A 281,631-nucleotide genomic window follows, 5' to 3' on the forward strand; every position below is an offset into this window, starting at 1 on the left:
ACTGTAAGGACTCTAGGGGGCATTCATTTATTCGGAGTCAAAAAACAGGCATTGGTTCTGGGCACTAAGTTGCAAAAATGAATTAAGATTTGATTCCAACTTCCCCCACCCCACCCTCCAAAAAAAGAGAATTTAGTTTCTACTGAAAGAAAAACCATATAAGAAAAAGGTTAAGCCCTGGCCAGTATGGTCTGATTAGATCATCCCTGTAAACCAAAAGGTTGTGGGTTAGATTCCCTGCCTGGGCACATGCCTAGGTTGCGGGTTTGGTCCCCAGTTGGGGTGCATAGTAACCAATCAATGTTTTTCTCTCCCTCTCTTTCTCCCTCCTTTCCCCGCTCTCTTAAATCAATAAGCATGTCCTCAGATAAGGATTAAAAAATAAGAAAAAGGTTAAAATACAGTATTATAAGAACTTTGTTAGAGCTAGATGGAAATTTAGGCATTCGTCTAATCCATTCAAATTCCAAAGGAGGACTCTGAATCCCAGAGGAATTAGAAGATTGACCAAGGTTCCACAGCTAAGTTGTGGGCTAGAATCCAATGTTTCTTATTTCAGTTTAATGCTATTTCTACCCCACAACACACTTCATTTGAGTCTTAGTATAAAACCTGAGAACAAATACATTTATAGATATAGTTTATTGTATAAAGTAATACATAATAATATCAGAGACAGAATAAATTCCCAAGACATTGCATTTTCTTTTTCTCCAAATGTGAAATTGTTTTGTGTTGTTTTCTTTTTTTAAGTATATTTTATTGATTATGCTATTACAGCTGTCCCATTCTTTTTTCTCTCCTTTATTCCCCTCCACTCTGCACCAACCCTCTGATGAGAACTGTCCCGCCTGGTTTCAGGAACTGTAGCCTCGCCAAGAGGCGAGAGGGCCCCAAGGCTGGAGCTAAGCAAGGAGACTTTGGAGAAATAGGCCACTGGGGAGACAAAACCTGTCTCCCTGGCAGGGGCGTAGCCCCTGCCTCCCTCACTTCACCCTGCTTGGCCCTGGAGGATGGTTGGTTAGTCAATGATGGGTAGGACCCCTCGATGGAAGGGACAACCTAAGACAGGCACAGCCACATGGGAATCAAGGAAGAATTTGGGGGACACGGAAGGGCAAAAGATTCTCACCCTTTGACTTTGATATGGCCAGAGTTCTCATTCTATCTGAAAGAAGTCTCCTTATCTCTTGGCGGCTCTGCTCCCCTTGCCTGGCTCAGGCTTGAAACAGTACTGGAGACAGCCCTAAACTGGATCAGGCGGTTCCCAGGGGATATCAGGCCTAGAAGTAAATTCCTTGAAGCATGCTTTATTTTTCCCTCAAAAGCTATGATAACCAGCTCATTCAGGGAAGGAAATTTACATTATTCACAGACCCTGACCCTAAACCCTTTGATGCTCTTATGTTTATACTCATGTTCACTTGTCTCATCTTGGACCCGTGTAAATCGGTGTGTTCCTGCCATTTGTTTTCTTCAAAACATCATCTATTCTCTGTAAACATTAACATACTGATGTAATGAGATCACCTGTACATTCCTACTACCTAGCCCCCATTGATAACCCTTTCAATAAAAGCCATTGGACACAGGGGCTCGGGGCATTCTCCACTAGAGGGAATTGCCACCCCTTTCCCTGGCAGGCCGAGAGAAAAGTGCTGGGACAACTTATTTCCCCATCCATGATGACCCGGAGTGTACTCTGAGGGACAGAGTCCGCCTTCTGCCTTCCGCCTTCCCCCTCCCCCCAGTATTACCTCTTCACCCACCACTTAGTTCATGTCTATGGGTCGTACATAGAGGTTCTTTGGCTTCTCCATTTCCTATACTATTTTAACCTCCCCTGCCTATTTTGTACCTACCAGTTATGCTTCTTACTCCCTGTACCTTTTCCCCATTCTCTCTCCTCCCCCTCCCTGCTGATAATCCTCCATGTGATCTCCACTTCTGTGATTCCATTCCTGTTCTACTTACTCTTTAGTTTGTTTTTGTTTTTAGGTTCAGTCAATAGTTGTGAGTTTGTTGTCATTTTACTCTTCATGGTTTTGATCTTCTTTTTCTTAGGTAAGTCCCTTTAACACTTCATATAATAAGGGCTTGGTGATGATAAACTCCTTTACCTTGACCTTATCGGGGAAGCACTTTATCTCCCTTTCCATTCTAAATTATAGCTTTGCTGGATAGAGTAATCTTGGATGAAGGTCCTTGACTTTCATGACTTTGAATACTTCTTTCTAGCCCCTTCTTGCCTGCAAGGTTTCTTTTGAGAAATCAGCTGATAGTCTTATGGGAACTCCTTTGTAGGTAACTGTCTCCTTTTCTCTTGCTGCTTTTCAGATTCTCTCCGTATCTTTAATCTTTGCCCATTAAATTATGATGTGTCTTGGTGTCGACCTCTTTGGGTCCAACTTGTTTGGGACTCTCTGCTTCCTGGACTTGTATGTCTATTTCCCTCACCAAATTGGGGAAATTTTCTTTCATCATTTTTTCAAGTAAGTTTTCAATTTCTTGCTCTTCCTCCTCCTTCTGGCACCCCTATAATTCAGATGTTGGAATGTTTAAAGTTGTCCCAGAAGTTCCTAAGCCTCTCTCTCTTTTTTTTTTTTTTTTTTTTTTTTTGAATTCTTGATTCTTCATTCTGTTCTGGTTGAATGTTTATTTCTTCCTTTTATTCCAAATCACTGATTTGAGTCCCAGTTTCCTCCCCTTCACTGTTGGTTCCCTGTATATATTTCACTTTGTATGGCCTTCCTTTATTTTGTGGTGATACTCAGTCATTTCTCTGAGCATACTAATTACCTGTTTTGAACTCTGTGTCTGATAGGTTGGCTACCCCCTTGTTGCTTAGTTATTTTCCTGGAGTTTTGTTCTGTTCTTTCATTTGGGACATAATCATTTGTTTAAGTGCACCTGTTACATTGTAAGGGGTGGAGCCTTAGGTATTTTCCAGAGCAGGGCAACCCACTTTGCTGCGTTGTGGTGCTGTATGTGTGCGAAGGGTCAGAGAAGGAACAATGCCACTGTCTTGGCTCTTGCCTGCTTCCCACAAGCAAATTGCACCTTTCTAGGTGCTGCCCTGGTGCTGATTCCCAGGTAGGTGGGCTTGTGTACATTCTAGGACCCTGTGAGCCCCTCCAACAGTCTCTCCAGTGAGACTGGCAGTTTCTGCCACTGCCACAACCACCACAGATTTTTACAGCCAGAGGTTTTGATGTTTTTTTTTCCTGGCACTGGAACCCTGACTTGCTTGGTCTGTCTTACTCCCCAGTTGTTCCTCTGGAGTTTATCTGCACTCAAATGTGGGACCACCTGGTCCACCAACCGCTGCCTTGCCGTGGGTCCTCTCCGCCCCTCCTACCAGTCTGGATGAAATTTTCTTCTTTAACTTCTTGGTTGTTGGACTTCGATACAGTTCAATTTTCTGGCAGTTCTGTTTTTTTGTTTTTAAATTTGTTGTCATCGTTCTTCTGGTTGTGCGAGGAAGCAAAGCATATCTACCTACATCTCCATCTAGGCCAGAAGATTAAGTGCTATTTTCAATAAACTACTTCTGAAGTTCAGAAATTTATAATTGAAATTTTATCTCTTTCCCAGTGTTAAGGTCTTTAAAACTTTTTTTTAAACTACTATACATTGAAAACCTATTCAATTTCATCTCGCATCTGCAGATAAATAATGGGGAAGGCATTTTGTTTAAGTAGTGATCCCTTAGGTAATTTCAGAACACGGGTATTTTCTTACCATGCTCTTTTGTAAATGGCACATCTACCAGTCTGTTTGCCGTGGGACTCTTCCAGCTTGTTCATCATTCAATAAGCATATTGAAAAATAATTGCTAACATTTATTTAGTACTTATATGTTGGACACTGTGCTAAGTGCTTTAAATATGCATAATGTTTAATGCTCACAGCAGTTCTATGAAAATGTCTTTTTTTAATGTTTTTTACTTTTAAAAAATATATTTTTATTTATTTTTTGAAAGAGGGGAACAAAGGGAAAAAGAGGGAGAGAAACATCAGTGTGTGGTTGCCTCTCGCGAGCCCCATTCTGGGGACCTGGCCTGCAACCCAGGCATGTGTCCTAGACTGGGAATTGAACCAGTGACCCTTTGGTTCATGGGCCTGCCTTCAATCCACTGAGGCACACCACACAGGGTGAGAATATGTCTTCTTATTATCTTTATTTTACACATGAGAAAATGATGTAGTGTCCTTTCCATGGATCAGCTACCCTAGTGAAAGCAACTAAAGGAGAAATAACACATTATACTATTGTTTGGTAAGATAACAGCTATATATGGTAAGAATTGTGGGAGCCCAGAGAGAGGAGCTATGAACAGCTTGTCAGTAAGAGATTAAAGAAAGCTTCTTAGAGCAAGTAATACTTAGTGACTGCTTCAGAATTTCTAGAAAAAAAGAGGTTTAATGGCTGCAATCAATTTGGAAGCATAGGCCAGGAAACTTGTCTTGAAGATGCACTTATATAGAAAGTACTTTACACTAACTTAGATTGTGTTTTACAAGTAATAAAAATAGAAATGTTTTTAAAAGATTGTTTTATACTAGTTTAGATATGATTGCAAAAATTCTAATCCATACCAAAAATAATCTTACTAATTTTGATTTGGGTTGCTTGGGGAGGATTGATGAAGATTATGGAGAGAGCCTAAAGTTCCTCTGTACAGTGTCTTGGAGCAACCAGGTAATGTCTGATGCTAGCTTTCAATGATGAATAAGAATTTGATTGGTGATAGTGTATTCTAGCCACAATTGCACATTAAAGGATGGTGACCAGGATGTGTGTTGGATATAGGGTTAAAGAGCTGAGCTGGAGTTGCATTCTGAATGTTACTAAATACTATGTTTAAATAGACAAAGCCCTGGATTTGGTAGGCACTATGTATTTTTCCATTATGCATTCATTTATTTTTAATTCTCAGTGGATGACCTGTTTCCTTTTTCTTGGGAAATAACCACCTCCAACTCACAATGGGTAGTCATCAAAGTTGTTTGTTTTTTAAGTAGTTAAGTAATGTAACCAGGTGTTTTTAGAAAGATACTTGTCAGCAGTAATGAAGATGGCCTGTTTTGTAGAAGCACCCAAATCTCAGACTGCAATTACAATAGTTTTGTCAACCTTTGAAATGGGAAATGGAGGAGGATTTAGTAACAGAGACATCAGATAGAACTGAGATTTTAGAACTTGGTGAATTATTGGATGACAGGAGAAGATGGAAAGGAATTTTTAAGTTTCTATCAAAAATAACATTTATTCCACCCATATTTGAGGGCCTACCTAATGTATTCCAGACTATGCTAGTGCTGGAGATTAAAAGATGAGTGGCATAGTATCAGGCCTTGGGCATCTCAGGCAAGGAAGAGAGATTGTTAAACAAGAATTACAAAATTGTGTCATAATAAAGCTCTTACAAAGTGCAATCAGTGGATAAAGGTGAGGGAAAGGATGCAGTGACACTTGGATAGGCTACCTTACTATTTTAGGATTTGTAGAAATTCACAAGACAAAGGAAGAGGCATACTGTTGGCAGAAAAAAGAGTTTAGAGGTAAGTGAGGAGTTCTGCTTGTTCCATATGGCTGGAGAGGAGAAGGAAATGGATGGGAAGAGCAAGAGATGAAGTTGGATAGGGACATTCAATCTAAAGAGTAAAATGATCCTGGCTGGTGTGGCTCTGTGGATTGAAAGCCAGCCTACGAACCAAAGGGTTGCTGGTTCGTATTCCCAGTGTGGGGCCCATACCTGGGTTGCAGGCCAGGTCCCCAGCAGGGGGCGCATGAAATGCAACCACATGCTGATGATGTTTCTCTCCCTCTTTTCCCCTCTCTAAAAATAAATAAATTAAACCTGGAAGAAAAAAAAAAGTAAAATGTCCCAGTTTGCATTTTAGAAAGATCATTGTGGAAGCAGTATGTAGGATCGAATGGAGGAGGATGACAAGGCAGGGAGACTGGTGATGAGTGTTAACATAAAAAGCCTTAACTTAGGGCACTGGTGAGGAGATAGAGAGGACTGGGTATATTTGAGAGGTTTAAGATGTGAATTGGAAAAATCTAGTCACTGATGAGATGAGAGGAGGAAGTCATCCTAAAAGATTCAGGTTTCTGACTGGGTCTCCTGGGCGTTTGATGATGTTATTAACCAAAACTTGAAGTAAGTTTAAGATGGAGGATGGGATTAATTTAGGACATAATGAATTTGAGATGCTTGTGGGAAATTCAAGGGGCTGAGGACAAAAATACAATGGAATATTCAGAAAAAGGAAATCCTGAGCACACTTGGTTAGTTAGAGCTTTGTCTGATACACCAAGGTTGCAGTTTCAGTCCCTGGTCAGGACACATACAAAAATCATGAATGCATAAATGAGCGGAATAACAAATTGATGTTTCTCTCTCTCCCTCTTTCTCTCTAAAATCAATAAATAAGAATAAGAGAGCTAGATATATTAGTAAAAATTGGAAATGAGCTAAATGTCAACAGAGAAAAGGCTAAGTAAATTATGGTACATCTATAAAACATTATGCAATGATTAAAATAATTTCAAAAATGTCTGTTTAATGCCAAGGGAAGGTACTCATAAGAAAAAAACTAGTCCTAGCTGGTGTGGCTCAGTGGATTGAGTGCTGGCCTGCAAACCAAAGGATCGCTGGTTCGATTCGCAGTCAGGACACATGCCTGGGTTATGGGCTAGATCCCCAGTTGGCAGCATGCAAGAGGCAACCACACATTGATGTTTCTCTCCCTCTCTTTCTCCCTCCCTTCTCCTCTTTCTAAAAATAAAGTCTTTAAAAAAAACTAGAATATGTATCTATAAATAATATCCATTTTTTTCTATACTTACAGGTAAATAAAAAAAAGGACTAGAAGAAAATAAAAATGTTAATGATAGTTACGGTTAAGTTCTTATTATTTCTATCTTTTAACATACTTTTCATATTTTCTACAAAGCACAGAAAAGTAAGTTGGTATATTTGTTTATAGGTAAGTAGTAGTGGCTTACAGTGTCAAATGATATTTGAGGTGTCAATTGAGGTATACAACTAGTCCATTGGATTCGGATATTAGCATTTTATTGGTAGTTTTTGTCAGTTTTTTTTTTTAAATTTTAGAATAGTAGTAAGGGCAGAAACTAGACTATCTATAGTGGGTTAAAAAGTAAGCAGGAAGTAAAGAGGTAAAAGCTATTTTTCCAAGGAGCCTGACTGAAAAGGAGACAGTGGTAGTGTGAAGATACTATTGTTTTTAAGATAAAAGTAACTTAAGCAGTTTGAAAATAAGTTGGGAATAATCAGTGAACCAGGGACCATCAAGGAAGTGGCAAGAGGCAAGATCAAGCACAAAGGATACTAACTGATGCAGGGCATTTCTAGGAACTTCAAGTGTTTAATATAACATAAGCACCAAATGCACATGAGACAGCAGAGGGAGATCAAGCTGAAAAAGTGCAGGTGGGCCAAAACTTGAAGAACTCTGTGAGCAAGCCATTTAGGCAAACATATTTAAATTTTTTTAATCAAATGTAAACACATTATAGGACTATTTTATTAAGATTATTCTAGCTGTATGGTGTGAAAAATATTTCAGAAAGATAAGAGACTGGAGAAAAGAAGACTTGTAAGGGGGTCACTGGAATCAAAAATAAAAAATAGAAGCCCAAACTAAGAATTAATAGCATAGAAATAAGAGAATGGATTTGATAGAGAATTAGGAGGGAGAATGAACAAGATGTGGATGCCAACTAAGTGTGAAGACTTAGAAGAAGGGATAAAGATGATTCCTTCCCCAAATCCCAGAATTCTAACAGGTAAAAAATGGAAGGCTGATGCTTCCTGCCTGGAAAAAGTTCATTTTAAATTTGGGCACGTTGCATTTAGGATGCAACTGAGACAATCAAGGTACAAAATATAATGTCTTTCAAAATTTAGAAACCCAACAAATTATTATCTTTTTCACTCCCCACTCTGTTAGGTTTTGGGGGATTTTTTTTTGGAGGGAGGGTTATGGAGGAACGTGAGGACTAGATTTGGCTCAGTTTAATTATTGCAAGAGATATTTTGGAGTTGGTATTATCTACAAACTCTTCTCCAGTGATATTTATGTTATTTTCATATTGCAAATTTTTATACCAAGGCTACTTTGAATCCAGCTTAGCTAGATATTGGAAGTGTACATTTCTATCATGTTAATATTGCATGAGTTATTTTTTGAAAAAGAACCATAAAATGGGGGTTTTCAAAAATAGGAACAGATTCAAAAGTAATAATAAATTTCATAACTGAGAATATAAGTAAATAATTCAATTTCTGTTCACTTATTTTAATTAGGGATAACAAATGTAAACAAATTAGATACTTTGCTAACACTATAAATACTGTTGGAGTTAATCTGACTCATCTAACCAGTTGAAATATATTAAAGTAGAAAAACATTTCAAAGTATTATCATACTATACAAATTTAAGTTATTGGTCAAATTAAGTAACTCACTTGGAATTCAATTTCACTTCCAATTATTAAGATCAAGCTAAAATTCTGGGCAGATTACATTAAATCTCCATTCAAAAGCAGTTTGTGTGATGATTGTGCTTTTCATAGTCAATAAGATAAGAAAATCTGAAAAATTACTAAGGAGGAAATGAAAACATGTTAGACTGTTATATGTGGCACAAATGCCTGAGCCAATTTATATTACCACACAGATTTATTTGCAACTTATCATTGTCCTGTAGCTATTACTGCCATCACAGATTTAACACCCTTATTAACTGCTTTTTAATTTTTTGAAACAGGGTATAAATCATCTTAGAAGATTATTTAGTTCTTTCTCCCATAATCTTTTTCTTAAAAGTTACTGATAATCTTAAAATTTATTTGACCATAATATTGACTTGACAACTTAGAAACAACAATTTAGCCAGTCTATTCTGAAGTTAGTGATACTACTAAATGAAGAAAAATATTACATATGCAAGAATTCATAAGGGAAAAAGATTTGAGTTTTCTCCAGTACTGTTTTTGGAAAGATGTGCCGGGTTATCTGAGTCATCTGCGACAATGATGCTTATTCATATATTAAAATAATCTCATTTTCATATTTTCTTTTTTTAGTCACCAATAATATGATTATATCTATTGATTTATAAAAATCTTTTTTATCTTTATTAATTTTTATTGACTTTTTCCTAAGTGAAAGTTGAAGTATATATAGTTTCTTACATTAAGTAATTTATATCCTAAAATCTTTTTTCCCACTATTTATTTATTAGAACATTTTCAGAATGGTTCTTTTAACTGTGTTGCTTATGTTGTCTTATGATTGTATTCATTCAAGACTGGAATACAAAGATATTCGTCATGTCCATCTTGGGCTACATTGACTTAGTTAACAGCAGGGAAATATACTATCTTCCTGTAAACTTCCTTTGCTCATTTGATCTTCAGCTCTCATTACTGCCAGGAATGCAAGTTACAATAACTAAGCTATAACTTTCATTCTACATAAATTTAATAATTTAATTTTCCTGAAAAATAAGAAATGAGGTTGATTGGTCATTTTGCAGCAATTAAGAGAAAATTGAAAAAAAGAAAAAAAGAGAGAGAGGGAAACTTGCCATAAGTCTACATAGTTCTTTTAAGAGTATGAGTTTTTACTTTGGTATAAAATTTCCCAGGATTCTAATTAGGAAAACTTTAGTAATGGTTATGTTTTTCCTTGAAAATGGAAGAAGTTTTAAACTGGTCTAAAGTTAGTTGAATCTATCCAGTTAAATTACATTGCCCTCCTTTCAATATTACTCTTTCTGTAAAGAATTTATTAAATGGTTAACAAAAAAATTAATCTTTTATTATTTCTAAAATTTTCCTAGTTTGTTGCTGCATACTTTAACATATCTGTTAATGATGGAGTTCCATGCTGCAGTATTTTGAGTTTCAGAAACTCATTTCCTCTATTTCTGTAGGCTAGTATATTACTAAAGATTTTCACATTATAGAAAGACATGTTCTTGTGGGGAAAAATTAGAAAATAGGAACCAGTAAAACTAAAAAATAAAAATCACCCATAATTTAATTTTCCCCTCTTCTCTATGTATATATGTACCCAGGCAACCTGGATTTAAATTCCAACTTATGAAATGACCTTGGGAAATTTAACTTTCTTGTGCCTTAGTTTCTTTTTTTAAATTAAGTTTTCTTGTGTTTTTTCCATTACCATTTAGTCCCCTTATACGCCCCTCCCCCTAGCAATCACCACACTGTTGTCCATATCCACGGGTCTTTTTTCCTTTTTGCTCAATCCCTCCACCCCTAACCTCCCCAACCACTCCAACTAGCTGTCATCCTGCTCTCTTTCTATGAGTCTGTCCCCATTTTCCTTGTTAGTTCAGTTTGTTATAATAAGAATAAAATCAGGAAAGAAAATTAGGAATCATATTTGCAAGAAATATGACAAAGACATATCCTTAGTATATAAATACCTCTTATAAATGAATCAGAGGAATGCTAACAACCCAGTAAAAACTTAGGCAAAAATTAAAAACAAAATTAATGAAAGTAGAAATAGGAGTGGTCAAATATACAGAGAATAATAAAATGTTTTATATACTCATTAGTAAAGAAGTAAAAAAAAAAAGTAATAGATAAAATGTTTTCTGGAGTACAGTGAGATTGGCATTGAATTTATATATTGTTTAGGTGTAAATTGGTGCCAGCTTTCTGGAAAGCACTTTGGCAATAGGAATAAAATCTTAAAAATCTTCATAATTCGACTTGCGGCAAAGATGGAGACGCAGGTAGATACACTTTGCCTCCTTGCACAACTGAAAGAACAACAAATCTAAAAACAACAAACAACTGGAACTGCCAGAAAATCAAAATGCATGGAAGTCGAACAGCCAAGGAGTTAAGAAACATTCATCCAGACCAGTAGGAGGGGTGGAGATGGGCAGCCAGGGCTGAGAAGACAGGTTGTAAGGTGGCAGCTGGAGAACTGGGCCAGTGAGACAGCGGCTGGCAGTCCCACGTTTGCATGTGGATAAACTGGGAGGAACAACAGGGGAGTGAGACAGACTGCACAACCCAGGGTTCCAGCCCAGGAAAGAGAGCCTCAAAACATCTGGCTGTAAAAATCTATGGGGGTTTCTGTGGCAGGAGAAACTACCAGCCTCACAGGAGTGTTCACTGGAGAGACCCACGGGGTCCTAGAACATACACACACCCACCCACCCAAGAATCAGCATCAGAAAGGCCCAATTTGCTTGTGGGTAGCAAGGGAAGTGACTGAAAGCCAGCAGAAAACCAAGCAAGTGGCGTTGTTCCCTCTCTGACCCCTCTCCCACATACAGCAACACAGCACATCAAGGTGAGTTGCCCTGCCTTGGAGAATACCTAAGGCTCCACCCCTTATAATGTAACAGGTGTACCGAGACAAAGAAATATGACTCAAATGAAAGAACAGATCAAAGCTCCAAAAATATGTTACAAAGAGATAGCCAACCTATCAAATGCACAGTTCAAAACACATAATCAGGAGCTCACAGATATGGTTGAGTATGGTCACCAAATAGAGAAAAAACTGAAGGCTATGCAGAGTGAAATAAATAAAAATATACAGTGAACCAACAATGAAGGGAAGGAAACCAGGACTCAAATCAATGATCAATGATTGGGAGCAGAAGAAAGAGATAAACATTCAACCAGAACAGAATGAAGAAACAAGAATTCAAAAAAATGAGCAGAGGCTTGGGAAACTCTGGGACAACTTTAAACCTTCCAACATTTGAATCATAGGGGTGCCAGAAGGAGAAGAGGAAGAGCAAGAAATTGAAAACTTATTTGAACAAATAATGGAGGAGAATTTCCCCAATTTGGCCAAGGAAATAGACTTCCAGGAGATTCAGGAAGCTCAGAGAGTCCCAAAAAAGTTGGATCCAAGGAAGCACACACCAAGGCACATCACAGTTACATTACCGAAGATTAAAGATAAGGAGAGAATCTGAAAAGCAGCAAGAGAAAAGGAGGCAGTTACCTACAAAGGAGTTTCCATAAGACTATCAGATGATTTCTTAAAGGAAACTTTGTAGGAAAAAAGTATTCAAAGCCATGAAAGGCAAGGTCCTACATCCAAGATAACTCCATCCAGCAAAGCTATTATTTAGAATGGAAGGGCAGATAAAGTGCTTCCCAGATAAGATAAAGTTAAAGGAATTCATCATCACCAAACCCTTATTACATGAAATAATAAAGGGACTTATCTAAGAAAAAGATCAAAACTATGAACAATAAAATGACAATCTCACAATAATTAACAACTGAAACTAAAAAAAACTAAGCAAACAATCAGAAGAGAAACAGAATCACAGAAATGGAGACCACATGGAGAGTTATCAGTGGGAAGCAATAGGGGGAGAATAGGGGGAAAAGATACAGGGAACAAGAAGCATAAATGGTAGGTATGAAATAGACAGGGAGAGGTCAAGAATAGTATAGGAAATGGAGAAACCAAAGAACCTATATGTAGGACCCATGCACATGAACTAAGGCATGGGGGGAATGCTGGTGGCAGGGAGGGTGCCAAGCAGAGGGGAATAAAGGGGGAAAAAATGGGACAACTGTAACAGCATAATCAATAAAATATACTTAAAAAAGTTTCATAATCGTCAGCTCAATAATCTCACCTTTAGAATTGTAATGAATAATCAGAAAAAGTTAAAAATATACACATATGTATATAATACTTTTAAAGTCCTGAAATATAGGAATGGATAAATAAGTTATTTTGATATGTTGAGCTGTTAAGCCTCTTTAATAAATACATGTTTCATGTTTGATAGAATATGATGATTTGGGGAATGCACACAATAAAATGGAAATAGATACTAATGCATATATATAGTATAATCTATGTATGATAAAGACTACTGTGATAGTCTCATGTGTCAATTTGGCGAGGCCATAGTACCTACTAATATAATCAAACATTAATCTAGGAGTTGCTACGAAGGTATTTTGTAGAGGTATTGAGCCTCTACAATCACTTGACTTTAAGTAAACGAGATTATTCTTGATAAATTGATTAGGCGTCAATCAGATGAAGGTCCTAAAAGTACAAACTGAGGCTTCCCAGAGAAGAAAATACTCTGCCTCAAGGCTGAAGGATCACCTCTTGCCTGGGTTTCCAGGCTGCCCTACAAATGTCACTTTCCAGCCCCCACAATCCAGTATGTATCTCCTATTGGTACTGTTTCTCTGGAAAACTCTGACTGGCACAACTGCTAACAGCTTAACCTAATATCTATCCTCCCTTTCCTTCCTAACAGAACCCTGAATTTTATAGCTGGGCACTTGGCTCCTCGGAATCAAGACTAAATTACCCTAGCCTTGCAGATAGTTGTAAGCATGTGACTAGGTTCTTACCAATGAGACATAAATAAAAGTGCTGAGTGGTGCAGTAATCCACAGGGCATATGTTCCAAGACCGCCAGTGGGTGCCCGAAACCATGGATAATACTTAACCCTGTATGTACTATGGTTTTTCCCATACATACATACCTATGATAAAGGTTAATTTATAAATTAGGTACAGTAAGAGATTTAAAATGATAAATAATAATAGAACAATTTTTACAATACACTTTAATAAAAGTTATGTGAATATGGCATTACTAAGTAAAATAAAAGTAATCTAAACACAAGCACTGTGATACTATGACAGTGATAACCTAGACAGCTACTAAGTGACTAACAGGTGGGTAGCATATACCGTGTGGATAAAATGGACAAAGGCATGATTCACCTCCTGGGTGTGATATTTCATCATGCTACCCAGAATGGTATGAAATTTTAAAACTTTGAATTATTTATTTCTGAAATTTTCCTTTTAATATTTTTAGACTGTGGTTAACCATGGATAACTAAAACTGAGGGAAAGGGGGAATTACTGTACTTGCCAAAAGTTCCTCTCAAAGGAATGTGCCTTCCTTCTCTTCTTTCCCTTCTCAAGCTGACTGAAGCACAAATGTGCTCTATCCTCCCTCTTTTGTATCATGAGGGTGAGGCCCACACCCCAGGGATAGCAGAGTAGAAAGCAGGCAGGAACCTGGGTCCCTGGATACCTCATGGAACCACTGCACCAACCCTGGACTACCTATCTCTGTACTGCTCTTACATGAGGGAAGAGAACTTTGTATGTTAAACTTTAGCATTTTAAACTGTAGATTTGAATTTTCTGTTACATGCAGCAAACCTAATCCTAATTGACATACTACATATAAATATGTAACTAATACATATTAGTAGTAGTTAGCTCTGGATTTTGGGATCTGTGGTTATTATACTATATGATTTTTTACATTAAGCCTGCATTAATTACTTTTACAATAAAAATTTTTAATAAAAATTCTTAATAGGAATTATTTTTCTAACAACTTAACATAATTATAGATATTGTAATTAAAACATAAGGGATGGATTTCATTGTGTCTTTAAATGATAAATGATAGCCTTTAGTGTTATCAGGAAAAGTTTTTGCACACCAAACAATTCAAATAAATTTAAAAGAACAGAACTAACAAGGAAAGGGAACCATTAATGTTAGTTTTAATATATGTATGTAGTTTAAACAGTGATACAGTTTTGCATGTTTTGTAAAAAAACAAACAAAACTAAGTCCCAGGCCAGAATCTACCCACCCAGTTTCCAATTCCCACAGCAACCACTTTGAAGTTTCTTGGCTCTTCCTTGTTTACTGCTATTTCTCTGAATAACATGAACTCCCCGTGACAGAATCTGTCATATCTATTGTTGTCACTTTGGAAGATGAGAATTTGTTTTTTATTCACAAACCTGTATAACTCAACAGAGTTATACAGTTTCTCTTCCATTCAGTTTCTCTTCTTCCTGGAGTTAGAGCTGTACTTTTGTTTACTTGCTTTAGCTTTCTATGTAAATATCATGTGTTCATAGCTAAAATCTACCTCCATTATCTAATTGTTCTTCTAATATGTTCAAACACATCAGGTATTCATTTCAATTTATCTTCCTGTAATCCCTCTCCTGGCGCCATTTAACCTGTCCAGTTCTCTAGGGGTGCAGCAATTCTGTCTCTCTAGATTTCCTTTACATTCAACATGATTTCTTTACTTCTCTCCTTCTTCAATTCCCTGTTGCCTGCATCCACATCTGTATTTTTAATTTTTATTGTATTTTTCCATTACCATTTCCTCATCTGCCCCCTTCTCTTTTTTTATATTCTCATTTTGAAGTACTTCCTTCAAAAGTGGTACCTGGAAGGCACAATTTTTGAGAAATTGAAGATCATAAAATATCTTAATTCTACCCAAACACTTACAAGATAACTGGACATAAGATTTTTGAATGGTAATAATATTACCTCCAAATGTTGAGTATGTTGTTTCCAATGATGTTGCTGAGAAGTCTGATGCTATTTTGGTTCTCGATTCTTTGTAAATCATCTGGAGAATTTTAGGATTTTCGCTTTGTTGTTAGTGTTGTAAAACATTATAATCATGTGCTTAATGTGGGTATATTTTCATCCATTAAGTGTTTGTCAGGCACTTTCAGTTTGATATCTCACATCCTTTGATTTTAAAAAATTCTCTTAAATTATTTCTTTGGCATTTTTTTTTCTCTTCTATTTTCTCTGTTCTGTCTTTTTAGAACTCGTTTTATTTAGACATGGGACCACTAATACCTTCTCCTTCATACTATTGTCTTTATCTTTGTGCTTTACTTCTTGGCACATTTTCTCAAACTTTATCTCCCAGCCCTTCCTTTTGGCTTTTTGATTTTATTATTGCTTTTGTAGTTTTTATTTTGTTCCTTAAATTTTTTCTTAATAGTATATTTTCTTGTTTTCTGGATGTATGTTTTCCTTATCTGATTATATAAATTGTAGTTTTTAAGTTTTAAACTCTCTGCAAAGTGAGTTTCCTTCCATTTTCTTTTTTCCATGTGCTTCAGTTTCTATTTCTTTAGGTTAGAGGCATTCCTTGGCAATCTGCTTATATTTTAGAGACTGAAAAGCTCTTTTGGAAACTATGTGTGATGGATGCTTGTAGACTGTGGGCTTCTCTTCAGGGTTATCTGGTTGGGTTCACTTACTATGAAACACCAGGTAAGCATCTTGAGATCTTTTTACCTAAGCTGGTTAGATTCCGCAGAGTAGTATCTCCTACCTGGAAGAAATGACCTTGATATCAATATTCTAGGAAGTGATTGTGTGAAAAAAGCTGAGGTTCTCACTTTCGGTGTGGAAATGTTCTCTTATCCTCCTGTTTTCAGTGAACTCCACTTCCAACTGCACTGGCAATGCCCCCGTCAGAGACCCTCAGGCTACCCTCACCAGAGCAAGAACCTCCAGTTCTGTGGAGGTAAAGGAGGTGGAGTCACCTCGCTATGAGGAGGGAATCATCAGTTCTCAGGGCCTCTTAATCAAACTTTCAAAAATCTTTCTGACTTGTAATCACACCTCTGTACACTAGACATCTCTGGAACAAATTCTTAAGACTTTGGAAGTTCTGAGTTGCTTGCTGACATTCCCCTTTGCTGGATTAAGCTTTAGCTTTCTTGGATTTATTAGGTTAATTATCACTCCTTTTGTTTCCAGCTTCTAAAATTTGGTTATCATCTCCTCTGCCATTCTTTTTTGTATTTGTTCGTATATACTTTTATATTTCTTTGTCCTCAACACCATTTATAAAATTTCAATTTCTTAAATTTTGTCATTTTGGTTTAGATATTTACATTGATAATGCTTCCATCTCATTTTTGTGTCTTTTTCTCTATAATCACATTTTATTTAGTTTTTATAAAAGTCAGTATCCTATACTTAACTCTATAAAGAGTTAATCCTATTTTACCTAAAAATGTTTTTAGGTAAAAATCTTTTCAGTTTTTCCTATTTAAAATGAGGAATTAGCATACCTCGCTCTCCTCTACTCTCCTCTAGTCTTGTGTCCCTTTTTTACTCCTTTCTCTGGTATTATTAACATATTTTGAATATTTGGATCTGGATGATCACTTAGAATTTTTACATTCACCCTTAAAACTAATTTTGACTTTTGTTTTAGCCCAGTTCCCCAGAAAAGAGAGTCTAAAGCAAAGTTTATGGAACTAATGCTTTATTGGACAGTTGAATCCCAAGGAAGCAATGGTGAGGGGAAAAGTAAAGTAAAAGAGGGGAGCAGGGAAGCAAATACAAGGTGGCAAGTTGCCCTCAGGTCCACAAGAAATAGCTGGTTGCTTAGCCACACAGGACATCTTTGAAGAGCCCAAGGAAATTTGTTTTTTTTCTTTTTTTAATACATATTGTATTGATTATGCTATTATAGTTGTCCCATTTTTTTCTCTCCTTTATTCCCCTTGACCCTGCACCACCCGTCCCCCCATCATTGCCCTTCCTATCACTTAATTCATGTCCAGGGGTCATACATATAAGTTCTTTGGCTTCTCCATTTCCTATACTATTCTTAACCTCCCCCTGCCTATTTAGTACCTACTATTTATGCTGCTTATTCCTTGTACCTTTCCTCCCATTTTTCCCCCTCCTTCTCCCCTCTGATCTCTATTTATATGATTCTGTTCCTGTTCTAGTAGTTTGCTTAGTTTGTTTTTGTTTTTTTAAGTTTCAGTTGTTGATAGCTGTGAGTTTGTTGTCATTTTCCTGTTCATAGGCTTTGATCTTCTTCTTTTTCTTAGATAAGTCCCTTTAACATTTCGTATAATAAGGATTTGGTGATGATGAACTCCTTTACCTTGGCCTTATCTGGGAAGTACTTCATCTGTCTTTCCATTCTAAGTGATAGCTTTGCTGAATAGAGTAGTCTTGGATGTAGGTCCTTGCCTTTCATGATTTGAATACTCCTTGACAGCCCCCTCTTGCCTGCAAGGTTTCTTTTGAGAAATCAGCTGATAGTCTTATGGGAACTCCTTTGTAGGTACCTTCTCTCCTTTTCTCTTGCTGCTTTTCAGATTCTCTCCTTATCTTTAATCTTCAGTAATGTAACTGTGATGTGCCTTGGTGTGTGCTTCTTTGGGTCCAACTTCTTTGGGACTCTCTGAGCTTCCTGAATCTCCTAGAAGTCTATTTCCTTGGCCAAATTGGGGAAGTTCTCCATTACTTGTTCAAATAAGTTTTCAACTTATTGCTCTTCCTCTTCTCCTTCTGGCACCCCTATGATTTGAATGTTGGAAGGTTTAAAGTTGTCCCAGAGGTTCCTAAGCCTCTGCTCATTTTTTTTGAATTCTTGTTTCCTCATTCTGTCCTGATTGAATGTTCATCTCTTCCTTCTGCTCCCAATCATTGATTTGAGTTCCAGTTTCCTTCCCTTTATTGTAGGTTCCCTGTATACTTTTCTTTATTTTACTTGGTGTAGCCTTCACTTTTCCCTCCATTTTGCAACCATATTCAACCAATTCAGTGAGAATCCAGATTACCAGTGCTTTGAACTGTGCATCTCATAGGTTGGCTATCTCTTTGTAGCTTTGTTAGATTTTTGGAGCTTTGATCTGTTCTTTCATTTCGGCCATATTTCTTTGTCTCAGTGCACCTGTAATGTTGGGAGGGGCAGAGCCTTAGGCATTTGCCACAGTGGAGCAACCCAGGTTGCTGCATTGCGATGCTGTGTGTGTGGAGGGGTCAGAGAGCGAACAATGCTGCCTGCTCAGCTCTCTGCTGGCTTTCAATCACTTCCTCCGTTACCCACAAGCCAACTGACCCTTCTAGTGCTGATTTCCAGGTGAATGTGTTTGTATACATCCCAGGACCCTGTGGGTCTCTCGTATGGACTCTCCTGTGAGTCTGGGAATTTCTCCTGCTGCCACAACCCCCACAGATTTTTACCTCAAGGGGTTTTGAGGCTTTCTTTTCCCACACTGGAACCCTGGGTTGCATGGTCTGTCTCACTCCCCAGCTGTTTCCCCTAGTTTATCTGCACACAAATGTGGGACCACCCAGTCCACCAGCGGCCACATTGCTGCACGTCCTCTCTGCCCCAGCTCCCCATCTCAGCCCCGCTTACCGGTCTGGATGGATGTTTCTTCTTTAGTTCCTTGGTTGTCAGACTTCCATAGTTTAATTTTCTGGCAGTTCTGGATATTTTTTGTTTTTGAATTTGTTGTTGTCCTTCTTTTGTTTGTGCAAGTAGGCAAAGTGTATCTACCTACACCTCCATCTTGGCCTGAAGTCCTGAAGAGGCCAAGGAAATTTGAATCTTGGGACAATCAGAGGGAAGAAGAAGGGTGAACTATTTATTGGCTCACTCCTCCCTATCTCTTTTTCTCATCGTTCAAAATGTGCCCTTTCAGGAGTTAACTCCCCTACACTTACAGGTTGTGACATGGGCTCCTACTAGCAATTAATGGAGGAGCTGGAGCCTCTCTGATTCCACTGGGCCAATATAGTTCCCACTGTTTCATGTATGATGGAAGCCATGCCAAAGTTAGCATTTAATATCCACCTCAGTGAGCTGAGCCAGCTAGTTGTGTCAGGAGAGAAAATGAAGTTGGAGAAATCAGGACTTACTACTGTAGGTATGGCAAGAATCTTTGACAGGTATGCTTGGGCTGGGAAGTTCAACAAGTGTTGAGACCAGGGTGACAGGTATCAAAAGGATCTAAAGAGATGTATAAATTAGTGCATTACATTTGTGTTAAAATTTTTGTGACATATTTATAATTCTTTAGATTTATGTCTTCATTTAACTTATATTAGCACTCAATGCCACTCCTTCTCTCTCAGTTGCTGGAAAAATAGCTTGGAGAGTTATCTCCTGTAATTGAGTGTGTAGCAGCAGAGAAATCCAAGACTTATGTGATTTTTTTTGTTCTTTCTAGGTAACATTTTTATTTCTTTCAAGGACACTTGTCAGACACCTTCTGTAGCCTTGCAAGTTAAAAACATTGTCAGGATATGTCTAGGTACAGGTCTTTGTCATTTATTTTTGCCTAAAACATGGCTATTCCTTTCTGTCTGCCCCTATGAGCTTTTTTTTTCTCATCAGGAAGGTGTTCTTCCCATTGTATGTTTCATTTTCTGGCATTTGTATTGGTCTCTTCTTCATTAATACAAATGATCTTTTCTCTGTTTTCTAGACTTTATCTCTGCTAACTACCTCTGACCTCTGACCTTCATCTCTTAATCCTGAAGTGTCTCCAGCCATCTGTTGGGAAACGTCTTGCCTGGTTTCAGGGACTGTATCCCCACAAGGCAAGAGGGCCCCAAGACTGGAGCTAATTAAGGAGGCCTTGGGAAAACAGACCACTGAGGAAATGAAACCTGTTCCCCTGGCAGGGCCCAGCCCCTGCCTCCCTCTCATCACCCTGTTTGGCCCTGTGACAGTTGGTTGTTGATGACGGGTAAGTTTTCTTATCAGGAGAACCAACCTAAGGCAGACATTGGCCGGTATGGGCAGCAGACAAGGACTTGGGGAACATGGAGAAAGGGCAAGAAGGCCCACACCTCTCGGCTGGACTTGGACATGGCCAGAGTCCTCATTCCATCTGAAAGAAGTCTCCTTATCTCTTGGTGGCTCTGCCCCACCCGCCTGGCTCAGGCTTGAAACAATATTAAAGGCAGATACAGCCCTAAACTGAATCGGGTGGTTCCCAGGGACAGTCAGGCCTAGAAGTAAGTTCCTCTAAGCATGCTTTGTTCTTCCTTCTAAAGGTATGGTAACTGGCTCATACTGGGAAGGAGATTCACATTATTCATAGACCCCAACCTGAAGCAAATCTCTTGTGTTCCTTCAATTGTTACCTATGATCTCTTTTTTTTTCTGTAAATATAGCCTTTTGACATTGATTGATGAGCTTTGCAACCATACCCCTGTGCATATGGTTCTCAATAAAAGCCTTTGGACATGGGGGAGTAACCCTCAGATCCAGGAGCACCCGCACCCCACACTTCCCACAACGTGTTGCCCCCAATAGTAATCCTCATTATTTGTTCAATATTTCTCCAGAATCGAGTCTTTCTTTATTTCCAATGTGGATTTTAATCCTATGGTTGTATCATTTTTGTATCATTTCAGTCCATTTTTATTTCCTTCATTACATTCTATTGATTTTCCGTTCTAGCCTATTCTCTTATCTTTCTTCTCATACTTTTGAATGCCTTTTTGTAGAACATACATGGTGTTTTTTTTTACTTCATTAAAAATGCAAGTAGCGTCTTAAAGTTCTCTTTGGGATCCTGCAGTAGATCATTCTGATGCTTTTCCATTAAGTCTTTATGATGCTATTTCCTTTGCCTTGTTCTGACTTATTTTTTATGGCATCCATGTTGACTTTTATTTCTTCTTTTCCTCGCCTTTCTATAAGTAAGAGTCCTAAGAGTTAGTGTTTATCAACAGACAGAATGGGTATATTTCTCTTGGTCCTGTTCCCAATCCACTTGCACATATGACAGTTCTTATTTCAATCTCCATGTCTATTAGTCATTTACCTACTGCAGTATCTCTCTGTTGGCTTTATCTATACCATTGTCTGATCATTTGTTACCTTGAAATGATGGAACACGTGAAGAACTACAAAATTCTTAGTCTGCACTGCTCTTAGTTCATCCTCTCCCTGCCTCTGCCTACAATATTATCATTGAGACACTGCATTTCTCAACCTGCAGCCTGCTTCCTCCTTCCTGTTCAGCTGTATTCTTGGAGTTCTTCTATCAATGTAGAACAACAGGACATGAATAGTGGAGGTAAAGGGAAGATGGGATAATTAATACAACTCTGGCTGCCTCAAAAAGCAATGTGTATCTGGGAAAGTGGTAATCACAAAATTTCTTGGTGCAGACCCTTGATCCGAGGCAGGGAGCAAAGAGATAGATATTATGTATCTTTTATCCTTTTTCAGACAGTGTCTGATTCATATGACAAAATCCGACTAGGCTTTGAATGGAATCCTAGGTAGAAATTTCTTTATCCAGTTCAATATGCTTTAAATTTGGTAATTTTTATTTTCTCAGACTTATTGTTTGCTGCTTTGTTTAGTTTTCATCATAGTTGTTTTACATTACGAGACATTTTTGGACAGTTTCTCTCATCCAAAAGACAAATCTGTCAAAATGTCAACTTTGAGGAATTGACCATTGAATTGTAGCTATGTTCACTAATCACATTAAACTAACAGTGGCTAAAGTACAAGGGATTTGAGAGTCAGTTGAGAGTCAGGTGAGAACCAAGAGAGACTTGAGTCAAAGAAGATGAACAAAATCAGTGAAGTGAGATAGTGCAAAATTTTTTTCTTAGTGCCTGAGTAGAGAACTGAATATGTTTTGCTTTGATTATATAAACCATATACATACATATTCAAACCTATTTGGAAATAGAAAAGTTTTGAAGCCAAAAAAGAAAGAAAAAAGAAAACCCCAGTTATTTTAGAAATATCCTATGGTTTAGTTGAATCTGTGTTTTCAAAACAATAAACCATTTAAATCCAATCATTTTAAAATAAGAATTTATATATCTGGCAAGGATCTGAGAATATAGCATACTATGTACTGTGTCAGTTTCCATATGAAAGAAAACTGGTGAAAGGCTAGTTTGAAAATATCTACTTTTTCTTCATCAGGTTTCCTCTACAATTCCATTACTCTTTGTGTGTGTGTGTGTGTGTGTGTGTGTGTGTGTGTGTGTGTGTGTAAGAAATCTTACCCTGAGTAAAATGACCTCAAATTAGAACCAAATGTGGAGCAACTAAATCATGAATTAAAACTAGGAAAACTTATTCTAAAACCTTTAAAACAGAGATTGATCTCAACATTTTAATGCAGCTACTACAGGCACACCTCTTTTCATTGTGTTTCATATATGCTGCATTTTTTTCCAAATTGAAAGCAAGACCCGCCACCAGCTAAAAGATTACAACTCACTTTATTGTGACACTTGCTTTATTGTGGTGGTCTGGAACCAAACCTGCAATATCTCTGAGGTCGGCCTGTATATATTTATATGAACTCTTAGAATAACAACTTTCTTTACATTTCTTTTTTCTTTTTAATTTTAATTATATTTTATTGTTTATGCTATTACAGTTGTCTCAATTTTTCCCACTTTGCCCCCCTTCATCAAGACCCGCTCCCCTACTCCCTGAGGCAATCCCTACAACATTGTCCATGTCCATGGGTCCTACATATATGTTCTTTGGCTACTCTATTTCCTATGCTGTACTTTTCAGCCCCATGACAATTCCATAACAACCAATTTGTACTTCTTAATCTCTGTGCCTTTTTCACCTTCCCCACCAACCCCACTCCTATCTGGTAACCATTAAAATGTTCTCTTATCTATGATTCTGTTTCTGTTCTGCTTGCTCATTTATTTTGTTTTTTAGATTGAGTTATTGATAGATATGTGTTTATTACCATTTTATTGTTCATATTTTTTACCTTCTTCTTAAAGAAGAACCTTTTAACATTTCATATAATAATGGTTTGATGATGATGAACTCTTAGCTTTTTCTTGTTTGGGGAAGCTCTTTATCTGTCCTTCAATTCTAAGTGATAGCTTTGCTGGATAGAGTAATCTTGGTTGTAAGTCTTTCCTTTTCATGACTTTGAATATTTCTCGCCAATACCTTCTAGCCTGCAAAGTTTCTTTTGAGAAATAAGCTGAGAGTCTTATGGGAACTCCCTTGTAGGTAACTAACTGCTTTTCTCTTGCTCCTTTTAAGATTCTCTCTTGTCTTTAATCTTTGGCATTTTAATTATGACGTGTCTTGGTGTAGGCCTCTTTGGGCTTACCTTGTTTGGGACTCTCTGTGCTTCCTGGACTTGTATGTCTACTTCCTTCACCAAGCTGGGGAAGATTTCTGTCATTATTTTTCCAAAAAGGCTTCCAATTTCTTGCTCTCTCTTCTCCTTCTGGCAGCCCCATATGTAAATGTTGGTACTTGACATTGTCCCAGAGGCTCTTACACTCTCCTCATTTTGTTTTTGTTTTTTTCTTGGATTCTTTTTTCTTCTTGTTGTTCTACTTGAGTGTTTTTTCTTCTTTATATTCTAAATCACTGATTTGACATTTGGCTCCATCCCATCTAGTGTTGATTCCCTGTAAATTGTTCTTTATTTTAATTAGCATGTTCCTTCATTTCTGACTGCTTCTTTTTTATGGATTCCAAGCCCTTTTTTATGCTGTTGGAGTTCTCACTAAGTTCACTGAGCATCCTTATAACCAATGTTTTGAACTCTCCATCAAGCAGGCTACTTTTCTCCACTTTGTTTAATTCTCCTTCTGGAGGTTTGCTCTGTTTCTTCATTTGGGCCATTCTTTTTTGTCTCCTCATTTTGGCAGCCTCCCTGTGTTTGTTGCCACATATTAGGTAGAGTTGCTATGACTCTGTGTCTTGGTAGTGTGGCTTAATGTAGTTAAGTGTCCTGAAGGGTCCAGTGGCACAGCCTCCCATATGACCCAAGCTGGGCATCAAGGTGTGCCCACCATATGCGCTATATATATTCTCGTCCTGCAGCCCAGCCTTGATTCCTGTTGGCAGGTCAATAGGAGGGATTTCCCCGGGCTGATTAGCTGCAAGGACTGTCAGTGGCTACTGACCACCAATCTCCAACCACCATGGACAACCATTTGTATGGAGGCCCACTCTACCAAGCAGGACTTACTTCAGAAGGGCTATGGTGCCCGCTGAGTCCACCTCTTGACTATGTCACTTGTGGAGGTGGTTGGGTGGTGGCGTTCCAATATGGTCTGTAGCTGTCCGTTGGGTGCACAGGCTCTTGGGCCTCCTGAGATGTGCAGGCCAAAGTCAGCTACTCTGTGTTCTGTCCAGGGCCACCCAAATAAGCTACAAAGCAATATGCAGTTGGCTGCTACTTGTTCTGTGCTTAGAGGTGCCCAAGTTGATCCAAGCTGTGAACCAAGGCCAGCTGCTTTGTTGCTAGTGTTGGATCTGGGGCCACTTAGCAATGGACACAGGGAACACTGAAGCCAGATGCTGTGCAGTTGGGATAATTTAGGAAAATCTGAAGCATGAACCAAGATAAGCGATTTGTATGGAAAAGCTACTGCTTTCCATAGAAATGGGGGGTGCCTGAAAGTTGGTGGGGCGGAGCCTCAGGAAATCACCAGGGTGAGGCAAACTGTGAGCCAAATAAGTTAGTTTTTTGTTTAATAAAACAAAACTAACTTATTAAGATCCTACTTTGTACTAGGTACTATACCAGATATTTTACATATACAATTCTATTAATCTTCTCCATAAATGCTGTAAGTGCATGCTATTCTCATTTTAAAGATGAAAAAACTCAGATTCAGGGAGATTAAGTTACTTGGCCAAGATAACATAGCGAGTGAGAAAAGAACCAGGATTCAAATCTAAGTCTATAAGATGTCTAGGCCACATCCCTGCCTGTACAGCTTATCCTTCACATATGGACTCACTTACAAGATTTGGAACACCCCACTTAGGGTCACATGAGTAGCAAAAATGTCTTAACAGAAATCCACAGATCATGGAGGTAACATTAATGGTTTCTTCCTTCCTTTCTTTAATGGATCCTTCATTCAGTCAATCAACAAATATTTAATTGTGTAGAACACAGAGCCTAGTATCTGGAGTCAAAAGGCCTGGCTTTATACCACATCTCCACCATTCAGTTAGGTATGTGACCACAGGTAAGCAATAACTCAGTTTTCTTATCCTAAAATAAGGATAATAATTGTGCCAGTTCATAAGTCAATATATGTAAGTCTTTTAAATCAATGCCTAAAACATAAGCACTCAATATGTTTACCAGGTATTGTTATTGTTATTCAAGTGTTTCCTTAATGTTATCTGTCAACTATTATCTGGCCAGTCCATTCCTTCTTCTGCTCTCCTAAATAACTGTTTCACACTTTCTACCCTCTTCAAATCTTTAGCAGCACCTCTTCCTTATCCTCACTTTCAGCTGACGGTATTGCATACTTTTTAAATGAGATAGAAATAACCAAAAGTGAACTTCCACTGATGCCTACAAGCACATTTATCCATATACTATCATTTGTACCCTCAGTTTGCTTTTTCTCCAATTATAGTAGAGGAACTGTGCATGCTCATATAAGGCCAACCTTCCAGGTGGACACCTGACCCCACCTCTTCTTGTTTATTCAAGAATATAGTTCTATCAATCCTCTCCTGTCTAACAACATCAATTTTCTCCTCTCCACTGACCATTCTCAAAAGCAAATAAAGATGTTGTTATTTCTCCAATCTTAAAACCTCTTGATCCTGCTTCCCACTCCAGCTCTTCCTTTTATTTGGTCTCCTTTATAGTAAAATTCAAAAGGATTGTCTACAATTTCTATTTCTAGTGCCTCTTCTCCTACTCTTTCTTAAACTTATTCCAATCAGGCTTTTTCATTTTCACCATGCCACAGAAACTGCTCTTGTCAAGGTCATTGCAGACAATTTTCAATACTAATTTTACTTCGTCAGTCAGCAGAATTTGTTACAGCAAGTGAGAGAGAGAGTAGTAGAAGAGGTTAAATAGGTAATAGGGGGAGTGGATCAGTTGGGCCCTTGTAAGTCATCATAAGGACATTAGCTTTAATTCTGACTTCTATTTTAACAGGATTACCCTAGTTGTCCTCTTGAAAAAGGACTTTGGAGGAGGGGCAAGACATAAACAAATTTTCCCCTGGTCACTTTCTCATTTTGGAAACATTTCCTTCCCTTGGCTTGCCCATACTCTGCTCTCATGGTTTTCCTCTACACTCACTGGCCACTTTTCAACATCCTCTATTGTTTTTTCTCCAATACCCAACCTCTTGGGGACACCTTAAATGCAGTTCTTGGGCTTCTTTTCTTTTTTAAAAAGATTTTCTTTATTTATTTTTAAAGAGAGGGGAAGGAAAGGAGAAAGAGAGGGAGAGAAACATCAATGTGTGGTTGCCTCTCTCGCACCCCCAACTGGGGATCTAGCCCACAACCCAGGCATATGCACTAACTGGGAATCAAACCAGTGACCCTTTGGTTCACAGGCCAGCACTCAAACCACTAAGCCACACGAGCCAGGGTTAACAGGGATAGGTCTCTTTTTTAAGATTTTATTTATTTCTTGGGCCTCTTTCCTTTTCTGGCTATGTTCACTCCCTTGGTAACCTCATCAACTCAAGGCTTTAAATATAATCCATATGCTGACAAATCCTAAATTTCTATCTCTAGCTTTAGCCTTTGCCCTGAACTCCAGATTGATGTAAGAACTACTTATTTAATTTCTACTAAGAGGCATCTCAAATTTCACATGTCCAAAACTGAGCTTCTAATTTTCCCCTGGAAACTTGTACCACCCACAGTCTTTCTCATCTCAGTTAGTAACTCACATTTTTCCTGTTGTTAAATTTAAATACCTTGGCTCTTATATGCCCCATCTCATCCATCAGAAAATCTTGTTTCCTCTATCTTGATACCTTCAAAATGTATCCAGAGCCTGACCACCAACCTGATCTAAACCTCCATCAACTCTCTCCTGGATTATTGCAATAGTCTCCTAGCAGGTGTCCCTGTTTATGTCTTGCCCCTCCTCCAAAGTCCTTTTTCAACAGGACAACCAGGGTAATCCTGTTAAAATAGAAGTCAGAATTAAAGCTAATGTCCTTATGATGACTTACAAGGGCCCAACTGACCCACTCCCCCTATTACCTATTTAACCTCTTCTACTACTCTCTCTCTCACTTGCTTCCTCTGTTCCAACCACACTGGCCCCCTCACTGTCTTGTACGTGCCAGGCATGCTCTTGTCACAGGGCTCTGCACCAGCTTTTATGTCTAAAGTGCTCTCCTCCCAAGTATATTCATAGTTGATTCTCAAATCTTAGCTCAACTATCATCTTCCCAATAAAGCCCAACTTGACTTCCTAATTTAAAGTATTAGAACCACTCCTGATCCTTTTTAGTCTGGTTTGTTTTTTTAATAGCATTTGTCACCTTCTAACATACTATATAATGTCTGTACTTACAATGTTTACTGTTTATAGTCTTTCTCCTCCCACTGAAATATATATAAATTCCATGAGAGCAGGAACTTTTGTCTGATGAATCTCTAGCACTTACAACAATGTTTGGCACCTATTAAGCACTAATAAGTATAGTCAAAGGTTGAAGTATCATTCATCCTCACATATCACACCTCACTGAGTAAGTAGTAAGATAAATAGTAGGAATGGGGGCTTATATATCTATTAAAATTCTTAGCCTTATTACTTGTTGGTGTTAACTAACTTATTTCAAGCTTTGATCTTCTGGGTCTAAGCTAACTAATTTGTCTGAGAGGTACTAGCTGGAAATAAATTGTTAACAGCTAACTTTGCTAACAAGTTTTCATTCAGGAGGCTTATGCTATGTATTACCATGATTCATTCATTACTATAACAAATAGGGCTGTTTGAGTGTGCATCTAAAGGTGTCTACATGATTCAGGCTCAAATATATTGAAATTGAATACACGTATATCTGGCAACTCTTTAATAGTCCAACTCCCTGATCCACTACCCCCTAGAATTCCCACACAGAAATATGTTCAATTTACATTCCTGCTTAGCGTCAGAATATTTCTAATCCAGCAGCTGTGAGAAAGTTATAATGAAAAATTAATTCCATAAATTATCTATACCTGGATTGAAAATGTAAACCTCAAAAGCATAGAATCAATAAATATATATACATTATGAACCTCACAATGCCTTATTTCCACATTGTTTTTTGCAGAATGACAAGCTGTTACAAGACTGTGCAAAGAATAGCTTAATGTTTTTTGTGAGATGCTTTGGTTTCATAAGCAGCAACAAATCCCCAAATCTATTTAGTGGACTGAATGCTTTGATAGGGCTGTAATAATGAATGTACCACAATATTTTCTCTTTTTAGTCAGTTACAAATGTTGAACAAGCATTTTCTTTTGAGGCTCTGCTGCATGTTCTTTTCGTTATCTGCTTTATTCCTGATGTTCTGACCTTGATGTTGTAACCTGTCAAAAGGAAATACAGAAGATGCTATAGGTAAACATAGTTTGCCCCCTCTACAACCACATAAAAATTACAGCTAAACTATGGAACAACCATCACTCAGAACCATCAAAAATTGAGCTGAATGGAAGTCCCACAACTAGGGAATTAAAGAAGAAACTATATCCAGACAGGTAGGAGCGGTGGAGACACAGAACAGGCTGGTCCTAAACCCATGTGTGGTGGATAAAAATTGGGAGGGATATCTTGGGAGTGAGTGGTCCCAGCCCCATACCAGGCCACCCAGCCTAGGGTTCCAGTGCCAGGGAGGTAAGTCTCCATAACTTCTGACTGTAAAAACCATCAGGATTGAGGCTGTGGAAGACAGTAACTGCTAAGAGTTCCTCTTAAAGGGTATGCACACAAGCTTACATGGACTCAGTCTCTCTGAGCACTGTTACTCCCTCTGAGCTCCAGCACAGGGACAGTAAATTGAAATGCATCAGAGACATAAACAGAAGAACTGAATTGTCCAGCATCAGAGTGAGAGCTGGGGGGCAGACCGAAATGCTGGCAGAGGCCATTGTTCCTTTTCTGAGCACACCCCCGACAGAGCCACAGAACTGGCAGGTGGGCGTCATATCTGAGACTCCATCAACCAGGGTGAGGCAAACTGTGAGCTGAAAAAGTTAGTTTTGTTTTCCCTCCCTATTCTGGTTAGTTGCCGAAAACATCATTACTGTTCCCAGAATGGATCCTTCTTTGCACTTGCCCATTTCATTATCAGAACTGGTAATGAAACAGTCTCTGCTCTCAACCCAGCTGAGTCTCCTTATAGTATCACAGGTGGAGAGGGAATGCTGTCTTACACTTTACTTGTTGAGATCCTCTGCTACATAATCTTGGTTGCCTCCCCTACCCCTCTGCTATTAGCCTGCTCTGAAACAGTGAGGACTTCCAAGGAGTGTCTTCTGGTTAACACCAAACTCTCTGCCAACACCAGTCGTTGAGTCAACTCCTTCTAGTGTGGCTGGAGCCAGGTCTCCTCTGATCTGTCCTTAACAAACTGTCCAACAGGGGCAGCAAAAGAGTGCACTTAATTTTCATAGTATCAGTTATACCAAACTCCAAATTTACAAAATTATTATCCCGGGGAATAATTAATCCATATTACAAGTGTGCTGCAAAGGGTTTTTCCTGGAGCACTGTCCCCCCCCTACCCCCCACGAATACATGTTTTATAAAGTAAGACACACAGTTTTGTTCCCTAACCAATAGGCTGCAGGTAAGTGGTGGGTTTTCCTTTTCTTTCTTGTTAAATGTTTACAATCGTGAGCACCAGCGCCTAATAATTTACTGAGCTTCAGTTAGGTCCGAAAACAATGGAGTCCCTAATTGCAAACACATGGGCTCTATATGTTACACTAATAAATAGTAATGAATATGTTAGTCTTTTTCAGTATTTGGATAAACCAAAGGGCAGTTTGGTTTTACACTGTTTATAACAGTAGGACAAGAATTTAAAAAACTGAAAAACCAATTCCAGGCAATTAAGTCTTACATGAAAAACAAAAACAACCTCCTGCTTCTTCCTAACCACTTAACAGTTCATGCAAATTTGTGACCTACTAAGGGCAAAAAACGTGAAGCAGGGCCCCCGTGGCAGGAGCGGGGCTTTGGTGGCTGGCTATGCGGCTGCGCGGAAGCCCGGGGAGTGGAAAAGGTGCCCGGCGGGATAGAGCGGCCAGAGAACAAACTTCGGCCTCTCTGCTCCACCAGCAGTCCTTTTCACTCTATGGGAAGGTTCTGGAAGCTCAGAAGCAGCGGTGCTGGCACAGGGGACCTGCTGCTCAGGTAGGTTTGCAGCCATAGCCCTGAGGCTTCTGAGGGCCAGACACTTTCAGTTCTGTATTCTTTGTTCTTCTGGCCCTGCGTCTTCCCCTCAGACTTGCCAAGATCAAATCGTTACCTCTGGACTCAGGTGGGATGAGAGAGGAAACCTCTCTGCTTTTTCTTTCTTTTAGAGTCGTGTTTCTAGGATTGTAGACCTACTTCTTTTTCAGAAGCCTGGTCATCTACCCGGCGAATTTGTATTTTATTTACTATAGGTGTTGTTCGTAATCTCTTGCCTCCTCTGCCCTCCAGGAAAAAAAAAAAATCTTAAAAAGTAAAGAATGGAAGGTGCCGTGAAAATCTTTGTAGGGCAACCTTTATGATTTGATAACTGAGGAGATGAGGTGGGAGAAGGATTTACGGAGATTATTGTGCAGCATCATATTTATTTAAATTTGAAAACTTGGGGGGAACAAACAAAACCTTAACAACCAAAGTCCAGAATACTAGGGCCTTGGGTGCAAAGGCCGTAAGGCCCAAGCTTTGACCAGAGAAGTGACGGCCCGAGTCACGTGGCTCTGGGGTGCGTGCGTGCCTCGCGTGGCCGCTCCTATGGGAGCGTTTCCCCCGAGTCTCGGAGGAAGCCCTGTTGCCTCAGCCCTGTTTTTCTGATTCATTCTTAGTCGTTATAAACAGTACAGTCTTGGGGATCTACTGATGTCAATTCCTTTCTCAATTATTAATTATTAATGCACAGAATCATTTAACCTCTCTTTGCTCTAGGTAAATTAGTTAAAATTGTTTATAAAACCTACATATAAAAGTGTAAAGAGTTAAATGAATATGTATTATGGGAGTGTGGATTTTCAGGTGGATTCTCATCAGCTAGACAGCATATTAAATTTTATTGGGAATAAAAGTTACAGCCCTTCCCCCAGCCAGCTAGCAAAATACTCACAAATGTCGACTGTGTGCCAGGTGTTAGAGATACAGTATTAGATAAAACAGGTGTCCTTCCTCTGATAGAGCTAACTTGTCATTCATTCATTCATGCAATAAATGAGGAAATTACAGAGCAGCTGGTTTCAACCCAGCAGGAAGAACTTTCTAATTATTAGAGCTGTTCCAAAGGAGCATGAAACTGCCTTAGGAGATACAAACTCACTATCACTGAAAGTGACTTTCATTTGGGTGAGTTTGTCTCTATATATTGCTTGGACCTAACTTTGTATTGAGTAACATCGAGACTATAAATTTGGTTGACATTATAAGTTTATGAATTAGGAGAAATGAAGTATATTTTTAAATAATTTTGTTAGCTGAAGTATGGTAAGTGCTCAACAGAGGTGTTGTAAGGTGGATTCTGAGGAAGGACAGGTCTCATTTAGTTTGAGGGGATGGAGGTAGTTTCTTGCAGGAGGCAGGATTTCAAATGGGCCTTACAGGAGAGGTAGGGTTGGTTTGTTTTGTTTTAACAGACTTTATTTTTTAGAATAGTTTAGATTTATAGAAAAAAATGAGGCAATAGTACAATGTATTCTCACATACTCTATAATTAGTTTTCCCTATTAACATCTTACATTAGTATGGTACATGTGTTACAATTAATAAACTAATATTACTACATAATTTTAGTATTTTAAAATTTAAATATTTTAATATTTAGTTAATATTTTTATTAACTAAAGTCTGTAGTTTATTCAGATTTCCTTAGTGCTTTGTTTTGTTTTTTGCCTAAGGTCCTTTTTTTCCGTTCCAGAATTCCAACTAGTATACCAATAGTTGCAGTGTTTTCCTAGGTTCCTCTTAGCTGTGGCAATTTCTCAGACCTTCTTTGACAGTTTTGAGGAGTGCTGATTAGGTATTTTGTAGGCTATCCTACTATTGGAATTTTTTTGGTGTTTTTCTCAAGACAGGGTTGGGGTTATGGGTTATCAAAAGGAAGAATACATTATATCAAGGGTACATACTATAAATATGTTTATGAATGGTGATGTCAACTTTGACCACCTGGCTAATGTTTGTCAAACTCCTCCAGTGTTTCGTGGAGTGTATCAGATTTATCTCTTGCTCCCAGTTATTAATTTAATCCTTTTTATTAGTATGGACTTATGGATATTAATTTTATACTTTAAGTTATAAGGTAATAGTATTTTATTTTGTTGCTCATATTGTTCCAGCTTTGGCTATTGGGATCTCTTTCACTTGGTTCCTCCACTTTTTTTTTTTTTTTTAATTCTCACTCGAGGAAAGTTTTTGTCATTGCTTTCAGAGAGAGGAGAAGGGAGGGAGAGAAACACTGATGTGAAAGAGAAACATCGATTGGGTGCCTCCCATACTCACCCCGTCCAGGGACTGAACCTGCAACCTCTGGTTTAGGGCATGATGCTCCAACCAAGTGAGCCACACCAGCCAGGGCTCCTCCACTCTTTTGATGTAACACTCTCAATGCAGGTTTTTTTTTCTTTATTTGTTTTTAATCACTTCCTTACTTTCTGGGACTACAAAAGGCTCTAGGTTCACCTTGTATATTTCCTGTTCCCATTCTAGAATCAACTATTTCTCCAAGAAGCCATCATTATTTTTTTTGGAGAAAGGTATTAGAAACCAAAGTCCTGCTAGGGTATCATTTCTTTTAGGCCCCTCTCAACTGGCAAAGAAAAGAAATAAACACATGTATACTAGTGTATACACTAGTGTATAGTAATCTCTGTATATACACACATCTATAAGTATTTCTATATGTATTTATCTGTATATATATCAGGCTAACGAAAGTATGAAGGATAAAGTAAACAAAAATGCTGTCACAGAAATTCTTGTACAAGTCTCCTAGTACACATTGCATGCATTTCTTCTGAGAATCAGTTTAAGAGTGGAATTGCTTGCTTATAGTTTATGTGTATCTTCAACTTAGTAGATAATATCTGTCAAGAACTATGAAAAGTCTGAGATTTTATCCAACTTGCAAGTTAGCAAACTAGCCTCTTAATGTTTTATTGATGTTGGCAGAAGATACTGGATTAGAGACAAAGGATTTTTAAAAATTCAGGCAAAAGCATTAGCTAGAGTGGAAGACTAAACATAGGAAAGCTACAGTAAAAATACAGAATAAAAGAATTAAAATGGTACCACCTGTATGGGGCACTTACCATGAATGGATCTTGTGGGACTGAAAGTTGCTCTGGCGAGTCAATGGTCGAGTGGTGAGCGAATGTGTAGGCCTACGACCTTACTGAACACTACTATATACTTAGGTTACACTAAATTTATTTTAAAGTTTTTTTTCTTTCTTCAATCACCTTAGCATACTGTAACTTTTTACTTTACCATATAAACTTTTAAATTTTTTAAAACTTTTTTACTTTTTTTTTTAACCTGGAGATTATTATGCTAAGTGAAATAAGCCAGTCAGTGAAAGACAAATACCATAGGATCTCACTTATATGTGGAACCTGATGAACAAAATAGAAACAGAGGCGTGGATACATGGAACAGACTGACAACTGTTGCGGGGGAGGGGACTGGATGAAAGAAGGGGAAGAGATTAGCTAAAGAACATATATGCATAACCCATAGACACAAACAACAGTGTGGTGATAGCCTGAGGGAAGGCAGGTGGAGGGGGGATATCTTTAATAGAGGAAACAATGAAAATAAATTTTAAAAAACTGACTCTTGTAATAACTTGGCTTAAAATACAAACACATTTTACAGCTGTACAAGAATATTTTCTTTATACCCTTTTTCTTTGAGCTTTTTATGTTTTTTAAATAAATTTTTTTTTTTTACCTTTTAAACTTTTTTTTGTTAAAAAACTGAAGCAAAAACATCCTGAGAGGGGTGTTCTGAGATCCAGTTTCCTCTGTGTGTGTGTGTGTGGTGGGGGTTAGTTTCCCACATACCACCAAGCAATTCTCAGATCCAGTACCATCAGGGTGTTTGAGAATTCAGCTCAATTCTGACACTGTCTACCTGAAGACAAATCCTGTAAGATTGGCTCCGCCCTTCAAAGATGCCAGTCACAAGCCCAGGCTGTTACCTGTTATTCTGACTGAATGGCTATAAATCAGAGATTCAGTGAATTTGCTAGGGCAGCTCACAAAACTCAGAGAAACATTTTACTTATTAGATCATTGGTTTATTATAAAAGGATATAACTCAGGAACAGCCAGATGAAAGAGATGCATAGGGCAAGTTATGAGGGAAAGGTCATGGAGCTTCATCCATGCCCTCTCCAATTATGCCATTCTCCCAGCACCTCGAAGTGTTTACCAACCATGAAGCTCTTGGAACCCTCTTTTTTTAGGTTTCTATGGAGGCTTTATTACTCAGTCACGGCTGATTAAAACGTTGGTCATTGGTAATTGATTCAACCTTCAGCCTTCTCCCTGGAGGTGGAGGGCGGAAGGACTAAAAGTTCCAACCCTCTAATCACATGGTTGGGTCTTCTGGTCACCAGCTCACATCCTCAGGTGCTTTCTAAAAGTTACTTTATTAACATAACAGAAGATACCTTTATCACTCTCAACACTTAAGAAATTCCAAGGATTTTGGGAGCTCTGTATCAGAAATGGAACTAAGATCAAATATATATTTTTTTATTATAAATCACAATATCACAAACAGCCTCAGCATACAGAGTCAAGATCACATCATTGTCTTCCACCTCCATAACTTGTTCAACTGGAAGATCTTAAAGGGCAATAACATGCATGGAGCTATTATCTCCTACGATGACAGTGTCTTCCTCTGGAACACCTCCTAAAGGACCTGCCTGAGGTTCTTCTTGAGGAGATGTCAGTCTTCAGAAATACATCCATGGTTTGCTTTGATTTTTCTCTGTTTTTCCTCATAGATTTGCTTATAAGCATATACTGCAGCATAAACATTCTCTATAAACGAAAACCTTTTGGTGCTGGGGCCCCTGTTTTGAAACTTTTTAGGGGGCTTGTTAAGGTTTGTAAAAGTTTCTGCTAAACCCTTCACTGTGAATTTTCTGGAGATCCTTTTTCTCATGCAGTTTCCTTTCCTCTTGCATCTTTTTTAGCGATATGTTCCTGTTCGGACAACTTCTCATTAGTTCCTCAGGAACCACGTCTAGGAGCTCCTCAGTGTCATCCTCATCCACACCCAGGTTAAAGCCGTTTGCCATCTCAACCAGTCTTGTTGATTTTTGCAACCTTTGCACTATGGTTGCAAAACCAAAGGATGGTTATGATGTCACTAGGTGATAAGAATTTTTCAGCTTCATTATAGTCTTATGAGATCATTGTCATATATACAGTCTGTTGTTGACCAAAACATTGTTTTGTGGTACATGACTGTATAATAAAGGTGATATATTGTTACCGAACAGCAATTTGAGTCCTGCTGCCCAGTGCCACCCCCTAGGCAAAATTCCAGAGGCAAATTCAGGAATAACCCTTTCCACATGAATTAGTCACTTAGTCACTTAAGCCTTTCAATTAAAGCTAAACTCTTTTAACACCCGAGTTCTCCTATCATTCCCCCTGTTAGTTTTAATTATTTCTGTAGGGTTAGTTTACAAACTAGAACAACATAAGATACAAAAATTACATAATTCTGGAAGAATGGCAGGCTTCTGCCTCAGAGCCTGTTCCCTCTAGAACACCCAAAAAATAAACCTGCCACCCTTTGCCAGACCAGCTTGATCCTAGGCTGTGGCTGGACTTCCTTCCCATCCAAAATACTGTCCGTTGGGAAATGCAGGCAGCTGCAGCAAGATCATCCAAGCATCCGTGAGAGAGAGCCCAAGAGTCCTCCTTTTATTTCAAACCTTCTAGCCCGAAATTCCAGGTCTGTGAAGGCAGTCAGCTTCTCGGCCTATGCTGTCCTAGACTGTTTACCATTGCCTCCTCTTAGAGCCCCTCCCTACTTCTCCCCAGGGATCTGATCAGATCTCTGTATCAATATGATACAAGCCCATAGCTAATATCACACTTAAAGGTGAAAAACTGAAGACCAGGAACAAGGCAAATATGCTCACTCTCACCATTTCTGTTTAAGAGAGTACTGGAATACCTACTAGCCAGATCAGTTAGGCAAGAAAAAGAATAAAAGGCATCCAGATTGTTAAGGAAAAAGCAAAATTGTCCCAGTTGGTAGACAGTAGGATCTTGTTACCGGCATTTGGAGTCCTTGGGTTCCCCAAGATAGAAATAAAGAGCAACTGCCAGAGAAATTTCTAGACAAATTTTATTACAGCTTATGCTTGAGCACAAGGGAGGCAGCACAGAAGAAGGTCCTCCAAGCTGACTCCGGGTTGGCTCTGCTTGGCTGCTTTTATAAGCTGGGGACAGAGCAGCTTTGTGTGAAAAGGTGGGCTTTTTGAAAAGGTGGGCTCTGGGAATTTTGTGCGTCAGAATGGAGCTACTTCCTCCTTTGGTTGGATTGCTTAGCAACTGTCTTCCCACCTGTGCTGAGAGGACCAAAATGGCAGATTGTTCACTATGGCCACCCCAGGAAGGTCATATAGCTGTCCAACCTTGATCAACTGTACATGTGGAACTGTGGTTTTAATGTCTGCAAAGAAGTAAGGGGTCAGAAGGAAAATAACGAAGGCTACTCTGCATTCTTGGGCAAGGAGCTGAGGTGGTGACTTTTTTTTTTTTTTTTTTTTTTTTTTTGCTGTTAGCTTATCTGGTGTTCTTTTTGGCCATCTGGAATTCCTTCTGCCCTGGACCCAAGTCTCTCTGCTGTTTGAATTTCATATATGGAAAACCCTAAAGACTGCATTAAAAAAAAGTAACTGTTAGAACTAACAAGTAAAGTTGCAGGATACAAAATCAACATACAAAAATTAGTTGCATTTCTGTATACTAATTGTGGATTATATGGAAAGGAAATTAGGAGAATATCCCATTTACAATAGCACCAAAAAATAAAATACTTAGGAAGAAAATTAAGTAGGTGAAAGACTTGTATACTGAAAACTATAAAACACTGATGGAAGAAATAGAAGACACAAGTAAATGGAAATATATCCTGTGTCCATGAATTGGAAGACTTGTCTGTATTACCCAGAATGAGCCCACTCATTTTTATTCTGTAGGTGTATATGACCTTTTGCCCCTTTCTCTCTCATCCTGAATTTCCTACAGTGTTAAATTATATAAATCTTTTCTTTTTCACATTTGTTCAAAATCTATGCAAAACTCGTTTTTTTTTCTGTTTGAGTATTCCTCATATTATAAAATGTATTTAGATATATGTATACATACATACTCATTTCATTTCTAATGGCTCTTTTGTGATAGTTATGTTTCCATTTTGAGCAGCCTTTAATTTTATTACCACGTTTGAATCATTTTGGCTTACTGTCTCTCCTTTTGCCTCCCCCAAAACTGTCTATGCTGGAAGGAAACACTTGAGATGTGAATGCCTCAGCTACCCAATTAATTAACAGAATGGTTATTATATATCTACTGTGAGGCTAGTATGGAATATTAAAAATTGAAATATTATCAGTGAAAGCTTCATGGAAATGTCAAAGTATAATCTAAACTACAAAATAACCATAGGATTTGAACATTCTAAGAGGACTGGAAGTAATAGACATGAAATTCTGTTACTTATAAAACAAGGGGAAGCTCTCCTTTTATTTATTTTTTTAATCCTCTGAGGACATGCTTATTGATTTTAGAGAAAGAGCGAGAAATATCGATGTGAGAGAGAACATCCCAACTTGGGACCACAGCTTACACATGTGCCTGTACAGTGACTCAAACTCATGGCCCTCAGTTTATGGGATGATGCTCCAACCAACTGAGCTACACTGGCCATGGCAGGGCAGCTCTCCTTTTACTGCTTGGAACACCCAAGTATTCTCTTTAAAAAATATATAACTTTACATTTAGAATTAACAATCTTGTATACATAGTATCTTTTGTTTAATAGTGGGATTTAACATTTATTGACATTATTTTCAAAGCACATCTTTTAAAATCGATTTTAAAGAGAGAAACATGGATTTGTTATTCCACTTATGCATGTATTCATTGGTTGATTCCTGTATGTGCCCTGACCAGGGATGAAAGCCACAATCTTGATGTATTGGGATGCTATTCCAACCAACAGAGCTACCAGCCAGGGCCACAAGTACATTTCAAGAGATTACTGCTTCCCTTACTGTGTGCTCCACTGTTTTTAAGTGCTTTATGTATAATAATACATTAATTTTAATAGCCCTATGGGGCAGGAAATATTATTATTTGCCATTAACAGATGAGGAACCTGAGGCATAGAAGTTAAGTGATTTGCCCTGGCTGGCGTGGCTCAGTGGATTGAGTGCCGGCCTGTGAACCAAAGCGTTGCTGGTTCAATTCCCAGTGTAGGGCATATGCCTGGGTTGCAGGCCAGGCCCCAGAGGGATGCACGAAATGCAAATCACACATTGATGTTTCTCTCCCTCTCTTACCCTCTCTAAAAATAAATAAATAAAATCTTTAAAAAAGAAAGAAGTGATTTGTCCAAGGTCAAGTCTTTTACAACTCCTAGGTAGCAGATTCGAGCATTCAAATGAGACAGCTTGGTTCTCAGGCCACATTTTTAATTATGTGCTGTCTTGCTACTTAACTGTCTGACTTAATCTTCACAAAAGTGTTGTGAAAGAGGGACTCAGTTGAAGTTTAGAGAGGTTAAGTGACTTTCCCAAGTGAACACAACTAGTAAGTGACAGAACCAGAATTTCAATCTAGGTACTCTGCTCCCAGATTTCGTGCTCTTAGCATGTTATACTGCTCTGAGGATGACAAGTCTTTTAAAAAATAACCTTAAACACTGCATTTTTTAGCTTTTTAAAAATCTAAATAGTCTAGATCCTATCTATGTTAGGTTTTGATATAATGTTTGAGAATTTCCAGTATGTGTAGCTTTCAAAACTATACTGGGTAAACCTCCAAGACAGATAAACATTGTGCTTTCCTGAATTGGTTGCAGTTCCCAATCTTGAAAGGCACGCTTATTGGGGGATTCCTTAGTGTCACCTCTGCTTTCCTCTGTGGACAAAGAAACTTACCATCAATATATCCTCATCTTGGTGACTTAAATGCTTTAAGAAAGTGGAAAATACCTTCTTCTTACAGAAATGTTGGTGTTCTCTGTTTTGATAGTTAGAACCCTTCATTTAATACTGTGGTAAAAGATATTTTAAAAACATATTTTATTGATTATGCTATTACAGTTGTCCCATTTTTTTTCCTTTTATTCCCTTCTGACCTGCAACCCCCCTCCCACTAGCATTCCTTCACCCCCCCTTAGTTCGTGTCTATGTGTCATACATTTATGTTCTTTGGCTTCTCTATTTCCTGTACTCTTCTTAACCTCCACCAGCCTATTTTGTACCTACTATTTATGCTGCTTATTCCCTGTACCTTTTCCCTCATTCTCCACCCTGCCCCTCCACTCTGATCTCCATTTCTGTGATTCCGTTCCTGTTCTACTTAACTTGTTTAGTTTGTTTTTGGTTTTGTTTTTTTAGGTTCAGTTGTTGATAGCTGTGAGTTTCTTGTCATTTTACTATTCATAGTTTTTGATCTTTTTCTTAGATAAGTCCCTTTAATATTTCATATAATAAGGGCTTGGTGATGATGAACTCCTTTACCTTGACCTTATCTGGGAAGCACTTTATCTGTCCTTCCATTCTAAATGATAGCCTTGCTGGATAGAGCAATCTTGGATGTAGGTCCTTGTCTTTCATGACTTTGAATACTCCTTGCCAGCCCCTTCTTGCCTGCAAGGTTTCTTTTGAGAAATCAGCTGATAGTCTTATGGGAACTCTTTTGTAGGTAACTGTCTCCTTTTCTCTTGCTGCTTTTCAGATTCTCTCCTTATCTTTAATCTTGGGTAATGTAATTGTGATGTGCCTTGGTGTGTGCTTCCTTGGGACTCTCTGAGCTTCCTGGACTTCCTGGAAGTCTATTTCCTTGGCTAGATTGGAGAAGTTCTCCTTTATTATTTTTTCAAATAAGTATTCAATTTCTTACTCTTCCTCTTCTCCTTCTGGCATCCCTGTGATTCAGATGTTGGAAGGTTTAAAGTTGTCTCAAAAGTTCCTAAGCCTGTCCTCAATTTTTTGAATTCTTGTTTCTTCATTCTGTTCTGGTTGAATGTTTATTTCTTCCTTCTGCTCCAAATCATTGATTTGAGTTCTGGTTTCCTTCCCTTTACTGTTGGTTCTCTGTATATTTTTCTTTATTTCACTTTATATAGTCTTCACTTTTTTCTCCATTTTGGCACCATACTCAACTAATTCTGTGAGCATCCAGATTACCAGTGCTTTGAACTGTGCATCTGATAGATTGGCTATCTCTTTGTAGCTTAGTTCTATTTTTGGAGCTTTGATCTGTTCTTTCATTTACCATATTTCTTTGTCTCAGCGTGCCTGTTACATTGGAAGGGGCAGAGCTTAGGTATTTGCCAGGGCAGGGCAACTCACCTCGCTGTGCTGTTGGGTTGTGTGTGGAGGAGGGGTCCGAGAGGGAACAATGCTGTTTGCTCCCTATCGCCGGCTTTCAGTCACTTCCCCTGCTACCCACAAGCAAATTGGACCCTTCTAGTGCTGATTCCCAGGTGGGAGGGTTTGTGTACATTCTAGGACCCTGTGGGTGTCTCCAATAAACTCTCCTGTGAGACAGGGAGTTTCTCCTGTTGCCAAAACCACCACAGGTTTTTACAGTCAGAAGTTTTGAGGCTTTCTTTTCCCTCACTGGAATCCTGGATTGTGTGGTTTGTCCCACTCCCCAGCTGTTTCTTCCAGTTTATCCGCATGCAAATGTGGGGCTGCCTAGTCCGCCAGCTGCGGCTTTACACCACATCTTCTCCACCCTGGCTGCCCATCTCCACCCCTCCTACTGGTCTGGATGAATGTTTCTTCTTTAACTCCTTCGTTGTCTGACTTCCATACAGTTTGATTTTCTGGCAGTTCTGGTTATTTTTTGTTTTTAAATTTGTTGTTGTCTTTCTTTCGGTTGTGCCAGGAGGAAAAGTGTATCTACCTATGCCCCATCTTGGCTGGAAGTCTAATGCTATGGTAAAAGATCTTATCACTGAAAGAAGATACTGTGAGAGCAAAGTTTTGTTTTGTTTTCTATCCTTATAAGCAGGGCAGCTTATTTTATCTAAAAATATGTTTTTCTTTTGGGAAATAATTAGGATGTGGTAACTTCAGGGACCTTTTTTAGTGATAATCCAGTTTCAGAAAGGTTACTTTTCACTTTTATAACAAAAATTTGTTTTGCTTTCTCTGCTTGATTTTTAGCTGCCAGGCATTTACTTTGGTTTCTGTAGCAGCAAAAGTAAACAGCTGGTAAGGGAGTAGCTAGAATTGCTGGAGATTTTAGAACCCCACCACAGGAAATTTTTTAAATAGCTCCAATGTTGAACACCTGAACTATTGTTTTGATTCATGTATGAGGGGGGATGCTCTCTCAAAAATAGAATTATCTTCTGGAGGGCAGGCCCTTTGTAGTACAGGCTTCCCCTGCTAGGTGGGTGTTCGAGGAACCCATCTGTATCAGTGTACCAGCTGGCTTTGTTGTGAGAAGCTGCATTCAGCCTCAATGACTTTTTTTTGAAGACTCTTTCAACACATTTGCCCATTTTATGATGGGTGACTTACTAGCGCACCTGCCCACACTGCTGTGAGGGTTCAGCAGTTTTTGACCAAAAACGACATGACCCCCATGCCCCACCCTCCCTATTCACCTGATCTTACCCTGAGCAACTTTTTTTTGTTTCCCTGGACAAAGAAAGGCATCAAAGGGAAACGTTTTGCCAACATGGAAGAGGTAAAGCAAAAAATGGCAGAAGCACTAAAAGGCATCAAAATCTATGCGTTCAAAAACTGTCTTGAGCAGTGGGAAAAAATGTGCTGATAGGTGTAGTGCATTAAATGGAGAGTATTTTGAAGGTGACTGAAGTTTAAACATATAAGGATACACAATTTTTTATAAATAAATTCCATTCTTTTTTAGTTCCCCTCATATTTTGGGTTGCTGTTAAATGAATATATATTTATAATTGTTACATATTCCTGATATATTGGCCCTTTTATCATTGTAAAGCATGTATCTTTGTCTCTAGTGATATTTGTTATCTTAAACTTTATTCTTTTTATTAATTATAGCCACTCCTTCTCTGTTCTGGTTACTGTTTGCATGGTGTATCTTTTGTTTTATTACTTTCAATATACTTACAGCTTTGAATCCAAAGGCAGCATATGGTTGGATTTTTCTTGGACTAGAACATTTTATCCATTCACACTTAATGTAATTACTTAATAGGAATAATTAAACTGACCAATGGAATGTAATAGAGAACCCAAAAATAAAGAATAGAGAACCCAGAAACAAACCTCTGCATATATGGAAATAATGTATGGCTAAGGTGGCATTGCAAATGACCAGTGAGAGAAAGGAACACTGAACAAATCATGTTGGTACAATGAGACAGCCATATTTTAAAAAAATGAAATCTATTTTCTACTTCAACTTTATACAAAAACTTGGATGGATTAAAGACTTAAATTGGAAAGGCTAACCTAAAACTTTAGAAGATAGTGGAAGAGAATGAGAATATCTGTGACTTTGGGGTAGGGAAGGATTTCTTGAATAAGAAAGAAAAAGCAGTAATAAATGAAAAGATTGATAAATTTGACAATATTGACAATTTTAACTTGTATTTATCAATTATCACCATAAAGATGGTAAAAAGACAAGTTCAAATTGGGAGAAAAGACACGTAGCTGCTACAGATTAATACCTAGAATATATAAAGAAATCCTACAAATGAATACAAAAAATATAATCTAATAGAGAAGTACACAAAAGACATATGCATTTCACAGAATTGGAGACATGGCTTAAGGTTGTTCAGTCTCAATAAAGATTAGGAAAGTGCATAATTTAGGCCACAATGAAATTCTATTTTATGCTACTAGTTTTGTAGTAACTTTTACCTTTTCCCCCACCCATCTCAGACACCCACCTTAAACTTTAGTGCACCAAACTTTCTGAAATTCTCTTCTTATATTATTTTCTCTTATTATCTGGTTGCTAATGTTGTCATTTTTGCCTAAAATCTTCTTCCTTCTCTCAAATCAGTGATTTTTAAAATGTGGTCCCTAGACCAGGATCAATAACATCATCAGTGTACTTGGTAGAAGAGAAAACATCCTGGCCCCACCCCAGAACTAACTTTGGAAGGATGTTTGTATAGTGAAAGCTTTGTAAGTTAGAGATAGAATTTCTCTCTAGAGCACAGAGCAGCTTTGCTTGCATGCCATTATAAAAGGTTGGGGTTTCCTGTGCTCAGGGTTCTTTTCCTATAACGCAACCACTGTTTGTGCTGCTGACTGGCCTTGTCCCATCACCCAATGGGAAATGGACTTGGGGAACTGCAACAAGAAAATCATGATATTCCTATTGCTGTAAGTATTGCTGTAAGAGAGGAATGGTCTTTCTCTCTAACCCCATTAGCCTTATATCTTTTGCTGTATCCATGAAACTCTTATTTAGCTTTCAAGTAGGCGAGCTACCTAGCTTGTAAGCACGTTTCACAGTTCTTGACAAAAGTGTTTCTTTATAGTTCTCTTAAGTGGGACCTATTGCTTTTAGTTATTTTTAATAGGAGGCAAAGTATTGAATAAGCCTAATGTATAATAAAACATATACTTTTTCAGTGTCAAATTTTGACTTTCAGTTATTTTTTAGAATGTCTCCATTACCCTAGTTGTAGTTCTATCCTTAATTTACTCATTCATCAAACAAAAACGTTTGTGTATTCATTTTGTTCTTATTTTTCTCAGATTGTGTCATATTAGAAGCTGGGTTGATCCAATGACAGATGGCTGAAAGTGCTGAGAAAGAAAAAGTGAAATGGACAACCACCATCATTATTAGCTCATCTCTTAAGGTAAAGGACACTATTATTCCCTTTCCCCTCAGGACTTTTATTAATTATATCAATGATCAAATATGAATTTTCTTAGATATTCATAACTTCTATTATGTTAAATGTGTATAACATTTACAATTTTTATAACCATAATTCCATTTAATAAGTTACACAGTTAAAAGGAGTCAATGTTCACATCTAGGTTTTTTTTTTTTTTTAAGATTTTATTTATTTTATTTTCAGGCAGAGGGGGGAAGGGAGGGAGAGAAACATCAATGTGTCGTTGCCTCTTGCACGCCCCCTATCAGGGACCTGGCCTGCAACCCAGCCATGTGCCCTGACTGGGAATTGAAACAGTGACCCTTTGGTTCAAAAGCCAGTGTTCAATCCAGAGCCATACCATCTGGGGCTCATGTCTAGTTTTTATGCAAAAGATATGTCTTCCCAACACCTTTTATTTTATTTTTTAAAGATTTTATTTATTATTTTTATAGGGGAAGGGAGGTTAAAAGAGAGGGGGAGAAACATCAATGTGTGGTTGCCTCTTGAGTGTTCCCAACTGGGGACCTGGCCTGCAACCCAGACATGTGCCCTGACTGGGAACTGAACCGACGACCCTTTGCTTCACAGTCCAGCACTCAGTCCACTGAGCCACACCAGTCAGGGCCTCAACACCTAACTTTTTAAATGATCCTTTGGACAAGCATTAAACATAGATGAAATGTTCTTTTCCTGGAGGAGCCAAACTTCTCAGACATGGCTTGCAAAAATTTCCCCCCATGGTACAAGGTAAATTTTTTTCACGTGTTTTATTTGAGGTTACACATGTCTCTTTGTTTCATAAAATATAGTTTGCTGTTGTTTTTCCTTCTCTGCTGGCTTTTGTGTACTTGCCAAAGAAAGAAGGGGATACCATCATTTTTATTCTAATAGTTCCTGTTTTTTACTATTTTAAGTGGTGCTTTATATTCCATCTGTACATAAAAATACTTGGTTGGGGGTTTGGCTAATTATTGTTTTAGAAAAATTTTTAGAAATAGAATAGTTGGGTTAAAAAAAGAGGCATGCACATTTTAAGACTTTTTCTATGTATTGTCAAACTATCTTCCAGAATGTTTTTATTTACACTCTGATCAGCCATTACATAAGAGGGTCAACTTACCCTCAAGTTTGACAATTCCAAGTGTTATTATATTAAAGTCTTTGCTAGTTTGATAGCTTATATTTTATATTTACTTGATGACAAGGAAGATAAAACATTTTTTCATATATATTATTTTCATTTTTTCAAAAAAATTTTTTTTCTACTGGCATAAAAACTAAATTTTTAGTCTTTCAAAATATTAAAAATAATGTATTATATTAATTACAAATTTTTCACCTCAGTATTATTTGATATTTTTGACCTAAGCTACAAATTTTTATTTCTACTTAATCTCAAGGAATTTATTATAAAGTCAAATTTAATAGTTTTTTTCCTTTTGAGATTTGTTAACTAGCTCTTATTCTTACAAAATTTTTATATCTAAAGCTTAAGTGTTATACATATATGCACATGCTTACATACAAATAACCGTTCTATATTATATAATTGAGTTTGATTCTATCCTGTTAGTTTGATTTGTGTAGTAAACATTGAATCATTGCCACACTTTTCTCTATTCATTGTAGTTTTGTGATATATTTTAAAACCTAGTTAGGCATGTTCTTTCCATACTACATGTTATTAAAAACATTTATTTTTCTAGACCAGAGAATAAGCAAACTATGGCCTGTGGCCTGGCCTGCAGACAATTTGCCCAGCCACTGAGTTAAGAATGGTTTTAACATTTTTAAAGGCTTGTAAAAAAGAAAGATAGAGAAAGAAAGAGAACAAGAGAGACAGGAAGGGAGGGAAAGAGAGAAAGGAAAGAGGGAGGGAGGGAAATGGGGCAGGGAAGGGGAAAGGGAGGCAGGTGGGGAGAAAGGAAGAAAAAAATTTGACAGGTCATATGCATCGGGAAAAGCCTAAAATATAACCTCACCTTCTACCGAAAAAGTTTGTCAAACTTTGTTCTTTTTCTTTTTTAAATAACTTTTGTTTATATCTCGGTAGTTTATGTATTATGGAAAGTTCATAAAAGATTCATTACACTTGCTTTGAATTCAACTAACTTAATTAGAAAAAATTTTTTTCCATTCTGTAAACACATAACGATGTATCATCGTATTTATTTTTCATGTCTTTATTTTTTCATGTATGATTTAACATTTTCTTCATATTCCTATTTTGTTTTAAGTACTCAGATAGTTGATATTTTCTTGCTATTATGAAATACGGCTTCCCCCATGTTTTCAATCTATGTATATAGGAAAACTTTTGAATTCATGGTAGTTTATTTTATATTTTGTCACTTCACTGAATTTTCATAGTACATCATCAGTTAATTCTACTGAATTTTCAAGGTAGGTAATTATAGTTTGCCATTGATAAGAATTTCTGACAGCTGTCTCTCTTATTTCATTGCCTTTTGCAGTGACCAGAGCATAGAAAACAGTGTTTCTGATTTTAATGGGAATACCTTCAGTGTTTTATTTGTGATGTGTCCTGTTACTGTAAAATAATATTATATTAATATTCACCTAAGCTTAATTTATGGAATTTTTTTCTCCTAATCAGAAATAAGTGGGTTTTATTTATTTTTTAATTTTATTTTTTCAAATACATTTGTCTCTGCCTCCCCCCCACCACTTTCCCTTGTTCCCTCCCACCCTCCGTCCCTCCCTCAGCTCTTCCCCTTTGGTTTTGTCCTTGAGTCCTTGCTATATGTTCCTTGACTTTCCTCTTCCCTTCCTTTTCCCCCGCCTCACCTCCCTCCTTCCCTCTTGTCTCTCTTGATTTCTTTTCCTTTCAGTGTTGCTGGTCTTATTTTCCTTGCATCTTTGTATTGTTGGTTAGGTTCCACTTATAGATGAGATCATATGGTATTTGTCTTTCGCCCCCTGGCTTATTTCGCTTAGCATAATGCTCTCCAGTTCCATCCATGCTGTCGCGAAGTTTAGTAGTTTTTTTCTTTCTGCTGCGTAGTATTCCATTGTGTATATGTACCATCATTTTTTGATCCAATCATCTACTGATGGGCATTTAGGTTGTTTCCAACACTTCGCTATTGTAAATTGTGCTGCTATGAACATTGGGGTGCATAGGTTCTTTTGTATTGGCGTTTTGGTGTTCTTAGGGTATAGTCCCAGCAGGGGAATCACTGGATCAAAAGGCAGTTCCATTTTCAGCTTTTTGAGGAAATTCCACACTGCTTTCCACAGTGGCTGCACCAGTCTGCATTCCTACCAACAGTGTACTAGGGTTCCCTTTTCTCCACAGCTTCGCCAGCACCTGTTGTTTGTGGATCTGTTTATGATGGCCATTCTGACAGGTGTGAGGTGGTACCTCATGGTAGTTTTGATCTGCATTTCTCTGATGGCTAGTGATGCTGAGCATCCTTTCAAATGCCTCTAGGCCCTCTGTATCTCCTCCTTGGAAAAGCGTCTGCCCAGGTCCTTTGCCCATTTTTTGACTGGATCGTTTGTCTTCTTGGAGTGGAGTCGAGTGAGTTCTTTATATATCTTGGAGATCAAACCTCTATCTGATGTATCATTAGCAAATATATTTTCCCATACAGTTGGCTCCCTTTTCATTTTGCTGATGTTTTCTTTAGCCGTGCAGAAGCTTCTTATTTTGATGAGGTCCCACTTGTTTATTCTTTCCTTTATGTCCCTTGCTTTAGGAGACATATCAGTGAAAAAATTGCTGCGTGGGATATCTGAGAGTTTCATGCCAAAGTTCTCCTCTAGGACTTTGATGGTGTTGCAACTTATATTTAAGTCTTTTATCCGTCTTATTTTTGTGAATAGTGTCAGCTGATGATCTAATTTCAATTTTTTGGATGTAGCCATCCAGCTCTCCCAACACCATTTGTTGAAGAGGCTATTATTGCTCCATTTTATGCTTCTGCCCCCTTTGTCAAATATTAGATGCCCATAGAGACCTTGGCTTATTTCTGGGCTTTCTGTTCTGTTCCACTGGTCTATGGGTCTGTTCTTGTGCCAGTACCAGATTGTTTTGAGTATAGTGGCTTTGTAGTAGAGTTTGATGTCCGGTATTGTGATCCCTCCTACTTTGTGTTTCTTTCTCAAAATTGCTGCGGCTATTCGGGGTCGTTTATGGTTCCATATAAATTTTTGAAATGTCTGTTCTATTTCTGTGAAATACGTCATTGGTATCTTAATAGAGATTGCGTTGAATCTATAAATTGCTTTGGGTAGTATGGACATTTTGATGATATTAATTCTTCCAATCCATGAACATGGTATATGCTTGCATTTATTTGTGTCTTCCTTAATCTCTTTTTTCAATGTTGTATAGTTTTCTGCGTACAGGGCTTTTACGTCTTTGGTTAAATTTATGCCTAGGTACTTTATTTTTCTTCTTGCTATATCGAATGGTATTTTTTTTCTGATTTCTTCTTCTATTGCATTGCTGGTATACAAAAATGCCTTTGATTTCTGAATGTTGACTTTGTATCCTGCTGTTTTGCCAAATTCACTTATTAGGTTGAGGAGTTTTTCGGTAGAGTCTACAGGGTTCTCTATGGACACTATCATGTCATCTGCAAACAATGATAGCTTTACTTCCTCCTTTCCTATTTGGATGCCTTTTATCTCTTTCTCTTGTCTGACTGCTGTGGCTAGGACTTCCAATACGATGTTGAAAAGAAGCGGTGAGAGCGGACATCCTTGTCATGTTCCCGATCTTAGTGGGAAAGATTTGTTTTTGCCTGTTGAGTATGATGTTGGCTGTAGGTTTTTCATATATGGCGTTTATTACGTTGAGGAATGCCCCATTTATTCCCATTTTGCTGAGTGTTTTGCTCATAAATGGGTGCTGTACCTTATCGAATGCTTTTTCTGCATTTATCGAGATGATCATGTGGTTTTTGTCTTTTATTTATGTGATGTATCACATTTACTGATTTGCGTATATTGAACCATCATTGCATCCCAGGGATGAATCCCACTTGATCGTGGTGGATAATCTTTTGAATGTATTGCTGGATGCGGTTTGCCAATATTTTGTGGAGGATTTTAGCATCTATGTTCATCAGTGAAATTGGCCTGTAGTTTTCTCTTTGTAGGGTCTTTATCTGGTTTTGGGATCAGGGTGATGCTGGCCTCATAGAAAGAGTCTGGGAGTCTTCCCTCCTCTTGGGTTTTTTGGAATAGTCTGAGAAGGACAGGGGTTCGCTCTTCCTTAAATGTTTTGTAAAATTCTCCTGTGAAATTGTCTGGCCCTGGGCTTTTGTGTGCCGGGAGTTTATTGATTACTGCTTCAGTTTCCCCAGCTGTTACCGGTCTGGTCAAGGTTTCTGTTTCTTCCTCCTTCAGTGTTGGAAGATTATACTTTTCTAAAAATTCGTCCATTTCATCAAGATTTTCAAAAGAAGTGGTTTTTAAAATGCACTGTATTTTTATCTGTTGAGAATACAAATGACAAATCCTTGCATTTTTCATTAATCTTGTTGGTCATTGCTTTCTTTTATATTCTCTTAGAATTTGATTTGCTAAGATTTTATTTTGAGTCATTTATTAAAGATTGAGCTGTGATTTTCTCTTTATGCTGTTTTTGTAGGGGGTGAGGTTTTTTTTCTTAATACCTTTTGTTTATATGTAGGCAGTTTATATAGTATGAAAATTATTTGTTCTTTGTAGTATTAAGGAAGTTTTCCCATTAAGTTTTCTATGCCGGTAATATTTTAAGAAATGTAGAAAATAGTGGTTTCTAGGTTTTTTTTTCTATTAGGTTTTATACTATGTTGTGAGTCTATTTTCATAATTATATTTTTTCAAAAATTTATCCATTTCGTAGAAGTGATTAAATGTATTAAGTTGAACTTGATGAAACTGCAATTTCTGTGATAAAAATCTATTGGCATTCTTTTAATTTTCTAATAAACTCTGTATCAGTTATTAAGTGTCCTTTCTATTTGTTTTTCCTTTCTTTGAATATATTTGTTAGGCAGAACACTAGTCTAACACAATATTAATAGGTGTTATATTGTAGAATAAGTACTGTAATACATTTTATTTGGAATGCTGGTATAAAAAGTTTTACAAGTTTTTGACTACACTACTCTTCAGAGCCTTTAATTTCCCCCAAATGAGACAATAGTACTCAGTGTTTCCCAATCTTATTTGAAGGAACATCTTTCAATATCTTAGGGGGCTAATATTCCATGAAACCTACAGGAGTGGGCAAAATAGGTTTACTTTGTAAGAATGCCATTGTGACACTGTTTTGAGTTAATAAAACTATTGTAATAACTACAAACTGCATGTTTTTTTCCAAACAACTGTAAACCTACTTCTTGGCACAACATTGTATTTTAGTAAATCTAGTTCTGGCTCCTGGATATTTTGAAAAATTAACTTTTCAGTTTACCTATTTTCTGTCAATTTTTTCTAATTTTATCTTCATTATTTTCTTTTATTATGTTTATTATAATTCATTTAGTTGGCCTTCCCAATAGGATGGTATTGAAATTCATTAGTATGGCATACATTAGTCCTCAAAATCTGCAGGCAGGTCTCTAACACTGTCCCCAAATTAACTGACTCACATATACACCTTACATACTTACCATATTACAATCATACTTTCAGCTCTGAATGCCTTTGCCTATGTTCCTTTTTCTCTCTGGGCTGTTCTCATATTTGTCTTCTTCCTTCACTTGTCTGCCTAATAAACTGCTTTCCACTTTTTTAAAAAAAAAAGATTTTTATTTATTTTTAGAGAGGGGAAGGGGGGAATAGAGAGAGAGAAACATTGACGTGTGACAGAAAATATAACTGGTTGCCTCTTGTGTGCCTCAGAACACCCAACCCATTGAACCACACCAGTCAGGGCACTGCTTTTTACTTCAAAGGTCTGACTTAAATTTTATGAAGCTTTCCTGACCCTTTCACATCTGTTACAACACACTCTTATATATAGTTTCTGGTTCTTTGTCACAATTCTCAACCTTGTCTTTTATTTTCTTGAACATAGTAAACAGCTATTTTAAGGTATATATCTGATAGCTTCATTTGTATGTACCCCCTGTGTCTGCTTCTATTTTCTGATGTTCTGACAGTTCTCTTTCATGTAATCTTGTCTCTGTATGTCTCATTACTTGTTATTGTGTTGGAATTTGTATTTGCAAAATTGTTTCTAAAAATCTGAGGTCTAAAATAATGTTCTGTTACTCTAGAGAAGTCTTGATCCTGCAACAGAACTAAACCTCTAATGCCCTAAGAAGGTTGCCAGATAAACTATAGGACACTCAGTTAAATTCGTGTTTCAGGTAAACAATGAGTTTAATACAAGTACCTCCCAAATATTGCATGGGACCTACTTATGCTAAAAATTATGTTGTTTATCTGAAATTCAAATTTAACTGAGTGTTCTGTATTTTTATCTTAGTCTAGTAACCCAAGTCCTAAGGTGTCTGTTGTGTGTAAAGATGAACTTCTTTCCTGTGCATCTAGAATGGTACTAGTATAGGAGAATTGAGAAAATAGTCACCCAAGTCATTTTGTACTGTCGTTCAAATGAGGAGATGTGATGGAGAAAGTTTGCTCTAGGGAGTGCTTCTGCAAGGTGCTTGGGAACACTAGTAATACAGTGTCCAACTTAATACAATTTCAGGAATTGAAATGATTTGAAGCCAGGCTGCAGTCCCCGTGAGAGCTGTTCTACTTCTGTGAAAAGCTCTGTTCAGCCTCTCATCTCTCTTTTCCTGAATTGGCAGATAGATGCCCTCAGGGAAAAAATGGCCTAAATGCTGGTCTCTTATCTTTAAATTTCTGTGTAGATCTTGGTCTTATAATTTTTCACTATCCTGCTAGCTCTCTAATGCATTCAAGCTGATTTTAAAAAACTGCTCAGCTTTCCAGTTGCCTTGAGCAGGAAGGTTGGCCTAAATTAGTCTGCCATTGCTGGAAGCAATGTGTAATTTTAAAATAGCAGAAGAAACTCACAGAAGTGTCATAGTTGAACTCTAGATCGGGATCTGTTTGAATGTCACAAAGTACTCCCTTTAGGAAAGAAAGGAAGCATATATTTTATACCTAATTCCAGCTGAGGAAAAATTAATATACTATAGTCTTTTTTACATACTTAGAGAATAACAAGCTTGAGTTTTGACCAATCAGGAAACGCTGTTAACCACTTTTATTTTAGTATCTTGGGTATTATGATCTAATTACTTGGTGGAATTGGAAATGAGTTTTGAAATGGTTAGTATTTAAACTAAAAGTTGCTTACTGTTTTCATACATGTTTTCTGACTCACCTAAGGCTTAAGACATTTTAAAAGTATACTAAAGTAACTGTAAACAGATGAATTTGAGAATTACTTATCTCTTTGTGGTATTCTATATCTGGCACTTCATGGTTCTGTCAACCATCTGAAAAACATACCATCACCCACATTCCTGTTACACAATAATGCATGTCAGAATCCATCTCTAAGTTAAAAAAAAGTTATGCATTTGCTCTAGTTTTTAAAATTTAGTTCTTCAATTATGTCCTTGATTTCTGTCCCTAAGAAACATAACTATAGTACACAACTCATTTCCAAACCTGCAATGAGTGTGTTTGAGCAGAACTAAATATTCTCCATAGAGAGAACATTTAGTGTCTCTTGATGATCAAATCTTTAAGAAGTATAGTTATAAAATAAGCTATTAAACTTATTTTAATGTATTAGCTTTAATAAAAAAAACATTCTAAGCATGTCTTAAGTTTCTACTTTGAAATTTTTTTAAAAAGATTTGTGAAGTTGCAACTGCCTTAGAAAATCGAAGCCACAAGGTTCGGTATTCAGATGCAGTGGAAAATGGATCAATTATATTTTCTTGTACTGGTACAGTATATTTGCTAACTGCTTTAAGTTTCTTATAAAATATGTGGGTGTAAATTCTAATAATTTGGTAGTTTGCTAACCAAGTAATAAGCTTAAGGTACTATCTTTTGGGAGAGGTTACATGTATAAAACTTGGGTTACTGCTGCAAAAGCAGTACATAGGACTAATTACAAAACATGTCCCTGTTTAAGATTACAATTTTTTAACTAAAGATGAACCAGTGGAGACTGGTAGAATATGGTAAAAACTACTTATTTGGAACTAAGATGAAAAGAGAACAAAGCCACCTCCCTGCTAATTAATACTTGTATTAAAGTATTACCCATATTAACAAAGAAGCCATCACCACAGTATTGGTCAAAATCCATACACAAAAACAATATGGGAGTATTTTTTATGATTTTGTACAAGTTTGCTGAATATAATATAAATAAATATTAACCAAAAGAACCAAATGAGGACATACAAATGTTCCTTAAATCATAATACCGTACAACTAACTATAAGTCATGGGCAAAGTATGGGAAGGAATTAGATTAGGATATGAGAAGGCTGTAGACATGCGAAGGCAGCAGTTCTACTTGTGCTTGGGAAATGATAGGAGTGATAACAAGAGTGGAGATGAAGGATTTTATTGGCGGGGCGGTGCAAATAGACATGTATTCTAGCAGAGGTTTTGGAAGACAGGTGCTCTCAAAAGTTCCTAGAAATGAACCTACAGGCTGAAAGTAGTCAGTCCAACCTCAAACTCACCATTCCTGTTTTTTGAATAGAGCCCTCTAGGGAGAAGTAAAATAGTTTTGGAGAATACCCACTCATTACATGTCTTCACCACTTTATATACATTATCTAATCTTTAATCCTTTCAACAAATCTCCTGAAGAATTACTATTCCAATCTTACATAAGAGGTGACTTAAGTTCAGAGAGGTTACATAAATTGCTCAAGTTCCTTATTGGCATATAATCACAGTCAGTTTTCTTAGATTATGTCTTTTAAAGAACTAATTTTATCATCTTTTAAAAAGCTAATTAGATCAGATTTCCCGTCTGGACAATTCTTATAGGCCTGATACTGTTCCAGAGATTCTAGGTGTCTGCTTACTGAGTGTATTGATTTATATAATAGTTTGTGTTCTGATACAAAGGTTTCTTCAAGAAATAATTAAAGGCTTGCTTAAGATTCCTTTTCTTTAGATGTCCAGCTTTTAAAAATCATAACATTGAAAGTTAGCTTTTAAGTAAATTTAGGCATTTACCTTCATTGTGTCTTAGTCTGAAAAAAAAAAAAAAAAAAAAGGCTACTGACCAACAAAGTTTTTTCCCCCCTTATTTAGAATAAGTCATCCTTTCATACAGAGCACTTCAAATAACGACCTAAATTATTTTGTTGTTTAAGAATTTTGTTAATTTCTACTCCTTATGGGTTTAGGGCCTGGACACTTAAAGCTATGTTATACTTACAGCTACTTTTATTGATTTTATAAAGAATATAAAGAATATATAGGTTTATAAAGAATTCGATTTTTATGATGAAGTGATGTTTTATATTATGCTCACCTTTCCTAGGAGTTGCATTTTTATTAATGGATGCTAAGGAATGCTTTATGTCAGCTGAAGAAATAGTTCTAGCCAAAATTGAGAAGTTTATTAACATTCACCAGAATAGTTTTTTGGTTCTATCTGCTGCCTTCCATGGGCTTGAGGAATGGAAACTGATGTTCAGGATTCAGCAGAGGTATGGAAGAGCAAGAGACTTTTCTTGTTATTGTGTTTACTTCAGTTCATAATTCTTTTTAGGCAGATGAGTTATAGTTTCCCAAAAGATAAAATTTATAAGGTTAACCTGTCACTTTTAATGAAGTGCAGGCCAATGGCTAATCTGTGAATCAGGGTGACAAGTTTCCAAGTTCATGCTGATTTCTGGGATTCTCCTGCAAGACCAAACCAAAAGTGAACACTTACTCATTTAAGTTCTGACTACAAAGCCATTTCAATTCCTTTGTGTAATAAGTCAGGGCATGAATGAATAAAGACAAGACAAAAAAACCAAGAAACAAGGGGTTTGTCTCTTTATCCTAAGATAGCAGATGTTATAAAGTCATGATCCGTTTAATTTATAAATTGTTTTTTCAGATTCCTAGGTAGAAACTTACGGATACTTCCAGTACACAACACAGTAAATGCTGTTAATCTTATGTGCACTATAGCTAAGGTGAGTCTCCTAAGGAAAATGACACATACCTACACACACACACTCTCCACCCCTCCTGAAAATGCACACCTTCTTGAGCAGCACTGACAAATATTCTGCTTCAGTTCCACTTAGAGAAGATGCTATTTCAGCATGTAACTCTTCCCCAAGCCTGAATTCAGTCTCTCAAGTCTTTTCAATTTATCTCCGGTAGCCACTAGAAGTGACTCATTTTGGGCCAAAAGAGTATTTGGCCATATACACACTATGCCGGCCCTATTGGTTACTGAAATCTTACTTCAAATTCTAAAGTATAAATATGGGTGAGGTTGTGGTCATCAACTGTCATAGTGCAAACATACTATTTTATACAAGGCTCTCCACCAGTTGTCCACTTTCTTTTCATGTTTATCCTTCTGTGCCCCCAACCTCCCTAGGTCATTACATGTTCCTTATTCAAATTTGGAATAGATCTCCATTAAAGCAATTCTTACAGTATTCCACTTTTTGGCTTTCATGTTTGAAATTCTCATAACTAAAAGTTAGGGTTTTTTGTTTGTTTTTCTTTAAATCCTTGCCTGAGAATATGTTTTTACTGATTTTAAAGAGAGGAAGGGGGAAAAAGAAGGGAAACACCAATCGGTTGCCTCCAGTCCCTGTACTAAGTGGGGCTTGAACTTGAAACCTACATATGTGCCCTGACTGGGAATCAAACCCACAACCTTTTGGTATACTGGATGATGCTCCAAACAATGGAGCCACCTGACCAGGGCAAAAGTTAGGTTTTGGTTTTTGTTTGTTTTTTATGTGACCCTGTAAAAAGACCTATTTCTGTAAATAATGCTGCATGTTTTTTATCCTTTTCCAGATCACTTCCAAACCTTACATAGATAGCATCTGCTACAGAATGATAGCAACGAAAGCTTACATCATTGAACAAAGTCCTGTTTGGAAAACACTTCAAAAGATAAATCTCAGTGATTCATTTAACCCAAATTAGAGCATCAATTATAAATGTTCTTCTGGAAGAATATTAAAATAATTAGACTGGCTGAAGTATATAATGTTCAAATATATATTTACTTTAAAGCTCTTTAAAATTTAAAATAATAACATACATACAATTAAAAGTGATTCTGTTTTCAGAAGTTTTGTCAAGTAATTCCTTTAACAATGTTAAAGAAAAAAAGATGTGGTACCCAATTTAATACTAGGAGTTCTAAAATATAACATAGCATCTAACTGGAATAAAAAGTGTATCAGTATTTTTATAAACTCATTAAACTATATGAATGAATAAAGGCAATTCAACTACATTTTTTGAAATTATAAAATTATTAATTTGTATTGAATTTTAACAGTATTATATATGGGCATTATGTATCAGGAGATATCTTTTTAAAACCAAAGAATTCTGCTATCCATAATGTGTCATTACAGATGAGAAAAGCTACACTTATTTTTATATCAGCGTTTTACAGAAAAATTTTTGTGAAGGTATTAAATCATAATGGACAATATAGTAGTTTACTAACTTTTATTTAGGAGGTGGAGCTTTCACTTTATCCCAGTATTTTCTTCAGAGGTAGACTTTGTTTTTATTTCAATGAGTTCTTCTACTCTAGCCAGAACGCTTTCAATCAAATCAAACGTGTAAAGTGCTGAATGTAGAACCTGCAAAGTCAGGAAAATTAGTGTTATTAAGCCTGTATTTCAAAGCAAAAAATGAAAATACTTCAGGTAAGTGTAGCTTAGGAAAATGTCAAATCTACCTTAAGCTGCATTTCAGGTGGCATATTAGGGACCTCTTCTCCACCTACAGTTACAGAACAAAAGTCATTAGACTTCTGGACTTCTGAAAGAGAAGGAAAAAAACATCATGTGTCACGTTTAACCATTAAAACAACTCTCAGATTTCAAAAATAAATTTAAAAGTGACTTTTCATCATTCCCTTAAAAAAAAAATGTCCATTATATGTGTAAATTGTCTTAGTGTTTAATAGCTCAGGGTATGCTTAAATCAAGTTATTAGCAAATAAAAATAGCAAAATTTTGTAACATGTGAATTAATGTTTAAGTGGCTAGCATCATTTTGGCATGTCCAAGATTAATGAAAACTTATAAACTTTTTTCCTTCAGTATATAATCAGAATTATACACATTACACTAAAAAAGAATTTCTAGTAATGCCTATAGAAATATTACTATAGCTATATCGAAAAGATCACAAAATTATTGTAGTAGAATTGATGACTTTAGAAAGTAATTCTGGACCTGAGATTCTTTTTCATAATTTGTACAGATTTACTTGAGGGTGAGGGAGTAAGAGGGTGGACCAAACAATACCAAGGAACACAGTGATATCCAAATACAAATACCTGTAATAGAGGTAGATTCCTAATTAGGACTTGAGTTCTTTTTTTTTTTTTTTTTAATGTTTTTTTCTTTTTTCAAATATGTTTGTCTCTGCCTTCCCCCTACCACCTTCCCCTGTCCCCTCCCCGCCTCAATCCTTCCCCTTTGGTTTTAGGACTTGAGTTCTTTTGTTTCAATTTGGTTTAAATCTTTGTTAACCCAATTTCAGTGTTAACTGACTTATAGATCTGCTAAGAATAATTTATATTATAAATAATATGACAGCTGTCATAGTTCCTTGTTTACTGTTAGACAAGTACAAGATAAAAAAACTTTATTCTTAATATAGTTTTAAAATCTGATTTTTAGACCTAAGAAAAAAAAGAAACTGCACATTACCAACCTTGGCTATTTTCTTGGCTGTTTTTAATTTCTGCTTCATAATGTGCTTTTGACATATTAAGTCCTGTATGGAGTGGCTTTAAGAAATTATTCTCAATTTTTCCAAGTTCTGTCCATAGTCCAGTCTGTTCAGAAGAATTAATGAAAAAAATTAGCTTATTTGGTTCAATATTTATTGATTGCCTATTATTAAACATGGGTTTAAGAGTTGGAGAAACAAGAATTAAGACATGATCCTTGTCTTTTAAGGTAGAGTTTTCTATTTAATACATTCGTACTACATCTACTTATTTTATGTGAATAACAAAACGAAAATTCAGTCACTATACTCACTGCTGTGCTATTTGGCAGCTCGTAATTTAGAGATCAGTAACTTACAAATTTTATCGATGAGAAAAACTTTTGAGGATAATACACATGGTCTAAGACATTTCTCTTTCCCTATAATCATTCCCACAATGACCCCACCTTACATATCCCTTCAACTCTCGATCTTTCAGCGATACCCTTCTCACAGATGTGAGATTCTTTTCCTTCCCTTTTGATGGAAACTTTCCTAATACAAAGCTGATATGGACTTTCTTGGTGATAAATGTAAGTGGAGATTTTACCTGCCTAGGAGAGCTAAGGTTTATTTGGTCGTACATATTAGACATTTTTATTCCAAGAGTATTTCTTCCCATAGTACTAATAAGGGGAGTCATACAGTTGATTAAAAAAATAATAATAAAGTTCATTAGTATTATTAAGTTTCCATTAGTATTATTAAGTTTCCATGTACTCTTTAAAGGAAAATATCTTCGGTAAAAAGAGTAAACTTAGGAAGTGCTGGTCAAGATAGTAGCAGAGGTAAATGTGGTACTTGATTCCTCCCACAACCACATCAAAATTACAACTAAACTACAGAACAACCATTCAGAACTGCCTGAAATCTAGCTGAACAGAAGTCCTACTACTAACATTATAAAGAATCCACATCGAGACAGGTAGGAGAATAGGAGTGCACTGGTCCCATACCCACCTGTAGTGGTTTAAAATCAGGAGGGATTCCTTGACTGCAGAGCTACCCCGAGTAGTAAGGGGTCCCATCTCAAAAGCATGCCCCCAGCTCGGGCTTCCAGTGCCAGGAAGAGAAATCCCCCTAACTTCTGGCTACAAAAATAAGCAGGGAGTGTGGCTGAGACAGGAGGGCTCCTGGAGTTCTGGGTGTACCTCTTAAAAGGGCCAGCACATGCATGTGGACTCACTGTGAGCTCCAGCACTGTGGCAGCAGCTCAAAAGGTACCAGGGACATATGGGGAGGAACTGAGAGTCTGGCATTAGGGTGAGTCCTAGGGGGCAGCCTCCTCTCAGAAGTGTGGGCAGAGGCCACTGTTCCTCTTCTGAGTCCTCCCCCTTCCAGAGTGGCACCATATCAACCTGGCTATTACTGTTTGCCCTGAACTGGTGATTCTGAGACTGCACTCCAACCAATTTGTGGACCCACACAAACTGTTTCCAGTGGCTTTTCCATATGAACTGCCTTTCCTGGCTCATGCTTCAGACTTTCCTAAAACCTCTCAAACAAGGAACATCTGGCCTCAGCATGCCCCATACGTCTTACTAAAAGGCCCCAGTGACACCAGCTTGGTTTTTAGTAGCTTCACCTCTACTGGGCACCTGCAAGCCCAGTACAAGTAGCAGCTATCTGCGAATTGCTTTATAGCTCGTATTGGGTGGCCCTGGGCAGAATACAGCTGGCTGCTGGCCTTGGTCTGTATCTCCTGTGAATCCCGAGAGCCACCTCCACAAGTAACACACACGGGGCAGACTCAACGGGCACCAGAGTCCTGCTGAGGTCCTGCTCCATGGGGTAGATTCCTACATGGCTGATCCTCCACGGTGGTCAACAGCCAGCGCCTGCAGCTGATCTGCCTGGGGTAAATTGCTCTCACTCACAGGCCAACAGCAATCAGAGTTCAACTACAACAGAATGGTGTACACAGCCCACAAGGGAGGCGCATCCGGAGTGCCCAGCTTGGGTGATAGGGGAGGCTGTGCCACTGGACCCTACAGGACACCTACTACATTAGGCCACTCTATCAAGCCCAGGAGATGTAACAGCTCTACCTAATACATAGAAACAAACACAGGGAGGCTGCCAAAATGAGGAGACAAACGTGTCCCAGATGAAAGAATAGAACAAACTCCAGAAAAAGAACTAAACAGAACGGAGACAAGCAATCTACCAGATGCAGAATTCAAAATAATGGTTATAAAGATGCTCAATGAACTTAGGGGAGGAGTACATGAACTTGGGATCAAAAAACAGAAAACCTAAAAAGAGAACTAGAAAACAGAAAAAAGCTGCAGTCAGAAATGAAGGATACACTAACTGACATGAATACATTATAGGGAATCAACAGTGGCACAGATGAAGCAGAGTATCAAATCAGCAATTTGGAAGATAAGGAAACAGAAAACACCCAATTATAACAGCAAAAATAAAAAAGAATCCAAAAAAAAAAAAAAAAAGACAGCATAAGGAGCCTCTGGGGGAACTTCAAGCATACCAACATTCCCATCATGGGGTTACCAAAAGGAGAAGAGGGAGCAAGGAATTGAAAACCTATGTGAAAAAATAATGACAGAAAAATTCCCTAACCTGGTGAAGGAAATACACATACAAGTGCAAAAAGTGCAAAGTCCCAAACAAGATGAATCCAAAGAGGCCCACTCCAAGACACACCATAATTAAAGTGTCAAATGTTGAAGACAGAGAATCTTAAGCAAACGAAAAGCAGTTACCTACAAAGAGAAAAGTGATTACCTAAAGGGAGCTCCCATAAGACTGTCAGCTGATTTCTCAACAGAACTCTGAAGACCAGAAGGGAGTGAAAAGAAATATTCACTGTGATGAAAAGCAAGGACCTAAAACCAAGATTACCCAGCAAAACTATCATTCAAAATCAAAGGACAGATAGAGTTTTCCAGCTAAGAAAAAGCTAAAAGAGTTCATCACCACCAAACCAGTATTGCAAGAAATGTGAAAGGGTCTTCTTTAAAATGGGAGGAAGTTTGGGGGAATGAGTGAAAAGGGTAAAAGAATTAAGAAATATAAATTGGTAGTTACAGATTAGTCATGAGGATGTAAGTAAGGTACAGAATAGGGAGTATAATCAATAATATTGTAATGAATATGTATGGTATCAGATGGGTACCAGATTTATTGGGGTGATAACTTAGTAAGTTATATAATGTCTAATCACTAGGTCGTACATCTGAAACTAACATAATATTGTATGTCAACTTTAATTGAAAAATAAAAATTTAAGGTAAAAAAAGAAAGGAAACTTAAGAAACCACTTAACCTTAACTAGAATGGACTACTTGAAAACCTATTTTGTAATGAACTTCTTTTGATTCAAGTATTATGACATTTTCCATACAGTCCTCCAGATAAAATCTATTTATCTATGGTGAATAATTCATAAGTGACTGTCACACATATTCTTTTAAGTTTGTCCTTTACTCTTTACTCTTATAATGCTAGAAAAAGTGAAGTTCTTGAGAGGAACTATCAAGAACCTATGACTTCAAATTTATGCATACATTTTCATTCAGCATCTATGAACTTATCCTGGGGAAGTGATTAAAAATGTATGTTGTGTCCTGGCTCAGTGGACTAAGCGCCAGTCTGTGGACAGAAAAGTTGTGGGTTTGATTCCCAGTCTGGGCACACACACTTGGGTTGCAGGCCAGGTCCCCAGATGGGCAACCAATTGCAGTTTCTCTCGCACATCATTGTTCCCTCTTTATCCCTCCTTTCCCCTCTCTGTAAACATAAAGTCTTTTAAAAAAATGTATGTTGTAATGATTCCATAGCAGAGATGTTTACAAAAATGTTTAGTGAAAAATTGGAAGTAATGAAAATATTTCACAATAGGAGATTAGTTAAGTAAATCTTGTGATACATCTACACAATGGGAAACTACAAAGCCATTAAAATACTGTTCTTTGGTACATACTGGTGAGTGAAGAAAAGGTTACATAGAGGACTCACAGACATAAACAATGGGGTGGGGGAATGGGGCAGGGGAAAGAAACAGGGAAAAAAGCAGGAAAACTGTAACTGAATAAAAATAAATTTTTAAAAAAGGTTACGAACTGTATGATTCCTATAGTGTGATGTTATTGTTAAAAAAGAATAGTATATATAGATATGCTGGTATAAAGCTTACGGCATACACTACAATATCAATGGATGGTGTGATTTTGATTGTCCCTTTTTGCTTATTTAAATTGATTTTTAAATGAACCTGTTTTAACTGTACACTTTAAAAAACATTTAAAATTGTTTTTAAACTTCGATTTCTATAATAGAAAGTTTTCTTCTCTTCTCATGGAAAACGTGGGATAGTGGTAGTGCAGTGGGCACTTCTTCAACCAGTGCTGTCACACAGGCTATTGAGCATGCTACTCTACCACCTGCACCCACTGCTCTCAGTTCTCTGTTCATCCCTCTCTCTAGTCTTTCACCTTTCTCTATCCCCTCCACCCTTTAATCTTCTTCCCCTTTCTCTCTAAGCTTACGTGTAGAACACACTACTACTAAGCAGTATCATTGAAGGCTTTCAAGGCTACAAAGATTACTGATGACCACCTACAAATCAAAACACAAACATAAAAGAGTACAGAGAAAATACCCTTTTACTCACACCTAGTTTTGTCAAATATAAACATTTACTGCACTCACTTAAAAAAAGTGAAGTACTGAGCCCTGGCTACTGTGACTCAGTGGATTGAGTGCTGGCCTGCAAAATGCGGGGGACCTTGCCCACAACCCAATCAGGACACATGCCTGGGTTGCAGGCCAGGTCCCCAGTAGGGGGTGCACGAGGGACAACAACACATTGATGTTTCTCTCCCTCCTTTTCCCTTTCCCTTCCCCTCTAAAAATTAAATAAAATCGTTTTTAAGAAAAAGTGAAGTATTGAGAATAGAGAAATACAAGAGTTTTTTTTTCCTTTACAAGGAGAAATTGACAAAATGATTCTGAAATGCATATGGAATGCAAAGGACCTAAAAATGGTCAAAATATTTTGAAGAACAAATTTAAGACTCACACTATGGTAATCAATATAGTAGTACTGGTAAAAGTCAATGGAACAGAATAGAGCCCCGAAACAGACCTACACTTGTACAGTAAATTTATTTTTGACAGATTAACCAAGACAATTCAACAAGTTAAGGATAGATTTTTTTAAGAACTGGTGCTGGAGTCAAAACAAAAAAATTTTAGCCCAATCGTCACACTATCTAAAAAATTTACTTGAAATGGATCACCGATCTAAATACAAAATTTTAAACTATAAAACTTCTATGAGAAGATTTTCGTGTCCTGGCTGTTGCGGCTCAGTAAGCTGGGCACTGGCCCGAGAACTGAAAGGTTGGCAATTTAATTCCCAGTCAGGGTACACATGTCTGGGTTGCGGGGCACGCCCCTGGTTGGAGGCATGCAAAAGGTAACCAGTCCATGTTTCTCTCACACAGCAATGTTTCTCTCCCTCTCTTTCTTCCTCCCTTCCCCTCTCCCTAAAGAATAAATATTAAAAAAATAATATTGTAATAACTATGTATACTGGAAATATCAGGGGGAATACTTAATAAAGTATGTGATTGTCTATCCACTATGCTGTATACCTGAAACTAATACAAAATAATATTGACTGTAAACTGTAATTGAAAAATAAAATTTAAAACAAAAGAGGAAAATAAAACACTTAAAAAAATTTTTTTTGTGACCTTGGGTTGAGCAAAGATTTCATAGAACCTAAATAGTGTAACTCATATAAAACAATAAAATTGATATGTTGGATTTCATCAAATTAAAAATTTCTGCTCTTTGGAAGAAAATATTTACAAAACCATACCTCTCAAAGACAGGAAAAGGTTTTCTTTTTTAAAAATTGCTCTATGTTGAAATTTCTTCTTTACCCTTTCACTTTTATTTAGCGACAGGAATTCTTTGAGATTTTATTTCCAAAATGATGATAAACTTAATGTTTCATATTCAATCTTTGGTGTGAATGAAGAAATAAACTTCATCAGTTCTCTTCAGCCAGCAAGTTTATTACCCTAATTGCTTACTGATACAGGATTTTAAAAGCAAACGTATCTTTTATCAAACATTTTTCCTAAATGTTTTAAATTTCTCTCTTAGAAAGTAATGATTACAAGTTTATGAGAGAAATGAGATGTAACAATATATCTAATTTTATTATATTCAGAATATATTCATTATTAATATTCTATTGTTTAATGCCAGGAACATATATTACTTAAAGCAATTACATTTCAGCCTTTACCGCTATAATAATAAAGTCTTCTGCAACCCATAGATAAGTTTAACATGTGAAAATATATAATCACTTTTCCCTACAGTTTGAAATTTCATCTTATGCATGCCAGAAAATCAGACATGTATGTCAACTTTGCTACTCAGTCTTTGAAAATATTAGCCAAATGATATTGTTTTTCAACTATAAAAATATGAATGTTATTCCTGAGTTCACATGTCCTACCTAGAGCTTTCCAAAGGAATAATAAATAAACTTTGATATGATACAGTAGTCATGCTTACCTCTAATCACCGAAAAAGTTTCAAGAGTGGCTATTCAGTGAACTTTTAAAATTAACAATTTTCACCATCTTTACAGTATATAAGACCTAGAGGGATTTCCTTAGATACCAATGCTTTCCAAAATAAATTACACTGATTTCAAACAACTTTGGCAGTGTTTCTGACAAAAAGATAATTGCTAGACTCCTGCTGTCACTTGTCATTCCTGTCAGAAATTTCCACTTTAAGTTTTAAAGACACACAGTATATTTCCAATTCAGTAAATAGGCAAAACCTAAAACATATTTAGTCTGTATCATTTTAACTGGACATCTAGTTTTGATGAAACTGTATTTTACATAATATTAATTTTAACGTCTTACACTTATTTTTAAAATGTGGCTCAAACAAAGTCAAAGTTTACTAATTAGACAGTCAATATATTTCTGAACATTGTTGCTATTTACAATTTCAGATCACCTGTTCAACTTCACCATGGTTTTCTACTTTTACTTATTTTTCTTCTAATAAAAAAGATTTTGATCTGGGAATATATCTGAAAAAGCCTGAAACTCTAATTTAAAAGAATAGATGAACACCTGTTCACTCCACTGTTATTTACAATAGCCAAGATTTGGAAGTAGCCCAAGTGTCCATCAGTAGATGAGTAGATACAAAACTGTGGTACATTCACACAATGAAATATTGCTCAGCCAAAAAAAAAAAAAGGGAATCTTACACTTTGCAACAGTATGGACGGACCTAGAGACCATTATGCTAAGTGAAATAAGCCAGTCACCGAAGGGGTCACAGAACTGCCCAGAGACCCCTGAGGACAGACTAGAAACTGAGGCGTTGGGGAAAGAATGGGAGGAGGAACCAGGGAGTCCCGACTCCTTCTCCTTGCCGTAGTCTCCATTGTGCGGGAAGAGGCCACACCCCCAAAGAGCCAAAAGCCGAAAAGCACACATAGACACCCCAAAACTACCCAGTGCAGGCGCGCACACTTGCACCAAGTGACCGTCGAGGGTTGGCGAGCGTGTGTGTGACCCGCGCAGGCTGGCGAAAGCTTGCACCGGCCAGCAAGGCCTCCCACAGATTGGCACAGATACAACCTGTGAGGGAGTGCACAGAGCCGCAAGGGCAGGTGTAAATTGACCCGCCCGCCCGCGATTGCAGAGCGGCCCACAAAATTAGTAGAGCTGCCCAGAGTCCCTGGAGGAGATAGCAGAGACAGGATTAACCGGAGAGTCCTGGAGCTGACTTCCTCCCATTTCCGTAGTCCCCATTTGGCAAGCGCAAGCAATGCACTCAAAGAGCAAAAAGCGGGGAAAATACACAATAGAAGACCCTAAACTGACCAGTGCCGCGGAGCTCGCCGGCCAGGGGGGCCAGATGAGTACAAGAGGTTGCAAATAAGCCCCGTGGTCTGGGGCAAGTACATGCGAGCCCAGGCAGGCGGGGGATCCTGCCGCGCTGGGAGCGCACTCAAGGAGCCCGCATGAGTGCAGAGAGATCCCAAAAAATAGCCCAGCCCTGACCGAAGGGGTCACAGAGCTGCTCGAAGCAGGAGTCAGACACAGGCATTAGACTGCTGGAAGGCTCAAACAAACAACCCAAGGTCCAATAGGGTCAACAACTGACATCATCAGAGGCAGGCCCAGAAAGAAAAGTAAAGGACAAAAATACTTAACAGACTTACACAAAAATGGGAAGAAAAAGAAGTTCCCCCCAAGTGAGTGGGAAAGGGGACTCCCCACAGAGAGAGCTAAATGAAATAGAGGCAAGGGAACTATCAGATACTGAATTCAAAACAATGGTTCTAAGGAAGCTCAATGAGCTCAGCCAGCTCAAAGATAACGATGACAAACTGCAGAGAAACTATCAGGATCTTACAGCAAACTATATCAGCCTGTAAAAGGACATAGAAACTATCAAGAAGACACAAGAGGATATGAAGAATACCATTTCTGAATTGAAGAACACAGTAGAAGGAATCCAAAGCAGGCTGGATGAAGCCGAGGATCGAATCAGTGAGATGGAGGATAAGGTAGAAAGAAGTTCCCAGAAAGAACAAGAAATGGAAAAACGACTCAAAAAGAATGAAGAGTCATTTAGGGAAATGCAGGACAACCTGAAACGCAATAATATCCGCATAATAGGGATACCAGAAGGAGAAGAGGAGGAGCAAGGGATAGAGAACCTCCTCGAAAAAGTAACGATGGAAAATTTCCCAAATTTGAGGAGAGAAAGGCTCTCATGGATCCAGGAGACACACAGGACCCCACTCAAGAGGGACTCAAAGAGGTCCACTCCAAGACACATCATCATTAAAATGGCAACTATCAAAGACAAAGAGAGAATCCTCAAGGCAGCAAGGGAGAAGGAGAAAGTAACATACAAGGGGGCCCCGATTCACCTAGGAGCTGACTTCTCAACAGAAACACTACAAGCCAGAAGGGAATGGCAACAAATATTCCAAGCCATGAAAAGCAAGGGCCTACAGCCAAGGCTGCTCTACCCAGCTAGGCTCTCCATTGAAATAGAAGGAGAAATACAGAGTTTCCCAGACAAGAGAAGGCTAAAAGAATACATCTCCACCAAACCAGCACTCCAAGATATGCTAAGGGGACTGGTTTAAGCAGATGAAGGAAAAGAATGAGAGAGAGAGGAACACAGGTACAAAGAGAAAAGATGAGTAAGTTTCTATCAGCAATATCTCTCAATGTGAATGGACTAAATGCCCCAATCAAAAGACACAGGGTAGCTGAATGGATAAGAAAACATGACCCACACATATGCTGCCTACAAGAGATCCACCTCAGAGCAAGACACCTACACAGATTTAAAGTAAAGGGTTGGAAAAAAATATTCCAAGCAAATGGGCAAGAGAAAAAGGCCGGGGTTGCCATACTTGTATCAGACAAAGTAGATTTCAAAACAAAGGCCATAAAGAGAGACCCAGAGGGGCACTTTATCATACTTAAAGGAAGAATCTATCAAGAAGACATCAACATTGTAAACTTATATGCTCCCAATATAGGAGCCCCCAAGTTTATAAGGAAATTGTTGGATGACTTCAAAAAAGATATAGACAGCAACACACTGATAGTAGGGGATTGCAACACCCCACTGTCAAAAATGGACAGATCTTCCAAACAAAACATTAATAAACATATTGTGGCGCTGAATGACACACTGAATCAAAGAGACTTAACTGACATATAGAACCTTATATCCCAAAGAAGAAAAATACACATTCTTTTCAAAGGCTCATGGCAGTTTTTCAAAGACAGACCACATGATAGGACACAAAGCAAACCTCAGCAAATTCAGGAAAATTGAAATAATACCAAACTTTTTCTTGGACCACAAGGGCTTGAAACTGGAAATCAACCTCAAAGAGAAACTTCAAAAACTTGCAAACTCATGGAGACTGAACAGTAGACTATTAAACAATGAATGGGTCAATAATGAGATAAGAGAAGAAATCAAAAAATTTCTGGAAACAAATGAAAATGAACAGACAACAGTCCAAAACCTATGGGACACAGCAAAGGCTGTGGGGAAGTTCATAGCAATACAGGCTTACCTAAAAAATATAGAAACATTTCAAATAAAAGACCTAACACTACAACTTCAAGAATTGGAGAAACAACAACAAATGAATCCCAGAGCAAGTAGAAGGAAGGAAATAGTCAAGATTAGAGCAGAACTGAATGACATAGAGACAAAAAGAACAATTCAGAGGATCAACCAATCCAGAAGCTGGTTCTTTGAAAAGATAAATAAAATTGAGCCTTTAAGCAGACTCATCAAGAAAAAAAGGGAGAGGACCCAAATTAATAATATCAGAAATGAAAGAGGAGAAATAACAACTGATACCACAGAAATAAAAAGGATCGTCAGAAACTACTATGAACAATTATATGCCAAGAAATTTGAAAATCTTGATGATATGGACAAATTTTTAGAAAAGTATAATCTTCCAACACTGAAGGAGGAAGAAACAGAAAGCTTGAACAGACCGATAACAGCTGGGGAAATTGAAGCAGTAATCAAGAAACTCCCGGCACACAAAAGCCCAGGGCCGGATGATTTCACAGGAGAATTTTACAAAACATTTAAGGAAGAGCTAACCCCTGTCCTTCTCAGAATATTCCAAAAAATCCAAGAGGAGGGAAGACTCCCAGACTCTTTCTATGAGGCCAGCATCACCCTAATCCCAAAACCAGATAAAGACCCTACCAAGGAAGAAAACTACAGGCCAATTTCGCTGATGAACATAGATGCTAAAATCCTCCACAAAATATTGGCAAACCGCATCCAGCAATACATTCAAAAGATTATCCACCACGATCAAGTGGGATTCATCCCTGGGATGCAATGATGGTTCAATATAGGCAAGTCAATAAACGTAATACATCACATAAATAAAAGACAAGACAAAAACCACATGATCATATCGATAGATGCAGAAAAAGCATTTGACAAGGTACAGCACCCATTTATGATCAAAACACTCAGTAAAATGGGAATAAATGGGGCATTCCTCAACGTAATAAAGGCCATATATGAAAAACCTACAGCCAATATCATACTCAACGGGCAAAAACTGAAAGCTTTCCCACTAAGATCGGGAACACGACAAGGATGTCCGCTCTCACCGCTTCTTTTCAACATCGTATTGGAAGTCCTAGCCACAGCGGTCAGACAAGAGAAAGAGATAAAAGGCATCCAAATAGGAAAGGAGGAAGTAAAGCTATCCTATCATTGTTTGCAGATGACATGATAGTGTACATAGAGAACCCTGTAGACTACCGAAAAACTCCTCAACCTAATAAGTGAATTTGGCAAAACAGCAGGATACAAAGTCAACATTCAGAAATCAAAGGCATTTTTGTATACCAGCAATGCAATAGACAAAGAAGAAATGAGAAAAAAAATACCATTCGATATAGCAAGAAGAAAAATAAAGTACCTAGGCATAAATTTAACCAAAGACATAACAGACCTGTACTCAGAAAACTATACCACATTGAAAAAAGAAATGAAGGAAGACACAAATAAATGGAAGTATATACCGTGCTCATGGATTGGAAGAATTAATATCATCAAAATGTCCATACTACCCAAAGCAATTTATAGATTCAATGCAATCTCTATTAAGATACCAATGACGTATTTCACAGAAATAGAACAGACATTTCAAAAATTTATATGGAACCATAAATGACCTGGAAGAGCCGCAGCAATTTTGAGAAAGAAAAACTAAGTAGGAGGGATCACAATACCAGACATCAAACTATATTACAAAGCCACTATACTCAAAACAATCTGGTACTGGCACAAGAACAGATCCATAGACCAGTGGAACAGAATAGAAAGCCCAGAAATAAGCCCAGGTCTCTATGGGCATCTAATATTTGACAAAGGGGGCAGAAGCATAAAATGGAGCAATAATAGCCTCTTCAACAAATGGTGTTGGGAGAGCTGGACGGCTACATGCAAAAAATTGAAATTGGATCATCAGCTGACACCATACACAAAAATAAACTCAAGATGGATCAAAGACTTAAATATAAGTCGCAACACCATCAAAGTCCTAGAGGAGAACTTTGGCATGAAACTCTCAGATATCCCACGCAGCAATTTTTTCACTGATATGTCTCCTAAAGCAAGGGACATAAAGGAAAGAATAAACAAGTGGGACCTCATCAAAATAAGAAGCTTCTGCACGGCTAAATAAAACATCAGCAAAATGAAAAGGGAGCCAACTGTATGGGAAAATATATTTGCTAATGATACATCAGATAGAGGTTTGATCTCCAAGATATATAAAGAACTCACTCGACTCCACTCCAAGAAGACAAACGATCCAGTTAAAAAATGGGCAAAGGACCTGGGCAGACGCTTTTCCAAGGAGGAGATACAGAGGGCCTAGAGGCATTTGAAAGGATGCTCAGCATCACTAGCCATCAGAGAAATGCAGATCAAAACTACCATGAGGTACCACCTCACACCGGTCAGAATGGCCATCATAAACAGATCCACAAACAACAGGTGCTGGCGAAGCTGTGGAGAAAAGGGAACCCTAGTACCCTGTTGGTGGGAATGCAGACTGGTGCAGCCACTGTCGAAAGCAGTGTGGAATTTCCTCAAAAAGCTGAAAATGGAACTGCCTTTTGATCCAGTGATTCCCCTGCTGGGACTATACCCTAAGAACACCAAAACTCCAATACAAAAGAACCTATGCACCCCAATGTTCATAGCAGCACAATTTACAATAGCCAAGTGTTGGAAGCAACCTAAATGCCCATCAGTAAATGATTGGATCAAAAAATGATGGTACATATACACAATGGAATACTACGCAGCAGAAAGAAAAAAAGAACTACTAAACTTCGAGACAGCATGGATGGAACTGGAGAGCATTATGCTAAGCGAAATAAGCCAGGGGGCGAAAGACAAATACCATACGATCTCACCTATAAGCGGAACCTAACCAACATACAAAGATGCAAGGAAAATAAGACCAGCAACACTGAAAGGAAAAGAAATCAAGAGAGACAAGAGGGAAGGAGGGAGGAGGGGCAGGGAAAAGGAAGGGAAGGGGAAAGTCAAGGAACATATAGCAAGGACTCAAGGACAAAACCAAAGGGGAAGAGCTGAGGGAGAGAAGAAGGGTGGGGGCAAGGGAAAGTGGTGGGGGGGAGGCAGAGACAAATGTATTTGAAAAAAATAAATTAAAATAAAGCTAAAAAAAAAGAAAGAAAAAGAAATAAGCCACTCAGAAAAAGACAAGTACTATATGATTTTACTCATATGTGGAACTTAATGAATAAAATAAACTAACATAACAGAGACAGACTCACAGATAGAGAACAGACTGACAGCTGTCAGAGGGGAGGCAAGTTGTGGGGCTGGATGAAAAAAATGTGCAAGGATTAAGCAAACAAAACAAAACAAAAACAAAAAACTCACAGATGCAAACAGTATAATGATTACCAGAGGGAAAGCGGAGTAGAGGAGGTAGAAAATGGTACAGGGGAAATAAATGGCAATGGAAGGAGACTTGACTTGGAGTGGTTAGCACACAACACATTATACAGTTGATGTATTATAAAACTGTACACCTGAAACATACAATTTTATTAACCAATGTCACCCCAATAAATCCAATAAAAAAAGACTTTGAGTGCAATTTTATACATGCTGGATGAAAGTTTTGCAATTGCCATGAATTTGAGAAAAATATCTCCCTCAATAAAATTCATTTTGAAAATACAAAGGTTATCAATATAATTTGATTATAAAACTTGACTATTTTACAGACAGTATATTTAACTTCACAATTAACATTAAGGTTACTAGAACTTTTTAAAAAACTACAAAACATAATTTTAAGATTCCTTTTATCTTGAATGTCTACAGAAAGTAACTTAGTATTTTTTAAAAAACTGTTATAAGGATAAAAATTTGAAATATTCACAAACACTTGCTTTCAATATCCAGGACTTGCTTTCAATCTCACTGACGAAGTAGTTCTGAAATCTTTTCAGCTTAACCATATATTCCAAAATTCAGAGCTGCGTAATGTCACAAAAGGAAGATGGGCAGTTCTACTCCACAATGAAATTTATTGCCAGAACAAACAGGGAACTTGCAAAGGATATAGTCAACCATGATAATGAACAAATAAAAGGAAGAAAATACATAATACCGTTTCCCCCTTTCTGCTGATCTGTATGACTTTTTATTTATGAAGTAATATTATAGAACCTCTATTACTTGAATATTAAGTAATGTTTATCACTAAATCATGTGTCTCTGCAAATGACAAAGGGGCATGTTTTAATCTTGGAGAAAGAAACAATTTAAAGGAAAACCCAAAACTGGAATACGTAGAATTATATGTATGCGTATATATGCCAGATATTTATAGTTTGTTTCCTAAATAAAAAGCATATATTCATACATTACATAATTCTTAAAAATTCCTGGTACTTGTGGCCTTTACAATCTCACATTGCTTCTATTCTACAAATTACAATCATGACTTAGTTAAGAAAAAGAATAGGCGTAAGCAGGTGGATAGGAAATGATATAAATAGAAATTACATCAGTAAAATATACAATTATTATAGACTATGTATTAGAATATTATTGTAATTCAAAACTAACCCATATTTAAAGATACCTACCAAATAATAGAGAACATTAGATATAAAAACTAAGTTGGTTTTATCAGTAGAGATGGAGGTTCAAAGTTCAAGAAAAGTTATGTGAAAATGAAGTGTGGGAGAAGAGGCCTGTAACTTATGCAGAGAGATAAAGAGGCATGAAATAGTAGGATGAAGAAGAGAATGACTTGTGAAAAGAGTTAAGTCAGCTAACAGAAACCCAAAATAGCAGGAAAAGAAATAGATTATTATTCAGTTATGAATCACTTTGTTTTGTATTCAAAGATTCTGGTTCTTATTTAATTTTCCTGTACAACTTTCTGAACTGCTTTTCAGCTTTCATCTGACTAGTTATCCTCTCAGCACACTTAGCTGCTCAAAAATAGGTACTGACTGGTGGGAGTTGTTTTGAATAGAAATGCCCAAAAGTCAGAATCACTGGAGTATCTTATTTCTCCTTTAATCAAAATTTCTGTAAACTCACAAGCTGTCATTTTTTGATTAACTACAACAAACAGATTTGCCTCTCATTTATACATAACCTACTACATTGGGAGACGAGAAATGCATCCATGAAGAACAGGCTCTTAAGCTGCCTGAGAAGATGTCAGGTTGCTGCCTCAGGCTGGTTTTTTTTTGCTAATTTCCTTAGTACAATCATTCTTATGGTAACTTGGATGGCAGTAATACTTTGGGATATTTGATCTCAAAGAAAATTTAAAATCCATTAAATAAGAAACCAATCTTATAAGCTAGTTATATCCTTTTCTTCACCATATAATGTTCAAGCCAAATAAAAGGGAAGCATTAGCTGTGAACATCACAGCTGACACTACACAATGCTACAGTGCTCTGTGTTCCCTCTCTAGGCAGAGGCCCAGCTGCTGCCCCTGTAGTATGGGGTGCTACATACCTGATAAACCTATCAACTCTTAAGAATATTCTTTGTCTTCCTATCAAGCAAATCAGATCATCTATAGGCACAGCCTTTCTGGATTACTGAAAAAGTTAAAACTCATACCTTACCCTAAGGACACCTTCCTGAAAAAGGATCTCCACTGATGTTGAATTTTACTTATTATTTTTTCTACTTTTATCAGAAACTCCATTAGGCATTAGGATTTACTAGTTTGTGATTCAAAGGTTCTGGCCACTAGGTGTGTCTTTGTGCAAATTAAAGATCCTTCCTGTGCCTATGTTACCTATGATAAGTGAAAACTAAAGAGTATTTACAGCATTGTGAAGAATAAATGATATATATAGCACCTGGCCAGAATAGTGGTTGCCACTGGCGGGGTAGAGAGGGGTGTGCAGTGATGAGGTCAGAATTAACTGGGTTGGGAAACAGGGAACTTCATGCAATGGCAGTAGTATTCTGTAGTTGATAAGGATTTGGAAAATACAGATCTATGCATTTGTTAAAACTCTGTGAATATACACTTAAAATCTGTCCATTTCATTTTATGTAAATTTTAACTCAAAGAAAAACTATAGACAGATATTTAACTCTACTTAATGAAATACATGCTGAAATATTTAGGGGAAAGTATGCTAATGTTTACAGTTTACCTTGAAATGTGTCAAAAAGTTTAAGAGACTGATGGGTGGATACATGGTAAGAATAAGAATGTAGGTAAGTCAGTGATCACTTTAACAGGCTTTCAACTTGGCTGTCTTTGAAAAATTTCACAATACAATGTTAGAAAAGAACCCTGGCACAGAGTAAGCACTAGTCAATGATAGCAAATAACTTTTTGGCATTAGAGGGACTATGAATAGGTGAAATCACTGAGTGGACTAGATTTAATTAAGAGTGAAGCAAACTGCTATTTTTTTCATAAAGTTTTCATTCCAAATCATGATTTACTTTTTTAAAAAAATCTCTTTGGCATCAAAATAAAAGTCAATTACTTTCATTTCTTTTATTACTTTCTAAAGAAAAGAAACAGATTAACAACACATGCGATTCGGGTAGTTAAAGTTAATAGATGTGACACACAGGGAAAGCAACTATTAGAACAAAGTAGGTAGAAAGAGAGATGATAAAAAGCAAATGTGATTTTACTGTATGACAAAACTTCAAATAGTTTTCTATTTATTGAATACCTCTAATGATGCACTATTAAAAATAAATCCAACTTCCTACACATTACCCAAAAGGTGCTGTTAACAGACTAGTGCTGAAAACGCTTTGATTTGTCATGTCTGAGAGGACATCAAATTATCAGACGGTTTTATTTTATACAGTTCAGACTGAAATCATGACTAACAGATAGATGTGAGGCAACGGAGGAAGACACCCAAATAAATGTGGAGCTACAAAAGGTTAGTTGACTTAAACTTCCAACCTACCTACCTACAAGGTCTAAGCAATGCTTACAGCAAGAGAGCAGAGACACAACAGGAAACGGAAAGGGAAGCTGTATGTGAGGTGGTAAGGGCTCCTGGGAATTCAGCTTTCAGAATGATTGCTGGCATGTCTTCCAGCCTTTCTAGCTAGGTAAGATATGAAATGCTGGCCTGAGTAGATATTGGTAGGAAAATCTGAAACACTCCTTATGCATTTTTAATATACTCACAAAAAAACTTACTTGATTGTCATTATCTTTGATAACCAAATACCTCAATAAATTTAATGAAGCCATTATCCTGTAAATTAAAAATAGTTTGTTACTTACAGTACAGTTTTATAAAATCAACAGTAATTTCAGTGAATAAAGTTAGCTAAAACCTAGGGTATACTTTTATATTTTTAACATTAAAAGTACAAATGACCCTTGAACAATGCAGGGGTTAGGGGTGCCAAACTATGCAGTTAAAAATCTGTGTATAACTGTGTATTCCCTTTAACCAATCTTTTGGAGTAGTCATACTTATCATTCTTGATCTCCAAGTTAACAAAATACAACTGTGAAAAACACTATTATTTTTTATCCCCAAGGAAGCCTTATTATCCTTAATATTTGACTATCATCTGTTGCTTCCTGAATTTTCAGGTTCCTTTAATAAATGCCAATAACCATTTCTCAACATCCATTCTACAATAGTATAATGAAAGTAAAATTACATGTTCTGTATGAAAACATGATGTCCTAGAAAACAAAACAAACAATAAAACCTAAACACATACACTTTGCATGAGTTATACACATGAGATTCTTAGTTTTTGGTCACCAATGCTGTAGTTGCAGATCTCTATGAGCTATACTAGAATGCTGGGTGTGTTAAAGGTACAAAATCATACTGTTGGTCGTACTTCTAGAAAGAAGGGTTTTTGATTATGTTTTTACATAGTACCTAATTACTTAAATGTGAAAATGTTTAGGTATTTTTATGACTTAACCACAGATCACGTAAAATCAGGAAAATATGGTTTATTACTTTAGGTTTCCCATTTTATTATCAATTTACTTTGTGAACCTTAGTAATGATCACCTCACCTATCTGAGTTTTGCAGTAGATCTGTTTCAGCACCCTCTGGGAGAAAGAGTACCAAATCTAGGAGAGAAATTAGCTGTGGTCCTGTAAACCATTTGTTGTTATGTGTTCTCTGTAAAGCAAAAGAAAAACTGAGAAATACTATTATGTAAAGTATTATTACTTTAAATAATAGCTTGATAAAGGTGTTTTCTAATAACTTGTTACTACAAAAATAAACTATCACATATTTAACTATTAAACTATTACTGAGTATTCACAAACAGATTAGATTTCAGTTTCCACTAATATTTCAGAAGTGTACAGCAAAATAAAAAGAAGTCATGTTTTCAGCATGAGGAGTACATTTTAAATCTATAATTAAGAAAGTTTCAAAGTTCAGGTTTTTAAAAAAGAAACAGAAATGAGAAATATATATACCTTAAGGATAGAAATAGAAAAAAAATCCACAGGGCAAAAATCCACATTAATGTATTCCACAAATAAATAAATCCTACAAAATAAATTGATAAGTGATACCTTAGCAATGCCCTTACCTTTAATGATATGTCAATTTGATTTTTGATATTTTGAATAACAAAGGCCTCCACACCTGAGTGATTACTTGTATTCAGTAAGCACCTTGAAAGCAAAATTAAAATTTAAAATTATCCTGAACTGCATTATAATGTATAATGATGATACAAGTGTTACAAATTCAAATGGGCCATGTGCTATTTCTAGGAATACAAAAACCAGTGAAGACAATTAGCAAGATGATTAACCAACTACAAAGTCACCTATTCTGGTTACTGCTCTAACTAACAAATTCTATTTTAACTAGATCAAATCAAATTTGAATCTTTTTATGCATATAGTTGCAATGATTTAACATGGCAAGAATGGACACTAGTAAAATCACCTACAAACTCCCCAAATTATTCCCTGGGAAAGTAAGCTAGTCTGGTTGGACTAACTTAATTGCAAAGAAAGGAAAATCAATCTGAGGAATGGAGCAGAGCAAGTATAAGACGTAAGCATAAAATTGAGATTTCATATACCTGCAAATGAAGAAAAGATAGGATCAACAGTGTTAGTTCTGGCCAATCCCAAAGAAGACTTCTTAACCCTTCAACGATACCCAAATCTGTTTTTAACTGATTTTTATTACCTAGATGACAACAAAGTAAGATCTGCAGGCCAAATCCAGCCTGCAGCCAGTTTTATTGGAACATACCTACCTCACTAAAAGACAAAATTGAGCAGCTGCAACGGGGACTAGCCCATAAAGCCTGTAGTTACTATTTGGCCTTTTACAGAAACTTGGCTCTTCTTTAACTCACAGAGTTACTTTCTCCCCTCAAATAGCACTATTAATAAGCTCAACTATTAACTTAAAGTGAATAGCCTATTCATGACTCTAGAGCCATTAATTTCAACTGTGAATAATGGAAATTATTGACATATGTAAAGTTCTAGCAGGACCCTTATAAATCTGTTTAATCTTGGAAGTTTTTTTTAATAGTATCTCAATTAATTGGATAAAACATATACTATTATTCATGTAATATATATGTACATATATATGTATCCATAATATCTGATTAACCCTTCTCTATCCATCACAGATGACACAACTTATTATAATATGGTTTACAAAGTAGAGCTGAATTGCATTTAAAACATACAGAAATATTATAACCTGGAATAATTAAGTGGCTTTAATTTGGTTTTTAACCAACCACACACTTCCATTCTAATACATACCTAAATAACGTATATTTGCCTTGAGAATCCAACTTGTTAATATATAGCTGAAGCATAGCTAAACCCTTTTTCCTCTAAAATGAAAGAAATAATATTGTTACATAAACTGAATAAAGATTAAATTGTTTATTAAAATTTCTCACTGTAACTCATCATTTAGTCCGAAAACATTTACATACCAATATCTCAACAGGGCAGAGTGTCATTACTTTGACTAAGCTCTGGAAATAAAAAGATTTTTAATTCAGATGTGAAGAGATCAGGCTGACTTCAAAGAAACAAGTATATCATCAATGGCAGATACTAACAATTCAAAGAACTGAAGGTAGAAGATTTAAAAATGAAGTAAAATTTCCCCCAAATCTTTTATTCTACTATAGGTCTATATGAAGCTTAGCACAATCCATTTTGATATGGAGCGGGGTGCAGCAAAATTATAAACTTAGAAATGAATGCTAATTTTCAATTATGTCTGGAGTGGCGAAAAAATGGTATCAAACACGCAGAAATATGATCCATCATTAAAAATACTTAGGCTTAGTGCACTAACAAAAGCCATGTTTTTCTATTTAAATAATGGAAGAACAAATCTCTCTGGAGACCTCTAAGGACCTATTTGGCTATGATAACAGACAGTACAAGGCAAAATGTATCATTAGAGGGAAAAACAAAATGTCTTTCTAAAAAGCAGCCAATGCATGCTTTGCTGAAGCCTTGAGGACTTGAATTATAATAAAAATAAAGGAGCTTCATTTTCTAAGGTCCCTAAAGAAACGAAGTGTTAAAGAAGAAAATTTTGTTTTGACACTAGATGCTAATGCTGTCAACTATGGTAGCCACTAGCCACATACAGCTAATTTAAATTTAATTAATTTAAATTACATTAAATTTAAAATTCAGTTCCTTAGTCATACTAGCCACATTTCTAGTATTCAGTGTGGCTAATGGCTTTCATACTGTACTCTACAGATAACAGGACACTTTCACCACCACAGGAAGTCCTATTGGTTAGCATGGCACTGAAGTTTTCAACAGATATGGAGAAGAAAGTGGGAGAGGAGTCTGGAAAGACCACTACTTTACTTAAATTCAGAATAGGAAGGGGGTTATTTTTAAGATTAGAATCCATTATTTTACTTACCTGAGGTACAGTGAGAAAACTCTTGATTTCTAAGTACTGGTGAAGTAGACTGTTGTCTTCTATTCTCAACAAACCATTCTCCAACAGATCCTACAGATTAAAATATATGCGGAAACACATACACAGTAAAATCAACAGCTGTATTTGTTGGCATGACTATGAATTTAAATTATGATGGGTGAAAACAAATCTTACCAGTCCTTTGGACAAAACAGACTCTTCTGTTCTGGAAGAGAATATTAGAATTAATTTACTGACATGATTTTCTAAATTTCTTTAGATTCTGTGTTTTAGGAAAAATAAAAAATTGAAATTTAAAGACTTGAAACATATGTATCATTAAGGAGAAATTCTGTTAAAGAACTTAGTCAAAATTCTTAATCCATCACTGATTTTTTTTATTTGGCTAATGACATCCAAATATGACCAAAATCAGCTCACTCAGGGCTTGTTTCATGGTATCAAACCATAAGATCTTCAAACAGCAAGTGCTAAGGAGTCAATTATACCCAATGTAGTACTTTGTATTCCAGTTGATTAATCTGAAAAATCTTTTCGGTTCTTTTTATATAAAAAAATTAAATGCTTTCCATTTGCAATAATATTTAATCACTGTTAATTAAATATTTAAGATCTGGCAAAAAAAAACTTATGTTAGGCTCTAGGTTCTTATTCTAACCATGCAAGGAGTTAGAAGTGTTATGTTTTTGGCTCAATGACTAAACAGCTTTGAAATCTGAGGAATATAGAATTTAAGATCCAATACATACTCTCATTGTATGAATATAACAGAAACTAAATAAAAAGAATGTAAATAAAAAGAATGTAAAAAGGTGTAATACAGTAAATTTAAGAGTTAATAACTACTTGTGCCAGGAGACCCTTGGAAACTCCTGTTTTATAGGCTGAGGCTTTGGACATTTGTCCTGTTAAAAGTTTTTCTTCACCTGGGAAGAGACGGGATTGATAAACTGCCACTGGTGTTCCTAGAGATAGTACTGAAAGGCCCTGACTGATCTCAAGATAAAATTTAAACATGTTGTAAGAAAAGAAAACACAGCATATAGTTTTGCAAAATTCTTAAAGTTACTTTGTAATTTTTGAAAAGAGAAAGTCTTGCTTCTTAGAGTCTCAAATGAAGTTGTTGAAATCACTGTCAATCTAAGTTTTAACAGGTGGATTCAATTCACTGCCTCCCCTTTGATACACAGATTGTATCTATCAAGCAAACAAATGGATTGATTTTACTGACCACCCCTCCTTTGACAGAGGAGGTTACAGTGGAATAGAGGTGTTTTAATTTACCAGCTTCTGAAAAAGGGAAGAAACCTCAGAAATAGAAGACTGGAAATCACCTTATATAAAAGTTTTTGATGTGAAAAAATTTTGACTCATTTCTGTCTCTGTTGTACATACTGTGCTTCACTGTTTTATAAAATAACCAATTAACTAATTAAGGCCTGGAATACAGAAGGCAGTCTCCCGTGATCTTGACAAGGACTATGTCAGCACTACTACTAAATTCTGAGATGCCATGAATGATCTTACCTTTGCAAAAAGACTTCAATATGCCCCATATTAAATCGCAAAAGGTACGATGGGCTAAAATAGAAGAAAAAAAAATACATACATGCATGTATTTTTAGAAATTTTACATACATACTGTTATGAGTTGAACTGTCTCCCTCAAAAGAAGATATGTTGGAATCCTAACCACCACTACCTTTACCGCAGCATATGACCTTATTTAGTGATAAGGGCTTTTTTTAGAATTGGGGTAGGAATGGGCAGAGGCAGACAGAACCCCCAACCCTGGAGATAATCAAATTAAATTGACACCATTAGTGTGAGTCCTAATCCAATACGATTAATCCAATATGACTTATGAAAAAAAGGAAATGTTGACAGAGGCATGCATACAAGGAGAGCAGCAAATGAACATGAAAGCAGAAAAGGGAGTTTTGCATCTACAAGCCAAGGAACTTCAAGGGTTGCCAGCAAACCATCAGAAGGTAGGAAAGAGGCATGGAACAGGTTCTCCCTCCCAGCCATCAGAAGGAACGAATCTTGACCTCAAACTTCTAGCCTCCAGAACTGAGAAACAATAAATTTTTGTTATTTTAAGCTATCTAGTTTGTGGTACTTTGTTACAGTAGCCCCAGCAAATTAATATACAGATTTAAATCATTTTGGTAGTAGAGTGTGCTTAAGAGGATAGGCTCTGGGGTCAGATAGAACTGTTTAAATTCCACCTATTCCACTAATTAGTTGTATGGTCTTGGGTGGTATCTTAACTTGTTTAAGCCTATTATTTTCCTCTATAAAATGAGATGCTCTATTTAATAGGGTTATTATTCAGATTAGGTAGTGCATATAATACTGTTAGCCTAGTGTTTAATACATGGTGAGCATGTAAGTGCTAGCCTTTACTGTAATATTTACATACAAACATATCCCAGGTATTTCTTACATAAATATACAAACGTACACAAAGGAATACACTCAGGACCTGTAAGACATACACATAATTCTTACTATGGACCTTAACACCCAAAAGGTATTATAAAATTATTTATTTTAAAATAACTTTGATAGACTTCATGGGAAAAGAAGGAAGGTCAAGCTAATTATAATAGGAAGATTCAACCTAAATAGGGTGGTGTAAGACTTTTTCCTCAGAAAGTGACAGTTAAGGATAAAGATGGTTCTAAGCATATACAAAGGCCCTACAGCAGGAAGGTTCGTGACATATGGGAACAAGAAACCAAAAGAAGATCTGTTACTGGAGCATAATAAACAAGAAAAAAGGTGGTAGGGGTGACCTCCAAACAGGAGATCATGCATAAGTTTGTCTCATGGGAAGGCATTGAGGCTTCATCCTCAGCAGTAAGAAGCCATTGAAGGTTTTTCATTAAGGGACTGATAAACACCCACTCAGGATTGCATCAGGAATCCAGTGGAAAAATGATGGTGATTCAGACTACCCCAGGGGTTACTGGCCAATTCCCTCGCTTATAGTACAGGGTGGTCCCAGCAGCTTCAACACCAAGCCCAATTTAACACTCTCTCTCTCTCGTCTCTATCATTCCCTTATATCTATTTCAACACCACCCTACTCCCTTTTCACTACTTGACTACTGACTTTAATGAAGTATAAGTAGTATTACTTAAAAGAGAGCTTTTGTTTATACTTCATTTAAAATGTATTAGTACAGTAATGAACATATATTGGACATTAGATGAATGAGCTTGATGATATTCCCTTTAGAATACATGAATAGACCAAACAGTACCTCTTACCTTAATACCATTGGCAGCTGATCAATGCTGATGCCCTGTACAAATACTAGATATGCCAGAGAAGCCAGAGAGTCTGCTAATTGTTTGTCTTCTTCTTCCTCAAATTCAAGATAATCCCAAGTCCTCTTTTTCCTTCCATGATTAAAAATCATTTTGGGGAAAGGGTATCCAATTGCTGATAAAAACCCCTGTGAAATGGATAGAAAAAGGAAGCGATAGCAGACAGACTCTAGTGTGCCCCTCCATATTCACATCTTATATAATCCCCTCCCCCTTGAGTGTGGGTGGGACCCATGAGAGTTGCTTTTAACCAAAAGAACATGCGAGATGCTTCCCCATCATTATATTATGTTACATGAGAGAAGTGATGGGATTTTTGCAGGTGTAATTAAGGTCCCAAGTCAGTTGCTTTTGAGTTACTGAAAAGGGAAACAGTTTTTGGTGGGCCTGCCTTAATCAGGTAGGTTTTAAAAAGAAGGTCTAAGCCCTCCTTGAGAGTCCGAAACCCCCACTGCTGGATTTAAAGAACTAAGCTGCTACATTATGAGAGACCCTATGGAGAAGGCTGTGTGGCAAGGAACTACAGGTAGCCTCTAGGAGCTGAAAGTGATCTCTGGCCAACAGCCAGCAAGAAAATGGGGACATCAACCCTATAGCTTCAAGAAAATAAATTTTGCCAACAATCTGCAAGAACTGAGTAGGAGAATGAAAAAGTTCTGGAGATTGATGGTGGTGATGGTTGCAGGGCAATTCTGAACGCACTTGATACTACTGAACTGTATAGTTAAAAACAGTTAAGACAGTAAATTTTGTCATGTATATTTTATCACAATTTTTAATATAAAAGTGCTTCAGAAACTTTTGAGAGCAATCTACAAATGTGACGCATACAAATATCATGAAATGACTGTTAATGCCTCAGATGAAGAATACTCTGGGACCAATGTACCACTGACCTCTGTCTACCGAGATACAGAGTAGGCAAGAGGAATACTGCTCAGGAGCAGCAAATGTTGAGGAAACGTTGCCGATAACTCAGATTCTATGGGCTCTTGTGACATAAAAGAAAGAGAAGCATTCCTGCATGAGTAGATAAGACTACAGTTTTATCTTTTTTTATTAAGGACAGAAAAAGAGAAAAAAAGAAATTCAAAGTATAAGATAACTCCTACACCTCTTATACTGTTTCTACTTTTGATATACTAGAAAGCACCTGACCTTCATAATCCAATGGAGTTTATCTGAATTTTGGCTCTACCACTTACTAGCTGTGAAACGGGATGAATTACATAACTTCTCTCAGTATCCTTATGTAGAAAATGACATAATACCTATGTCAAATATTAATTAAGAAGCTTCACAAAAAATGTGTAAGAATGTTAAAGTCACAACAAACTACTACACAGAAGTCAAAAGGCGATGACAAGGTGAACACACAATATAATATACAAATCATGTTAATATAGAACTGTACCCTTGAAACCTATGTAATTTTATTAACCAATGTCACCCTAATAAATTCAATAAAAAGTAAAAAAAATTAAAAGGAATGATCAAAATGGCTAAATCGGAATGAATATCTTCTGACATTCACTTATTCAATAAATGCTTGAGTACCAGGCACTGGGCTAGATATAGTTGGGAATTATAAAACCAAATAAAACTTTAAAATCTGCTGATTCCAGATAGCATCATAAATCATTTCAGAACACAAAAAGAATAGAAAGTCATCCTCAGCCACAAGAGACTGTTATTCAATGGCCAGATGCTAAATATAGTGCTGTACCGATTTTCAAAGCCATGCATCCTTGTTATAGCTATAACACCAAGTTTCCTGTGCTCAGATTCCAAATATCCTCTTAATCATGAAGCTCCATTTCTTCATTCAGCCAATACTACATATGTTTTTTTCCCCCCTAGAGTAAGATTAGCCTGTTTAAAACTCATCATATGTAACCAGACTCTACAGTCTTCACTATCCACACAGCATTCAGCAGTCTTCCTCAGACCCATGATATACATGCCACTCTCCAATTTTTCATGGCAGCCTCTGCCCTTTCAGAAATGTTCCTAGGTTGCAGGCTTTTGGACATTCAAACAAGTCTCTGTCAAAATAACCTGTGCCAAAGGAGGGATGGCTGAGTCCATTAAACTCTACAATGGCACACTTAGCTGAGCATAGAACAAAAGGCACTTGCTCACTTCATCTCTTACCCTGATTTCACCTCTTAATTCTTCATTGCTTTGGGCTTCTTCACTGCTGGCTCTTTCTACTTGTAATGCTCCTTCCTTCCACTGTGATCTTAGAAACGCTCCCCTACACCCTCAACCTCCACCCAACATGCTTGCACTGTCTCACTGACGGAATTACATCTGACTGATTTCTAATGGGAGCTGCTCATACTCTCATACCGCTTATATCGCACAGCCAGGAAGGCAGCAGTGGGGAAGGGTGGTATGGGTAGAGGCTTCCTATTATTTTGGTTCTTCCAGCACTCTCAAGGAAAAACACATTTTCCCTTTCATACTGCCCTTTATCTGTCCATCTCTCTGTCATATGCTGACTTCCTGGTCATTTCTCAACATTGACTGAAGACTTTGGTACCTGCTCACAATCTTTTTCTCTATCCTGCTATGACTCTGGGAAAGTTGAATGTTCATGTAAATAGCTCTTCTAACAGGCCAGCCTCATAGTTCTTGATCTTTAAATTCTAGTGACCTTAACTTCTAATCCATTTTGGTACCTAATTCCAGCATCTCATTTTCTGACCACAACCTTTTAATCCCTCTCTCCCACCAAACTGCTTTTGTACCTCTGACTTCCCAGTCCTACAGTCCCTTCATTTTAATCTATCCATATGTTTCCTCCTAATTCCCTTCTTTCCCTAACCAACCAACACACTATTGGTTATTTGAACTATCTATACCCAATATTTCCTTTAGCAGCATCTACCCAATGAAATGCTAGCCTTGGAAAAATAGCGTACTCTACATTCTCCACTTCCACACCCCAGGAAGCTAAATGTAGAAAATCACACAAAAATAGACTGTTATTAACACAGTTGTGGCCTCCAACCAGCCGAATGCTTAGCTCTACTAAGGTTTTCACGGTCTTCCACCATCTCTCTTTTCCCTCAGTATTCCAAACTCTTACCAGTTTCCTGAAGCTCCTTATTCAATCCCCACTTCTACTTCCTCATTCTCAAGAAATCTTCCTCACCTAGAAATCTGAGGCCAATGCGTCTGATTTCCCTCAATTATATTACATTCCTACTACAAATTTCTCTTCGTGTATACCCTCTCTAACCTTCTCTCCAGGTGTCCTTGATCCTATGCCGAGTTGTCTGCTCTCCTCAATCCACATTATTTCAGTTACCCCAGAACAAGTCTCTTCTCCTTTTAATGGTTCCCATGCTTTTAGCCTATAAACATGCTCAATCCTCCCTATCTCCCCTGCTACCTCCATGCCCCAAACCCATGTCTTGTAGCTGTTGCTTCTCACCTTTTTACTCTTCCAAACTCTTTGAAAGAATATCTTATACTAGTCATCTCCTTTTTCTCATTCTTCATGCACTCCTTTATCCACTCCACTGATATTTTTGTTTCTAATACTCCACTCAAACTGTTCTTGCTGAGATTACCAATGCGATCTTATTTCCTACATCCAACGGATGCATTTCAACCCTTTACAGGCTCTCTCTGCTGCACTTAACAGTCTCAATCACTTCCTTCTTCCCAAAACTCTGCTACCCCAGTTTCTGTCATATTTCTACTACTCTTCTTCCCTGGTCTCTTTGGTGGGCTCCTCTTAAGTGCTGTAGAGTTCAGTCCTGAGCCCTTTTCTCTTCTCACATTGATTTACCTCTTTAGGTGATCTCATCTACCCTTAATCAAAATTTATTCCTTAAAAACCTGCTCTCCCTGGGTATTAGCCATATATTAAGAAATTATTGTTAATATTGTTAGGTGTCATAATGACATTGTGGTTATGTTTTTTTAAAAAGTCCTTACCAATTAAAGAAACATACCTAAAGACTTATGGATATAATGATAAATCCAGGACTTGCTATAAAATACTACAGCAGGCCCTGACTGGTATGGCTCAGTTGGTTTGGCAGTGTCTCACAAAGTAGAAAGGTTGCTGGTTTGATTCCTGGTCAGGGCAAAATCTTGGGTTGCAGGTTCAGTCCCAGGTTGGGGTACATGTGAGAGGCAACCTATCAATGTTTCTCTCTCACAGCAATGTTTCTCTCCCTCCCTTCCCCTCACTCTAAAAATAAATAAAATCTTTAAAATAATACTATAGCAAAAAAGAGCAAGGATAAAACAAGACTGGTAAAGCTGGGTAATGGGTGCAGGAGGGTACATTATACTGTTTTTTCTACTTTTCTGAATGTTTTAAAATGTTCATGAAAAGAAACATGTTTTTAAAGCTCAACCCCCCTCCTCACTCCTTGCTCTGTATTCTCTATTTGAATTGTTGACATCTTCATCTGCCCAGTTTCCCAAGCAAAAAACTTATCCACAACCTAACCTTGTTACTATGCTTCTAAATCGAATCAACCAAAATTTTTAAATTTTACCTACAATAAAGTTCTCAAATCCACCTGCTCCTCTTCATCTCCACCACTATTTCCATACTCAGGTTCTCATCATTCTTAATTTAACTCCAAAAAGACACCTAACTGGTCTCCCTATTTCCAATCTTATATCAGTTAAGTTCATCCTCCATTAAAGTGATGAATCCAAAACACAATATGATTACATCACTGCCAGGCTTAAAATCCTTTAACTGTTTCTAACTTTTGTTCCCTCCCTCAAAATCAGGTACATATATGTGATGGTGTTTATACTGTATCCAGGAAATTATATGGTACTCTAGCATTGGCAACAATGAAGACTATACTCTTGTTTTTAAAATATTTTGATTATATTACAGCTGTCCTGATTTTTCTTCCTTTGCCCCCCTATACTCCCCACACTCTCAGGGAATCACCACACCACTGTTCATGTCCATGGGTCATGCGGGTAAGTTCCTTGCCTACTCCATTTCCTATACTGTATTCTACATTCCCATGGCTATTCTGTAACTCCCTATTTGTACTTCTTAATCTCCTCACCTCTCCACCAACTTTCCAACACCGTCCTCCCATCAGACAATCATCAAAATGCTCTCCAAATCCATGATTCTCTGTTCTGCTTGTTTGCTTAGTTTTTTAGATTCAATTGTTGATAGATATGTATATTGCCATTTTGTTAATAGTTTTGATCTTCTTTTTCCTAAATAAGTCCCTTTAACATTTCACATAATAGTGCTTTGGTGATGATGAACTCCTTTACAATTTTTCTTGCCTGGGAAGCTTACTATCTACCCTTCCATTCCATTTGCTGGGTAGAGCAATCTTGGCTGTAGGTCCCTGCTTTTCGTGACTTTGACGTTTCTTGCCAATCCCTCTTAGCCTGCAAAGTTTCTTTTGAGAAATCAGCTGACAGTCTTATGGGAACTCCCCTGTAGGTAACTAACTTCTTTTCTCTTGCTGCTTTTAAGATTCTCTCTTTATCTTTAAACTTTGGCATTTTAGTTATGATGTGTCTTGGAGTGGGTCTCTTAGCATCCATCTTGTTTGGGAGTCTCGGTGCTTCCTGTACTTTCATGTCTATTTCCTTCACCAAATTAGGGAAGTTTTCTTTCATTATTTTTTCAAATGGACCAATTTCTTGTTCTTTCTCTTCTTCTGGCACCCCTATGATGTGACTGTTGGGATGCTTGAAGTTGTCCCAGAAGCTGCTTATGCTATCCCCATTTTTTAAATTTGTTTTTCTACTTGTTTTGATTGGTTGTTTTTTGTTTCCTTATGTTCCAAATCACTGATTTGATTCTCAGCTTCATCCACTCTACTGTTATTTCCTTGTAAATTGTTATTTATTTCAATTAGTCTATCCCTCATTTCTGGCTAGATTTTTCAATGCTGCTGAGGTCCTCACTAAGTTTCTTAAGCATCCTTATAACCACTGTTTTGAACTCTACACCTGATGGATTACTTATCTCCATTTGGTTTAGTTCTTTTCCTAGAGTTTTGATCTTTCCTTTCATTTGGGTCATGTTTGTCTTCTTGTTTTGGCAGCCTCTCTGTGTTTGTTTCTATGTATTAAATAGGGCTGCTTTTACTCCGTGTCTTGGTAGTGTGGCTTAATGTAGTAGGTATCCTGTAGGGTCCAGTGGCACAGCCTTCCCTATCACCCAAGCTGGATACTCAAGGTGCACCCTCTAGGTGGGCTAAGTACACTCTCTTCTTGTAGTCTAGCCTTGATTGCTGTTGGTGAGTCAATGGGAGGGATATGTCCAGGCCAGCCAGACTATTTCCATGGTGTAGAGATATCTCCGTGGCTAAGACAAAGTTCTTGTACTTGAGGAGCCCAGAGAATGGCTTCCCTGCCATTTATGCATCTCATCCTTCAGTGGCTCCTAAAGAAAATCTCAGGCATCCTGTTTTTTAAACAGTTATGTTTTCAGCTCACTCCTTTTAGGAACCTAACTACAACACCCTGTGAATCACACCAGGACCTACAATCTAGTGATCCTATCACCATTTCACTATCTCTCACATTTAGTATGTCCTAACTTCTTGCCTTACTGAGCTTAAACCCTACTGTCCATCATTAGGCATTCCCTTGCATACATGTTCAATGTTCTTGCCTCTCCCTTGATTCGTACTGTAGAACTCACACAGTGCTCAAAACTCCAACTTAATTAAATCCAACTTCCCGCCTACACTACACCTGCATTTGGGCAGATGAATGTGGTAATAAAAACCAGCAGCCTCAATTACAGCTCTAACTTGAAATGCATGACTATAAATCTCAAGTACCAATTTTTCTATATTTCAGATTAGTTCCCTAATATAAAATCCCAGCACATTTAAAAATACGCTTGATGCATAAAGACAAGTTGCTTTTAAAATAAAATTTACTGCTCTAACCATGTAGCTCAATTGGTTAGAGCGTTGTCCCAATATGCCAAGGTTGTGGGTTCGATCCCCAGTCAGGCCATATATGAGAAGCAACCAATGAATGCATAAATAAGTGGAAAAACAAATCAATGTTTCTCTCTCTCAATCAATGAAATAAAATTTCTTTCTTTCTTTAGTTTTTTGGAAAATATTTATCATGATCATTAAAAGGATATTCTTTGACATAGAAATCTCACTTCTAGTAATTTAACAATTAAAGAAATATGCAAAAAGGTCATGTCAAATTAAAAAGAAAAGAAATATGCAAAGATTTGGTTAACAAGATTCTTATCACAGACTTAGTTCAAAAACAAAGTTGGAATATTTTACAATAATGAAAAATTTCTTAAATCAACATGTTGAATTTACATGGTCCAAGTTAAACACATTATGCTAAATCCATACAATGAAATACTATTTCACCAATGGAGAAACATTCATAATATGCTAACAAAATAGATTACAAAAAGTACATAGGATAGAATTTTTGAAAAAAATTATGTATTATGTAAATGTTTATTTATGACTATAAAGACAAAAAGTCTGCAAAAAGTTGTTAATATTATTTATATTTCGGTAAAGAAATTATTTATTTTTGTATCTGTGTTCTACAAAAAAATACATATTGCTTTATTAATAAATATATCAACTTACATGCTCAAGTGCAGTACATAAGAATACAGCAGGGTAACATTTTAGAATCTGGAAGATCTTATAACAGATTACATTAGCTATACTTACTATTATTTCAGATGCAAAACACCTTAAAGGATCATTTTCAGCTTCTTCAGACTGTTCAGGGAATTGTGCTGTCAGCAAAGGGCATTTCAAGCTTTTGAAACAACTAAGGTATAAGAAATGGGTAACTATGAATATAGCACTTCCTAACTATAAAGTACCTAGTTGTAGAAACATATCTAAGTCAATTTTACATGAAAAATTACATAGCACCAATAACTCAATGGCTTGTCATATTGGTGATATAAGAATCTTTCTTACTAGTAATTGGAAGAGCATGAGAATAACTTGCTTGACCCAATGTGGTAAGATTTAGTTCTGTTTCTGGACTATTCCAATGGATACTGAATGTTTGTCTGAGGACCAGTGCTAGTCCATGATATAACTTTTGTTATCTCAAGAAAAAATCAGGACAGTGTAGTAATTTTTTCATAAAGCTGTATTTGTTTTACTTAGAAAATCAAACTATTCTTTGATTAAGCTTTTCTTACTTATTTAAAGTATCTTTTCTTTCATGAAAAAATGGATTTTCTACATAATAAAAAATACATTTTAATGTCCTAATCTGACAGAGTGAAAGCTAACAGTAGTTTTAATGTCTAAAAATTTAAAAATAAAATTATTGGTCCATGTAATTCAGTCTAGTTCAGCACTGTTCAACAGAAATATAATGCAAGCTCCATATATAATTTAAAATACTTTAGCAATCACATTTAAAACGTAGTAAGAAACAAGAGAAATTAATTTAAATAAGTTACCTTATTAACCCAATATATCAGAAATGTTATTTCAGTAACTTCTCAGTACAAAAGTTATTGAGGTATTTTATTATTTTTTTATAACAAGTCTTCAAAATCCAAGTGTATTTTCCACTTAGAGCATATCTTAATTTGGACTAGCCGTATGTCAATGAAAGCCATATTGAACAGTGCATACCCCAGGAGTGCACTACTGTTTTTGCAGTCAAGATAGATGTTCAGCTGTCTGGTGCTGCTTCTACTTTCAAAGGGAGAATTAAAACACAATCCCCCCACAGCAAGACCAGATCCTTTGTGCTACAGCTATCTTTTTTCCCCAGCTTTTATTATTTATTTACTACTATGGTTAAGGCAATTCATAAAAGATTATAAAGTAAATTAAACAAATGGATTTTGGCTTTTAATTTTAAAAATATCAATACCTCATTAAATGCCCATATTATATCAACTGAACCCTATATTCTTTGAAAATTCAAAATTTGAAACTAGATCTATATTTCCATTGCAAACAAATAAACAAAGAAACATAAAACTGAACTATCAATTACTTAAGTCCATTGTGAATTGTTCTTAAAAATATACTTACAATTTCAGTAATTCATCCTTTAACTTTTCATTTTCCAGTGAGTTTTCTCTGTCACCAATGACTTCTTCTACAAAAGGCTTAGTGAACTCTATTAAGGCCTTGCAACACTGACAAAGGCCATAGTCATCTGTTTGTATTTGTTCTTTTGAGTATGGAACAGGAAGAAGAGACAGCTGACTCCAAATGGTAGACAATGATAATCCAACTGAATACGCCTTGTTGCTATGAAGTTTCTGTATCACTAAAACAGACACCAAGTTGTTACTTGACGTAGTCTCATCAAGCACGCTAAACATGAGACAAGAAGTTCAGTTAATGTAGAATTACAACACACTCTTTTTCCTATTTTAACAATTCTGGAATCAGGATGACATGTGATAGTTTAATCGGCAGTGCAGTTCCTCCTCCTTTCTTAGTGGTACGTAAAATAATGGAGCATCTTAAATTATGGCACTTTACAACAGACACCATGAAATTTTCTTAGGTATGTTTATGACAGTTTACATACTTAAGACAGAAACACTTTTTCCAATATACTTTGGTTGTTTTATGTATAAAGTAAGAGAAAGTGTCTTGTAAACTATAAGGCATTTAAAATGAGAGACTGAGTATTTCCAGAATACTAGGCTGAATACTTCAAGTGGTATAAAGCTGCTGGGCATTCACATTTAAAACAAATTTACTCTAGTTTCTGATTCTAGGCCCTTATATCACACTCGGAAGTTACATGTAGGTCATAAAATTAAAAAGTAGTTTCTTTCCACGAATACTGTGTATCTTGGTTGCTAAGGTCTATTACTTAACAATACTGTTACTGCACCTAGCCATAAAGTCTTTTCTTTCCATACCTACTATTTCACTCTTCAGCAGTACTTTTGCTGTTCTCAACCCTGACTTCCCAATGCTGAGGAAGAGCAATGCCTTGCCCAATATTGTCCTTAAGCAGGACACAGGACTACCACAATGCTATCAGACTGAGTATTAAAGACACCACAGAGGCATTCTTTTAAATATGTTACAGAGCAAATTCTAGAATATAAGTTGCAGATAGGGAGGTTAGGCAAGAAACTGTAGGTTACAACACAGCACATGAAAAACAGCATGACATTCAACAAAATGTTTACTAGGTACCCACTTTGAGTCAGGTATTATCTTTCTATGAGCAGCAGGAATAAAATTAGCATCTCTATTACTAGTTTAAGCAGAATACTCAATAATTAGTCATAAACTTTACTTTGGCATATTGTTGACATTTGGGGGTAATATCAAAGCACTTACACAGAAAATAAAAAACCCTTAGATATCAAAATAATCATTACCTGTTTGTAATGGCTGAAGTAAAAGAAGAATAATTTGGGATATCTGTTTTCCAGAGGGCTCCTCAATCAGTTCAAGCAAACCCAACAATAATTCTTTTGGATTACATAACTATAAAAATATTCACAATTGAACCTGTTTAATACAAGTTGTATTTAAAGCCACATGATTACTATTTTTAAAAGAAAGCATATACTGAGAAAACATAATTATTTTTGCTTAACAGTAAAATACCTCACACAGTTAAAAAAAATACATAATAGCCTTTCCTGTCATGAGTTGCATGGAGTTCGTTCATGGGTCTCTGAGACCTGAGAGTTGAAAGCTTCTTCTCACGTGGGGGACTGCACCCTAGCCATAACCATGCCACAATTTGAGTATATTGAGTTATATCGTAAATGCTATGGATATCATTTGGATTACCATAAGAAAAAGAGAAAGAAGATAGGCGGGAGAGGCTCAGGAACATTCAAAGAAGGCAAAAAACATGATTGGTCTGAAGGTTAAGCTCTACCATAAGTAGTGCCATGCTGAGAAAATACAAATGAAAAAGGCTATTAAGATGCATGAAAAGAGGAATACCCAAACAAAAGAATGATGAAAAGGTTCCACAAGGATCAGTACCTGCATATCTACTGCACAGAGAGGAACAGTCCCAAGCTGAAGTACCTTCCAGTATGATTAAACAAAAATGAAGAGAGAAAGTGGGGAAACAGAAGCCCTCTGTGCAAAGTTCGTGCCCAGGGAAAAACAGGGGTATTAAAAGTTACTCCAACAAGAGAGAGAAAAAAAGAAGCATGAAAGAGGTTGGTTACTAAAGTCTGCTTTGTTGAAGATGGCTTTATTCAAAGGCCACCTAAATATGATAGATTTATTAGGCCAATGGGCTTGTTTCAAGAAGGCCCATGTAACACACCCTGAACTGAAAGCTACCTTTTGCCTGCCAATACTTGGTGTAAAGAAGAATTCCTCATGCCCACTTGTACAACTTTGGGTGTAACTACCAAAGGTACTGTAATTGAGGTGAACGTAAGTGAGTTGGGCCTTGTGACACAAGGAGGAAAGATTATTTGGGGAAAAAATGCCCAGGTTCCCAATAATCCTGAAAATGATGGATGTATAAATGCATTCTTACTGGTTTGACACAGCTTTATACAAGTAATTCCCTGTAATTATTGAAGGCTATGCAACAATTGGTAAAACTTGACTGATGTTTCTGCATGCTACAGTATTACAATGGCTTATATATCTGCAGCCATCAAAAAAACTAGTTATTTTATTGGAAAAAACATTAAAATGGCCCAGTTAAAAAAATTTTATATATATATATATATATATGTAAAATAGAATCTGTGACTGTCACATCACTGTAAAACTAAAAAGAAGTACCCTGGCCAGTGTCGCTCAGCTGGTTGGAGCATCATCCTGTAAACCAAAGGTTGCGGGTTTGATTCCCAGCCAGAGCACATGCCCATGTTGCGGGTTCAGTCCTTGGTAGTAACAGATAACAGCCAGCCGCAAAAAGCAGCAGGGTTGCACTCTACCAGAGACAGGGGTCTGGAGATGCAAAGAGCCGTTTAAAGGGCCAACCCATAAATTTTTATTTGTAGCCACTTACTCTGGTCTCTGGAAAAGTGGGCGCAGAATGGGCTAGAGGCTGGAAGAGAGACAGGGGAAGGAGGCTTTGGAGAGAGAACTGAGAAAGTAGCTGGCGGGATCATGGTGCTGACTCATTTCCCATGCAGCAGCAGCAGCCATCTTGCTCAGGCAGACCACTCCCCTGAGTGGCAAAAGAGTGAGCACACACAAAAGCCCTACACCCAGGACAGACTCGGCCCTGCTAAGTACACAGAGTGGCAGTCACACATAGTAGATCCCTGGCTAAAAGGGGCACAGAGTACTCTAGAGACTCTGGAGGAGAGCCTGGAGATGGAGGCTTTGGGGAGAGAACAGAAAGAGTAGCTGGCGGGATCCCAGTACTGACTACTCCCCCATAAGGCAGCAGCCATCTGGCTCAGGCAGACCATTCCCCTGAGTGGCAGCAGCATGAGGAGATCCAATAACACCACCCCCCAGGAGGGACTCTGCCCCACTCTGTGGTGTCTCTAAGCCGGCCTGCTAAGTGCAGAATGACTAGATTAGCAGCTGAAGGAGACAGCCACAGACAGTAGATTCCTGGAAGTCTCGAACCGACTGCCTGAAACATAATAATATCCGTATAATAGGGATACCAGAAGAAGAGGAGAAGCAAGGGATAGAGAACCTGTTTGAAAAAGTAATGATGGAAAACTTCCCCAACTGGAGGAGAGAAAAAGTCACACAAGTCCAGGAAGCACAGAGAGGGTTCCATTCAAGAGGAACCCAATGAGGTCCACTCCAAGATACATCATCATTAAAATGGCAAGTATCAAAGACTAACAGAGAATACTAAAGGAAGCAAGAGAGAAAGAGGTAGTAACATACAAGGCAGCCCCCATACAGCTAGCAGCTGACTTCTCTACAGAAACACTATAAGCCAGAAGGGAATGGCAAGAAATATTCCAAGTCATCACAAGCAAAGGCCTGCAACCAAGACTGCTCTACCCAGCAAGGCTCTCAGTTAAAATGGAAGTCAAAATAAGGAGTTTCCCAGCCAAAAGAAGGCTAAAAGAATACACCTCCACCAAACCAGCACTGCAAAATATGCTGAAGGGTCTGCTTTAAGAAGATAAAGAAAGTGAGTCTATGAATACCCAGTTCCTTTCACAGTCACCAATACCTGATATTACCAATATTTTTAATACTCAATCTGATTGTGACAATGATTTTGTTACTTTATTATTTGTTGAAACAAAATGTTTTTGTATCTTTTTTGCCTATTTCTATTATTTTTAAAAGTTTAAATGACTTTTTGTTATTCCTTATCCTTTTGATTAAATGTTTGTAGAATTTTTTCCCTAAAAAAATCTATTAGCCCTTTTTCAGATGTGTTGCAAATACTTTGCAATTCTATTACTTGTCCTTTAACTTTTTTTATATGTATATTACACTATAGTCTTAAATGTTTAATATGGTCATTCTATCAATATCTTTATAGCTTCTGGGTTTGAATGTTACTTCAGGGTAAGAAAAATATTATTTTGTATTTTCTCCTAAAACTCCTTAGACTTTACCTATTGATTTTTAACTCACCTGAATATTTTTTGTATAATGTGTGAAATAGGGCTCTGTATTTGTTTTATTTCAAGTAATAGTAGTCCATGTACCTTATTTATTGAATAAGCCTTATTTTCCCTATTGATTTGAAATACCAATTTAATCATATATTACATTGTTAGATATGTACATTTGTTTCTACAATGCCTGTTTTATTTCATCAATCTACTTGATTATTTCTATGCTGGTGTCATGTTGTTTAAATTGCTGAGACTTTATAATGGATTTAAATTTTTTAATATTTTATAAGGATCTTGACATATAAAAAGATAAATAAATAAAATCTGCATTTAAAAAAAAGAAAGAACTCCTACCTTTTGCGACAATATGGATGGAAGTGGAGAGTATTATGTTAAGTGAAAAAAGCCAGTCAGAAAAAGACTTAATACCATATGATCTCACCTGTAAGTGGAATCCATTCAAGAAAATAAACTAAAGAACAAAATAAACCACAGGCATGGAAACATGGAGCAGACTGAAAGTGACCAGAGGGGATAGGAAAGGACGACAATGGTGGAAAGGAGAAGGGATTAAACAAAGAACATGAATGACCCATGGACATGGACATCAGGAGTGGGAATTGACTGTGGGAGCGGGGGGTGGGGTGGAATGGGTAGAGGAGGGCAAAGGGGGAAAAACTGAGACAACTGTAATAGAATAAACATGACTTAAAAAAAATAATCAGCTGACAGTTCATGGGAACTCCCTTCTTTTCTCTTGCTGCTTTTAAGATTCTGTCTTTATCTTTAAACTTTGGCATTTTAATTATGATGTGTCTTGAAGTGGGCCTATTTCCATCCATCTTTTTTGGGAGTCTTTGTGCTTCCTGAACTTTCATGTCTATTTCCTTCACCAAATTACGGTTTTCTTTCATTATTTTTTCAAATGGACCAATTTCTTGCTCTTTCTCTTCTCCTTCTGGCACCCCTATTATGTGAATGTTGAAATGCTTGAAGTTGTCCCAGAGGCTGCTTACGCTATCCCCATTTTTTTTGTTTTTCTTCTTGTTTTGATTGGTGGTTGTTTCCTATGTTCCAAATCATTGATTTGATTCTCAGCTTTATTCACTCTACTGTTGTTTCCTTGTAAATTGTTATTTCAATTAGTCTAGCCTTCATTTCTGGCCAGATTTTGTAATGCTGTTGAGGTCCTCACTAAGTTCTTTGAGCATTCTTATAACCAGTGTTTTGAACTCTGCACCTGATAGATTGCTTATCTCCATTTTGTTTAGTTCTTTTCCTGGAGTTTTGATCTCTTCTTTCATTTGGGCCATGATTCTTTATCTGCTCATTTTGGCAGCCCCCCTGTGTTTGTTTTTATGTATTAGGTAGAGCTGCTTAATATAGTGGGTGTACTATAGCGTCCAGTGGCACAGCCTCCCTTATCACTCAAGCCAAGTACTTGAGATGTGCCCTTTGTGTGGGCTGAGTACACTCTCCTCTTGTAGTTGAGCCTTGGTTGCTGTTGGCAGGTCAATGGGAGTTATTTACACAGTCCAGTCAGTTGCAAGGTCTGGCTGCGAGCATTGACCACTAACCTCTGCCCTTGTGTAGGATCAGCTGTGCAGGGACAGGGTGGTGTTGCTCTAACATGGTCTGTAGCTATCCACTGGGTATGCAGGCCCTGGGGTTTACCAGGTGGTGCATGCCAAAGTCAGCCCCTAGCAGTGTTTGCCTGGGGCCACCCTGCCTGAGCTATAGAGCAATCTGAGATGGCTGCTACTTGTGCTGGGCTTGGAGATTCCCATGTGAAGACAAGTTGTGAATTTAGGCTGGCTGCTGCTATTGCCAGACCTGGGGCCCCTTAGCAAACGGTGCAGGGCCTGGAGGCTCAGAGACCAGCTGTTGCTTGTTTGCAAAGGATTTAGGAAGTTGTGAATTTGAGCCAAGAGCAACCACTCCTATGGGAAAGCTACTGTTAACAGCTGGTTGGTGGGTGCATCAGAGCCTCCAGGGATCTCCAGAGCAGGACAATGTTAGCCAGATTGCTAGAATCTCAGATATGGCACAGCTTGCTGGCTCTGTGGCTCTGCCCACCTTTCTGCTGGGAAGAAAACTGTCTAGCTCCTGCCTTGATACCAGCTACTTCGGTTCTTCCCCATATGCCACTGGTGCCTTACAAGCTGCTACCCTAGTGCTGGAGCTCAGAGACAAGGAGTCTGAGTAAGTTCATGTATGGATTCTTTAAGGGAACTGCCAGGACTCCAGATGTTGCTCCCACTGACCCAATCCCTGCTGGTTTTTGCAGCCAGAGGTTATGGGGACTTATCTTCCTGGCACTGGTACCCTAGGTGGGGGTGCCTGAGGCTCCTCACTCTTAAGATGTCCCTCCCAAATTTTTATCCTCCATACATGGGTATGGAACCAGCCTGTTTTGTGTCTCCACCCCTCCTACTAATCTGGATTGATGTGGTTTCTTTAATTCTGTAGTTATCAGACTTCCATTCAACTTGATTTCTGCCAGTTCTTGGTTCTTCTATAATTTAGTTGTAGTTTTGATGTGTTTATTTGAGGAAGCGAGCCATGATTATCTATGCTGCCATCTTGGCTTGAAGTCCTAAATAAATTCTTACAATGTCATTTTTCTCAGATTTATCTTTTTTGATCATCATTTTTGACTTATAATGCTATTAACCTTTTACCAAGAGTTGCTTTCTAAAGTTGACAGTCGCAACTAATCTACTTGCTATTCCTACTTTCACTTGCATTCTAGGTTTTCCATATTCTTTTAGGGAATATACCAGAGAGCAAAGTGATATTTTAGTTCCTACATTGCCAAAAGATCAGTGTGGCCTTGAACTACCTCTCTAAACTTTGAATTCCACATCTATACAATAAGCTACTTATTAAAAAGAGGTTATTAGGCCTTTCCTCAGGGATTCTGAATTACTGGGTCTATGATAAGGTTAGACAATTCTTATATCCGGAAAATTTGGGGAAACTGAAATGGACTTGCCTATTTAATCAATTAGGTTGTACCTTTCTTCAAAGAGTTCCCTCCTTTATTTTCATGAACAAAAAGCTTTCTTACCAAAAACAGGCATAGACATTAAAGGAAATTATAAAATACTGTTGATATGTATTGTGACAGAAAACTTCAGTTGTGTTAACTTACCTTTGTCAATAAATCAAGCATCAGAAAATATTTTCTTTTATCATCTTCCTTATCATTCCATAAAAGACATCGAACAACAGGACCAACAAGATTCCAGCCCATAGTCTTGATGATGACCTATAATAACATTTTCAGAGTAAAGCAAATTCTGCCACCTATAGGACTCTCACAGCAAGCTTCCTTGGAGGAGCTTAGAATTTCCTCTAAATAGAAGACAACAAGTTCTACAACATGTCACCATTCACTTCCTAGGGCTGGCTGCTAACAGATATCAATATTTGAAGGTAGTTTTTAATACTTTCACTGAGAAAAGGCAAATGGGGCTTCACTTTTAATTAGGTAAATTGGTTTTTCCCAAAATTTAAATAAATCCTCTATTTCCAACAAGAAACTTAATTTGCTAACTATGACAAGTATTTAATATTCATGGAGAATTTCTCTCCCGATTCATAGAGAAATCCAGGAATGATCCCAAACCTTTTAAAGTTTCTTGGATAATCTCTAAATATATTATAATCATGTAACTAAGGTAAAAGGAGAGGGTGCCATTTCATTAAGTTTCTCTCCTACATACAAGTTGCTTCTATTTTCAAAGATATTTCAGAATGCTTACTACACAAGTAAAAGTCTATAATTAGTGATTCACATTCATTATCAGAAGCACTGATTTTCAAAACTATTAACAATATATTCCACTCTTCTGGCCTGTGTTCTACTTTAACTCATCAATATTTATCAAGCATATACTATGCCAGGTCCTTAGAATATTCTAGGTGCTAAAAATAAAATAAGGAACATATAAGTTAGTAACTCTCTTTAAAGAATTTACATTCTAGTTCATTTGTTTAAAACACACACACACACACACACACACACACACACACACACACGAAGAAGACAAATAGGTATAATACCACCTCTGTGACCCTAATCTTATAAGGTAATAATGATAGAGTCACTTCCATTTAGGAAGGCACGAGAGGTTTTCCAGAGGAGGCAATGGCTAAGGTAAGATTTGTTAGAGAAACAGAAGTTTGTCTGGTCTAGGTTAAGTGGGAAATACATTAAAGGCTCTGCAATGGCAATATGCAAAGGTATGAGTTAGTATGTCTTAGAGAACAAGCAACAGGATATGTTACGGTACATGAACACATAGTTCACAAGAGAGGAAACACTGTTTATGTCTTTCCTCATTTATTAACTGGGCATTTTAGTAAAAAATTGTCTTAGCAATCTACATGAGCTCCCTATATATTAATATTCACTTACGTGTATTTATGACAAATAATTATTTGGTTTTTTTGGTTGTTCTTATTTTCACACAGCAAAATACATTCTTTTTTTGTTTATTTTGGTCCCTTTTCTAATTTTGGGTATAAAATGCATTTTTTATTTTTCATTTATAAATGTTCATTTAAGTTTTTTTTAAAAAGATGTTTCATCTTTCTTTTTATTCATTAAGAATTATGTTGGATAAATGGCATAAAATGAAGACTTAAATTGATTTTAAAAAACTAATAACAAAATAATCATGCTTTTACTAATGGGATAAACAGTTCAATTGATCTCCCTGGACATTTTTTTCCTACTAGTTATTTCTTCTGCCTGGCACACTCTTCTCCCAGAGAGCCCCACAGTTTATGTGTATACCCCTGCTTACTTCAAATCTCTGTATAATTTCACCTGGCACAGCCCAACATCTTAACCATGCTCTATTTTTCTCTATGGAATTTATCAGTTTCTAACATACTATATAATTTATTTATCATGTATATGTCCTGTCTTCCTTAGCATTTAGGATCCATAGGGGGAGTGATTTTTGCTGCCAATATCTAGAATAGGGCCTGTCACAAAACAGATACTCCATAAAGACAGGTTGAAAGATGTCTGTTACTTTTAAGTATATTTGCTATTCACAGACTTGATATTCTATTCTATTTTATTCCATTTTTGTGTGGCTTGATTTTAATATTTAGGTCTTTACTAATCAGGCATTTCTGTTATACAGTTAATTTTTTTTCAAAACTACTAAATATTTATTCCACTATTTATTAAATAAGCCTATACTAGCTTTTTAACCTAACTAGTTCCTTTGAGACTACTTTTCCAACTAAGCACTTCTTTCCCCTTCTACCCTATAAGTGAGTCTTTGAGAATAATTAACTGTAAGAGAAATTCCAGATTTGAATAAGATTTTGTATATCTGAGCTAAAAAAATTATTTTGATAAAATATTTTACAAATACAATCTCAGCTACAAGGTATCCAGTTATCATGTAAATAGTAGTTATGAGGAAAAGAAATAAATACTGACTTAATGTTACAGGGTAAGATTATTATCCCTAATTGACAGACGAATGCAGAAGTTTAGAGATTACTGACATGCCCAATGTCCAAAAACTAACATGTGGTAGAGCCAAGATTTGCATATGTCTATCTAGCTCCAAAACCCAGGTTTTCCCCACTATACTCATGGTTTTCAACAGCGACAATTTTGTTCCCTACCTATAAGAGAATATGTGGCAATATCTGGAGACATGTTTGGTTGTCATTAATGAGGGTAAGGATTGCTGTAAAACATAAATAGTATCAATGTTGAGAAACCTTGCACTATAGTGTCTTAGGACAAACTATTCATAGAGCTTTATTTAGTAAAAATTTTATATAAACCAGATTAATAGTAAATCTTGATCAATCTTGACTCTGTCACCTGGCAAGAAAATTAAGTTGTAGTCAGTTTTAAATAGTCTTATCAATATCTGAACCTTTGAATTTAGCAGACCACATATTATAAAAGTGATTCTCAAGCTATAAAGACTAAGTAAGCCTCATCATGCTTAGATTTATCACAATCACCTGATCTCAAATAGTCATGCACAAATCTACATCTTAATCTCCTATTTTTCTCATGAGCTCCAAACTACTTTTCAATTGTTTGCTGCATCATAAACTCAACATTTCTAAAATAAACTTACTTGCTCTCCTTTAGGAAAATTTCTCTTTATTTTAGGTTGCCTTTTTCTGTTTGGGATATATTATCCTCTCAGGGTCTAGAAACCCAGCCACCTTTTTGCCTCACTCTCAACCCTACAATCAATGAGTCCCCTCTAGTCTTCTTTAAAGCTTCTTTGTAAGAGCTACATGGTGCTACCTGGAGGCAGAGCCGAGTTGTTAAGAGGTCTGAAACTAGGCTGCACAGTTCTGAATCCTGGATTTCCCATAAAAGCTGAGTTACTTTTGGGCAAGTCACTTATCATTCAGCAACTGTTTCCTTAACTACAAAATTTAATAGTAGTACATTAAGGGATTCTGGAGAGGCTAAATGAGTTAACAGAAGTAAAGCAGTTAAGATAGCATCTGGCACATAGTAGACAATAAATATTAGCCATTATTAATTTTATTATTAGCTAAAAGTAAGGTTCTCTCAAGGGTTATCCTCTGAGAATGCAATTGGGAAAAAAATCAAGGAGTTAAGGGAAACATTCAATTTATTTTGGGCTAAATGGTACTGTAAGCACATCAAAAATAAATGTTTTAAATGAAGTGTCCTAATTTTTCTAAAAAAAATTTTTTTTTTATAAAAAAGCGATAAGTAAGCCCTTTAAACTACTAAGAGGCTCTATACCAATGTATAATTAAAAAGTTTTAGGAATCTCCCAAATACAAGCAAGGTGCTGTGGATATAATCACAGGTCAGGAGCATGACTAGACTGTGATAGCAACAAAAAAACTCCTTTATAAACAAACAGCATTATAAATTAAAAAGAGTGTGTTCCTGGAAAGAAGACAGTCTTCTTTCTGTAAGAAATGAACTCCAAAGACAAAATTTAGCAGTGTTGCCATCACTGTCTGAGGAAAAGTTGTTTCTGATCCCAAAAGGATCCTCGCCCATTGTAGAGAATAACTGTAGCTATATGATATTGGTCAGCTCTCCCCATCAAAATATTATCTTACTTGATATTTGGTTTTCTATTACATCTAGCTAGAGGAACAGAATGTGCTGATCACCAATAGTGAATATCTAATCTGCCTGATATTTATGTTTCTCAGAGTAAATTAATGATCCAAATGCTACTTTTGGTTCTTAGCCAGAAATAATCCCTGCTCTTCTAAAGCACTTTAATTATACTTCAATTAAAGCACTTATTTCCGTTATTCTGCCTCTTTATTCCCAGTTGTTTACATGTTTATCTTTTCCACCAGATTATAAGTACTTTAAAGTTTATGAGTAGTCCTTTTTTATTTTCCAATTTCCTCCTGTGAAAATTTAAGTTGACTCTTAAATGTTTGATGAATAAATGAATAGATGAATAATAGTATCATGTGGCTATTCTCTTCCTAGTAAAGACTGAACAGTATACACAAAGATCATACTTACCTTATTCTTTTCATTTTGAATAATTTCTAATAGCTGGTCTATGTGCCCTTCATCTATGCATCTTTGGCCTGCTAACTGAAATAGGCCAAAATCTTCCTCTTTAAAGTCTTGCTCTTCTAGGATTTGCTGGCAAAACAAAATAAAAACAAACATGTTTAGGCAAATAAAAAATCAAGAACTATTTGATTTATACATTTGTTTAAATTCTAGGTGAGTTGCATATTAGCATATGAATGAAAATTAGCATTAGCCTAATAAATACTTTAATGATCTTGAAATCCACTGTGTCAAAAAAACATGTAACGATAAGTATTAAAATTTTAAAGGTTATTTAGATGAGTATGTCACATGGAAATAATCCAATCTGCTTTCCTGCCCTCATGCTATTTATTCATAGGTCAAAAAGAGAGCAAGGACTAAAGAAGATAAGTAATTTGAGTGACTGCAAATGTAATTAAAAATAATCTATGTCCTCCCCATATTTTGAAAGGTATTTAACGTTACAAAAAGAAGAGAGGAAAAAATTACTTACACATCTCTTTATTATGGATTGAAGTTCTTCGACAGCCATTCCTTCTTATTTTTCTTAAGTTCTGACGCTGAAATGTACTAATGTGCACACTGTTAATATCGGAGATATTACATTGAAGTATTGTTATATTTCATTCTGAAAAATTCTTAGTAAATACAATAAAGAAAAAAGTTTTAAGCTGAAATGTTTTTACCGAAACTTACTAGTATGTTAGCCTAAGAAAATAAAAATTAAAAAAAAAAAACACAAAAAACTCCAGTTGTATCTCTTCGGTTTTCTTAAGCATAGTTTTGCTTGGGGTAGCTATCAAAGATATAACTGAATGAGAAAAAAATCCTCTAGAGCAATCCCAAGAGGACTGCAAACATGGACTAAGCAAAGTACATTACAAAGGCAAAGTATTTCATTTCTGAGAACATTTCCAAAAGGTGGGCCTGAAATCAGTTATAATCAATAGGGAATTTTTTATATTTTTATGTCCCACTTGACAAAATTGAAGTTAACTCACCAGGGGTGGTGAAAGTTCAAATGCCCTCCACCCCAAGCCTGACCTGGGCATTTCCCTTAAGAGATGCGGTCCCCAAAATTACTAATCCAGTGAACTCAACCGGGGGCCCTCAGAGGAACTGCGTCCCGTTACCGCAGCCCATCCTTTCTCTCGGCGTGTAAGCCCGGCCCCAGGCCCTCAATCGGGGCGCCCGTCGGGTCCTCACGGCAGCTCGCTCCAGGGCGGATAAAATCCAGCGCGCGTGCGGGCGGCATCCCAAGGAAGCCATTTCTCCCGATTCTGGTTCGCCTAGGCGTTCGGGCCCCAGCACGTCGCCGGGCCTAATCCACCCGCAGCTCCTCATCTCCGCGGCTCAGGGTCCGCCGCGAGTCCCGGCAGCTCGACAGCTCCCTCAGCGTCCACTTACCAACCGGGCCTACGGCCTATTCAGCGTCCTCCTCCACCTCCCCAGGCCACGCAGGCCGCTCTCCGGGCCCCGCCCCGGTCGGCCCCGCCCCTTGCCGGTCCCGCCCCTGCCAGCCCCGCCTCGCGCTACGCTTAGGGGAGGCGGAGCTTCGGAGGGAGACGCCAGGGTCTGTCCTCACCCTCTGACGACGCTCCCCATGGCTGAATCTGCTGGGCTGCCCTCGACCCGCCAAAAGTCTCGGTCCTCCCGCGCTTCACGAAAGCCTGCAGGTAGGCAAAAGGGCTTCTTCCCACGTTTGAACCTTCAGAACGAGCCCCTTACAGAGTTCCAGACACAGGCACGCGAGGCCCTCCCAAAAGGCTGCCCCAGGGGAGGTCTTCGGGACGGAGAAGGCCGGGAGCGCCCCACCATCGTCCTCGGGCCGTCTGGGAAAGACCTCCGGCCAGACCCACAATTCTTTAATGTTCCAGGATTGTTCCTGGAATGGACTGTGCTCCCGTCTTGAGGGAAAGGGCAGTAGAAGTCCGGGAGCCTACAGTTGGGGTCGTCAGAGTGGGCAAGTGACCAGGGCAGCGTCGGTAGGTCGTCTGCACCTGCCCTTGAACCTAGCGGCTACAGGTCCTCCTTCCATTCGTACTGCTGCTTTGGTGCCCCGGTTCCCTGAGGTATGGGAAACCTTCTCCTCTCTTACCCGGGAGTGAATATTTGGGGGACAGAGAGAAAGAAACCACAACTCAGATTTTCAGCAGTGTTTAACTCTGCAACTATGTTTTAAGAGAAAATTCAACCTAGAAAGAGATACGTGTTGACCAGGGACACTTCGGAAATCATTAATTTACAAAAACACATTGGATTCCCATTCCATTTCACCAGATTTACACACAGGATTGGAAATAGAATATATGGGAAAGAAGAAAAGATGGTATAGTTTGTTTGGACAGAAATCTGGCCTGTAACCTAGTGTATTTGGGTAAAATTTGACCTACTGCATTTTGTTTTTGTTTTTAATTTTAGGAACTAAACAGACAAGTACCTTGAAACAAGAAGATGCTTCTAAAAGGTATGAGAACTATTTGGGCAACTGTATTCACTTGGCTGTTTGTCTCCTATTAATTGAACTATATTTAAAAAAAATAATGGGTGCTACCTTAAAGAAAATTATGAGAAGGGGAAGATCTGGAAAGCACTATAAATTCTCACATAGACTGTTACATCCCCATACTCGATGCTTTAAGAAAACCAAAATCAGATACTTTTTGATAGCTGGTGAAGATTTAAGCATCTGTAGAAAGATCTATGGGAATAAACATTCCTGAACTAACCACATACTCCTTTTCCACCTTCTTGGACACGCTCTCCTTTTTTTGCTTTATATGCCAGAGACTACAAGAAACTTTTGCTTGTAGTTCTTTGTTTACATTATGTCTGTATTTTCAGCAGAAAGTTGTCCTATACTGTCTCTTGGCTTCTCCTAAAAGGGCAAGATGTATCTCTTGTCACAAAACTTTTTTTTTTAAATTTTATTTTTAGATCATGTTTATTTTATTACAGTTGTCTCAGTTTTTCCCCCTTTGCCCTCCTCCACCCATCCCACCCTGCCCCGCTCTCACACTGTCAATTCCCACACTGTTGTCCATGTCCATGAGTCTTTCATACATGTTCTTTGTCTAGTTGCTTCCCCTTCTCCACCATAGTCCTCCTTCCCCATACCCTCTGGTCACGTTAAGTCTGCTCCATGTTTCCATGCCAGGTTTTCATCCATTCTCCAGTTCCATCCATGTTGTCACAAAAAGTAGGAGTTCCTTCTGTTTTTTTTAATGCAGATTGATTTTCTTTATTTTTTTAAATGTCAAATTCCATTATAAAATATTAAAAAATTTAAATCCATTATAAAGTCTCAGAAATTCAAACAACATGACACCAGCACAGAAATAATCAAGTAGATCGATGAAATAAAATAAGCATTCTAGAAATGAATGTATATATCTGTCTAACAATGTAATATATGATTAAATTGATATTTCAAGTCAATGGGGAAAATAAGGCTTATTTAACAAATAAAGTGCATAGACCACTATTACTTGAAATAAAACAAATATGGAGCCCTATTTTACACATTATACAGAACATATTCAGGTGAGTTAAAAATCAATATGTAAAAACAGGAATTTTAGAAGAAAAATACAAAATATTTTTCTTACCCTGAAGTATTCAGGGTAAGACATATTCAAACCCAGAAGATATAAAGTAAGATAATTGACAGAATGACCATATTAAACATTTAAGACTATAGTATAATATACATATAAAAAAAGTTAAAGAACAAGTAATAGAATTGCAAAGTATTTGCAACACATCTAAAAAAGGGTTAATAGTTGGGGTTTTTTTTTTTAGGGAAAAAAATTCTACAAACATTTAGTCACAAATGGATAAAGATCACGAGAAAGTCATCTAAAAGCTTTTTAAAAATAAAAGAAATAGACAAGAAATAGACAAAATCAGGTTTAGATTCAACAAATAATAAAATAACAATTAAAATAACACATCATTGTCACAATCAGATTAACAAGTATTAAAAGTATTGGTAATATCAAGTATTGGTGACTGTGAAAGGAACTGGGTATTCATAGACTCACTTTCTTTATCTTCTTAAAGCAGACCCTTCAGCATATTTTGCAGTGCTGGTTTGGTGGAGGTGTATTCTTTTAGCCTTCTTTTGGCTGGGAAACTCCTTATTTTGACTTCCATTTTAACTGAGAGCCTTGCTGGGTAGAGCAGTCTTGGTTGCAGGCCTTTGCTTGTGATGACTTGGAATATTTCTTGCCATTCCCTTCTGGCTTATAGTGTTTCTGTAGAGAAGTCAGCTGCTAGCTGTATGGGGGCTGCCTTGTATGTTACTACCTCTTTCTCTCTTGCTTCCTTTAGTATTCTCTGTTAGTCTTTGATACTTGCCATTTTAATGATCTTTGATACTTGCCATTTTAATGATGATGTATCTTGGAGTGGACCTCATTGGGTTCCTCTTGAATGGAACCCTCTCTGTGCTTCCTGGACTTGTGTGACTTTTTCTCTCCTCCAGTTGGGGAAGTTTTCCATCATTACTTTTTCAAACAGGTTCTCTATCCCTTGCTTCTCCTCTTCTCCTTCTGGTATCCCTTTTATACGGATATTATTACGTTTCAGGTTGTCCTGCATTTCCCTCAATTCCTCTTCATTCTTTTTGAGTCTTTTTTTCATTTTCTCCTCTTTCTGGGAGCTTTTCTCTACCTTAACCTCCAGCTGCTGATTCGATCCTTTGCTTCATCTAGCCTGTCTTTGATTCCCTCTACTGTGTTCCTCAATTCAGAAATTGTATTCTTCATTTCCTCTTGTCTCTTAATGGTAGTTTCTATGTTCTTTTTCATGCTGATATAGTTTGCAGTAAGTTCCTCATAGTTTCCCTGTAGTTTTTGGTAATTCTCTCTGAGCTCACTGGGTTCATTGAGGTTCCTTAGAACCTTTGTTTGGAACTCTGTCATATAGTTTACTTGCCTCTATTTCATTTAGTTCTTTTTCCGGGGATTCTTCCTTTCCCTTCAGCTGGGAGGTGTTTCTTTGCCTTCCCATTATTTGTGAGGCACTTCTTTTTTGTGAGACAATTCTTAAATATTGATCTGTCTTGATTTCCTGACCTTGTAGTGTGAACTCCTGTGGTGCGAGACTGCCGTTTTTTTACTTTCTGGATCTGCCTCTGATGATGTCAGATGTTGACTCAGCCTGACTTTAGGCAGTCTGTTTGAGACTTCTAGGAATCTACTGTCTGTGGCTGTCTCCTTCATTTGTTAATCTAGTCACTCTGCACTCAGCAGGCCAGCTTAGAGACACCACAGGGCAAGGCAGAGTCCCTCCTGTGGGTGGTGTTATTGGGTCCTCTCTCACTGCTGCCGCTCAGGGGAATGATCTGCCTGAGCCAGATGGCTGCTGTCTTATGGGGGAGGAGTCAGCACTGGCATCCCGCCAGCTACTCTCTCTGTTCTCTCCCAAAGCCTCCATCTCCAATCTCTCCTCAAGTGCCTCTAAACCACTCTGCGCCCCTTTTAGACAGGGTTCTACTATCTGTGGCTGCCACTCTGAACTCAGCAGTCAGGCTATAGCACTACTGGGCCAGGGCTGAGTCCGTCCTGGGGGTGGGGCTATTGGGTCCTCTCAGGATATTGCCACTCAAGGGAGTGATCTGTTTGAGCAAGATGGCTACTGTCATATGGGGGAGGAGTCAGCACTGGGATCCTGCTGATTATACTCTCAGTTCTTTCCCCAAAACCTCTTTCCCCAGTCTCTCCTTAGGTGTCTCTTGCCCACTCTGCCCCTACGTTTGCTGGAGACCAGGATAAGTGGCTAAAAATAAAAATTTATGCATTGACCCTCTAAAAGGCTTTTTGCATCTCCAGCCTCCTGTCTCTGGCAGAGAGCAATCCTGCCACTTTTCATAGCTGGTTGTTACCTGTGTACTTTTTGGGCTCTGGTGCTGTAGGCTGGAGATCTCTGCTTATGGTTTAGACCTCGCTCTTCTCAGGGGATCCAACTGGCCATTTCAATTTCCTTCTTGCTCTGCTGCCCATGGGTGCCCCACCTGTCTTCTCATGTCTCTACCACACTCCTTACCAGTTAGGTTGTGCTAATGCTGATTCTTCTGTCTGTCCAATTTTATATAGCTCTTCTCTCACTATTGTTCAGTTGTTTGTTCCAGGTGATTTCTCCACAATTTAGTTGTAATTCCAGATTAGAATCCCAGGGGAGGAGGTCAATGTGACTTCTATTCACTCCTCTGCCATTTTGATTTCTCCCTGATTTTTTTTGATGGGAGAACAGATTTTTGCTGTTCTTTGATCATAACTAAACTATTCCTCTGTCTGATGGGAGAACAGATTTTTGCTGTTCTTTGATCGTAACTAAACTATTCCTCTGTCTGGAATGACCTCTCCCTTCGTAGTTCCCTAAAAAATTCCTACCCATCCTGCAAAGGTCTGTGCATGAACCATGCAAGTACATCTGCCTAGCACCTCAAACCCTTGCTATTCAAAATGTGGAGCTTGTTAAAAATGCAGAATCTCAGTCCCTATTTCAGACCTACTCACAAAAGATTTCTAGAATAGGAGTGGTCCATGAATATGAATAAAATAATATGTATCTATGATATTTTATGAAGTATTGACTTTGGCCTTCAATTACCTCTTTTTTCAAAAATTATTTACTTAGTATAAGATATGCTAGACCTGTTAGGCCCTGAGGATATAATTTTGAACAGAAAGAGACACAATTCCTATTTAGAGGAATAGAGAAATACCAATTATGGTATCACAAATAAGTTCATAATTACAAATTGTGTTAAGCGGTATAAATGAACTCATAACCAGAGTCTAATTTATTTGGATGTTGGCAGGAATCCTTGGTGGTGGATTTTCTAGGAATTGCTTCTCAGAAAGTAATAAAACTGAAACCTGAAGGCTAAGTAGTCATTAACCAGGCAGAGTACTGAGGAGGAGAGAGAGAGCTCCAGCTAGAGATGGCAGTATATGTGACAAGATTTGGTCATTTAAGAAAATGAGAGATTCCCAGGCTGGTGTGTAACATTCTGAGCAGCAGGAAGAAAAGAGCATAGGACAAGGCTAGAAAGGCAGGATTCCATTTATACAGTACCTGGCTGTGGTGAGAAATGTAGGTTTTCTACATGCAAATGGGAAAACTTTAATACAGTAATGGGAGTTAAGTTTAAAAAGTTAAGATGTTAAGGGTGATTATCACCTGGGATGGAGAAATTGGGTGGATTTGAGATATGTTTTGGAGAATACAAGCATACCTAAGAGATATTGCAGGTTTGGTTCCTGACCACGGCAATAAAACAAGTTGTAATCTTTTTATTGGTGGGGGGTCTTGCCTTCAATTTGTAAAAAAATGCAACATCTGTCTAGTGCAATAAAGTGAAGGGCAATAAAGCAAGGGATGCCTGTATTTCCCTGTAGAACAGTATGATTATATTGACTTCTCTTTAAGAAATATTACGACTCTCTTCAACATTGATCTGACCACAAACCTAAGGAGGTAATATTTTATTTTGAGCCCTACAATTTGCCGAATGTAAATAAGCTGAAATGTATTTTGAGCAGATCATCCAAGATGATGAAATAATTAAAAATCCATGTGGGTAACCAAATAGTTGTTGAGGGGAGTGATCCTTTATAAATTTATTCCAACTGCAAAATAATTCTACATTCAATCCAGGTGAATACTTTTAAGCTATAAATTAAAGAACTTGGCAAAAGTACTTAAAATTCCACTCTTAATACTAAATTTTTTACTTAAAAATATATTAACATGTAATGGGTATATTAAATAAATGCTTTAGAAGTTTCTCACTTTTAATCTTAATGTGGTAAATATTGGCAGATATAATTTACATAAACAAAAGCTCTGATTTTAAGAATGTAAAGGAATGCTGAGACCAAAAAGTTTGAGAACCACTGCGGTATACCACGCTGCCTGTCATTATTTCTGACAGAGGGCAGCTGTGAGGCGTGGCTAGCCATGGGAAGCAGCTGTAGGTATCCATCAGTTAAGAAGAGTGTGGCTGTTAATTCAGGTTGAGATAGTTAACGATTAAATGAACAATTCCTAATGCAGGTTGTGTACTGATCTTAGTACATGACATAACTCTTATTGGTAGTCAGCAAAAAAAGAAAAATGAAATAGTGTTTTTCATAACGCTAAATATAGTCAGTATAAAGAACTGTCTTTTAATCTGTGTTCATGTCTTTTACACTTCTTTGATGTAAGCATGGCCTTTATGAAATGATGGGAGAACAGGTGTTAGCTGTGAAGCTATTCTTGTTTTAATGTCCTTACTTGTCACTGGTTAGCAATCCTGTGTCAGTCCTACAGATTGTTTTGTAAAACACATTACTCCAGGCAAGGAATTGGAGTATAAAGTTTTGAAGGAAGGGAGAAAAAGGAAGTTCATCCTAGGTCCATATATTCGAGCCATATCAATGTCCTAGAGGGCAGCAAAGTTTGTTCTAGTAGGAAAGTGCAAGAAAGGAGCAAATATATCACCAGGATAATTGGTATCTTTATCCTGTGGCAGTGATTCTCAACCATGTTGCACACTACTACTCTAGAATACTTTCAAGAAAACACTAACAACCAGGTCCCATCCTCAGAGATTCTGATTTTATGAGCCTGAAATCGGACCTGGGCGCAGTATCTTTTTGAAAGAATCTCATCAGATGACACTTCCAGTCAAGATGGAGACTAGGTAGATATGCTTCCTCGCACAACCAAAAGAAGGACAACAACAAATTTAAAAACAAAAAACAACCAGAACTGCCAGAAAATCAGACTCTGTGGAAGTCCAACAACAAGGAGTTAAAGAAAAAACATCCATCCACTGAAAGGAGGGACTGAGACGGGCAGCTAGGGCAGAGAGGACTTGTGGCAAAGCAATAGACCACACAGGTGAGGCTGCGGCTGGCACACCGGGTGGTCCCACATTCGTATATGGCTGCACTGGGAAGAGCCACTGGGGAGTGATACAGATGGTGCAACCCAGAGATATTATTAGCTCGGGAAACTAAAGCCTCAATATCTCTGGCTATAAAAATCTATCAGGATTGCAGCTGCAGGAGAAACTCCCAGCCTCACAGGAGGGTCTGTTGGAGAGGCCCACAGGGTCCCAGAACATACACAAACCCACCCACCTGGGAATCAGCATCAGAAGGGCCCAATTTACTTGTGGGCAAGAGCTGAGCAAGCAGCATTGTTCCCTCCCAGTCCCCTCCCCAACATACAGCATCACAACACAGCAACCTGGGTTGCCCTGCTCTGGCAAATACCTAAGGCTCAACTCCTTACAAAACAGGTGCACTGAGACAAAGAAATATGGCCCAAATGAAAGAACAGAGCCAAACTCTAAAAATAGAACTGGGCAATGAAGAGGTAGCCAACCTATCAGATTCAGAGTTCAAAACACTGGTAATCAAGATGTTCACAGAAATGACTGAGTATGGCCACAAAATGAAGGAAGAAGTAGAGGTTCTGCAAAGTGAAATAAAGAAAAATATACAGGGAACCAACAGTGAAGGGAAGGTTTATATTTTTTGTGCTCTGGGTTCTGGAAATCAATCTAGTTATTGTGGCTGACTTGCTATGTGTTCAGTACAACAAGTAGCTTGTTTCCTTTTTGCAAAATACTAGATCAAACATAACATCATTCAAAATGTAAATATAAGTAGCAAAAGAGTAAGTTGTTAGTGTTGTATTTTAAAACAAAAAAAGTGGCTATGATAAAACTTAAAAGTATAATACCTTTTAAATTTTTAATAATTCTTTTTTTAATTTTAGGAAAGCAGAACTAGAAGAGACTCTGAGGAGGAAGATTAAGTTTGAGAGAAAAGCTCTGCATATTGTTGAACAGCTTTTAGAAGAGAATATTACAGAAGAATTCTTAAAAGAGTGTGTATGTGTTGACAAGTTATTACTTTTGTAGTAGAAAATCTTTTAATCTGTGCAACATGAAACTTATTTGCATTATTGAAATCTTTGACTCTATTCTCAGTTACCATATGCAGGTAACATGCTATATAATTTGTGCACTTTAAAGTGATCATTTATGCATTCCTTGTATAATGACTTTAAATGCACTAATGAAAAATAACTCCCCTTAGTAGTAGTTGTTTTAATCAGTCTGCTAATCTCATTTGGTTTTCATCATATGCACTAATGATCCCTGTGTTATTTCCCATATTCTGTATGTTGTCCAATTTCAGTAACAGAAGATTTTTTTTGTTAATGTAATTCCATCAGTTGGATATTTTTAAAATAAGGATTGAAAAACAATTTTTTAATTTATTGATTTTAAAAGAGAGGGAGGGAAGGAGAGAGAAACACTGATATGTTGTTCTACTTACTTATGTATCATTGTTTGATTCTTGTATGTACCCTGACTGGATATCGAACCCACAACCTTGTCATATCAAGATGATGCTCTAAGCAACCAAACTACCCAACCAGGGCTGGATATTTAAAAACCTCCAATATAGATCCTTTATGATTTAACAAACAACAAGAAAATTATAATCTGCATTTTTTTTTCTTAAACAGCTCTATTGCAGTAAAATTTTGAATGGAAATTTCTATTATATAGTCATAATCATTTAGAGAAAAAAAATTAAAACTTAGGGCTTCTATTGCAAAAGTAATTCTTGTGTGGCTCATATTTTTCTAAACAAGAGGAATAGAAATATAGTATTTAAATTGGTATAGGTAACTGCATCAGAATCTGCATATTATGATGATCCTAAAGACAAATACAAACCAGAAATGCTTCATTTGAAAAAAGTACCTTATAGCACTCTCAATAAAAAATTTTCAGTTCCTTCAAAAATGGGAAAACTTCTTCAAAAATAATCTCAAGAAGTGGAATTATTTGAACAGGAAGGTATCAATGGAAAAAATTTTGTGTTAACTTATAGCTATCACTTCACCTTTCCCCTGTACAGTTTTTTCAGAAGCTGGAAGATATTGTACAAAAATTTATACAGGAGTTACAGTAACATTTTTTACACTTTGCTTTTTAAGATCGTGTTTTAAAAATAGGTAAAATTATATCTTGTTATTTTATGTGGTTTATTTTTTATATAATACTTTTTAAAAATAGAATAATACTGTCAGTATTGCACCATTTCTTCCTTCTGCCTCAGAATTATTTCGTGAATTGTATAATCTACAAAGATGCATAGTCTACTGTGATAGAAGTTTTTTGTTTTTCTTCTTTCTAAATAATTGCTAACTTTTTTCATTACTCACTATGTGTCAAGAGCACTTTTCTAAGTTCTTTTTCTATATTTTTCTCCTCTGATTCCAACATCAAACCTATGAGATAGGTACTGTTATCGCTGTATTTTCAGATGAAATCAACTCTTTTCAATAATCTGGGTGGGAATGTCCCTTTTATTTCATTACAGGGGAAGTTCATCACACCTGCTCACTACAGCGATGTTGTGGATGAACGTTCTATTATCAAGCTCTGTGGTTATCCCTTATGTCACAACAAGCTAGGAATTGTAAGTAAATTTTTAAAATATAGACTTAATTTTTTATATGTAACAAAATACTTTTTAGAAAGAACAAAGAGTGAAACTGAAGTCATGAACTCATGATCTCATATGGTATTATATATCATAATGATATGATATATAAATAACTTGTAACTTAAGTTTAATTTTATTACTTGAATTCTTTTGTAAGATGTACTTTCTTTTCTTTAGGTACCAAAACAGAAATATAAAATTTCTACAAAAACCAACAAAGTCTATGATATTACTGAAAGAAAGGTAAGTTTAAAGTTTATTTTTAATTTGGCAATTAATTTTTATTATTATACTAAATGAAATTCTAAAAATATCTTTAAAATCTTTTAGAAAACAGTCACACTAAAAACTTTGTAGGCATTTTGTTCAAGGTGTTTTAAAACATTCTTTCTTTCTGCTTTAATTACTATTTGAACATTTAAAAATTAAGTGTTTATTGGCACAAATTAAGGTAAGTAAATCATGGAACAGAATAGAGAAGAAGAAACAAACTCATCACATACCTGGACATTTGATATATGACAACAGGAATATTATAGATCAGTGGAGAAAGGATGGATTACTCAATAAATAGTACTGACACAATTAATTATCTATATGTAAAACATGAAAATTTACCTCTACCTCAGCGTACATACAGAGATCAATTTTAGATTAATGAAGTACCTAAGTGTAAAAGACAAACTTTTTCAAAGACAATATGAGAGGCTTATCTTTATAAACTTGGACTAGAGAGAATTTATTAAATAAGATAAATTATAGACTGTAGAAGAAAAACTGATAAATTTTCCTACATTGAAATTAATGTTTGCTTATTAGAAGTTTCAAAAAAAAGAGTGAAAAGATAAGCTCCAAATCAGGAGTTATATTACTACCATATCTGACCACAGGTTCATAACCAAAAAATATAATCTATAAGAAAAAGATATATAACCTAACCTTAGAATTTTATGAAAGAAGCTTGAATGAAAAGGTGATCAACCTTAATCATGAAAATAGCAAATAAAAACACATTTGAGGACTTCTGGCCAAGATGGAGGTTTAGAGAGATTAGACTTGGCCTCTTCGCATAACCAAAAGGACAACAACAAATTTAGAAACAAAAAACCAGAACTGCTAGAAAATTGAATTGTATGGAAGTGTCACAACCGAGGAGTTGAAGAGGAAACATTCTTCCAGACTGGTAGGAGGGGTGGAGACAGGCAGCTGGGGTGGAGAGGACTTGTAGCAAGGCAGAGGCTAGAGGACTGGGAAGTCCCACACTTGTGTGCAGATAAACCAGGAGGAACAGCTGTGGAGCAAGACAGAGCAAGCAATCCAGGGCTCCAGTGCAGGAAAAGAAAGCCACAAAACCTTTGGCTGTAAAAACCTGGGGCGGGGCGGGGTGTGTAGCAGCGGGAGAAACTCCTAGCCTGACAGGAGAGTTCGTTGGAGACACCCACAGGATCCCAGAACACACACAAGCCCACCCACCTGGGAATCAGCATCAGAAGGGCCCATTTTGCTTGTGGATAGCAGAGGGAGTGACTGAAAGCAGGCCAAGAGCCAAATAAGCAGCATTGTTCCCTCCCCGACATACAGCGTCACAACACAACAATCTGGGTTGCCCTGCCCTGGAGAATACCTAAAGCTCTGCCCCTCCCAATGTAACAGGCACACCGAGACAAAGAAATATGGCCCAAATGAAAGAACAGATCCAAACTCAAAAAATAGAACTAAGCAATGAAGAGATAGCCAATCTATCAGATGCAGAGTTCAAAACACTAGTAATCAGGATGCTCACGGAAATGGTTGAGTATGGTTGCAAAATGGAAGAAAAAGTGAAGTCTGCAAACTGAAATAAAGAAAAATATACAGGGAACCAACAGTGAAGGGAAGGAAACTGGGACTCAAATCAACAATTTGGAAGAGAAGAAAGAAAGAAACATTCAGCCAGGACAGAATGAAGAAACAAGAATTCAAAAAAATTGAGGAGGGGCTTAGGAATCGCTGGGACATTTTTATATATTCCCAACATCTGAATCATAGGAGTGCCAGAAGGAGAAGAGGGAGAGCAAGAAATTGAAAACTTACTTGAAAAAATAATGAAGGAGAACTTCCCCAATCTGGCCAAGGAAGTAGACTTCCAGAAAGTCCAGGAAGCCCATAGAGTCCCAAAAAAGTTGGACCCAAGGAAGCACACACCAAGACATATCATAACTACATTACCCAAGATTAAAGACAAGGAGAAAGTTTGAAAAGCAACAAGAGAAAAGGAGACAAGTTACCTATGAAGGAGTTCCCATAAGTCTACCAGCTGATTTCTTAAAGGAAACCTTGTAGGCAAGAAGGGGCTGGCAAGGAGTATTCAAAGTCATGAAAGACAAGGACCTGCATCTAAGATTACTTTATCCAGCAAAGCTATCATTTAGAATGGAAGGGCACATAAAGTGCTTCCCAGATAAGGTCAAGCTAAAGGAGTTCATCATCACCAAGCCCTTATTATATGAAATATTGAAGGGACTTATCTAAGAAAAAGAAGATCAAAAACTATGAACAGTAAAATGACAACAAACTCACAGCTATCAACAACTGAACCTAAAAAAACAAAAACAAACTAAGCAAACAACTGGAACAGGAAAAGAATCACAAAAATGGAGATCACATGGAGGGATATCAGTGGGGAGGTAAGGGGAGGGGAGGAGAATGGGGGAAAAGGTACAGGGAGTAAGAAGGATAAATGGAAGGCACAAAATAGGCACGAGGAGATTAAGAAGAATATAGGAGATGGAGAAGCCAAAGAACTTACATGTACCACCCATGGACATGAACTAAGTGTGGGGTATTTTTGGTGGGCGGGGGGATGCAGGGCAGAGGGGAATAAAAGAGAGGAAAAAAGAACACGTTTGAGTTGTTTTCACAACCCCCAAATTAACCAAATTATAAAAGTTGGACAGTATTAGTAACTGTATACTGCTGGTCAAATAAAAACTGGTACAACTTTGAGAAACTGTTCTGCCATTATCTAGTAAAGCCAAATTTGCATATTTCTATGACCAGGACTTTCTATTAGGTATGTATGTGAAGTAAATTCTTGCTGGTGTACACAAGTACATAAATATATATGAATATTCTTAGATAAACAAAATACTGTATTGGCATTAAATGAGATATTTACGCCTAAAAACTTAAAAAGGAAGGAAATTCTGACACTTGCTACAAAATGGATGAAATTTAAAGACCTGTTAAGTGAAACAAGCCAGCACAAAAGGACAAATACATGAATCCACTTATATGAGGTAACTAGAGTAGTCAAATTCGTAGAGACAGAATAATGATCGTCAGAAGAGGCAGAAATGGCGAGTTATTATTTAATGGGTGTGGACTTTCAGTTTTGCAAGATGAAGAGAGTTCTGGTGGGGGATGGTGGTGATGGTTGCACAGCAGTGAGAAGATATCTAATGCCATTGGACTACACACTTAAAAATGATAAAGGTGGTACATTTTACATATTTTACCACATTCTTTAAAATTTTAATAATTGTAAAAAGAGTTAATAGTAACACTGTAGTAATAGCAAAAAATATTAGAAACAACTCAATTGTCCATAAACATTAAATAAAGTGTAGAGTACTTACACAATGGAATGTCCTACACAGTGTAAATGAATAAGCTACAGCTTTGTGAATTAATCTCAAAAAACAATGGAACAACAAACAACAAGAGTATATAACAATATAATTCCATTTAGGCAAAGTTTAAAGGGCAAAAATGAGTTACAGATTTTATAAGACTGTATAAGGCCTGTCTGGAAAAAGTCCAGCCTTTGTTAATGTAACAAGAATGGTTTACCTGACATCAGTGTAACCTGGCAGCCAAGGAGAGTGGACTGGAATGCACAAGTGTGAACAATGATGACTTCACTGTACTAGTCAGTGGAGGCAGTAGTCACCTTGTGCAGAGTTTCTTGGTGAAACATCAGCTCACTCAGGTCACTCAGACTCTGTCCAGCCCAGATTTGGTGCCCTGCGACTTCTGACTTTTCCCAAAACTAAGATCACTTTTGAAAGGGAAGAGATTTCAGAGCATCTATGAGATTGAGGAAAATAACTACAGGGCTGCTGATGGCAATTGGGAGAACTGTGTGAGGTCCCAAGGTACCTACTTTGAGGCATCATTGTCATATGGTACAATGTTTCTTACATCTTGTATTTTCTTCAATTTTTTATGTTACCTGTTTGCATACCTTCTGGACAGACCTCGTGTATATATGGGTAACAAAACTAAAATAAAGTAAGAAAATGAGTAATAAAATATATGGTAGTGGATACGTCTTGGGAATGTGGAACAGGATGCCATCCGGCGGGGTCACATGGAGGCCTGCAATAGTACTACACCTTATTCCTTACATTGGGATTCATGGGTTTCATTTTTTCTTTGAACTACATATTTATATTTTATACTCTCTTCTGTATATATGTTGTGTTTTTCAATTTTTAAAAAAAAAATAGTTTTAAAATGGTATTTTTTTTTTCAGTGTTTTTGCAGCAATTTTTGCTATAAAGCATCTAAGTATTTTGAAGCACAAATTCCTAAATCTCCAGTATGGGTTCGAGAAGAAGAAAGGTAATTTAATCATATGTTTGTTCATATATTCTAAAAATTTCTGCTTTTTGAGATACGCAGAGAATAATAGGTCTAGTCTTTTTTGGAACATTACCTCTGTATATATTTTAATTGTGGGGAAATGGTTATATTTTAAGCAAAGCTATTAAGGATTTTATACCTAAAATCAAGATATTAATACTTATAGATGTTACTTGTTTGCTGTTTTAGCTTTAATTACAAAACCTGAACTTTGCTTCCTGTTGGAGCAGTTATTTCTTTTTTTTTAATATATTTAATTGGTTTTATTCAGTGATTCATGAATTAAGCATCATCCCATCTAGTGAATAGAAAAGTGCTCTCAGCCAGTTATTTCTTTTAATATTTCTATTTATTTAATAGTCCTGGAGTGTGAATGTTACATTTTCTCAGAAGATTCTGGATCTTGGGCTCCAACTCAACTCACTTTGTTGTTAGGAAACTATGTACTAAGATTAAAAAGTTTAGATTACTAATTTGTTCAATCTTTATTAAAAATCAGTACAATATTTTATCATTTAAAGAATCCTAATTGAGTCACTTTTAGCAAAATAAAAGTTTATGGACGTTCCTGGGATTTTGCCTTGGGAAAATATTTTAACTTTTACAGCATTTTAGTAGTTGCCAAATTTGAGAGAAAATTTATTATTGCGGAGCAAATAGCCTAATCTTGTAAAAACAGTAACAAAAATTACTGTTATTTAATTAAACTATATTGTCTAGAAATTCCAAACAAAGGCTTAAATTAATGAGGTAATGTACCAAATAATTCATGTTGGTAAAGAATATTATAACAACACAAGGCAATGTTATTTGTAATAAAATAGGATCTGTGCTAAATAAAGTCAGTGATACAAATGTACTGAGATACAAGCTGATGAAAGATCTTTGCCTATAAAACAAAACTCTCAGTCTTATCTGATGCAAAGTGTAATATACTTCTGTATATTCAACTAGCATTAATTGTACTGATGACAGTATCTTTGTTGGCAGACACCTTTGCCTGATGATTTATTCCTGTGTGGTTTAGAATATGTAAAACATATATGGCCTTTGTTATTTGAATTAAATGTAAGGGAGACTAAATTATCCATATCTCCTATTTAACTTTCTTGTTTGGAGGATAAAAGAGTGTAGCATTGTCCAAATTGACTGGGAATCTGCGAGCACCTTTTAAACTTTTACTCTTTTTCTCCTTTTCTTAGTATTTCTTTCACCACAGCCGCCTCTTGTCTCAGCCATATGTCAGCAACATACTCCATTTCGCACTGTGTTAAAACCGGTACTTGACATTATCCTTAACTTTGCTTCCAAAGATATCTTCTCTACTTCTTAAATTTAGCCCTTTTCTTTAGCCAGTAATCATATCTGCTTCAACTGCTTCAAAACCATTTACCAAACCACCTTTCCCATCATCTCTGTGTTCTTCAAATAGTTATTGTTACTTTTAGCTAATTTAGAATAGTTCTTCCCTCTGACTTTTTTCTAAAATCTTACCATCTTATGTTCATAATGCCCACTTTTTCCTAAAATATGAAGCCCTGTCACTTTATATTTGTCGGTCTTGAAATTCTACCTTATATGTATGTCCTTCCCTAGCTAACTAAAAAAGAAAGATGAAAATGGCCTTCGTTTCCCTAATGTAAGCCAATCCATTGAGTCTACATTCAAAATGTGTAGTATGTGCTTAATACCTGGGAATTTACACACATGTGTGAAGGCCAGTTCGTGAGTTTAAATCTCATTGGGATTGCAAAACAAATGCACGAGTGAAACAAATTTGTACCTATTTTAATGGGAGCCTGTTATGTAAGTAATGAGAATAAACATTGCACAATGAGAAACTATAAGCAGATACGAGAAAATAAACTTAGTTCGGGTTTTGGAAGTAGGTAGTGAGGACATTAGCCTGCTTGAAATAAAAAGTATGTTTTAGGAAAAATAGAAGATAATGATATATAACAAGGGACTAAACTAAGTTTAGTACATCGTCAAGTACTGGGGAGCCATCAAATGTTTTTAAACGAATTTAATCTGGCATTGCTGTACATGAACTGAAGAAAGCATCATAATTAAAGAGCCGAAAGAGTCCTTAGAGATCATTTAATCCAACTTCTATCAAACAGGCTCAGAAAGAGTAAGAGTATTTCTTAAGCAATTGACAGATTCTGAACAAGGCTAGGATTCTTTACTAATATTCTACTTGATTGGACATACCCATGAATAATCAATAATAGACAGTTGTCACATTGTACATAGTATACGAGGAGGGACCTGGAATTTATTTATAAAAAAGTGTGTATTCTTACATATTTAAACTTCAGTCACTTTTAAAGTACTCTCCATTTGATGCAGTGCATCTGTTGAGATGTTTTCTTCCACTGCTCAAAACAGTTTTTGAATACGACGATTTTTATCCCTTTATTGCTTCTGCTTGTTTTTTATCTCGCCTCTTTCACATTGGCAAAAAAATTCTCTTTGAGGACTTTTTTCATCTGGGAAAACAAAAAAAGAAAAAGTAACTTGGGGTGAGATCAGGTGGATACGGAGGGTGGGGCATGGGGGTCATGCCATTTTTTGATCAAAAACTGCTGAACACTCAGCGGTAGTGTGTGTAGATGCACTTGTAAATTACCCATCATGAAATGGGCAAACGTGTTCAAGAGTCTTCAAAAAAAAAAATCCATTGAAGCCAAATGCAGCATCTTACCCCAATGCCAGCTGGTACACTGATATTGATGGGTTCCCAGAACACTCATCTAGGAAGGGAAGCACGTACTACAAGGGACTCACTCTCCAGAAGATAATTCCAGTTTTTTGGGTTCCCCCCTTGTAACTGTAGCTCTTATTTATGTATAATACTTGTCAGTATATAACCATATCAATTTCAGTGTTACCTTAATTTCTAAATTCCATGGGCAAGAACTATGTCAGTTTATTTAATGATTCCACTAGATGTCACTATGTTTTCACAGAGAATGTTTGATAATTTTATGTGTGCTAATGATCAGAATTCTAGAATTCAGTATTTTAAAGTTTGTCTAGTTATCACACATATAATAAACCTAACAGAAATATGATATGTTTTAAAAAGTCTGTTCAAATATGATACGGGGTATATAACATTCAGAACCTATTTTCTTTTAAAATGGGGAAAAAGGACATCTCTCCAATGGTGGCCTTAAGTATTTAATACAGAGGTGTTTTTATTAGTTTAAAAAATGAGTCATAATAAATAAATCACATCATCATAGTAATTTTAATGGTAGTTATCTTATTACTAATATTTTATTAATTATTGAATACTTATTTAACAATCAAAATTTTTAAATAATACATTTTAAAATGTACTCAAAGACTTAATATTTTATTACAATGACTTCTAAAATTTTTGACTATAATAAATGCATGTTACAGTATGATTCATCACATATAACAAAATTTTTATGAAGCAATATTTATCCTCACTATATGAAAAGCCTCTGATATTTTGTACTTTATTGTTGCTTTTATAAAATGCTGGTAGCAAGCCACTGAATTCTTTGTGCTGATCAGCAGTTTTAAGAGCACTGCTTTGTTGGAGCTAGCTTAGGTTTTTGTTTTACTGTAGGAAAGTCTGTTATCAGCACTAAGCCTCAGTTTCCTCATTTATAAAGTAGAAGTTGCATTTAAGGTCTTAGTTTCCTTTAGTTCTAATGTTTTACAGTTCTTCATCAGTCGGCCACTATAGTGAAAGTTTAATAGATAAGGAAACATCTTATTTATAAAAATAAAAATTAAAATTATCAACAAGAGACAGTATAAGGGAAACTTAAACTATTTTGTCTTCATGGGGAAGTCTGTCTCATTTAAGAATTTAAACTAAAAGTTACTGATTTAAATGATTTTAACTCTTCAGTCTGTAAAAATGAAGACTGATGAAGCATTGGATCAAAGTTTATAAATTATGAAGAAAAACCAGGAATGCTTTATACTATGTCCAGTACAACCTGAAGTTGACATCTGCAGGAACGCATGATCTTACACACCATTTGGAAATAGAATACTGAATTTGACACAATTTGGTCTTTCTTACATTACTGTGAAAGCAAATATAAACTTATTCACCAGATTCTAAAATACTAAAGCCTATATTGTCTCTTCAAATGTCTACAATTGTTTTATACCATAGTAAGCTATCTTATTGATAAAAATGTAAAGTATATTTAAGAAACATTTAGACAAACTTACGAATTCTAGCTCCATATTTCTGTCAAGGCTTTGGAGTCATAAGGGCCCTAGAGGTTTTCTAGGCCCTCATTTTTATTATTAAGGTATGAAAAAAATACCTGGAGTATATCCTTAATGTCATGGAGAACAGTAGTGCTTCTCACAAAATGTCTCCTCATGCCCTATCAGAGACAGAAGATTGACCTAGATGGCCTGGGTCACGATGCAGTATGATGCTTCTCATGTTGTGAGTTAAAAATTTTTTACCACTTGGTGGCCAGAAACAGACCACATACAGTTTTGTTCCTCTGAGACAGTGTGCTCATTTAGGTAGTCATGTAGTTGCATTTATAAATTTTGTTCGGTTGACTGTAGGCTGACAGGTCTTTGAAGGAGGGAAGTTTCTTGAATTGTAACCTAAAAAATCAGGAGTTAAAACTAAGAAGGATGAATGTTGAAATCAAATTATGATTTAAAAGATCAAATGGGGTGAATGGTTATTAGTGCTGACAGAGCTAAAAGCGCCATCATGTGGCTCAGAATAGGGGATTTTCACACACACTTCTTGGCAATAAACATAGTGTAATCTCAGAGGTGCGGAAGCCAAAAACCTCTGCAGAACTTCTATAACCTCTTCCTGAACAGCCAACTCTGTTGCTTGTTATACAGAATAAAAACTTTCTAAAACAGGTTTGAGCATGTCTCAAATTATATTTGAAAAATTCCCACAACAAATGGCAATTGTAGCCTGCTGCTTCTGTTGGTTTTTATATAGTATACATATTGTAAGTGATTAACAGACGTACATACATACATACAAAATGTTTTTTGGTATGTTATTTCTAATTTTAGATTTACTTTGCTAAGTTTACAATTATCTAATTTATACTTCAGTGAAAGTAATATGAAAACATTTATGAAGAACAAGCTTGAAGATATTCTTTCACATGATTATTTATTTTTGTTTTTTAACTTGATCTTATCTCAAGTAGAGAATCATCTCCAGGGCAACATAAGTTTTGAAAGAATTAGATGATACTTAGAAGAGAAATGACACTTTGAATGAACAAATGGCTTTTGAATTTCATCTAAGAAATGATAGAAAAGAAAGAGCAACTTGGTACCTCATTTTTAAAATGGCTAATAGCAAAAACAAATTGAAGTTTTATACTGAACGTTTTATCCAAGACCTAATTAAATTTAAATGTATTTTAGTGTTAGGCACCATTTCCATTTTATAGACTGGGAATCAGGGAGTATATTAAGGTCACTCATAAAAATATCTAGAAACAATGTTTAGTGTAGGTTTTTGTCTGTTTACCTGTAGTCAGAAAAATGAAACAAAGGCGAGAAGAATAGTAACTTGTAAACTCTGTTGAGTTCTTTGAGATGGGTTAAGCAAAGGTGGTATCCTCACCACTTTCCTGGGTCTTTTCTGACTTTGATTAGAGGTGGCATGCTGTGTAAAGAGCTTAGACTTTGAGACACCTAAATTCAAATCCTAGATTTACCACTTGTTAGCTGTATTGACCTTAGGTAGTCAGTTAGGCTCTCAAAACTTCAATTTCTTCCTCTATAAAAAGTTATGTAAGTTATGTAAGGATTAAATGAAATTATATACAAAACTATCTAGCAGAAAGTGTAGGAAGATAAAAAATGTTCTAAAGATGGATATTGGGTATAGTTGCTGAACAGTATGAATATGCTTAATGCCACTGAACTGTATACTTAAAATGGATTAAAATGGTAAATTTTGTTATGTATTTTATCACAATTGAAAAAAATCCACCTACCATGCAGTGGGCACTTTATATAATCTGACTTTCCCGTTGCCTTCTTTAGAGATTGAATTTTCTTTTAACTCAGTATTTTTCTCAAAAAAATAGCAAATTGTATAGCTGGAGATTTCTCAAACTATCTTAAATTGTATGCATGATTTAAAATAATATTTACATTTTGATTACCCTTTGATTTTGGTGTACTTGAACCTCATTCTTTTTGGAACTATTAGCCTCCAAGATCTTGAAATAAGAGCTTTCCGTGTCTGACCACAACCTCTATCTCATCTACAGCTGTCACTCCTGAGTGTGCTTTGTGACCTCATTTTGACCTCCTGTCTGTGCTTAGCTCTGTTCTTGTAAGTTGACAGACCCCCATTAAATTTATTTCCTTGAGTTATATTGTCATCAGTTATAGTTTTGTTCTCTAAAATAATCCCAGATTCTTTCTCCCATAACCTTCTACCATGTCCATGTTTGCATGTCATCCTTTTCTTCTCTGCCCAGGTTGTTGAACATTATTGGGTAAAGTTCTCAGATAAGACCCTTAGCACTTTAGACAAGCTGTCTTATTTAATTCAGTCCTTACAACATCTCTGGGGAAGTATTTTTACCCATTTTATTGATGGTGGAACTGAGGCTCAGAAAAGTTTAGTGACTCACCCTAAAAGTTTAGTCACACACACACATATGCACACATGCACACACACGTGCACACTAATTATTTACCTCATGTGTATCGATTTTGGGTTTAAACCTAGATTTGTCTTTCCAAAACCTGCTCTTTTTGCATTCCTTTGGCCCTGTTTCTGCTTCATTCTGTCTCCTCTCAACAGTGTGCTCATGTGGGTTTTTCTTTTTTTTTTACTGACTCTGATACATTCAGAACTCTTTTATTCTCCTTAAATTTTGAACTTAACCCCCAACCCCTAATACATAATTTAACTTACTACCTAACTGAAATGATTGAGGGCAGAATCTGCTTCAACATTATTTTTTCTTATATGCTCTGTCATTTCTTTGCCTCCTCATTGCTACTATAAAATCCTCCATGTTAGTGATTCTGCTCTCTCACCAAGGCTGTGCTTTATGATTTATTCTTATTTTCTTCCCCTTCATGCTCTTTTTATATTGATTCTTTTTCCTCTACTTTAAAAAGGAAAAAAATCCTGAAAAACACCCATTAATTTAGCAGTCCTGTAGTAATTGGTGATGTTATCAAGAGTTGTTTCAGTAGAGTAATGCCTACAGATTCCAGGAGACAGAGGATTGATGGCTGGATAGAAGATAAGGAATTGAAAGTGATGAGTGCAGACTTCTTCAAAGAGTGCTTACAATGAAAGGGGACAGGGCTGTGTGATTGAGGGGCAGAATTTAAAAGATATGATACATTTACTAAAAGGAAAACATTCAGAAGGAAAGAGAAAAAGGGACAGGTTTGTGGAGTAAAACATCAAAGTAAAACCATAGGATTAGCCTCAAATGCCTTTCCATACAAACTATATTTATCCTTATAGACCCAGCTGAATCTGAAGCTTCTCTGAATTTACTGGCTTAGCAAGAAGTGTTTCAGAGTTCTCTGATTTCCTGTGGCAACTTGAACATCTCTTCTGGTACTTACCGAATACTCTCTTGAATTATGTCATGCAACAGTTTAGTTCTTATGAGCCATGCCGTGAGGATTTCATTCTTGGCTTTACCACTTACAAGCTGTGTTACTTTCAACAAAGTACTTATTCTTTTGGTACTAAGCCTTTTTATCTGTATCCCGGGGATGATAGTAATAGGTACATGACTCTTACAAGCATTAACATTTGTAAAGCGCTTAGAACATGCATATTCATTCCACTAAATTGTAAGGTCCTTAAGAATAGGAACCTATACTTTGTATTAGTTACCATACCCAGCCTAGTCCATACATATAGCGGTTCATGGAATTTGTTGAATGATGGAATATACTCTGTCTTTGCAGATTAGCCATTTAGTGTAAGAATCCAATTGAGAATCACTGTGTCTACCCTACAGCGATACTCAAACCCCAGTGTAAGACCAAATGCCAGACAGCTGCATGGTACTGAACCTATGTAATTTTAGGCAGGAAGACTTGGGCCAGGAAATGGGATAGGAAAAGTGAGAGAACTATAAGTGAAAGTGGGAGAAAGTAATCAGTAGGTGATGAAACACTCTATTGTAAACATTAGCATATTTTTGGGGCCACCCAAGCAGTGTCATTTGTTTTCTTTGAGCAGCAGCAAACCATTGGAGCTTCTGTGACTACAGTTTTAGTGAGTGGGAGGAAGTAGAGTAAACAGAATAATTTGGATGATTGGGAAATGATATGCTTCAATTGGCTGAGGGAAAGAAAAAATAGATTACGTTTTTATTCTCAGGCACCTCACTGCCATTGCCTTATTTTGCCTTTTCCTTCTATATTTTTTTATTATCTGTCTTAGGAAGTTCCTGAACTGAAAGGGAATCTCTAGAGCAGGGATGGCAAATACTGGTTTCATCTTGTATGCCTCCTGGTGCGTGGTACTGAAAAGGAGTGTAGTGGAAAAGAATGGCTTGGTCATTTAGCAGTGTCTCCATAACTCAAAGGATCCCTGAGAAACCTACCTGTTCTCTGCAGGGCCTCCTGTGCTGGAGACTGAATAAAAGACGAATAGGTTATCTAGGTAATAATTATATGATTGATGGTGTGATACTTACTTATATATAAAGATATTTGTAACTCTGACATTTTTCATTGGCAGTCTTTAAATGTCATAACTCAAATGACTTCTGGTTCTATCAGTCCATTTACCTTGACTTTTTTTTAATTGAAAGTTTTTTGTAATATGGCCTTCGTTGCAGCCCTCTTTTGCCCTTTAAATGGAATTTATGCTCAGTGCCTTAGCTTCTCTGTAATACACACATACTTCCTTAAATTTACCTTTTCTTCTATTAATTGACTTTTTAGAGCAATTTTTGGTTCACAGCAAAATGGAGAAGGTACAGAGATTTTCCAAAGGTCCCCTGCACCCACATAAATCATAGCCTGCCCCAATAGCAACATCCCCTCCCAAGTGGTGCATGTATTACATTTGATGAGCCTACATCAATATGTTATTATCACCCAAAGTCCATGGTTTACATTAGGGTTCACTATGGGTTTGGACAAATGTATAATGACTTGTGTCTACCATTTGGAGTATCATGCCCTAAAAATCCTCTGTGCTCAACCTATTCTTCTCTCTCTACCCTGCTCCCTATCCCACATAACTCCTGATATTTTTAGTCTTAGTTTTACCTTTTCCAGGATGTTATATAGTTGAAATTATTAACAGTAGATAGCCTTTCAGACCACCTTCTTTTACTTAATAATATGCATTTAAGTTTCTTCCATGTCTTTTCATAGCTTGATGGCTTATTTCTTTTAGTGCTGAATAATATTCCATTGTGTGGATGTACCGCAGTTTATTTATCCATTCACCTACTGAAGGGCATCTAGTTGCTTCCAAATATTGGCAGTTATGAATAGAGCTGCTATAAATATCTATATATAGGTTTTTGTGTGGACATAGGTTTTCAGCTCCTTTGGATAAATACCAAGGTGCATAATTTGTGGATTTTATGGTAAGAGTATGTTTAGTGTTGTCAGAAGTCACCAAACTGTCTTCCAAAGTGGCCGTACCATTTTGCGCATTTCCACCAGGAGTTCATCCTCATATCCTCATCAGCATTGGATGTCAGTGTTCTAGATTTTGGCTATTTTAATAGGTATGTAATGGTATTTCATTTTTATTTTAATTTGCATTTCTCTGATGATATTTGAGGTGAAGCATCTCTTCATATGTTTATTTGCCATATGTATATCTTCTTTGGTGAGGTGTCTGTTAAGGTCTTTGGTGCATGTCTAAATCTCTTCAGGCTGCTGTAACAAAATAGTACAGACTGAGTGACTTACAAACAACAAGAATTTCTTCTCATTGTTACAGATACTGGAAGTCTGAGATTAGGATGTCAGTATGGTTGGGTAAGGACCCTCTTCTGGATTGTAGACTTCTAGTTACATCCTCACATGGTAGAATGAGAAGGGCTCTTTCTAGTGTTTCTTATGAAAGCATTAATCCCATTGATGGGCGTTGCCAGCATGACCTAATTACCTCCCAAGTGCCCACCTTTTCATGCCATCACATTGTGCGTTAGGATTTAACATATTAATGGGGGGGGAACAAAAACATATGGACCCTTGGATCAAATTCAGTATAGTGAATTTGAGCTATTCTAAGAGGTGTATTGTGTTGTCTTACTGTTTTAATTTGCATTTTCCTGATAACATGATGTAGAACAACTTTACATATGCTTATTTGCCATCTGTATATCTTTTTTTTTTTCTTTTTTATGTATCTTCTTTGGTGAAGTGTCTGTTAAGATCTTCAGTCCTTTTTTTTTTTTGTAATCCTCACCCAAGGATATGTTTATTTGTTTTAGAGAGAAAGGAAAGTGGGGAGGGAGGGAGCAAGGGAGGAAGGGAGAAACATCAATCAGTTGTCTCCTGTACCCACCCCGACTTGATTGAACCTGCAGCCTAGCTGTGTGCCCTGAGCAGGAATTGAACTGGCCACCTTTTTGGTGTATAGGACAGTACTCCAACCAACTGAGCCACCTGGCCAGGGCCTTTGGTCCAGTTTTGAACTGAGTTGTTTATTTTCTTACTATGCTTTAAGAGTTCTTTCCTTTTTTGGATAACAGTTCTATATCAGGTATGTCTTTTGCAATTATTTTTCTCCTAATCTGTCACTTGTCTTTTTATTTTCTTGACAGTATCTTTTGCAGAGCATAAATTTTTAATTTTAATGGCCTGGCTTATCAATTCTTTCTTTCATGGATCGTGCTTTTGGTGTCATATCTAAAAAGTCTTTGAGATTTACTCCTACGTTATCTTCTAGTAGCTTTATACTTTTGCATTTTACATTTAGGTCAACGATCTATTTTGAGGTTGGTAGATTGGTTATTTGTTGTTTTTTTGTGTGTGTGAAGGGTGTAAGGTCTGTGTCCAGATTCATTTTTTTGCATGTGGACATTCAGTTGTTCCAGCACTACTTTTTGAAAAGGCTGTCTTTTTTCCATTGTATTGCCTCTTTTCCTTTGTTAGAGATCAGTTGACTATGTTCATGTAGTTCTATTTCTAGGACTTTCTATTCTGTTCTAATTATCTATGTGTTATTTCTCCAATACCATTCTGTCTTGAAGTACTATAGTTTTATATTAATAGTAAGTCTTAAAGTAAGGTAATGTTAGTTCTCCAACTTTGTTCTCCTTCAGTAGTGTGTTAACTAATGTGGGTATTTGCCTCTCTGTAAAAACTTTAGAATCAATTTGTTGACATTCGCAAAACAACTTCCTGGGATTATGGTTGGATTGCATTGAATCTGTAGATCAAGTTGAGATGAACTAACATCTTGACAATACTGTCTTCCTATCTATGAATGCAGAATATCATTCCATTTAGTTCTTTGTATACTTACTTTCATTTAATCCATTTTATAGTCTCTAAAAGGCATGTTTTCTGAGTCACTTCAGAAGTATTTTACAGTTTTCTTGTCCTCTTGGACTCACCTGCTATTATATTGGCTCCTTTTTTATATCTATGTTTCTAAGAGCTTTTCCTCCCTCTTTTTAGTATTATAATTCCCAGCCAAATGTTTTTTTCTGGTATTGTATAACAAAATTATCCCTAGAGTTAAATTAAACCACCTCTCTACATAGTTCACATCCATGCTACAATACAACTGCCTTCTCAGAAATTAGAGCGAAAAGCCTTACTAACTATATAAAGGAAATACAGAAGTTTGTATAGTATCTGCTCTCAAGGTGCTTGTGTTCTATTTAAGAAATCAGAATTAAACATGAAAAGTAAGACATTTAGATAATAAATGCAGTATTAGGTCATAGAGTACATGATTAATATATATTAATTGTACATACTTTGGAATTTAGAGAAAGGAGTGATTTACATTAACAGGTAAGTCAGGGAAAACTTTATTTGCCTCATGGAATTTGAACTTAGTTTTGAAATATGAGTAAGTTTTGGCTAGAGAGAGAGATTAATCCAGCTTTCTTATGGACGAGTTTCATAATATTTTGTCCCTTAATTTTTTTCTTAAAAAATCTTTATATGAACTATATCCTTTTAATTATATCTTCTTTTTTTATTGTTTTTCTGTTACAGTTGTCCCCATTTTTTCCCATTTGCCCTGCTCTGCCCAGCCCACCCCCACTCCCACAGTCAATCCCCGCACCGTTATCCATGTCCATGGGTCATTCATACATGTTCTTTAACTAGGCCCTTCCCCACCTTTCCACCATTATCTCCCTCTCCCCTTCCCTCTGGCTGTCGTCAGTCTCTTCGAGTTTCCATGCCCCCACTTCTATTTTGCTTGTTAGTTTGTTTTCATTAGATTCCTCTTATAAGTGATATCATATGGTATTTGTCTTTCACTGACTGTCGGCGTATTTCGCTTATTATAATATTCTCCGGTTCCATCATGCTGTTGCAAAAGATAGGAGTTCGTTCTTTCTTCTGCATAGTATTCCATTGTATAAATGTACCATAGTTTTTTGATTCACTCATCTACCGATGGGCACTTAGGCTGTTTCCAGCACTTGGCTATTGTAAATAGCGCTGCTATGAACATAGGAGTGCATGAGTTCTTTTGAATTGGTGTTTTGGGATTTTTAGTGTATATTCGCAGCAGTGGAATCACTGGGCCAAAAGGCAGTTCCATTTTTTATTATTTTAGGAAATTCCATAGTGTTTTCCACAGCAGCTTCACCAGTCTACATTCCCACCAACAGTGCACTAGGGTTCCCTTTTCTGCACATCCTTGTCAGTACTTGTTGTTTGTTGATTTGTTTATGATAGCCATTCTCACTGGTGTGAGGTGATATCTCATTGTGGTTTTAATTTGCATCTCTCTGATGGCTAGTGATGTTGAGCACATTTTCATATGTCTATGGGCCTTCTGTATGTCCTCCTTGAAGAAGTGTCTATTTAGGTCCCTTTCCCATTTTCTAATGGGATTGTTTGTCTTACTGGTGTTGAGTCATATGAGTTCTTTACATATTTTGGATATTAAACCCTTATCCGAGGTATCATTGGCAAATATGTTTCCCCATACCATTGGTTCCCTTTTCATTTTGACGATAGTTTCTTTAGCTGTGCAGGAGCTTTTTAATTTGATATAGTCCCATTTGTTTATTTTTTCCTTTATTTCCCTTGCCTAGGAGATACATTGGCAAAAATATTGCTCTGATGGGATATCTGAAATTTTACTGCCTGTGTTTTCTTCTAGGATTTTTATGGTATCACAACTTATATTTAAATCTTTTATCCACTTTGAGTTTATTCTGGTGTATGGTATAAATTAGTGGTCTAGTTGCATTTTTTTTTAATGTACCAGTCTACTTCTCCCAATACCATTTATTGAAGAAACTATTTTTATTCCAATGTATGCTCATGCCCCCTTTGTCATATATTAATTAACCATAGAGACGGGTTTATTTCTGAGCTCTCTCTTCTGTTCCATTAATCTGTGTGTCTATTCTTACGCCAGTACCAGGCTGTTTTGATTACAAGTGGCTTTGTAGTTTAGTTTTATATCAGATATTATGATCCCTCCAACTTTGTTCTTTCTCAAGATTGCTTAGGCTGTTGAGGGCCTTTTGGTTTTGTATAAATTTTTTGAGTATTTGTTCTAGATCAGTGAAATATACAATTGGTTTTTAAATTGTATTTTCTCTCCACTTGATCTGTAAACACTTAATAGTGTTTGGCATATCAGTTACCTTCAATTTTTTATTTCTGTGTTTTTGTCACAGGCATCCTGATTTTCAGCTGCTGCAGGAAGGACAGAGGTATGGTTGAATCAGTGTCACTTACCCTCTCTATATTCATGTTAATAGAAACATTAAGAGTAAACCAGGTGGTATGAGCTCTTGGACTTCCTGTGCTGATGCATTATGTAAGTACCCATTCTAGCCCACACAAAGAAATATTTGCCTTGTACAGCTTTTTCCTTTGTGATGGTAAGATGGTGTGTTTACTCTGTATGATTTATTGTACAGCTGTTTCTACCAAGAAAGTCTAATTAAACCTGTTGAAATATGACACAAATACAGCTTCCATCTGAGATACTATGCTGCTTTGCCAACTACATTGTGCCAATTACACTTGCTGAAAAGTTTTTATAGTCTTTTTTAATAGGATTTCAAAACATTAAGGTATCAATATTTAATTATTTGAAAGGGTGTCTAAAGCATTAATAAAAATTCCAAGTTGTGATTTTTTTTCCTTAAACTCCCCTCATGATGTTGTTTACCTAACCATAATCATCTTTCAGACACTGAAAGATGTTCCTTTTATCTCCCAGAATAAATTTTCTTGGTTATTAGTCACTACCTTAGTTACATGGACTTGAGCATAAGTAAGAGAGATTTATTTATTGATCCTTTAATTTATAGCTGAAAGTAGTATTAAAAAAATATAAAACCTTCAGCTCTGGTGGGTTGGTTAGTTGGTTGGAGCATCATCCCACACGTCATAAGGTTGTGGGTTCAATTCCTGGTCAGGGCACATACTTAGGTTGCAGGTTCAATCTCTATTTGGGGTGCTTATGGGAGGCAACTGATCCATGTTTCTCTCAAACACTGATGTGTCTCTCTGTCTCTCTCTGTCTCTGTCTCTCTCCCTCTCTCCCCCTACTCCCCTGCTCTCTTCCCCACCACTCCTCTCTCTCTAAAAATCAATGAACATATCCTCAGGTGAGGATTTTTTTTAAATTTGCTGAAATAATAATACCTTCAAATTTCAAGGGAAAGTATGAAATGCACGAAAGTTTAATTGTTTTTTTTTTCCCCAAAATTATGCTTAACGAGCAGCAAGTCCCATGGCAGTATAGGCTAGACTCTAACTAAAAACTGGTATCTAATACTAAATAAATTTGTCATCCTTTCTTCATTCCTATCCACAATCTTACTTTGAACTCTTAGTTCTTCTTCTTTTACATTCCCCTCCACAATCTCCCCACACGACATGTTGTTTTTTTAATTGCTCCATTATTTTATTTCATTTTAGTTTTAAAAATCATTTTTAAAAATTTAATAGCCGTTTGGGGGGGAGCAATTTAGGTTTACAGAAAAATTGCATGAAAAATAGAGAGTTCCCATACTCTCTCTCACTAGCCACTACATACTTCTTGACCCAGAATCCTCCTTGTCTGGATCCTTCATAGCTCTGATACATGCATTAGCTTAAGAGTAACTACTTACCCATCCTTCTTTACCTCAAGTTTGTATAGACAGTGTTAACTTTTTGCCTTCACTCTTTCATAATTCCTAATTTTTTTAAACCTGAAAATTGAAGGAATGCAGTCAAAGGGAAAATTGTTGTCTTTTATTTGAGCATTATATTTTAATTCTGGAGTTTCAAGTATAAATATCTTTTATTAACAAATTTTGATTTGCTAACTTTATTTTCTGCTGTGACTGATTTTCTTATATTTTTCATTCTTTGAGATTTTCTGTATAACTATCAATCAGTATTGGAAAATGTTTAAACATCCCTTTTTATCTTTCAAAGTCTAAACATAGTTTCTATAATATGTGTGCATGTGTGTATACATATATATATATTTGTTTGAGAAACTATTAATGAAATTTTCGAAAGAAAAAAGAAAACCCTTTTTTAAAAAAGGATATATGAAACAGTCATAGAAATGGAGCAGGCCAAAATCAAAAATAATTCAGTAGGTTGAAATTATCAAATGTTCCTTTTTTCTTTTTTTGTTCTAACACTTTTAAAATAATTGAGGAGGCCTCAGCCAGTGTGGCTCTGTTGATTAGAGCATTGTTCTGTACACCAAATGGCTGCGAGTTCAATTCCTGGTCAGGACACATACCTAGATTGTGGGTTCAATCCCCAGTTGGGGGAGCCTGTGAGAGGCAACAAGTCAATGTTTCTCGCTGTCATCAATGTTTCCCACCCTCCCACCCCTTTCTTCTCCTTCTAAAAAAGCAATAGAAAAATGTCCTTGGGTGAGGATAAAAATATTAACTGGGGGGAAAGGACAAGGAAAGAAGAGAATTATGGCAAACAAATAAGGTGTACAGGAATTACAGAATTAGAGTTTTCTTCTGAAGAAACACACACATTTATGTAATTATATGCCTATGAATAAGGCTTTGCATAGGGAATAAAAATGTCTGCCTTGAAAGGTACAAAGTATGAATACTGTGGGACATTCTGTCTTTCTTTTACAGTTATTTTGTTTCTTTTCTTCCACAGTGGCCATTCTGGAGAAGAAGTACAGTTATGCAGTAAGGCCATTAAAACTTCAGATATTGACAATCCCGGCCATTTTGAGAAACAGTATGAATCTAGTTCTTCTAGCACTCACAGTGATAGTTGCAGTGATAATGAACAAGACTTTGTTTCCTCCATTCTACCAGGAAACAGACCAAATGCAACGGGTATAAGGCCACAGCTGCACAAAAAAAGCATCATGAAAAAGAAAGCTGGTCAAAAAGCTAACTTCAAGCAAGAAGACAAAGAACAGACAGTAATAGATGTCACTGAGCAGTTAAGCAATTGCAGATTAGATAACCAAGAGAAAGCTCCTGCTTGTGAACTTCCTTTACAGAAAGTCAATACTCAGATTCCTTCAAATAGTCCTTTGCAAGAAAAAGTAGAAACTTCAGAAATTTCTGAAAATAAATACAACAGTTCAGAAATAACTCTAGTAGGCATAAGTAAGAAAAGTGCTGAGCATTTTAAGAGGAAATTTGCCAAATCAAACCAAGTTTCTAGGTCAGCTTCTAGTTCAGTGCAGGTGTGTCCTGAAGTTGCAAAGGCAAACTTACTTAGAGTTCTGAAGGAGACTTTGATTGAGTGGAGGACCGAAGAAACTTTGAGGTTTTTGAATGGCCAGAATTATGCTTCAGCCCCTCTGGTTAAAGAAGAACTTGATGAAGATGACATAAACTCTGACCCAGATAGTCATTCTCCTGCCTTACAGGAATCTCAGGACAGCTTGGATGAGTCTTTGCCTTTTAGGGCCTCAGATACAGCCATTAAACCACTGCCAAGTTATGAGAGCTTGAAAAAAGAAACTGAAACATTAAACCTAAGGATCAGAGAGTTTTATAAAGGACGATATGTTTTAAATGAAGAAACCACCAAATCTCAAGACTCAGAAGAGGTATGTCTTAATCATGATGAGTTTTCCATGTTGCTAACATAAGGAACACTCACCATAGCAAATCTTGGAGCAGGAAGAAAAATACTGAAGAAATAATTGTTAAATCTTCAGAAGTCTTCTTTAGTTGGTCAGTCTTTTGGTTTAAAATGCCATCTCCAATATTGACATTACTATTTTACAAATAAGTTGAAGTTTGCCCCTGAAAGTTTTCATCCATGTAGAACACTTTTCTCTAGTGTATAAATAGCCTAGAATTGTGGGACAGAGTTTTCTTTAAACCTAGCTCTTTATATAATATGTAGAACCTCTGACGAGGCTTGTTTTTTCTTTATTGGTATGTATACTTTCAGATTTCTTCATGGGGTATGTATTTTTGTGCTTTGTGTTTTATTTTTCAATGGGACTGTGTACAGTGGAGTAGATTTACCAGTTGAATGTTGAAATATTCATTTGTATAATATTTGGCAAACATGCCCACTTAAAACATTATAAATGAAAATAATATATTAGAGGAGACTTATTGGGAAATAATAGACATAGAGAAAGTGGAAAGAGCACATTCAGGTAAGACCTGGGTTTGAGTATCTGCCCTGTCATTTCTGGTAGTTTCTTGAGTTTGAGTGCATACCTGTAAATGGCTTTCCTTGCTCAGTTGTTATAAATTTTAAAGATAATGTGTGTAAGTAATTTATCACAGTACTTTACATATAGTTGGTAGTTAGTAAATAGTAGTTATATGTAGAGACTGAGTGTATGCCACTGACATATAGGGAGATTTTTTTAGTATTTCTAATTCCCAGTTTTGGTTGATGTGCAGTTTGAGAAATTAAGTCATTTGACATGAAGAGGAGTAGGCAGTATCCTGGTTTTTACCACAAAACTTTGTTACTAAAGATTTGTGAGTAAATGCCGCTCTAAATTTAATAACACATTTGGAAATTTACAAAGAAGGTAAAAGTGAAAATAGAAAAAATTTAGGAATTTCTTAAATTTCTACAGAATATTGTTTAAATCTGTACTGTATTTGAAATCACTTCAATTGTATGATTAGACAACATCCATAACTTTTATTTTTTAATTTATTTTTTCAAATACATAACTTTTAAATTCAACGTGGAGAAACATTGATTTCTGTCAGCTGCATAAACCTACCTTAGTACATAACTTGTTTTTATTATTTTTTTCCTAATAAGCCTCAAAAAAGAAAAATTAATCCCTGAAATTTGACTGCTCCTCTGTTGCACAGCATTATAGAACTTTTCCATTGAAGTATAATGCAAATAATAAGTGTACAGTTCATTGAATTATCACAAATAAACACTATCCAGACCAAGAAATTTGAGTAAACCAGAGCCCCGCTATGTCTCCAACTAGTCATTACCTCTTTCCAAAATGAATGCCTATTATAATAGCACAGGTTTTGCCAATTTTGAACTATTTGTAAATAGATTCACACAGTATATATTCTTTGGTATCCAATTTAGTTCATGCAACATTATGGTCACGAACCATTTGTGGTGTTGCCTGTAACTCTAGTTTTATTCTTTTATCACTGCATAGTATTCCATTATAGAAATGTATCACAATTTATATTTTTTATATATCAATAAATAAGTAAGTAAATAAATAAATAAATAAAAGCATTTAGGTTATTTCAGTTTGGGGCGATTGTGAACTGCTGTTACGAACTTTCCTATATACAGGGCCCAGCAAAAGTAAAGCCTGTTTGAGTGTGGTTGGTAGGGTAATAATATGGGTGTAATAACTTACAGTCTTAATTCGGACATTTCACCTAAAATGTCATATAGTGTGCTTGAGTGTGATATTATTATGTTACAGAATTACATGCTTATGATTTTGTAATAAAAAGGGGTGTTATTTGTGCCAGACCCTTTATTTCTTTCCTAATATGCATGCATTTCTGTTGGGTATGTACCTAGAACTGGAATTTCTGGGTCATAATGTATGGGTATATGCACCAAGCGAGATAATGACAAATGGTTTTCCAAAATGGTTGTGGCCGCTTATAATCTGCTACCACAGTCTGAGAATTTCCATTACTCCATACTCTTACAATTTTTGCGTGTTAGTTTTTAACATTCTGGTGCTATTGCTTTTTGGTTACATTTCTCTGATGATTAATGAATCAAGCACTGTTTCATTTATGTAGTGACCATTTGGATAGTCTGTTTTCTGAAGTGCCAGAGTCTTTTTTTCCATTTACCTGTTGAATATATCTAGGTATTTTTTTCTTATTGCTCTGTAGGAATTTATCAGGATTCAAGCCCATTTTTAGTTACGTGTATTGTGAATACCATCTTTCACTCTGAGACTTGCCCTTTCACTTCATTACTGGTGTCTTCAATCTAGTGACTTCTTTAAGAATATTTGTTTAGCCCAGGTTATTTAATCTTCTAGAAGCTTTGTTGTTTTCCTTTCACATTGAAATCTGCAATTCATTTGGGATTGATTTTTATTTATTGTGAGGGGTATAGGTCAGATTTCATTGTTTTCCTTTTAGGAAATGTGTACACATCAGAGTTTCAGAAGCATCATTGATTTTTGTTTCTTTGCTCATTCCCTCACAAGTAGAAGAGGTAGGTCAAAATCCCTTACCATAATGGATTTATTATTTCTCCTTTTAGTTTTATGAATTTTATTTTTAATATTTTGAGATTATGTTATTGGGTGCAAATGTAAGACTGTACATCTTCCTTGAAAATTGAGTCTTTAGCATAACCTTTTTCTACATTGATTTTCTCCCCCTCAGAGTCTACTTTGCTGACACAAGCATTCTTTATTAGTATTTTCAAGGACTATCTTTTTTTTAAATATGAGCTAATAATCTTTATCCTTTATGTGAAGGATTTAGTCCATTTACATTTAATGTCAGAATTGATATAATTGGGTTTAAATTTACCATCTCACTCATTGCTTGTTGCTTTCTGCATTTCAACTGCTCTGTGTTCCCCTTTCTTTCCTTTTTTTGCTTTCTTTGTACTAAATATCATTATTCCATTTTTTATCATCTATTAGCTTCTTATACATTTTTTGCTAATTGTCAAGTGGTTATCCTAAAGATTAAAACCTGAATCTTGGTCTTATTAACGTCGAATGTAACTTAATACTTTTATTGCTTCCTGGACAATTAGAAATTTAGAACTTTAACTTCATTTACCCCCACTTTACTTATGTGCTCTTGTTGTGTACTTTTGTTCTCTCTACATTTTAAATCCTACAAGATTATTTATAGTCAATATTCAGTTGGATTTGTCTAATTAATTACTCCTTCATTGTTTTTCACTTCTTACTGCATCTCCATTCTTCCATCTGGGATCATTCTCCTTGGGCCTAAAGAGTATCCTTTGCTTCTGTTAGTGCTGGTTTGCTAGTGGTAAATTTTCTATTTTTATTTGTAGCAAAAATTTTAATTTCACTTTTACTTTTGAAAGATATTTTCCTGAATATTGACTTCTAGATTAGCAATTATTTTCTTCCAGCCTATTGAAAATATGTCCTTGTCTTTGGCTTCCATTTATTATTCTTATTGCTGCCTTTTTTTTTTCTTGCAAATATTGTTTTTTTCCTTTAGCTACTTTTAAGATTTTTTTTTTACTTTGGTTACCCTCAACTTTAAAATGCTTTGCAAAGGTGTAGTTATATTTGTTCTTTTGGCTGTTGTAATACTTGAATCTGTGACTTAATGGATCATTCTCAAATATTATCAGGTACAGCTATCCTTTTCACTGTATCTTCTTTGTCATATTTTTCTGTGCTTTGCATTATGTGGAGGATTTAAAGGGGTGTTGCATGTGACTATGCTTCATTCTGGATATTTTCCAAGTCAGCATTATCTCAATTAAATCTGTCCATTAAGTTCTTTTAAATACTGTATTTTTCAGTTCTAGGATTTTCATTTGGTTCTCATAGTTTTGAGTTCTCGGCTGACATTTTCTTGTCATTTCTTTGAATATATTTAACACAGTTACTTTAAATAAATAAGATGATAACTTTATTATCTGGATTTCCTGAAGGTTGATTTCTGTGGACTAATGTTTCAGGTTTTGATTATGTTGTCTTATTGTTTCATTATGTGACAAACATTGTATATTAAAAATTACTGAGATAACTTGAGGCCCAGGCTGATATTACCTTTCTCTAGAATGGATCTGTTTGCTTCTGGCATATTATTAAGGTGGATGAATCACCTTAATCCAATCAGGAATTAAGATGATTCGAAGCTGGGCTTCAGTCCATACAAGATTCAGCCTGTTTCCTACTCATTCTTATTCCTCGAGTGTGATCCTTCTAAGTCCTGGTCTCAAACATGGGAAGGGTTGCTAGTGCCTCTTCCTTCTTGGCATGCCCCAAACTCTGGTGTTTATTAAAAGAGCAGTGCTCAGGTTCTCAGTATCTAAATTGCCTCTTCTGAAATTAGTCAGTGACCTCTCTAGAATTACCTTCTCCAGAATCTCAGGCCATAATTCTTTACTGCCTTGTTAGCAATCTGATGCTTTCAAACAAATGTGGGTTTTTTCCTAGCTTTTTCAGTTCTCTCAGCAGGAGGAGTGGTTTCAATTATCTTGGTTGCCATTTCTAGAAGCGGAATTCCCCACAATATGTTTATAGTATTTGCTAATTTTAATCTTTTAATCTCCTACATTTATATAGCATTTAGCAGTTTACAGTCTTTTTGTACACATTTAGTGTTCCTTTTATACAGATGAGAAAACACTCCCAAAAGAGGACAAATGACTCAAGCAAATTCACATCAGCCTAATGACTGAACTGATACTCAAATTTAAATCTTATAATTTTCAAGTTTAGTTTATTCTACCGTACCACAGGTATTAACTTATGTGTTTTAATGTTAATTGTTCTTATCAAAGAAAAAAAATATAAATTCATGATTTTGTTTTGTTTTGTTTAAAAATATGATTCAGCATGATCCCACCTTTCCACTGATAGATTCAAGTTCTCAGAACCAGATTAGAAAATGCATCGTACTTGAAAAATTGAGTAAAATGTAAGTATGTTATGGTCATTCCACTTGTACAATGTTTATAAATTAACTTTGTTATTGTAGGTTTATAATTTATAATTATCATGGAATTTTGAACAATGAAGTATAACATGAAAAGTTTATGTGGATGTCTTTACCTGAGAAATTTAGATTTTTAAGATATCCTACCAAGGAAATATTGAATTTAAGTTTTGTGTACAGGAGGCACAAAGTAAAGAGGAAGATTGAGATTATGGGAGTAAAAAACCAGACTACCTCATTTCAACTTAATAATCCAGTGAAGTCAGGGAAAAAAATATCAAAGCTAGACCCATTTAAATACTGATTTGTGGTAAATGTGTCACATCAGTTCCACATATGAATAAGACATATAGTTTTAACGGTCTATTAACTCACTCTGCATACATATTCATAGAATAATTTCACAATCAGCAACTTGAGTTTTTGTTCAGCTCAACTTTGCACTTTAGTTTTAAGCTTCCCGTGGTGGAAATTACTGTTCTTGTAATTAATCCAGTTATAAATGACATTTAAAAATTGCAATCTTGGTTTCTCTTTTAAATGAAGCTTAAAAATCTTTTTTCCAGAGGTGTGAAAGCTGTTTTGAACTTTTCAACCTGCATTTTCTTTCTTTAACAGAGAAGGTGGAAAGGTGTTTTCAGTCATTGCTGAAGGGGTTGTACATGCGGAGAAGTCTTAATTTTGTAGTTGTTCAAAAATAACAAAGACTCATTTTTTGGAAGCCATATATATTTTAAGGAGCTTACTCTGAGATTTACATTTTAAATAAATCTTTGTGTTTTTCAAGATTTCATTTATTTATTTTTAGAGGGGAAGGGAAGAAGAAAGAGAGGGAAAGAAACATCAATGTGTGATTGCCTCTCACACTTCCACTACTGGGGACCAGACTGGCAATCCAGGCACGTGTCCTAACTGGGAATCTGACCTGCGACCCTTTGGTTTGCAGGTTGGCGCTCAGTCCACTGAGCCACGCCAGCCAGGGCTAAATAAATCTTTAAAGTAATATTTATTGTGTGTCTTCTATATGTTAGGTTCTTCATATATGATAAATCTGTTATTTTGCCTTTTATATATTATACATTTGTTTCTGATAAATACTAGGTAAAGAAACAGTATAAGTCACCATATCTCTAATTACTACAACAGGACTTGACCTTAGTTATATAGTTTTTGAAAGTCGGGATGGATTATCTATAGTGCTGTATATAGACAATAGATAGAGATTTATCTGAAGATAGTTTTCTAGAAATTTAGCTAATGAAAGTACCTAATTTTAAATTTAAGACCACACAGACATGTCTTTGAAGGAATGCTGTTCTTTCTGGGTTTTGGCTACAACAGAAGATACCAAAAGGAATCCTGCTAGAAGACTAAAGTTTTAACAAAAGAACTAAATTTGAGAAGAGGTGGAATAACTTAAAAGCACAAAGAACACTGAAAAACAAAATAATTATGGTGACATAGGGGTTTTTTGGTTGGTCAGTTGGTTGTTTATAGAAGTAGTTGAGTTTTTCTCATTAAAAAACGAAGACGTTTTTGGTTTCTGGAACAGACGATTGCAAAAGGGCATTTTTTTTTAGATAATCAAAGAAAATGAAGTCGGTACTGAGTATTAGATGATATTAAGGAATTATTAATTTGGAATGTTATTAATTATGATAATGTTTTTATTGTGGTTCTATAAGAAAATGCCTCTGTATTTAGAGATACCTAAGGAAATACTTAGGGGTCTAGTGACATTATGTCAGATATTCACTTTAAAATATTACAGAGAAAACAAGGAAGGAAGGAAAAAATGAGGCATATATAAGAAAATAGTGGGAAGTTGAATCTGAGAACATATATGGGGTTATCATTGCTATTCTCTGTATTTTGGAACATGTTTGAAACTTTCATAATAAGTTTTAAAAAGAAAAGCAATACATACTTATTGCAGAAGATTTAAGTATTACAAAATGATATAAAGAAAGAAGTTACAATCACCTGTAATCCCAGAACTCAACAGTAACTACAATTAATATTTTGATTTTATACTTGACATACATGTGATATATGTATATCTGAATATATGTGTATTCATTCCCTTTGGTTCCTTCTATTGTAGTATAAATCTGAAAGACATGAAACATTTGACATATAATTTGTATTATATACAATAGCATTGTATAATATTTATGTTTTTGTAAAAATGGAACAGTATGCATTTTTCACTTAACATTTACCATGAGTATCTTTCCACATTTAAAAAAATACATTTGCATTATCATTTTAAAGGCTTTATTATATTCCACTATATAGGTATATCATAATTTATTTGACCAATCACCTTGATGAACATTTCTTTCAGTTTTTTCACTACTAAAATTATTTCTGCAACAAGCATCTTTTTAGTGTTTATGTGATGACTCCTGTACAATATTTTTTTTTTTTAAATGCTAGTGGGCCAAAGAGTATACACATTTAAAATGTTATTGTATATTGCCAACTTGCTCTCTAGAAATGTAGCAATTTTTACTCCCACTATAAGGATTTAATAATGAGAAATACACCACACTCCCAAATTTGACCATTTGGAGGGCAGTTCTTCTGGGCTTATGTTCTTTCTAATTGGTCTAATATTTGAAAGTAAAGCGGTAAGAAAACTAGAGACAATATAAATAGCAGCTAAAATAATATTTCTTAAATTTCAGTGCCTCACACTGTAGCATAGACTACAAAGTGGAGTGCAGGGTTATTATGAACTGTTTTCTCATGACTTCTCACCAGTCATAACCCAGCTTAACAGCCCCCACCTAAGTGCCATTATTACCTGTGGAAAATCCAGACTTAGGCAAGACCCTCCCCCCTGCCAAAAAATCTATCTGTATAATTAAGTTATATTTTAATAGAAATATTTTTTATTTTCAGATTGCCTGGACTTTTGGGACCTCTTCAGATTCCATTAGGAGATATTTACACACAACTTAAAAATCTTGTCCGAACTTTCAGGTTGGTGTTAACATAATGATTTTTTTTCTCAGTTATTTTAACTTTAATGTGGTTGCCTTGCAGAATCCATAGGCAGACTAAGGCATGAAGAAACTGACATACCTATAGTGTCTTAGATCTAAATACAGTGTCTGTTTTCTCCATCGCTAAACAATATTATTTGTCTTTTATTAAATGCAATCCCTTATTTGTTCAAACCTTGATATATTTAACTTTGGGTAGTTTATTTATAGAATAGCCTAAAACTATGAAGGAAAATTATATTAAAACACAAAGATGGTTAGCCAGCAACATCTTAGGTCTTAGTGAATTAGTAAATACACATCAGATGACCAACACTGTGCTAGACACCATGAGCAATACAAAAGAAACATTGTGCAATATTAAATTATGTACCCTCAAGGAAGAACTTTCTTGTGAGAAGATAAGGTAAGCACAGTGAACAGTACAAAACAGTAGATAATTTAGTATTGAATTGTGTGGAACAGATTTGAAGTGATGAGGAGTACAAAGAAAGGAAGAATAGAGAATATTATTGTCAAGAAGAGCAACTGGGAGTTTTCTAAAAGTAGCAAGGTAAAAATATTGAACCAGGCTGACTAGATTTTCTACCAAGAAACAGGGATAGCCCTCTAAATCCCAATTAGTAGAAGTGTACCAAATATACATTTTGGCCAAATGCCAATGACTAGATATTAAAATCAGTATTTGCCTGGGGCTAAAACAAGATAGCAGTAACATAGAATGAACTTCTAGGGTAGATGAACTGTTTTACCCAAAAAATTACACTAACAGTTTATTGTTGTCAACAGTGGTAGTAAGATTTTAAAAGTTTAAGATTATAGTACATGAACAATATCTTCGTACTTGAGTTGTTAGGTTTCTCTTGCTGTCACTGGACTTTATATCAGGAATACCAAACATACGTGAACCTTCAACTAGCACATTTAATAATATCAGTAAGTTTTAATAATTTTAATACATTTTCATATTTTTAATGAGTTTTAATATTTTTTAATAAGGTATTTATGGAAAGAAACTAGGATTCATAATTTAGGCAAGTCTCAAAATCCGTTCATTCAGATACAGAAAAGGATCATGTATAACATTTTACATTTTAAATGTTTAGCCATCATAGGCTCAAGACTATAGGAGCTGTCTTAACACATTCTTATAGAGTCTTTATTGTGAGGTTTGACTAAACAAAATATATTTAGGGTACCTAAATTTTCTCTTAACACTTTTGTCTTAACATTTTTTATTATTTTGATTAGAGATATTTGGATCATCGCATACCTGTTGTTTATATAATCTATATTTTTCTAACTCTTGATAATTTTGAGGGGACATTGTTTTTAGTTCACCATCACAAGATATGAAGGATTCCCCAATAGAATCTTTTCTTGAAAGACTTACAACTCAAATGTAGATAACTAATTAAAATTTAAATACATCTCTTAAATGTTGTTTTCTTTAATATAAATTCTAGTACATAATATAGTTCTGCAAAGATTAAATTGTAAAATCTAATTGTGCTCATTATTTGTGTTTTTATAAATTTTTTCTAAGATACAATGTTCTTGAGACATTGTAACTTATTAAATATATTAATAGTGTTGTCCATCTATTTTGCTAAATAATATTTTTACTATTTTATACATAAAATTAACAATTTTCACTAAAATCACTAATTGCTGCATTTTATTCTGCTGTTGATTGATAAACACATACAGACATTTTCACTTCATTTTTTTTTTACTATATATATTTTATTGATTATGCTATTACCATTGTGCCATTCTTTTTCTCCCCTTTATTCCCCTCTGTCCTGCACTCCCCATCATCCACCATCATCCCCTCCCTCAGCTGATATCCATGGGTTGTACATATAAGTTCTTTGGCTTCGCAATTTCCTATACTCTTCTTTTTTTGTTATATTTATTTTTTAATTTATAAATCATGTTCTATTATAATTGTCTCAATTTTTCCCCTTTTACCCCCCTCCACCCATCCCACCTCCACCCCCCACTCCCACAGTCAATTCCCACACTGTTGTCCATGTCCATGGGTCATTCATACATGTTCTTTGTATAGTCCCTTCCCCTTCTTTCCACCATTGTCCTCTTTCCCCATCCCCTCTGGTCACTTTCAGTCTGCTCCATGTTTCCATGCCTGTGGTTTATTTTGTTCATTAGTTTATTTTGTAGAATAGGGTCCACTTATAGGTGAGATCATATGGTATTTTTTTTTTATCAACTGGCTTATTTCACTTTGCTTAATATTCTCCAGTTTCATCCATGTTATCACAAAAGGTAGCAATTCCATCTCTCTTTCTTTCTTAAATGCAGATTGATTTTATTTGTTTTTTTAAATGTCAAAGGTAATTATATTTAAAAAATTTTAAACCCTTATAAAATCTCAGCAATTAAACCAACATGGCAGCAGCACAGAAATAATCAAGAGATCAATGAAACATAATGAACATTCTAGAGACAAACATATATATCTGTCTAACAATATATGATTAAGTTGATATTTCAAGTCAATGGGTAAAATAAGGCTTATTCAACAAATAAGGTGCATGGACCACTATTGCTTGAAATAAAACAAATATAGAGTCCTATTTCACACATTATACAAGAAATAATTCACGTGAGTTAAAAATCAATATGTAGAATCTAAGGAGTTTTAGAAGAAAATAGAACTAATATTTTTCATGACCTGAAGTAAAATATTCAAACCCAGAAGTAAATATTGGCATTATGACTATATTAACCATTTAACTATACAGTAATATACATATAAAAAAAATTAAAGGACCAGGAATAGAATAGAAAAGTATTTGCAACACATCTAAAACATGGTTAATAGGTTTGGTTTTTCTTTGAAAACAGTACTACAAACTTTTAATCAATAAACGGATAGAGAATACCAAAAAGTCATTTAAAGCCTTAAAAAAAAAAAAAGAAATAGGCAAGAAATATACTAAAACAGGTTTAGTTTCAACAAACAATAAAGGAACAATTAAAATAACATCATTGTCACAATCAAATTAATGAGTATTAAAAATATTGGTAATATCGAGTATTGGCAACTCTGAAAGGAACTGGGTATTCATAGAAACTTTTTCCTCATCTTAAAGCAGTCCCTTTAGCATATTTTGCAGTGCTGGTTTGCTGTAGGTGTATTCTTTTAGCCTTCTCTTGTCTGGGAAACTCCTTATTTCACCTTCCGTTTTAATTGAGAGCCTGGCTGGGAAGAGCAGTCTTAGTTGCAGGCCTTTGCTTGTCATGACTTGGAATATTTCTTGCCAATCCCTTCTGGCTTGCAGTGTTTCTGTTGAGAAGTCAGATGCTAGCTGTATTGGGGCTCCCTTATATGTTATTACTTCTTTCTCCCTTGCTTAATTTAGGATTCTCTGTCTTTGATATTCGCCATTTTAATGATGATGTGTCTTGGAGTGGGCCTCATTGGGTTCCTCTTGAATGGGACCTTCTGTGCTTCCTGGACTTGTGTGACTTTTTCTCTCCTCCAATTAGAGGATTCCCATCATGACTTTTTCAAACAGGTTTTCTATCCCTTCCTCATCCTCTTTTCCTTCTGGTATCCCTGTTATATGAATATTATTATGTTTCAGGTTGTCCTGCATTTCCCTCAATGCCTCTTCATTCTTTTTGAGTCTTTTTTCATTTTCTTGCTCTTTCTGGGAGCTTTTGTCTATCTTGTTCTCCAGCTCACTGATTCGGTCCTCTGCTTCATCTAGCCTGCTTTTGATTCCTTCTACTGTGTTCCTCAATCCAGAAATGGTATTCTTCATTTTCTCTTGTCTCTTATTGATAGTTTCTATGTCCTTTTTCATGCTGATACAGTTTGCAATAAGTTCCTCATAGTTTCCCTGTAGTTTTTGGTAATTCTCTCTGAGCTCACTGAGTTCATTGAACTTCCTTAGAACCATTGTTTGGAACTCAATATCATATAGTTTATTTGCCTCTATTTTCATTTAGTTCTCTTTCTGGGGATTGCTCCTTTCCCTTTGAGTGGGGCATATTTCTTTGTCTTCCCATTATTTCTGAGACTCTTTTGGTTCTGATGCTTAAATTGGTCTCTCTTGATTTCCTGACTTTGTGGTGTGAACCTCTATGGTAAGAGACCGCTGTTTTTACTTTCTGGACCTGCTGTTGATGTCAGATGTTGACCCTGTCTGACCTTAGGCAGTCTGTTTGAGACTTCCAGGAATCTACTGTCTGTGGCTGTCTCCTTCATTTGTTAATCTAGTCACTCTGCACTCAGCAGTCATGCTTAGGCACCACGGGGTAGGGCAGAGCCCTCTCTCGCTGCTGCCGCTCAGGGGAATGATCTGCCTGAGCCAGATGGCTGCTGCTGTATGGAGGAGTCAGCACTGGGGTCCTGCCGGCTACTCTCTCTGTTCTCTCCCTGAAGCCTCCTTCCCCAGCCTCTCCTCAGGCATCTCTAACCCACTCTGCCCCTCCCTTTGCCAGAAACCAGGGTTAGTGGCTGGAAATAAAAATGTATGCATTGGCCCTTTAAAACACTCTTTACATCTCCATACACCTGTCTCGGGCAGAGAGCAACCCTGTCACCTTTCGCAGCTGGTTGTTATTTGTGTACTTTTTGGACTCAGGTGCTGTAGGCTGGAGATCTCTGCTTATGGTTTAGACCCCATTTAGGGGGATCCAACTGGTCATTTCAGTGTCCTTCTGGTGCTGTGCTGGTGGGTGCCCTGCCTGCCTTCTCAAGTCTCTACCACACTCCTTACCAGTTAGGTTTTGTTAAAGCTGATTCTTCTGAATGTCCAAGATTATAAGGCTCCTCTCTCGCTATTGTTCAGTTGTTTGTTCCAGGTGATCTTTCCACAATTTAGTTGTAATTCCAGATTGGTTTGGGAGGAGATCAGTGTGACTTCCATTCACTTCTCTGCCATCTTGATTCTCCTTACTGTTCATAGTTTCTGATCTTCATCTTTTTCTTAGATAAACCCCTTTATAACATTTTACATAATAAGGGCTTGGTGATGATGAACTCCTTTAACTTGACCTTATCTGGGAAGCACTTTATCTGCCCTTTCATTCTAAATGATAGCTTTGCTGGATAAAGTAATCTTGGATGCAGGTCCTTGTCTTTCATGACTTTGAATACTTCTTGCCAGCCCCTTCTTGCCTGCAAAGCTTCTTTTGAGAAATCAGCTGATAGTCTTTTGGGAACTCCTTTGTAGGTAACTGTCTCCTTTTCTCTTGCTGCTTTTCAGATTCTCTCCTTGTCTTTAATCTTGGGGTAATGTAATTATGATGTACCTTTGTGTGTGCTTCCTTGGATCCAACTTCTTTGGGACTCTCTGAGGTCCCTGGGTCTCCTGGAATTCTATTTACTTGGCCAGATTGGGGAAGTTCTCCTCCATTATTTTTTCAAATAAGCTTTCAACTTCTTGCTCTTCCTCTTCTCCTTCTGGCACCCTTATGACTTGGAGGTTGGAATGTTTAAAGTTGTCCCAGAGGTTCCTAAGTTCTCTTTTTTTGAATTCTTGTTTCTTCATTTCGTTTTGGTTGAGTGATTATCTCTTCCTTCTACTCCAAATCTTTGATGTAATTCCTGGTTTCCTTCCCTTTACTGCTGGTTCCCTGTAAATTTTTCTTTATTCACTTTGCATAGCCTTTGCTTTTTCCTCCATTTTCCAACCATAGTCAACCAATTTTGTGAGCATCATGATTACCAGTGTTTTGAATGTACATCTGACTGGTTGGCCTTCTCTTTGTAGCTTTGTTCTATTTGTGGAGCTTTGATCTGGTCTTTCATTTGGGCCATATTTCTTTGTGTCAGCGCATCTGTTAAGTTGGAAGGGGCAGAGCCTTAGGTATTAACCAGGTCGGGGCAACCGAGATCACTATGTTGTGATGCTGTATGTGGGAGAGGGACCTGAGAGGGAACAATGCTGCTAGCTTGGCCCTTGGCCAGCTTTCAATCACTCCCTCTGCTACCCAAAAGCAAATTGGGTTCTTCTGGTGCTGATTCCCAGGTGGGTGGGCTTGTGTGTGTTCTGGGACCCTGTGGGTCTCTCCAACGAACTCTCCTGTGAGGCTGGGAGTTTCTCCTGCTGCTGCAACCCCCACAGTTTTTACAGCCAGAGGTTTTGAGGCTTTCTTTTCCCGCTCTGGAACCCTGGATTGCTTGGTCTGTTTTGCTCCACAACTGTTCCTCCTGGTTTATCCACACACAGATGTAGCACTGCCTATCCATGAGCCACTGCCTCACCTGCCCTGGCCTCCAGCTGCTGCCTTGCCTCACATCCTCTCCACCCCACTGCCTGTCTCCACCCCTCATACCAGTTCTGACGAATGTTTCTCTTTTAGCTCCTTGGTAGTCACACTTCTGTACAGTTCGATTTTCTGACACTCTGGTTATTTTTTATTTTTAAATTTGTTTTTGCCCTTTTGGTTGTGCAAGACAGCAAAGTATATCTACATACACCTCCATACTGGCTGGAATTCTCCCATTTGCACTTCATGTCATCTAAAATGTTTATATCTGAAAGTGAATGTTCAGGTAATAACAGTAAATCTCAATGATACTATTATTATAATTACTGAGATTATTACCCTCATTAGATATCATGAAAACTATGCAATCACAAGATCATTGATTGATCCAATTTTAGGAATGCTGCAAGTTATGATCTAATTGGCCTAGGCCTTTTGAAGACTTAGCTAAATGCTTTGTTAAAAAGAATGTGTGGGCCAAATACCAAGACCAAAGTAGAACTTCCCTGTATCCTTCTTGGTGATGAAGAGAAAGATGCCTGTTTTTTGGGTGCCTTCTCATACCTACCTATCACAAAACCATGCATCCAAAACAGGCAAAAATGGCTTTTTCAACTGCCTACATTGATGATAAAATTTGAATAGATGTATACAATGTGGAGGCACTAAAGTTTAGGATTTTTTCAGGATTTTTCAGGAAGTGAATATCATATTAACAGAAAGGTTACTGAAGAAAGATGAAGGCTAGATTCCTTGTTTCATTGATTTTTAAAGGACCTCTTACACAGTTTCTGGCAGACAATGTTTATTTAATCGTCACTCTGAGCAAACTGGTAAAGATATCTCAACAGAAATATTTAAAATAAGACCTTTGATCTTGGACTACAAATACAAATTTTGTACTTCATTTTTTATTTCACTAACTTAGAATAAATTAACAAGCAATTTAATTTACTTCGACTATTTTCTAGAACTATCTTTCTATAGATCTAACTGGGTAGCTTGTATTTTTAAACTACTTTTAAGTTCTCAGAACTTAGTAGAAACTCATTGGGAAAAAAATGTTAGGCTACAGCTGCAAGAATGCCCCATTATTACTTTTATATGCTGTAGGAATTTAGGGATATCAGGTTAGAAACCACTGTCCAGGATGTTATTTTTGGTCTTTTGTTAATGTTTGGTTCTGGCAATACATGTAGTCATTACTTAATTCTGTGTGTGCCACATTGTCCTTGGCACTTTACATACCTTATCTCATTTAATATCCAAAAACTAGTGGTATTATCCCATTTTACAGATGAGAGATAAGAAATTCAGGAATCTCTCTCAAGTCACACAACCAGTAGTTGGGTTTAGATCCCAAGTCTAAGTCAAGAGGATAGATCGTAAGTATTCTCACCGAAAAAAAAATAATGTATCTGTGAGGTGATGGATATGATAATTAGCTTGACTCTAATAATAATCTCACTATATATACATATATCAACATCAAGTTTTATACCTTAAATATATACAATTACTGTGCATCAATTATACCTCAGTAAAACTGGGGAAAAAATTTAAAAGAAATCTACCATTTGTTGTCTTGGTAGTCATTAGAATCAAAGATTTTTTTTTTTTTTAATAATTTCATTTATCACCTCTCTAGACCTCAAATACGAATTCTGCTTACGAAGGTTCTGTTACCTATGAAACTAAGCCTTCTGTGACACCTAAATAGTCAAAACCAGAGGCACAGTATTTGTCAGTCCTGTAAGAGGTAGCTAACAGGCTACAAATATGAAGAGACTTTCAAATGCAGTTCCTTTTTATATTCATAAACTTTATTTTATCACTTTTTCCTGTCATTTCTATTGTGTAAGTTCCTTTCAAGTTACTTTCTGCATTATTTGCATTAAATTAAAATAAAGCCTTGCTGAAACAACATGATGTCTGAGATTTGCTTCAAAATTTCCTAGGGGATGTTGAATATGAGGCTGTATAGATAAAATGTGATTGGTCTACCCTGGCCAGGTTGCTCATTTGGTTGGAGCATTGTCCTGTACACCAAAAGGTTGTGGGTTCAATTCCCTGGCAGGGCATGCATGGGAGGCAACTGATCAATGTTTCTCAAAATGATGTTTCTCTCTCTCTCTCTCTCTCCCCCCCCCCCCCCCCCCCCCCCCTCGCCCCCCACCCCCCGCTACTCACCTTCATTCCTCTTTCTCTAAATTCAATAAAACATATCCTCAGGTGAGGATTTAAAAAAAAAAACCAAAACAAACTATGACTGGCCAGGAGTTGATAATTCTCAAAGTAGTGAAGTAGTGATGAATATGTGGGAGTATATTTTATATTCCCTCTACTTTTATATATGTTCATGTTTTAAAAATATTTTTTATTTTTAGACAGAGGGGAAGGGAGGGAGAAAGAGAGGGAGAGAAACATCAATGTGTGGTTGCCTCTCACATGCCCCTACTGGGGGTACTTGGCCCACAACCCAGGCATGTGCCCCAATTGGGAATTGAACCAGCAACCCTTTGGTTCGCAGGCCAGCGCTCAGTCCACTGAGCCACACCAGCCAGGGCTATATATGTTTAAATTTAATAAAAAGCTTGGGAGAAAATAAGCCTCCAAAGCCTTATATTGGTATAGGGGATATTATAAAACCCATGATGTTAATTTATTGTTCAAAGCCTTAATTTTTAGTACCTGCAGGTGAAAATCTATAGCTTTAGTAAAAATTGCTTAAATTGACTTCTCTGCTTTTTAGAAAAAACGTTGATTAGTTAGAGTACAGAATGACTGCTGGTAAATAACTCATTTGGGATCTTCAGAATCTGGCAGGACAACTTCAGCTGGTATGTGACTATATGTAGGCTAGGGCTTATAAGTGAAGTCTGAAAAAATGCCATATTGATGACAGTGACTAGCTTTGAGAAGGCTTTTCAGTTAATACTAGCAGCAGAAAAGAGTTGACATAAATAACCATATCCTTCTCTTTGAAATGATAATCAATAATAGGAACTTGTAGAACAGTGATTTCTCAAGTCAGTTGTGCATCAAAATTACCTGGGGATCTTTTAACAACTATAGATGCCTGGCCCCACCCCTGCATATTGAGTTTCATTTGATTATGGTGAGGCTCAGACATTAGTATTTTTTAAAAGCTCCCCAGGTGATTCTTATGTGCAGCCAAAGTTGAAAGCCTGTGAGAACTTAAATATCAAGCAACTTTTTCAGCTATTTGAAGAATCTTTTCCCCATGACTAGAGCTGTCCTTTACACTGAGTTGTATCACAGTCATTTATCCACAGTGTTACACTGACTTACCAATTTACCTGTAATAGTGGTTCCATCAGAAGTTTCTGGGTAGTAATTCATTGTGCTCAGTGTAGACTCAAAATACATTTCTAAATCTGATTTGAATTACAATTATGTTTTGACACAAAAGTTCTTTTTAAATTTCCTCAGTGATAAATCAGACCTTTTTCCTATATCTGTATTGAATTTGAAATTGTTTTAAAACTGCTTTTTAAATGCTTTCTATCAAATATTCCTATTTTCTTTTATGTATTATCATTCAGACAATAGTAATTCATTTAGCATCTGTGCTTGAAATTATTTTGACTCAGCAAAAGGAAAATATGAGAGCAAGTAAAATGTTGCAAGTCTGTCACTAGGAGTATTTGAAGTCAAAGCAAAGGCCTTGTCATGTTTTCCTCAGTGCCTGAAATACTAGTAAACGTAGAACAGGCACACAGTGCTAGATAAGAATTTAATGAAATCTTAAAATTGTCTTAACTTTGGAGGATTTGAATACAGTAGAAAAGGAGATTTCTAATTAACTGTATTTGTCATTCTTCCTCTTACATGCTTATTCTTAGACTTTTTTGGTTATGTGCTAGCTTCTGTTTTGCTACAGACAAAGGAGTAAACAAAACACAAAAATTCCTTCTCTCATGAAACTAGTCTAATAAAGAAGATATGTAAATTTTTAAAAACAATATATGTATTATTATGTGGTGCTATGCTCTTTCCCAGTTCATTCTCCTTGTTTTCTCTCCAACAGCAGGGAAAGGGGATGGTACTGAGGAGGGAAGAAGTTGTCATTTTAAATAGGCTGTGGGAGAATAATACCTCATTGAAAAGATGCCATATGTATAAAGATTTAAAAGTTTTTGAGAGAGAAAGCCATGTTGTTATCTGTGAAAATATATCAGACTAGAAACAGGAGGTGCAAAGACTGGAGCAGAAGCAGGCCTGGTGTATTCATAGAACATAAAGGATGCTGGTAAGGGTGAAGGAATGAGCAGAGGCAAAGGTGCAAAGAGACATGGTCAGACAGGTAAAGGATAGGGAGTGAATATGGTATAGGTTATTTAGGCCTTGTAGCTGTGGTCATTCTTAGACTTGTACTCTGAGATGGAGAGCATTGGTGGATTATAAACAGAGGAATGACAGGACCTGATGTACATTTTTAACAGCATCACTCTGGCTGATGATTTGAGAATTAGAATAGATGGGCAGAGAGAGGAAGACCTTTTAGGATGCTGTTTTGGTAATCTAGGCAAGAAATGATGTGGACCAAGGTGAAAGCAGTGGAGGTAATAAGTAATCAGATTTTTTTTTAAGAAATAACCATCAGGACTTGATGACTTGTTAGACATGGGACATGAAGTGGGCCAAGTTTAACCACAAGACTTTGGCTTGAGCAACTGGGTTCTAGAAGGATTTGATAGCCATTTAGTGAGATGTAGCTATCTGTAGGAGGACTGGTTTGTTGGGGGAAGATGAGGAGCTCTATGTTGTACTATGTTGTAAGGAACCTGTTTACATTCAAGTGGAAATGTCAAGTGGACCACTATACAAGTCTGGAATTCAAGGAAGAGGTCCAGGCTAAAGATAATAAATTTGAGAATTGTCAGACCATAGTATCTAATATTTAAAGCTGTGAGGTTGGATGACACACCAAAGCAATGAACATACAAGAGGAGATGAGAGACCCAAGGGCAAAGGTCCTGGGGCAATCCAAAAGTAAAAGGTCTGGGAAGGAATGCCAGTGAGAGGGAGGGAAATGAGACAAGTGGAAACCAGACGAAGAATGTGTTCCAGGGAGAAGGGAGGGACCAACTCTGTTGAGTGTTGCTGATAGATTAAGATGAGGGCTGAGAGATGTAGTAGAATTGGGCAACATGTACATCTTTTGTGCATTTAATCCTCACAAGAACCCTGTGAGGTAGGTAGTACTATTGTTCTGTTTTACTAAATTAAAAAAATGTTTTACAGCTGTGGAATGTGCCCGAGATGAAACATTACTAGCATAGTTCTAAGTACTGTATCCAGGTCTGTGGAACCTTCTAACCACTATACGTACTACTTTTTATATCATCTAGAATTTTTAAAATTTTGTAAAACATTTTACTATGGAAAAAAAATCAGATTAACAAATATATACATATTCTCTACTCAAAATTAATAGATTTTAATATTTTATAATATACCCACATTTTTTAATAAAAGAAATATTTTAGGTTTCTACCCACAACTCCCGGCGACCACTGATCATTTTACTATCTTCATAGTTTTACCTTTTCAAGAATGTCATGTAGTATGTAACCTTTTCAGAGTGGCTTCTTTCACTTTAGTAATACGCACATATAGTACCTCTATGTCTTTTCCTGGCTTGATAGCTCATTTCTTTTTATGGCTGAATAATATTTCTTTGTCTGGATATACCACAGTTTATTTATCCCTCCCCCTAATAAAGGATTTAGGTTGTCTTCAAGTTTTGGCCATTATGAATAAAGCTTCTGTCAACATCCATGTGCAAGTTTTTGGGAGACATAGTTTTTTACTACTTTGTGTAAATAGAGAGGAGCATGATTGCTGGATCATATTGTAAGAGTATGCTTATTGTAAGAAACTGCCACTCTGTCTTCCAAAGTGCCTGTACCATTTTTCATTCCCCTCAGCAATAGATGAGAGTTCCTTTTGCTCTACACACTTACCAGAATTATCAATATTCAGGATTTTAGCCATTCTAATAGGTGGTATCTTGTTTTAAATTGCATTTATCATATAACTTGTGGAACGTCTTTTCATTTGCTTGTCATTTGTTTATTTTTGGTGCGGTGTCTATTAAGATGTTCAGCCCATTTTTTAGTTGGGCTGTTTGTTTTTCTGTTGTTAAATTTTAAGAGTTCTTTGTATGTTTTGCTTAACAGACCTTTATTAGATATTATTGTCAGTTTTTTATTATTGATTAATGCTATTTTTTATTTAGAGCAATCATTCTAAATGTTTTCTGGGACAAAATATGTTGTCATCAACTGCTAAGTGGTAGAATTTACTACTGATTTTTTAAATTATATTTTATTGCTTATGCTATTATAGTTGTCCCAATTTTTTCTTCTTTGCCTCCTTCACACAGCACCCCCCACTCATTCAGATAATCCGCATACCATTGTTTGCGTCCATGGGTCATGTGTTTAAGTTCTTTGGCTACTCCATTTTCTATACTGTACTTTACATCCCCATGGCTATTCTGTAACTACCTATTTGTACTTACTAGTCCCCTCACCTCCTCCTATCTGGAAACCATCAAAATGCTCTCCATATCCATTATTGAGTCTTTATTCTTCTTGTTTGCTTAGTTTGTTTTTTTACATTCAGTTGTTAATATATATGTATTGACAATTTATTGTTCATAGTTTTGATCTTTTTCTTATGTAAGCCCCTTTAATATTTCATATAATAATGGCTTAGTGATGGTGAACTCCTTTAACTTTTTATTGTCTGGGAAGCTCATTATCTGCCCTTCGATTCTAAATGATAGCTTCACTGGGTAGGGCAATCTTGGCTGTAGGTCCCTGCTTTTCATGATTTTGAATATTTCTTGCCAATCCTTTCTAGCCTACAAAGTTTCTTTTGAGAAATCAGCTGACAGTCTTATGGGAACTCCTTTGTAGGTAACTTATCTGCTTTTCTCTTGCTAGTTTTAAGATTCTCTCTTTATCTTTAACCTTGGTGTTTTGATTATGACGTGTCTTGGAGTGGGCCTCTTAACATTCATCTTGTTTGGGATCATGTATGCTTTTTGGACATGTATGTCTATTTCCTTCACCAAATTAGGGAAGTTTTCTTTCATTGTTTTTTCAAATAGATTTCCAATTTCTTGCTTTCTCTTATCCTTCCGGCACCCCTATGATGTGAATACTGGAATGCTTGCAGTTGTCCCAGAAGTTCCTTATGCTATCCTCATGGTTTTTCTTTCTTTCTTTCCTTTTTTATTTTCTGTTGTTATTCTGATAGGTTATTTTTTGCTTCCTTATGTTTTAAATTATTTATTTGATTCTCAACTTCATCCACTTTATTGTTGTTTCCCTGTAAATTGTCCTTTATTCCAATTAGTATATTCTTCATTTCTGACTGTATCTGTTTTACGCTGTTAAGGTCTTCACTAAGTTCATTGAGCATCCTTATAACCAGTGTTTTGAGCTCTGCATCTGCTAGGTTGCTTATCTCCATTTTGTTTAGTTCTTTTTCTGAAGTTTTGATTTGTTCTTTCAGTTGGGCCATGTTTCTTTGTCTGCTCATTTTGGCAACCTCTCTGTGTTTGTTTCTATGTATTAGGTAGAGCTGCTATGACTCCCTGTCTTGGTAGCGTGGCCTAATGTAGTAGGTGTCCTATAGGGTCCAGTGTCACAGCCTTCCCTATCACCCAAGCTGAGTACTCAAGGTGTGCCCTTTGTGTGGACTGAATACACCCTTCTCTTGTAGTTGAGCCTTGATTGTTGTTAACAGGTCAATAGGAGGGATTTACCCAGGCCAGTCAGCTGCAAGGACTAGTATTGACTCCTGACTGCCAACCTCCACCCTCTATGGAGGATCAGCTGTGCAGGGTCAGGGTGGTGTTGCTCCGATGTGAGCTGTACCTGTCCACTGGGTGTGCCAGATATGGGGTTTTCCAGGTGGTGCAGGCCAAGGTCATTCCTCTCCTGTGTTATTCCTGGGGTTACCCTACATGAGCTACAGAAGCAATCTGCTACTTATGCTGGGCTTAGAAGTTCCTAGGTGAAGCCAAACTATGAATCTATGCTCTCTGCTGCTAGTGCCAGGCCTGGGACCACTTAGCAAGAGGTATGGGGTCTGGGGGCTCTGGACGCCTGGCTGTTCCTTGTTTGAGAGAATACAGGATGTTGTGTAGCATGAGCCAAGATCAGCCATTCATATGAAAAAGCCACTGTTAACTGCTTGGGTGGGCCCATAAGTTGGATGAGATAGAGCCCAGGTTACCCCAAGGCAGGGAAAACAGTGTTAGCCAGGTTGTTGGAATCTCAGATATGGTCCCACCTGCCAGTTCTGTGGCTCTGTTAGGGGAGGGTTCAGAAAAGAAACAATGGCTTCTGCCTGCCTTTCGGTCTGGCTGTTCCCCAGCTCTTGCCTTGATGCCAGAGACTTCAGTTCCTCCCCATATGCCAGGGGTGCCTTTCAAGCTGCTACCCGGGTGCTGGAGTACAGAGGGAGTGAATCAGAGTAAGTCTGTGGGTTCTTTCAGGGGAACTGCTTGGAATTCCAGCAGTGTCTTCCACCGACTCAATCTCTACTGGTTTTCGCAGTCACATGTTAAGGGGACTTATCTTCCTGGCACCAGAAGTATGGGCTGGGGGGCCTGGTGTGGGACTAGGGGTCCTTGCTCCTGAAACACCCCTCCCGAGTTTTTATCCACCACACATGGGTGTAGGACCAGCCAATTCAGTGTCTCTGGGTTTCCACATCTCCTACCCGGATTAATGTTGTTTTTTTAATTCCGTAGTTGTTAGACTTCCATGCAACTCAGTTTCTGGTGGTTCTGAGTGATGGTTGTCTAGAGTTTAGTTCTAATTTTGATGTGGTGGTGCAAGGAGGCCAGCCATGTTTACCTACGCCTCCATCTCAACTGGAAGTCTCTCAATTTACTACTGATTTTTTAAAACTTAAGATTTCTTGATGAAGACCTAGTCTTAAAATGTATTAAGTGAACGCTCATTTCTGTAAATTATGGATTATGTTCCCTCACTTGCCTATTGCAAACCTAGCACAATGTGGAAAGATGCAAAATATGAATTAAAATTAAAATCAGAAATTGCTTACATTTTAGCTTTAATAAAACACTTGATTAAGGAAAACAGAGCATATGATTATAGGTAGGTGTTTACATGTGCGTATTTTAATAAACTGCAATTTAGTTTCCCATGTTCCTTTTTTTTCATTTTGTTTAATTGTAGTATTGTTATAAATATATAAAATTAGGACTGGAGCACTTTTGAGGTAGTCATTATCAGATACTGAATATCAAGCCACATTATTATGCTGTTGACTCTTTCCTATCAAATATAACAAGAATAAAAACAAATAGTGCTTCACACATGTCAATAATCTTACTCTTCTATAAATAGAAGAATATAATGATCTTTCGGTAAATTTTATCTTACTGTCTTTCAGATTAACAAATAGAAATATTATACACAAACCTGCAGAGTGGACATTAATTGCTGTGGTGTTGCTGTCATTGTAAGTACTCTTTCATATTTTAACTCTACTAAATATGAAGAATTTTGATTAGGGAAAAACAGAGTTTTTCATTGATTTTATAAACATTCTTAGAAAATGTTGTACCTCTGTTTTGTGCCTTATTTTTCTTTTCCCTATAATAAATAACTTACATAAAGTGATATGCTATATTTTGATAAGTTGTAATTGTTCTCTATATTTTTTTACTATCTTTTTCTGGAGAGCCTTTTTCATCACGAATATTATCTTGTAAAACACAAGAACATCACCTGCATGTGGAATATATACAGACTAGCCCTTTAGTTTCATTTTTTAACAGTATTTTAATAACATTAAATGGGCCTCGTTATTTTAAATCTGTATTTTTACCAACATATCTAATGCTATTTCATTTTTCTTGAACATATTTTATCATTAATAGTGTCAGTAAAGTTTCGTTTTCCAAATGTATATCTTTAAAATAAAACAGATTTAACGGAAGTAAAATAAATACTACACAAGCATAAATAAAACGTTTAATACTTACTCGCCTTTTAAGAAATCACTATTGGTTTCTAAGGATGTCTTTCCACAGGGGTAAAACCATCTAGTATATGTAGTGTTTTTCGGCTTGAATTGCAAAAGTACTTTTTTTGAGGACCATTCTTTGCTGTATTACTATTGTTCCTTGTTGCTTTGAAGCCCACAGGACATTGAATACAAACTGGACACTCACAGGTCAAGAAGTGTTATGAGTCAGCCTCATAGCATCTCCAGACCTGCTTTCTCTTCCTTTGATATTACTTCAGTTTGACATGTTATTCTGGCTTTACTGTCCCAAGGAAGGCTGTGCTGGGAGACATTAGAGTAGGCTTCACTGGGCCAGCATTCCTGTCACCCAGACAGATACAACTCACATGATTCATTCAATCAGAACACAGAAAATAACTTTACTTGAATGCCCTGATATAAATTTTTTATCAACCAAAAGAACAAGTCTTTTATCATTTCTACCATTCAGTGTTCCAGCTGAATTGGTTATTTGTGAAACAGATCTTACTAATTTTTTAGAAAGTTCTTTCCATGTTCAAATTTGTAAATATTTTGGTCACTGGCAAAAAAAAAAAAAATCAGTATCTCTGCTCACCCACCATATCCTATGCCTTTTAATAAACCCTCACAGATAACTGTTTAACTGTACTTCTGCAATTCATTATACTAAAGAGGAAGTAACTTTTTTGGTTGACAAGTCAGAGGCCTAGGTCCAGCAGTAATCTCAGAATCTTGCTTTCTAGGCCAGTAACTGGAAGTATTATCTTAATGAGCAGCTGCTTACTAAGAACACATGTTAGATCCTACTTTTTTTTTTTTTTTTTTTTTTTGGTACAAACTCTTTCCACATCTCCAGAATGTATAGCAAGGATCAAATAAAGTGTGGAATATGAAATAATAAAGGCTACCATAAAATTTCATGTGATTTTTCCATACAAAAATAAACCTCTAGTGTTTGATTTTAATAGAGGCACCCATGTGGCAAAAAATACTGAAAATTTTCCTATTCCTTTTATGCACTATTTGACTTTCCTAACTTTGAATGTCGTATAAAGAACCTCTTATTTCAAGGGTCAGTGTCCCATAAAAATAGTAATTTAATTCAAGAAATGAGCTGCACGTATCTTCAATGTCTTGCATGTTTCACATTGTGCAATCGATCTTGAGATTGTAGCAATAAACACGGACTTTCCTTTTGTCATTTGCCTTGAATCCTTTCATTACTCACTAACCCCTACAGCTAAATATACCCATCATCTCCTAGTCCTTGGTCCTTTTGATACCTAGGTAACTAAAATCCTTTTCAATTTGGACCCTTTTTGCTTCCCCCCAACCTGCCTTTGGCTTTCAAAAAAAAAATCTTCAGTCACTGTAGACACCAGGTCAGAATGCACTTTTCTTGGTTTTTGTCTTTCAAATCTTCTTTTCTTATAATTCTGACTTTTGACATTTGCCCTTCTTGTAAGTTGTAACGGATGCTTTCCATTCTGTATTTGTATTCTGTATCTTCACTAGCTGAATCTCTTCATTCTTTGGTCATCAACTCCTAAGACTACTGTGTCCTGCCCCCATATTACTTTATTTCTTATTTCCTCTTTTCTCCAGAAAGTCCCCTTTGGCTTTTCATATTTCTACCCCTGCCCCCCTCCTCCGAAACCAGGAATCTATGGCTCAAGTGAAACCCCTTTCAATCTCAGCCTTGTCCTTTTATTAGCCTTTTAGTATAAATATTACTATATGAAATGGGGATAAAATTAAAATACATGTCCATCATGTTAAGTTTAATCCCATTGACTTCTATAAAGTAAAACTATACTTTATACTTGCACCTCTCTTCCCACTTACAGTTCACAATTACTTAAGAGGCACTTTGTCACTGGGGGAAGAAAATTTAGGCATATGGGCTAATATTGCATAAAGAACCTTAAACACAGTGAAAATATGGAGATTTTTTCTTTAATTTTTATTTATTAATTTTAGAGAGAAGAGAGAGTGAGAGAGAAACATTGATTTGTCGTTTCATTTATTTATGTAATCATTGATTGCTTCTTGTATGCGTCTGTACTGGGGATTGAACCCACAACCTTGGTGTATCAGGGTGATGCTTTAAGCAGCTGAGCCACCTGGCCAGGGCCAATATGGAAATTTTAGACACCCAAAGCGACATGCATATATAGAGAAAGGAGGTAACACACTCATACATGTTTGTGTATGAGTTGTACATACTTGGTTAGGAGTAGTATTATTTCAGTAGTATTTTACTGAATACCTCAGCCATTTAACTTACTGCTGCTAAAATTGAACATAGGCGTACATGGGATTATCTTTTTTTAAAAATACTTACAATTCAGAAAACCTTTACATCTACTCTCAGATTTTCAAAGGAAATTTTAGTCATTATTTGTAAACATTTCTGGAATTTGTTTAAAAAAATGAGCTTATTAAAAGTCTTTATAGCTAGGAAAATGATTCTGAATGGTGGCTGTAGTCAGTGAAGTAAGTATAGTAAGATAATATGTTCAGTATTATAAGTGCTACTATTATTTGTATATGAATATTGCAGTTTTTGTATTACTAGCATTTGTTTGTTTAATGCATGAAAGCTGTTTTCAAAATTCCTCATGAGAACTTAGAAAAGGGTACATACAGAGTGAGGCAAAAGTATGTTTCCAGTTGTGAGTATGCAGAACACAGTTTATTCTTGTATTATTATTTATTAATTGCATTATTTTCAACACAAACAACTATAAGTCTACTTTTGCCCCACCTTGTATACACTTACATAATTTTATTAGTATGTTGCCATACTGGCTCATGTCTACTCTTGTTAGAGGAAAAAGTCAACATTTTGAGGAAAATGTAATAGTCCAGAGGAAAGAAAGCTGGGTCTTGAATTTTCACATCTATATTCTTAAAAGTAAATAAGGTGATTCTGTAGCAGATCGTCTTTTCCTGGTAACTTCCCTTGTACTTTCACAGATGTATTAACATTAAAAAATTGGAACTACAATGTGTAATTTATCACTGTATACTGATGAGAATGTTATACCCATAAAATCTAACAAGGAATTGATCAAATCAAATTGCTACATTTGATCTTTGCACATTCAATGAAATGCATCTATGTGTAAGAAGACATCATGATCTATTCCCAATTCATTTAGATTTCTCACTACTTTCATAGGACTTGACTGGCCAGTGGGACTGCAACATCTTTTGATATTTATATTACGTATTCAGATCCTACATAGTTACTAAGAGCACAGGGAAAGACCTTTTTTTTAAAAATTTTACCCTTTATTGTATTTTTTTTTACATTTCCTTTTAGTTCCCTTATACCTCCCAGCTCCCACCACACTTGTCCATGTCCATGAGTCCTTTTTCCTTTTTGTTCAATTCCTCTATCACCTGACCTCCCCTCCTTCTCCCAGTAGCTGTCATCTGCTCTCCATCTATGAATCTGTCCCCATTTTCCTTGTTAGTTCAATCTGTGCATTAGATTGCACATATGAGTGAAATCTTATGGTATGTCTTTCTCTGACTGGCTTATTTCACTTAGCACAATGTTCTCCAGATCCATTCATACTGTCCCAAAGGGTAAAGTTTTCTTCTTTTTTATGGCCTAGTAGTATTCCATTGTGTAAATGTCCTGTACTTGTTTTATCTATTCAACTTTGATGGACACTTGGGCTGCTTCCATGTCTTGGCAATTGTAAATAATACTGCAATGAACATAGGGGTGCTTATGCCCTCTCGAATTAGTGTTTTGGGTTCCTTTGGATATATTCCCAGAAGTGGGATTGCTTGGTCAAAAGGCAGATCGATTTTTAATTTTTTGAGGTATCTCCATACTGTGGGAAGACCATATAAAAGCAGAGCTTAAGCAATATACATTTATTTAATAGTGAAGGAATTAATGTCCCTTCTGTAATTTTTATTTAATGTTATAATTAACAAAGACTCTTAAGAACTTATATAGTTCTATAATAGTTATAATTGACCCAGTTTTTTTAATTGATTATAAATGCAATAAACTAACCTGGTGATTGGTATTATTGCTCAAGTACGAGATTATAGCAATTTTATATCTTAATTGAACTTTATCAGACTTTATTTCTTATATACTATATGTTGAAGTAATACAAAGCTGAATCTGATTTTCTTACATAAATAAGCTCTAACATTAGTCTCTTTTCACAGTCTTGATGCATGATTTTTCATGAAAATGTGTATAAATATAGATATATAGTCTACTACAAATATTTCAGTACCTATATACTCTATTGTGTAAAGCTAGTTAATATCTTTATATATTTTGATGTGTTTGTATACCAAATTAGAAAGCATAATAATTAGTTACAGTAAAATGCATTGTATGATGCCTTTTCATGTTATATATTTGTTTTTATATTCCTCTAATTTTCATCTTACCCTTAATATAGGAAAACAAAAATTAAAAAACCACTTGTTATCATGGCCACTGTATTCAGAATAGATTTTTTCAAAAGATTTTGACTGGTGTTGTGAGAAGATTTTATATATAGCCATAGGACACTTCCCTCAGCTCAGTCCCTTTTCTTCTCTCTACCCTTTGCTCGTAGTGTTTTTAGTCTTCTTTGAACTTTGTCATTGTGCTTGAGCCTGTAACACAAGAGGGGACTATGCAGGTGGTGATCTAAAGCTGCAAATTCTAGGGAACAATCTAGGCCAAGGCTGACAACCCAGGAGAAGCCAATAGTGAAGGCTTTGGAGAAGCAAGTTGACCCAGCCTGTCTTTCTTTATGTGCAGCCCACATAGTAGAAATGGAAATCTGTTTCCTCAAAGACTTCTTGTATTTAAAATGTAACTTTTCCACCCAAGTTTAATATGGAACCTTTGTAAATAAGCCACTACTTTCTATTATGATGATCCCTATGGTTAATTGTAGGTAGGAGTCAAATGTCTCTTAGTGGGTAGCCAGGGAGAGAGAGATGTGTTGTGTTCCATGGAAATGATTTGGTTATCTAATGAAGGAAGTGAATACTTTGTATTAGTTAGAATAGTGGGCAGAGAGTGACTCGTGATAGTCTAACGTGGATACATGCTGTTCCTAGTTTTATGCCTTTGATATTCTCTAATGGAAAGCTTTCAAGATCATCTCCAAAAATGTCCACTTTCATTTTTTTTATCTGAACTGTCTGTCTGCAATGAACTGTGGCCTACCTCCTAGGCAAAGACCATGCAATAGTTTATTCCCCCTAAAAGCTTTGAGTATTCCCATCATTCAGGGAGTAACATGTAAGTCCTGGGAAGTGGTATTTAAACAACCTCAACTTAACCATGATCACTGAACAAAAGCCTTCACTGGACATGGGCAGCCACTTTAGGTAATCATCATAGAGATAGACACTCGAGAGAGTTGCTTCCCTCGGGTACCAGGCATGAATGGAATGCTGTGACTAAGGCTTTTTGCGTCAACATATTGGTTTTTTTTATTTTCTACAGCCGATTCATCAATAATTTCTTTAGAGAAATGTGTGAGCACACATGAAAAATGAAGCAATAGTTCCTTAGAAATGTATTGGTTCTCAGAAGCATTCCAAAGCCTTTCCCTTAACCATCCCAATTTACTTCTGAGTATTTGAGACAATAATAGATCATTGAAAAAAATGTTTCTTTATAATTATGGAATTTTTATACTTAACTGAATTTTTATTGAGATACAATTCATATAAAAGTCACCATTTTAAAGTGTACAATTTACTGGTTTTTAGTGTATTCACTTTATTATACAACTATGACCCTAATCTAATTTCAAAACATTTCAGTCACCCCAAAAAGAAACCTTACATTAATTAGCTTAGGCTCATTTTCCCCTTCCTGGACCCCCTGGCAACCACTAATCTGTGTGTATGAATTTACCCCTTCTGAATAGGTCATATAGATGGAATCATATAATTTACAGTGTTTTGTGTTTGGCTTCTTTCATTTTACATCTTGTTTTCAAGGTTCATTCGTATTGTTGCATGCAACAGTACTTTATTTCTTTTTATGGCTGAGTAATATTCCATTTTATGGGTAATACAACATTTGATTTATTGATTGATCAGTTTCTTTTTTTTTTTTTGGCTATTATGAATATTTGTGTACAAGTTTTTGTATGAACATATGTTTTCAGTCCTCTGGGGTATGTACCTAGGAGTGGAATTACTGGGTCATATGGTAACTATGTTTAACCTTTTGAGGAAGTACTACACTGTTTTCCACAGTGGCTACACTGTTTGTAATTTCCACTGGCAATGTATAGGGCTCCATAGATTGAACTTTAAAGGTCATCTCTTTTTACCTCATACCCAGTAGTCATTTTGGAGGCTTATATTTGCAATTTTTTTAAACTTAAATATTTCTATTCTAATTAATTTTAGATTTTCATGGACTTGTAATATCAAATTCTTATGTTCTGGGAATTTCTATTACATATGCCAAGTGAGTACCTATGAGCACCCCGTACACACTGAAAAAAAGAGATAATAGTGTTGAATATGAAGCCATATAAATTAAATGTCTGAACCATAACTGGTGGTATTTATTTTGGGTTCCTCCATATCCATAACATTCCTTTTGTTTGTTTTTCTTGCTTGTGTAAATCTCGGATTTATCTTATGATGTTTACTATCACAGTACCTTGTTATTCTGAAGTTTAAGTATTTACCTATTTACTGTAGATTAAACAGCACTTAAATTATTTCAGCTTCCCTGTACTCATTGCTGAGAGTTTATATTCTAAAAAAATACAATACGTTTTAATTGAAGTAACTCTACCCCCAGCGAGCAGGACTATGTGGGAACCCAGTTATTTTCTAAAGAAAAAATAGAAATTGTTTAAAACTTTTCCCTCAGTGCCCTGATTGGTGTGGCTCAGTTGGTTGGGCCTTGTCCTGCAAAGTTGAAGGCTGTCGGTTCGATTCCTGGTCACAGCACATATGCCTGAGTTGCAGGTTCGATGCCCAGTCAGAGTGTGTACAAGAGGCAACATATTGATGTTTTTGCCCCTCTTTCTCCCTTCCTTCCCTGCTCTCTAAAAATAAATAAGTAAAATCTTTAAAAAGATTTTTCCCTCAGAAATCCCCATCTTTTTGGCAATTTTATAATTTTTTTTTTTTTAATCCATAAGTGGTTGAGAGTCCTCAACCCCCGGCCAGAATACATATTAAAGTTATCAAGTCTTCTCAGAAAGAAAAAAAATGTGCATCCCAAACAGTGGAGGGAGTGGCAATGATGACAATAAGTACAAAGCAAGTAGCACTTGCCGTGCAAGTCACAGCCTTGACTTAAGGAGTTGGTCTCCATATCTACCAATGACATCTTCGCATCCTGACTGAGCTCACTGAGGGGCCAGGGCAGGAGAGGCTTGGAAGCATGAGGCTTACGGGCATTTTTACTCCCCATCCTCAGGGTTCTACATTGTAAGAGCATGAGCATTTTTTCAATCTTAGAGCATTGAAAAAAAGGTTGGAGCAACTATTCTGAGAGAATTGTTACCTAGCAACAGTTATGACAAAAAGCTTTCCAACGCTCATCTATAAAGCTCCTCTGTAGATCTGTCACAAACAGGATTTAGATATAAAGTTTTAAAGTCGCTACAGCCCAGCCCTTTAAACAAACCTGTATGTAATAATCACTACAAAGTGAATTACAAAGAACTCATTTCTTTTGAATTAGATATATCAATGGAAAGCATCCTTGCTTCCTTATTAATAGGTAATCCTAAAGCATTAAATGCAAATATTATCACGGTATAAACCATCTGTTATAAGAAAAACATTTTATTTTACTTGGCTATCATAGGCTTTTATAATCAAAGTTTTTATCTCAAGTTTCTAGATAGTAGTTCTGAAATAGAAAGCCCAATAACATTACTTTGTGACATGCTATTCTTGTCTACTTTCTTTGCTTTTTTTAGAATTTCTAATATCCTCACATGCCTCCTGGTTTTCAAATTTGGGACTATTGAAGGGGACAATGTAGATGAGTACACCTAGCATAGGAAACAGTTGAACTTTGCTGAGAGCGCCACGGTGACACTGCCCAAGTATTACTACTTTGTTAAGTATCTTAGTCATTAAGCTTGACAGAGTCACGCATGGAATGATACAGCTAGTCACTCTTTCTGTTGAAGGACTACAGAGTACTTGTGTAAGTAAGTGGGAGGAACACCCCCAGGATTCCTTTACTCTCTTTCTACTATAGACTTAGCTGACATTTTATTGCTTTACACATCAAATATGTGGAACCTTCCTTGGATGCAGAAGGAAACAGTGGAGTGGTTTAGTACCTCAGTGTTATATTAAAGGTGGTGAGGAGCAAAATGAAATGTGTACGTTCATTTTTTTTCATGTAAAAATATACTTTAAAATATTTGGCTTACAGAACTCTCACCACAACTGTGAGCCTTTTTTTCTCCCTTCCACATTATTCTTTACATTTTATTCTGGGAAGAAGTCTTATCAATGAATAGGGATGTCTAGAAAGTTGTTACTTTGTGTGAGAGTTTCTGATTCTGTATTCAGATCACATTTAAGGAAATTTTAAAAGTAGCTCCCCTTTTGCTTCCTCCTTTTTTTTTTTCTCATTGATGAAGAGATCCCAAATATTCATTAGTACATCCTCTTTGAACTAAGTGTGGTATAGTAACTTGAGTTTCCTTTCTGGGTTATTACCATCTAATTGTTAATTAACAGATTAATAACTTCCTTACTTGCAGCCCTAATTTTTTTTTCTGAAGAATTTGTTTGGATTTTTTTTTTTTGTCTTTATGATATCATGCCATGAAGACTATTTTAAGTAGTACCAGTGTATACCAGAAAAGGAGCTAAGACTCCTACTTTGCATCATAACTATAAATCAGTGTAGAAGCTGGCGTCTGCACGATAATGATGAAGTTTTCAAATGCTTAGAAATCTGACATAAAAAACACCCACAAATATTTACTGAGCAGCTTCTGTGGGTAAGAGTGTGTCTTAGGCCTTGTAGGGGATGCAAAAGTTAAACAAAGCCCCTGCCCTCAAACACTTCACAGCCTGCTGGAGCTTGAGAAAAGAGGGAGATGAACTTGTGCACAGATAACTACAATAAAAAGTTTAATGTATGAAAGACAAAAAGGAGTACAAACTGTTGCAGGGGTTCAAAGAAACAAAGATCTCAACTAAGAATATCAAAAAATGGTTTCACAGATGTAGGATTTGTGATGAGCACAAAAGATAGAAGTGGTTTAAAAAAACAAATGAAAAGATGGAGGAATTCTAGGAATTATAGTATGAAAAAAGAAAAAAGGAGCTGTAGTTAAAAGTACAAGATAACAGAAAAGAGTGATTGGGAAGTTGAGTTTGTTGTAGAGATCAGTCCTTTAATGGCAATTATATTTCAGTGGAAGTGAAAGTCATTTACATTTTGAACAGATAGTAATATCATGAAGCCTGTACTTTAGGAAGATCAGTATTTTGGCGAGTCAGATCTGATCCTGCCTTCCGCCTTGTACCAGTTCCTTCAAAGCTTTTCATTGCTCTTTAGGAAAAAAACTCTTGCTGTGGCTAACATAGATGGCCCTGCATGATCTAGCCCCTTCTCCAGCCTCCTCATCTCACATCGCCCTATCTTGTTCTCCCCATTCCTGCCATTCTTACCTTCTTTCAGCCCTTTTCATCAACTCTTTGTAACCATAACACACAAGATGTTCCCTCTGGTCAGAATGTTCCTCCCTCCTCATTTTCTTTGGTTAATTTGCCTTCATCTTTTTTTTTTTTTTAAGATTTTTTTTTAAAGATTTTTATTTGATTTATGTTTAGAAAGGAGGAAGGGAGGGAGAAAGAGAGGGAGAGAAACATCACTGTGCTTCTCGCACACCCCCTACTGGGGACCTGGCCTGCAACCCAGGCATGTGTCCTGACTGGGAATTGAACCATCAACCCTTTGGTTCACAGGCTAGTGCTCAATCCACTGAGCCATGCCAGCCAGGGCTAATTTAGCTTCATCTTTCAGAACTTGAGGAAGTGTTTCTTCCTCAAGAAACTTTTCCTGAATTCCCTGACTAGATTAAATATCTTTATAAATAGACCTCATAACACTAGATACTTACCTTTTCTATCACTTTTGCTGTTTTCCATTTCATATTTAATTGTATGATTTACTTGATTAATATCTGTCTCCCTCACTCAACATGGAGATTTTAGGGGCTGGTCCTATATCTGATTTTATTCAACATTATACACTCAGCACTTAGCATTGTACCTAGAATATCATAGATGTACAATAAATGTCTGGCAGAGAATGAATAAATGAATGAAATTAATTAGGAAGCAATCATTTCTTGCTCTTTGTTGACACCTTTTCTACTGCCTGCAAGTGCTCATTCATCTCTAAAGTTAAGTGCACACACACACCCTTCCACCCACCCACCCACCCCTGTCCTTTATTCTTAACCTTACTGACTCTCAGACTACCATCCATTCACTTAACCAAATCTCTTGAATAGCTAGTTTATTGTCCATGATTGTAGTGCTTTTCATTAATCCCTTACATTCTGGCTCTTGTCCACACAGTGTATGAAATGAATTTTCTGAAAGCCTCTGCTAGTAACAGCCTAGTTAACCAACAAGTACTGAGGCAGTGAATTAAAATGATTGCAATGGAAGAGAAATGTTAGAGACCCACATTGAGAGATATTACTGCTCCAGAATCTACACAGTTTAGCAGAGTGGTAGAGGGAGAGTCAAACATGATTTCACAGTATTAAGACAGATGGCTGGGAAAATACTGATGCCTCTAAGGAAATGGGTAGGAGGAACTAACTGAAAGAGATGACACATTTGGTTTAATACCTGTTCTACAAGCATTGAGTGTAAGATTCAGGCAGATTATCCAGTTAAGTGGTTCCCTAGTAGGTAGTTTAAAATGTGGAATTGGAGCTGAAGGATGGTAAGGAAAATCAGAGACCTAGATTTTGGGGTCAGCGTTGTGATAGGTGAAATGGCAAAGGTAAAGGGGGTTAAGTGCAGGATCATCCACACCCATGCCAAGGATGCCAGAGGATACAGAGAAAGCAGAAAGAGGCAGTGGGGGGTGTCATTTTCTGAACATCAACTATGTGCAAATACTGTGCTAGACGCTATATATGCTGTTTCATTTGCCCCCTCACATCAGTGAGGTCAGTGGTGGTGTCCCACTTGTAGAAGAAGGAAGCAGACTCTGGGAAGATAAGCACTTTGTCCAAGGTCAATATGCGTGCATTTTCCACTGCACAGTGTACCTCAGGAAGGTATGTAATGCAACCAGAACACTATCGAGGAATCTGAAGTTCAGGAAAGGTGGTAACTACCCTTCTGAGAATCAGTAGTTACTCTCTACTGAACAAGGACTGAAAACAGGCTGTGGTTTTGGCAATTAGGTGGTTGTAGGTGACCTTCATGAAAGCGGTTTCTGTAGAAGAATAGGAGTAGAGACCAGATTGCAAGGGCTCCTGTAGTAAACAGTTGTAAAGATACTACATGTAGCAAATGTTGACCACTCTTTTCATATAGTTGGCTGAAAAGGAAAGGAGAAAGGGATTATAATCTGACCTAACATGGCAGATCTTCAGAAGACTTCTCAGGATAACAGAGGCTTGAGCATCTTAGAAACAGGAAAAGGAGATGTTAGGTAAGGCTGGGATTACTAACAAGACATAGGGTGACTGACAAGACTGTGGCCCGCAAAGAAACTGGAAACTTCATCAAGGGCACATTCGAGTTTCTTTTTTCTTCCCTAATCCACATCACCCACCACCCCCTTTCCCACTGTTTCTTCCTTGAATGTCAGTGTTATTTCGTAACATTTTTGCCTCCTGTTCTTAATTTCAGAAGTGAATAAACCACACCTTTTATGTTTCTCCTTCTGAAAACCCGTATTATTATTATTGTTTCATTACTTGCTCTGATTGATTACTAACCCCCTCCTCCACAGGTCAGTGGTCTGCCCTAGGAGAATTACTGTAGGGTAGCATTTGACTCAGACGGCCACTTTAATTTTGGTGACTTTTTCCCCCTTATGGATGGTTTTTACCTTCTCTGCCTTCTCATCTTTTATAACCAACAAATAATTGTTAGGGATGACTACATGTACTTCGCAAAATACATGTACTTCACAAAATACACACACACACACACACACACACTTTTACAGGAGGGTAAGAGACTTTCCATTTGTCAGGAAATTGTGTTTGGACAAAGTGTGAACAGTACTAAACCAGGAAAGATGTCTACAGCAAGTGAAGTGAATTTGAAACTGTTTTCTTACCAAAACATAATCTCCATTCAGCCAAGGACATTGTCTAGACTACTTTTGCCTCCTCAGTGCCAAGCACTCAATCTGACACTTCGTAAGTACTCTGTTAATACTTGTACAATAAATCAAATGAATTGATAGGAAAAATGTGGATAAATTTTTCTTGTTATGGACCTAAATACAGAGTTGGTAGCACTCACAAAATTTCATTGTACTATGGCCCTGACTGGTGTGGCTCAGTTGGTTGGGTGTTGTCCACGGACCAAAAAGTTACCAGTTCAATTCCCAGTAGGGGCACATGCCTAGGTTGTGGGTTCGGTCCCCAGATGGGGCACCTCTGAGAGGCAAACAAACGATGTTTTTCCCCTCTTTTCTCCCTCCCTTTCCCTATCTCCAAAAAATAAATTAAATCTTTTAAAAAAAATTTCATTTTACAGGGAAAAACAAAATTAGTTGCTTACTATTATGAGTGAAAGGGGGGGCAGTGACCCTGTGTCTCTGTAATGATTCCTGTTTTCCAGGATGGGTATAGTCTAAGGAATATGACTGGGCTAAAAAGAATTGCTACTTTTAACCAAATGTAGCATTGCTTTTTTGCAAATATATTTTTGTAAAATCTTTAATAAAATTAACAAAAACAAACAAAGCTAGATGTAAATGTGAAATTATCTTTTAACTCATAAATTTAGTGAAAAATTAATTTTTTAAAACATTACTTTGATTTATAAACTTTATTCCAAATACGACTTTTTTTTTGTCTTCCATGAACTAACTAACTTCTGTAAGGGTTATCTTCTATAGATTGATAAAGTAGAAAACTCAGTTAAAATACAGTTAATCACCAAGTATGTAGATATAGCACTAAATATTTTATTTATCTGATGCATCACAGATACAGTTCTGAAGAATTCTTTAAATATTTTACTTGTTGGTATTTGTTCTTTGAATTGGAAGCATTTATCAAATATTAATGGGTCCTAATAGAAAATTTTACTTTAGAGGCAAACTCTCCTTTTAACTAGTTTTACTGACCTTATTGTATTAACTAGTCTTGCAAACTTGAAAGTTATAGAGATAAAAAAGTTATTTTCATATGTATTGAGTACTTATTAAATTCAGGCTCCTAGTGTGTCTTTTCTCTGTTGTCTTTAAATACTTCCATTTCAGTTGTGTATTATAGAGACCTAACACCTTTTTAACATTCTTCCTGCATCTGACTCTTCTCATTCTAGTAGTTCTAGTTAACAATAAAGTCATATGATTCTTACAGGCAAAATTCAAATGCTTCCATTTTATTCAGTGTTTAAATATTTTTACAGAGGGTTAGAGCAAATGATAAAAGCCAAAGGGTAGAATGAGGCTTACCTAGTTCTCACTGTTGCTGTTTGTCTTGTCCCACTCTTCATTGTGAATGAGGAGTTTGAGAGTTGGCTGTTGATTTTAGAACAGCTCAGGCATACTTTGCCTTAAAAGATGGAACATATCAAAACATACAAGACTAATACCAATATTCCAAAGGAACAAAAGTACTCAGGAAGGAAACTACTACAAACTGCTTGGTGAATACCTGCAGTTTCTGTGGAGGTGAAATCATATTACAGTAACCGGATTGCCTGTGTTCTTTCACAGTTTTGTTACTGATTTTTCTTTCTGCTGAGGTTTTCAGCTCCCACATTATGATGTTGTTCATCACATAGAGGTTTTTAAGTGCAGTAAGTGACAGATCAGCTGCACTGCAAAAATGTTTTGAAAGAATAAAGCAACCGCCAGGTTCTAGCTAGTATTCTTGTGATTTCAGTGCACAGAAAAACATTGCCTACCAAAAACGCTAAGACTTACACATTTTTAAAATTCCCCAAACTATAAAGTTAAATGCCACTAATGAATTCTCTGCAGCTATACACTGAGAATTATACATTGAGATATATGGTTATATATTAAAAGTAGGGATAAAGATATGTATTCTTTCCTCAAGAGGGAATAAAGTACACATTTGGAAAAAAAATTTATATAATTTGAAGGCATATGTGAATCCTTATATCCCAGATTAAGATGAGGAATTAAGAGTCAGCAAATGTAGATTTCTCTTTTTAGAAATTTGATAAGGGTAGGAGAGAGATTAAACAGTGGCATTATGTTTTGGATAAAGAGACTTAAGCATGTTGATAGATTATGGAGAGGGAGCCAGTAAAGAAAAATGGGAAGCTGAGGTTGGGGGTGGGATACAGCAGTATAGATATACATAGTCAACAGAGTCCCAGAGGAAGCACAAAGAAATGGGATCTTGGTCACAGGCAGATGGAATAGCTTGAACAGGAGAGAAAGGCTACATCTTCTGAGACAGGAAGGAAAAAAATGAAGGATATGTGGTTATAGGTAAATATGTAAGTTGAAGGAAGAGATTTTAAAATGCCTGACTTCATGGTTTAAGAAGGCAGGGTAGGATATGTGCTTGGGTTCTCAGAGTAAAGAGATGGTAGTTGGGTAGAGAATATAAGTGGTGGAAACAGAGTAGTCATTGAGTGGATCTGGAAAAGTAACTAAGGGCCAGAGAAAATTAACAAGTGACACCAAGTGCCCAGATGAAGCCAAAGGTCATGGATTTGTAGTGGTACCAATCCTCAAAGTTCCCTCCTTCCTCCCACTTCCCTCCCCTCAGTAGTTTTCCTCTGTCCTCTGTTGTAGGTGTGACGAAAGCAGGTCATAGCATTGATCTCCAGTTGTAGTTTTGATGAATAGGAAAGATAAGAGAAGAATATAAAGATTCAGAATTGTGGTCGTGAAAGAGATTAGTTCAAGAAATCAGTACAAACATAACTGGTACAGGATGATGGAGTTACCTTAGAGGAAAAAGTTGGTCTTCCTAGTCAAATATATCTTGTGCTCTTCCCCCAAAGTTGTACAACATATTCAGCTCTGACATCTCTCCTAGATTGAAGTCCTTTTCTTTTTTCTTCTACTTCTTATTTTTTCCTGGGCATCTCCATTTGGATGCCTGTCAGGCAGTTCAAACTCTCAAACTGGAAAGTGAGCTCATCTTCTTTCAAATGTCCCTTCTTCTCCAGTGATATTTCCATCTTCCTGATTATCCAGTATTGAAATCTGTTTTGTCTTTGGTGCGTCTCTTGCCCTTATCTTCCATATGTGTTCAGTTGCTAAGTCCTGCCTTTTTTAACTTCTCTTATCCAGTTGTTTTTCACCTTTCCAATGCTACTAAGCCCAAATGAGCCTTTTTCTTACTTGCCTGGATTGCTGCAATTATAGCCCTTTAAAACAGGCCTTTCTGCCCTCACCTAGTTCATCCTTCCTCCAGCCATAAGAGTAAGCTCACTGAAGCTTAATTCTAATCAGGGTCGGCCTTTGTTCAGAAACTTAGTGATGGCCTAGCTCCTACCACGTGAATTTGCTAGACATTCAAGACCTTCCTAAAGTGGCCTTATACTGTCTATCCAAATTATTATGCTTTTGTGTCCTTACATTATGTCCACTGTTTCCCCCTACAAGCATCTTTGTTAGCATTGTGAACTGCATAAAATGCCTTCCTTTTTCATATCTGTCACTCCTAGTCTTCAAATGTCAAATATTCACATGTCACCATCTCCTTAGAAGCCTTTCTTAACCTGTAGAGGATGAAATATTATCTTATATAAATTCCTGTAGACGAGACCTTTCTTTTGGACTGTATTACTTTCTGCTTCGTTACATAGATGTTTATTTAAAGATCTCATTTCCTTTGCTATTCATTTTCTTCCAACAATATAATTAACAAGTATAATAAATGATCAGAACTGCACGTGTTTATCCACTTCAAAAAATGTTTTAATATATTTTATTGATTATGCTATTACAGTTCCAATTTTCCCCCTCTACCTGGTACCCCCATTCTCTCCAGCAGTCCCCCCTCTTAGTTCATGTCCATGGGTCTTGCATATAAGTTCTTTCGCTACTCCATTTCCTATACTATTCTTAACCTCCCCCTGTCTATTCTGTACTTACCAATTATATTCTGTTTTATATATTACAATTATGATTCTGTTTCTGTTCTGCTTGTTTGCTTAGTTTGTTTTTTTAGATACAACTGTTGATAGTTGTGAATTTATTGTCATTTTAATGTTCATAGTTTTGATCTTAAATAAGTCCTGTTTAACATTTCATATAATAATGGCTTAGTGATGGTGAACTCCTTTAAGTTTTTCTTGTCTGGGAAACTCATTAAATGCCCTTCGATTCTACATGATAACTTTGCTGGGTAGAACAATCTTGGCTATAGATCCCTACTTTTCATGACTTTGAATATTTCTTGCCAATCCTTTCTAGCCTACTTTCTAGCCTAATATCTATTTATTAGATATTATTGTCAGTTTTTTATTATTGATTAATGCTATTTTTTATTTAGAGCAATCATTCTAAATGTTTTCTGGGACAAAATATGTTGTCATCAACTGCTAAGTGGTAGAATTTACTACTGATTTTTTAAATTATATTTTATTGATTATGCTATTATAGTTGTCCCAATTTTTCCTTCTTTGCCTCCTTCACACAGCACCCCCCACTCATTCAGATAATCCGCATACCATTGTTTGCGTCCATGGGTCATGTGTTTAAGTTCTTTGGCTACTCCATTTTCTATACTGTACTTTACATCCCCATGGCTATTCTGTAACTACCTATTTGTACTTACTAGTCCCCTCACCTCCTCCTATCTGGAAACCATCAAAATGCTCTCCATATCCATTATTGAGTCTTTATTCTTCTTGTTTGCTTAGTTTGTTTTTTTACATTCAGTTGTTAATATATATGTATTGACAATTTATTGTTCATAGTTTTGATCTTTTTCTTATGTAAGCCCCTTTAATATTTCATATAATAATGGCTTAGTGATGGTGAACTCCTTTAACTTTTTATTGTCTGGGAAGCTCATTATCTGCCCTTCGATTCTAAATGATAGCTTCACTGGGTAGGGCAATCTTGGCTGTAGGTCCCTGCTTTTCATGATTTTGAATATTTCTTGCCAATCCTTTCTAGCCTACAAAGTTTCTTTTGAGAAATCAGCTGACAGTCTTATGGGAACTCCTTTGTAGGTAACTTATCTGCTTTTCTCTTGCTAGTTTTAAGATTCTCTCTTTATCTTTAACCTTGGTGTTTTGATTATGACATGTCTTGGAGTGGGCCTCTTAACATTCATCTTGTTTGGGATCATGTATGCTTTTTGGACATGTATGTCTATTTCCTTCACCAGACTTGGGAAGTTTTCTTTCATTACTTTTTCAAATAAGTTTTCAATTTCCTGATCTTTCTCTTTTCCTTTCTGGCACCCCTCTGATTCGAACGTTGGTAATTTGAAGTTGTCCCAGAGGCTCCTTAGCCTATCCTTGTTTTGTGGGATTGTTTTTTCTTCTTCCTGTTCTGATTGAATATTTTGTTTTTCTTTATGTTCCAAATCATTGATTTGATTCTTGGCTTCATCCACTCCACTGTTGGTTCCCTGTAGATTTTTCTTTATTTCACTTGGCGTAACCTTCATTTCTGAGTGGGTCTTTCTTATGTTGTTAAAGTACCCAGTGAGTTCCTTGAGCATACTAATAACCAGTGTTTTGAACTCTGCATCTGATAAATTGCTTATCTCCATTTTGTTTAGTTCTTTTTCAGAAGTTTTGTTCTGTTCTTTCATTTGGGCCATGTTCCATTGTCTCCTCATTTTGACAGCCTGCCTGTGTTTGTTTCTATGTATTAGGTAGAGCTGTTTTGACTCCCTGTCTTAGTAGCATGGTCTATGGTAGAAAACTGCACCCATTAGCTGGATGGAGCAGAGCCTTAGGTAATCGCTGGGGTGGGGCAACCCATGTGAACCAGGTTGGTGGAGTCTCAGATACGGTGTCACCACTCTGCGGCTTTGTGTGAGGGAGGGCTCAGAAAGGGGACAGCGGCCGCCGCCTGGCCTCTGGAGTTTCGTCCAGGAGGTAGCTGTCCCCTGGCACTTGCCCTGATTCCAGACACTTTAGTTTCTCCCTGTACGCCACTGGTGCCCTTCCAGCTGCCCCAGTGCTGAAGCCCAAAGGGAGTGAGTCCGCATAAGCCCTAAGTCTGTTGTCAGCTCTTTAAGAAGAGACTCCTGAGAAACTCTTCCTACCCACCCAGTTTCTTCTTCCGTCCTAACCTGCACTGGTTTGTATAACCAGAAATTATGGGGGCTTATCTTTCTGGCACTGGAACCCTGGGCTGGGTGATCTGGTGTGGGGCAGGATCCCTCTGTCCTGAGGCATCCCTCCTTTTTTTTATCCACCACACATGGGTGTAGACCCATCCATTCCACATCTCCACCCCTACTACCCATCTGGATAAATGTGACTTCCTTAATTCCTTGGTTGTCGGACTTCCATACAGCTTGATATTTTGGATGATAATTTGTTTTGTAGTCTAGTTGTAATTTTTGTTGTGGTTGTGTAAGGCGGTGAGCCCGGTTTACCTACTTTTCCATCTTGACTGGAAGTCCACTTCAAAAAAATTTAACAGTGGTTGTACATTAGAATCACATAGGGAGCTTTTTAAGAAAACTGATAACGTGATGCAAAGATTTTGATGCATTGGTCTGAGGTAGGGCCTGGACATAGATATTTTTTAAGTTCCCCAGGTGATTGTAATTTGTGCAGACACAGTTGAGAACAACCATCCTTAATTGTAGTGCAAGTATTAGTGTGCTAGGTAGAGATATACTTAATCAGTTCATTTAGCTATGTCTGCCAGGATATGCTTGCTTAGAGGCACTTCTTATAGGGGTGTCCAACATGCGGCCTGTGGGCCTCATATGGCTCAGGATGGCAATGAATACAGCCCAACACAAAATTGTAAATTTACTTAAAATGTTATGAAATTTTTTTTTTTGCTTTCATTCGTGTTTTTGTATTTAATGTGTGGCCCCAAAAAATTCTTCTTTCAGTGTGGCCCAGAGACGCCAAAAGATTGGACACCTCTAAGTCATCATTTAGTTGTGTTGTAAGGTGCTTCTTGGCTGTCAGGAGAAAGAATGAATTAGAAACAACAGAATTGTCAGTTTTCATCAGCACAGTTTATTTTGTAGTGTTAGATTTGAAAACTTACTTAAGAGCATATACAAATTAGCACTTGACATCATAAGATGTACTCATTTCTTGAAATGAATCAGACGTGAGCTTGTGTGGTATAGTGGTTAGAAGTGTAGATTGGTGGGGAGTACTTCTGGGTTTATTTGCTCATCTCTTGCTGACTACGTGACCTTAAGAACGTCACTTGAACCTCACTTTGGAGTTAACACTTGCTGCAGCTTCGTATAAAGTTTGAAGACTGTGTTGAATGAAAAGAGAGAAGGTTAGCACTCCCCTTCATAAGGATGGAAGAAGCCCTCGAAAGGGCCTAACAACATGCATAGGGTTACGGAGTTACCACTTAACTTCGTGGCATCTAACTACTGTTTTTAAATATATTGGAACAATAAAAAAAATTTTTTTAAAAAGATTGAAAACCAACAAGCTACTTTCATAAGGAAAAAAATCTTTTTACAAACTTGGAAATCACTGATACCTCTTACATTTGACTTAGTGGTTGAGATCTTGCCACAAAGGCACCTGGGAAAAAGAAATGGCATTCTTCAAAGGAAACATTCATTTCCTTTAATTTAGAAATCCACCCACCATGCATTTTGAAGTATCTTACTTTTAAATTCAGCTCTAGGCACTTGGCATTTGTTTCCTTGTCAATTGGAAAGCCATGTGTATACTCTTTACTTAAAAACAACATTCACGGCAACTTAGGAAAATGCAATGAAGTAGTTTCTGCTGCACATGGCCCAGTCCATGTTATTTCATGGGAAAAGAAAAGCTCTTTCACAGTGGAGGGTGATTTTTTTTGTTTCTTTCCCTATGCTTCTCTGATACTTGAGAGAGGAAGCCAGGGCCACAGATTAGACAAATGTTTTTACAGGGTCACTGACAGAGTTGAATCTTCTTCTGCCTTCCCCCCAGTAAGGGAAAAAAAAAAAGATAGAAAAAAGAGTTATGTTAAATATGAAATCCTAATTACTTGCATGATGAAGAGCCCTGAATATACAGATAAAATTTCTTTTGAAAGTTTGTACTAGAATTTTTAATATCTGAGAGAGGCATTTTGCAAAATGTCTTGGGTTTGTGTGGGCCCTCAAATTTCTGAAACTAGATAACATTTTGACCCATGTGTCACTCACTGGTCACAGCTCTTTGTTTCAGTTTTGAGTGTATGTTTGTGCAGAGGTATTCTGGTTTGATCTTTTAATGTTTAGCACTTGTCCCTATAGAGAAGAAAGGAAAATCCCAACTCATTTTTTACAAGACAAAATATGACTAAACTGACAATTGTTACTGCCATGTGGGAAGAAATGAATAGTGAAACTTGATAGGTAAGCAAGATGACTTTGTGATAAACATGTCCATTTTAGCACTGTTCTTAACCAGTGTGACCCTGGATAAATCCCTTACTCTGTCCAAAGCCTCAGTTACTTCAGCTGTCAAAAGGAAACTAACTAGGTTGAAACTAAGTCACTCTTGAGGAAAGTAAGTGGTAGTATAGCCTCATAAAATAAGACTATGCAGTTAAACCTCATCTTTTAGATTTTTGATTTACCTAGGCCATTATTATTAAAGATACCTCATCTGTCCCAGAAAACGTGTTTGATTCTAACCCCCAAAGGGGTCAGGTATTGTATTATCTGTTCTGTTTTAATTGATAAGTGACAAGCATAGTGCCTGTGCATGTAAACATTGAAAGTATTTTTGTTTAACAGAAATATCCCTCATATTTCCTTCTTCCCAGCCCTAACTTCTGTGGGATGAGAGTGAGTGTTAAAAATTCTTTTAAGCCCAGCATTATCCTTTAGCAGTCTCTGCATGTTTATCACCTTTATGCATGGTAATAAGCAGAGCAGGTTTTCCTACTGCAACAGAACTCTGTGTGAACCCAGCAATTTCTCAAATCTGATAGGTACAGAAAGTATGTGGCTTTTCACTTCCTGTCCCTTCCTCCAACCCCAAACCATAGAGAAGCATGCTTTCTGGTGACATGTGTTCCCTTAGACATTCTCACAGGTTTTTCTTCCTTTAAGATTAAGTATGAGGAGTGTTGCTCGTTGTCATTTTACAACTTACCAGTTTGATTCTGCAAGTTTGGAAATTAATAATTAATAACTCAGGAAACTCAAGAGTTTTTGCTTCTCTTAGTTTTGAGGATCATGGTAGAAGATGTCTGTGCTATATCAATTCAGGGAAGTGCTTGATGTAATCTCTGCACATTTCACACAGATTATTCAGGAAAGGATAATTCATACCGTGCTGTGATTTCCAGTGTTCCTGGAGCTGCCTTGTGTATTCCCCAGTGGGAATGAAAAGCAGATGTGCAAAGCAATAGGGACCATTATTGGGAAGACCATTTAAAAATCCAGGTTCATTACTGACTTTTATTTGGGAGATGGATAACAGAGTTCCATCAGTTGTTCAGTTCTGCTTGCTCAGTACACACCACAGCTTTAACTGTTATATTGCTTTCTGTGTTGATAAGATACAAACCAGTGACTCACAAAATTGCAGTTAACTTACTCTGAGGCTTAATCAAGCATTTGAACAGCTCTAAATCCTTGGATCTATTTTTTTAAATGCCACTTGTAAATTAAAAACCTTTCTTGTTTAGGTTGTCAAAACTTTGAAACTCCTCTTACTACTGTGTATAATAATTCCTGTTAACCAGATGTTGTTTGATAGCTCAGTAATAACAAATGGAGGGTACTTGTCCTAACCTGACTTGCATTCTCTCTTTTTGATGTGCAGCATATGTGGAGCAGTCAGCTAAATAAAGGTCTTATCATTGAGATACAGTTTGACACTTGGCTTTTTGCTTTCGTTGTCATGCCACTTACCATATGGTAAAGAACTAGTTATAGAAGGCTGCCTATCTTTTCAGGCTGGAGATGTGAATCTGGTGTTTTCATGAGAAGTTGCCTCTCTCATTTGTTATTTATACATTGCAAGCTATGTTGGGGTTTTTTTTCCAAATTATATTCTACAGCATAGAGACTGTTTGTGATGAGCCATCTTTTTAGTGTCACCCTTAGCAATTTTTATTCATTCTTAAAAGAACTTGAAGGAAATAAATTGAAACATAAAAATCTTTTGTTTTTACTCATGGCCAATCACATTTTCTGCTGTTTTAAAGGTATTTCCTACATAAAACACATTGTTAAATACCAACTCTGGTATATTACTATCTTTAAGTAGAAGTGGTTATTTGGGCCCCACTTACAGTGGTTTCTTTGATACGCACTTTTAAAAGTTGCAGGACTGGAAAGAAGCTAGGGTCTTTTTCAGTGTATAATAGCATAGCAGTTGTACTTTAACAAAAGGGTTAAATGTTAAGTGATTAACATCATAATTAATAGTGTAAAGATAAAGGATTAAGGGGAAAGGAGGAGCCTGGATAAGCAATTTAACAAAAGGCAGGGGACAGGTCGGATAAGATCCTGTGATTGTACTTCAAAAATCACTTGCACGTGCAAGGTTTTATTTCATATTTTTCTGTTGGGTGGGAGATATGTTTTATGTTTTGAAGTAATGATTTTGGACAATATTTATATTCTGGGGCACTTCATTTTAGGAAAATGAGAAGCTATTGTAGAAGGGGGTATAGGAAAGATTAGCAGTCAGAATAGGTAGTAGTCAGATGGCATCTATGAGGAAAGATTAAAAGGACTTAGAATTAATTCAGAACCATTTTCAAGAATATGAAGGAATAACTATTAAGATCTTGCCCCCCCAAAAAAAATTCTATGAAGGAGAAAATAAAATTCTGCAAGAGATATTTAGATTATATATGAGGAATAATGTCTAGAATTTAAAGTTCATTAATCATTGCAACATGCTACACACCTGGAAGAGTAGTTTATTTGCAGTCTGTGTAAAGGAACCAAATCACTACATTAAGAAAGGATCTTGAATCTCTTTTCTTAAATCATTGAACTCTTAATGGGAGGAAACCAAAAGGAAGTATAGATTCCAAAAAACAGCCAAGTTCTTGTTTTGTGGCTACATTCTGTTACTTTCATTGACCTAAAAAAGAATAAGAATACACCCCATTCAGGAACAGTAGAAACAGCCAAAAATACACAGAAATAAAGACCTATATTAGTTGGATTATAGATATCCTAAAATGCTTTTTGTTTTGGCCAAGTGAATATCTCCTTTAGAATGAAAAGAATTTCCTCCTTTTACATTTCACCTGTGAGGCTACAGTGCTTTTTGTTCCTGAGTAACATATCCAGCACCTGCCCCAGGGCCAACCCCTTGCTCCACAGTTTTCTCTGCAGGACTGGAAGTGAATTAAAGCTGTAAACCGAGACATGAACTTTCAAGGCACTTAACACAGCACTATTCACTCTCGACCAATCTAAGCACTTCCGTGACAACACTGAATTCCAGGACAAGTGGAAGTGAGGAGGGGAAATGCAGGAACAAGTGATAGGTTCTGATTTAATGCTTGATCTACCTGATGAATTTGAGGCTCATCTTTACCTCACTGATAGATGCTCTGAAACATTCTGGCAGGAATGTACCATTATGTGTGAGCAGGAGGAGTCAAGAAAATATTTCTTCCGTTCCTTTCTCTAAAAAGGAGAGGAGGAAAATTTTGTGAAAAGGAAAAAACATTTTAGCAAGTACAATAAATAAGTGGCCTCTTAAGCTGGTTTTTTTAAAAAATCCTTACTTGAGGATATATTTATTGATTTGAGAGAGAGAAAGATGTGAGACAGAAACATCGGTTTTCTTCCATATGTACCCCCACCAAGGATCGAACCCACAGCCTCTTGGTGTACAGAATGATGCTCAAAACCAGTTGAGCCACCTGGCTGGGGCTTAAGTTGTTTCTTTGTTCAACAAGTAAATATTGATCATTTGCAGTGTGCCAGGCATGAGGGATACAGTGAACGAGTCATAGACCTCATAACAATTCACCTTCTTTTATATCAGAGATAGAAGGTAGACAAACTAGTAATAGAATTAGACAAGAGTAAGTACTATGTAGACAAATAAAGCAAAATAAGTAGAGGGTGAGAGTGAGGATCAATTTCAGGTGGTAACATTTAAACAAAACTGAGTCACATGAAGGAGCCCACCATGTGGAGATCTGGGGGAAGAGCCTCCTCAGGAAAGAAAACAGCCTGAAGTGGGAACAGACTAAACTTTGGCATAACTGAGGCAAGGCTGGTCAATTTGACTAGAGTGGAGTAAGCCAGAGAAAGTTCTCTCTCCAGTTGGAAGATTTTATGAAATAGTTTTGGTTTCTTTAAGCATCTTCCATACTTTCTCAGACCAGGCCCAGAATATTCTAGAGCCAAATGGTTCCTTTGGATTTCTCACCTCCTGCTTTAATTGCTCTCATCATCAGAACCATAAGATATAAAGCATTATAGTAGTTTTAAATTAAAATTGGTACCTATTAGTCTCCTAGTATAAGGGTTGGCAAACTTCTTATAAAGGGCCAGATTGTCAATATTTTCAGCTTTGCTGGCCCTATAGTCCCAACTACTCAACTCTGCTATAATAGTACAAAAGCAGCCATAGAATATATATAAGTAAGTGGGGATGGCTGTTTTTCAATAAAACTTTATTTACAGAAATAAGAAGCAAGCTGGATTTGGCTCACAAATCTGGAAGAGCTTTGTGCATCTTTGAAATACTGGCTCCATATGCCTCAGGATTGCTCTTTATCTACTTGGTGACTTGCTGTAGAACTCTCCAGTCCCCAGGTTGATATTCCTCTCTCCAAACAGACACCAAACTTGTGTGATTTCTCTATTAGCACTTCCTACTAGTTACTTGTCATTTTTATATTTGTTGTCCTTAGTTCTCTAAAGCAGATTTAAAACATTCTGTTCCTTCTGCATATTCACTGAGAGCTCGGTCAGGTAAAGATTAAACTTACAGAGTGCTTTGCAGCCTCTACAAAGAATTAAAGCAGGTATATGAGCCAGGAGGAGCATGGGCTTTTTGAGAAAAACCGCCCAGGTGCAAAGCCAACATTCCACTTATGTATTATCTTTGTGACCTGGACAAAGGTACTTCAGCTTTTTGTTCCGTCATTTCCTCATCCATAAAATGGGAGCAAAAACTGCATTCCTCAAGTATCATTGTAGATGGTAAATGTTAATTGATATTTATTACCATAACTGATTATTTTTAATCCAAAATGTGTTTGTTTGGATGGTTCTCCACTCATCTTGATTCAGGTTGCTTTTAGTGCTGCTTCGCTCTGAAGGAGCAGCCTTCTCTCAGCCTTGCTTTTCCTCCTGTAGGTTTACAGAGCACAGTGGAGCAGCCAACACATAAAATTGTCTGTGCGTGGACAAAGACAGTGGTGATTTTATAGCATCCTGGGCATTTCACATCCATGAAGTAGGAATTGGGGCTCTGCACGATTTTTTGTTTCCTCTTTTCTGGAGAGGAATGAAGGAGATCCTTAGTGAGACGCATGTTGTCATGGAGAGGTTGTCACCGCCAGAAAGGCTGTCATACTAATTTTTTTAAAAACTGTTCATCTACAGTATCTTACTTGAATTTCGCAATAATAACTTTTTTTATCCCCACCCAAGGACCGTGCTCACCTATTCTGAGAGGGGGCAAGAGGGAAAGAAAGAAAGGGGAAAACATCGAAGTGAGAGAGAAAATTCAATAGGTTGCCTCCTGCATGCTCCCAGTGGGAAACTCAACCTGGAACCTAGGCATGTGCCTGATCAGAATTGATCCTTTGGCCTTTCAGTTTACAGGATGACACTCCAACCAACTAAGCCACATCAGCCAGGACTGCAATAATAACTTTTAAGGAACTTAAGTATTATTGGCCCCATGTTATAGATAGATTCTAAGGCTTTGATGTTCACCTTACCCAAAATCATAACACATTTGGGCAGATCTAGGATTAGAACTGTGTAGAGGCACAGTTCTCCTTAGGACTTGCAGTTAGACTGAGAGAGGAATAGGTTTCATCTCAGGAGTCAGCTCTGAATAGTCAAAGTGGTTGCTCAGAGACCTGTTGTGAGGATTCTTAAAGCAGGTTTTAGCTCATCAAGAAAAGAATGCCTGATTGATTAGACATTGATTTGCTGTGGGCTCAGGAACAGGGTTGCATTGTTGCTTTCCTCTTTATTTTTTAACTCCTAGCTTAAGTTTCCCATTAACCATAGTTTTTCTTTATAAACAGAAATTTTAGGTAAATTTGAACATATCTTATAATGAACTTATATATAGAGTAAATATAGCCTTGTAAGTTTGCTAGAAAAGTATTACTGTTTCTGACATAGTTTCTGACTAGGGTAATTGATGGAACATTTATAAGCTCTTTCTCTATATCTCTTCTCATTTTCTGCTCTTATGAGCATAAATGTTGAAAAGTCTAGTAGTCACCATTTCTAATTTGAGGGTTGTTTTAAAACATACTAATGGCACTGAGAAAACTTTGTTTTCATGTAAGAACCAAGTATTAGTCTCCATGAAACTGAGAGAAATTATCCAAGTTGTGTTATATAAGTACCATTTTAAATTCACACAAAAGCTAGGTTTCTGTGGAGTTGATATATCTGATCTGCCTCTTCTGACTTCTTGGTTTTATTTTAGCCAATGTTATCCCATCCCAGTATCTTTGGTCTTATTGTGGGGAAGCAGCAACTTGGTATTTTAAATGTCGACGTTACCTAAGTGTGGGAAAAGGCAGAGTTGACTTCTGGATTACACCTTTTCTGCAGGAAGATGCCTCAGGAAAAAGCTGGTCACAACTGCCTACATCCACCCAAGTGCCTTGGTTTTGTTTCATTGTTTCTATTTTTGTATTTTTTATTGTTCAAATGCATTTGTCTCCATTTTCCCTCCACCACTTTCCCCTGCCCCCTCCCCCGCGTCCTCCCTCAATCCTTTCCCACTTTGACTTTGTCTATGGGTCCTTTATACCTGTTCCTTGACTTGACCTTTCCCTTCCCTTCCCTTCCCCTGCCCCTCCTCCCTCCTTCCCTCTTGATTCTGTTGGTTTCTTTTCTTTCAATGTTGATGGTTATATTTTCCTTGATTGTTTTGTTGATTAGGTTCCACTTATAGGTGAGATCATATGGTATTTTTCTTTCAACCCCTGGCTTATTTCACTTAGCATAATGCTCTCTAGTTCCATCCATGCTGTCACTAAGGGTAGTAGCTCTTTCTTTCTGCTGTGTAGTATTCCATTGTGTAAATGTACCATAGTTTTTTGATCCATTCATTTATTGATGGGCACTTAGGTTGCTTCCAGCACTTGGCTATTGTAAATTGTGCTGCTATGAACATTGGGGTGCATGGGTTCTTTTGAATTGGTATTTTGGGATTCTTAGGGTATAATCCCAGCAGTGGGATCACTGGGTCAAAAGGCAGTTCCATTTTCAGCTTTTTGAGGAAGTTCCATACTGTTTTCCACAGTGGCTGCACCACTCTGCATTCCCACCAACTACTAGGGTTCCCTTTTCTCCACAGCCTTGCCAGCACCCACTGTTTGTTGATCTGTTTATGATGGCCATTCTGACTGGTGTGAAGTGGTGTCTCATTGTGGTTTTAATTTGTATTTTTCTGATGGCTAGTGATGCTGAGCATCCTTTCTTTCATATGTCCCTGGGGCCTCTGTATCTCTTCATTGGAGAAGTGTCTGTTCAGGTCCTTTGCCCATTTTTTTAATTGGATTGTTTGTCTTCTTGGAGTAGAGTCATGTGAATTCTTTATATATGTTGGAGATCAAACCCCTGTCTGATGTATCATTGGCAAATATGTTTTCCTGTACAGTTGGTTCCCTTTTCATTTTGCTGATGTTTTCTTTAGCCATGCAGAAGCTTCTTATTTTGATGAGGTCCCACTTGTTTATTCTTTCCTTTATGTCCCTTTATGTTTCCTTTAGGAGACATATCAGTAAAAATTTTGCTGTGTGGGATATCTGGGAGTTTCCTGCCTATGTTCTCCTCTAGGACTTTTATGGTGCCGCGACTTATATTTAAGTCTTTTATTCATCTTGAGTTTATTTTTGTGTATGGTGTCAGTTGGTGGTCGAATTTCAATTTTTTTGCATGTAGCTGTCCAGCTCTCCCAACACCATTTGTTGAAGAGGCTAACTTGGTTTTGGAAGGCTTGGGTAGCCCTGTTTTCCATTATGAACTATGTTTGAGAAGTAACAGCAGACAAAGCTCATGAAGTGTGAGAACCTGGTACTCCATCCCCTAGCTCTAAAGAAATACAGTGGAGGTGGGGGGAAAATACATTACAGTGGTTTTTCATTTAGAACTCTGTGGATTTCACTAGACCGTAATTGGAGAATTTACCACCTCCCCAAAGTTCTGGCCATTTCTGGACAATTCTGACAAATTTTTACGTTTGTATTCTGTATGAAATGGCTGAGCAAGGATGAAACCTGTCTCTCAGAAAATAACATTTCCCATTCCATACACACTACTGCAGAATCGCTCTACTCTGATTTCTTGACCTTTATTGATTTAAATCAGAGAGTTATTTTGTTTATATTTGATATGTCCCATGGCAATAACCACGATTAAATAAACATCTGTAAGAGCTTTGTACAAAGTATAAGACTATTTAGGAAAAAAAGAATTTTCTTCCCAAAAAGCTTTCCCAGAATGTAACATGCAAGTTTTATAAAGCATGATCTCCGGAGATAAAAATATTTATGAAAAATAATGCTCTTCAATCTTTGTGATTAGATTTGTCACTTTTTAGAAAATCACGCTTATTCATCACATCTCAATGTAAATTACTTTTAAGAGTCTATTATATGGAATCAGTCTTTTAAGTATGTACTGGAAATAGAGAAAGAAACAGTGTTCCTTATAAGGTTTATACTAAGTGCCTTATAAGATGTAATTATCTCTTTAGTATTTTAAAAATAAAAATGTTAAGGTTTCATCTAAAAGGTAACCTTGCTTTTTTTTTTTAATTTATTTTTTTTTCCGGGTGATATTCAAACATTCAATATAAATTGTGTCTTTAAAGCAATTCTCAGCTCTAAGCTTCTCTCCACAACCTCCTTTCCCCAAGTGGAAAGACTTTGTTAATTTTCTGAGCGGAATTTTGGTAGTTTTTGCTGGCATGGGGAAGAACATGTTACAAATTCAGGTTTTTAGGCTTCTTTCTATACTTAATAATATGTTTGACTTTTCCTTTTTTTTCCTGAGGTTTCTCTTCTGCTTTTATTAGTAAAGCCTCATTCTGGGAATGTTGTTAAATCAGAGAGACTTCTCTCTGACATGGCAGAAACCCCTCTGCCTGTTGAAGACAGAAACCCCTTGGTCCTTCCCACTTCATGGATATGTAGTTAATATTTTTGGTTGTTTCAGACTGACCCCAATTCTTGGCATTCAGAAGCATTCTCGGGAAAATACGGTGTTTACACAGTTTATAGCCGCCCTGCTTGAAGAATTACATTTAGAGAATGAAGACCTTGAAGATTTAACCATCATATTTAAAACCAACTGTTAACCAGAGAGGTGAGTTAGATTGTGTTCTACTTTGTTTGTTTCTTATTTGCTGCCTGTTTTAATTCTTTTTTTATTTCGGAAATTAAAAAAATAAGTACAGGCCTCAGAATGCCCTGAAATTGTTAAGGGAGAACGTGACTTCCTTTAGTTTTCAGCTGCCCCTCTCACCTCCTGTCCATTCTTGTTACTCTGTGCCCCTTACTTGTTATTATTCCTCCTGTGTAGGCTTACCACAGTTAATTCTGTTTCTTGCAGTCCAGGAAACTCCCCTATCACTTTCATACTCAAACTTAGACCATCCCTCATGTCCCAGGTGGCAGGTTTCTTCCCAGGAAATAGCAACTGACTTCGACCCAACTACTGCAATGATCCATTGAGAACATCCTTATCTTACTTCCCTCTTCAAGGAAATCACCCCCAACCCACCCAATACCCTGGTTATCTCATGTACAGACAAGCAGGTGAATTTACAAGTCTGGCTTTGTTGAATCCTGACCCTTCTCCCAGATGCACAGCCATCCCCTACTATCCCAAGTTCTTAACTCTTTTAGAACTGCCTCTCAGAATGTACCCTCCGTCATCTTGTTCTAATCGTAACTCTTCATCTCTTCCTCTTTTTGCTTCTTATTTCACATGCTCAAGTACTCAAATAATTTTTTTAAATTTTTATTAAAGTTGAGTTGGCATACAATAGTATATTAGTGTCAGGTGTACAATGTAATGATTCAACATTTATATACCTTAAGATGTAATAACCACTCTGTGTCTAGTAGCCATTTGGCAATAACCATGCCAAATTATTACCATATCATGACTATATGACTCTATTCCCTGTGATGTACACTACATCTCCATAGTATATTTATTTTAATGATTTTTTAAAGATTTGATTTCTTTTTGGAGAGACAGAAACATCAATTGGTTGCCTCTTACATGCCCTCAGCCAGGGACCTGGCTTGCAACTTAGGCATGTGCCCTAATGTGGACTCAAACTGGCAACCTTTTCATTTGAAAGATAACGCTCAACCCACTAAGCAACACCAGTCAGGACCATAGCTTATTTATTTTGTGACTGGAAGTTTGTATCTGTTATTCCCCTTCACCTTTTTTACAAATTGCCTCCTCCCTTCTCCCTTCTGGAACCATCAGTTTATTCTCCATTTCTGTAAATCTGTTTTTTATTTTATTTGTTCCTTTATTTTGCTTTTTAGATTCCACATATAAGAGAAGTCATATAGTATTTGTCTTTTTCTGTCTTGACTTATTTCACTTAGAGTAATATTCTCTAGGTCTATCCATGTTGTTGCAAATGGCAAGATTTCATTCTTTTTAACAGCTGAGTAGTATTACATTGTGTATATGAGCCACACCTTCCTTACCCATGTCCATTCATCTATCAGTTGACACCTATACTGGTTGCTTAGCTATTGCAAATAATGCTGTAATGATCTTTTCTTAAGGGTGATATCTTTTCAAATTAGTATTTTGGGGTGTTTTTTTTTTTCAGACAAATACCTAGAATGGAAATTGTTGGGTTATATGGAAGTTCTATTTCTAATTTTTTTGAGGAATTTCCATACTTTGTTTCTTAGTGCCTGCACCAATTTACAATCCCACCAACAGTGCATGCGGGTTTCCTTTTCTCCACATCCTCTGCAGCACTTGTTATTTGTTGACTTTTTGACGATAGTCATTCTGATGGATGTGAGGTGGAATCTCATTGTGGTTTTGATTTGTATTTCCCTGATAATTATTGATGTTGAGCACCTTTTTTATATGTCTGCTGATAATCTGTATGTCCTCTTTGGAGAAATGTCTATTCAGATATTTTGTTCATTTTTTTAATCAGGTTGGTTGTTTTTTGATACTGAGTTGTATGGGTGCCTTATATATTTTGGATATGAATTATATTGTTCATACCATTTGTGAATATCTTCTCACATTCAGTAGGTTATCTTTTTATTTTGTTGGTTTCCTCCACTGCTCAGAAGCTTTTTAGTTTGATAAGGTCCTATTTGCTTATTTTTGTTCTTTTTCCCTTGACTGAGGAGACATATCCAAAAAGATACTACTAACATTGATATCAAACAGCTTACTACCTATGTTTTCTTCTAGGAGTTTTTTGGACCTGGATCTTACATTTAAGTCTGTATTTTAAGTTTATTTTTGTATATAGTGTAGGAAAGTGTCCAGTTTTCCCAACAGCATTTAATGAAGAGACTGTCATTTCTCCATTGTATATTTTTGCCTTCTTTGTCATAGACTAATTAATCATATAAGTGAGGGTTAATTTCTGGGCTCTCTAGTCTGTTCCATTAATCTATGTATCTGTTTTTGTGCCAGCGTTATAATGTTTTGGTAACTATAGCTTGTAATATAGTTGGAAATCAGGGAGTAGGATATTTCAACTTTGTTCTTAAGATTGCTTTGACTATTCATGGTCTTTTTTGGTTCTGTTTAAATTTTAGGATTATTTGTTCTAGTCCTGAAAAAAAATGCCATTGGTATTTTGGTAGAGACTGCATTGTCAGTAGATTACTTTGGGTAGTATGGACATTTTGATTATATTATCATTCCAGTACCTGAGCATGGTATATATCCTTCTATTTTTTTGTGTATCCTCTTCAATTTCTTTCTTCAATATTTTATATTTTAAGTGTACAGGTCTTTCACCTCCTTGGTTAATTTTATTCTTTGGTATCTTACTCTTTTTGATGCAGTTGTAAATGAGATTGTTTTCTTAATTTCTCCTGATTGTTATTAACCTACAGACATGTAATAGATTTGAGAGTCCCAGAGTCCTGGCTGGTTATGAACCAAATCCTGTGTTCTCCTGCTCCTTCATTCCTTTCAACATGACAGATGCTTCTGTGTCCTTTGCCAAGGACTTCCTGGCAGGTGGAGTGGCCACGGCCATCTCCAAAGCAGCGGTAGCGCCCATCGAGCGGGTCAAGCTGCTGCTCCAGGTGCAGCATGCCAGCAAGCAAATCATCACAGATAAGCAATACAAGGTCATTATAGACTGCGTGGTTCGTATCCCCCAGGAGCAGGGAGTCCTGTCCTTCTGGCTCAGTACCCTGGCCAGTGTCATGATACTTCCCCACTCAGGCTCTCAACTTTTCCTTCAAAGATAAATACAAGCAGATCTCCCTGGGTGGTGTGGACAAGAGAACCCAGTTTTGGCACTGCTTTGCAGGAAATCTGGCATCTGGTGGTGGTGCTGGGACCACTTCTTTGTGTTCTTTGTATCGTCTTGATTTTGCCCGTACCCGTCTAGCAGCTGATGTAGGCAAAACTGGAACCGAAAGGGAATTCAAAGGCCTTGGTGACTGCCTGACTAAGATCTACAAATCTGATGGGATCCAGGGCCTGTACCAAGGCTTTAATGTGTCTGTGCAGGGTATTACCATCTACCGAGCTGCCTACTTCAGTATCTGTGACACTGCAAAGGGAATGCTTCCAGATCCCAAGAATACTCACATCTTCATCATCTGGATGATCGCACAGTCCTTCGCAGCAGTGGCTGGGTTGACTTATCTGTTTGACACTATTTGTCGCCGCATGATGATGCAGTCAGGGCGCAAAGGAACTGATATCATGAACACAGGCATACTCGGCTGCTGGAGGAAAATTGCCTGTGACGAAGGAGGCAAAGCTTTTTTCAAGAGCGCATGGTCCAATGTTCTCAGAGGCATGGGTGGTGCTTTTGTGCTTGTCTTGTATGATGAAGTCAAGAAGTTCACATAAATTATTTCGTAATCTTCCTCCTCCCCACCATGTGAATAGGCATGCTGTATTATGTAACATATCTTGAGCATTCTTGACAGACTGTTGTTGGCTGTCTATTTTTCAGTGGCAACTATTTACTGGTTGAAAATGGGGAGCAATAATATTCATCTGACCAGGTTTCTCTTAAAACCATTTCCATGGTGATGGTGGGACTCAATTATATTTTTTATTTCCGTTACTCCTGAGAAACAACAAATTTTAAGAAATAAAAAATATCTGAAGTATTAAAAAAAGGTGTAATAGATTTTTGTATATTAATTTTGTATCCCGCTACTTTACTGAATTCATTAGTTCTAACAGATTTTTGGTGGAATCTTTAGGGTATCATGTCATCTGCAAATAGTGACAGTTTACTTCTTCCTTTCCAAGTGGAAGCCTTGTCTTTCTTGCCTGATTGCTGTGGCAAGGACTTCCAGTATTATAGTGAATAAAAGTGGTGAGAGTGGGGTTGTCTTGTTCCTCATAGAGAAAAAGCTTTCAGCTTTTTACCATTGGGTATGATGTCAGCTATGAGTTTGTCATACATAGTTTTTATTTTGTTAAAATATGTTCCCTCTATACCCACTTTGTTGAGACTTTTTATCATAAATGGATGTTGAATTTTGTCAAATGCTTTTTTGCATCTTTGAAATGATCGTATGATTTTTATCTTTGTTTTGTTGATGTGGTATATCATGTTGATTGACTTGGATATGTGGAGCCAGCCTTGAATCCCTAGAATAAATCCCACTTTATGGTGTGTGATCATCTTAATATATTGTTGAATTCAATTTGTTAACATTTTGTTGAGACTTTTTGCATCTATGTTCATCATAGATACTGGCCCATAAATTTTTCGCAATAGTGTCTTTCTGATTTTGTTATCAGGGTAATACTGGCCTCATACAATGAGTTTGGAAGTGTCAATTTTTTTTTAGAATAGTTTAAGGATAGGCGTTAATACTTCTTGAAATATTCTGTAGAATTCACCTAGGAACCCATCTGGTCCTGGACTTGGTTTTTTGGAAGTTAGTAATTGGTTTAGTCAGATTTTCTGTTTCTTCCTGGTTCCATCTCAGAAGACTATACGAGTATATTTCTAGAAATTTATCCATTTCTTCTGCGTTGTAAAATTTATTAGCATATATTCTTCATAGTATTCTTTAATAATCACCTTTGTATTTCTGTGGTATCAGTTGTCACTTCTCCATTTTCATTTCTGATTTTATTTATTTGGGCCAGCTTTTTTCCTTGATGAGTCTGGATAAAAGTTTGCCAAGTCTGTTTATCCTTTCAAATATGAGCACTAAGATTTTTTTCTTTTTGGTCTCTTTATTATATTTTTAGTCTGTATTTTCTTTATTTTCACTCTAGTCTTTATTTCCTTTTATTTACTTTGGGTTCATTCTTATGTTTCTGGTTCCTTCAGGTGTAATGTTAGGCTGTTTATTTGGGATTCTTACTGTGTCTTGAGATAGGCCTGTGTAACTGAACTTCCCTCTTAGCGCTGCTTCTGCTACATTCCATAGATTTTTGGAAAGTTGTGTTTTCATTTGGCTCAAGGTATTTGTTGATTTCTTGTTTGATTTTTATTTTGATCATTGGTTAGTAGCATGTTGTTCGGTCTCCACATGTTTGTGTTATCTCCAGTTTTATTTTTATAGTTGATTTCTAGTTTCATACTGTTGTGCTAGGAAAATAGGCTTGCATTGGTCTGTCTTCTTGAATTTATTGAGGCTTGTTTTGTGACCTAATCAGTCTTGGAAGATGTTGTATGTGCATTTGAAAAATACGTGTATTGTGCAGTTTTGGGATGAAATGTTCTAGAAATATCTATTAAGTAGATCTGGTCTAATGTGATGTTTAAGGCCACTGTTTCCTTATTGGATTTCTGTCTGAATGACATATACATTGATATAAATTGGATGTTAAAGTCCCCTCCTACTGTTGTATCACTGTCCATTTCTCCCTTATATCTGTTAATATTTGCTTTATATATTTAGGTGTTCCTATGTTGGGTGCAGAGATATCTACAAATATTACTATTTTTGTCAGAATGGCCCTTCATATAATGTCCTTCTTTGTCTCTTTTTACACTCTTTGTTTTAAACTGTATTTTGTCTGATGTGAGTATTGCTACCCAGCTTTCTTTCCATTTCTATTTGCATGGAATGTCTTTTTCCATCCATTCAATTTTCCATCCATTCAATTTTAAGTGAGTCCCTTATAGCAGCATATAGGTGAGTTTTGGGTCTTTTGGTATCCTTTCAGCCACCATAGTTATACTGATACCATTCTTAGAACTAATCCAGTCTTTTGATTGGAACATTTAGTCCACTTATGCTTAAAGTAATTCTAGATTGGTATGTACTTGTTGCTGTTTTATTGTTTGTGGTTGTTTCTGTAGTTCTTTTTCTTCTCTTGATCTTGTCTTTTTGGCATTTTGTTTAGGTTTCTTTTTTCTGTGTACCTTTTCTAGTAGTTTGGTTTGTGGTTACTATGAGGTTCGTATATATCCACCTATAACAGCCTATTTTAAACTGATAAGCATTTATGTTCAAATGCATCCTGAAAGCACTACATATTTATTTTTTATTGTTCTGTCGCAGTTGTCCCCATTTTCCCCCTACTGCTCCCCCCTGCCCCGTTCAATCCCCACTCCCAAAGACAACCCCATCCCCATTGTCCTTGTCCATGGGTCCTTTGTACATGTTCCCCTTTTTTCCCCCCATTATCCCCCTTCCTCCTCCTCTCCGGTCACTGTAAGTTTGTTATTTATTTCTGAGCCTCTGGGTTTGTTTTTTTGCTCATTTGTTTGTTTTGTTAATTACATGAACTTACAGGTGAGATCATATGATATTTGTCTTTCACCACCTGGCTTATCTCACTTAACATCATCCTCTCCAGTTCTACATCCATGCTGTCCTGAAAGGTAGGAGTTCCTTCTTTCTTTTTTTCTGCTGCATAGTATTCCATTGTGTAAATGTACCACAGTCTTTTGTTGATCCACTCATTTACTTACGGGCACCCAGGTTGTTTCTACCACTTCGCTATTATAAATAACACTGCTATGAACATAGGGGTGCATAGGTTCCTCTGAATTAGTGTTTTAGGATTCTTGGGGTATAATCCCAGTAGTGAAACCGCTGGATCAAAAGGCAGTTCCATCTTTTAGTTCTTTGAGGAAGTCCCAAACTGCTTTCCACTGTGGCTGCACAGGTCTGCATTCCCACCAACAGTGCACTAGGGTTCCCTTTTCTCTGCATCCTGGCCAGCACCTGTTGCTTGTTGATTTGTTAATGATGGCCATTCTGACAGGTGTGAAGTGGTAGCTCTTTGTGGTTTTAATTGGCATCTCTGATGGCTAGTGATGTTGAGCATCCTTTCATATGCCTATGGGCCCTCTGTATGTCCTCCTTGGAGAAGTGTCTGTTCAAGTCCTGTGCCCATTGTTTTAATGGGATTGTTTGTCTTCCTGGTGTGGAGTTGTGTAAAAACACATTTTTATTCTTCCCCTCCATGCTCTATATTTTTTATGTCATATTTTAGATGTTTTGTTTATTCCCCATTTATTGTCGTTGTAGTTAATTTTGCTACTTTTATCTTCATACTAGCTTTCAAATGGCTGATTTGGGTGTATCTTATATTTTTTACCTTTACCTGTGAAATTTTTTTCTTCCATTAATTTTTTTTCTTGTTATGGCTTTTGTTTTCTGCTTAAAGAAGATCCTTTAACCTTTAACATTTCTTATAAAGCTGGGTTAGTAGTGAGGAATTCCATTCATTTTTGCTCATCTGGGAAACTCTCTATCCTTCAACTCTGAATGATCACCTTGCTGGGAATAGTGTTCTAGGTTACTTTCTTTCAACACTTTAAATATATCATGCCACTCTCTTCTGGCCTGTAAAATTTCTGCTGAGAAAGGAATTCTGGTGAATGAGGAGGTCTTATTATCTAATTTTTCATACGAGGAATGGAGATGGTTGTAACTAGGTGGATGGATTTTTTTCTGTTCACATGACTTAAAGCTATAAGCTTATTTGAATAGAAAGATTTTAATGTTTAATAACCTTTTCGAGATTAAATTGCTACTAGCTAGTGTATGAATATGCTTTTAGTTGCTAATAACAGAAAAGAAAATCCAGCTCAAACTATTTTTTCTTGTGGTGGTATATTAATCTTCTTTTGTTACTTAACAAGTTACTCCAAAACTTAGTGGCTTAAAACAATTTTTTATCTTTCTTTTTGTAAAGAATCTGGACATAGTTTAGGGCCTCTGGCTCAGAGTCCCTCACGAGGTTGCAGTTAAGCTGTCTGCCAGGGCTATGATGTCATCTAAAGGCCCAAATGGCAGAAGGCCCTAAAGGCCCTTCTCTGAGCCCATTGATGTGGTTATTGGCAGATTTAGTTCCTCACACGTTAAACCCAGGACCTCAGTTTCTCACTGACCATTTTTTAGAGACCTCCTGCAATTCCTTGCCATGGATCGCTCCATGGTACATCTCACAACTTGGCATGTGTCTTCCCTCAGAGTGAGACAATAACCCAAGACAGAAACATGCTCTTTTTGTAACTAATCTCAGAAGTGACATCCCATCACTTTTACTGTAATCCATGACTAGTTACAAATTAATCAGTAGGTCACACTTATGGTGAAAGGATTGTATAAGGGCATGAATACCAGGAGGCAAAAGATCATTAGGGGTCATCTTAGAAGCTGTCTACTATAGGCAGCAAATTGCTCAGTAGTTCTCAGCTTTATACATGATGAGCCAAAAGTAGGTTTACAGTTGTTCATGTGGAAAATAATGCAGTAATTAATAAACAATAATAAAAGAATAAACTATTTTGCATAATCACAACTGTAAACCTACTTTTGCCCCACTCTATATAATATAGAGTATGACACTGTCCAAGTGAGAGTATTGAACTTCACACTAATTCAGGGCACCCCTGAACCAATCCACATGGCTACAGGAATGCTGTGAGCTAACCTGTTTATTCTTGGAAGGGGTAGGAGAGAGGAGAATTTTATCATTGACCTAGGCCTATCAACGCCTACCCCTCAAGTTGTGTATGAACTTGGGTCTGTTCCCTCCAAATTATTGTTGCTACATAATGAAGAAAAATAGACTGTATATTGGGAAAAGTCAGCATTTCCAAAAGCTAGTAAAATATTTTAGATGTTTATTCAGACTGTCCTTTTTTGCCTCACAGGTATAATCCATGAAGAATGAGTAGAAAATGAATTTCTGTACACCATTTCTGGAATTCCAGCCACAGTGATGGTCTGGTGGTGACTGGCAACTAGCTTTATTCTGTGAAAAACCTCTACCTTCTTAGATTTCAGCCCCTTGCCTCCCAGTTCCTAGCTGTACGAGTAACGTCCCAGAGAAGAACTATTATTCCACAAGGATAATGAAGTCCTTGCATCCCTGGCTATAAGACATAGTATTTTTATTTGAAAATGAAAATTGAAGACTTAAAACTTAAATGAATATTCAAGAAAATAGGATGGCCTTTTATTTTTTCTGCATGATTCCAGTGCTTATGTCACTTGACAAAAAATTTGAGAGAAATCCTATTTTGGCCTCATAGGCTAAACTCTAAAGAATATTAAAGAGGCCAATAAATGCTATTGAAGATGAAGCCCTTTGGAAGTCTAGTCATTATTCTTTTAAAGAAGCTGACTGTCGTGTATTGTGTTTAACCACAAGTCCAAAACAGGAGCTTCCTAGAACTTTCTGGACTCAAGGAAATTTTTTTGAAAAGAAGAACGTGTAGTATGTTTTCAAGAGAGACAATCTAGAATTTACACTGCTTTTTCAACACATACATTGAAGCATGCAAGTTAGCAGGGCCTCCAGGGTGGTTATGGGGGCCTCAGACAATTTGGGCAGCTTTAGTGCAGAGACAAAAACAAAACAATCAGAGCTATATTCTTGGACGCTGGAAGAATGACAGCTGCTAAAAAGCCCAGCCATGGAAAGAGGCCAGAAAGCCTAGTACAGTGGGAAGCTCAACAAACAGGAATCCACAAGCTCTACAAGGTCACAGGCTACAACATCAATGTACAAAAGTCAACTGTGGTTTTGTATACTCGCAAGAGAAAATCCAAAAATGAAATGAAAACAATTTCATCCACAATTCCACCAAAAGAATTAAATACTTAAGAATTAACAAAAGAAGTGTAAGACTTGAACAATGAAAACTGTAAACATTTAGAGAAATAAAGATAGATATTCCATGTTCATAAATTTAAGTCAATATTGTTAAGATGACAATATTGTTAAGATGACAATATTGTTAAGATTACAATTTGTTCCCAAATTGATCTATATAGATCACTGCAAACCCTGTCAAAACCCCAGCAAGCTTTTTTAAAAAATTGGCAAGCTGATCCTTAAATTTCTAGAGAAATGCAAAGGATCCAGAATAGCCAAAACAGTTCTAAAAAATGAGGAAGAGTTTCTGATTTCAAAACTTATTACAAAGCTATAGTAATCAAGACAGTGTGATATTGATATAAAGACATAAACATCAGTAGAACTAAATCTGAGAATCTAGAAGTAAGCCTTCATATTTATGGTCAATTGTTGGTTTGTTTGGGGATTTTTTTGGTTTGTTTTTTTTTTTTTTTTAACTAAGGTGCTGGGACTTTGGATATCAAATGCAAAAAAAGATAAAATTTAGACCCTTACCGCCTACCATGTGCAAAAATAAATTAAAAATGGATCAGAGACCTAAATATAAGAGCTGAAACTATAAAACTTACAGAACAGGAGAAAACCTACATGGCCTTGGTTTAGGAAAAGAATTCTAGATGAGATCCCAAAAACACAATCCATAAAGGAAATATTAATAAGTTGGGCTTCAAAATTTAAAACTTATACACTTCAAAAAGTTAGGAAAATCGATAAACCATAGACTGAGAAAATATTTTAATTATATTTACAAAGGACAAATCCAGAACATGCATATATAAAGAATTCTTAAATATGAGACAACTCAGTTTTAGACGAGATCGGGCGCGTTCAGGGTGGTATGGCCGTAGACGAGACAACTCAGTTTTAAAATGTGCCAAAATTTGAATACATTTCAGCAATGAAGATATACAAATGGCTTAGCATATGTAAAGATCCTCACCATCACTAATCATTAGGGAAATGCAAGTTAAAATCAAAATTAAATACCTCTTCACACCCGCTAGGATGAATAAAATAAAAAGGACAAACAGTGTTGGTTAGATGTGGAGAAAATGGAGCCCTAATGTGTTGCTGGTGGGAATGTAAAATGGCACAGCCAGGTTTTCCAAAGTTAAATATAAGTTTACCATATGATCTAGAAATTCCACTTGGCTGATTAAGTAAATTCAGCAAAGTAGTGGGATACAAAGCCAACATTCAGAAATCGATGGTGTTCTTGTATACCAACAATAAATTATCAGAAAGAGAAACTTTTTAAAAATCCATTTTCTATGGCAACAATAAAAATAAAGTACCTAGGAGTAAATTTAACCAAGGAGGTAGAAGACCTGTACTTAGAAAACTGTAGAACAGTAAAGAGAGAAATTGAGGAAGATACAAATAAATGGAAGTATATACCGTGTGCATGATTGGAAGAATTAACATTAAAATGTCCATATTACCCAAAGCAATCTATAGATTCAGTGCAATTCCAATTAAAATACCAATGGCAGATTTCACAGATCTAGAACAAATACTCCAAAAATTTATATGGAGCCAAAAAAGACTAAGTAGCCTCAGCAATCCTGAGAAAGAACAAAGTTGGAGAGATCACAATACCTGATATTAAACTAAACTACAAGGCCACTGTAATCAAGACAGTCTGGTACTGGCCTAAGAACAGACACATATCAATGGAGCAGAATAGAGAGCCCAAAAATAAACCCATGTCTCTGTGGTCAACTAATATTTCACAAAGGGGGCATGAACATACAATGGAGTAAAAATGGTCTCTTTGGTAAGTGGTGCTGAGAGATCTGGACTAGTACCTGCAAAAAAATGAAACTAAACCACCAACTTTCACCATACACCAGAATAAACTCAAAATGGACAAAAGACAAATATAAGTCATGATACCATAAAAGTCCTAGCAGAAAACATAGGCAGTAAAATTTCAGACATCTCATGTAGCAATATTTTTGCCAATGTATCTCCTAGCAGGGGTGTCCAACCTTTTGGGATCTCTGAGCCACACAGGAAGAAGACAAGTTGTCTTGGGCCACACATTAAATACATTGCAACATGTAATCATGAAAAAAAATGTTTTAAGTAAATTTACGATTTTGTGTTGGGCTGCATTCATTGCCACCCTGAATCACATGCAGACCATGGGCCACAGCTTGGACACCCCTGTCTAGGGCAAGGTAAATATAAGAAAAAATAACAAATGGGACTACATCAAATTAAAAAGTTTCTGCCATGGCTAAAGAAACCATCATCAAAATGAAAAGTGAGAAGGACATATTTGCCAGTGATACATGGGATAAGGGTTTAATCTCCAGAGTATATATGAAGAACTCATGACTCAACATCAGGAAGACAAATAACCCAATTAAAAAATGGGCAAAGGACCTGAATAGACACTTGTCCAAGGAGGATATACACATACCCTATAGACAGATGAAAGGATGCTCAACATCTGTAGCCACTAGAGATGCTAATTAAAACCACAATGAGCCCTGGCCGGTATGGCTCAGTGGATTGAGTGCTGGCCTGTGAACCAAAGGGTCTCTGGTTAGATTCCCAGTGTAGGGCACATGCCTGGGTTGCGGACCAGGTCTCCAGTAGGGGGTGCGCAAGAGGCAACCATACATTGATGTTTGTCTCTCCCTTCCCATCTCTAAAAATAAATAAAATCTTTAAAACCACAATGAGATACCCCCTCACACTTGTCAGAATGATTATCATTAATAGATCAACAAACAAGTGCCAGCAAGGATGTGGAGAAAAGGGAACCCTAGTGCACTGTTGGTGGGAATGCAGACTGTTGCAGCCACTGTGGAAAACAGTATGGAATTTCCTTAAAAAACTAAAAATGGAACTGCCTTTTGATGCAGCAATTCCACTGCTGGGAATATACCCTAAAAATCCTGAAACATCAATTCAAAAGAACCTATGCACCCCTAAGTTCAGAGCAGTGCTATTTACAATAGCTAAGTGTTGTAAACAGCCCAAGTGTCCATCAGTAAATGAGTGGATTAAAAAACTGTGGTACATTTGCACAATGGAATACCGTGCAGCAGAAAGAAAGAACTCCTGCCTTTTGCGACAGCATGAATAAAACCGGAGGCTATCATGCTAAGTGAAATAATCCAGTCGGCAAAAGATAAATACTGTATGACTTCATTTGAAATCTAATGAACAAAATAAACTAATGAGAAAAATAGAACCAGAGAGATGGAAACATGGAACAGACTGATAGCTGTAGGTGGGGTGATGGGGAAATGGTGGAAGGAAGGGGGAAGGGACTAGTCAAAGAACTTGTATGAACAACTCATGGACAAGGGAGAGCATAGTGACTCTGGGTGAGAGGGGTGGGCTGTGTGGAGGTGAAAGGGAAAAAAAATGGAACAACTGTAATAGAATAAACATTAAAAAAAAGAAGAAGACATTCCACTTGGAGTTCAATCCCAGAAGAAGTGAAAACATGTTCACAAATACTTATAGGCAAATGTTCATAGCAGCATTGTTCATACTAGGGAAAAAAACTAAATGACCATCAACTGGTACATGGATAAACAAAAATCCATACAGTGGAGTACTGATACATGCTATAATACAGAAAAACCTAGGAAACATTATGCTAAGTGAAATAAGTCTAACACAATAAACCATATGAAGTACATTTTGTAAAATATCAGAGAAGGAAAATCTCTAAAACAGGTACTAAAATGGCAGTTGTATGAGCAGGGTTAGGAACAGGGATTGCCTGCTAATGGGCACAAGGGATCTCTTTGGAGTAATGAAATGTTCTAAAACTAAATTGTCATTTTTGTACAATTTAGTAAACTTTTAAAATAATTGATGTATGCACTTAACACAGGTGAATTTGATGTATATAGATTGTCTTCAAGTGTTAAAACTATAGGTGATGCCCATACTACCCTAAATAATCTACAGTTTCAATATAATTTCTGTCAAATTTCCAATGGCATTTTTCACAGAAACAAAATAAACAATCCTAAAATTTGTATGGAATCACAAAAGACCCAGAATAACCAAAGCAGTCTTGAAAGAGAAGAGCAAAGCCAGAGGTATCATGCTGATGCTTCAAACTATATTAAGGCTATAGTAATCAAAACAGTATGGTATAAGCATAAAAAGAAAAAAGAAACAGATGCATCGATGAATGGAATGGAATGTAGAGCCCAGAAGTAAACCTGCACATATATGGTCAGTTAATTTATAACATAAGAACCAGACTATACAGTGGGGAAAGGATAGTTTCTGAAATAAATTACATTGGGGAAAGTGGGCAGCCACATGTAAAAAGGGAAACTGGACCTCTATCTTCAACTATACACAACAGTTGGAATATATTAAAGTCTTGAATGTAAAAGCAAAGCAAAGGAAACCAACAAAATAAAAAGGTAACTATGGAATGGGAAAAGATATTTGCAAATCATATTATCTGATAACAGGTTAATATTCAAAATGTATAAAGATCATACAACTCAATAGCTAAAAGAAGAACAATTAAAAAATAGAGAATCTGACATTTTTGTCAAAGACGACATTCAAATGGCCAACAGGTACTTGAAAAGATGCTCAACATCATTAATCATTAGAGAAATGCAAATCAAAACCACAATGAAGACCTCCTGCCAAGATGGAAGCATAGGTACATACACTTCACCTCCTTGCACAACCAAAAGAAGGACAACATATTTAAAAACAAAAAAACAACCAGAACTTCCAGAAAATTGAACTGTATGGAAGTCTGACAATCAAGGAGTTAAAGAAATACTCATCCAGACTGGTAGGAAGGACGGAGTTGGGAAGTAGGGGGCGCAGATGGGAAGCCAGGGCACAGATGACACATGGCATGGTGGTGGCTAGAGGACTGGGTGGGCAAAACAGCAGTTGGCAGTCCCACATTTGCATGTGGGTAAACCAGGAGGAACAACAGGGGAGCAAGACAGACCATGCAAACCAGGGTTCCAGCACAGGAAAAGAAAGACTCCAAACCTCTGGCTGTAAAAATCAGTGGGGGTTGTAGCAGTGGGAGAGACTCCCAGCCCCACAGGAGAGTTCATTGGAGAGACCCACAGGTTCCTAGAACATACATAAACCTACCCACCTGGGAATCAGCACCAGAAGGGCCCAATTTGCTTGTGGGTACCAGGGGAAGTGACTGAAAGCCAGCCAAGAGCTGGGCAAGTAGCCCTATTCCTTCTCTGACCCCTCTCCCAGATACAGCACCACAAAGCAGCAAAGTGGGTTGTCCTATCCTGAACAGAAATAGAATAAATAGGCTCTACTCCTTGCAATGTAACATGTGCGCCAGGACAAAGAAATATGGCCCTAATGAAAGAAAGATCAAAACCCCCCAAAAAGAACAAAGTGATGAGATAGCCAGCCTATGAGATGCAGAGTTCAAAACACTGGTGATCAGAATGCTCACAGAAATGATTGAGTATGGTCACAAAATAAGAGGAAAAAATGAAGGGTATGCAAAGTGAAATAAAGAAAAATATACAGGGAACCAACAGTGAAGGGAAGGAAACCAGGACTCAAATCAACGATAAGGACCAGAAGGAAGAAATAAACATTCAACCAGAACAGAAGGAAGAAAAAAGAATTCAGAAAAATGAGGAGAGTCTTAGGAACCTCTGGGACATTAAACGTTTCAACATCTGAATCATAAGATGTCGGAAGGAGAAGAGAAAGAGAAAGAAATTGAAAACTTATTTGAATAATGGAGGAGAACTTCACTAATCTGGCAAAGGAAATAGGCTTCCAGGAAGCTCAAAGTCCCAAAGAAGTTGGACCCAAGGAAGCACACACCGAGGCAAATCATAATTACATTACCCAAGATTAAAGATAAGGACAGAATTTTAAAACCAGCAAGAGAAAAGGAGAGAAGTTACCTACAAAGGACTTCCCATAAGACTAGGAGCTGATTTCTCAAAAGAAACCTTGCAGTCAAGGGGCTGGAAGGAAGTATTCAAAGTCATGAAAGGAAAGGACCTACATCCAAGATTATCCAGCAAAGCTATCATTTAGAATGGAAGGGCAGATAAAGAGCTTCCCAAACAAGAAAAAGCTAAAAGAGTTCATCATCACCAAGCCCTTATTATATGAAATGGTAAAGGGATTTATTTAAGAAAAAGAAGATGATAAACTATGAACAGTAAAATGACAAACGCAACTATCAACAACTGAACATAAAAAAAAAGTAAGCAAACAAATAGAACAGGAACAAAATCACAGAAATGGAGATCACATGGAGGGGTATCAGTGGGGAGGGGGAGAATGGGGGAAAAGGTACAGGGAATAAGAAGCATAAATGGTAGATACAAAATAGACAGCAGGAGGTTAAGAATAGTACAGGAAATGGAGAAGCCAAAGAACTTACATGTACAACCCATGGACATGAACCAACAGGGGAGAATGCTGGTGGGAGTGGCGGTGGAGGGGAATAAAGAGGTAAAAAAAAAAAAAAATGGGACAACTGTAATAGTATAATCAATAAAATATACTTTAAAAAAAGAAAAACAATGACATATTACTATACAACTGTTTGGCTGTTACCAAAAACAAAAAAAAATAAGTGTTGGAGAGGAAGTGGAAAAAAGGGAACTTTTGTGTACTGTTGGTGGGAATGTAAGTTGGTACAGCCATTATAGAAAACAGTATGGAGGTTCCTCAAACAGTTAAAAATAGCACTGGCCAGCCGGTGTGGCTCATTTGGTTGGGCATCATCCCACAAATGGAAAGTTTGACAGTTTGATCCGTCAGGTTATATGCCTGGGCTGCAGGTTCAATCCTCAGTTGAGGCATGCACAAGAGGCAACCAATCAATGTTTCTTTCACATCAATGTTTCTCCCTCTTTTCCTCTCTTCCCCTTCTCTGAAATCTTTTTTAAAAAAATTAAAACAACCATATGATCCTGCAAGTCCACTTCTGGGTAGTTATCCAAAGGAAACAAAAACACTAACTTGAAAAGATATTCCCATATTCGTTGCAGCAGTATTTACAATAGTCAAGATATGGAATCAACCTAAGTGTCCATCAGTGGATGAATGGATAAAGAATATGGTGGAATACTATTTAGCCATATATAGAAATGAAATCATGTTATTTTAAAAAATACAGATGGCTCTTGAGAGCGTTATGCTAAGTGAAATAAGTCAAACAGAGAAGGACAAATACCATGTGCTCACACGTGGATTCTAAAAACAAATTAACAAAAAATCCCAAGCTCATAGATACAGAGAACAGATTGGTGGTTGCCAGAATTGGGGAAAGGGGCAAAAAGGGTGAAGTTGGTAAAAAAGTACAAACTTCCAGTTATAAAATAAATACATCATGGAGATGTAATATGCAACATGGTGACTGTAGTTAATATTGCATATTTGAAAGTTGCTAATAGTAATCTTAAAAGTTCTCAAGAAATTGTTTTCTAGCTATGTGTGGTGGCATTAACTAGACTTACTGTGATGATCATTTCACAATACATTAAAATATCAAACCATGATGTTGTACACCTGAAACTAACATGCTTTATGTCAATTATACCTCAAAAAATTAATACATTTTTAAAAATCATAAATGATGACAGGGCCCTTCCCTCTGACTTACTAGTAACAATTCTCTCAGATAAAGAACAGAAGAAGCTGCTGTATCCCACACTCCCCTCGGTCCCCAGAGACACCTCTTTATTTCCCACACCCTGCTGGTCTGGGGCCCTCAGGTGAGGAGCCACTAACTCATAGAAACATTAGGAAGCCAAACAAAGCACTGCCCCCTCTGCCATCAGGTCACTGTGGGGCCAGTAGCTTTTTGGAGGTGTTGTATCTGCCTCCCTCACACACTCCTGCCAGGTTTGTGTTAGATTGGGAGGCCTGGAGCAGAATTCAGTTCAGATCAAAGATCTGTCCTAGATCTTGGTTTCTAAATGTCATTTTCCAATTAAAGGAACCAAGATTTCTTGGGAAAACAGTTCTCAGGCTGGGGCAGCAAAAATACAAGATAAGCCTGGCGCACCTGATGGTACTGAAAACGAGGCGAGTGCCTCCTGCTGAAGACTGGTCTGCAGCTCCCACTGCTCAGACCACCAACTGGATAGGAAAGACCATAGGATGGTCTTACATTGTTTTTCCACAGGCTCTTAAACAGAAAATGGAAATAAAGTTGTCAGAAAATAAATACCAGTTTTGACATAAGTAAGAGTAAATACTATATGTAGATATTGTCCCTTCCAGGAGGCAGAGTTTAGTCCACCATTTGCGAGTGGGTCACATTTAGTGACTTGCTCCCAAAGGGAAAAACCCCACCTTCAAGTGACAAAAGTTCACATGCCCAGAGGTGTCATGTGCATGTCATGTGCCCCAATGTGTGTGATGAGAAGGACACTTCACCTCTCTGGCGTTCTTCCTACAAACCATAACTTCAGTCTAATCATGAGAAAATAGACAAATCCAGTTGGGATATTTCTACAGGAAAACCTGGCTAGTACCCTTCAAGACTGTCAATGTCATGAAAAACTGGCTGAAAAATTGTCACAGACCAGGGGAGACATGTAACTAGTGCAATATGGTGTCCTGGTCTGGATCATAAAAGAAAAAGGACATTAATGGAAAAAAGGAAATCCAAATAAAGTCTGGAGTTTAGTCATAATAAGCTAATGCAATTCTTAGTTTTAACAAATGTACTGTGGAAATACAAAATGTAAATGAGGGGGAAATTGGGGGGGGGGTGTACAGGAACTCTGGACTATCTTTGCAACTTTCTGTAAATCTAAAGGTTGTGTGTTGTTTTGTTTTTTTGGTTTTTTTTCCAATATAAAAAGTTTATTTTAGCCCTGGCTGGTGTGGCTCAGTGGATTGAATGCCAGCCTGTGAACCAAAGGGTCACTGGTTCAACTCCCAGTCTAGGGCACATGCCTGGGTTGCAGGCCGGGTCTCCAGTAGGGGGCATGTGAGGGCAACCACACATTGATGTTTCTCTGCCTCTCTCCTTTCCTTCTCTCTAAAAATAAAATCTTAAAAAAAAACTTTTTAAAAGTTTATTTTAAAAAAATTACTGATTGGACATGGGAAGGGGTGCAAAGACAAGACAGTCACCATCCTCAGTCTTCAGCCTGCCCATGGGAAGGAAGGAGGCACAGCTAAGGACAGATATCCCAAAAAGGGACATCGTTCCTGGTTTTCTTGGGACAGTCGCTAATTTATACCATTAGCATTGTTAATAATTACAAGCTTTTACTTTCAAAAGTATTCTGATTTGAACATTAAATTATATGGTCACATCATCTAAAAGGCATAGGGTACAATGCTGTGGTCATCAGAGATGGGAGGTGATGAAGTGGAGAGAGTCAGGGAGACAGAAGGGGGGAGGTATGGCAGCCTCATGAGGAAAGGCCCAGAGGCAGGTAAGACCCAGGGCATGTTCTTTTTAAGACAAGCTTGAAATTGGAGAAAATGAGAAAAGTGACAAACATGAGTAAGAAGTTGGAGTCAACTAGAGTTTGCAACAGGCTAAACAGACTACAAGAACTCTACTAGAGTAGTAATATATTTTCAAGCAGATAATAGGGAAAGTGACTACACTACCATACAAATGAAAAACTAGGAATTCAATTTTTTGTTAATTTTTTATATCGACTTCAGAGAGAGAGAGGGAGAGAGAAACATCTCACTTATTTATGCATTCATTGGTTGATTCTTGTATGTGCCCTGACCAAGGATCGAACCCACAAACTTGGCATATCAGGATGACACTCCAACCAATGGAGCTACCCAGCTAAGGCTGAATTCAATTTTCTTGAAAAAGGCCCTCGCTTCCCTAAGTCTTGGGTGTCTGATCCAATCTGTGGTTCAGTCATGCGCTATGCTGACTCAGCCTACACTGTCTCCTCTCCAGAACACCACTCCCTGACCCCTGTGTGACATTCTTCATTATTGAAGTAAAAGTCACCTTCAATAAAGTATAGCCCCCAGGTTTTCTTGTGAACTCCAAATTTCAAAGAATGAGAGAAAATGTTTAACAAAAACCCTGTTTCTCTTTCAGGGAAGACTTGAATTCTAAGCAGCTTTTACTATGAAAAGTAAACAGTAATTCGGTTTCACTTTCTATTTAAATACTTCAGAAACAACTAGTTCATATGCTGTTATAGTCAGAGAATGACTTTTTTTTTTAAAAAAATCTTGCCCTTTGAATAATTCCACACAAGATTCTCAAACACTTAAAAACCTAACCTGACAATATACTCGTACTTAGTAGAGTCTCTCTCTAAGGTATTGTTTAGCACCTTCTGCAAATATAGTCATATCCAAAAACCAGGTGATGCTACTCATTAGAGAAAACAGGATTAATTCTCTAAAGAATTACCTCAACCCAAGGAAAGTAATCCTGTTTTGAAATTTGAAAATGTCCAATAGCCTCACATTATAAGCCCCAGTAGAAAAAGAAAAGAGGTTTGGAAGCCTGCCTCTGCCTGGCTGAAATGTGCCAAGGGATGCCTGAGCAGGGTTGGGACTGGCCCTTGGGGCCCAGGTATCCAGACCCTCAGCAGCAGCAGCAGCAGCAGCAGCAGCAGCAGCAGCAGCAGCACAGCCTGGAGGCTAAGAGATTGAGGCAGCGACTGCTGATAATGCCTGGCGTGGTTGCTCATGAAATACCCTGACGAAATTTTTTCTTTCCCAATAAAGCTCCTTTTCTTTGAGAATTCTTGTGTCCTTTTCCCAATTAAACTAGCAAAATAGGAACTTCTGTAAAATCTTAGTCCATCCAGCTATCTGCTCTATCAATTTCCAAGCCTTTCATGTGTCCTTCCCTCAGCAAAAGCACCTGTTTTCGAAAACAGGTTACCAGTGAACAAGCTGGAGGGGGCCTTGGATCAAAATACCTTTAGGTGCACATACCTCAGCACCAGGTCCTTCCCCCTACGTGAGCTGGCCTCTCACCTCTGGGGCCAGTTGAGAAGCCCACTCCAAGGTGCTAGCTTTCAGTTTGCTTCCTCACACCTCTGCAGTCATAACCAAACCGAAGGAGAATGTTGTATGACTTCAGAAGAAGGCCAACCATCTTGCAACATCTTCAGGAAATTCTGCACTCCCCTGGGGCTTACAAAACTCCCTATGTCTTGCAGACTAAGGGCAAGATCTCAGTCACCTAGCTCTAGTTTGCATAATTAAAGAAAGTGGAAGCTGGTTATTTTCTGGGTAACCCTTGACCCAGCCAAGCTCACGGGCCTGTGACAGAAATAAGAGTAATAAAATGAAGTTGCAGCAGGGAAGGCTTTTATTATTTAGGTGAGTAGGGAAAGCAAGACCCCTGAGTGCCCAGCTGACCCCTCACCTGCTAGGACCATACAGCCAAGACAGTCTCCATTTAAGGTACTAAAATGTTATTCTTTTGAAGTTAGTGCACATACAACTTAATACAATTTCATGTCATAGTTTATAAGATTGGTCAGAGAAAATTTACTCCTAATACCTTACACATCTACATTTTTGATATGGCGAAGCATAGACTATGGCCTGTTAACTTGCTGCCTCCGACATCCTTTTTCTTGTCCTTTTCCCGTTGTCCTATTAACATATCATCCACCTTGGGAGGTGGGGTTAAAACACAGAATTTTAGAGCCATGTTCAGCCTGGCCACGCCTGGGGAGCCCGCCTTTGAATTCCAGTAGAGCAGAGCGGCTCTGCCTCTTTTCCCTGTTGGCCATCCCGGCAGATTTCCTTTGCACAGAGTCTTACTATTGGGGGTAAAAAGAGTTTGAAAATCACTGAGCTAGTCCAAATCTCTCACTTTAAAACAGCACTGAGACCCAGAGAGGTTTTCCTAACACAAGGTCTGCCACTTTTAGCAGAGCAATTGTTAGGAACCAAGTCTCAAACTCCTGAATCTATGGCAACAAAAATGCCTAATGAGCTTTGTTGAGAGAGAAGGAGCTAAAAATGGGACTCTTTCAATCAAAACCCACCTGGGATTGGGGCAGCCACCCTGTCTGGGTGAGCGAAACTGAGATTCCCCACCTCCACCCCCACTTCCGCTGCAGAACAGGGGTCATTGCCGCGGGGAGGGCTGCACTTGTGGAGGGGGTTCTGGTTTCAGTCAGCATAAAATTTGATTTTAAGGTGCAGAAATTTTTTGTTTGGAGCCTCCAGGTGTGGTTAGAGATTGAGAAACTATGGGGCCACTGAGCAGCCCTTGGCTTTTCAGATTGGGAAAACAGATCAGCCTCATTAGGAGTTTCTCAGGGAAAGGCTCTGGGAATATTCACTAAGGGAGAGGAAGCTATTGCTGGAGACCTCTCTCACCCACTTCTGTGAGGTTCAATTCCATAAAACCAGCAAACACACCTATCACAACTTTGTTCTCTCTGTGCTGAAAGCCTTGAGTCTTGCAGAAAGTGACACATACCAAGAAAGCCGGCTTGCTCATGAGAAAGTAAATATATCTACAGAAATAGGGTTCTGAGCCATTTTGGTGGTGGGAGTAATAAAATTAGCATTAATATGAGGGTCTATGAAGGTTTCTGGGTCACTTTTCAGAATATATGGGATTTACTGGCTGAATAAATGCAAGCACAGTCAGTCTTCATCTTGTTCACCTCCAAGTTCCGGGATGGGGGCCGGGCTGGGGACAGTTGTGGGTGGGCAGGCCTGACAGGGCAGCCTGAGTCTCTATAGAGTCTAAGCAGCATGGATGGAGATTTTGGCAGCTCCCCTCCCCCATACACAACCTGGATTCCTGAGGAGCATCCTAACATCTTCCCAGGGCTTCAGAACCAAGCACACACATCCGTTCATTCATTTGACAAATATTTATTGAGCACTTACCATGGGCCGGACCTTCCCATCTGGGACCATTCACTGCAGGCCTTCCATGGTGCCCTGGGCAGTTTCTCTGTGAGTACCCTTCTCACTCCCTCACTCCCCACAGGGGCTTATGGGTTAGCTTGGGCTTATTAAACATCAGCACACCACTGCATGGGAGGCAAAATGGGAAAAGGCTGGGATTTGTGGCCAGATGCACCCCATTGAAATGCTAACATGGGGGCAATTGGCAGTAACTAGCTGCTTGATCTTGGCCAGGTGGCTAACTTCTCTGAGCCTCAGCTCCTTTATTTGAAAATGGAGAAAAATAAAATATACTCCTTACGGGGTTAATTATTTAATGGGATATAAAGACATAGAGACCACCAATAGTAGGTTAAAACTTTTTCAAGATTCAGCACAATTTTAATTTTTAATATGTTTCAAAGTAACGCTTGTGTATATAATTATAACAGTAACACATAGTGCTTGCTTTGTACAAGGCATTCTTCCAAGTATTTTGCATAGATGAAATTAGCTCACCCTACCAACAATCTTCTGAGGTAAGTAAATTATTACACCAATTTTCAACAAATGATGTAACTGAGACACAAAGAGGCTATGACTTGCCCAAGGTCACACTGTGGTCAGCTCAGTGAGGATTAGCTTGAGCCATAAGGCAGGTCCCACATCCAGTTGTTTGCTTTCTTACAGCAGGATCTTTTGATTAAAAAATTGTGCCAAAAGCTTGTTCTGCTTTCTCTCCAAGCCCAATACTTATAATTAACTTTGCTTAAGCTGATAATCCAAGTGTCTTCACAGTAATGTGATTTATATGTGATATTGCTCTAAGAAATGCAACTTTGAACAATACCTCTATTATGTTGGTCTCTTTTCTACCTTTACTGACAAAATTAATCAGTTTCTTACACTTACTCTGGAAATTATCACTTGATTTACCAGAGAGGTAACCATAGTTTGATAATTATGTCAAAATTTATGGCTTTATGTCCCTATAGAGCAAAATGTTACAAGCAATGAGGTCCTTGGAGCACCGTTACAACCTAATAAACTCCAATTTTCAAACATCCAGCACTGCATTTCCCACTTAAACTGCAGCTGCTCTTTTTCAGCTAGTGTTGAATCAACACTTGTATAGATCTTTTGTCCTTGCTTACGCAGATTCATGGAGTACATTCATGTTGTAACCCTGTTCAATATTTATAATTACAGAATTACTCTGTATTGCATAATTTAAAATATTAATTTTACTCATCGGCAAACAACTTTTGAGTCATGAGAGATTTAATGCAACATAAGAGTAAGAAAAAATGTAGACTTTTACAATTAAGTGTTTTCACACAATCATGGTGAATCGCATTATCCAAAGTAATCAATAATCGAAGACTGAATTTAGGTGTGATGAACTGACTGATACATCCTTGAGTGAATTTCACAAAATAATTATTAAGAAGGTAATAGAATTTCTACAGAAATCTTAATTAATCTTATACTTTAAATTAGTTAAAAACTGTTTCATCAGTTTTTCCTCTAAAGCCATCAAACCACTTGCAAACTCCTTGATAAACCATCAGTTTCAGGGACCATCTTTGAGAAAGCCTGTTCCAAGGATAAGCACTTATATCTCTAATCAGTCGTAGTAATTACTGATTTTTGATGCTTCATACATAGAAGACACTTAATACCCACATAATAAATAAGCAATATGTTTTGGTTTCATATATGTTAAGCACTATTCTAAACTCTAAGGATAGTGGCAGTGAACAAGACAGATGCTGTTTCTATTCTGGAGGCACTTCTTTAATGGAAAGAAGCAGATAATACAAAGAAAACATTCAGAAAATGTTAATGATATAAAGGAACTAGTGTAATGAGGTAACATGTGACTTTAGATCAGGTGCTCAGGAAAGATCTCACTGAAGAGGTTCCCGCCGAACAGAACGCTGAGTGATGAGGAGGAGGTAAGCATTGAAACCATTCTAGGCAGAAGGCCCAGCAAAGGCAAAGGACTTGAGGCGGTCACTGAAGTGGTTTGACCTTTTGGATGACTAGACAGAAGGTTGAGGTGCCTGAAGCAAAATGAGCAAGAAGAATTATTGGATGAGAAGAGGCCGAGAAGCACCCAAGTGCCAGATTAGCAGAGCCTTGTGGGACGCAGTGAGGAGTTTTGGAAACTACTAGAAGATTGTAAGCAGGGAAGTGACAGGAGCTCATTTTCCTTTATAAAAGATCACTGGATGCCCGACAGATTATGGAGGGGCTGGAGAGAAGCAACAGAGTGAGAGCAAGGAGACCAGTTACAAGGATAATCATCCAAGCAAGAGGTGACTATGGTGCAAGCAGTGGAGACAGAGAGATATGGATATATCTGCAAAGTATTCTTCATACAGAATGGGTATGACTTGCCAGTGCATTGAATGAATTAATGAATGAGAAAATTAATGCCTAATCATTGAAATGAGGAGATGTGAGAGGAGGAAGTTCCACATGTGCTACAGAAGTTAAGAAAAGCTTTCTGAGGGAGGCAGAATGAGAGTGGGGCTTGAGAGGTGAGCTATCATGGCTAAAAAGTGAAACATAACTGCAACCAATTGCAAACAAAATCAATGACGGGAATGAGCTTCCACGTGTTTGGGGCCTGATGAAGAATTGCCTACTAGTTTGGCGTTGGTATTGGTTGGTTAGAAACAGGGAGGATACTGGGGTAAAGTGGGGTGGGAATGGGCTGGATCATGTGAGATCTGGAAAATCCAGAAGGGTGAACCCTGTGCCTACGCTCTACCCGATCACAAGGACATCCATCCCTTGAGCTTCCAAACAAGCAGACCACAAAGAGCCTTTTCTCCAGATTCCATGCCTGGACCAAAGGCACCTGTCTTACAGACCAGGAGAGCTCACTGGTCTGTCCAGCATCAAGGGGACCTGTGACTCTGTGGGCTGGAGCGAGAACAGATCCCTGATATATTTACCATCCATGGTAAATGTGGCAACACCTACCACTCTATAAATGCCTCAGATCACAAGTAAATCATCTCATAAACTCTGGGCTAGAGGCACCAGTCTATCTCTGGCAAAGGCAGTGGGTATTTGTCAGCACCAGGTGGGAAGCACCCCCAGGAGTGCCCTGGAGGCCGCGCGGCCCCAGAGCTCTGCCTCCTCGCCTCAGCCGTCAGCCCAGCCTTTCCCATCTCCACTAAGGAAGGATATGCCCCTCAACTGCATAGGAAGACCCCGGTTAACCCCTAAAGAGGAGGCCTGGATTTGAAATGTCTAACAGACCCCACTGGGGTGGTCAGGCTTAGCTCCCTAGCGCCTGCTCCCTTTGTTCCAGGTACTCCCCAACCGTGTGATTCCAGCTCAGCTGTGAGCTCCATAAGGACAAGGACACTGCTGGCCTCGTAGCTGATTTTCCCCAGAAGCTGACTCACTGAATGTTTCAAACACACTTTCTGAACAAATGAATAACTATGATCAACTGTGCTGTGGGTTTCGGGGATGGGACACCAAAACTACTCAATGCCTAAAACGCCCCGTGGAGATCCCTCCATGGAAACAACAGCTGCCTTTTTCTTGGTTGTATATAATGTATGCATAACAACACAAGATGCTAAGGGACACTTCCCACATTATTTCATTTAATATTTACAGCCACTCAGGTGAGCATTCTCCTCCATATTTTACTGAAGACAAGTGAGGGTCACATGCTAGCCAGACACACAGCCAGGACTCCCACTCAGGGCTGTCAGACCCCAGAGCCCTCATCCCTTCAGCTCAGTTAGTTCTAAAGTGATTCCTTGGGTGAAGGCACTGGAGTTTCCCACCTGCCACTCCGAAGGGCAATTCAACAGCTCTCTGGCTTGCCCTCCCACCTTAGCAGGAAGCCGTTTATCAGATTAACAACCCACCTGCTCCCACAGCAGAGAGCAGGGCTCTGAGGAAATAGAACTGGGCTTGGCTGGACTTTCTGTGGGGACCAAGGACACAGGGACACCTCAGGCCTTGGAGCAGGGGAGCCACCCTGTGTTTTTCCCCTCCCCAGGGGAAGACTGCAATGTGTCTGTTGACCTCCTATCAGCCTAAAGTAATGGGACGAACACAGGATTTGGAGCCAGGCAAATGTGGGCTTGAGTGCCAGTAAGTTTTGCGACCTTGGACATGCCATTTAGCCTCTCCATATCTCAGTTGCTTCAGCTGAAGAATGGTTTGATGCCACTTCCCTTGTGGAGTGTCTCGGGCATTAAATGAGTCGGTGTTTTAAGCCCACTCCACAGCTGACACAACAGTGCTCTCAAGCGAGAGCCCCGCTTTCCTCTTTCAGCTGTTGTAGGGCAGCCGTTTCTGGTCCCACTGCTCGGTTGAGCAAACTGAGGTGCCAAGAGGCTGAGTGGCCTATAGCTAGTAGCAGAGGCCTTTTGCTAACTCATAAAATGAGGATCTTCCCACTTGTTTTTTTTTTTTTTTTGCTTGCTTTTCAAAAGCCAAAATACGTCATTCTCCCCAAAACTGGTGGTTTTGCCCTGAATATGTAGCTGCCTGGGTCTTTCTCCTCTTCTTGCTCCCCTTCCCCAAATTTTTATCCCACAGTCTCTTTACATACAAATCAAACTGATCATCATAAAGCAATAGAGAGGGTCACAGGCACCATGGGAAGTAAATATAATTCTCTGCACAAGCAAGACAAGCCCTCTCTGTTGGCGCAAAATGACTCACCCAAGGTCTTTTATGAGGGCCAGATGCTGAGCACGTCTAAATTGCTTCTACCGTGTATGTTGGTGGTGAGGAGGGGAACAACCAACATCCATATATATCTATACGTTTACCAGGAAATATGTTTATATTGTTTTCCAATCAGGATTTACCACAAGCCAGGAGTACCACACCTAATGAACAGGCCAAACCCAGCCCATTGTCAACAGAGAAAAGTCCATCTCAAACATAAAAGATTTTAAATCAAAATGGATGTTAGAAGAGCATGATTCCTGGCATTGTTGGGCAGCCAGGATTGTCTCTAGCAGCTCGCAGGGTGACAGTAGTTGATTCTGGGTTCAGACTTTATCCTGGTAGAGAGGAGCCCGACAAGGGAGGTTTCCAAGGAGAGAAAAGATCTCTTATTTGGCCTGTGCTGTTGTACATTTAAGTCTTTGGAAATTCTTAGAGTTGGCCCACCGCCAGCAGCCCTGCACCAGCCCAACTCACTCTGGCGTCACAGTGTGGGTCCCCCAAGACAACCTGACCCCATTGGTCCCTGTGGCCCTTCCATGCCCAGATGTTACATATTGTAGACTTAAGTCACTGTCCAAAACATAAGCCTTTCTCATTCTTTCTCTCTCATTCTCAACTCCATAGAGACAGTTCTATGTCTCTTCTCCCAAATCCCAGCTGCTCCTCTTCCCTTCTAAGCTTTTCCTCATTCCATGGAAAATCAATCGCCTTCATCCATCACCTCCTCACACAAGGCTCTCTCCTCTTCTTGAACCCCCCTGAGACACGGTCATGCCTGATCACAGCCATCTCCTACAGCCCTCCTCAGTGATGGCTCTTTGTTCTCTCACTCCTGTGTCTGCCTGGGTCAGCAGATGAAGGCAGAAGATGGCTTCAATGTCCTCACACTCCCCCGTGCCTCAAGACCACTTCCCGCCACCGGCCCCCCCCCGCCCCCGCCGCCCGCTGACCCCGCCTGTGTACCTCCCTTGGCGCTCACGCTTCTTGGCTCCTTGGCTTCCGTGAATTGCTCTGCCCCTACTCCTGCCTCCGCCTGCAGCAGTTCAGGGTGCAAGGGAAGAGGCCTCCCACGCCAGGCCTTACCTTCCTTTCACTGCGTGACCCTCACTTCCCACACCCACCACCCACTGCCACAGCCACACGCCACGTCGTCACTGCCAAATACACCATTCTTTAACACAGCCTCCCATCCCTCTAGTTGTGTATCTGTCCTCTCAGTCTCTCTGAGACCACTAATCCCTGGATCCCTCCTCTTTCTTTTCGTCCGTCATCCCCCAAACAACTTTCTTTCCTTTCCAATCAAGCTTGCCCTGTTCACTTAACCCACACCCTGCGAGCCTGGTGCCCTGTTCTTCCGCAGCAGCTGGGCCTCTGCACACGTGCCATTCACCCACTCCTTTCGGCCCTGGCAGCTGAGAGCCACCGAAGAAAATCACAAACCCCCCAACGCCCCACAGCGGGCCTGCCCCGGAGACTGCTGCTGCCAATCCCGACATGTCCATGATCACCATCTTAGGATCTTGATTTGAAATAACAATCTTTAAACTCTTTTGAATTTTGATCTTGAATAAAAATACTTCGCAGCATCTCCTGGAGCTAGACATGGCCCTATAACTCAGTTACGGCCAATGGGAAGAGTAGTATCGTGCAGCAGATTCTGGGAGATTTCTGTAAGCCCTGCCAGGGCTGAGCCCCTTGTCTCATCTTTGCCCCGGTCCACACTCCTGTTTGGAACACAGGTGTGATGCCTGGAGTTGATCTTGGGCCCTGATGGTGAGGACCACAAGTGAAGGATAGCAGAATATAAAGCTAAAAGCGGTCCGGGTCCTTAAGGACCATAGCATCTGAATTGCCTGCAATACACTTCTTTTATGTAAAAGAGAAATGTGGTCCTGTTTAACGCCCCCGCCCCCGCGGTGTTCAGGTCTCTGTGACAGAGGCTCGCAGTGAGGCTGGCCCCTATTAACACAGTGCCCCGAATACACAGTTCCAAACGGATAAACTTCCAAATGAATAAAAAACATACAAAAGTAAAGAGTAAAACAGTGAAAAAAATATTGCGTGAAAACTTTGGAGACTATACTATAAACTGAGAATAGGGGAGATCTTCCTAACAAAGACTGGAAATTTGGAGGTTTTAAAAAAGATAAAAGATATATTTGACTATATAAATATTTACAACTTTTGTATCATAAACAAAGGCTATAGGGAGATAAAATATCTGGGTAAATGTTTGTAATAGAGATTTTTAAAGGTAATTTTTATTTAAAAAGTAGGTGAATATGATCCAGGGTATATTCTGTTAAATGACCCAAGATCGTGTGTTTGTGTATGTGTCTGCAAAGATGTTGAGTCTCCAAAGGGACTCCATAAATAGCCCATCTTCTTCTCCAAGGTTCTGAAAATTCAAAGTAAACAAAGATTAAATATGGGGGACAGAATATCCTATTTTTAATGATAGAGGCTAAGTCCCCTAGCCCATATTCCTACCAGACTGTCAACCCTTAAACCTTTCCTCTATAAAATTCTGGGTTGCTCATAGCCAGGAGGTATACCTATATCCGTTCTCATTCAAGGTGATTCTTTTGGTAACTCTTAAAATCTCTAGATTCTCCTTGGTTTGTTGTTTTTGAGTATACCCCAATCCCGGAACTGATCACAGTGACAGGCAGAATGAGACATGCTGATTGGCTTAGCCAAACAGACCTATGCTGGATCTGGGGGGCAGGAAGTGTCAGTCATATTAACTAGGAAGCTAACTATGGGGGAGTGAATTTCCTAAACCAGGGAGCCCAAGAACTTCCTGCAAGAGAAGAGGGGAAATGGAATTGCAGAGCTAACCAGCAAGTACCCCCTATTGAAGGGAAGTGTGAGGTCACTAGCCTTGGAGAGCCAGATGACACACAAACTGAGAGGAGACAAATCCAAAGGAGTTAGCAAAGGAAAGGAGGAGTAGAAGGTGTTCTGAACAGAGCAAACAGCATGTGTAAAGCTCTGGAGATAAGAGATAACATGAGGCTCGCTGGAGCTGCTAGTGATTCAGTATACCTGGAATACAGAGTGGGATGGACAATGGCAAGAGATGATATTGAATGGCTTGGCAGAGAGCACACAAGGACTGTGAGCTATTTAATGGTGAGAATGGAATTTATGTTTCCTAGGCAGTTTAGCAGGCTTAAGATAAACAGATCTGGGATTGGATTCAAATTCTAGCTCCCTCAGTGGTTATGAACAGCCTCTCTGAATTCATGTTTTGTTTTGTTTTGTTTTGTTTGTTTACTATCTAATCTATAAAATGCAGCTATTAATAGTTCTCTCAGAGTTATTGGAGGGTTAAATGACAGTGTGTTTGTAGGGGCTCTGGCAAATAGATGATCTGGATAAAAAGTAGCTGTTATTGTTGTCATTGCCTCTCTCAGGCCTGGCATCACCTGCCCTCAAAGACCAAATAATACCTCGGTCGCATCAGTAAACATCATGGACTGAAGGACTAGCAACCCCTGTGAGTCGGTCTCACCCTGGACACAGCTCCTTATTCTAACAGTCCCGTAGCCCCGAGCCCTGTTCCCTGGTGGCCTTCCCCATTTCAAGACACTCAAAACTGCCAAGAAGTACCCAAAGCTCAGCGAAGGACCGGTGCCCCAGGCCGCTGGGCCTCCAGAGAGGACTCTGCCCTGTAGCTGTGCTCGGGCCAGCACGTCCTGAAATGACACAGCAACCAGGGCCGATCTGGGCCAGGGACGGGCCAGGAGGAGACCATGGAGAGTCGCAGCTGCCTGAGGGAGACGTGGGGAAGGCTGGGCTGGCGAGACTTCCCAAAGCCTTTGACAGCCGCGGCCAGAAGCCTGAGAGACTCCCTCCCTTCAGCATGAACTTAGGCCTTAGTGCTCCTTTCGGGGCTCACAGTGTCTGAAGATCCAGATATTGGGTCTGCCGCAGCCTCCCCAGAAGCTGAAGGCCTTTAAGTGTCTCTGTAGAGAAGCTGCTGGACACAAACTTCTTCCAGACACCTCTGAAGGGTTGAGGGTAATAGCAGTTGTTGACCATGCCATCCCCACCTGATCACCAACGTGCACAGTGAGTAAGAGCTTGGACTTTGAACTCACACAGACCTGGGTTTGAACCTCAGCTCTGCTGCTCACTGTGTGACCTCGAGCAAGTTATTTTATATCCAGATCCTCAATATTCTCACCTGTAAAGTGGGGATCGTACTCTTGAGAGGATTAAGTAAGATGATGCAAGCAAGGTGGTAAATGTGAAGATCCTTTATAAATACCAATTCCTTTCCTTCCTTTGATGCCACCAGGCTCCTTTCCCCACTCCTGGATCCCTGCTTTTGTTCGTTAGTCCCTTTCATGTTGTGTCTCCTTTCCTTGCTGCGAACTGTAGGAAGCTTCATTCCCACCCACTTGGAACATTTCCCTCCACAACCCCAAGCACTTGCACCTCAGGACACTCAGGCACTAATAAGGGCCACAGTCACTCCGTAACGTGAATTAAACACTGTGCCAGGTCTTATGGCAATTGTGGGGGATGCCATGAGAATACGGGACAGTTTTGTCCTCGAGAAGTTCCACCCCAGTGAGAGAAAACCACACACAGAGCACAGAGTGATGTAGCAGAAAAATGCAGTGGAAATGGTATAGGGGGGCCTGCCCCGCAAGCCCAGGGGTGTCAGGGAGGAGACGACATGTGAGAAGAGTCTTAAGGATGGGCCGGGGGAGGGATGGTGAGGGAAGAGCAGAGGAAAAAGACCAAAGTCAAGGCATGAACCTAGATCCTGGCATATGCAAAGAAATGGCAGTTCTGGATTGTTGGAAAATAAAGTGGCATGTAATCTATAGTAGATGCCTAGTAAATATTTGCTTGGTAAGCGTAGAAAAGAGTCTGATAGAAAATACACAAAACTGTTCACTTACATTGAGGCTGGAAATATGGGGGAGAGGAGACTTTCAATTTTCACTTTATATTCTACTCTATTGCTTGAAAGTTTTTACAAGTATGTAACAATTTTATAATAAAAAATTCTCTTTTTTGAAAATACTTTTAAAAGTTAATTTTGGCTACAATGTGTAGAACAAGGCGGTGTGGGCTGAGTCTAAAGCAGGGAAACCAGTTACGAGGCCACTGCAGGTGATGAAGTCCTGAGCCAGGTAAGTGGCTATGGGGATGTGGCGAAGGAAAAGTCAAGAGTGTCAAAACTGTACAGCTAAAAAAGAAGGACACCTTATCTCCAGCGACAGCATGTATGAACCTGGAGAATATTGTGCTAAGTGACATAGCCAGTCAGAAAAAGCCAAATACCATGTGATTTCACTTACATGTGGAATCTGATGAACATAGTAAACAAACAAAATAGAAACAGACTCATAGATACAGAGAACAGACTGACAGCTGTCAGAGCAGTGGGGGTTTGGAGCCTGAGTGCAAACGGTAAAGGGATTAAGCCAAAAAAAGAAAAACCCAAAACTCATAGACACAGACAATAGCACGGTGGTTACAAGAGGAGTAGGGGGAGGTAGAAGAGGGTGAAGGAGGGATCAATGGTGATGGAAAGAGGCTTGACTTTGGATGGTGAACACACTATACAATATACAGATGGTGTATTATAGAATTGTACACTTGAAACATACATAATTTCATTAATCAATGTCACCCCAAAAAATTCAATAGAAATGAAAAAAAGAAAAACAGACCACAGAGCTGTGTGGGTGGTGGCAACTTTACTGAGACAGAGACCATGAGGGCAGAAGAGGTAGAGAGACAATGGGAGCTGTTTTGTTTGTGTGGGCGCTGAGGCGTCCATGGGATATCCAGGTAAAGCGGCCCAGCTGGTAGCATCAATATACGGTATTGACATTTGGGAGAAACGGGAGATATGAATTTGAGAAATCTCAACTAAATACCATGTAAATCATTGAAACCATGAGGATACATGACATCTATCTATCCTCAGGAAGAACATAGCAAGGGGGGAAAAAGAGACAGGGTCTGCAATGAACATACACCATCAGGTAGAGAACAAAACGTCACGAAGGTGTCAGAGGAGGAACAGCGAGAGGAGCAGGAAGAAAACAGGGAGGCCATGGTGCTGAGGAGAGAACAGATTGGAAGAGGGAATGAATAACAGTGTCAGATACTGGGCGGGCCCAAAAGTCTGTTTAGTTTTGTTTTGTTTTTGTTTTTTATAAAATAAAACACAGTTTTAATTTTCACCAATAATTTTATTGATTTGGATATTTTGAGTATGTCGGCTATCTCCCCCGTGGTATAATGTTGATTGTTCTCAAATAATGTCTCGATTTGATCACTATCAACTTCAAATGGTCTACCTAACCTTCACAAACCGCTGTTGGCACATTGGATCAGTCACAGCACCTTCTCCAGACACTGCACAAATCTTTCTTTGGGTTTCAGCTGCATTTTCACCTTTCTTGAAATGACAAAGCATAATGTGCCAAAAATGTTGTATATTTTCTTCCATCTTCAATATTAAAATGGCTACACAAAAATTCACCAATTTTTATAACTTTTTTTAAATGCACATTGACATGACAGTTGTCACAATACAATGTAACAAAATTGTTTCAAATGAAGTTAAAGACAACTGAGCTCTACTAGAGCGATCTTATGGGGAAACTGAACAAACTTTCTGGCCAACCCAATACTTCTATGATGTCAAAGAAGATGAAGACTGAAAAGTGACCATAACATGCTCATCAAGGTCTCTGGGTTTCTTGGGAGCTGTCGCTCAGAACAAGGCTAGGGATGAGGGTCACACAATGGAGCCTCCACCCTGCTTATGGCGATGTCTGGGCTGACCTGTGTCCCTTCCTGGGCCCAGTGGTAGAGGACCAAAACTCTGTCACTATATTCTCTCAGCCTGGACTCGGACACAGTGAGTTTTAGGCTCCTCAAAGGGAAAGGGCTACAGGCCACCGGTACAGCAAAAATACTACGCCCAGGTATCCTGGGAAAGGCACCAGTCCTGGTGCACCCCCGATTCTCGCTGCAACACTGAGCAGGCCGCAGTTCCTCAGTGGCCTCAGTTTTCCCATCAGTAGCTTAGAGGGTCCATGGGGACAGTCATCCGGGGACATGATCCAACAAACACATGAAGAGGCAGGCTCCTGCCTAGATCTTTCTGAGCAGGGAGCGTTTATAAACGTAGCTTTCAGATGTAATAAAAGCTCTCTGGAGATCACAGGCTTGTGTTAATTAGCCTTGGGCTAGAAAGCTAAGGCCTGCCCAGGTGACTCCGCACTCTGTATCCAGGTGCAGGACCTGTAGTCACCTAGATTCCAAACACGGGGAGGAAAGCAGAGCATACTGAGTAGGTGTTTGACTTCAGAGAAAGTCCTGCTCTTTGAGTCCTTTCTGGTGCCACTGTCCAATGACAGACAGCATAAGATTGGTGACTAAGCCCAGCTTTAAATCCTCACATGTGAACTGTGTGACCTCAGGCAAGTAATTTATCCTTTTCTATGTATTGCTTTTCTCTGCCATAAAACAGGGAAGATAGTATCTACTTCATAAGACTGATATAATGATTAAATGAGTTAACACTTTTAAAGCATGTAGAACATCACCTGGTTCATAAGAAACATAACACACATGATTGTTAATCACATAATACTAGTTGCACACATGCATACGCTGATTCGCTCTGTCTTCCAGGACACTAACTTCATCTTCCACACATGGCTCTCAGGCAGTTCCAGGCAGGCACCCCTTTCTGCTAGCAAAATGGAGAAACAATTCTAGTTTAAATTTTTATGTTACATCATGTAGGGAAAGAGAAACATCTCTTCTAATAACTGTCACAGAACAGCAAGAATGCTTTCCTTTAAAAAAAAAAAAAAAAGTTTTCTTGTCACATGTTGTAACTGGGTAATGTGGCCAGTAAGGCCTGCAGGATTAGGGTGGGTCTAAGTCGGTCCCACCCAAACCTATGACTCAAGAGTAAGGCAGAGGACGCAACAGAGTATGATTTGACCTAGAGATGGAAGGAAGACGTGTGCTACAAGCCTACTCGATGACAAGAACCACACTACACTCTTGAGATACAATCCTCAAAGTCACAATTACTGCCCTCCAAGAGCTCATGACCTAGAGAAGGAGACAAACAGTTATAACCCAGCACAAAGCAAGAAGCATGAACGTGAGAGCACAGAGGAGGGTCACCCTACTCAGCCAGGCCAAGGGGCAAAGAGGAATAAAAGTGGGAGTGGAGGGTTGTCATGGAGCTTCCCAAAAGAGGTGAATCTTGAAGGCTAAGTAAAGCTTTATCAAGAGGAGAAGGGGAGGAGAAACTTCCAAGCACAGAGCATTGTATAATCAAAGGCACAGAAAACACAAGTAGTTCAGAATGACTGAAACATGAAGTGTAGGGATGGGGAGATGGGGCGGCTGTCCGAGAAGAGATGGGCAATGTGAGGCTGAAGGGGCCAGCAGACCGCAAGACAGGTCAGATTTATGCTGAGATCTATGTGGCACTGGCATTAATTTAATGGTTGAAAATCTGGGGTCAGAGTAGAAAATACGGAAAAGATTAGGCAGAAGACAAGAAACTATCAAGAGCCTGAAAATGTTACCAGAGAGGTAGAAGGACTCAGGTAAACAGAAGGAAAAGGTATTTTTCCAACAAAAAGTCAAAGTGGCTATAGCTGCAAAGACATTGGACAGGAAAAGGCCTCAGAGATGTGTGATTAGTCATTGATGTTGACCTTGACCTCTGACAGAGTGGCTTCAGTGACAGTGGAAGGGCCAGGATTGCTTGGAATTTAATGAATGAGAGTTAAAGGTGAAGTGATAATAGTAGGCTACTCTTCCAAACTGATTATATTTTGCAATAAAACATGTATCCCAATACTTAAAATATGTACTCAGGAACTTCTGTTCAATAATTTGTAAAGAAATAATCAGGAATATGTGCAAAGATTTATTAACCAAGGTTGTACTGTAATGTTAATTATAGCAAATAATTGGAACTAATCTTATGATTATGGCTTAAAATGGCTAAAGAAATTACAATATGTTTATATATTGAAAACTTTAATGCAATGATTAAAAATCATGTTGTAAAAGAATATTTACTGACACAGAAAGTGTCAGGTTACAAAATAGAACATCCAGCATGTTCTCAATGTCAAAGTAAATTAATCTTATATGTGATTAGAAATAAGATTGAAGGAGATGAACCAAAATGTTAACATTGGAGGTTACCTCTGGAAGTGTGATTATGGGTGTTTGAAACACGTTGGATTATTTGTGCTTCCCAACTTTTCTACTACAATATTACAGAGTAATAAGGGGGAAAAAAGTTAAAAGCTTGCCAGTAATGAAAGGAGAAAGGAATTAACTTCAAGGGAAATACGGTCGGGATTCTATAGGTTGAGGAGGATTTGAGCTTGTTCACGGGTGAAAGGAAAAGAGGAGGAGAGACTGAAGCTGGGAGAAAGGGAGTAAATGGCGGAGCCAGGCCCTGGGAGAGAAGGGTTTCCTGAGGATGAAGGCTCCAGGGAGACAAGGGGCGGGTGGCAGAGGACAGAAAGGCAGTGGGACAGAGAGCCGGTCCTGGTGCGATCACCTGCCACTCCGCGTGTGGAGAGCAGGGAGGAGATTAAGGGGATGGAGGAAAGTGGAAATGGTTGACAACAGCTGCTGCGGGGAATTAGGAAGTCAATTAGCAATAAATGAAGGGATTGTTGAGAGGCTTCAAGGGAGGGCCAGCTGCCACTGCCGACCAGGACTTGATCCCACTGCCAGTTAATTTATTAGCTGCAGCCAAAGACGAAATGTGTGGCCGGAATCTATCCAATGAACATCTAAACATCTAGAAAATGTGACCCAGAGAAACTACAATCACTAAGAACTATACTAGTGCATTAACTAGTTGAAGCCCTGCTTGCCTCTTCTAGTTTCCTCTCAGGCAGTTGCACATTTTCACTGTAATCATTACTTTAAAAAAAAAAAATCAGTAAAGGGGATGAGCAAAGGTAGTAAAATGAAAAACGGATTAGGGAAATGACATTTTATCAGCCAAAATGATGGAGTGTTAAAATATCCCTAACATATTGGACCAAAATACATAGCCAGCTGCTTCCTGGGCTTCTGGTACAGTTTTTTCCTAAGTAACTATAGAAATCTTCATAGTGTCTGATAATAAACAGTCTCTGCTTTGGCCTTGCAAGTATGTGATTACAAAGTATTCCTGTCTCATAAATAAATAGTATCAGACTTTCCTATGTGAACAGCATAATCATTATAATTCACTTTGAAGGGTTAATTAAAAAGAGTTAAAATTGATTGGGATGATCACTTCATAAATTATATAAATGTCTAATTACTATGTTGTATACCTGAAACTAATGTAATATTGTATGTAAACTGTAACTGAAAAATTAATTTTAAAAAAGAATTAACCTTGTTAAAATATCCATACTATCCAAAGCAATCTACAGATTCAATGTAATCCCTATCAGAATTCCAATGGCATTTTTCACAGAAATAGACCAAACAATTCTAAAATGTATATGGAACCACAAAAAACCCCAAATAGCCAAAGCAATCTTGAGAAAGAAAAACAAAGGCGTTGTACTCCCTGCTTTCAAACTATATTAAAGCTATAGTAATCAAAATAGTATGATAGTCACATAAAAAGACACAGAGATAATGGAAAAGAATAGAGAACTCAGAACTAAATCCACACATATATGGCCAATTAATTTATGACAAAGGGATCAAGAATATATAATGGGGGGAAAGGTCTCCTCAGTAAATGGTGCCAGAAGGAGACGTGACATTGTGGGGTGGGGCACACACAATACAACACACAGGGGATGTATTATAGAACTGTATACGTAAAACCTATATAATTTATTAAACAAAGTGAGTCCCAAAAATTCAACAATTAAAATAAATAAATGATGTTGGAAGAACTGGACAGCCACGTGCAAAAGAATGAAACTAGACCATTACTAACCAAAGTCAGCCCAATAAATTCAATAAAAATTAAAATAAATGAATGGTGTTAGGAAAACTGGACAGCCACATGCAAAAGAATGAAACTAGACCATACGCATATGCAAAAGTTAACACAAAATGAATTTAAGACTTGAATGTAAGAACTAAAACCATAAAACTCCTAGAAGAAAACATGGGCAGTAAGTTCTTTAACTTTGGTCTTGGTGTTAAATTTTTAAAAGTGACTCCAAAAGCAAAGGCAACTAAAGCAAAAATAAACAAAAGGAACTACATCAAACTAAAAGGCTTCCACAGAGGAAAAGAAACTATTGACAAAATGAAAAGGCAACATACTGAATGGGAGAAAGTATTTGCAGATCATATATCTGATAAGAAGATAATATCCAAAAATTTATGAAGCACTCAAGCAACTCAATGCAAAAAAAAAAATCTGATTAAAAAAATGGGCATAATATATAAATAGCCATTTTCCCAAAGAAGATATACAGATGGCCAACAGGTACATGAAACAATGTTCAACATCACTAAGTATCAGGGAAATACAAATCAAAACCACAATGAGACACCACTTCACACATGTTAGAATGGCTATTATCAAAAAGACATAAAATAACAAGTGTGGGAGAAGATGTGGAAAAAAGGAACGCTTGTACACTGTGGTGGGAATGTAAATTGGTGCAGCCGCTTATGAAAAGCAGTATGGAGGTTCCTCAGAAAAACTAAAGCTAGAACTACCATATGATCCAATTATTCCATTTCAGGGTACTCTACCCGAATAAAACAAAAACACTGATTCAAAATGATATATATGCACAGCTATGTTCATTGCAGCATTATTTACCATAGCCAAGATCTAAAAACAACCTAAATGTCCATCAATAGATGGATAAAGAAGATCATATGTACTTGTACTGAGGTCTGTCCAGAAAGTATCCAGCCATGCAGTATGAAAAAGAGAGACCTTTATTGAAAAGGACACAAGATGTAAAAAACATTGTATACAGGAAAATGATGCCTCAGTCCCCTTCAAAGTAGGCAACTTGGGACCTCACACAGTTCTCCCAGCACCTCTTCCACTGTTCAAAACATGGTCTTGATCTTGCTGCAACCTTCCCACGCTTTCTTCAGAAGTGGAGAACCAGGTGACTTCCATTGGGAGGACTGGGCCTTCATTTTCAGATCATAGCTGTAGACCCATGATTCATCTCCAGTTACAACCTTCTTGACGAAATCTGGTTCCTTGGGGCAGTTTGAATCAAGTCATTAGCAACTGCAGCACGATGTTCCTTCTGCTCCGGTAGCAGAAGCCACAGAACAAATGTTGCCATGACACATTTCATGTCAAGATCCTGCACCAAAATCTCGGACACAGTAGTGTTTGGAATCCCCAGATCAGCTTCTAGTTCTCACACTGTCAGTCACCGATCTTTGTTGATTGCAGCCAGTACATTCAACATCCTCAGGTGCTCTGCTTGTTGCAGGGCTTCCAGAACATGGATCACTTTCAACAGATTCTCACCGTCTTTGAAGCTTTTGTGCCACACTTTCATTTGCACTGCACTCATTGCATTGTCCCCAAAAGCCTTCTGAATCATCTGAATAGTTTCCACAGAGGAATGGTCAAGCTTAACACAAAATTTGATGCTGATTCGTGTCCCTACTCAGTCATTTTGAATGCAATGACAACACAGTACACATGCTCCCTCAACAGCATCTACTGCCCCCATTGATTAGTACAGTGAAGTCATTGTTCACACATGCACCTTCCAGTCCAGTCTCCTTGGCTGCCAGGTTACATTGATGTTGCACAAACCATTCTTGTTATATTAACAATGGTTGGACTTTTGTTGGACAGACTTCGTACACACATACACACGCAGAATGGAATACTACTCAGCCATAAAAAAGAAGGAAATCTTGCCATGTGCAACAACATGGATGAACTCAAAGGGTATTATGCTAAGTGAAATAAGTCAGAGAAAGATAAATCTTATTTTATTTATTGGAATTTATAAAACAAAAGAATAAACTAAACAAAACTCATAGATACACAGAACAGATTGGTGCTTATCAGATTGTAAGGGGGTTGGAGGATGAATGAAATGAGTGAAGGGGACAATTGTATGGTAACAGGTGGTAACTAGACATATTGTAGCAATCACTTTGCAGTGTATACAAAGATTGAATTGTTATGTTGTACACCTGAAACTAATATCATGTTACATATATTTTACCTCTCTTTTTAAAAGTTAAAAATGGCTAAAATGGTAAATTTTATGTTATATATACTCATTACAATTTAAAATCTACCAAAAAAAGTGCTGCACATAGAAAGAAAAGATGGGAGAAGGTCCACATAAAGGCACTTTACAGTGTGAAATTACAGGGTTTTTGTTTTTTTCTTTACGCTTTTATTTTCCACATTTTCTTCAATGAAGTTTTGAAATTTTTTTAAAAGTCTTTTTTTTTTTTAAAGATTACTGTATCTCTACTTGGAATGACAACAGAAGTGACATAATAGGCCATTGAACACCAATTTTTAAAATGTTAATAATGATTTACTCCAGAGTGAGTATGGACTTTATCTTTATCCTAGGCATTGAAAATAGTTAAAGGTAGTCTAAATAGCAGAGGAGCAACAGTGATACTTTTTAGGAGGAGGCTGATTTGGAATAGTTTTTTTAAACATGACTCTTTACTGTACCAGTAATAAACTTTAAATTACCAGTGCGTACTGAAGATGTAATCCAGCTTCCTAATCCATTCAACAAACAGTAGTTGAATGTTCAGGAGGTGCAGGATCTGAGCCATGGTGCTCAGGAAATCCATGCCATTCGAGCCTAAAGTGTAATGGGGTGATCTTGACTTCCTGAAAGTTCTCTCAGCCTTTTTTATCATCGCTTCCACGTTCAGGAGTAGTCGTTGTTGATAATTTGGAGCATATGCTTCCAAACCTTTTTCAATGCACACCATATAAAAATATTCTGTTCACAAATATAGTTATAAAAATTAATTTTTAAATTCTACACTGTTACTGACATATTTCTATGTTAGCACATTAAAAACTACCTTTTGTTTTAACAGTTATAAAGTACTTCACAGTACAGTCACTCTATTATTTATTTAGCCATTTCCTTATTGATCTACATTTAAATTGCCTACAATTTTTTTGTACAATTACAAAAATAATACAGTAAAAACCTTGGAACATTTATCCTTATAAACTCCTGCAAGTACCATATTTTGCCAGCAATAATGCTTACTTTTTTGCCCAAATTTTTTAGGGAAAATTAAGAATGCACATTATATATGGGTAGCACTAATTCTGTATCTATATAAATGTTTTTAATTCTTCTATTTATGAACATGTGGTAAAAGTGTGACTCTAGAAAGCAATAGCAATATCTGTATGCAAAAATAATACCCTGGAATACAATCATTGGTTTTGTTTATAAACACAAATGAATAATTGAATTAAAAAATTAAAACAAAATATTTTTTCTTGAAAGTTTGGGCCAAAAACATGGGTGCACATTTTACATGAGAAAATATGGTATTTCTGAAGGACAAATACCTAAAAATAAAATTGCTGGATCATGGTCATATACTTTCAATTTATGCCACATAATCATATTTTATGATCCATTTGGGCCACCTTGAATCTTTCCTGGAACAAGAAATAAACACATAGGGGTGGTGATTTTACTTTCAAAAGACACAACTGAAAGAGGGAACTTCGTGTCTTTTCAGGAAACCCTCAGAGCTGGAAATAGGTCAGGAATGTTTGATGGAGGCAGGGCAGACTGAGGGATTTTATTTTTGTGTTCTTCACTCTCTTTTTCTTTTTATTTAAATAATAGAAAACCATTTTTGGACAACTGTCTATGGCTTGTACCAACAAATAAAAAGGAAAACCTTCTAACTGATAAAACCGCCCACCAATAGAATAAGGACCTCCTGAAACAGTCTTCCATCACTGGAATTGTTGAAGCTGAGGCAAAATGGCCTACAAAAGAGGCTGGTGTGCTGTTAAAAGCACAGATCCTGGAGTCAAAATGCCTGGATTTGAATCCTGATTCTGATACTTAGCTGGGAGACCTTGGGCAAGTTACCTAGCCTTTTTGTTCCTCAGTTTCTTCATCAGTAAAATAATAATAATAATAATAATAATACCACCTACCTCATAAAGTTATTATGCTTCATTTGTTTTCTCCATGTTTAAAAATATCTTTCAAAAGAAACAAGGAGGAAATGAGCTTTCTAAGATTATATACCTTGTAGTTGTTGCCAGCAAGAGTTCGCTGTCACCTGTCTAATGTCAACAAAATCCCCAAATAGAGCGCCGCAAGAGTGTAAATTTTATTCAAGAGAAGAGTTCGCAGACTGGGGAAACAGGCCCCTGTGGAAGCCAAAAGTGTACTCCCCCAATACAAAGGGGAGGCTGCTTTTTGTAGAGAAAGTTCCAGCCCTGGCTCCAAGTTGTCCATTTTTGTGCAAATGAGGCACCCAAATTTGCACACCTGATCAGTCAAAATGTCACTGTACTGGCTGGCTTCACCTGCTTTGACTGGGTGTTATGGAGCCACTCCGATTGGTCTGTATACTTGCAAATGAGGATATAGCTACCCAGGTTGGATGGGGCAGGTATCAACCTATTGGTCAATAGGTGGTACCAGGAACTCATTGATAAGGAGTGACTCAGACAGCAGGAGCACAGTGCCGGAGTCTGGCAGCTCTGCGGCTTTTCCCTGAAATGCAGAGTGTGTGAGAGTCTTCTGTTGGCAATGGCTTCTCGATTCTAGTTATGAATTTGTGCCCAGTGAACCATGAGGAATTCTTCTTGGCAGACATATCCTTCTTAAAGTCTACAGAACTTAAAAAAAAAAAAAAATCCCCATAGAAATTTAACAACTCAAGATGAGCTTGGGAGAGAAAAATCTTTGAAAATAAGATACTGATCAAGAATTCTGGCTCCCAATCCTCAGAACTAGGTGAATTACAGAGTTGTAACTCCAGAGTTGTTTGGGGGCAGCATCATACTGAGGAAACTTGCAAAACATAGGAGCTGGAGAGACCATTATGAGAGAGAATTCAAAGTACTTTTAGGAAATTCTCTAGAAGGACGCAGGAAGGCAAGCCTCATATCTCATCATGGTGAGGTGGAAAGAAAATTAGATGGCAGCCGGAGGCTAGGGTTTCAGTTCTTAATCTGACATATGCTGCTTTGGCCAACTTTCTTCACTTGTATAAGCCTCTTTATCCTTAAAACAAAATTGTCCCTATGCATTTTACTCTTATCACCTATCAAACTCTTTGATTCTAGCAATCAGCACTCAAGTTCAGGAGATATTTAATAGTCAGGGTTCTCACTCTAAGACAAAAGAAAGGCTGTACTATGCAAAGCCTCTCCATCACGGAGGTAAGTCCAGGAAATCTATAGGCAGCTGGGGTGTGGAATCGGGTGCTCACTGAAGGCTCTGTTCTACAAGGAACCATTTGGCCTAATGCCTCTTTCAAAGTCACAGAACCATAGATTGCTGGCACTGGAAAGCGCCCCGTCTCACCCTCTCATTCTGTAGGGTAGAAGAGGCTCAGAAAAGTTAAATCACCGAGCCAAGGTCATCGAACAGGACATGACGGAGCTGAGGCTAGACCTCCATGCTCTTGACAAGCCAGAGTTTTTCCCACTATCCTTGCTGTCTTGAAATAGGGGTGGGGGGCTGCTTGGGCCTAGCACACAGCAAGAGACCACTTCCACTTGGTTTTCAGTTGAACAGCATCCTGGACACAAGCAGGGCTTGGGTGAGGGTAAGGCAAAGAGGGTATTAGTGTCCAGTGCAAAAGTAAAGGGCAGGGGGAGCACAAAAAATACCTCAGTATTCAAAACCAATACTATCTTATTAATGCACTATCTTAAAAATTAAAAAAAATCATGATAAAATATCTACATTTTAAGTAAAGATAGAATCTGACTGGCACTTGAGCAACCCTACCTCACCCATGTCATCCCCATCCAAGGCCCTGGTTAGAATAAAGTTTTGTTTACCACAAAAGATGGCAAACCACAGCAGTAGTTTGCAGATTTGATTGATTATAATATTGCATTAGTACATGACTTATCTCGATTTCTGAACTTTTTGATGCCCCCTTACACTTTGTGCCCAAGGCGAGCGACACGCCTTGCTCACATCCGTCCTGCCCGGTGTAAGGCGAGGAATGGCGCGGCGCTCCACCAGGGCATCCGGTACTTAAATTCCTAACCTGGGGTCCGGGGCTCTCCCATGGGAGTCCGTATATAGGTTCTGGGGATCCACGAATCTCCTCAGATTAACAGACAAAATACTGCATTCACAAATCTTTTCCTGGGGAAATAAATGGTCCTTAGTTTTCACAGAGTCTCAGTGGGACACCAAAAAAGAGAAGAAACCCTGCACAGACCGAGAGAGGAAGTTTGCCTCTAATATATGCTCATCTTACCCGCAATGTTCCTTTGTCCTCATCCCCCTTCATTATTCTTCCAACATAGAATGTGCTTCTTTAAGAAAAAGGCTAATATATTCATTCTCACTGAAGTGCAAATGACCTAAGACAGCCCAGGGCCCTGTTGATTCATTGTAGCTCAAAACCTTGGGGCCGCTGTCAAAGAATTTCCTGAGGTGGCAATTTCTGTAATAGAACAGGCTTTAGGAGGCATCTCCCTGGTCCTTTCACCTCAAAACACGCCTGCCACCGTGAGTCCTCCTGGGGGACTTCTAACCTTTGCCTGGCCTCAACCCTTACGGCAAGTCGGCAAGTCGCAGAGCCTAAGGAAAGGCAACACCTGGGGAAATAGAAATGATCTCTTGAAAGGGAGCAATTCCTTTCTTCCCCGGGCTTCGCCTTCATGGGCTCATATAGGCTGAGACCCCAAACCCTCGGGCACCGAGACCAAAAGCGCCACCGCGGACCCGCGCGGGGGCAGGACCGGACGGGGCGGGGGGGGGGGGGAGGGGAAGGGGCTCACCGGGACCTGGGCGCGGCCAAGACACCGCAGCGGGCGTGCCCGCCAGGGTTGAAATTTGATAAATGGGCCCCTGATTCACGCTACCTATGGTACTGCCATCGAATTGGCAAATATTTACTTTGGGATCCGAGTGACTGAAAATATTTGGTTGAAGCCAGATGCGTCGCGTGTCTGTCGCTGAAATATTAGCTAAAGGAGTGATTTAGGAAAATAAAATGGTGGGTGGGGTGCCTGCCTGGTTGAGCTGTTTACTTTCCTCTGGCTCCCGCGGAGCAAGTGGAGCTTCTAACAATCCTGGAGGGAATGTGAACAGCTGGGAAGCAGGCCAGACTGGGAGAGCGAGAGGGTCTGTTTTGGTTTGGGGCGGATAGTTTTACATAAATCAGAGATGTGGAAATACACATCTAAATTAAGGGCTCTTAGTAACCTCTCCAAACAATTGGCTCTTGAGAATTATACTGTGAAGTGGTTCTGTTACATCTTTAGTTCTAGAACTCATCTAAAGCAAGGGCACTAGTTTCCTAGGAACTGACAACTCTTAAAAAATGCCGCAGCTCTCTGAGCAGTTTGTCAGTCTCGCGGTATGGGTTAGCCAATTGATAAATTACCGTTGAACAGGCTGCTTACCTGGCACTCTGGTCAGCTCTCTTGGCCCATTGTCCAGCAATTCTAACCACCAGTGCAGACCCAGGATGAGTTGTCATTAGCTAGCTCTATTTTACAGAGAATCGGCTTCAGAAATGTGGTATGACATGCCCTCTTACGACTCATGAATGGCAGAGCTGGGATTGGAACCATTCTCTCTGCCCTTTGCCTCCTGTTGAGAGCTCAGGTGATTGCAAGGTGCAGCTTTGGCCTGCAGGTCTACGGGTGAGGAGGATGAGCTTCATACCACTCATTGGGAGGCTCTGTGTGCATGTGGTCAAAGGTAACCTTTCTTTGTTGATTCCTGTTATCATATGTGTTGCCGGTAGATACTACTTTTGAGGAAAGTAAAACTAAAAATAAATGTAACTAAAATAAGTTTCTGGGAAAGAACTTTAAAAAAAGTAATCAGTATTTAATCTCTTTGTAAAATGTAAAGAGAATAAAAGGTGTGTGGGGGTGGGGGTGAACTAAAGTGACAGAGTCTTCACCTCCCAAAGTTCAGAAACAAAGACTCAGAGGAGTCACATGGAGCACCCGATACCCTTTATGGAATATGCCCACTTTCTCCAACCTTCTTTAATGTACTTTTGAACTAGAGTCTGTGTCTGAATATACAACTTTTTAAAAGACGTTACATTCAATCAAATAATTGAGAATTTCTTAATTGAGCTAATCATTATTTTTATAGATTTGATTGTGCTAATAGAAGCTATGTGATATGAAATTAAAGTCACCAAAATATTATTTCCAGCTTCCAAGCCACTTAGCCTAGAAACCTTCAGATTATCTTAGCCCCTGCCTCACCTTTGCTACTCACATCCTGCTCGAAAATTTTCGTGGCTCCCCTCTGCACTGAGATGACCACCAGCCCTTGCCTAGCCTCCTAGGCATTCCTTGATCTGTCCCAGCCTAACTGGAAGCTCAAGAGTGGGAGCCAGGAGAGCTGGAGGCCTAATTACATCCCTGCCTTTGGGGGCCTTAGTGCCTTCATCCATAAAGTGAGGGTGTTGGGATAAATGATTCACTGGCCCTTAGAGCTGGAACATTCTTGCCAGCTGTCCCTCTAGCCTCCTTCCGTCTTCCCTCCACGTACCACATGCTCCAGCCCGAGCACACGCAGGATTTAGCATATGCCCTGCACATTGCTATCTGTGTCTTTATCAGGAATGCCCCTCCTCCTTCTCCAGATGACCAAAACCTTTGCCTAAAGATTCAAATATAATACCAACTCCCTCATGAAGCTTCCTCAGTTTCCTTGGTGGGAAATCATTTATTCGGTCTAGGAACTACATAGCCTATTATCTCACCCTCTTCTTGAGTACAAAGCTATGTTTGGATTATTTACCTAGCTTCAGGGTCCAGGTTTATCTTTGTATACTTCCCAATGCCAGGCCAAAAAAAAAACAAAAAACAAAAACAAAACAGGCAAGGTAGTTAATTAAAGAGCAGCAAGCAGGTCATAAGTGGGAATTAAATGTTAGCTGATATTAACTATCAGCAAGTAGTAATAATTCACCTATTAAATGTGAGTTATTATTTTTAATACTAATGTTGATAACAGATGTTTGTTAAATGAGTGAATTAATGAAATAAATTAAAAACCAATCAGCCTATTAAAAATATGCCAAGTTTTGTTAGGCTGGGTTTCTAGGTATAAAATAAAAGGAGAGCCCTCAGTTGGTTGGAGCATCATCCCAAACACCAAAGAGCTTGCAGGTTACATTTCCGGTCAGGGCACATATCAGAAGCTGGGTTGCAGCTTCAATCCCCCACAACCCTTCTCCATCAGGGCACATATCAGAAGCAACTGATTGCTGTTGCTCTCTCACATAGATAGACATTTCTGTCTCCTTCTCCCTCTCCCTCTCTCCCGTCCTCTTGCTCTAGAATCAAACATATCCCCTGGTGAGGATTAAAAAATAATAATAATAAATAAAATAAAATAGAAAGACATACCCCTCCTGGAAACATCCAGGAAACTGAGGCAATGTTTGGGGTCAAAATTTCTAGCTGTATATGTGTAGACATGTTTAAAATGTAAAGAGCCATAAGGACCTTTAAGTTTTAGATGAGCAGTCTACAGCAGATTTTAATCTCAGCATCTTAAAATTCTCCATTCTTTCTGTTGCCATAAATACCCTCAGATGTTGAGTACTTAAAAAAAAATTAAACTTGATGATATAAAGATATGACTTTTTATTAATTTAACTAAAAATGATATATAAATTTCAAATTCTGTGGCCAAATACCACAATGAGCTATCTCAAATATTTTAATATATAAATGCCTACAGGTACAATGTGTCCTGATGAGAACAGAGCCATCACAAATAAAAAGCAGCGATCAACTGCAGTTGCGTGCTGTGGGATAAGATCTGCAGCTATGGAAAGAAAGTGTCTCTGTCTTGAGAAAAAAGCATTTGACCATGAATGCAACTCAGCACCAAATCCCCATCTTGGCCAATGAGTGGTTACAACATCACGACCAGGGGGCCAAGGAATGAAGAAATGTTTCTAACACTGCCTTTCTTTCTTTTCTTCCTCCCCTCTTCCTTTCCTTCTGATCCAAAGCAATACAAAGGCCTGAGGGTGGACCCACCCCCCGCCTCCAAAAAAAACCCCAGAATTTATGTATTAAAAAATTGTGTATTTATTTCTTACATGTGTAAACTTCAGTCACCTTCAAAATGCTCTCCATGTGATGCAATATGTCTATTGAGATTTTTTTTCCAGTGCTCAGTTTTTGAACGCCTCAATTTTGATGTCTTTTAGTGCTTCTGTTGTTTTTTGTTTCACCTTTTCCACATCAACAAAACATTTCCCTTTGAAGACTTTTTTCATCCAGGAAAACAAACAAACAAACAAAAGACACTTAGGGCAACAAGATCAGGTGAATAGGGAGAGTGAGGCATGGGATCATGCTGGGTTATTTCGTCAAAAACTGCTGAACATTCCGCACGGTGTGGGCAGTCACGCTAGTTCATCACCCATCATGATATGGGCAAATGCATTGAAAAAGTCTTTTAAAAAAGTTCACTGAAGCTGATTGCAGCCTTTTGCAACAACTCCAGCCAGTGGTGCGCTGATACAGATGGGTTGCTAGAACACTCACCGAGCAGGGGAAGCCTGTACTACAAGGGGCCCGCCCTCCAGAAGATAATTCCAGGGGTTTCTTTTTTGGGGGGGGGGATCCTCCCTCATATAACATTTAAATGTTGCAGATACTACCCATACAGTAAAGTCTCCCAAATTCCATCCCACTTCACCCTGTCCCCAAATAGTCATTGTTAACATTTTGGTGGATGTTCTTCCCATTTTTCTCCCTACAAATACTACTGTTATTACCATCGATCTTTACCAGAATGGGATCATACTTTATATACCATTCAGTGACTTGCTTTGCTACATTTCAGATTCCTCGCATTGTGATGTCTGGATGTGACCATGACTTTTCTGCTGAAAACTTTTTTACTGATATTGCACAGTTTCACACAACACTCTGGTGAACACCCCTTGTACATGTAGCCTTTGCTTATGACACTCTTCCAGATGGGGTAGACCCCATCTTCAAAAGCTGCAGAGAAGGAACTTTAGTTCAGCAGATTTTCTTTTTTTAGTGATAAAATAGTCAACGGAGCAGTTTCAAAGCAGATTAGATAAAACCACACTTGGGAACAGAAAGAAATCACATCACGCCCCAATTCAAGGGAACTTCCCAAGGGGCTCTCTGCCCTCCTCCTCAGCATCCCTCACAGACCAGGAAGCTGAGCCCTTCCCTCCCCAGCTCCCTCTGCAACACCTGGATCTGGAAGGCATTGTCACGTCTCACAGGGATGACAGGTAGGGGGATTCAAGAAATTCAACGTTTTAAACTTTCAGTGGAGGGCGGTGCATTTAAAAATTCTTTGTGTAATTACAGGAAAGGAGAAGGGGTTCGCCTGAGAGCTTCCCATTGCCTGGCATCCCAGCTCCTGGACTGCGGTGCAGAGCTCGGAGCCTGCCAGCTCCCCTGCGAGACTCTGAAACCCCTCCCATCCTGCCTGGGAAAAGTGCCTTTGACAAGTCTCTTGGGAGTGCGGGGCTTTGCTTTGTCCCTGCTAAGTGGCCTCCAAGCTTATCAGGCTCTGCTAGGAGTGAGAAGAGCCACTGCTTCCTGCTGGGCGGAAAGAGAACTTGCAAGTGCCTGTGAAGAGATGGCCACGCACCCAGATAAACCATTTCTGAACTGGGTTTTTTGTGGCCTGAGTCAGCACATTTCCTCTTTCATTTGGTTAATGAGGATTTAAAAATACAGAACCATCCAATTTGAACTTCTCCTCCAAACCCCTTCAGCTCCCTCATTTTACAGACAGGGAAACAGAGGCCAGATTGCTTTGTCCGGATTACTGCTACTCTTTTAATTAGTATTATCAACTTGTTAATACCAAGAAACTATCAGAACTAGAATTTGCCTGGTAAAAGGCCCTTGTCATGAATGCTACAGAGAGATTTCTCAAAATAGAAATAACAGTTGTAATAACAAATTATTATAAATAAATTTATAATATAATGATAATATACTAGGCACTGTTTTAAATGCTCCAGATCCCGTTACTGTTACCTTTTTTCTCTTTCTTGTTTTGCTTTCTCTTGAATTGAGTTTTTTTCTATTTCTATTTCTAATTTCATGCCCCTCTAGTTGTATAGAAAGTGTATGAACTATGTTTGTTATTTCAGGGATTAAACTAACTAGTTTAGCATACTGATATAACATAAAGTCTGAAGTTAGTGTCTTTATCTTGTTCCTAAATAATCAAGGACCCTGGACAATTATAATTCCAGGATAAGCACAGTATAATTCCAATGTTGTTCCATAGTCAGTGTTAGCTGAGACATGCCCTCATATTTATCAATATGTTTGTTCAAAATTCCTTCTTGCATCACAGGCTTTTCATTTTTTATTCTGCTGAAGTACATTCTTTAGGATTTCCTTTAGGGAATATCCCTGGGTGATACGTTCTCTCAGGTTATTGATGGGGAGGAGTTGTTTTTATTGATTTTCTGTTTTGTGTGCCTGGAAATAGTCTTTATATAATCCCTTGAAATACAGCTCCATTGGATGTGGAATTTTAGATAGCTGTATTCTTTTTCTTAGATGCTGTTATGAACTGTTAGTGTAATTGCCCATTTTTTAGTTATTTTTTTATTTCTGGCTAATTTAAAATTCTCTCTCATATATTTGTATTCTGCTGTTTCACTATAAGTCTAGGGGAGAATTTCTTTTCATATAGGATGTTTGAGATTCACGGGGTTTCTTGGAGCCAAGAAATATTGGCTCTTTTATACCTCCTTATTATATCCTCCTGGAACTATGTTTGCTGGATTTTCACACTCTAGGCTCTTTATAACTGTCCTTTTTTTAATCTCACTCTAAAATATGTGAGTAATATCTTCAAATCTAGTTTTCTACTTATTCAGCTATGTCTACTTTCTTTTTAATGCATCAAGGTTTTTTTATATGACTTTATTGAGGCATAATCAACAACATACAATACATTGCACATATTCAAAGTGTACACTTTGATAAATTTTAACATACGCGTACACTCATGAAACGGTCGCCACAACCAAGATAGTAAACAAGTCCTTCATCCCCGAAAGTCCCCTTTATACCCCTTTGTAAATGCTTTTATGCAGTTCTTCCCCGCCGCTACCTCTCATCAAGCAATCATTGATTTGCTTTCTGTCGTTATAGATTAGTTTGCATTTTCTAGAATTTTATACATAAGGAATTATACAGTATAAGTTTCTTTTCAGGTCTGTTTTCTTTCACTCAGCAAAATTATTCTGAAGTCCATCCATGTTGTTAGGTCTATCAATAGACCACCTGTTTTATTGCTGAGTAATACTCCATTGTATGGATACACCACAGTATTTTTATCTTCTCACTTGTTGTTGGACATTTCCGGTTCTTAGCTGCTATGAACATTCACATACATCTTGTTATGGACATGTGCTTTATTTTTCTTGGGTAAATATTTAAGAATGGAATCGCTGATTTATATGGTAGGTATACATTTAACTTTTTTTTATATATTTAACTTTTTTTAAAGATACTGCCAAAAAGTTTTCCAAAGTGGTTGTACCATTTTACATTCCCACCAACAGTGACTGAGAGTTCCAGTTGCTCTGTATCCTTCTCAGCATGTAGTAGTATATAAGGCTTTTTATTTGTAGCCATTCTAGTAGATATGTTGTTGTATTATATTGTGGTTTTAATTTGCATTTCTCTAATGACACTGAGCATCTTTTCATGTGCTGCCCATTTTTCTTGGAATTCAACCTGTAGGAATTCTTTGAAATCTGAATTTAAGTTAAATTCCTCCAGAGAAATTTGCATTTCTTTCTTTTGGTTGCCTGAAGTGCTATACAATAGATTAAAATTTTAGCTTAAAATTCCCCCATTTAATTCAAAGTTAATTCTGACAGAAAACACAATGTGAGAACCAACCTTGATTCATGAATTCTCAAGGGAGATTGCTGCCCCCTCCACCAGCACCAAGGTAGGCTGGCATTTCTTCATTGTCTCTTTCTGGGCAGTGTGATTTCTTATTCATCCTTGGCCAAGGGTGTTAATAGGATGGGTTTCTTAGTAGACTCCTCACCTTGGTCAGCCTAGGCTTTACTCCTGACTCCATGTTCTGCTTAATAAAGCCCTCAAGGAGGAAGGACTCATTGGAGTTTGACAAAAGCCTCAGTGTGATTGCTGGCTTGGCATTTATTTCCTGACCAGATTTCCTACTTTCACTACTGGTTTGAAATCAACAAATCCCTTACTTTAGATGTAGTTAGAAGCATCTAAAAATATTTTGCCCAGAATTTTAGTTGCTTCAACCTAAAGCAGTCGATTTTCAACCTTTTCTGTCTCATGGCACACATAAACTAATTACTAAAATTCTACAGCACACCGAAAAAATACATTGTGTTTTGCTGATCTGACAAAAAAAGAAAGTATAAGCTTGATTCATTCCTACCAGATGGCTATTATTGTGTTGGCTATTGTCATTTTTTAAAAAAATATTATTTATTTTTTTTTAGAGAGGCTGGAAAGGAGGGAGAGAAACATTCTTCGCATGCCCCCAACTGGGGTCCTGACTTGCAACACAGACATGGGCTCTGACTGAGAATTGAACTGGCGACCTTTTGGTTCTCAGGCCGGCACTCAATCTGCTAAGCCATACTCGCCAGAGCCTGTTGTCATTTTTTATTTGACAGTCTAAGGGAAAAGAGGCCAGTGCCCCTGACTAAATAGTCAGGTATTGCATGTTTTAAAAATTCTTGCAGCACACTGGTTGAAAATTGCTGATCTAGATGGTTGTTCAGAAATAAAAGTTTTGGCCCTGTTAGGTTTCAAATTGGGTTCTGGCTGATAAATGTCAGAGCTACTGATTAACAATAATATAACTATAACATAGCTAATGCCTGTTCTGGTTCAGGCATTTTGCATATACGGTCTCTGATCCTCACAAAAACCCTACAAGCAGGTATTAGTCTTTTCATTTAAGAGATAAAGCAGCTAGGATTAAATTGTTCACAATCATAAAACCAGTCAGCAAAGGGATTTGAACTCTGCTCTTTGCAATCAATCCTGATCTTCCTTTTCAAACTAAAGAATCTTTTTTTTCTTAATATTGAGGGCACACAGTGGCTTTTTTATGTTTACCAGCAGGCACGGAAAGTGGCGAAGGGGTAGGGTTTTCCACTTCAGTGTCCCAGCATACAGGCTCCCATCACCTCAGCCCATATCCCTGGCATGATCTTCCCCAGGTTTAAAATGCTCTGCCGTGAAGCAGTCATGCAGAGACTGACTTTCTAACATCAATAGTCAGAACTTTCAGATCTCCCTATTTCCCTACTATTTCCAAAGCTGCAGATGATCTTTATTTGCACGAGCCATGAAACCAATTAATTCCTTCATCTGAATTCTCTTTTAGGCTCTGATGTACCTAATGACACTTTCTCGCAACTGCAGCCTTGAGATGTCGTTTTTTTTCTTCATTTTTGGGGTTGGTGGCTTTTGTCCTTAGCAGCTGAGGCTTTTGACTTTATCTGGGTTTGCAATCAGGAAGCTGTGATACTTCCTGAGACTGTTCAGGGTACAATTTACACAATACAAACTGAGTTCACTTTCTTCACTTTGGAGCTGCTCTGGGCTCATGAAAGGCCTGGCTGTGCTTTGTCCAGCTTTCTACAGGTTGAATCCAGCAGTTGGAGAGAACAAACCTCTGTGGTTTACAACTGCTTGTGCCTTCCTGAGCAACATACGTGGAGAATTTGGAAAGAAGGCAATGATTAGGATTGGCATCTAGAAAACCGTTAAGAAGGAGGAAGTTTATCAACTCAGTGGGAGTAAATCTCCAAACCACCTTCAGAATGCTAACACGCACGTACTGTTTCTCATTGCCATGACCAATCGCCAGGTTGTTGAAGAAAACCAACTGAATACCAGAGGCAGAGAGAAGGTGGAGAAGAATCATTTTTAGATATTCAGATCCTTTGACCAAAAAAAGAAAGGAAAAAAAAGGTCAAGAATGGCATTGAGGTTGTGTGCTGAGAGTCTTGTTTTGGAGCCTTCTTTCCCAGGGACCTGTCTTTGTGTCGTTTTGGTGAGAGGACTTGGAGGGGCAGGAGAGGGACAGATACACAAGTCAGAGTCTGTGTGAAGAGAATTGGTAAATGGAAATGAGCGAACACAGGGGTGGCCTGAGCCTTGGGATCAAGTCTGAATTAGCTCAGCTTTGCTGGTCGCACATAGAAGGATGATCCAGAATGAAGTGTCTACTCACTGCCTGCCTGACCCCTGGAGAATAACAGAAACAGTGCTTTCAATGACTATAGCACCTGTCCTCCGCCAGTATTACTAAGCCCCACAAAGTCCCTATGAAGTGAATGAAGAGGACTCGCATTACCATTTCCACAGAAAGGGGGGTGGGGTCCAATATCTAGGAATGAGGCTGCCGGCCTCATTCGGATGAACGGTCCCCCCACGCGTTATACCTACAGAAGACCTGGATTCAAAGCTTGGCTCTACCACTTAGTATCTGCGTGATCCTGGGCAATTCCTAATAGGAATTTTGAATTGGGAAAATATGGGCAAAATAACTCAACACATTATGAGAGTTTAAGAGATGAATGTTCCCTTTCCTTCTCCCACAGCTCACAGAGCCTAAATTATCATTATGTTTTCTATCCTTGGAAAGGAGCAAAAGTGTCTGAATATCCCTGAGGCTGGCAGACATGCAGTCAAACCACACTCCACTGAAGATGTGCTAAACAAGGTATTTAAGAAAGTGACCACATGGGGGAATAAAAGAGACATTTATAATGGCAGCCAAAACAGAAAAACCCACAGGGACACAATGAAGACTGAAACCACAATAATCTCTAAATAGAGAAGTAATAATTGCAGTCTATATTTAAGGGTACGGGAAGCAAGGGTTTGGGGTGGGGAGTGCCTGCCATGGAGATCATACTTATTATTTCCAAGTTTGTGGAGAGAACTACAACTGATTTTTTTCTTAATCAAAAAATATTTTAGGTCTTTCTAGTCTTATCAAAAAACGTATGCAGATAAAAGAAGTAATTAAGAGTGATGCTGAGGGGAATGGGCTAGGTAATATCAATGATATTAATAAAATTCTAGTTTTTAAACTTCAGTTGGGATCATGGTTGTTCATTTTATAATTATATTCACAATGTATAGTTTCATTACATATATTCTTCTTTATATAACAAATGTTACATAGTAAAAAAAGTTAAGTGAAGTGGAAATTGCTCCAGGAGTTCCACAGCAATAAAAGTGAGCCTAACAAAGATCTGTGATGAGATTCTTTCTACACAGACAGAATATGTAATCTCACTTCCCAAACGCTGCTAGAAAACATATTTGCATTTCCGATTTTTTAAATCAGTAAGTTGGTGAACAAAGAGAGTATAGCTTTACCTCTGGACATCAGTGAATTGCTAGATCAGGTGTCTCATACGAGTGTACTTATTCCGGGACCCAGAGAAGCCTGGTCTCTGCCAGACAGAAGCAAACAACTTGGCATCACACGGCACCAAGCAATGGAACAGCCTCAGGCTTGGGAGAGGTGGACTGTAAGTGGTAGCCCTCAGCAATGAATGGCTAATTTCTTAAATATTCTTGTGATTGTTTAAAAAAAGACATATACTTCTCTTAATTTAATGTATGTGATTTAATAATAAGATTAGCTGGTTTCCAGAATAAAAATTTGTCGTGATCTAATTAAGAAATAAAATTAACCAATGTCATGAGCTGCCCCCAAAGAAGGATGCAAATAATCTGAGATCAGACTTGAAAGCCAGCCTGCCTGGTTCTTTCTCTGGAAAGAGAAATTCAGTCCTTCATAGGAATATTGTTAAGAGTAGATGAGAAAATGTATGCAGAGCACTTAGCAGAGTGTTTATCATGAAGTCTTAATAACTAGCAGTTTCTAATATAAGAAGATAGCAATAATAAAAATATTAACAATGGTAAGGCTATTTATTGAGTGTCTACTCTGCACCAGGCTTTTGACATATATGGTATGTGTTTGCTCCCTTTTTGTTTTGCTGCAGATTTATCTTTTTAAAAAAAGATTTTATTTATTTATTTCCAGGGAGAGGGGAAGGGAAGAAGAAAGAGAAGGAAAGAAACATCAATGTGCGGTTGCCTCTTGTGCACCCCCACTGGGGGCCTGGCCCACAACCCAAGCACGTGCCTTGACTGGGGATCAAACCGGTGACCCTTTGTTTCTCAGGCCAGCCCTCAATCCACTGAGCCACACCAGCCAGGGCTGCTGCAGTTTATCTTACAAACTGTGTTTAATTTTTTAAGGTAGGGTGGTGAGTAGAAGAAATCAGGCTTTTTAAAGAGACAATGATCACAGTGACACTGAAAGCATAAACTAAGGAGAGGTCAATCACACCTTTTTTCAGGGAAAAGAAGTACTTCAGGACATTCAGATTTTATTTGATACATAAGGAGTAAATTCCAACATTCCAAAGAGACAGCTACACTCTCTAGTCTAGAAATGCCTGCTCATACGCTGAAATTGACCATTGTCCATGGAAGTATAGTTTGGCACATACTCTTATTGCAATAATGTGGAGAAAGTGCAGCTCAACTGAACGTTGACAGCAGATGCTTCCTGGCCTGGACAAACAGTACTTGTCTTCTCAGTTTTAACCTTCCTGGGCCCCCAAGCTTAGGTTAAACCATGGGGTCTGTTATTGGCCTCTGGCTTGTTATTCTGAAATTCCAAATGTCAACAGTAAACAATGAAAACATTCCTGAATAGGTATATATATGGATATATTTATTAATACTTCCCCTAAGAAACCCTATTGCCCTGAACTTAGACTAAATAAAACCATTTTAAGTCATATTCATTTTTAAAAAAAAAACCCTACTTTATGCCAGACACTGTTATAGGCCCTGAAGATGCAGCAGTAAATAAAGCAGACATGACTGCTCACTGTAGAGTCCAGTACCCAAAGGGGAGTCACATAATAAACAAGAAAACAAATAAGCAAACTACAGATCATCAGAAAATACAGAAAAGGAGGTAACTTGTGAGTACAATCACTCTGACACAGCCCAGCCTCTGGGGAAGTCCTCTTCCAAGCTATCTGGGACTGGGGCATACGTAGCCTTGGCCCCTCTCTGTTAGTGCCCTAGGATCTTAGGGAAGGAGCCCAAGAGGATGTCACCTTTCACAGCACGAGAACTAGAAGAGGAGATGGAAGTTTTATGGCCACATTAGCATTTGCACACAAACCCAGTAAGTGGGCTGGGTTGCTGGCACTGTGACCTAGGGTAAGACTGCATCCTGGGAGAGGCGGTCATCTTGATTCTTGGTAACTTCAAGAAATAAGCAAACTTCCCAGAGGAATAAACCTCATCTTGTAGGTATAAACAGGCATGGGCTAGAAAATCCTTGGGGGAATCCTGATTACTCTTCTTCCCTCTTGGATTGGGACAGATCATGTCCAAGCCGGGTGTTTTCAGGGCCCAGCCAGGGTTTTGACAATTATAGAATTTAGATGGTAAGAGCTGGAAAATCCCTTAAAGAGCATTTAGTCCATCCTTCTCTCTTTCTAAAGAAGGTAGTAAGCTAAGAGAGGGAATGAGCCCAAGCTGAAAAGCTAGGTAGGGTTCTGAAAAAACTAGCTAATTGCTCACCAGTCCCATTTTTTTCTTCTTGACACAAAGGAAAATCACATCTCCCAGTGTTCTTGGCAGTTAGGTTGGGATCATCTGTTGGTGTTCTGGCCAATGAAATGTGAATAGAATTCATCTATCCCTTGCCCAGTCTGTCTTTATAGAAGTCCCATATGATTCTTTATCTACCAACTATCTTCATTCATTAGCCAGCTAACTGCAGATCATCCAGCAGCAGACTCCCAGAAATCTCTGGAAGATGGCAGCACCAAAGCCAACCAACCTCAAGAAAGAAGGAGCGGAGATATCTCAACCACCTATGAAAGCAGCAACCCACACACACCCAAACCAGTTGCAACATGTATAACAAATAAACTGTATTTCATAAGCCACTGAAATTTTGGAGTTATTTGTTACAACAACTAGTGCTTTTTATTTACTCCAACAAATATGCTGGTGGTTTAGAGACTGTGATGGTTAATTTTATGTGTCAAATTAACTAGGTCATGAGGTAGTCAGACATTTGGTCAAACATAAATCTAGGTTGTCTGTGAGGCTCTTTATGGATGAGACTAACGTTTGAATCAGTAGACTGAGTAAAGCAGGTTTTCCTTCCTAATGTACGTGGGTCTCAACTAATCAAGTAAAGACCAAACCAATTGAATAGAATCAAAAGGCTATAAGGAAATTTTGTCTGCCTGACTAATGAGGTGGAACATCGATGTTTTACCTGCTCTTGGACTAGGGCTTACACAATTAGTTTGCCAGGTTCCCAAGCCTTTGGAAACAGACTGGAACTACATACGCCACAGGCTCTGCTTCCTGGGTCTTCAGCTTGCTGACTGCTGATTTTAGACTTTCTCAGCCTCCATTGTATCATATGAGCCAAGTTCTTATCATAAATAAGCAAATAAATAAATAAATAAATAAATAAATAAATAAATAAATGGCATATTGGTTGTTCCTCTGAAGAACCCTAACATGGAGACTGTGTGTCAGAACTCCTGACTCCCAATTCAATGATCTTTTTCACTAAACTATTCTATTTCTCTGAGCTAATAGAAGATTCCCTAGGAAACTTCATACCTACTTTCCATACCTGGAAGTTCCCAGTCTTGGACTAACAGTGAGCACTGAAGAAGAAATCTCCATGTGGCCCTAGCTGGTATGGCTCAGTGAACTGAGCACCGGCCTGTGAACCAGAGGGTCACTGGTTCAATTCCCAGTGTAGGGCACATGCCTGGATTGCAGGCCAGACCCCCAGCAGGGGGTGCGCAAAATGCAGCCACACACTGATGTTTCTCTCCCTCTCTTCCCCTCTCTAAAAATGAATAAATAAAATCTTTAAAAAACAAAAACAAAAGAAATCTCCATGTAGACACCAAGGGATCCTTACGGATGCACAGAGTATAAGTTTGTGGGTGCCTGGGGATCAGCTAAACCTCTGGCTCTGGCGCTCGGACTGCAGTATGTCTCCCAGTCTACTACCCATACTCCATGTGCCTGATAACAGCACATGTGTCCAGCTGTCTGTCAGCCAGAAAACTCTACCTTGCTTCTACAATGCTTCTGCGTACCTAATAAGGACTTCAGGTTTGAGTTGTAAATCATCAAAAAAAAAAAAGTTAAGTTTTAGTGTTGTATGATTTTGCTATAGTCTGATTTTTTTAAATGTGGTAATCTATATGTGATGTAAACATAAAACCACAGCCCACTGACAAACTTATAAGCATCTATTGACTACAATTGATTATTCCTGTCCTCTCTGAATCACATATGGAAAGGTAGATCTCTAGATGGAATAGCTAGTCACAAAGCTTCCCCTTGGGCAGTAGGTGATATAGAACAATCTGGATCTCTTTTCTGTAGCTCCCTAATGTTAACTCTCTTCTGAGTGAAAAGACACACTTGCAACATGTCTCTATAGTTGTGAATTTAGATTGTAAACTCTTAGAAAAACAAGGAAGGACTTAAAATGAGAGAAACTTTAGATTGAAAAAAATTAGAGTTCATCTGATTTTATCTTTATTTAATTTTTTTTTATATAGTGCTTAAACACATGGTGTAACCAAGAACCATACAAGATAAGTCAGAAAGGGCATGCCAAAATACGATACTGTGGCGGGACTCCCTGAGATCAGTTAAGACCTTGTTGCTCTTGATTGTTAGAGACCCTTGAACTGTAGTTGCAATGTAAGGAAAGAGGAAGTTGAGTTTGTGTGAAATTTCTGGGAAGGTATGTCCAAGAGGTGACATATGGACAAGTCTACCAAAAGGTAGTGAAAGGATGGTTCCTGACTCTTCCAAACAGGCATAGGTGATACCCAGCCAGCCTTCCTCACCCTAAGAACAACTAAGGGATTGCCAGTGCAGCAGAATTGCAGAGGCACGCCGATCAGTTCTACTTCTCAGAAAGGGCAACCCAGGGAATCATCTAATTCACAGTAAGAGACAGAATTGAAACTACGCTTCCTAATTTACCAAAAATAAAAAATTCTCAATGAAGTTTGTAAACGTAGCATCAAGTAGCAAGTCTAACTTCCTGCTTTTGTTTCTCCTCTACAGTAGTTTCAACAAATTCAGGCTTAACCAACCTTGCAAATTAGGATCCTTCCTCGAATACCAGAAAAGGAACTGACTGAGTAAAGTAGTATCTTACGCTTTTGGCCGGAGTAATTGAATACTTTTCTCTCCTGTGTGTGTGATCAAAAGGCCAGGGGCTTTAACATACACACACAAACACACACACGCACACACAAACACACACACACACACACACACTCTCTCTCTCCCTCAAATGGTATCAGAAATTAAAGTTTCAATTGGAAATTATATTTTAGTCATGTCTGAAAGACTTTAAAAAGATAAACAATATTCAGTTGATGCTGTTTACAAAGATACCTAAAACATAAGGATATAGAAAGATTTAAAATCAAAGGATAGAAAAAAAATACTATGTAAAAAACAACCAAAAAAAAGTGGGAATAGCTACATTATCATCAGCTGATATGTATAGAACACATACATTCTTTTCAAGCACACATTCTCTATAAAAATTGACCATGGACAAGGCTACAAAATAAATCTCAACAAATATCAGAGAATTAATCTCATGCAAGTCATACTCTCTAATCAAAATTTAATTAAATTATACTTTATTAATAAAAATTACTGGGATATTATTAAAAATTTTAAGTGCACTTTTGAATAATACATCCGTCAAGTAAGAAATCTTAATAAATAAAACATAGAAATAAATGTAAACATGCTGCAAAAACTAATAAATAGACCTCTGCAAAATTAATCAAGAAAAAAAGATAAAGTACAAATAAACAATATTATAACATTGAACATATTTTAGAAACAGTAGAAATTTTTTAAATGAGAGAATACTATGAGTTTTCATTCTTCTTCATACTATTTGCACTAACTTTTAAATACTGTGACAATTCAAAAACTTGGAAGAAACAGAACATTTCCTAAAAAATGTAATCTATTATAGCTGGTTTATAAAGAAAGTGAAATCCTAAATAGACCTATAGTCTCTAAAGCTTAAGATATGACCTTGCCCTTGTCTTCTTTTTACCAAAAAAGAGGCCCAGGTGTGCCCAAACACTCCAAGAACATATAATCCCAAGAGTTCACAAATTGTTCCAGAAAGCAGGAAAAAAGAAAATGCTGCCCTATTCATTTTGAAATGAGTTAAAACCTTGACATCAAAATCACGTGTGGACAGTATAAGAAAGATTATAAGCTAATGTCACTAATGAACATGAACACAGAAATCTTAAGTAAAGTTCAGCAAACCAAACCAGCAATGTGGTTTTCTGAAACAACAAAGTTCAGGCTTTTCCCCTCAGAATGTAAGCATAATCTAATGTTAGAAAATCTATAAATGTCATTTGCCGTAGTCACGAATTAAAGAATTAAAGTCATAAGATTTAGAAACTAACATACTTTCTCAACAGATGCCCCAAAACCATATAATAAAAGACCCATGCGCACAAACAGAAATTCTTACCAAATAGAAACAAAACTTCTTAACCTTATTTTTAAAGGTTATCTACCAAAACGTACCCTCAAAATCACACTAAACTGTGAAAAATTAAAAGTATTTTCCTGGAAGTTAGGAATAAGACAAGGATGCTTACTTTTATCCACCTATTTTTGGCTAGCACAGCAAGTCAAGAAGATTACATTGGAAACAGAAAAACAAAGCTGTAATCATTTGCATCTTATGTAATTATCTTATAGAGAAGATCTAAAATAATTTGCAACAAACTAAGAGAAGGTTAGGTAAAGTTGCAGCATACAAAATCAACCTACAAAAAAATAACAATAATTTTGTTCCCACATTACAGCAGCAGATACAACTATGAGAACAATGAACAAACAAAAGAAAAAGTAAGAAAAAATTTATGCCAAAATTATAAAATATCATTGAAAGACAGAAAAGACCTAAATAAGTGAACAATGTACCATTTTATACATGAGAAGAATCAGTATCAAAATGATTCCTGTTCTCCCCAATTAAACAGTAATGTAGCACAAATGAAAATCCCAACAGTTTTTCACAAGCCAGAACAAGGGCCTGAAGTAGCCAAGATACTGCCGAAGAGGTTGGAACAAGTCAGAGGGAAGCCTTCCTTACTTGCTACTAAGGTTTTATTACAAGTTTAATTAAGACACTATGGTATTTGCATAGAGATGGACAAAATGACCAGTGGACTAGATCAAGAAGCCCAGAGATGGAATCGTACAGCAACAGAAACTTGACATGTGACAGAGGTACCATTACAAACTGAGGGGGGGGGGAATGTAATTTGCAATAGATAACATTGGAGTAATGGTTATCTATGTAGGAAATTTTAAAAAATTAGATCCTATTTCATACCATATTCACAAAAGTGGATTAAAAAGCTAATATTATAAGTGAGAATTTTGACACTTTTTGAAGAAAATATACAGGGTGAGCTTATGACTGCTAATAAAGGAAGGTTTCTTAAGATATAAAAAGCATATAACATAAAAGAAAAGACTGATATATTTAACTACAATAACACGAAAACAAAACAAATTCTTTCTTCAACCACAGGGAAAAGGCAAGCTACAGACTAAAAGATGTATCAACACATTTAACCAACAAAACAGTAAGTACTTAAAATATATTTTTTAAATAAATTGGTAAAAAGCAAACAACCCAACCAAAAAATGGACAAAGTACACAAACAGGCATCTCACAGAAAAGAAAACCTATTAGGTCAATAAACTTATGAAAAGTTAGTCAACCTCCCTAGCAATCAGAAAATGAGAATTACAGTGATATTTCACATCCACATGATTGGCAAACATTTTAAAAGTCTGACAATACCAAGCTTTGGTAAGATGTGGAGCAACAGGAATTTTCCTATACTATTGGTAGGAATGTAAACTGGAAGAATCACTTTGGAGAACACCTTGGTTAATACCCAGTATTTCCAGGAATATACCCAAAAAGCTGCTCTTCACAAGGAGATATGTAAAATGTCGCTCACTTCAGAATTGTTTGTGATAGGAAAAATTGGAAATAACCAAACTCTTCCCACAATATACATAAATAATCACCAAGTATTCATGTGATGGAATTCTATATGCAGCAGTTAAAATAAATGAACAAATCTGCTTGTACCAACATGTTTAAATCTCAGAAACAAAGTGTTGAGCAAAAAAATTTAAAAATGCAAGGTGCAGAAAGATATATACACTGTGATAACACTTGTATTAAGTTAAAATATGCTGAACAGTATTATGCATTGTTTATATGGATATTTATAAAGTAAAGGTACAAAAATATTCATGGCAATGATATGCACCAGTTTTGGTAGAGTGGATGCCTCTGTGGAAAGAGGAAGGGAATGGGGTTAGGGAAAAACATCGTCCAGAAGATATTCGACTATGTCTGTAATATTTTATTTAAAAAATAAAATCAGAAGTAAATATGGCATAATAATGTTTATTGTATTATTCTCTGTAATTTCCCATATGATTGAAATGTTTTATTTAAAAAGTAGATAGCTTTAAGGTAAAACTTCAGAAAAGGCTTTATCTTAATGGTAAAATTCCTAAGAAATACTCAGATTTCATTAAAATGTAACCATAAAAATTGTCAAAATTCTCATTGTGCAATATAAAGACAAATGTTGGGAAAAGTAGATTTACATTTTTGAGTACACAAAACAGTTTATTCTTGTATTATTATTTATTAATTACTGTATTTTTCCCATACAAACAACTGTAAAGCTACTTTTGCCCACCCCTGTATTTCAGTTTTAGGTGTGTATCCATAATACAAAAAAGAGAGCTATCTAGAAATAAATTGTAAATACCCTGATCACAGGGTAAAAATATAAAATGTGCATATACACACATGGGTAAAAATCAGAAAGGAACACACACAAAAACCCACGAACTTTTTTATTTTTAAAATTTGACTCAGTGAATGTAATATTGTTAAAATAAATGTATCGTGTACTTCCTGAAAAATGTTTACTGTAGAAATAACATAGTAGCAGAGATTTAAACAAATAGAGCTCTAGAAATGCAGAGTAAAGAGTAGACAAGTCCTTTTGGGCCTTCCACTGAATTTATGTCATTCTGTGAAACAATCCAGTTAAACAAACAGGCACACGACAAAATGACTTGGGTCAAATCACTATTGCCACCCAATTTTCAAGGGTAATTGCAGTCAAGAACTCACCCAGGAGAGATACTTTGCGGTGCCTTTAATTAAGGCGGGGCTTTTCAAACTCAATTGTTCCATTCGTGTCTCAAATCAATCAGATGAAATTCACCTTTTACGTGGCCTGAATCCTGATAGCTCAGCACACTCGATAGGTAATTTAATCATCTCTGGTGTAGATGAACGCAAACTCAAATTAGCTACTGAAAGAGTTGGTCTTCTCTGAGATAGCTGTGCTTTTCCACTTTTATGCAAGAGCTGAGCTTCACCAACTGGCTAGCTGGAGGTGTTATTAAAAATTTAGTGAAAGAAACAAAGGTGTGCTCTGGTGTCTCCTGTTACCCTTTCTACGGTTACTCCGGCAGACAAAAGGCAGAGGGCCTGCCTCATGAATAATGTGACATGGAATATTCACAATCTATTTTTAATGGAGTCAAGTAATAAGAGAGATAGTTGCAATCTTCAAATTTCACACGGTAACAGGCGCAGTAATTTGTTTTGATTCTGCGCTGGGGATATCAAGGTTTTTGTGTTTGGTTGGTTGGTTGGTTGGTTTTACAAAAAAGGCATACTGTGAACATAAAAATGAAAACTCCACATGCACAGCATAAACAGGGATTATGAAAATGGACCAAAAGTTCTAAATGTCATAAGGGGAGAAGAGGACTGGGCAGACAAGTAGATTTCAATCAGTTCTACTTACCCCTCCATGCAACTTCTTTAATTTTCAAACCGGGGTAGAAATAATCGAACAGTGTACATGGTGAATTCTGTGGGAAGGAAGTTTGTGATCTTTATTCACTGGGAACTTTGCCTCCCAGGACACTAGAAAAAAGTCCCTGGCTGCTGTAACTGTTTACCCATCAGTTATGAAAAATTATCTTAAAATTGCATTATAGAGCAAATAAACTTAAATTTTGAATGACAATAAACTGACATGGAAAGACATGGCATTGAAAGCCAAGTGAGGACAGCCAAGGACTGAGATTTTTGGAGAAACTGGAAAAAAGCAGCGTCAGAGCCCCCCTTACCCCTCAACTTGGCATCCTCTATGTTCTATTTGTTTCCTGGGCCTTCACGCAATTTCCCCTCCCTTTGTGCTGTGGAGAGCAGAGCCAGCCAGGATCAGGCAGGAGTTTTATTTTATCTGCCTAGTCACTTAACACCTCACCAGATATTTAGTGATCTCCTACTGTGTGCCAGGCACTGTTCTGGAAGATTCAGCAGTGACCAAATAGAACTCCACAGGACACTATGGTCACTGCTGTGTCCCAGAACTGAGAAGAGTGCCAAGCCCATACAGTGTTCATGCCAGTTATTCAATCAATGTATGTAAAGTTGATTTGAATAGAAATGGACCACCTGCTGGTGGTCACCATGGGCCACTCATACCCTGTCTGGGAAACGTTAGAAAAAGCACAGGTAGTTGGAATTTAGGTCAGGACCTTATTCTGGTTTAAAGGATTGATTTGTGTAAGAAATTCCCACAGTTGGGACAGAGCCAGAAATAACCCAGATCCCAACTTTACTGCCCCTTGTGTATCTTTAGATTTGTGACTTACCTTAGGTGAGGCAGCTGGTCCAATCTCAGATACTATCTTTCCTCTCCACTCTCCACAGAATCAAAGCATTCAGTGTTACAGTGGGATGCTACAACCACAGCTAAATTTTAAAGTCCAGGAAACCAGTATCAGGGAGGTCAAAGGATTTGACCGAGTCACATGATGTATTGGGGACAGAGCTGTGACTAAGATTCAATCTCTAGCCCTAAAGCTCGTGATTTCTGTACCCATCTCAGAGCCTTCCGGACTCTAAAAAAACAACCCTGAAACTCTCAGAGGAGCCTTTGCACACATGGGACCACCAGGGAGTCTACTAGGCTGGATCTTAGTGTGGCGCACCTCCATTTCCTATTAAGAAATAAGGATCTCTGAGGAGTAGAAGAAAAGAAAAAAGCATAGGAAAACCAGAGCAATTGGATTTTACACTCTTCTGGATGTTGGCTCCTCCACTTTACTTCTGTAATTTCCTTCACTGCTAACTCCCCCTGTAGACTAAAACAAGGGTTTTTCACAAATTCCCTGCGTAAATGAAAAAGCAATATGTAAGAGTCTTAATACTTTATTAACTTAAAACATCACTCTAATAAATATGTATTAACAAACATAATGCACTCCAGAAGATCTAAAAAACAATTTATAAACCTCATCAAAGGAAATTACCACTTTTTTTCTCTATGGTACACTTGGAAGGTCAAGGAGTTGAAGATAGGGCCTTCACTACCACATGCCTGCTACCTTAGACATCTTTAAAAAATCAGCTTCACAATAAAAAAACTGAATATACACACAAATCTTTGAAGTATCTGGTCAGCTATTTTTTTTTCTTATGCTTGATAAAAGCCAAATCGGTCAGAAGGGAAAGTTCAAGATTCTCTTTTGTCTTCTGAGAATTCCTTTGGAGGGAAGGAACAGTCCCAACCACTTGGAGGTGCGAAAGTTAGCTTTTGAAGTGCAAGGGCAGAGGCTGTAACCTTAATCTCTGGCTCCCCAGTACCTAGCACTGGGCCTGGTACCCTGGTAACCGGTGGTCAACAAACATTTGCTGTGAATGTGTGATATCATGTCCAAAGGCACTGTTCTGTGCTTCCACCTCCTCTGATGAAGGCTTCGTGGGCCTCCTGGAGGCCTCTAATCTCTTCTCAACACCAAGTCCACTTTTCTTCAACTGTTTCTTGGGAAAGGCCATACAGCGTATCTTGTAATTTCAGAAATATGAAACTACTTCCCCAAACCAGTTTCTGAGCCAGTCTTCCAGTGGGAGAAATGATTCCTCCAAGGTTTACAGGCAGCACCCAACAGAAAGGGGTCAACTGACCCCCTAGAAGGAAAAAAAGAAAAATAACACTCATTCTTCGTCCTAGATTTTTAAAAATGAGCGTCTGTCTACCTTGCAAAGGTGATTCTTCCTCTTCCACACAAGTGTCGGGTAGGTCAGGAGGAGGAAGGAAGAAACCTGAAGGAACTTCCTGTCTTTGGAGCAGGGCCAGGAATAGGAAGGACTGAGGGGCCAAAGATTTTATCTGAGCCCCTCTTGCCTCCGAGTCTTCAGGTGTAGAGGAGCCCATTCCTTGTGCCCAAAGTACAGTGAGTCATGTGGTTCCAGCTCCAGGACGAACTTTGAAAAGGTAACTTTTCCCTCTGGCAGCTCCAGGAAGTGAGGTGAAGGAGGATCACCCTGCTGGGATCTGCAGACTGGCCTGGGGGGGCCTGAGAAGTCAGAAGTGGGCGGTGGCAAGTGGGGAGGCTGTGCTCCCTAGTGTTGTGTCACTGCTGCTTGTGGCCAGCCAGGGCACTCATTTGAGCCCATGCTGTGTCTCCCGGTGCCGCCTGAGGTCCACCTTCCTCTGGAAGCCCTTCCCACACAAGTCGCAGCCGAAGGGCTTGAAGCCTGTGTGCTTGCGGCTGTGGGTGATGAGGTTGGAGCTCTGGCTGAATGCCTTGCCGCACACCTGGCACTTGTGGGGCTTCTCACCTGCAGGAACAGAGGGGGCGAGGAGAGGAAGTATGAGTCTGTGATGAAGCTAGAGGGGACTCACTGCACCCACATGCTCTTGGCAGCATCTGGCTGCACGATAGTCTGAGGCCTTCAAGTAATTTGGAGGGTGATGTGTTGCAACACAAGTCCTGCGAAGCTGTGGGCGCACCAGGTGAAAGGGTGACTTTTTGAGTGGGGGTTCCCAGCCAAAGGCCTCAAACCGTTTCCTGTTAACAGGAAACACAGCAAAGGCCATGGGCCCTCCCCAGGCTCACAGCTGAATCCACCTGGGGAGGACTCCCCTGTCTTTAGAAGCAGAGAGCTCCCACAGCAGATGTTCAACAGGACGGGGTGGGGGTGGGGGTGGATGTTGTCCTTCAAACCATGTGACTGTTCTCATTCAGAGGAAGTTTTCAAATCTGAGTTTCCTAGTGGGGGTTAGTTTGTATGGAAGAGTGAACCCGTCTTCTTTCTTGCTCTTGACGGACAATAGAATGCACCTGAAGTATGAACATTTCTCAAAGTCTTATTTTTAAAAATCCACATTTGGGCCACAAATTATTTCTTAAGTTAGCTGATCCCTTTCCATCTTGATTTTACTTTCTTTTTATGAGGTTAATCAGAAGTTAACTCTTCACCATAGATTAATAAATAACAGATTGAAAAGGTTTTGTTTTTTTCCCCCAATTCATGACCTGTTTTAACATTTGGGGAAAGAGCATGGATTTCCAAATAGCCTCAGCATGGCATTATAGTCAGGGCTTGATGCTGGAAAAAATGCCAAGTAGATGAAGTTTGTGTTTGAGGAACCCTCCACCCCTCTTACTGCACCCCTTTCTGCCTTCATGCTTCAGATTTCCTTGATAAGGAACCACCCATCAAAACTTATCCTATCTCTTTAGGGTCAAACAAATCTGAGAAACGAATTCTAGCTATAATGTAAATGTTTGATAAGGGCTTAATGTTTCATTCAGTCAAGATCCTAGTTGCATTTTGATAAGCGTCTTGAATACCTCTACTAAAAGGAGTGAGTTACATGGAAATTTCAGGCACCGGGGCATGATAAAAGGGGGATATTTTTCTGGGTTTTCTGATGGGGGCATCTGCACCACCCAGGCATGTTTATAAACATTAATGTTAAGTGTTTGGAACACTGCAATTTGTTTTAAATCAGTATTCATATTCTGAAAGAAAACAGATTTCTGGTTCTAATGTGTTGTTGATTATTAAAGACAGTGCTTCTGGCATTGAAGCTGCCACCTACACACAATCAAAACATTAGGGAAAGAGGACAGAATTGGAAGTCAGAGCATTCCATGGCCCCAGGACCTTTGGTACGTCATTCCATTTCTGAATTTCAGGATGGTAATTTCAGCTCCTTCTTACTGGGATGGGATGGCAGTAAGAAGCAAATAAAGTGATAGACTTGAAAGCACTTTATAAATTATAAAGAATTATAATAAGTACAGAATTATCAGTATTATGAACTTGCTGATATTTTTAAGAGGTCAGTAAGTGAATACAAGTTTTTTCTATCTACCAGCCTCCATGACTCTGAGAATAGAATACAATAAAGAGTAGTCAAGGGCATAGACACTTGAGGTGAGACAGACCTGAACTGAAGTCCTGGCAATGTGACCCCAGGCAGGTTACCTAACCCTCCTGGGCCTCGCTTTCCTCATTTCTAAAATGGGAATCAGGAATAGTCTCTATCTCCCAGAGTTCTTACAGCATTAAGTGAGATCATGCATTTACAAAGTACTTAACAGAGAGCTTAGCAATGTTTACCATTGTTTTCCCCTCCTCACTTTGAATAACCTCTCAGACTCCTAAATATGCAGCCAAGAGACCACACATAAGCCCCGCCTCCAAAAGGCTGGGTGGGAACCTAAGAGAAGTCCTCAATCTCTAGGTAAACATTTATAGCAAAGGCCCTGAAAGGACCCTGGAGCTTCATATTTCACCCAGAGCAGGCAGCATTTGGAGCAGCTGAGAAAATAGAGCAAAATATTCTCTCAAGAATAGGGAAACTGCAGGTGACCTGTTCTTCAGATACAATCCCAAATCAAGTCCCCTCTGTGGAGAACCATGTGTGTAAATGAACCTAAGAGAATCTACCTCACCTTCTTTTACATACTGCAGGGATTAGGTCTCATTTGCCACTCATTCTGCAGCCAGAATATCACAGAGAAGGTGAATTATATTGGCCTCAGGGACAGAACATGTCCTTGCCCCTCACCCCTCACGGGATGTTCCCTACAAGCAAAGGGCCTTCAGCTCACCAGTGTGGATGAAGGTGTGTTTTTTCATGTCTGACTTCTGATGGAACCTCTTGCCACAGTACTGACAGGGGTAGGGCCGGGTGTCTGAGTGGATGAGGAGGTGTGTGGACAACGTCGACGACCTCTTGAAGCTCTTGCCACAGATCTTACAGTCAAAGCTCCGTTCCTGTGGAGAGAAAAATGTGCCATTCTCCTTACCACTAACCTAAGGAAACCAGAGCTTTCGTTTCTTCCAGACTCTGTTTCCAAAGAGCCTGCCCTATTATTTTCTCTCCTTCCATTGATTTCCAACCTCTCCCCTCCCGACCCTTATTCTCTTCCCCCGTATCATTTTTTCTACCCAAACACTTTTAACCCACAACCCTCCACACCCCATGGCAAAACCGTATCCCCACCCTGCTTTTTTGACACCCACTTACAATAACTTCTCCACCCTTCCCAACGTGAGGCTTAGACCTCAGTCATTTGAGATGCCCCCTCCCTCCAGCCAGTGTGGGTGTTGACAGAGATGAGCAAATGCTTTTTCATAAATAAGTATCCGTAAGTAAGCATTGTCCTGTCATAATTACTTGTACACTAATTTGCTTATCTACCTTCTGTCAGCTAAACTGTAATCTCGGCGGGAGCATCCTGTCAGGGATCTGGTGTGTTATAAGATTCGCATGAGCCTATCACCTGGAAGCTGATAGGGCAACAAATATTTTAAATGAATGAATCAAAGCATAGCAGGACAAACATGCTACTAGATGCTCTAAATGACCAAAGATCTCTCCTTTGCAGTCAGGAGGGGCCAATGCAAATTGAATGACCCCCATTTGGTACAAAGAAACTGAGGGAAAGAAACAGAGCCAATAAACACATCAGCAGCAAGAGTGCCTACAAACTTTCCTCAAACCCAAAGCAATGATTAGAATCATACTCTGAAGGCTCCCAATGACATGACACCAAACTCGAGGGCTGCCTCGAGGACTGAGCTGGCCACCATCCTACCTCTTTCTACACACCTACAGCTAGGCAAGGGGACAGGGCCGAGGAGAGTGGGCGTAATCCGATCCGATTAAGTCCAAGGAGGAAGCCGCCGGTTGGAGAGCGGCTGGTGCTGCACGGAGAAGCAGACGGTCCCGGAAGGAGAAAACCTAAGCAGGGCCGCGCAAGGCCGTGCGCACCCCTCCCCCGATCCCCGCTTACCTGTGAGTGCACGGCTTTGTGCTGCTCCAGGCTCACCGCGTGCCCGAAGGTCTTGCCGCATATCTCACACGCAAAGGGTCTCGTGCCGCTGTGAGACCTGCGCACGTGCACCTCGAGCCCGTGCGGCGTGGAGAATACCTGAGGCGGGTGGGGCCGGGGAGAAGGCCGCTGAGAGGGGCCAAGGGGCGCGGGCGCGGGCGCAGGCTGGGCGCGGACTAGGGGCGCGGGCGCTGGGTAGGCCAAGCTGGGCGCGCGGGAGCCTCACCTTGCTGCATTTGATGCACTTGTAGGAGCCACCGCCCAGCAGCAGGCGAGTGCACAGCAGCTCCGACTCCACCTTGACGCCAGCACCCTTGTCCGCGTGCAGCCCGTGGCCGCGCTCCGGGTACAGCCCGCCCGCCGCCGCCGCTGGCCGCTCGTACAGCCCTGCCGCTGCCGGCCCGAAGTCGCCGTAGAGGCCCAGGCCCGCGCCGCCTCCTGCGCTACCTCCCCCAGGTGTCCCGGCCCCCGCGCCGCCAGCCGTCCGTTCTGGGCCGTACAGCGCAGCGGGGTGGCCTGGCTCCGGGCTGCGCTCGCAGAAGAGGCCCAGGCCAGCGCCGCGCTCCAGGGCTGCGCACGGCCGGTAGCTCTGCACCAAATTCCGCAGGTCAGACCCCGCCAGGCCGCTCCATGAGTACGGCTTGAAGGGTAGGGGAAAAGGCTGAGCTTCGTCCAGTGATGGGCACACAGACTTCTCTGAGGCTGCGGAGACACAAGAGGGCATCCGGTCAGGCTTCAAAGGGACGGCCAGGCACCCAGCATTTGTGGAGCATGCCATGCACCAGATGCCACGCTAGGTGCCAGGGACCCTCCCAGGATAAAACGCAGGCCGGGTCCCTGGAGCCTCGAGGACCACTGGAGGCAGCAAGGCAGCGAACAGATAATTTACATGACATCGGGTCAGGAGGTAGGTAAATTCGGTGACAGCACAGCGGAAGATCATGACGTTTAGAGGGTCTTTCCTGGCTCGACCAGCGCACCTAGTGGTCCCACAGAGAAAGGCGCGCCACACGGTCTGCGCTGAATAAATGCTCTGAGCTGAGCTGCGAGGTACGGGAAGGCGGCCACTATTCTGGCCCTGGACAGCGCTCTTGGGCAGAGTGCCCGGCGCGGGCGCGCCCCGGTCCCTACGTGTTCCCACTCGGTCCCTTTTCTTTCCGGGACGATAAGAAAGAAACGGGAGGACCAACAAAATGTGGCCCGGCCTACCCGAGAGGCATCTGCCTGGCAAATAAACAAACAAATAAACAAACAAAGGGGGGTGGGGAACTCGAAGGCTTTATCATTCCTTAAATTACTAAGTGCCCAGTCAGTGCAGGTAACAAAGGAACAGCTGGGAGGGGGTTTGGGGCTTGAACTGCCTGCCGACTACTACCCAGTCCCATCCAGCTTAACAGAAATAAAACCATCCAGATTTCTTAGAAAGTAATTTACAACTAAGGTTTAGCCCCAACTCTAAGGGGAATAGCTTTCCGAATTCTCAGCTTACTTCATCCCCCAGCCAACATGAATTTTGCTAAAACCAGATTCCCAACATATACTTTCTCTAAGTGCATACGGATTTACAAATCTGTTCACACACTGCAGACTGCAATCCAAGCTAGCCGCTCCAGAGAGAGGTGCACCCCGAGTTTCCGTCGGAGAGAGGCCGGCGGCGCCCAGCCCTGACCGGGCGGTGTCCCGCACAGTCAAAGGGAGCCCTCCGGCCGCCCTCTCCCAGATGCACTCGCTGGACCTACGCCTTTACCGAAGTCCACGCACTGAATGCGGGAGGGGGTCGGGCGTGTATTTTAAAACTAGTAAATGCAATCTGGAAATAACCAGCCCTTGGCAGATGCGGCTGGTCTGCGCACTCAATCCCCCGACCCAAACTTAGACACGCCCCACCCAACGTGCTCTCAGTTTTCTTGAAACTCGGTTGCCGGCTGGAAATGAAACCAGTGTGCTGGTCCCCAGAAGTGGACCGACCAGGCAGAACGAAAAAAATAAAATGAGCCCCCAAGCCGCGCCGGCTAGGACTCAGCGGGGGGGCCGAGATTTTCTTCTGGGATGGGTCCCTCCTGCTTGGCGCCCAGCTCTGCCGGGCCCCACGCCGCGGGAGTGAGAGTAATTTGTAAAGGCAACAACACTTTCCTCTCAGGCCGCCCAGGTCTCCGTTTGTTTAGGACTCGGGACTGGGCGGGGGCGGGGGCAGCGGGGGGCGGTCTGGGTCCTGGGAGCCCAGCCTCCTAAACAATCAACTCCGGCCGCAAAACGAACCGTCGACGCTGCCATCGGCCGAGACGACTCAGTTATTTTCTCTCACCCACCCGTTCCGCGCAAACGAATTAGGACGGGATGAACAGCCCAGGTCCCGCCGCCTCAGATGCCGGCAGCAGACTGTCACGGACTGTGCCCACAGCTTGCTGTCACAGTCCCAGAGAAGCCGGATGCCTCCCCCTGGGGCCCTATACCCCATGAAAACGCTCCCTCCTCTAGGAAAGACTCTTCGCCATCCATTTAGCATTTCTGCGCCCAAAGCCGCGCGGCTTCATTCCTCGCCTGGAGGTCCCTGCCGCCCGGGCCCCAGAACTCCCAACGGGTCCCTACCTGGAGACACAGAGGGCGACGGAGGCCTCCAGAAGTCCTCAAACTCCGAGCTCCGGTCGCAGACGCTGCCCTCACAGCTGCCGGGGGACGCGGAGGCTCTATCAGGGGCCTCGGTCAGCTGCGACTCGGGAGACAAACGTCCCCGGGGCTCCGCCTTCGCCCCCAATGTGTTCGAGGTGCTGTCTGCGGAGAGGAGGCAGTACAGGGGCTCAGGCTGCGCCTGATTGGGCCCGACGGTTCGGAAGTGGTGCTCCCCAATCCTTGGCACCCGGGCGACCTCCCCTCTCCCCGACCTGCCCGGGAACCCTTCCGGATCCGAGGGCGAGAGCAGAGGCCGTGGCACCTCGGCGACAAGCCATGGGTCGGGGGGACGGGAGCGGGGGTGGGGGGTGGGGGAGACTCAGGACCGGACTGTAGGAAACAAAACACACAGCAGAGGGGACGACGGGCCTCCCTTCTCGGTTCCTGGGGGATGGTGTGGCGGGGCTCAGAGTCTACGTCCCCGGGAGCAGCCCCGCCCGGCCCGCGCTCCGCACCTGCTCCGCCTGGCGCCAGTACATTCTCCAGTTGAAGGGAGTAGTCAGGTCCCGGGGAACGCGGCTGGTGGTAACTGTGAGCCTTCTTGCTCTTCACAAGGAACGAACGCGGCATGATGGTCGGGCGCGCACCCCACTCCGTTCCAAGGGTCCCTGGAGCCACCGTCACCAAACTGTCACCCCGAGTTTTTGCTCAGCCCCAACTAGGCGAGACCTGCGAGAAGAGACCCGGGTGGAAAAGGGGTCAGCGCGCTCCGGGCCCGGGAATGGGCAACCGGGCGGAGACAGAACTCGGGCCGGGGAGGAGCGAGAAAGGCCCGCGAGAGGAGGGGCTTGGCCCCACTGCGCCACGCTCACCAGGTGGCACTCGGACAGGTGGCGCGAGCCCGCTGCCGTCTCCGCCACAGCTCAGCGGTATAACCCATCCTGGGGCCCGGGCTCAGGCCTCTTCCTTCTGCCCTGCACACGCCCCTCGGCCCCTCCCCTTCTCTAGCAAAACTCGCTCCAGCAATCAAACTCTCCGAAGAGCTGGTGTACGGAACGGGCCAGCTATTCCAACTCGACCGTTTACTGCCCACTGGGCTCTGCTTGGGGGCTGGGGAAGAGCGAGGGGGCACAGGGATACCTTTAGGGCTGGGGGATGTGTCCGTGGTCGGGACCCGGAAGAGGCTTGCCAAGCCCTCCAAGAGCCGGCTACAACCTGGAGTGAAAAGGGAGCACACTAGGTGGGATGAGGGGCGAGGTCGGGCGCGGCGGGGGGGGGGGGGGGGGGGGAGGGAGGGCGACTAGAGGTAGTAGAGGCTGGAGAAAGATGGTAGAAGAGCAGAGGGACATGAAGGTGAGGCGGGGGGAGTGGCAGAGGGCCGACCCCGGCCATGGGAGGAGCTCGAATCCTGGTGACCTTACTCGTTCCACACTCTTTCTTGCCCCACTCGGGGAAAAAGTTGACGTGGAGACGTGGGTGCGGAGGGAACAGACAGGGTCTGGGGCGAGATACCACAGACCAGGGAAACCTAACCTTGAAAACCAAGTCCCAGCAAAAGCACTTTCCACTCTGCTCACCAAAACGCTTGTCCTGGGGAAGTTGAGCCCCGATCCGCCCGCGCTGCCTGGGAAGCGCGCGGTGTCTAGGAGTCCGCGGAGAACTAACAGGTCAGCGGACGCGGGAGAACGCAGGCGGCTTTGGCTGCGGCCAGAGAGCCGAGGTCCGAGCCCGGGAGTGTGACAGAGCTAAATGCCCGCTACGTCCCTCTCATTAACCCCCCAATCAGTTCACCTAATCCCGGGGTCGAAACCTGAGCCCAGCGAAGAGGCGGGGTAGCGCCTCCTGCTCTACTCGGGTCTCCTGGGGGGCGGGGGGGAGCGGCGGCGGAACTAGGATGGCTAGGGGGTCTGGGGAAAATGAATCTGCCTTCCTCCCCGGGGTGAAGACGAAGGGGACTGGGCTCACTTGAGTGCTGTAGGCTCTTCGAAAGAGCACTGCAGCTTTCTGTGGCCTTGGCTAGTTCAGAAACAAGGGCGCCGGGGACTCTGGGCCGAGGCAGGACCCCTTGTCCTTGGACGTCGCGAGGCTTAGACTGCCAGAGCAGGAGCCGCGCGGCTCCCAGGGCAGGATGCAGGACACAGTCTAAGTCAGCCCGTTGACGCTCTGGGCTTAAAAAGACTCCTAGGGGGACCCGTTCCCTGGAGGACATTCCACTCCCACTGTGTTCCCTTCTCTGGGAGGGTAGTGCGGACAGGCTTGGAAGAAAAGACGGCTGGGACTTGTAGCGGAACCCCAAACGACGTTTCCTGCGTCCTATACGCCTGACTTCCCCTAGGGATGAGGGTGCTGCCCTCCCCCGTCTGAGTCGGCCCCAAGAGTCGGAGCTTCAGGAGGCTTTGGGGTGCTGGGCTGACCTAAGACGGCGCAGGTCTGCTGCTTCAAGTTTCCCTGCTCCCTTCGGCGGTATAATCAGACACTACGAAGGCAAAAACCAATTCCTTAAACAACATGAAACTCAGTGTTACAGGAAAACGAGGTGAAAGGGTCCCGAGGGCCTGCTGCGCCTTAAGTACCCGGTGGCGCGCAGCCGAAACGCGGTGGGCGGGGGCAGGGGCTGAGCTGTCCGCGTCCGCTCTGTCTGGACTCACGGGGACCGCGCGGGATCAGGTTGGCAAGGAGGCCGCTTCCCCACCCGGATCACAGCCCCACGCCTCTTTTGCATCGTGGCTGGTTCTGCGGGTTTCTGGGAGGGTGGAATGAGTAGGGGGGTGGTAGGGCCCAGCGCTAAGCGCGTGGGAAGGCGACCTGGCTTAGCAGCTGGCGGCGGGGGGCGGGGCGGCCCTGTCTGTGCGCGGGACCGCAGGCCCTTGTTCACGGTCAGGGCCTGGGAAGGCGGGAGCTGGAGGCACAGTTGGGGCAGCCTCCTGCTTTGCTCCTGTCTCTCTGCTCCCAGCTGCCGCCGCCTCCCCACCAGATGTTTTCTTCCCGGGTGGATCCTGCTCCCCTGCAGAACCACCAAACGTCCTGGATCCAGATCCCCAGCCCCGCCTTGCGGGCTGCGCAGGGACCCAGCTGATAGAGCTCCCGGCGCTCCAGCACAGCTGCCCACCGCGGATGCGAACAAGCAGCTCGTCTGTTTGCCCCCGTAGTGCCCACGTCCTCCAGTTTTCGTGGTCGCCCCCGCCAGGGAAGGAGGTGCAAAACAGGCGCAGCAAGACCTACCTGCGGGGTCAGGGCGCGGGCACCGCGCTCCGAGAGTTTTCAAACTGAGTTGCTTTCGGGACAGACCGCGCGCTCTCGCTCTCTCTCTCTCTCTCTCTTTTTTAATCTCCTTCCGAGCTCAGCCCCCAAAACCACAAGCTTCACTTCCTGAGCGTTAAGGAGTAGCTCGCTTAGCCCTCTTAGACCTGCCCCCCCACCCCCACCCCCCTGTCTGGCGGCGGGGCGCGCTCCTCTTTTGTTCAAGGGGCTCGGTGGATAGGGGACCCAACCTTTCCAGCCGCTCTTCCCGGTGGCCCTCCCCCGTTGTTTCTCTGTGGGACGGCGGGGGTGGGGAGACCCGGAGGACCCAGGCACTAGAAATGACTCGAAAGAAAATGAACTATTCTTGACTCTTGGGAGACTTCCGCAGCAAGAAGAAGTCACAGATTCAGGACACAGATTGACTGGAGCTCTGGGAGTGGAAGCGCCCAGCTCAGAGGAGGCTTCCCCGCCCATCTGGCCTGGGACACCCCCCCCAACCCCCGCCCCGCCGCTTCCACCACCACCACCAACCCCGCCACCAGCTTGAGCTGTGTCGCCCCCGGGTCGAGGCCGTGAATCACCCGCCCGCGGTGCCGCCGGCCTGGAGCCCGGCGAGTGGCCGCGGCGTCCGCAGAGCGAAACCTGCCCCGCGGCCCCGAAATAGCTTGTTGTGGAAACACTTCGGGATAAATACGCCCAGCGAGGCTGAAAATACCTTGACACCCAATCCGAGAGGTTTGCTCATTTCCCTTTGGATTTAGGTAATGGTTAAATTTGGAAGAGGTGGGCGAGCGCCGAGCCCCCGGCGGAGCGGACGCTCGCGGCGCGTCCCCAGGGCGCCCGGCTGGGCTGGCGGGCACCCTCCCCACCACACGCTCACCCTTGGGGTGCCGGGTCTGCTACGCCTGCGGCTAATTTCCGGTGGTCTGAGCTGCGAAATTAAAGCCCGCGCAGAAGGGAGCGTGCGGGGGCAGCGACAGTGGCTGCTCCGCTGACCCCGCCCTGCCGCGGCCAGTGAGGGGAACGGGATCTCTCTTAGGCGCGGGCTCGGCCACCGCCTAAGGTCCTACCCAGGCACCTGGGTTTTAAGGGAAGCAGTAAAGCGCCATAAAAGCAATACGTGGATGATAATTGAAAAGCAAATCTTTGCCGGCATTGTGTGTTCCATGAGGGTGAGCAACTGGATCTATAGCATTATGTCCCTGGTAGTCTCTTAACAAATGTCTGGACGGAGTAAATGAATAAATGTCATTAATTAATTCTATTAATAGAACTGGAAAAAGTTAAAATCTCACCCATAAGTTAAACAAATGCAGCAACCTCCGACACTAGACCGTATGCCATGATCCCTAGTGTGGCCTTTTGTGTGTATTTAAGTCCAAACCTTCCCCCAACGAAGGTGGATGTCATTGTAATTATGTCGCTTTTCTAAATGAATGGACTTAGATTTGGCCACTGCTTCATGCACAGTAAGTCTCCAGAGTCAGATACCGACAGAAAGGAGTGGTACTCCTCAATTCTTGCAAAATAACTACCATGAACTACATTAATTCAACGTTGTTATGGAAAAAAGGAAGTCCCTTGGAGCCCTTCTCCTAGAGGATGTTTTTTAAAAGTGATTTTTAATTTGCACTGTAAATCTGAAGATTTGCAGAAAATATTTGATTACCACAGCAGTGCTTCAAGCATGCTTTAATAAATAATATTTTATACAGCAATGGCTGCTCACCTACTATGTGCCAGGTACTGGACTAGACACACATCTTAAATTGTGTGCCTAGGTGTCCTCGTCACACTACTGTTCATTTGCTTAACACGCCCCTTATACGTAGATGCAGTGGTAACCAACCTGAGTCAGAATGATTACAAATATTGAATTAGCTGAAAGGAAATTAAGTACATTTTCTTAAGTTATTTGTTGTGTGCTTTGTCTTGGTCTAAGGTCTAAAAACCTTAAAGCAGTCCAAAACAAATCTTTCCCTTATTCCTTCCACCCTATGTAAAGCAGAAAAGGGCAAAACTTTAAAAGAAAATGATAAATGGGACAAAAGAAAATTTATTATTAATCAAGTTCTAGAGAAATAGCTGAACCATTTCCTGTGCACATTAGCAAGTTCAAAGTTAAAGCTTCTTGAAAAGGCACTGTGACTATTTAGTAGTTTAGTTTAGTGTTGCTGTTCAAGGTCTCAGAAAACATGAGGACAAATAATCACTTTGCATAGCACCTTAGAATAAATCTATTTCACTCAGATTAAATCTAGTTGGCTTGCTTTGTTTGCCCATTCCAACCTCTGAGTTTGCAAAATAAAACTGGGGGCTGGGAAAGGAACATCCAGAGACAAGCAGGTGGGAAGGAGATGACACCAAATTCCCCTTTTTCTGTTTTGAACCATGTGGCTGTATTACCAATTCAAATAAATAAATACACACTGAAAATATTTAACTAGCAAGATCAGGTAATTTCCCAGTTTTATAGTGTTGAAATGTGACTTCCACACTTGGGGGGAGCAGAGGAGAGAAGTAAGAAGAGGGACACCCAGAGAGGTTAAGAAAAGAGCAGCCAGGAGCCCAGACTGGAAATGATGATTGAATGGACCCAGCCCTGGCAGACTGGCTCCTTCGGTTAGAGCATCATCCTGATGCGCCTGGGGCGAGGCGGGGGGGGGGGGGGGGCGGGTGGTGGTGTTCCATCCCTGTCAGGGCACTTACAAGAAACAACCAACGAATGCATAAGTGGAACAACAAAGTGATGCACCTCCCCCTTCTCTCTCTCACAAATCAATTAAAAAAAAAATGAACCTGACTTCTACTACTCCAAGCTACCTCTCATTTACTACTAACCTGAGAGTAAAGAGAATAGTGCAAATTTTTAAAAGCTAGAAAGGATCCTTACCCCAACATGTTCCTTTGAAACTGAAATAAATCTAATCATAAGAAGAATGCAGGTTTGGGGCATAATTTTCTATAAATACTAATTTTCATAAAAGGGATGTTACATTTACTGATTTCATCAGTAATTTACTAATTGCTATTAAATAATAATAATGTATCTGTAGATGCCAAATAACAAATGGCCGTCTTTATATAACAGACATTTCCAAGCTCTGGCCAATGGACCATTTATTTCAAGCAGGCATCTCATAGATCTGAATTTCCCTACAATAAAAGATCTCACACACACACACTCTCACACACTCACACAGCCCTGGCTGGTGTGGCTCAGTGGATTGAGCGCTGGCCTGCAAACTAAAAGATCGCAGTTTCCATTCCCAGTCAGGGCATGTGCCTGGGGTGCCAGCCAAGTCCCCCATTGAGGGTGAATGAGAGGCAACCGATTGAGGTTTCTCTCCCTCTCTTTTTCTCTCTCTTCCCCTCTCTCTACAAATAAATAAAATTTTAAAAAATAAAATAATAAAATTTAAAAAAGTGTAACAGGGTATTGACAGTTTCTTTCAAAAAATTTTTATTGTATTTTTCTATTACTATTTATCCCCCTAACCACCCCCTCCGCACGGCAGTCACCACACAGTTGCCCACGCCCATGAGCGTTTTTTGCTCCATCTCTCCACCCCTAACCTCCCCCGCCCTCATAGCTGTCACCCTGCTCTCCCTCTGAGTCTGTCTCTATTTTGCTTGTTGGTTTGGTTTGTTCATTAGATTCCACATATGGGTGAAATCATATGGTATTTGTTTTGTCTGTTTTTTTCACAGAGCTTTACAGTTACCATCTCTGTTCTATTTGGGGGAGGCATAGGAAGAGTAGGTAATCAGAAACCCCAGGGGGGTGATGCCCCCATGTGCAGCATATATTCCTGTAATGAGTGCCTCATTTGATCCTCACAGCAATGTTACCAGGAAGGGAAAGAGCCCGTGTTTTTTTGTAGACAGTCATTTGTGGGTATCAACGTCTGTTCTTCCAGTTAGTACCCCTGTGACCTAGAGCAAGTTAGCACATCTCTCCCAGCCTCGGTGTCTCACCCATAGAGTAAGAATATCTACTTACCTTGCAAGACCGTGGGGCAGTCCTTTAACTTCCACTCTTCACAGGTTCCTCGGGGCACCAAGGATGGAAGAACGTTCCCAGTGAGGGTGTCCTCAATTTCATCTCCTTGTTCCGGGTCCTGCTTCGATTTTTCCCCATTAAGGCAACTCACAGGGACTAAGATTTTATTTTTTAAATCAAGGTCAGAGAAAATGAACCAAAGATCTATTTTCATTTCTCGATAGTCTATGGATTTATTTGGGGGAAGTTAAATAAATATCTTGTTTTAGGACTTAGTTTACCCATCTTTAAACAGGAAATGCCTTCTATGTGTCAAATATGAACTACTGGATAAAGAGTAGCTGTGGGAGACACACTGAAAGTAAAATCAATGTTTAATCAGCACAATAAAAGGGAAAAAAATCACAGGATGGGACTGGGCATGAGGCTCCTCTGTAAGCCAGACAAGAGATTATATCTATATAAAGGAGGTGCTTTATTTTTGTAATATATGTTTCATCATAAATTATATTAGGTATAATTTGATAAAGAAAAAAGTGGAAACTCCAGTAAAACAGCTTTCTAGTATCTTAGCTCTGCTTCTTTAAAAAAAAAAACATAATTGTAATCATATCAGTACAAATGTGTATTCTGCTTTTTTCACTGAATATTATAATAATATTTTTTTCTACTCTTGATTTTTAATTTTTTAATTGAACAAGACTATTTTATAGTAACATTTATTTCAATAAATATCATGAATGACAATCATCTTTGCTCTAATATTATTTCATTATTATCAATTGCTATAAAAAGATTCTATCAACTAGCTTACTATAATTTACTCAATCACACTGTCTTAGTGTATAGCTTGTTTTTATTTTTCACTACTTTAAATAATGCAATAAAAAGTTTTCTGGATATAGCTTTGCTCACATTTTAAATTGCTTCTTTAAGGCATATTTTATGGGTGGAATTTCTGGATCCAAAAATGAATATTTTCAAGGTCTTTGATACATACCAGAAAAAGTGTTTTGGATAGCATAAGACAAAAGAATTCATATCACTTAAGAAACAATTAGAAGATTATAAAAATCAACTATGGGAAAGCCATATTTTTATTAAAGACCAGAGATAGAACAAAGCTTTATTTTATGCACATGAAGTATTTATTAGACAGTGACCACACCCTGTCTTATTGCCACGGTTTTGTCCTCATGGTATCAAATAAATTATTTAATTTTTGTTTTGGGATTAGCTATCTTTGTGGGTATAGTTAGAAATTAATTATATATTTTTCTAATTGTATGAATTCAAGGAAAGTAAGTGCAGAGTGATAATTGTGTGATGACTTAACTCAAATGTTAGGTAATATAATTGTCTTTCTTCTACTCTTACAAGTAGCAGGCTATCAAAATAAAATTCAAATTACATTATAAGTCAGAATAAGATTTGGTGGTATTATCATTTATGGAAAGTGAGTAATGCTTTTTTACAAACATATACAAAAATTGGGAAATGGGGTAAAGGAGAAATTTGGAGATAAGCAAATTAAGATAAGACTTACACTATGAGTAAGACCCAATTTCGTTATAATATTCAGAATCTTTTCAAACATGAAGAAAAACACTGTTTTATTTCTAAAAACATTTTGGGATTGATATATTTAAATTTTGACACATTATAAAATATACTCTATTACTATAAAAATTTTAAATTAAACTTTACAGAAAGGTTTCAAACATCTGAAGGAGGGGGCTGTTAGCTTTAGTATTCAGAGTTCAAATGTGACAATTGTTAACCTCACCACATATATATTTTTACATTGTTCCTAAGAACAGATTGAATAAAGTGTCATCTTATGTGTGGGCTGCATGAGATGACTCTTCATAGAAACATGCCTGGCGTGAACTTTTATGGAAAAAAAAAAGGAGTAGATTTTACTTGGTGAATGGAAAAAGTAACAAGAGAGAAAATGTAAAAAAATTTTTTTTAAGGTTTTCATCATTTCCTCCAGGATGTTCGGTGATCATTTTACCCTACTCCAGATGAAACATTTCACTTTCAAACAGTAAAGGCTGTACATTGTAACTTTTAAAAATTACAAAATACAGCTCCTCTAGAGGGAATATCTGATCCTATGCCTAGAGGTAAGATGGGGGTTGAAGCTCCTGGAAACCTTGGGCCATCTGTGAGTCTGGAGAATCAGTCCATGTGAATAAGCCCAAGCTCTCCCTCAGAGACAAGGCCCTGGGTGGGCAGCATAAACATACCCCCTCAGCCCTACCACAAGCTTCTAAGCATCACCTCGGCAGGCCCAGGGTTTCCGGCATTATCACAAGACCAGAAAACAACTCAATAAGTGGCTGAACACAGCACAGCTACGTGATAGGATGTCTGAAAAGTAGATGAAAGAAAAAATTAAAACACACTTCCATATCCTGCCACCTTAGTTTAACCAGTCTAACCACTAGTACTATTTAGAAGTGTGTTTTTCCAATTTTTTAAAAAAGAGTCTAGATGTATATTTTGCATACTGTGATCATATAATTGTCCATTTAGATGATGTGTTATGATTTTTTTAATCCACCTTTTACTGGACAGTTGGACTGTTTTCTTGTCTACTATAAATGATGCTGTGATTTTTAAAAAATTGCACTTAAAAAAAATTTCTTTTGTCCTCACCCAAGGACACTTTTTCACCACTTTTAGAGAGAGAGGAAGGGGGAGAGAGGGGAAAAAAATGATATGAGAAAGAAACATCAATTGGTTGCCTCCTTTCTATGCCCTGACCTGGGATCAAACCTGCAACCTTTAGGTGTATGGGACCCCGCTCCCACCAACAGAGCCACACTGGCCAGGGCAGCTGCTTTTGGGATTTTAGGTATGCATAGTTCTTTCTTTAGGATTGAAGAAGTAGTATTGCTGCATCAAAAGGTAAGAACATTTTAAAGTTTATGAACACATATTAACAAATCATTTTCCCAAATGAGTGTAATAATTACACTCTTGCCAAAGAAAAGTTTAAATACATTAATAATGAGGAGCAGCCGAATATAGTAATTAAAAGTTTGGCCTCTGAGCCAGATGCCTATAGGCTAGAAATTCTGGCTCTGTCATTTATTATTCTTAGACAAGTTCCTTACCCTCTCTGTACCTGAATTTCTTATCTGTAAACGTGGTTACAATATTAGCACCTATGCCATAGGTTATTGCACTGCACAGGTTCAACAAGTTCACAGATGTGAAGTTTACCTTCGAGTAGGCATTTACCATTAGTTATCACTATACACTGAGCACACTTCAAGGCCCTTTCATACATAGTCTCTAACCAATAAAAAGCCTGTGGAAATAGACCATTTGCCACCCCAGATCACACAGCCAGAGAAGGACAGAGTGCAGTTTCAAACCTAGGCCAGCCTGGCTGCAGACCCTAGGCAGGGTCTGGGAGGTAGGCCTTAATGTACGAGCAGTAAGTTGCACAATCCAGCAGCACCTAGGACTTGCCAGGAAGCATTTTAATGTAAATTTCTGACATCCTCAATCAGATCAACCTCCTGAGAAACTCAGACTCCTTTCGCTGGCTCACAGGCCTCACCCACCACAGGAGGCCTTGGGCTCTGGGCTTTCCAAGGTCACCTCTAGCTTTCACAGTCTACGGCCCCATTGAATGGAGCAGAGCATGGAAGCTGAGGCTGGTAGAGAAGTGCCAAAGATCATTGCCTCTTCCTAAAATATTCTTAACTGTTCCTATTGTCAGGGAAATGCCAATTTAGCAGTAGGGGCCACCATGAGCTTTCATTTGAGCTTTAATTAAAGCACATTCGATTTCCAGTCAAGATGGTGACCTAGGCAGACATGGCTCGCCTCTTCACACAATCACATCAAAATTACAACTAAAGTATAACACAGCCATCACTCAGAAACATCAGAAATTGAGCTGAATGGAAGTCTGACAATTACAGAATTAAAGAAACCATTCCCATCCAGAAATAAAGAAACTGGTAGGAGGGGCGCAGATGCGGAATGGGCTGGTCACACATTTGTGTGTGGTGGATAAAAATTCAGGAGGGATATGTCAGGAACAAGGAGTCTCAGCCACACACCAGGCCCCCCAGCCAAGGGTTTCAGTGCCAGGAAGATAAGTTCCCACAACTTCTGGCTGCAAAAAGCAATGGTGATTGAGTTGGCAGAAGAAACTGCTGAAGCTTCGAGCAGTTCCGCTTAAAGAACCCACACACAGACTCACCTACTCAGACTTGCTCCCTCTGAGCTCCAGCACTGGGGTAGCAGCTTAAAAAGCACCAGTGGCATACTGGGAGAAACTGGGGCATCTGGCATCAAAGTGAGCAGAGCCCATTGTTCCTTTTCTAAACCCTTCTCCCAAAGAGCCACAGAGCTGGCAAGTTGGTGCCATATCTGAGACTCCATCAACCTGGCTAACACTGTTTGACCTGCCTAGGAGATCCCCAGAGTCTGCCCCACTCAACTTATGGGCCCACCCAGGCTGCTTTTCCACATGAATGGCTGGTCTTGGCTCATGCTGCACAACTTTCTAAACCCTTTCAAACAAGCAAGAGCTGGCCTCACTGAGCCCCAGGCCCACCACTAGCAGCAGCCAGCCTAGATTCACAACTTGGTTTCTCCTGGGAATCTCCAAGCCCAGCACAAGTAGCAGCCATCTCAGATTTCTTTATAGCTCAGGCAGGGTGGCCCTGGGCAAAAGAAAGGTGGGAGATGACCTTGGCCGGCACCACACAGGAAACCCCAGGGCCAGCGCACCCAGTGGACAACAACAGACCATGTCAGAGCACCACCACCCTGCCCCTGCACAGCTGATCCTCCACTGAGGATGCTCCACTGAGAGTGAAAGTTGGTGGTAAGTGGTCCAGCCAGTCCTTGCAGCTGACTGCCCTGGGTAAATCCCTCCCATTGATCTGCTAACAGCAACCAAGTCTCAACTATCAGAGGAGAGTATGCTTAGCCCACAAGAAGGACACACGTAAAGTACCCCGCTTGGGTGACAAGGGAGGCTGTGCCACTGTACCCTACAGGACACTTACTACATTACCCACACTACCAAGACACGGAGTCAAAGCAGCTCTACCTAACACATAGAAACAAACACACAGAGGCTGCCAAAATGTGGAGACAAAGAAACATGGCCCAAATGAAAGAACAGATCAAAGAGAACCAAGACAGTGGAGGAGTGAGTGGAAGTCACACTGACCTCCTCCCAGGAACAACCTGGAATTACAATTAAGTTGGGGAAAAATCACCTGGAACAAACAACTGAACAAGAGCGAGAGAGGAGCCTTGTAACCTTGGAGAGAGAAGAATCGACTTTAGCGCAATCGAACTGGTAAGGCGTATGGTACAGACCTGAGAAAGTGGCGGGGTGCCCATGGGTGGCAGCACCAGAAGGATATTGAAACAGCCAGTTGGATCCCCCTGAGAGAAGTGGTGTCTAAACCAAAAGTGGGGATCTCTAGCCCACAGAACCAGAGCCCCAAAAGTACACAGAAAACAGCCAGCCGAGAAAAGCGGAGCCCCAGTACGGCTAGTATCTGACTTCTCAACAGAAATACTGCAAGTCAGAAGGGAATGGCAAGAAATATTCCAAGTCATGAAGAACAAAGGTTTGCAACCAAGACTGCTCTACCCAGCAAGCCTCTCAATTAAAATGGAAGGCGAAATAAGGAGTTTCCCAGACAAAAGAAGGCTAAAAGAATACACCTCCACCAAACCAGCATTGCAAGATATGCTAAAGGGACTGCTTTAAGATGAAGAAAAAGTTTCTGTGAATACCCAGTTCCTTTCACAGTTGCCAATACTTAATATTACCAATATTTTTAATACTCATTAATCTGATTGTGACAATGATGTTATTTTAATTGTTCCTTCATTATTTGTTGAAACTAAACCTGTTTTAGTATGTTTCTTGCCTACTTCTATTATTTTTTTTTTAAAGCTTTAAAAATGAATATCAAAAATGACTTTTTGGTATTCTTTATCCATTTGAGTAAAGGTTTGTAGAACTTTTTTCCCAAAACAAAAACAAAAACAAAAAAACCTATTAACCATGTTTTAGATGTGTTGTAAATACTTTTCTATTCTATTCCTTATCCTTTAACTTTTTTATAGGTATATTACTATATAGTTAAATGTTTAATATAATCATATTGTCAATATTTATTTTATAGCTTCTGGGTTTGAATATTTTACTTCCGGTCATGAAAAATATTAGTTCTATTTTCTTCTAAAACTCCTTAGATTCTACATATTGGTTTTTAACTCATCTGAATATTTCTTGTATAATGTGTGAAATAAGGCTCTATATTTGATTTATTTCAAGTAATAGTGGTCCATGCACCTTATTTGTTGAATAAGCCTTATTTTACCCATTGATTTGAAATATCAACTTAATCATATATTATATTGTTAGACAGATATATACATTTGTCTCTAGAATGCTCATTGTATTTCATTAATCTACTTGATTATTTCTGTGCTGGTGTCATGTTGGTTTAATTGCTGAGACTTTATAATGGTTTTAAATTTTTTTAATATTTTATAATTAACTTTGACATTTAAAAAATAAATAAAATCAATCTGCATGAAAGAAAGAAAGAAAGAGAGAGAGATGGAACTCCTACCTTTTGTGACAACATGGATGGAACTGGAGAATATTAAGCTAAGTGAAAGAAGCCAGTCGATGAAAGACAAATACCATATGATCTCACCTATAAGTGGATTCTATTCAACAAAATAAACTAATGAACAAAATAAACCACAGGCACAGAAATATGGAGTGGGCTGAAAGTGACCAGAGGGGATGGGGAAAGAGGACAATGGTGGAAGGAAGAGGAAGGGACTAGAAAAAGAGCAAGTATGAATGACCCATGGCCATGGACAACAGAGTGGGAAGTGACTGTGGGAGTGGCGGATGGGGGTGGGATGGGTGAAGGAGGGTAAAGTGGTAAAAATTGAAGCAACTGTAGTAGAATAAACATGATTTATAAATTAAAAAAGATAAAAATTAAAATAAAATTTTTTAAAAAGTTAAAAAAATAAAGAACACATCAAAACTCCAGAGAAAGAGCTAAATGAAATGGAAGTAAACAATCTATCAGATGCAGAGTTTGAAACACTGGGTATAAGGATGCTCAAGGAACTTAGTGAAACTTCAACAGCATGAAAAAGATCCAATCAGAAACAAATGATATATTAATTGAAATAAAGAACTATTTACAGGGAAACAACAGGAGAGTGGAGGAAGCTGAGAATCAAATCAATGATTTGGAATGTAAAGAAGGAAAAAACAAGTAATCAGAACGACAGGAATAAAACAGGATCCCAAGAAATGAGGATACTGCAAGGAGCCTCTGGGACAACTTCAAGCATTAAAACATTTGTATCATGGGGGTGCCAGAAGGAGAAGAGAAAGAGTAAGAAATTGGAAATCTATTTTAAAAAATAATAAAAGAAAACTTCTCTAATTTGGTGAAGGAAATAGACATGCAAGTCCAGGAAGCACAGAGAATCCCAAACAAGAAGGATGCAAAGAGGCTCACTCCAAGACACATCATAACTCAAATGCCAAAGGTTAAAGATAAAGAGAGAATCTTAAAAGCAGCAAGAGAAAAGAAGTTAGTTATCTACAGGGGAGTTCCCACAAGATTGTCAGCTGAATTCTGAAAAGAAACTTTGCAGGCTAGAAGGGATTGGCAAGACATAATCAAGGTCATGAATAGCAGAGATCTATATCCAAGATTGCTCTCCCAGCAAAGTTATCATTTAGAATCAAAGAGCAGATAAAGAGCTTCCCAGACAAGAAAAAACTAAAGGAGTTCGTCATCACCAAAACATTATTACATGCAGTGTTAAAGAGACTTATTTAGGAAAAAGAAGATCAAAACTATGAGC

At 38.3% G+C, this 281,631-nt stretch overlaps 5 protein-coding genes, 1 non-coding gene and 2 pseudogenes across 6 annotated transcripts; 5 read left to right on the forward strand and 3 right to left on the reverse strand.

Annotated features, from left to right (window-relative positions):
* The first annotated feature begins 44,667 nt into the window (after positions 1 to 44,667).
* CUNH1orf146 (chromosome unknown C1orf146 homolog) lies at positions 44,668 to 56,850 on the forward strand. The gene is made up of 5 exons (XM_054592133.1): positions 44,668 to 44,736; positions 53,563 to 53,656; positions 55,226 to 55,394; positions 55,793 to 55,871; positions 56,719 to 56,850. Exons 1-5 carry the CDS (start codon positions 44,668 to 44,670, stop codon positions 56,848 to 56,850), a joined length of 543 nt encoding a protein of 180 aa, XP_054448108.1.
* On the reverse strand, positions 55,358 to 105,641 carry GLMN (glomulin, FKBP associated protein). Its single transcript, XM_054592130.1, has 20 exons — positions 105,558 to 105,641; positions 104,644 to 104,788; positions 104,112 to 104,237; positions 99,735 to 99,851; positions 93,428 to 93,536; positions 92,109 to 92,349; positions 90,768 to 90,870; positions 83,017 to 83,204; positions 81,265 to 81,318; positions 79,912 to 79,942; positions 79,717 to 79,806; positions 78,755 to 78,796; positions 78,576 to 78,649; positions 77,366 to 77,450; positions 76,832 to 76,941; positions 75,983 to 76,040; positions 58,609 to 58,732; positions 57,623 to 57,705; positions 57,386 to 57,524; positions 55,358 to 55,590 (listed from the first exon to the last, which is right to left on the reverse strand). Exons 2-19 carry the CDS (start codon positions 104,680 to 104,682, stop codon positions 57,408 to 57,410), a joined length of 1,791 nt encoding a protein of 596 aa, XP_054448105.1. The 5' UTR covers positions 104,683 to 104,788; positions 105,558 to 105,641; the 3' UTR covers positions 55,358 to 55,590; positions 57,386 to 57,407.
* LOC129085705 (ribosome biogenesis protein NSA2 homolog) lies at positions 93,789 to 94,568 on the forward strand (annotated as a pseudogene).
* Positions 105,642 to 105,652: 11 nt separating the features above from the next.
* On the forward strand, positions 105,653 to 201,954 carry RPAP2 (RNA polymerase II associated protein 2). The gene is made up of 13 exons (XM_054592129.1): positions 105,653 to 105,826; positions 106,572 to 106,617; positions 113,931 to 114,045; positions 115,553 to 115,651; positions 115,856 to 115,921; positions 120,195 to 120,283; positions 134,152 to 134,187; positions 136,616 to 137,528; positions 142,472 to 142,554; positions 145,480 to 145,560; positions 161,298 to 161,366; positions 191,600 to 191,749; positions 200,727 to 201,954. The coding sequence occupies exons 1-12, from the start codon at positions 105,754 to 105,756 to the stop codon at positions 191,739 to 191,741; spliced, it is 1,812 nt and encodes a 603-aa protein (XP_054448104.1). The 5' UTR covers positions 105,653 to 105,753; the 3' UTR covers positions 191,742 to 191,749; positions 200,727 to 201,954.
* On the forward strand, positions 181,518 to 181,648 carry LOC129085837 (U6atac minor spliceosomal RNA). Its single transcript, XR_008530769.1, has one exon. It is a non-coding gene; the product is annotated as a U6atac minor spliceosomal RNA (small nuclear RNA).
* On the reverse strand, positions 187,482 to 187,758 carry LOC129085707 (40S ribosomal protein S27-like; annotated as a pseudogene).
* Positions 194,596 to 195,487, forward strand: LOC129085704 (ADP/ATP translocase 2-like). Its single transcript, XM_054592132.1, is given in 2 exon segments — positions 194,596 to 194,831; positions 194,833 to 195,487. Coding segments are annotated over 2 exon segments (891 nt in total).
* Positions 201,955 to 260,179: 58,225 nt separating the features above from the next.
* GFI1 (growth factor independent 1 transcriptional repressor) lies at positions 260,180 to 267,140 on the reverse strand. Its single transcript, XM_054592058.1, has 6 exons — positions 266,996 to 267,140; positions 266,460 to 266,642; positions 264,097 to 264,572; positions 263,832 to 263,969; positions 262,644 to 262,809; positions 260,180 to 260,358 (listed from the first exon to the last, which is right to left on the reverse strand). The coding sequence occupies exons 1-6, from the start codon at positions 267,108 to 267,110 to the stop codon at positions 260,180 to 260,182; spliced, it is 1,257 nt and encodes a 418-aa protein (XP_054448033.1). The 5' UTR covers positions 267,111 to 267,140.
* Between the last annotated feature and the right edge of the window lie 14,491 nt (positions 267,141 to 281,631).

This window comes from Pteronotus mesoamericanus, unplaced genomic scaffold, assembly GCF_021234165.1.
Source record: "Pteronotus mesoamericanus isolate MK-2021 breed Mesoamerican mustached bat unplaced genomic scaffold, CSHL_Meso_final scaffold_31, whole genome shotgun sequence".
NCBI classification, from domain to species: Eukaryota; Metazoa; Chordata; class Mammalia; order Chiroptera; family Mormoopidae; genus Pteronotus; species Pteronotus mesoamericanus.

Excerpts from the sequence above, each read along its gene's own strand:
- CUNH1orf146 (XM_054592133.1), top strand. The coding sequence starts at position 44,668 with ATGGCTGAAAGTGCTGAGAAAGAAAAAGTGAAATGGACAACCACCATC. Across the intron at positions 53,657-55,225 it reads AATTATATTTTCTTGTACTG|GAGTTGCATTTTTATTAATG; the intron begins GTACAGTATATT and ends CACCTTTCCTAG. Across the intron at positions 55,395-55,792 it reads ATGTTCAGGATTCAGCAGAG|ATTCCTAGGTAGAAACTTAC; the intron begins GTATGGAAGAGC and ends TTGTTTTTTCAG.
- GLMN (XM_054592130.1), bottom strand. The coding sequence starts at position 104,682 with ATGGCTGTCGAAGAACTTCAATCCATAATAAAGAGATGT. Across the intron at positions 104,238-104,643 it reads AATCCATAATAAAGAGATGT|CAAATCCTAGAAGAGCAAGA; the intron begins GTAAGTAATTTT and ends TTGTTTTGCCAG. Across the intron at positions 93,537-99,734 it reads TGCTTGATTTATTGACAAAG|TTATGTAATCCAAAAGAATT; the intron begins GTAAGTTAACAC and ends ATATTTTTATAG.
- RPAP2 (XM_054592129.1), top strand. The coding sequence starts at position 105,754 with ATGGCTGAATCTGCTGGGCTGCCCTCGACCCGCCAAAAGTCTCGGTCC. Across the intron at positions 105,827-106,571 it reads CGCTTCACGAAAGCCTGCAG|GAACTAAACAGACAAGTACC; the intron begins GTAGGCAAAAGG and ends TTTTAATTTTAG. Across the intron at positions 120,284-134,151 it reads TGGGTTCGAGAAGAAGAAAG|GCATCCTGATTTTCAGCTGC; the intron begins GTAATTTAATCA and ends TTTTTGTCACAG.
- GFI1 (XM_054592058.1), bottom strand. The coding sequence starts at position 267,110 with ATGCCGCGTTCGTTCCTTGTGAAGAGCAAGAAGGCTCACAGTTACCAC. Across the intron at positions 266,643-266,995 it reads ACTGGCGCCAGGCGGAGCAG|ACAGCACCTCGAACACATTG; the intron begins GTGCGGAGCGCG and ends TCCTCTCCGCAG. Across the intron at positions 264,573-266,459 it reads GTCGCCCTCTGTGTCTCCAG|CCTCAGAGAAGTCTGTGTGC; the intron begins GTAGGGACCCGT and ends GTGTCTCCGCAG.